This window comes from Amblyraja radiata, chromosome 9 (assembly GCF_010909765.2).
Source record: "Amblyraja radiata isolate CabotCenter1 chromosome 9, sAmbRad1.1.pri, whole genome shotgun sequence".
Classification (NCBI taxonomy): Eukaryota; Metazoa; Chordata; class Chondrichthyes; order Rajiformes; family Rajidae; genus Amblyraja; species Amblyraja radiata.
The window spans coordinates 14569377-14857734 of NC_045964.1; the positions used below are offsets into that span (position 1 = coordinate 14569377).

General features: G+C 42.2%; 4 protein-coding genes across 10 annotated transcripts in view; 2 read left to right on the forward strand and 2 right to left on the reverse strand.

Moving 5' to 3' along the window:
* ttbk2 (tau tubulin kinase 2) overlaps positions 1-33968 on the reverse strand; it is a 202463-nt gene extending 168495 nt beyond the window's left edge. For 2 of the 4 annotated variants that reach the window (XM_033026749.1, XM_033026746.1), the window contains exon 1: positions 7637-7979. The gene's annotated coding sequence lies outside the window, so the exon portion shown is untranslated. Of the gene's footprint in view, positions 1-7636; positions 7980-33732 lie in introns of those variants that run through there. The other 2 variants (XM_033026748.1, XM_033026747.1) reach the window with 2 other exon arrangements.
* Positions 33969-34468: 500 nt separating this feature from the next.
* LOC116976810 (photoreceptor outer segment membrane glycoprotein 2-like) lies at positions 34469-37660 on the forward strand. The gene is given in 4 exon segments (XM_033026750.1): positions 34469-34737; positions 36857-37159; positions 37161-37264; positions 37266-37660. Coding segments are annotated over 3 exon segments (552 nt in total). The 5' UTR covers positions 34469-34737; positions 36857-36928; the 3' UTR covers positions 37483-37660.
* A 13096-nt stretch (positions 37661-50756) lies between these two features.
* Positions 50757-192877, reverse strand: ubr1 (ubiquitin protein ligase E3 component n-recognin 1). The gene is made up of 47 exons (XM_033026751.1): positions 192738-192877; positions 182623-182879; positions 181274-181352; positions 175365-175472; positions 169299-169429; positions 163464-163602; positions 162971-163033; positions 161752-161875; positions 158687-158794; positions 155986-156074; positions 155495-155593; positions 154982-155136; positions 150363-150462; positions 138270-138398; positions 129948-130140; positions 126921-126982; positions 125067-125177; positions 122986-123051; positions 120180-120281; positions 113522-113585; positions 112199-112323; positions 109684-109736; positions 108646-108748; positions 107861-107909; positions 100823-100977; positions 99283-99385; positions 97752-97861; positions 95928-96005; positions 94939-95120; positions 90641-90843; positions 89040-89133; positions 85443-85595; positions 84777-84874; positions 82333-82423; positions 80515-80663; positions 79302-79357; positions 76909-77005; positions 72162-72229; positions 70977-71127; positions 69019-69106; positions 66052-66185; positions 63567-63675; positions 60677-60733; positions 57096-57173; positions 55097-55267; positions 54144-54245; positions 50757-52315 (listed from the first exon to the last, which is right to left on the reverse strand). The coding sequence occupies exons 1-47, from the start codon at positions 192819-192821 to the stop codon at positions 52180-52182; spliced, it is 5256 nt and encodes a 1751-aa protein (XP_032882642.1). The 5' UTR covers positions 192822-192877; the 3' UTR covers positions 50757-52179.
* Positions 192878-208988: 16111 nt separating this feature from the next.
* tmem62 (transmembrane protein 62) lies at positions 208989-267960 on the forward strand. 4 transcript variants are annotated; one of them, XM_033026753.1, is made up of 14 exons: positions 208989-209652; positions 210447-210558; positions 217857-217994; positions 220130-220175; positions 229019-229160; positions 232074-232198; positions 240236-240358; positions 244674-244829; positions 256879-257038; positions 258639-258752; positions 261073-261157; positions 263387-263491; positions 264606-264724; positions 266640-267960. In XM_033026753.1, the coding sequence occupies exons 1-14, from the start codon at positions 209398-209400 to the stop codon at positions 266958-266960; spliced, it is 2001 nt and encodes a 666-aa protein (XP_032882644.1). In that variant the 5' UTR covers positions 208989-209397; the 3' UTR covers positions 266961-267960. The 4 variants fall into 4 exon arrangements, with proteins under 4 accessions (XP_032882644.1, XP_032882645.1, XP_032882646.1 ...); XM_033026754.1 differs by having other exon boundaries at positions 208989-209131; XM_033026755.1 differs by lacking the exons at positions 208989-209652; positions 210447-210558 and adding an exon at positions 222451-222510.
* Positions 267961-288358: the final 20398 nt, after the last annotated feature.

The following is a 288358-nucleotide window of genomic DNA, read 5'->3' on the forward strand; positions in this document are numbered from 1 at the left end:
TCTACTTTATACTTGAAGTTCAAGACAATGATTCAATGTTGTCACACATACCATGGTAGTGAAATTCTTTGTTTTGCATACAACCCGGTAAGCAGACCTCACCTAGGCAGTACACAAAGAGTCACCGCATTTCTGGCACCAACAAAGTTACAAAAAGTTCATTGAACACTTATCTTCTGGTCGCAGTGATAAGCCAGGACTGCTGCTGCACGTGGCCGCAGTCAGCCCAACAGGTCCCTCTTTATTCATACTCTTATTCGTCAACGTACCAAACTCCTTAATCATAAAAAGAAACAAGCATTGATGAGATTTCATTGTGTTTGCATTAATGTGCCGGGCCCAGGACAGATCTTCAGAAATATGCATTTTCAGAAACATGGAGCTGTTGACTCTCTCCAATGCCATCCCGTCAATGAAGACAAGTTTGTGCATCCTCGGCTTTCCTCTCCAGAAGTCGATAATCAGTTCCTTGGTCTTGCTGACTTTTAGAGGAGGAATATTGTTCTGGTACCATCCAATCGCATTTTCAATTTTTCTCGTATTCTGACCTGTCTTTACCCATTGTTTGTACAACAGTTGTCGATAAATTTAAAGATGGCAACGGTGCTGTGCTTAGCTACACAGTCATGGGTATATATAGAAAGAGTAGAGCGGAGGACCAAAAATACATGGTTATCGAGGAAGACATTGTAGTCAATTTGTACTGATTGTGGTCTGTCAATGAGGAAGTCGAGGATCCAGTTACAACAAAAACCCAGTCTCCAACTTTGATGATAACTTGAGGGCATGATATCGTTGAAAGCCAGGTTGTAGTCAACGAACAGCTTGTGTTCTTGTTGTCCAAGTGGTCCAGTGCAGAGTTGAGAGCTAACAGGAAGGGAAAAGCTATAGAATTTTGGAAGTTGACAAACTGTATCTCCATTGCCACTTCTTCAAAACTGTGGGATGCAAGCCGCAAGGGCCTGATTATCCATCACCTTCAAATGTATTATTATGTAAGTGCAATATCTTTCAGCTCCTTCTGGATATTCTACTTCCACAGAAACAGACAATTTATTAAATTTCTCTACCATTTCCTTACTCCACAATATAAGTTTCCCTGTTAGTCTGTAAGGGATCCACATTGACTTTTGTTAATCTTTCCTTTTACACATCTATGGATGGTGTTATAGTTTCATGATCTTTACTAGGTTACTTGTGCTCTTTTTTTCCCCCTATCAGCAATTATTTGGCTCTCCTTTACAAAATTCTGAAGTTTTTGCCCAATCTTGAGGTCCACTGCTCCTTTCCTTTAATTTACCTGTGTCTTTAATTGCTTGTTAACAACACCCAAATAATTTTCCTGATAGATTTGGGTGCCTGAAGGCTTGCGAATTCCTTAAATTTTTGCCGCAGTTTACTGCCATATCTTTTACTGGAATTTCCTTATCCATCGTGATTAACTCAATATTTAGTAGAAAAAAGTGATGGAGTAATTCAGCAGGTCAGGCAGCATCTCTGGGGAGCACAGATAGGTGACATTTCAGGTCGGGACACCTCCCGCACTAAACGTCACAATTCCACACTATCCCAAGATGCGGCCTGTCCTGTTGAGTTACTCCAATACTCTATTTTTGTGTAAACCTGCATTTGTAGTTCCTTGCATCCTCATTATTTTATAGTTTACTTTGTTTAGAGGCAAGATGTGGTTTCAGATTAACAAAACCTCCTTCAACCTATTTATAAATTGCCATCATATTACGTTCACTAATCACGAAAGACTTCTTACATCCAGGATATTAATTAATCCTCTCATTGTACAATACAAGATTATAATGTATAGATTATTATCTATGACCATCCGTGATTGGTTCTTTTAACATTCTGATCCACAAATGTAATTCTGACAGTCCATAAATTCATCCTCCACACAATTATTGCTAATTAGCATGCAATACAAGTGTACGCCTTTCATCAATGTGACATCTAATTTTCTGACATGAAACACACATACAAGTCCAATGTTTTTGGCCACTTTCTCGTTCTTAACTTCCACCAAAAACTAGTCCTACTTGATTTTCTGAATTATGGTCCTTTAACTCTGTAATGGCACAGGTGGCAACAGGTGCTAGAGACTCTGGTTCGATCCTGACTTTGGCTGCTGTATGGAGTTTGCACGTTCTGCCCGTGACCACATAGGATTCCAAAGACGTGTGGGTTTGTAGATTAATTGGCCTTTAAATTACCCCTAATGCACAGGGAGTGATTGAGAAAGTGGGATAACAGAGTAGTGTAAACAAGTGATCGATGGTCAGAGTGAACAGGATGAGTCAAAGGGCCTACTTCCATGCTTTATCTATCAATCGGAACCCACCACAACAATTTAGTTTACAGCCTTAATCTATGGTATTAGTTATTTGATTTGTGGGGATATTGATCCCAACTTGATTCAAATGAAACCCTTCCCAAATGAACAGCTCCCTCCTCTCCCAATACTGGGCGTGTCAGTGCCCCATATATTTAAATCCATTTCTCCCACTCCAAAATTGGAACCATGTTTTCAATTCTCTGTTTTTATAGTCCCTAAACCAATTCAAACAGGACACATAATAATCTGCAACTTACTACCGTTGTGGTCTGCATTTTATGTTGGATCCTGGCTGTTGTTATCCTTCAGCAGAAACTTCTATGTCCTATCTGTTGTTGGTTCCCACTTGGATCACAATAAATGGATCTTTTCTCTCCCATCAAGTTCTGCTCCAGCTCCACAGAGAAGGCCATGTCCCTGGTGCCAAACAGGCAACACAACCTTTGAGACTCATGCACATGGCTGCAGAAAACAGTGCCCAAGCCCCCATCACTATTACCTCTCTGACTATTCCAACTTGAATGAATTCCTTATTTGTTGGATGTGTTTGTGGACCACGGTTCCTCCAACTCTATCCTCAGATGTCCAAATCTACCTCATAAGCAGCTACACTTTATATTCTTGACTGGTCCATCTAAGAGCTTAAAACAAAATATCCAGGTAACTTTCTCTCTCCCTGATGGATTCCAGTGTCCAAACCTGAAATCCAGCTCCTCAAAAAGGAAAATAGACATAAAAAGCTGGAGTAACTCAGCGGGACAGGCAGCTTCTCTGGAGAGAAGGAATGGGTGACGTTTCGGGACGAGACCCTTCAGACATTCTTGAAGAAGAGTCTCGACCCGAAACATCACCCATTCCTTCTCTCCAAAAATGCTGCCTGTCCCGCTGAGTTACTCCAGCTTTTTGTGTCTCTCTTCGGTTTAAACCAGCATCTGCAGATCCTTCCTACACAACTCAACAAGGAATACAGGTTCCTCATGTGTCAGATAATTATTGTAGGTGTGGATGCCATGGATCCAGATAGCCATCACTCCCACATACTAAAGCTACAACATTCCATCAGCATTGTTATTTAAAATATAAAGTTCCACTATAAAGATATGGTGGAAGCTAACATTTACACATAACACGGCGAGACCCAAACGATTGCAATATCTACTTCTTTCCCTTACACTGGGAATGTTTCTAGAAGCCAGCATGTCAAACAAGGATTTCAATTTCAATCGTCCCAACTAACAGAGAATTCAATTCTTGGAGATAAAGCCTCCTGATCACATAAACAAAGTTTCACAAAGCCACTGATTGTTACCTTAAATTTTACTTATGGGATACTATGATATTTAGAATGTTAACATTTTTTGGGGGAAAACAAGTAATATACAGTTCAATTTCCACATAACTTGGGCATATAAATTATAATAAAGAATATTCACATTAAATGCCATCTTATTGTGGTAAACGTCACTCGTCCAATTACAATATTAAATTTCAATAATTGGGGCAAGTTAAGGTTAGTCATGACCAGTACTTCATATCCTAATGCTATAACACATTGGTTAATGTGCTTGCGTTTGGGATAACCTCATCAAAAGTTTTTTTTAAATTACAAAAGATCACAAAATTATATGGTCTATATTTGGTCTGAGCCTCAATGACATAAAAGCAAAAAAGGGCTGAAAGCAGTTTAGAGTTGATTTGATCCTTTCCCGTTTTGTCAAAGTCAAAAGATCACAATATGGATTTGTGAAGCTGTCACTCTAGCACAGTAAGTGACGTAATGCAATGTAATTTAGAAAGCATATTAAATCCATGACCCTTCCACCCTCTCAAATGCATATATAATAATTCCTGGCACTAAGGAAGAGCAGGGAGTACTTGCTGTGTTAAACAAATCTCCCTGAAGCAATGCCACCCAAAAATAGATTATTTTCCATTGGGATTCATGTGGGGTTTGTGAAACCTTGTTATATATAAAATTTGCTGTTGTTCTTTTTTAGTAGTGATCCATCAAATGCAATCACACACGCGCACACAGATCTTTCAAATAACTATATTCACAATGGACCAGGGCTTTGTTTCTTCAAAGTTAACAGGATTTCATCTTTTGAATTAATTCTCACATCACTGAATTAAAAAACAGATATATATGCCAGTTAAGCTAACAATATTTTGTGGTACACAAAATTGCTGAGGAACTCAGCGGGTGCAGCAGCATCTATGGAGCGAAGGAAATAGGCGACGTTTCGGGCCGAAACCCAATATTTTGTGGTTATTGATCAATCATTACAAACCAGTCTAGGTTTAATTTCTACAGAAGGACTGCCAATTTACATCAGCAACTGTTCACTTGCTTCAAACTGCTAAGATGATCCATTCCCTTCTAGATATAAAAATTCTACCCATCTAGATGAATAACTTGAGGTCACCACTGTTAGAATATTATAACTCAATGGATTTGAGATACAGTGACTATAAACACCTCAGTAGTTATGTCCAAGCAGCCATAAATCATTACATACCAGCATGAAATCAATTTGAATTGGCCAACATTAAGAACGAGGCTCTCAAAAGAAAGTACTATGTTACGATGCATAGAAAGTATAGAAAACCATCAAGTCATGGAAACGGATATGTAGTGCAAGAAATCAAATCCTGGTGTGACGGAAAGAACTGTAAATGCTGGCTTAAATCAAAGATAGACACAAAATGCTGGAGTAACTCAGCGGGACGGGCAACATCTCTGGAGAGAAGGAATGGGTGACGTTTCGGATCTGAATGAAATCGTGGTGCCAAGCTATGTTGATGCTGTTTTACTTATTACCCTCAGAGAGCCATTAAAATTTCTGTTAACATACACTTCAGTAACGATGCTCATTAATACTTGTGTTGTTTTAAGATTATGAAAGTGTACAAACACTGCATTTATTCAACTTCAAAAACCTGTTAACTCAAAGCAATTTTCCATGTCAACTTGTTTGCAAGAAACCAAAAAGCTAGTTCGTAGTCATCACATTAATCCGATCAACTACCTTCATTTGTAGACTTTATCCAACATTATCTACCTCTGATTATTCACAACAGTCCTTAACCAAAGGCAAGACCCTTATCATCAGTAATGTGCAGAGGGATCTTGGAGTCCAGGTTCTTAGCTTACTAAAGGTGCAACACAGAAAGGGTGGTAAAGAAGGCATGTGATATGCTTGCCTTCATTGCTAGGGGCATTGAGTACAAGATGCAGGAAGCCATGATGCAGCTCTATAGGACTCTGGTTGGCCCACATTTGGAATACTGTGTGCAGTTCTGGTTGCCCAAAAACAGGAAAGATGTGGAAGGTTTGGAGAGGGTGCAGAGAATGTTTACTGGAAACTTGCGTGGCTCAGAGGAGGTTTCAGCTACAGGGAGAGGATTGTTTTCTCTGAAATGTCAGAAGTTGAAGGGAGCCTTGATTGATATAAAATTATGAGGGGCATAGATAGGATAGACACTCAGAACCTTCTTCCACTGGGTGGACATATCCAACACTAGAGGGCAAAGCTATACGGTGAGAGAGGGAAAGCTTAATAGAGATGTGTGGAGGTTAGTTTTAATAGAGATTTTTACCGTGGACCTGGAATGCATTGCCAGGGGTGGTGATATGACAGAGATGATAGTGGTGTTTAAGAGGCTTTTGGATAGGCACATGGAAATGCAGGGAATAGAGAGATAAGGAGCATTTACAGGCAGATAAGATCAATTCAGCTAGGTATCATGTTAGGCAGAAACATTCAGGGCCAAAGGGCACATTCATGAAAACTATATCACATCTACAGTATTTACACTTACACTGACTGAGAACATTATTTTTATTTGGCTGACAATCAGCTCATTTTAAAAATAAACTTTGCCTGAAGACTATTGGGGGGGAAAAAGTTCAGAATCCAGAATTAATTAACACAAAATGTAAACAATTTTGTACAGTGTGCACTTTTCATTTAATATCTCGTCTAATAATGCTCATTCATGCCATTCCTTAAATCTTCCAATAAACAATTCAAATATTCATTGTGTGTAAACACACTTCCCCATTTTCACAGATTTAGGTTACTTTTAAAAGTTTGCTGCTTTGTCTCAAACTGGTTAAATACAAATTCAAATCCTAATTTCAATTTCACTATTACTGCATGCTCTTCGAATCCACGTTAATGTCATCCGTGCATCCTTTTGTATATAATGAGATCTAAATTCACAAACCCAATGGTTATTAAAAGCCACGAGAGTCCTTTACCACAAAACACAATAGAAAATAAAAAACAAAATTTGAAAATAATAAACTCAGTTTGAAAATAAAGAGACGGAGTATATCCCATCAACTTGAAAAATCATCAGGTACAGAATACATACAAATAAATGCCCCTGCTCACATAACTGACGCAAAGGCATGAACAGAATACACCATGAGGCAATAAATATTGCAGTAGGATTGCTTTTTCTGCAACATCGCCAAAAGCTGCTCTACCGCCGTTATTTCTGCGATCATTAGTCGAGGCCAAATAACTCCCCCCCCCCCCCCCCCAAACAACAACAAAAAATGACCGAGATGATTATTTTCAAGGGGTTTCAACAAAATGACTGCGTTCCTTCAAGGTCAATGTCCTTTTTTAAAGAGAGGAAGATTATTGCAAACTGAAACAGACCTCCAAATGATATCGAATAAGGGGAATGACCCTGCAAATCGTTTTACAGCAAGGCCCTCATAACGTGCACTAAATATTATGTCCTCGTTTGGCGATTGCTATGGCCGACTGCATCCCGAGGATGTTAAGACAGAATATACCGATCAACGCTGACTGTCGTACAACGCGTGTGTCAAACACAGGCGCTATGAAATTACAATCAGTGTGTGTGGGATTAATTCAGTTGGGCCCCCCACTCCACCCTATATCCGGCTCTGTGATATTAATGATTCAGCAGGTTATGGTCCAGCAAGTAGATTGGAAATGGGAAGATTAGACTTATTCAGATCAAGCCTCTGTCCGGGGAAAGAGTACCAGTCAACCCTCATAAATCCCAATTGCCAGAAGAAAACGAGTTGCCTCTTTTCCTCCCAACGGAGCTCACATGATCAGCCACCGACAACACCCCAACCTACCACCCACCCACAGCCCCCAACCCCAGCGGCCGCCCCGCCTCGACCCCTCGCCAGGACATGCCGCTGCGGGGTGGCTGGCCGCTGCCTCAATCATATCCACCCCCTCCCCTGCCCTCCTCCGTGCGTTGCCATCAACGGCTGAGGCAAGGCCCGAGGCTCACCTGTGACACGGCTCGACATCACCGCCGCCGTCTTCCCGGGGGGTGAGTGGCCCCCTCGGTCTTCCCCCCCAAACCCCTCACTTTACAAGCGACGCGGACTTTTCTGCCGTCCCTGTTTCATCTCCCACGGAGGAGGTGTGGGGAGGGGTGGGTGAACAATAAATGCGAGGAGAGGAGGAAGGTGGGGAGGGGAGAGGGAGGGGGGGGGCGGCGTGCGTGTGAAGAACACCTCAAAACAATCAATGGATGAGACTGCCCCTCGGTCAGGCAGCGGCGGCGGCGACGGCCGCGGCGGCTCCTCCTCCTCCTCCCGCCATGATTGCCGCAACCTCTTACGTCGCACTGTACCATCGCAACCGGCCGCTCAACGCAACGCAACGCAACGCAACGCACACAGCGCGCGCCACGCCCCTCCCCCCGCTCCTCCCCCCCTCCGCTCCCATTCGACGGTGCCCGGCAGCCGGGGGTGGGGGCGGGACTACACGCTCTCTAGCGCCCTCCCCTTCTCGTCGATTGGCCGGCCATCGCCCGTCAACGGACGTCACAGTCCTGCCGCATTCACCCACTGCGCCATCGTGGCCCGAAGCATTCTGGGAATTGTAGTTGTCTGTGGGGGAAGGAAGGGGAAAGCGAAGTTGGCTTTCATCAACACACCGATGCTTTGGTCGTAACTTGCTCCAACGTTGGTCGGGCAAAGCTGAAGTCTTTAAGCTAGAATGTAATAATCGAACATTTGGAAAAGAATAGGTGAAGAGAAAAAGATTTATGAAAAGAGGGTGGCCAGGAGAAAAGATAAAGGGGAGTCAGTAGATGTGGTATATTTAGATTTTCAGGGGCTTTCTATTAGGACTTCACTGGAGATTATCACAAGGAACTGGGATGATTTACTGGCATGGATTGTGAACTGGTTAATGGACAGGATGCAAAATGTGGGAATAAACAAGTATTTTTTAGGCTGAAAAAGTTGTAGACCTGAGATGTCATCCATTGGGACAAGGGGTCACAGTTTAAGGATAAGGGGGAAATCTTTTAGGACTGAGATGAGAAAAACATTTTTTACACAGAGAGTGGTGAATCTCTGGAATTCTCTGCCACATAATGTAGTTGAGGCCAGTTCATTGGCTATATTTAAGAGGGAGTTAGATGTGGCCCTTGTGGCTAAAAGGATCAGGGGGTATGGAGAGAAGGCATGTACAGGATACTGAGTTGGATGATCAGCCATGATCATATTGAATGGCGGTGCAGGCTCGAAGGGCCTAATGGCCTACTCCTGCACCTATTTTCTATGTTTCTATTACTACTCTATAGAGATACTGCCTGCCCCGCTGAGTTACTCCAGTTTTTTGCATATTCCTTAGGTTGGTAGATTACAACAAATAGAACACTGCTAGATTTGGTGCTTGGCTCCCAGCTGTTCATAATCTATAGGAATGATTTGGCCAAGGGGATACAATGTAGGTGGTGTGGAGGATGGAAAGACAATTCAGGACGACTGAGAGATGCCATGTGTGTGGGCAAGAATTTGGCATATGGAATTTACTGGGGGGGGAAATGTGAGGTCATCCATTTTGATGGCAAAACAGAAAATAAGATTTTCTTATTTTCTTCAAACACTGATATACAAGAATTTTCCCGAACAGTCTGTGACCCACAGAGCCGTGGCCATAGCGCTGGGGCCGGTAGCACTATATTTAACCCCCATAGTGCTGCAGCCGGCAGCTCTTTGGTTAAATTACCACGCGTTAAGCCGACAGCGCTGTTTAAACCTTTGCGCGCCAAACCAGAGGCGCTGTGTGTATCACCTTTAATTCAACACCTGATTTCTTACCTGTATAAAGGCAGATGCCAGTAAGTCAGAAATTAGTTCAAGTTAATGAACAAGAGGGGTTCACAGACGGGCTGAGTCGCGCTCAGTGTCGCGGATGGAGGCAGAGAGAGAGAGGCATGTGCTGCTGTAAAACGTACCCCGTGCATACCAAGACAAGTATTCTTTTTGTTCTCACTCTTGCCAATAAATCTGATGTGTTTATGTACGAGAGGGATTCACCGACGGGCTGAGTCGCCATCAGCGTCGCGGACGGAGGCAGAGAGAGAGAGAGAGGTGTGCTTCTGTAAAACTGGACCACGTGTATACCGAGACAAGTATTGTTTTTATCCTCGCTTGCCAATTAAAGTGATTTGCAACTAAACAGACGAGTGGGCCTTTTTCTGTTCTACTAGTCAGATTCTTGAACTTGTTCCCTTGGAACAATCACCTTGTTCATTTCTCTCCACAAGAGAGATGCTGAAATCTATATTCTGCACTCGTTACTTTACCCTTCGCTCTACCTACTGTACTTAAGTTTATCTTGGTTCTATTTATACATAGTATTAACTGATTTGGTTGGAAAGCATGCAAAACAAATCTTTTCACTATATCTCGGTACACATTGCAATAATCAACCTAAACCAGATGCTGCTTAACCCTCTAAGTGTTCCTCCACCAGTTTGTTTTCTGCTCAGAAATGGGGTACTGATTTTGGATGATCAACCATTATCATATCGAATGGTGGTGCTGGGACGAAGAGCCGAATGGCCTACTCCTGCACCTATTTTCTATGTTTCTATGTTTCAAGATTCCATCATCTGCAGTCTCCTGCCTCCTGATTAAGACAGCTAATGCTATGTTGGCATTGTGTTGCAAAAGTACTTGACTCCAGGAATAAAGTAGTCTGACAGGAATTACACAAGGCTCTGGTTCGACCATTTGGTCTCCTTACCTGAGAAACAATGTACTTGTCAGAGTCCAAGTGCAGCAAAAGGTTATCAGACTAGTTCCATGAATGGTGGTTTTGTCATTTGAGTAGAGATTGAGTGGACATGCTCAACATTCCCAAAAATTTGGATGAATCCAAAGAGATCTCATTGAAACTCATAAAATTCTTAATACAGCCTGGACATAGGGACGATTCAGGGGTCACTATCACAGCAAGAGGGGAGGTGGGGAAGCATTTGGAACCTGGATGAAAAGTTTATTCGCTCATTTATTTGGAATTCTCTACCTCAGAGGGTTGTGAAGGAATGGACTTGTTTAGAATTTATTGCAAGAGAATTGGCGCTGGAAATGTGGCAACTCATGTACTGCCCCAGTGTTACCTACTATCTTTACACTCTTGTACTTACATTACCTTCCATAATGTGGACGTGGTGCTTGGGACAAAGACCCATCATTTATTTATTTGCCTCTGTACCCCACAATTTGAGATTTGTAATAGAAAAAATCACATGTGGTTAAAGTTGTCATTGTTAACATTGTCAGATTTTAATAAAGGCCATTTTAATACATTTGTTTTCATCATGTAGAAATTACAGCAGTGTTTATACATAGTCCCCCCATTTCAGGGCATCATAATGTTTGGGACACAACATTGGCATGTAAATGAAAGTAGTCATGTTTAGAATTTTGTTGCATATCCTTTGCATGCAATAACTGCTTGAAGTCTGCGATTCATGGGCATCATCATTTGCTGGGTGTCATCTCTGGTGATGCTCTGCCAGGTCTGTATTGCAGCCATCTTTAGTTTATGCTTATTTTGGGAGCTAGTCCCTTCAGTTTTCTCTTCAGCAAATAAAAGGCATGCTCAATTGGGTTCAGACCGGTCAATTGACTTGGCCACTCAAGAATCTGCCATTTTTTAGCATTGAAAAACTCCCTTGTTGCTTCAGCAGTATGTTTGGGATCATTGTCTTGCTGTAAAATGAACTGCCAGCCAATGAGTTTTAAGGTATTTGATTGAACGTGAGCAGATAGGATGTGTCCATTCACTTCGGAATTAATTATGCTACTACCATCAGCAGTTGTATCATCAATGAAGATAAGTGAGCCAGTACCTTCAGCAGCCATACATGCCCACGCCATAACACCCCCACCACTGTGTGTTCACAGATGAGGTGGTATGCTTTGGATCTTGGGCAGTTCCTTCTCTCCTCCATACTTTGCTCTTGCCATCACTCTGTTATGTTAATCTTCGTCTCATCTGTCCACAAGACCTTTTTCCAGATCTGTGGTTGTTCTTTTAAGTACTTCTTGGCAAACTGTGATCAGGCCATCTATTTTTGCAGCTAACCAGTGGTTTGCATCTTGCAGTGTAGCCTCTGTATTTCTGTTCATGAGGTCTTCTGTGGACAGTCGTCATTGAAAAGTCCATACCTGACTGCTGAAGAGTGTTTCTGATATGTCAGACAGGTGTTTAGGAATTTTTTCTTTATTATAGAGGGAATTCTCATGTTATCAGCTGTGGAGGTCTTCCTTGGCCTGTCAGTCCCTTTGCGATTAGTAAGCTCACCAGTGCTCTCTTTCTTCTTATTGATGTTCCAAACAGTTGATTTTGGTAAGCCTAAGGATTGGCTGGTGTCTCTAGCAGTTTTATTCTTGTCTCTCAGTCGCACAATGGCTAACTTGACTTTCATCGTCACAACTTTGGTCCTCGTGTTGATAAACAACAATAAAAGTTTCCAAAGGTGATGGAAAGACTGGAGGAAAGACTAGGTGCTGACAGCTCTCTGATACCTGCATTAAGGAGGCATTTAAACACTCCTGAGCAATTACAAACACCTGTGAAGCCATGTGTCCCAAACATTATGGTGCCCTGAAATGGGGGGGGGGGGGGGGGAGGGACTATGTATAAACACAGCTGCAATCTTTACATGGTGAAACCAAAATGTATAAAAATGGCCTTTAATAAAATCTGACAATGTGCACTTTAACCACATGTCATTTTATTCTATTACAAATCTCAAATTGTGGAGTACAGAGGCAAATAAATAAATTGTGGGTCTCCGTCCCAAACATTATGGAGGGCTTATGTATAGTAAGATTTTTACTGAACTCTATGCAAAAAAACAAATTTCACTGTACATGCAACATTAAAGTACCATTGAACAATTGAGCTGCAGGATTAAGCCATCTCAATGCAATTTTATAGACCCTACCCAGACCACACCCAGAGTACTATGCACAGGTTTGGTCTCCTTACCAACTGAGAGATACTCCTGGTGTAGAAACAATGGAGAGAGGAATAAAGAGGCTGGTTAAGAGATGGCAGAGCAGGAGAGTGATATAGAAGTAGAAGATTAGCCATGATGGATGCATAGTGGAGCAGGCTCATTGGGCCAGATGGCCAACTCCTTTGGCTATTTCTTATGTTGTGGTGTTAACACAATAATCTTCCAAAGGACACAAGATTAAAGTACAGGTCATTATAAAGTGTGCCCGTCAGCATTATTCTATTGCAGTGAGAAATAGAAAATTCTATTGCAGTGACATGGATAGAAAATTGGTTGGCAGACAGGAAACAAAGAGTAGGGATTAACGGGTCCTTTTCAGAATGGCAGGCGGTGACTAGTGGGGTAACCCAAGGCTCGGTGCTGGGACCGCAGCTATTTACAATATATATTAATGATTTAGATGAAGGGATTACCTAACTTTCATGTTCGTTTTCTAGGTCTGCACAAAACTTGAGAGTCTTTAATTTACAACAGAAGTCTTTAATGTTTCACTCAATACTGGCAGCAAGACCAGTGACAATGGCTGCTCACATACTGTCTACAGACAGGATAAACTATATACAAAACATCTCCCTTTCTCCTGTACAGCGCCACCTGCTGCATGGGTGGAGCAACGGGTCCTCCCACCCCACACAGTCCACCAAACATCACAGTAACATAAGCAAATTTGCAGATGACACAAAGCTGGGTGGCAGTGTGAACTGTAAGGAGGATGCTTATGAGAATGCAGTGTGACTTGGACAGGTTGGGTGAGTGGGCCGATGCATGGCAGATGTGGATAAATGTGAGGTTATCCACTCTGGTAGCAAAAACAGGAAGGAAGATTATTTAAATAGTGTCAAGTTGGGAAAAGGGGAAGTACAACGGTATCTGGGGGTCCTTGTTCATCAGTCAATGAAAGTAAGCATGCAGGTACAGCAGGCAGTGAAGAAAGCGACAGCAGGCAGCGAAGAAGGCCTTCATAACAAGAGGAGTTGAGTATAGGAGCAGAGGTCCTTCTGCAGTTGTTCAGGGCCCTGGTGAGACCACACCTGGAGTATTGTGTGCAGTTTTGGTCTCTAAATTTGAGGAAGGAGATTCTTGCTATTGAGGGAGTGCAGAGTAGGTTTACAAGGTTAATTCCCGGGATGGCTGGACTGTCATATGCTGAGAGAATGGAGCGGCTGAGCTTGTCTACTCTGGAATTTAGAAGGATGAGAGAGGATTTTATTGAAACATATAAGATTATTAAGGGTTTGGACACACTAGAGGCAGGAAACATGTTCCCGATGTTGGGGGAGTCCAGAACCAGGAGCCACAGTTTAAGAATAAGGGGTAAGCCATTTAGAACGGAGATGAGAAAACACTTATTCACACAGTTGTGAGTCTGTGGAATTCTCTGCCTCAGAGGGTGGTGCAGGCCGGTTCTCTGGATATTTTCTAGAGAGAGCTCGATAGGGCTCTTGAAGATAACGGAGTCAGGCGATATGGGGAGAAGGCAGGAACGGGGTACTGATTGTGAATGATCAGCCATGAGCACATTGAATGGCGGTGCTGGCTTGAAGGGCCGAATGGCCTACTACTGCACCTATTGTCTATTAATAGTTATGAAGTGTAAACTGCTCTGGGAACTCAGCAGGGATTGATATCCTGCATCAGGACTGAGAGTGCAAAGGGAAAATATAGAGGTGAGAGGGACAGGTGAGATAGAGGCTGGCAGGTGATAGGTGAAAACATAAGAAAAGGATAATGGGCAGATGGTGACAGGTGGGGGAGGGACAGGTGCTGGTAGGTGATAGGCGGGATCAGAGATCCCTCTAAAATCCTCCTTATCCATTTATCTGTTCAATTGTCTTTTGAAAGTCATAATTGTATCAACTTGTATAGTTTCCTCTGGCAACACATTCCAAATTCGCTCTGGTGAAAACGTTGCAATAATTCGCCATGGCAACCGCTGCAGACCAAGTGCTGACAACTGGTAGTATAGATTGGCTCTTCATGGTCGGCTAAAGGGCCTGTTTCTATGCAGTATGAAGCTACAACTCAATATGTTATTAGTTGTTTGTAATGATGTGGTATAGTGTGTTTGTGAAGTCATTACAAATGGTTACAAAAATGCGAGCTGAAGTAGGTTGAGGAAAGGCTCATGTGGAACCCAAATACCAGAAAAGACCATTTGGGCCAAAAGATCTATTTCTGAGTTGTGCTTTTATAATAAATTCCTAAATTAACATATGGCTGAAAAATGTGGTGTTTTACACCTTAAGACGGTTTGATCTGATGCAAATTTCCATAACTGCTGGGAAAACTGATAAACATTTGGAAGAAAAAGTTACCACAACTCTCACGTTCTCCAGCAGACAAGCACAGGCCCAAAGGCAGCTCTGAACAAAAGTCACTTTCTTTACAGAGTTTGCACAAAACAAAATGTTGCTCTATTTTGTCAGATCCAGGTTAAAACAGAATGAATGGTTCAGTGGAGAACATCAGGACATGAAGTTGATAGCTCAATCGTTACTTTATTGTCACGTCTACCTAAATACAGTGAAATGCTTTGTTTTGCATATAATCCATTAAAATCACACTGTACATAAGCCCAATCTTCCATAAGTAAAAGAGTGCTATGATTTTAATGTGTAAAAAAATAGATTTTTTCCAAGGCAGTACACAAAGTGTTGCCACGTTTCTAGTTCTTAAAATTAGTCTCATCTTGGCCTTAAAGTGGTCGTTGTCCTGTCGGTAGTGCTGGACTAATTATGTTGGGGTCAGCAATGATATTGGTGCCTTCTCCCGTCGCTCCGTGAAGCTGTTGCGGGTTGTGCCTATGCTGCGTGCTTATCCAACCTCTGTGGGAACTCCAGCGGTGTTTGATCTACGTGATGTCCCGGCTGCTCTAGGGCCTCTGGCAGCCTATTCCATATCACCTCGACCTGCCACCACTGCAAACATCCCATCTCTCACCACCCACACCCGCTTCCTTTTGCCGAGATTGCCATCGCTTGCTTCTCAGGCCTCAGGCAAGATTCAAGATTCAAGAGACAAGATTCAAGAGACATTTCAAGAGACTCTGTGTGGTATCTCAGCTGCACGGAGGCGGAGAGGAGAGCTCTTCAGCGGGTCGTCCACAGAGCGCAGAAGATAATTTGGATACAGCTACCAGACTTGGAGGGCATCTACAATACACAGTGCCTCAGGAAGGCCATGAGCATTCAGAAAGACTCCCCACACCCTTGCAATAGTGTGTTCGAACTTCTACCATCCGGCGTTCTACGCCCGCACCTCCAGACTTAGGAACAGCTTCATCCCCAGAGCTATAGCAGCTCTGAACCGGTCATGCTGAGTGCTCCGCCATGAACTGTCTCCCTCGGATGGTCACGTCGCACATCGACCCGGCACAGACCTATTTGCACTTTATACTGCTTTAACTGTGTTTTTTTAAATCTTCTTTCTCGGGGTGTTTAAATTTTTAGCTAATTAAGTTATTACATCGGATGGAAGTTGCATTCCAAATCTTGTTATACCTCTGTGTAATGACAATAAAGATTTATTATTATTATTGTCACATGCACCAATTGGTACAGTGACATTTGGGGTCACCATACAGCCATACGAATAAAAAAAAGAACAAAACACAATAGTATTTTACCATTAACATCCCCTGCACAGCGGAAAAACCTTTTACACAGCAATTGGTGATGACAAACAATCCACAGGGGTGCTGGAGGTGATCAATAATTTCAAAGGATATTAGATAGGCACTGGACCGCATCAGTGGATAAAAAGAGCTAATGTTCATCGGAACTGGGATGTTCCTAGAGTCCTGGTCAATATTCATCCCTCAGTCAACAGCGCTGAAACGCTATCTAGTCGTTATTGTATTGTTTGTATACTGGCTGCTGGTCCATCCCATCAGCTTCTGCACCTCACTTACATTGGCTGTACAGCGCTCTGGGGTATCTACAATGCTGTGCAATCATTCCAGGTTCATGTCAAGCCATCAGCCTGTAACAACAAAGTTCACACTCGGAGGAGCTATGTTCTGATGTGATCTAGATTTAGTGTCCATCCAAGAGGCTTGTTTAAATTTCCACACATGGACCCCGCTTCCTACGAGATAAAACAATAGATTCACTTTTGTATTATCTCAGAGTACACGACCTTGGACAGGCAAAGTGGAAATGGGGGAAGGGAAAAACATCCACAAATCTGAAATTAAAAATAAAAATGCAGCTGATCAGTCACCATTGGCAAAGAAAATGAATCATGATATTTCAGTTATTGAGAGACAAAGGCAGTGTCGTGCAGTGGGGGGAGGCAGCAAGTGGCTGTGGTGGAGGATATGAGGAGCTCAGGGTGAGCTGCACAACCTTGGAATGAGCAGTGTTAGCCCAGGGGTAGACAACAGAGAAACCATAGCCAGAGAGTGCAATTGGGACATTCAGCAGCTTCCTATATCGCAGTGCTGAGTCAGCAGAACATGCTTTAATGCTGGACAAAAAACAAAGATTTGCAGTGTTCCTCAGAGTCTTGGTACCCAGATCACTAGAGCTGTAGGCAGCAGCTCTACCAGCTGAACCACTGTGTAGCCCAGTGAAATAAAATACCAAAAAGGCCAGGTTCGAATTGGATGAGATTGGACCTGTCCACATTAACTTTACTGACCAAATATAATGAAGGACAATCAAATTAAGAGCACAAGGATTAAAGAGAGTTGATTCATTATTAAATCGGACATGATGGGAAAATGAAAGAGCTGTGCAGAAAGATTGGAATAAAGGTGACAGCGAAATAAAATGTTACAGGTAATTAAAATCAGAATGGTACATAGATACATGGAAAATAGGTGCAGGAGTAGGCCATTCGGCCTTTCGAGCAAGCACCGCCATTCACTGTGATCATGGCTGACCATCCACAATCAGTATCCCATTCCTGCCTTCTCCCCATATCCCTTGATTCTGCTAGCTCCAAGAGCTCTATCAAACTCTCTTTTGAAAGCATCCAGTGTCGGCCTCCACTGCCTTCTGAGGCAGAGAATTCCACAGATTTACAACTCTCTGGGTGAAAAGGTTTTTCCTCGTCTCAATTCTAAATGGCCTAGCCTTTATTCTTAAACTGTGGCCCCTAGTTCTGGAATCCCCCAACATCGGAATTTTTTTTCCTGCATCTAGCGTGTCCAATCCCTTAATAATTTTTTATGTTTCTATAAGATCCCCTCTCATTCTTCTAAATTCCAGTGCATACAAGCCCAGTCGGTCCATTCTTTCATCATGACAGTCCCGCCATCCTGGGAATTAACCTTGTGAACCTACGCTGCACACCCTCAATAGCAAGAATGTCCTTCCTCAAATTAGGAGACCAAAACTGCACACAATACTCCAAGTCTGGTCTCACCAGGGCCCTGTACAACTGCAGAAGGACCTCTGCTCCTCTACTCAAATCCTCTCATTATGAAGGCCAACATGCCATTACTGATGTACCCAGGTCTCATTGCACTTCCCCTTTTGTTAATCTGACACCATTCAGATAAGTCTGAAGAAGGGTCTCGACCTGAAACATCACGTATTCCTTTGCTTCATAGATGCTCCCACACCCGTTGAGTTTCTCCAGCATTTTTGTCTACTTTCTTAAACTATTCAGATAATAATCTGCCTTCTTGTTCTTCTTGTTCTTGCCACCAAAGTGGATAACCTCACATTTATCCACATTACACTGCATCTGCCATGCATCTGCCCACACACCCAACCTATCCAAGTCACCCTGCATCCTCATAGCATCCTCTTCACAGTTCACACCTCGCTTTGTGTCATCTGCAAATTTGCAAATGTTACTTTTAATTCCTTCATCTAAATCATTAATATATATTGTGAATAGCTGCGGTCCCAGCACCGAGCCTTGCGGTACCCCATGAGTCACTACCTGCCATTCTGAAAGGGACCCCTTAATTCCTACTCTTTGTTTCCTGTCTGCCAACCAACTTTCCATCCATTTCAATACCCTACCCCCACTACCATGTGCTCTAATTTTGCCCACTAATCTCCTGTTTCTGTCTTCAAGGGAGCCACATTTGTCTTAACCAATCTTTTCCTTTTCACATACCTAAAGAAGCTTTTACTATCCTCCTTTATATTCTTGGTTAGCTTACCTTCGTACCTCATCTTTTCTCCCCGTATTACCTTTTTAGTTACCTTCTGTTGTACTTTAAATGTTTCCCAATCCTCTGGCTTCCTGCTCATCTTTGTTATGTTATATGTCTTCTCTTTTCTCTTCTCCTTTCGTTTTATGCTGTCCTTCACTTCCCTTGTCAGCCACCGTTGCCTCTTACTCCCCTTAGAATCTTTCCTCCTCTGGAATGAAATGATCCTGCATCTTCTGGATTATTCCCAGAAATTCCTGCCATTACTGTTCCACCATCATCCCTGCTAAGGTCCCTTTCCAGTCAATTTTGGCCAGCTCCTCCCTCAAGCCTCCATAGTAGGTATGTTGCAAAGCCTACCTGAAGATCGCTGAAAATCTGTCCCAGCCCGTGTGCGCGATTTTGGCGCCGTTTAGAGGGGGGCGGATTTAAAACGCGATTTTCCCTAGGCTGTTCAAATCGAGGTTTTGCAGCCTGGTTAATTATTATCGAAAAATCGCTGGAAGATTCCGTAGCTGGAGCTATTTTTAGTTTTAAGGGCTTTATTTACTTGTTATAGTAGGTTAAAAATTAACCTCTAAACCCGCGACCGCCGACAACGGGTCGGATCTCATACAGGGGAAAACGGAAGGTAGGCTGGTTATTTTTACGTTAAAAAGGGCTTCTTAAGATCCCTTTATACAAAGTTTAATGTTGCAAGTAGCTAATTTGGGCGCCATTATATCCCGCAGTATTCTTCTGGGCATTTGAGGGCACAAATCTACCGCAATGTGAACGTTCTAAACCAGTGCGTTCACAGGATCCCACTAGAAAGCTGATTTAAATGGACTTTAATTTACAGCAATTGAACACTAAATTTCTTCCATTTGGCCTATAAATTAATGTAAATGAGATTTAAAAATCATGTTTTATTGTGAATTATTTGTGAATATTATTTGGACACTTAGGCTATTTAACAATGTTAATCATTTATTAAGAAATGGATAGATGTTTAGATCTAGTAATTGAAGTTTGAAATTAGCTACAATTGGGTAACTAACTAATTATATGCTTTAATTTCAGGTCATCCAAGTAAGATTATTTTATATTTGTTTCAGAATGCTTCAATCTATGATAACTGAAAATTTCATTCAGTTCTCTTAAATTTTAAGAAAGTTATGTGCTTTTGACTGTCCACGATCACAGCTTTTTTGTTATGTCCATAGAAAATCAATAGGGAACAAGATGCTAATTTCCGAGTATGAAAATGGCCATAACTTTTTAAATACTTGAGATATGAAAGTGAATTAGGTGTCAAATTAAACTTCTTTTTATGCTTTATCTGATGGGATAAATTGCAGACTTGATTTTTTTAATCTCAAAATTTTGTAACATTGCTATCCATAGTCCCCTTTGTTCACTTGCAATACTGACACTTCTTATTTTACCATCTCCCTCTCAAATTGCAGATTAAAATTTATTATATTATGGTCACTACCTCCTAGTGGCTCCTTTACCTTGAGTTCCCTTATCAAATCCGGTTCATTGCACAACACTAAATCCAGAATTGCCTTCTCCCTGGCTAGGCTCCAGTACAAGCTGCTCTAAGAATCCATCTCAAAGGCACTCCACAAACTCCCTTTCTTGGGGTCCAGTACCAACCTGATTTTCCCAGTCTACCTGCATATTGAAATCTCCCATAACCACCGTAGCATTACCTTTGTTACATGCCAATTTTAACTCCTGATGCAACCTGCACCCTATATCCTGGCTATTGTTTGGGGGCTGTAGATACAGTGCATACAGAAAGTATTCAGACCCCTTCACTTTTTCCACATTTTGTTACGTTACAGCCTTATTCTAAAATGAATAAAAAAAATTTTTAATCATCAATCTACACACAATACCCCAGAATAAAAAAGCAAAAACAGGTGTTGAGAAATTTTTGCAAAGTAATTAAAAAGAAATAACTGAAATATCACATTTACATAAGTATTCAGATCCTTTACTCAGTACTTTGTTGAGGCACCTTTGGCAGCGATTACAACCTCAAGTCTTCTTGGGTATGATGCTACAAACTTGGCACACCTGTATTTGTGTAATTTCTCCCATTCTTCTCTGCAGATCCTCTCAAGCTCTGTCAGGTTGGATGGGGAGCGTCGATGCACAGCTATTTTCAGGTCCCTCCAGAGATGTTCGATCAGGTTCAAGTCTGGGCTCTGGCTGGGCCACTCAAGGATATTCACAGACTTGTCACGAAGCCACTCCTGCGTTGTCTTGGCTGTGTGCTTACGGCCGTTGTCCTGTTGGAAGGTGAACCTCCGCCACAGTCTGAGGTCCAGAACGCTCTGGTGCAGATTTTCATCAAGTATCTCTCTGTACTTTGCTCTGTTCATCTTTCCCTTGATCCTGACTAGTCTCCCAGTTCCTGCCACTGAAAAACATCCCCACAGCATGATGCTGCCACCATCATGCTTCACCGTAGGTATGGTATTGGCCAGGTGATGAGCGGTGCCTGGTTTTCTCCAGACATGACACTTGGCATTCAGGCCAAATAGTTCAATCTTGGTTTCATCAGACCTGAGAATCTTGTTTCTCATGGTCTGCGAGTCCTTTAGGTGCCTTTTGGCAAACTCCAAACGGGCTGTCGTGTCCCTTTTTCTGAGTGGCTTCTGTCTGGCCACTCTGCCATAAAGGCCTGATTGGTGGAGTGCTGCAGATATAGTTGTCCTTCTGGAAGGTTCTCCCATCTCCACAGAGGAGCTCTGGAGCTCTGTTAGAGTAACCATCGGGTTCTTGGTCACCTCCCTGACCAAGGCCCTTCTCCCCCTATTGCTCAGTTTGGCCAGGCAGCCAGCTCAATGAAGAGTCCTGACGGAGGCCACTGTGCTCTTCGGAACCTGCCATGCTGTAGAACTTGTTTTATACCCTTCCCCAGATGTGTGTCTCGACACAATCCTGTCTCGGAGGTCTGCGGACAATTCCTTTGTCTTCATGGCTTGGTTTTTACTCTGACATGCACTGTCCACTGTGGGACCTTATATGGACAGGAGTGTGCTTTTCCAAATCATGTCCAATCAATTTAATTTACCACTGGTGGACTCCAATCGAGTTGTAGAACTATATCAAGGATTATCAATGGAAACAGGATGAACCTCAGCTCAATTTTGAGTATCATAGCAAAGGGTCTGGATACTTATGTAAATGTGATATTTCAGTTATTTATTTTTAATTAATGTTCAAAAATTTCTGTAAAGCTGTTTTCGCTTCATTCTGGGGTATTGTGTGTAGTTTGATGATTAAAAAAATGAATTTATCCATTTTAAAATAAGGCTGTAACGTGACAAAATGTGGAAAAGGTGAAGGGGTCTGAATACTTTCTGAATGCACTGTAACTCCCATTAGGGTCCTTTTGCCCTTACAATTTCTCAGTTCTATCCACAATGACTCTACATCTTCTGATTGTTTGTCATCCCTTGCAAAGGACTGAATTTCATTCCTTACCAACAGAGCTGCCCCTCTCCCTCTGCCCACCTGTCTGTCTTTTCAATAGGACATATAGCCCCGAATATTCAGTTCCCAGCTCCGATCCTCTTGCAGCCATGTCTCTGTAATTCCCACAACATCATACCTGCCAATCTCTAACTGAGCCCCAAGCTCATCCACTTTATTTCTTATGCTCCGCGCAATCATAAATAACACTTTTAATTCGATATTCACCTCCCCTCTCACACCGGTTCCTATTTCACCTGACCTTACCCTCTTATCCCTTCTTGAACTTTCCGTCTCATTAATTTGGGTGTCTTTCGTAACTTTACCTGTACTCCTCTCTTTCCCTTTAACGCCATCCTTGAACTTCCAATTTGTCGACCCCTCCCTCCTGCTATTTAGTTTAAACCCACCCACAGAAGTAATATTTCACCTTTAGGGCCAACCAGGTCGACTGAAAATAATGCACTCATATCGCTGAGAGGGTGCCCAGACTGGAAACGACAAGTCTTTACGCCAAATTTTATCCAAATTTCCCAGACGCAGCAACTTCATATCAATTCGATGAATTAGAGATGGACAACACCGGAGCTTGTAGACAGGTTGCCTACAACACATTTGACCCTCACCTGCAGTCACTGCACCATTAGTCCGTAAATAATGATGGGCCATATTACTCTCCCCATTAGTTTACCGGAGAATTCTGGGTCATTAAGCAACACTTTTCACATCGATGGAATACTGCAGCAGGAGCAAAGATAGACTGAAGGTCATCATCAGGCTCCAAGCTGAGTGTTATTGATCTTGAAACTTAAGGGAACACTCTGGAGGATGCTGAGCATTACAGAAATATTATACCCTGAAACACGATATGAGGAGAGCAACACATTTGACAAGATGGACTCTAAGTGGCTTGGTTCTCAATAATTTATGAAGAATTAGAAAATGCAATATTCTGAAAAAGAGACGTCTGTTGCCATTTCCACGGGTAACTGGGAAATTGCACTCAGACTTTTCAGCAACCAGGCATTCTTCCTGCAACTGTAGGCACCTGGTATTTCACCAGACACACTTAAATACATAAATACATAATAATAATAATAATAATAATAATAATAATAATAATAATAATAATAATAATAATAATAATAATAATAATAATAATAATAATAATAATACACTTTATTGTCATTCTAAATACATACAACGAAATTTTAGTTTTTCCTCTGAAATTGTTTGGGACATAAGGACCTGGGTCATTTCAAACCTGGGTCCCCCCCTCCCCCATCAATGATATGGTGCTTATCTTGCTTTACCTTAAATATCAATATTTCATGAAAGCATCTTTTCTTATTTAAACACATCTATGTCCATTATCCGTGAGCATGCAAATATGTTGGATAAGAGCACAGTTCTAAGCAATGGCACAAAGTTATTTCCTTGATCATTTATACCTCAACAAGCTCACATCTCAGCAGACCGTGTCGAATACAAATATCCCTTTCCAATGACGTTTTCCTCGTTGATCCACTTCTGCCTTTGCTGCACATTACACCCTCAGTTCCCTGAGCATTGTTTTTCTACTTTTCCATTTTAATACTGTACTCTCACAAATGACCTCCACACACTACATTAAACAATCTTTCAGCCCACCTCCTTTCCTGTTGAAACAATATCGCCACCACTCCAGACTCCATTTCCCCAGAGACAGGCAAATGCAGAATCTGCAATCTGGAGCGACTACCTATCACTTTCCTTTCTATCAGCTTCTATAATCTGCAACCCCTTGTGATCTCCACTTATCACCTCCCAGATTCTGTTGCAATCTCCACCCTAACCTCCTCCCATCTGGGTCCATCTGACCATCAACCCCTCTAAACCTGGATCCGCCCAGTGCTGCTGGGGCCGCTGAGAACAAAGAGGGACCTGGCGTAGGGGAGCCACCAAAAGAACAAAAAGTGACTCGGCATATTGGGAGAGGGGAGGGGGGGTAGGCGTTGAGAACAAAGAGGGTCCATTGGAACGACTTTGAATACTCTGTAACTTTGTTAGTGCCCGACATGTGATGACTCTGCATACTTTGTTTTTCGGGTATGCAAAACAAAGAATTTCACTGTGTAATGTCATATGAGAATAAAATATCAATCAACCACTTATTACGTGCCTCACCCGCCCTTTTTTACACTGGCCATCTTCCATTTGCACCCTCAGACTGATGCAGTATCCAAACCGTTGACTGACCCACTGCGTTCCTCCAGCAGCTCGTTTACCTTTGTCCAGGTGCCCCGTCTATTCCCTTGTCCATCCAGACTTTTAGCCCAATAACCTTACATGTTCAAATAATTGGTCTAGTTCCCCAGCTAGGCAGAGGTTTATTTCAATCTCTCTTTATCCTGATGTTGAGCCAGATATCTACCTGTCCAGTTGTTTATCCCAACATTTCTATCAGTTCAGATGTTTGTTCCACAACTCTACATTCACATCTGCATTTGGTGCACACACATCCAGTTATTCAAGTACAATTTAAATTCACCAGGGCCTTTTTCCCACTCCCCCATCAACATTTGGTTGACTGGAAACTTTATTTATACGCTGTTTAACATTCGATAAAAGTGAATTAAAAGTGCGTTGGGGTATAAATAGAAATAACATTCAATAGAGACACAAAAGATTTCAAATGCTGGAATACTGAACAAAAAACAAAGTTTGAGAGGAACTCAATGGATCAGTGGAGGGAAATGAGCAGGCAGCATTGTCCATTCCCTCCACAGCTACTTCCTGGTCCATTGCATTCCTCTGAAGCTTTCTTCTTTATTTATTTACTTATTTCATTTATTAATCGATGTATTTATTTGTTTATTTATTTAGTTAGTTACTTCCTCACTTATCTACAGATTAATTAATTAATTTATTTGTTTGATTGTTTCATTTTTGGAATAACATCCAATAGTCTGGAACATCTGACTATACCGAAATATAAGATCTTTAATGTTTGCAGCTTAGCGCCACATTCTGTTGCATGAAGTTGCAATGTTTCACGATGTTAAAGGAGATATATAAATCCAAATTGTTGTTTTATAAAGATGGACTAACAAATTTGGACATGTCACACCTACAGGATGTTGGGGGGTGCGGGGGGGGCTTCAGTTATATCCAGAGGATAGAGAAATTAGGATTACTCTGGATCAGGAAAGGGGTCTAGACAGTAAGCAGCTTGGTGAAGTGGATAGGGATGAGCACTTTAGTATGTCAGGAGAGGGAAAAATTAAAATTAAATTAAATTTCTTTATTTATATAGCACATTTTTAGTCAACTTGCATTGACCCCAAAGTGCTTCACATAATTACATTCACACACACAGGCAAAGATGGGTGAAGTGTCTTGCCCAAGGACACACACAGGCAAAGGTGGGTGAAGTGTCTTGCCCAAGGACACAACGACAGTATGCACTCCAAGCGGGATTCGAACCAGCTACCTTCCGGTTGCCAGCCGAACACTTAGCCCATTGTGCCATCTGTCGTCCCATCTGTCGTCCCATCGGAAGACCAACAGCAGGCTGATGAAGAGTGAAGTTCAATGTAGCGATGTTACAAAATCTACCTTCAGCGGCGCTGCAGATCTGCCACTGGTTGTGTGTGCGACTCCGGTGCCTTTGGGGGGGGGGGCGCAATTAAAATGCAGGTTTGTATCGCTTGTCGGAGAGGGATTTCCTCGGGCTGCTAGTCGATGAAGAAAAATCGATCGGACTTCCGTTCCCGTTTTTTTTTTTAAATCGCTGGACAATTTAATAGTTGGATTAAAATAAAAAGCGACTTCAAATGCCCTCAACGCCTTCAATGTGACGGATCGTAATATCAGGACAAAACATAGGGCAAGTCGTATATTTCACATATAATCTTGCTTCTTGGGGTGGCTTTAGTCTAATTTTACGATGCGAAAATGTTATTTAGTCCCCTAACGATTCGGCCATGTCTTGCCTGCCGATATGGGGTTAAAATTCACAGCAACGGCAACGTTCCAATCGATCGCATTCCAGAAACACCCACTCGCAAGATGAATAAAATTCTCTTTTTTTTGGACAATCATGTCATAAGAGCATCTAAATCGTCTATATTTTGTGTAATGGTCTATCCATAATCAATATTTTTATATAAATATTCACAACAGTTTTAGTCACATGTATTGTGCAAAAAATAATAATTTTGATTATATTGAGAGTGGATGTTTCTAGATTAATTTATGGGAATTAAACATTAAATTCCTTCCATTTGGCATATGTTCATGACAGTGAGATTTAACAATCATGTTATATTGTGAATTCTTGTGTGAATGGGGATTAGTTTGTTATTTGGATACTTAGGCTATTTAAAAAAAAATAAGAAATGGATAAATGTTTAAATCTAGTAATTGAATTTAGATGAATTTAATTGATATGATGAAACTGATGAATATGATTTTTTTGTTGGGTATTTACTATTTGTTTTAGCATTTAACTTTATAATTTCTACCTAATAATAACTTGTTTCTGTTAATGCTGTTCAGTTTTTTTAAACAAATGTCTCCGAAGAAGAAATGCAAAATTGTCAATCCAAATGCCCAGCAAAAGAGACTGATTTGGACAGTATTCGCAGAGATTATCCGAATTTGGACTACTCCAAATGTGATGATCTACAGGACATTCTTAATGGGAAAGTAGTGGGCAGAAAGGCATGTCATGCGTGGTTTGAAGAGCAAAAACTTGTAGTTTACAATGCCAAAATTGAAAAATTGAGGAAAAACAAGGTGTACAGAGTTGCTTATCGGTTACAATCTGAGGAGTATGATGATGCTAGTGATTATGATATGCCAATGTACCAGCTAGCAACTGATCTTCTCCATAAAGACTTGGTCTATTGCTAGAAATTGTAATTTATTTACCTATCTGTTATGGACTTACAGAATATAATGCAATAATATTAAAGTTCTGATCTTGAGAATATCACATTTTTGAATTTTCAAGGCAGTCTGGGTGTTTATTACTATTTCCGTCATAACGGTCAATTTTGTAATTAGCTACAATTAGGTAATTAACTAATTATATGCTTTAATTTCTGGTCATCCAAGTAAGATGTTTCATATTTGTTTCAGAATGCTTCAATCTTGTGAACGGCTGCTAGCCAGCAGCCGTCCGTTTTAATTCGTTTTTTTTATAGTTTTTAGTGAGTCCTGTTTTTCGTTTGTAGGGGATATGGACCTTTTAATGTGGGGGGTAGGTCTCAACTTTATTTCTAGGTCCCTACCTGGTCGGTGAGGCAGCTTTTTCTCCGGGCTGCCCGTCGACCCGTCCTCGTGGCCTACCAGCGGGCTTGGAGCGCCGTTTCCTGGTGGGGACCGCCCAGCACCTCGGCCTCGGTGGCAGCACAGCGCTGGAGCGCTATCGCGGAGCGGAGTGGAGCGGGCGATGCCTTGCCTGGGTCGCCGCGTGGATCGACGCGCTGGAGCTCTGGTGAGCTGGACCGCCGAGAGCAACATCTCCGGGCTGCGGGTCTGTGGAGCGGAGTGGGCAGCGCCGACTTTAACATCGGGAGCCTGGGAGCTCCAAACCGGCGCGGCCTTGTCGGCTCCGGAAGCCGCGGTCTCCAGCTAGGAAGCGGCCGTTCCAGGTGGCCCAGCCGCCGAGAGGACTCTCCCGACGCCGGGGCAACACCACCTGTCCAGAACGGCCAGGAACATCGGGCCTCCGTAGAGGCAATTGCGGTGGCCTCAATAGGCCTGACTTTGGGGTGAACTTGGGGTGGAGACTGGACTTTGTGCCTTCCTCCACAGTGGTATCCATTGTGGGGGGATGATTTTTTTTGTCTAATGTAATCCTGTAAGTCTGTGTCCAAGATGGCTGCCGTGAAGGGAGAGTGGACGCTGGCGCGCTTTGGCTGCCGCTGCTCTCTCTTCACATTGTGTTTTTGATTTTCTGTTTTTGGACTGAATTCTGTTTTTAATTTGTGTCTCTGTGATGTCTTTATTACTTATTTTATTCTGATTATATGTTTTTATTTCTATTAATCTATGTAAGGTGTCCTTGAGATGTCTGAAAGGCGCCCATTAAATAAAATTTATTATTATTATTATTATAACAACTGAAAATTTCATTCAGTTCTCTTAATTTTCAAGAAAGTTATGGGCTTTTGACTGTCCTCGATCACAGCTTTTGTGTTAAGACAATGGAAAAGCAATAGGGAACAAAATGCTAATTTCCGAGTATGAATGGCCATAACTTTTTGAATACTGAAGATATGAAAGTGAATTAGGTATCAAATCACACTTCTTTTTATGCTTTATCTGGTGAGATAAATTGCAGACTTGATTTTGTAACATTGCTACTCAATGGCACAAAAGGCAGAGGGGAGATGAGGAGATATTTATTCAACTGCTGTGCTTTGGAGCCTGCAGCAGCATGTTCAATAATAACTTAACAGGGGGGGGAGAGATATTTACTGAAAACAAGGTAGTGGGCTTAATTTCTTAAACTTGGAGCAGTAAAATTAAATTGGATCAAAACTTACGTTCAGCTGAATTTACTGTGTGACCTACAACGAGAAAACACCAGGGATATTCAGCAAGTCAGACAGTGTATGCAGATAAAAATGCTGGACAAACTCTACGGGTGAGGCTGCATCTATGGAGCGAAGGATGCTGCCTCACCCGCTGAGTTTCTCCAGCATTTTTGTCTGCCTTCGATTTTCCAGCATCTTGCAGTTCCTTCTTAAACAGTGTATGCAGAGAGATGTACACAGTTGCTTTTGCAGATTCATGGCCCTGCCTGGTGTTTAATTGCAGTCTGACTCCATATTAATGCTGAAAATCATTAGCCCACCACACTCATCAGAATACAAATAGAAATTTGGGATTAAAACAAATACATTATTTCTTACAATTGTACTGGCCACTTTCAGAGATACATTCCAGTCACTCCCAGTGAAAGGAGAAAGTTGGATAACTTTCAGCTTGTTGAGTGCACCCCCTTGTGGGAACCATCAACATTACAGGACGTGCACCATGCCTCTTTGAGTACAAAGAGAGGAGTGGTATTTCCACCAGAATATTATTGCGTATTAAAACACAACACACTAAAGTAACTCAGCGTGTCAGGCAGCATCTCTGGAATACATGGATAGGTGATGTTTTGGGTCAGGACACTTCTTCAGACATTGTAGTGGGGTAGAAAGCTGGAAAAGAGGTGGGAGCAGGACAAAGTGTTTAAGAAGGAACTGCAGATGCTGGAAAATCGAAGGTACACAAAAATGCTGGAGAAACGCAGCGGATGCAGCATCATCTATGGAGCGAAGGAAATAGGCAAAGTTTCGGCCCGAAACGTTGCCTACTTCCTTCGCTCCATAGATGCTGCTGCACCCGCTGAGTTTCTCCAGCATTTTTGTGTACCTGGGAGCAGGACAAAGCCTGGCAAGTATTAGGAGAAGGAATGTGATTCACTGATGCGTGGACAAAGGTTAGAGATGAAAAGGTGTCAAAAGGGAGTTAGACAATTGGGAAGAGGAGTTAAATGTAAAGGTAGGGATATAGGAAGCGGACATGTTGCAAAGGGGTTTTGGGATGGTGGGAGAAATGGGTGTGCACTGGGATGGGCTGGGCCACAGGAAAGAGAGAGGATTAAAAGGGAGGTGTTACATAAAATTGGAGAATAGGAGGAATATTCCTCAAGCGGAATATGAATTCCTCAAGCTTTTGCTCCTCTTTGCAAGTGTCCTCACTGTGGCAGTGGAGGAGGCCCTGGACAGGAAGGGAAGAGGAGTTCAAATGGTTAACAACCAGGAGATCCAGCAGGCCTTGGAAGACCGACTGCAATGGTTCAGAGAAACAGTTAATCAGTCTACACTTGGTCCCTCCGATGTAAAGGAGGCCACATTCGGAACACACAATGCAGTAGATGAGGTTAGAGAAGGTGCATGGGAACCTCTGTATCACCTGGAAGAGCTGCTAGGGTTAGGGTGGAAAGAGGTGGGGACGGGAAAATGTGACTGATGGTGGTGTTACATTGGAGGTGGCGGAAATGTGGGAGGATGTGTTGAATATAGTGGATTGAAAGGTAAGAACCAGGGGAATAAAGAGGAAGGGGAGTGAGAACAGAACTATGAACACAGAGAAGACACAGGTGAGGGATCCATTCACATCAGCAAGAGGGAAACCACATTTATTAAAGTAAGCGGACATCTCAGATGTCCCAACGTGAAAAGCCTCATTGTGGAAGCAAATGCGGTGGAGAAGGAGAGATTGCGAGTAGGGATGGTATCCTTGTAAGAGACAAGATGGGCAGAGGTGTAGTCAAGACAATTGTGGGAGTCGGTGGGTTTATAGTAGACGTCAGTCTTTATTGATCAGATATACTGCCTGACACACTGAGTTAATCCAGCATTTTGTGTTCATAAAGATCATAAATGATAGGAGCAAATTAGGCCATTCGGCCAATTGTCTACTTCGCGGTAGAATAATGGCTGATCTATCTCTCCCTCCCAACGCCATTCTCCTGCCTTCTCCCCATAACCTCTGACACCCGTACTAATCAAGAACTTACCTATCTCTGCCTTAAATATATCCACTGAATTGGCCATCTGTGGCAAAGAATTCCACAGATTCACCACCCTCTGACTAAAGAAATTCCTCCACATCTCCTTCATAAAAGAATGTCCTTTAATTCTGAGGCTATGACCTCTAGTCCTAGACTTTCCCACTAGTGGAAACATCCTCTCCACAACCACTCTATCCAAGCCTTTCACTATTTTGTAAGTTTCAGAGATCCCCCCTCATTCTTCCAATCTCCAGCGAGTACAGGCCCTGTGCTGTCAAACACTCATCATATGTTAACCTACTCATCCTGGGATCATTCTTGCAAAACTCCTCTGGACCCTCTCCAGAATCAGGACATCCTTCCTCAGATATGGTGCCCAAAATTGCTCACAATATTCCAAATGCGGCCTGACCAGCGCCTTGTAGAGCCTCAGCATTACATCCCTGTTTTTGTACACAAGCCCGCTCGAAATAAATGCTAGCATTGCGTTTGCTTTCTTTACTACAGATTCGACTTGCAAATTAACATTTTGGGAATCCTGCACCAGCATTCTCAAGTCCCTTTGCACCTCCGATTTCTGGATTCTCTCCCCATTTAGAAAATAGCCTACACCTTTATTCGTACTACCAAAATGCATGACTCTACACTATGCTACACTATATTCCATCTGCCACTTCTCTGCCCTTGCTCCCAACCTATCCAAGTACTCCTGTAGAGTCCCTGCTTCCTTTACACTACCTGCCCCTCCACCTATTTTCGTATAATGTCACAAAGCCTTCAATCCCCTCATCTAAATAATAAATTTACAACGTGAAGAGCAGCGACCCAGCACCAACACTTGCGGAACTCTTGATCTGCACCAGATTCCAACATCTGCAGTTCCTTGCGTTTCAATCACTGAGTAACAACTGTTAATGTGCAATATCATCCAAGCACGAAAAGAACTAACATTTTAGCTGTTGAAGGACAGCTTCTTCACCACTGTTATCAAACTCTTGAACAAATCCCTCACATGGTAAGGATTAATTTCTTGATCTTCCAATCTACCTCATTGTGGCTCTTGCATTTCCTCTGCAACTGCAACATTATATTCTGCATTCTGCTTATTTTCTCTATTGCACTGCAGGATATATTTGTGATTTGTTTAGATAATGTTTTGCACTGTATCTTAGGGGAAATTACAATAAACCAATACCAATTATGTTTCAGATAATAAAGTACTGCAACTGCATGGAAAAAAAAAATCACTGTAAAATGGAATGTATTGAGTAATGTTATTGGAGAGCGTGAGGAGCTATTTATGTTCAGTGACAATGAATAAATAGGTCTGAGTTGAGGGTATATGATATTCTGGTAATACAACAAGTATGAGAGAGACTGAGTTCAGAGCTTGCTTTCTTCCACTTCAAAATTCACAGCATGACTCACACATAGCCGGTCACTGGATAGCATGGAGCAAGACTGCGGGATTACATAACTGGGCTCACATTCTGTTGGCCGATCTTTCCAGATGATCTAGATCCTATTGTAATCTTAAATAATCTCCACTATTCACTGTACCACCAATTTTTATATCATCAGCAAACCTACTAACCATGTGAACTAATTTCTTACCCAAACCGTTAATATAGATGACTAACAACAGTGAGTTCCAAGTTGCTGAAATAAATCTCTCCTTTATAGGGGGGTTGCACGTAAGGTCACTGGGTCATAGGGCTTGATGCACGGAGCTGCTCAATCCATCTGGAGGACATCCATAACTTCCGGTATATGTTATTAATGCAAGAAACGCGTACTTTCCTACCTGTTAAAAACCGCCAAAATGTTGAATTTTTGCGCTGTAAAAAATTGTGGAAGTCGGGGTAAGTGTGAGAGACATGTACCCAACTTCAGAATTCTAAAAGTGAAGCGAAATGAAGGTAAAGAGAAGCGAGAGGTGAAGGGACAACAACAGCTAAAGTGCTTGGTAAACATTGGCCGTGCAGATATCGGAATTGAAACTATTGGGAATTATCGCGTTTGCTCACTGCATTTCATCAACAGTAAGGCATTATTTGTGGTTTTTCTTGATTCCTTTGGTATCTAAAAAGTCTCAGAAGTGATAAATCTGGCTGTAAATTTTTCTTCAGATGCATTTTCATGCGTATGTAACAACCCACTTGAGAACCATGGGCGATTTTTAAAATTTACAGTCAGATTGTGGAATGTGGAGCACCTTGGAGAAACCTGTGCGATCATTGGGAGAGCATGCAAACTCCACCCAGACAGCCTCTTGGGTGAGGATTGAACATGGGTTTGTCGGGCTGTGAGGCAGAAACTCTATCACTGTACTATTATCGATATGGGCAGAATGTTGTGGTTGTACCTGCCTCAACTACCTCCTCTGGCAGATTATTCCATATACCACTACCCTGGTGTCAGGATACGCCTTCTAACCTCATCGTTGATACATTTCCTTCCAGTGTCTGCAGAGTTCAATTCAAACTGCTGCATATTTAGGTTACTTTTGGTAAAATTCAAATGCTGAAAGAGTTAAGTGTGTTTAATTGTCACGTGTACTGGTAACAGAAGAGGCGGCGAGGGAGGGAAGAGGCGTAGATGATGGAAGACGGGCGGCAGGGAAGAACTATCTACTCTCGCTGCCGATTACTGTGTGACAGACACGGGAGAGGTTGCTGGGGGGGAAGTGGCTATCGCTGGGCTGGAGCCGGACAGACTGCACACCCTTGTGAAGTCTGAAGAAGGGTCTCGGCCCGAACCGAAACGTCACCCATTCCTTCTCTCTAGAGATGCTGCCTGACCCACTGAGTTACTCCAGCTTTTTGTGTCTATCTTCGGTTTAAACGAGTATCTGCAGTTCCTTCTTTACACATCTTTGTAAAGTCCCGCCTGGACCAAATCTAAACTCACCCGCAGTTGCTGTTAACCTGAAACAAAAACAGAAGATGTCACCGGCCAGAAACGTTGATTCTGCTTCACGACTACCCACTGAGAGGCTGCCCAATCCGATCAATATTTGCAACATGTCCGATGATTTTTTTTTTGTGGTTTCATTGTTCCGCCGCCGTATAATTCCAGGCGAGGTTCATGGAACCGCACGGAAGCTGCAACAGACTGCACCAGGGTTGAACTCACGATGACTTGGACTCGCCCTCTCACAGGAGGCGCGCCTGGGGAGTGGGCTGGGTGGGGTGCATGTGGGGCGTGTGGGAGGGGGATATAATGGGGAGTGTTGGGGAGGGGCGAGTGGATGCGAGGGGGGTGGGGAGAAGGCGGCTCCCGCCCCCGGGGGGGGGGGGGGGATGGAGAGGGGGGAGGGAGAGAGGGGGTGGGGGGGACGATGGCGGCAAGGGTCGTTCGGGAAGGTGGGGGTTGAGAGGCGAGCGACCTCGTCGTCCCGGGACTTCAGATTTGCCGCTCGACATCTCCTCAGACCGCCAGATCTGACCCAGCGAAGCACATTTTACGGGTTTGGTCTGAATTAATATTGGAAAGACTAGATTACAGCTTTTGATCTTCTGACATCCAGCACTTGAAACCCTTTCCCCTTAAAAACTCTGTCAGATAATCATGTCATCGGTACATTATTAGCGCCTGACAGTGGAGGGCAAATATCATAGAGGCTCCTCTATGATCTTTGGTGGAGGGCGTTACATAACCTCTGCTGCCCCAAACGCAAGAAGAAGAAGATAGGAACATTAGAGTAATTTTTGTAAAGGAAAATAGAAGGGATGTTCTGGATTACATCGCGTGTTTGTTTCTGGGGGATTACAGTGGGAACAGAAGGAATCCCGGCTAAACCCATTTAACTAAACCCTTTGATTAACCCCTGCCCGTCCAGTCGCCCGTCGACTTCGCGGCCTCGCAAGTGGGGACACATCCCCGGGGCTGCGGATCCTCCGCTCACCCGCACAGGTCTGTTTAATATCTTACAATAACCCCCATAGCGACGCGGCTCGGTAGGGTGGACGGCAAGAGCCTCGGGCAATTCATCATTTCCCACCCGCCATGTGGGAAATCCCACTTAATGCCACAGATTGGTAAGGAAAGAAGAAAGGGAGATGTAATATGTAAAAGAAAGAACTGCAGTTGCTGGTCTAAACCGAAGATACACGCAAAAAGCTGGAGTAACTCAGCGGGTCAAACAACATCTAGAGATAAATCTCTAGAGAAGACAGTCTGAAGAAGGGTTGGCTATTTCCTTCGCTCCATAGATGCTGCCTCACCCGCTGAGTTTCTCCAGCATTTTTGTCTGCCTTCGATTTTCCAGCATCTGCAGTTCCTTCTTAAACAGGCAGAGAAAACACGTTTCGATCGAGACCCTTCTTCAGGCTGAGTCAGGGGAAAGGGAAACGAGAGATATAGACGGTGATGTGGAGGGATACAGAACAAATGAATGAAAGATGCAAAAAATTAACAATGATAAAGGAAACGGGCCATTTTGTTAGCAGTTTGTTTGGTGAAAACGAGTTACAGACAACGAGACAACTTTGAAACCGGTGCTATATGGGGGGGGGGGGGGGGGGGGGGGTGGAGAGAGGGGGGGGGGGGGGGGGGGGGGAGGGTTACTTGAAGTTAGAGAATATTACAGATGCTGGAATCTAGAGCCAAAGACAAAATAGTGCTGGAGAAAGCAGTGCCGCGAGGCAGGCAGCATTTGTGGACGGAAATGGGCAGAGAACGTTTCTTTGAGTCTGAAGAAAAGTCCAGCCCGAAACGTCGCCTGTTCATTCCCTCCACAGACGATGCCTGACCGGCTAAGTTCCTCCAGCACTTTGTGTTGTCCAGAATCCATTTTCTGTAGATTAATGTCTCTCGATTTTAAAATTGCTGTTACTTGGTTAGATTTAGTCTTGTCCAAACCTGCAGATGCGCTGGTGGGGAAGGGTTTGAGGGGTAGAGGGCCGGGTGGAGTGTGAGAATGGGCTGCCCTTTGCCTGCACTACGCCCCCTCCCCGCATCCCCCCGGTGTAGGCGGTGAGTGCCTTTTACTAGACTCAGAAATCCGCCCTCTCCCACCGCCTCTTCTCCCACCTTTCCACCTCACCGCCAACTTTTGCTTCAGTATTTTGTCACGAACCTCACTCCGGTCATGAAAGTTAATCATGAGGAAAGGAAGCGATAACTTGCACCTCACGGCAGTGACCCTCTGAACTGTCGAGTGTTTCCAGAGATTGTATCGTGGTTGTTCCGTTGAAGATTTTCACCTCTGGCAGTCCCGAAAAGATTAGTCCAGCGTCACTGTATGCTTCCGGGATTCTCAGTTTTAATTTTAAAAACTTTACAAATGTTGACAAAATCATTGTCACATTTCAAAGAAATAAGTTTATAAAGTCATGAGTAGCAGAGATAAAGTGAGTAGACCCAGTCATTTCCCCAGGGTACAGAAGTCTAAAACCAGAGGGCGTAGGTTTAAGGCGAGAAAGATAAAATGTAGAAGGAACCTGAGGCACAACATTTTCACATGAACAAGCTGCCAGAGAGAGTGTTAGAAGCAGGAACAATTACCAGTTTTAAAAGACACTTTGAAAGGTATGGAGGAGTATAGAAACATAGAAAATAGGTGCATGAGTAGGCCATTCGGCCCTTCGAGCCTGCACCGCCATTCAATATGATCATGGCTGATCATCCAACTCAGTATCCTGTACCTGCCTTCTCTCCATACCCCCTGATCCCTTTAGCCACAAGGGCCACATCTAACTCCCTCTTAAATATAGCCGAAGAACTGGCCTCAACTACATTCTGTGACAGAGAATTCCAGAGATTCACCACTCTGTGTAAAAAATGTTTTTCTCATCAGTCCTAAAAGATTTCCCCTTTATCCTTAAACTGTGACCCCTTGTTCTGGACTTCCCCAACATCGGGAACAATCTTCCTGCATCTAGCCTGTCCAACCCCTTAAGAATTTTGTAGATCCAATACAGACTTGTGGGACTAGTTTGCTTACGCAACTTGGTTGTGTGGATGAGTTGGGCCGAATGGCCTGTTTCTGTGCCGTGTAGGTTCCTGACTCTACTGAATTTGCCTTCTGCAGGAAGGTTACCCCGTGATCGTGTCACCTCAGGGTCGTGCCCGAACCGAACCCTGTCTTCTTGCGGTCACGGCCATGGCTGTTCTTGGAGTGAGATTCACCAAAAGCAGGAGAGACAAACTGGCCCAGGTGCTGTGGATCTTAAACTGGGTGTCGGTGCTGACGGGGGTGGTTCTGATCAGCCTGGGAGTTTACCTGCGCCTGGAGATGAGGAAACGCAGGGAGGTGCTGGCGGGTGAGGGGACGGCCTCGGTCCCCAAAATGCTGGTGGCGGTCGGTGCCATTGCTTGTGGTGTCAACCTGCTGTGGGGCCAAGATCAGCCACGACTGCTGGGATAACAAGTTCTCCCGCTGGAGGCTGCTCATGCTTCCTTACATCACCTGCACCCTTTTCTTCACCTTCTGCATCCTGGAGCATGATGGAGAGGTCCCTCCACCTGTGCCTCCAGCGCACCATGAGGTGCTATAAAGACACTGATACCCCGAGCGGGTGCTCCCCCAAGAAGACCGTGGACGAGTTGCACTTCGAGTTCCACTGCTGCGGCAACAACGGCTTCAGGGACTGGTTCGAGATCCAGTGGATCAGCTCACGCTATCTGGACATGAACTCCAAAGAGGTCCAGGTGTAAGTGAAAAGGAGATGGGGGAGGGCAGGGGAGATAGAAAATAGGAGCAAGAATGTCTGAGCCGCTCCACTGTACCATTCAGTACTACTGGAGCTATTCATCCACCTCACTATCTTATCTCTCCCCCTTAAATCCCATGGATCCCTTAGGTATTAATAAATCTATCTGCCGTCACCCTCAATATTTGTTGAATGCATTACTCCGAGTATTTGCACTTTATCAGTTTATTTATTCATGTGTGTATCTATTTATATTATGGTATATGGACACACTTATCTGTTTTGTAGTAAATGCCTACTGTGTTCTGTGTGCTGAAGCAAAGCAAGAATTTCATTGTCCTATACAGGGACACATGACAATAAACTCACTTGAACTTGAGTTCCACTAGTCTGGGAAATTCAAGCTTGGTGATTCAAACAACAGATATAAATTGATTAAACCTCAGAAGTTACAAGTTTTCATTTCCCGTCTACTTCCCCCATATTTCCAGTATATATGATCAGTGAACACCGTTCTTCCTGGTCCATTCCATTTTCAGTGTAGTTTTATCGGGTTTAAAGTGAGAATCTCAATCCCCTCTTCCCCAGACCAGTGGAACTCGGAGTAACGCAGTTTGCCCCACATTACAGGGTCATAACGTCATAAGTGATAGGAGCAGAATTACGCCATTCGGCCCATCAAGTCCACTCTGCCATTCAATTATGGCTGATCTACCTCTCCCTCCTAACCCCATTCTCTTGCCTTCTCCCCAATAAGGGTTCCAAAACTCACTTCACCATGGCTTGCTGCCACCTCTTCAAATTATTCTTCCCGTTGGCTGCCCTTTTATTGCTGCAACAGATGTAAATGGTTCAGGCCGCTGTGGGTACAAATGATTGAGCTCTGGCGGCCTCCCGGTTATGCCAGGCTAGGAGGAAGTAGGCAACGGAGGCTGTACAGATGGTCTGGAGTAGGAATGTTAGTGAAATAATTCAAACTGCTGCATATTTAGGTTACTTTTGGTAAAATTCAAACGCTGAAAGAGTTAAGTGTGTTTAATTGTCACGTGTACTGGTAACAGAACAATTAAATTTTTACTTGCTGCAGCTTTATACGCCCATTAATGCAATAACAAACGATAAATACACAATAATCAATACATAGAGTGATACAGCGTAGAAATAGGTCCATCGGCCCAACTTGCCCACACCGACCAGCATGTCCCATCTACACTAGTCCCACTTGCCTGCATTTGGCCCATATCCCTCTAAACCTGGTCCTATCCATGTACCTGTCTTAAATGATGCAATAGTCCTGCCTCAACTACCTCCTCTGGCAGCTTGTTCCATACGTCAAAGTTACCCCTCAGATTCCTATAAAATCGTTCCCCTTCACCTTAAACCTATGTCCTCTGGTTCCCAATGCCGCTGCTCTCGGCAAGATACACTGTGCGTCTACCCGATCTATTCCTCTCATGATTTTATACACCTCTACAAGATTACCCCTCATCCTCCTGCACTCCAGGGAATAGAGTCCCAGCCTGCTCTGTGTCCATCATAACACATGATGTTCAGGTATCTGATCTAGGTCCATTACAACAGCCCAAGAATCCGGTCCACTTGGTTCATCTAAATGGAATAAGACTGAAGGGCCTGTCCCACTTACTCGACTTTTCAGCAACTGTCTTCGATCTTCAAGCTCGGGGGCACTCGCCTGAAAAACCTCGAGCTGGATCAACCGTCAGCAATGAAACTGCGAGCTGGATCAACCAACCACACACACAAACACATCGCACACGCACACACACAAACACACACACACAAACACATCGCAAATGCGGGGCCCAGGGAAAGCGGGGGAGCGCTGTCTGAAATCCACACCCATGATGAACAGGGAGGTAAAAGACGCTGGCACACTGTATGGTAAGTCCGTTAGAGAGGGGGTGGGGGGGGGGGGGAGAATGGGGGAGAAGGAGACACTTTATAAAAGCCGGACATTTAATAAAGTTTAGCGGGCATTTAACATTACCGGTCGGTTTTCCTTGGTTCTGAAAACTCCAATGAGCCAATTTAAATGCACGGTTAGCAAAGGAGATTGCTTACGGCTACCTCGACTGCCTATAACTACATAGCGACCCCACTACCAGTGCACTACGAGTTCAAAAGAATCATGCTGACCAATTTTTACTCGCGGAAACAGTTTCAGCTTGCCTTGACACCTTGACGACATGTCGCAGGGTGAAGCCTGTATGGTCGTGAGTAGTCGCCCAAAGAGTCATACCTTGTTCTGGTCGCCGCTGGATTTTCAACATGTTGAAAATTTTCGGCGACCTGTAAGGACCTATGACGGGTGCCGGCAGTCGCCGAAAAAGTTGCGTAAGTGGGACAGGCCCTTTAGCTTCTCAAGTCTACCTTGTTTTAGAATTACATTAAGTTCTGTACCAATGTTGCGAGAGCATAATCTATACTATGGTAGTGGAGGAGTAAATGCCCATGCGGCCATGGTTGAACGTTACACAATGTAAGGTATATTACTAGAGGATGCACACACACATCTGTTTTACATCCTTCCATCGATGATGAGCCACTGATCATTTGGGAGTTTTTGTTGGTTTTGGTCGAAATTTACAGCACTCTCTGGTTGAGAATTAGTTGAAGCTATTATCCTTCAAAACCTCAAGCATTTAATAATTAAAATGTATAAACATTTCAGACCATCAATGGAGAGCCATACTGTCCATGGGAATCTGTTCTATCTGTTCAATAAATGCTTTACCAAGGACTGCAGGAACATTGATCTGGCATCCAGAATCTTGAATCACTGATCTGGACATACAAGTTTGCTCCCAGCAAGGCAGTGGTTTGTTGTCAATTTCAAGAAAAATATGGAAATACAAAGGAAACCTAGGCCATTGAATGGAGCTGCAAGAACTCACTGAATAGTGGACATCCAAATGAATAACCCAAAATATTATCCTAATGCAGGGTCTCGACCTGAAACATTGACTATCAGATGCTGCTTAACCTGCTGATTTCCTCCCTGCAGTTTGTTTTTTACTCCAGATTCCAATGTTTGCATTCTCTTATATCTACCCAAAATACCTAGCCTGTGCAAAATTGAAAGCCCTTATAAAAATGTTTTAGTCCATCTCTCTCACCGGGAGTAGCCAGAGACAGAACAAAAAAAATATTTAAACCTTGGTATAAACAAGGGGAAAGATGGAAGTTGGTGGTGAGTGACCATCTTTTCAAGGACAATAAATGCTGTCTTTACTCCTGGTAACCATGTCCTGAAAAATCAACAAGGAACCTACATTAATTTTACCTTCATTAATTAATCCCAATTAATTAATTCTATGTAGTTTATTTTGAAAATAGAGAAATAAAATTAGCTTTTTTATTCCGATTTGTAATCTTTTACGAAAATTAAGCTATATAATCTCTGTACTTTTATAATAAAATATGTACATTTTAGATAATTACTTTGTAGAAATAATTACTTTCAGTGTTAACATAATAAAATGACATTCAAATCCAGCAAGATTTCTTGACTGAGGCAGACAGCTATGCTGGTATTGGTTCTGTTGTGATCCTAAACAAGTTTACACCAATTGGATCCTCACCTGCGTTTCATCTTTGTCCTGTAGTTTTGCTCTCACTCCATTTCCAAGAAGAGGGAACAACGACAGAGTTCCCCTGGTCTATCTACTGCATTTGGTGTTCTCAATGTGGCCTCCTTTGCATTGGCGGGACGAAGCGTAGACTAGTCCACCATTTTGCCAAATACTTGTGCTCAGTCTACCAAGGCAAGCTGGATCTCTCAGTTGGTAACTATTTGAATTCCCCTTCCCATCACATGCTGACCTTTCTGTCCTAGGCCGCCTCCATTGCTAATGTGAGCCCACATGCAAACTGAAGGAGTGGCACCTCATATTCCATTTGGGCAACTTATAACCTAATGGTCTGAACATTGAAATCTTCAATTTAGGTACCTTACCTACAAACAACCCCAAACATCACATATTAATGTTCTCCAGAGATGCTACATGACCCACTGAGTTACTCAAGTGGCTTACCTTCACATCAAAAAAGTCACATATCCTATAGTTAGCTGAAATCATTCTCGCTATGTGGATATTTCAGATTCTAACTGTTGACCCGTAGAGCTTAAAACTTCTTCTGGCCAATTCTGCTCCCTTCCCGTTCAAATAATAACCACAACTAACTTTTCACTCAAATCCGTTCCTGTGCCTCAACACCATCTATAATTCACAACATCTATATTTGCACTCAGGCCATGAGACTGATCCCAGTGCACTTCTGTGACATAAAATGAGCCCCCTCCTCACATCATTCCTTCAGCCGTGTTCAACTCCCTAATCTTCTTAACCTTAAACTAATGCGTGTATGGCTTAATTTATAATCAAGAGATTACAACCTTTGAGTTCAATTGTTTTATTTAGCTCCTGGAACCTGGTAGTCTCTAAACATGGGTGCTTGCTGGCTCTTTCCAAAGCTGTGATCTTAGGCTGGATCACCTGCTACCCTTCTCTCACCAAGCCACCTTGCTGCTATTAGTTACAAAGCTTACCATGTCATTCTCTCAACACCAGTAAGGATGCCATTCATCCCCCAGGGTACGGGATTCCCCTCTCAGCTTCTCCGCGTAGACACATCCTACCCTAACCCTGGATACCTTGCCCTTCCAAGGAAACATGGTCAGGTTCTACATGATCTCCATTATTAAGGACCCTTATCACCCATCACACCGCATCTTCTCCATTCTGCCATCTAGGAAGAGGTACAGGAGTATCAGCTGCAGAACCAGCAGGATGCTACACAGCTTCTTCCCACAGGCAATAAGACTGGTTAACGGACTGTGTCCTCTCCCCACACATCTAACCTCGCCCAAACTTTGACAGCTAGACACCTGTCAAGGTAAAGTCACTGTTCGGTCCGAATGTCTGTTTTTAGCTCAATTTTAGGTCTATTTTAGATATGTTAATTTTAAAGTTGTATGTATTTATTCTGTTTTTATTAACTGCACTGACTGGAACTGATGAGAAACAATTTTTCGTTTCTTCTGTGTATGCAAGTACTCAGTGAAATGATAATAAAGGAAATACTGAATCTTCCAACAATCTTTATTCTCCCCCTCACAGGTGGTAAACACTCTACTCCTGTTGGAAAGGATCAGCTTTTCTGATCCTAATTCTTGTTCAAGTAAGATTTCCCTGCTCTTCCCGATGACAACCCATACTGATCCTCCACCTCCTTCTACATCTGGGCCATGTTATCCGTTACTCTTCCCCCCTTTCTAGCGTGCTTTTGTTGCGTGCTAACCAGTTAGTGGAAAGACAATCTATGATTAGAATCGATTCTCCATAATGATAAATGATAAAAGGATAATGTGAATAATGTTTAGTGCAAGATAAAGTCTCCAATGAGGTAGATAGTAGCTCAGGGCTGTTCTATAGTTGTTGGTAGGATGGTTCAGTTGCCTGACAACAGTTTGGAAAAATTTGTCCCTGAATCTGGACGTGCGTGTACCTCAATACCTCTTGCCTGATGGGGGAAGAGGAGAAGAGGGAATGGCCGGAGTGGGACTCGTCCTTGATTATGCTGGTGGCCTTGCCGAGGCAGTGTGAGGTATAAATAGAGTTAATAGAAGGGAGGTTGGTTTTGTGTGATGCTCCCTGAGCTGCTGAGTTTCTTAAGCAGCTTGCTTTAAAAAAAGATTCCAGCATCTGCCGTAACTTGACTCTGCTTTTAAATATTTCTTAGAATTGGTTGCATTACTGGCCAATGTTTGAGCTCCCAGACACATTATGACAGCACGAGTGTTGAGATGTCCATGGTCTGCAGCAACTCAGCGGACACAACTGCATTTGTTGTGCATACTATTCAAGATAAATCTAATAAGATTAACTTAACTGGACTATCATGTTGCAGCCATTAACTAAATTGCACATTGAGCGGGATCTCAGTCTGCCCATGTTCAGCATGACCTCTGGACCCTCCCTTTTCAATCCTTAGTAACTGAATTTCATCGCTCTGTAGCTTATGCTTGAAGCTACCCTGGAAAAACAAAGCAGCCCTGCAGCAAGCCATCACTCGCGGGTAAAAGCTGCACCACCAGCTGCCCTCCGTTTCACTGTCTCTCCATACAGAGGACAAGGGCAAGTTAGAAAGTTTTCCCACCCACAGAAGTACTTTGTTGAAATTGTGTCACTGTTGTAATATGCAAAATATTGCTGCAAATCTGTAGTCAAAGTCCTCCACACAACACAAAATAAATATTAAATAACCACATATCAGGTTTTACTGAGACTCTGGAGATTGCATATTCTGGAATCTTAAGCAATAAACAAACTGTTGGAACTTAGCAGGTTGAGCAGCATCTGGGTATGTGTGTGGGGGGGAGAGGGGGGATTGAGGTAGGAGAGTATTGTCAATGTTTTGGGTTGAAATCCTTCAACAGCATTGAAGGTGGAGATGGGAGATAGTTGGTAAGCAGAGGAGAGGGATAGAGGTGAGACAGGGGCCGGTAGTTGGTTGGAGGACTGGGGATGGATGAATAATAATGGGCAGATGGAGTCAGATGGGGAATGGGCGGCAATGGGAGATACAAAGGCTGTGCAGGAATCAGATAAATAGGTAAAGTGATAATGGGAACAGTTATGGGAGGGGTGAAGATCAAATGGAACCAGAATGGGGAGCTGCGTAGGAAGGAACTGCAGATGCTGGTTTCAACCGAAGATAGACACAAAAAGCTGGAGTAACTCAGCGGGACAGGCAGCATCTCTGGAGAGAAAGAATGGGTGATGTTTCGAGTCCAGACGTCTGAAGAAGGGTCTTGACCTGAAACATCACCCATTCCTTCTCTCCTGAGATGCTGCCTGTCCCGCTGAGTTACTCTAGCTTTTTGTGTCTATCTTCAGATGGTGGGTAAAGTGTGATGATGTATTCAGAGGGAGTTAGGAGACAAAATGGGTAATGGAGGGCCAGAGTGGGGAATGGGGGAAGGGACAGAAATGGGAAGACTGAAGGTGGATCAGAAGGGGGGGCTGGGAAGCACAGGTGAGGGTTACCCAAAACTGAAAACTTCAATATTCAAAGCATTGGGTTGTAAACTACCGGGCAGAATATGAGGTGTTGGCTTTCGAGTTTACAATGGGCATCATACTGACAATGGAGAACGGCAAGAATGGACAGTGGTGTGGGTACAGAATGCAGGTGCTCTCAAAACCAGTTGCCCAGTCTGTGCTAGGTCCCGCTGACCTAGAGGAGGCCTCATCGCGAGTACCAAATGTAGACGAGTAGATGAGGTTGGAGGAGTTTCAGGTGAATCTATCCCTTCATCTGGAATGACATTATAGATCCCTGGATAGCAGTAAGGGAGAAGGTGTGGGGAAGAATGGTGCACTTACCGCGGTTTCAAGGCAAGCCCAACTAATGTGGTACCCCTATTTAAGAAGGGTTGCAAAGGAAACCTCGGGAACTATAGACCAGTAAACCTGACATCTGTGGTAGGAAAGTTGATGGAGAGGTATTCTGAGGTATAAGAAAACATGCATTTGGATAGACAGTGATAGTCAGCATGATTATTTGTACTTGGGAGATCGTATCTCACAAAATTGAATTATTTTAAAAAAGAACCAAGAAGATTGACGAGGGCAGGGCTGTAAACATTGTTTATATGGATTTCAACAAGGTCTTTGATAGATAGGCTGCTCTGGAAGATTCAATTGTTTGGGATCCAGGGAGAGCTCGCTAACTGGATAAGGAACTGGATTCATGGCAGGAAGCAGAGGGTGGCGGAGAAGGGACATTTTCGGACTGGAGGTGTGTTACAATTGGTGCGCCTTAGGGAATAGTGTGGGACCAGTTGCTGTTTGTGGTCTATATCAACAATTACATGAGAATTACAAAGCATGATCATTACGTTTATGGATGGCACAAAGTAGGTGGTGTCGTAGACAGCAAAGGATATTAAGAATTACAGGGGGATCTTGATCAGCTGGGCAAATGGGCTGAGGAATAGCTAATGGAGTTTGATGCAGATAAGGGTGAGTCATTGCATTTTGGGAAGTCAAATCAGGGCAGGATCTTCACAGTGAATGGAGGGGCACTGGGGAATGTTGTGGAGCAGTGGCATCTCGGCATACAAGTACATAGATAGGATGATGAAGGTTTTTGGCATTTTGGCTTTCATCTGTCAGGGAATTGCGTGTAGGCTTTAGAACATTATATTACAGTTGTACAAGATGTAGGTGAGACTGCACTTGGAGTATTGTGTTCAGTTTTGATGTAGGAAGGATGTCATTAAGCTGGAATGGGTGCAGAAAATACTTTTGAGGATGTTGTTAGGACTCAAGGGCCTGAGCTATAGGTAGAGATCAGGCAGACTAGGACTTTATTCCTTGGAACACAGGAGGATGAGGGGTGACCTTATAAAATCATGACGGGAATAGAAAGGGTGAATGCAGGGTCTTTTCCCCACGGTATCAAGAACTAGAGAGTATAGTTTACGGTTAGAGTGGAAACATTTAATAGGAACTTGAGAGGCAACGTTTTCACACAAAGGGGGGGGGGGGGGGGGGGGGGTATATGGAACGAGCTGCCAGAGGAAGCGATGGAGACGGACACAATAGCATTTAAAAGACATTTGGATAGGTCCATAAACGGGAAGGAAGTGAAGGGAAATAATCCAAACGTGGGGAAGTGCGACCAGCTTAGATGGTCAACATATTGGGGAAAAGGCCCCCTTCTGTGCTGCATGACTCTAAAATCAATTATGCACATTGGGAGCGTGGAATTTCAGGATACCTGCTCAGGAGTGTAGTTGGTGTTGCTGCCTTATAGTTCCAGTAATCCTGGTTCCATCTGACCATCAGCGTTTCCACTGTAGAGTTTGTATCTTCTCCCCGTGACAATGCAGGCTGGTAGGTTAATTGGCTGCCGTAATCTGCCTCCAGCATACTCAGCCTATCGAGCCCACCTGCCAATCAATCGGATCATGACTGATCCGACTCAACCTCATCTCATATTCTGTGCCATATCCCCCTTGTAGCTTTTAGTTCCCTGTTCTTTCAAAAACTTAGCGATTTCCTCCACAAATTCCCCAGTGATCCAGTTTCCACAACCCTCAGGATTAAAGAATTCCAGGATTCACTACCTTGGGAAAGCAGCTAATATAATCAAGGACCACTCACGTGCTTGTCATTCCCTCTTCCACCCTCTCCCATCAGGCAGACCCACCAGATTCAAGAAAGCTTCTTCCCACTGTTATCACACACGCAAATGAATCTTATATGCTGGGGATATATTCCCCATCTTCCAATTGTACTTTTCACCTGTACTTTCTCTGCATCAGTAACACTATATTTTGCAGTGTTTATTTTCTCTTTTGCAAACCTGATGTACTCATGTGCAGAATGATCTTGGTGCATAGATAACAAAAATAAACAATAATAAACCAAATCAAACCAATCTAAGTGATGCTCTTACACATCTCAGGTTTAAATGATGTAATCATGTCCCTCATTTGAGATTTTCCCAGCGGTAGAAATATCTTGACATCTTCAGATATACTGTAAGTTCCTAAGGTTGCTGTTTGTTTCAAAGTCACTGTTAATTTTTCTCCAGAGATCTAATTTCTTAAAATATATAGATTTGTAGAAAAACTTGAATCTGTAGAGAATAACAACACTCTATTACAACAGAGGAAAAACAAGAACAAAGTCTGGGGCAGAATTATACAGTCTGTTTTGTTAATTACCTGATCCTCCACAGTGTATGATTTGCAGCCTTTTCCAATTCTTCAATATGACTTGTTACTCGATGGAGTCATTGGTTCTGGACAAAAATCATAGAGCGGAGCAAGATGGTTCACTCCTGCAAAATCCAATGGACTGAGTGTAGTATGCAACGGAGCGTAACTTCCGCCATTTCAGTAAACCCGACCCGACTTCAGTTATGCCTCTCGTGGTGTAATCAGCGTTGCGGGAGAGCAGTTTGTGTGTTTTTTTAAATGTTTTAAATGTTTAAAAAATATATATTTTTAAATGCAGTAAACCCTCATCAATTTCCCCCATCATTGTCAGCACTGTGTTGGTCGCTATTTGCTGAAGTAAGTGTGTGTGTGTGTGTATGGAAACTTGCGTGATTGTTAATCTGACTGGAAGCCAAATCTGACTGGACACACGCTAATACACACAAAAACGGCACATACCTTGTACAGGGAGGAACTGCAGTTGCTGGTTTAAACTGAAGACAGACACAAAAGGCTGGAGTAAATCAGCGGATCAGGCAGCATCTCTGGAGAAAAGGAATAGGTGATATTTTGGGTCGACTGGTCTTCTTCAGACTGACAGGGAAACGGGAGATATAGGCATATCTTCCATTCATTTGTCCTTGGTACCGTCTATATCTCTTGTTCCTCTTTTCCCCGACTCAGTCTGAAGAAGGGTCTCGACCCAAAATGTCACCTATTCCTTTTGTCCAGAAATGCCGCCCGACCCACTGCATTTTGTGTCTACCCTTTAATCTCTCAGCCTGATATAGCAGAATCTCCCTGAATTTGCTAGTAAAGAAAGCAAACGCAATGCTAGCATTTATTTCAAGAGGGCTTGTATACAAAAACAGGGATGTAATGTTGAGGCTCTATAAGGTGCTGGTAAGGCCGCATTTGGAATATTGTGAGCAATTTTGGGCACCATACCGGAGGAAGGATGTGCTGGCTCTGGAGAAGGTCGAGTGGAGGTTTACAAGAATGATCCCAGGAATGAGTAAGTTAACCTATGATGAGTGTTTGTCGGCACTCGGCCGTTTAGAAGAATGAGGGGGGACCTCATTGAAACATACAGAATAGTGAAAGGCTTGGATAGAGTGGATGTGGAGAGGATGTTTCCACCAGTGGGGGAGTATAGGACTAGAGGTCTCAGCCTCAGAATTAAAGGATGTTCTTTTAGGAAGGAGATGAGCAGAAATGTATTTAGTCAGAGGGTGGTGAATCTGTGGAATTCTTTCCCACAGCAGGCTGTGGAGACCAAGTCAGTGGATATTTTTAAGGCAGAGATAGATTCATGATACGTACAGGTGTCAGAGGTTATGGGGAGAAGGAAGGAGAATGGAGTTAGGAAGGAGAGATAGATTAGCCATGATTGACTTGATGGGCCGAGTGGCCTAATTCTACTCCTATCACTTATGACCTTATGAAAGGTATTGCAGGGGATTCCTGGGGTATGTGAATAGGCATGGACTGTTTTGGGAGATAGTCAGCGTGGCTGCGTTTGATGGCAATCATCTCTCACAAATCCAAGAGTTTTTTTTGAAGAGGTCACAAAAAGTATTGATGAGGACAGGGCAGTGTCCATACAGACCACAAAGTCTTCGACAAGGTCTCACATGATGGTGTAGGTTAGTTGTCATGAAATCTAAGGTGAGCTGGCCAATGGATTCAAAATTGGCTTAGAGGAAGGAGTCAAAGTGTCGTTGTGGAGGGTTGTTTTATCTGATGAGGGACCTGCGTGTCAAAGTGCCCGGTGTTTGGTCTCCTGTTGTTTGTTTATTCATTCATTGTTTGGATGATGACAATGTGTTAACATTATACATACATTTGCAAATGACACCAACATTTGACTGTGAGGTCTTAAGGCCATTAGTCATAAGGAAGGATATCTAAATTATCAACAGATTCCAGATCTTTTGGAAAGGTGGGCAAAGGAATGGCAAATGGAATTTAACTTTTTGGCACCACTGCAGGATCTGAAAATGGATTGTTGGGTGAGGTTTCAGTCACCTGACCCAAACCAAAGGATATATATGGCATAGAGCGAGTTCACTTGACTGCTACCACAGAAAGCAAGTTTGCTAGATCAAGTAAACTGGGCAGTGTATTATTTAGAGTTCAGAAGAGCAAGAAATCTCACTGAAACGCACAAAATCTGGACCACTGAACTCGGCCGCCTACATCCTGGAATGAGCGACTTTGCACACCGACTCAGGCTCAACTAGAAGCAGCCACTTACCCATGAAGCATGGGTAACGCACTGGAAATTGACACGTTGATCCACCTCGTCCATGCCGACCAAGATGCCCATCTAAGCTGAAGGTCTAAAGAAGAGTCCCAGCCGAAAACATCACATATTCATTTTGTCCAGAAATGCTGCCTGGTGTTACTCAGCATTTTGCATCCATCTTTGGTATAAATCAGCATCTGCTAGCCTTATTTGCCCATCTTGTCGTACCTGTCAACTTCCTCTGGCTGCTTGTTCCATATGCTCACTGCCTTCCATATAAAGAAATGTTGCCTTCAGGTTCTCATTAAGCCTTTCCCCTCTCACCCTAAACCCATGTCCTCTGATTCTTGATTCCACCACCCTGGGAAAAGGACTGTGCATTCATCCTATCAATACGATAAAGGAGACATCCAAGAGAAAATTGGTAATGTCGACCGGTGCTGTTTGAGAGAGGTTGTTAATCTGTCAGGAAATGCAAGCAGATGGAAACCAGAGGAGGAAGAAACAAAGAAAAAAATGCCAGAACAGATACAGAATAATCTGAAATAAAAACACGTGGGAAATATCCAGCATACAGCAGCTTTTGTTTCAGCTTTTGAGTGCCTGCTGTGTAATCACTGGTACGCTCCAATTTCCATTGTTTTTCTTTTTCCGCAGATGCTGTGCCTTCTACTGGACTTACCAGCCATTCCTGTTCTTATTCCATCATTTCTGGGTAGCTTTGGTGTTTTCCAGGGAACCCAGACTGGTTGGACTCTCTGGGCCACTGCATCAGTCCACTTCTACAAGTTTGTAACTCCACAGAACGTGGCTGTGGCAACTTTGATCAAAAGACACGCAACTGGATTCAGGTTAGTGACGCCACTGAGCTAAACTCCCCATTTCTCAATAACGAACTAACTCAGACTGGAATTGTAATTGGTACTCAAAGCACACATGTGAAAGGCTGGAACTGTGGGCACAGAGTTAATTTAAAGGGCAGTGATTCAAACGTGAACATCAGACCAGCTGCCAACAATTCCCTTCCACCTCCCCTGCATTTCCAGATTTCACTAAGGCTTTAAGCAGTTCCTTAAATGCTACCGAATTTCACCCAAAAACAATGACTTAGGTTTTAAATCAGTGTGCACTGAAAATGTGGCTAAAAATCTTAAACGACAGCTCACTATGTTCTTACCACCAATGGTCATGACAGCATGACTGTTATAACACATCAAATTGATTAGTGCTGGATCACTGATAACTCACCAATGTAAAAATGCATACACCACAGGGCTATTATTTAGTAATCATGTCATTTATTGTACAGTCCCACCCCAAAAATAAAAACAGAAAATACACTGCATTTGATACATTCTTCATTTGTATTTAACTTTATAAAATATCTGTTGAAACTTGGCAGAACTAGTACTAGGTCACACGGTCCCCTTAATACAGAAACAGATGGAAAATCAGATACCTATATCAGTTGAACCTGGGAGTGGGTAAAAATCTCCCCTGTTCCAACAATTCTGCTTTCACCGTGCTAAAGAGCATCACAATTAATTGCGATTCACAGTAAAGCACCATATGAAATAGGGCAGGCACATACAACTTACACTGTATTTTGTCACCAAATATACTTTTACACAGAACTTTCAGCAACTAGGCAGACTTTGAAACACTCACAAATTCAATACAGCAGTATCCACTCTCTGAAAGTTTTCATGTTTAATATTTGATAATAAGATACATATTAGCTCCTCTTCAATAGTTTAGTTTATTATCCACACTTATTTTAAACTTTAACTGACTGAAATAAGCTTGCGTTGTTAGAACAGAATCAATGAGGGTCTTACAAATGAGGCAACAAATGGGGAGGGGTGGGGGTGGGGGTGGGCAGATGCCTGCCTCCTGCTATTATGTTCTAATGTTCTCATCACCGTGCAATACTTTCAAGAATGTAAAATAATGTCTGCATTCTCAAAATAACATTATTTTCAGAAATAAATTTAGCAAAATCAAATACAGCATTTGTCAATTAGCATTGACTTCTGTCTGATGTCAATTGCATGGATCAAAATAATGAAACAAAGCAGAATATTATAGGAGATAAATGTGTTTCTCAATTCTGTGATCACAACATGCTTCTCCAGATCCCTGGTGCATCCTGAACATAGTTAAGCATTGTAATTTTAAAAAGTTAAACTTAAGCAAGATGGAGTGGCAGGAATGGTTCTGATCACTGCGGCTTCAAATGTACACAGCCTTATCCTACTTCAACTGTTCTACAATAGGCACCAAATAAAATATCAGCAACTTTGACTACTCTGACCTTTCTAGGGCTGGTTGACACAACAGAAAGTGATTTACATAACAAAGGCAGTGAAAGGGAGGCATGGGAACTGGAAGAAATATATCCATCAATTAAAATTTGTAAATTCACTCTCCGATTACTTTTCCTTTTCTACACCAAGGTTTCCATGTAAGAACTATGGTCAAAGGGTATTCCATTTTAAAAAGAGTGTATGAGGCCAGAAAACAGAAAGTCATTGGCTTCCTTGCTGGTATGAGCTGGCTGCAATGTAACTAGATTACAGTCACAGCAGATTAGAAGCAGCTCACATCAGTTAATCAGCTCTGAGAAAATAGTCACTGACGTGATAGAAACAGCAAGGTGCAGTGATGGTGCGTTGCCCAAACGTGTTTGTGTCAATGATTCAGAACTGTTGCCAATCAAAGATTATTTGGTTCGCATCTTGATTCCTCGTGATCTCTTCGAGAATGCGGTGCTGAAGCCACAGTTGCTGGAGCTTCTTGTATCGCTCGGTACACAGATGCAATGGATTGCCTCTCCTTTAAGAAAAAGTATCCAAATTCATTAAATCTCTGGAAATAGTAATTGTACAAGACTTCATATTCTCAAGTTTTCAGGTGAAAGATGTTATTATTGCAAGGAGATAATCCACATGAATACAACAGGATTGCAGTTGCAGAAATAGAAAACAAAATGACAGAAATAAAAATACGACAGAACTACTAATGGATCCAGTTCGGAGCTGGAAGATAATCTTTCCTCTAGAAATATTAGGTGGTCAGATTGGAAGAACAAGAGCTTGGGTGGGGGGGGGGGGGGGAAGGGGGGGGGGGGGGGTTTGGAGCGTTGGAGTGCCCCTCCATCCCAGAGTGGCCCGTCCTGCCTTGCGAGTGCATTGTGACGTCACTCGGATTATTTCCCCCAAAATGGGTGAGTTGGAAGAAATCGGGCTGTTTTAAAACTTTCAACAATTAATAACTTCGGAAATATAGGTAGAAATGCGACGGAAGATGTTTATCGCCGCCACGGGAAAAATGTGAGTAGGATGTGTAAAAATGGGAATGCTGTGGCTCAGCGTTTGGAAGAAGATAGGAATTAACCAGATTGACACGAGACACATTGTGGGCACAAACAAGACAAAGTATTTTAGTTATATATATATAGAGAAGAGATAGAGATAAAAGAAGGGAGGCTATTCAGGAGTGTACTGGAAGATTCAGGTGGCAAAGGAGGCAACGAGACATGAAGACATTGGTTCCACAAAGTCTTCAACCAGCATGACAGGACTTTTGCAATCCAAGAATGAAGCAAATGTAATCCTTCATAATGCTGGTGTTGCCTAATTATCAACTGGAATAAGTTGACTGGCCAGTCAACAATCGTTTTGATGAAACTGATAACTCAGCAGATGAACTGATGCAAGAAATGTTATAAGGAGTGAAAAATGGTGGCCCTGGTGAGGGAATGAAAATTAGGTCTAAGCCTCAGATGGTCAAGAATGACAAGTGCAAAGTTATTCAGTTTCAGACAGTGCCAAACGACTACATGCCATTTGCCTTGTTAGATCTGCCTGCTAACTTTGTGTGATTCATTCAAGAGAACGCCTGCTTCCTCTGAGCTTCACTCAGTTGCAGTCTCCGTCCTCTCCGTCTCCCCTGCTCGATCGACTGTCACGCTGTTGCTGCCCGACCCGCTGAGTTCCTTCAGCACTTTGTGCTTTGCTCGAGATTCCTGCATTGGCAGTTACTTAGGTAACTGCCATCCTCTTACTGAAGTGCATGACCTCAATCTTCTCAGCATTAAACTCCATTTGTCAAGTTTTGATCAATTTCCCAATCCATTTATATCCTGTTCTATAGACACATGTCATTAATATACATGCTCTTCCATTATTTTTGTATCGTCAGCACTCTTGGAAACCGTACGTTTTGTTCCCTCCTCCAGGTCATTGATAGAAATTGTAAACCATTAAAGGTCTAGAACCAATCCCTGAGATACTGCACAAGTTACCTCCCTCTAGTTTGAAAATGACCCATTTATATCAACTTTTTGTTTTCTATATGACCTTTCCAATAATTCCTTAATAGATAATTAATTTCTGCTCCAGGTAGATGGAGGAAAAGTGAGTAAGTGATGTCTACTCCTGATGCATCAAATCTTCAGCTATTAATACTACTCTTTCCGGTCACAGCATCCCTACTTCGATCCCAATGAACTATAACATCCATTGATAACTTTTATGGAATCCACTTACTCTGCAGTATCCATATAGTCCCTGATAGCACAGATTCAGAAAAGGTCATTGCTTGGAAAGATATCAACAAACAATTCAATGCTAGCAAATACATTTCTTTGAAATAATCATACCTGAGCAACTGGTCAGTCTCTCCGTAATCGTCCAGGTATGGAGCGGGTATGAAACATCCTCTGTTCTTTCCTGCCAGCAGCAACACCTGACACTCCCGTATCCTGGTGGGTGGAAAGGTAACATCAAATATTCTGATATCCTACTGCCTGAAGATGTTGTCAGAAGCAAACTCTCCAATTTGCTTGTAATGTCGCAATAGGTATAGTAACTTCCACTTTATCATTTATTTGCATTAGCTTTAATTTGATTTGGTAGCTTTGATTCCTTACTCATCTAACTGTTACATTTAGGGAAGAGCTTGCGGTAAAGTCCAGGTTTGAGCGATTAAAAGAATGGTCCCTCGGATCCTGGGATGTGCTGTCTGTCTCACTACGATGCTGGACTTTGGTTTCTGTAGGCCCTGTTTGATCACTGATCCCTCAAATCCTTGGTCTACAATCAGTGTGTGGGCCTAACTGCAAATATAAGTAGGCTACTGCGACACTTGCAAGCCAAACCTGTTCAGTATCGGTCAATAGATTCTAACAAGTGGTAACCGTACATGACCCATCAGTGGCCAAACAGATTTAGCTGTAACATTGCAACCATCACCCCAGCCATGACTGGTTCTTGAGCCTTGAACCTGCAGAGCTCTTTGTCTCTCTGGCACATTGGCTATCATCATCTTCCTCAACTGGATGGAATGAAAGACACATCCTCAGTGATGAATGCAGTGTTTGAGCTGCCATCAATTAAACTAACCAAATCAAAAGAGATGAGAAAAATAGTTTTGATAAAGCAGTGAGCAATGCCATTTTCAAAGGGTACATTAATCAATACTTGCAACGGTAAATCTATAGACCAACAGCATAATTTTCTAGCGACCCGCACAACATAAACTCTTTGTGTAGTACATGATCATGATAACTCTGTGCCATTAATTAAGCGCAAATCAGTTTGCATAACAAGATACCTGAGGAATATTCCCAAACCGGATCCACAGTTAATAGCATGAGCTGCACATGCGCCAAACTCTTCTCCATTCACTTCTTCCCTGCAACACTGACTCTGTGAACACAGCATGGCTCCACAGAACATGCAGAGGGCAAAATTCTTGGGCTCATCATCAGATGATCTGGGGCAACTGGTGAAAGAGCAGAAATTAGTTCCAGGTAATAGCACTTAAATCTTGCACATGCACTCAATCCTCTCACCTCGACACATCCCCATTAGCAAAGAAGGAAGGCCATGATCCAAAAGTCACCGGTTTAACAAAGGACTCGGGAAAAGTGTTTTTTTAAAATATTGTGAATAGTTTTTATCTGAAAAGTTTAATAATGTTGAAGAAGCAGGTTTAAAAGCAATCCTCAAAAGGTAATAGATGAAAATATGGCCTAAACCATAAAGCAGATTTTTATTAAAGCAAAAAATGAGCAGAGTCATAACCAGAAAGCGTTCTCCTGAAGAGCCAGATTGATGCTTTAAATCAAATGATCTCTTTTGGCCCTGTGATTATCAGATTCCTTTGCAGGATCAGATCAGAACAGCAGAGTGGTTTCAGTGCACGATCCGCCTGAAGGAGATGCTCAACCCAGAAACCCAGATCTTCTCCAATGATATTGGATAATTATATTGCAGGAAGTCTTTGAAGAAGTAAATAGCAGGACAGACAAAGGAGTCAGTAGATGGTGTTTAATTAGATTTTCAGAAATGGCTTGGATAGGTTGGGAGAGTGGGCAGAGAAGTGGCAGATGGAATATAGTGTAGCAAAATGTGCAGTCAATCATTTCAATAGTAGGAATAAAGGTGTAGACTATTTTCTAAATGGGGTGAGAATCCAGAAATCTGAGGTGCAAAGGGACTTGGGAGTGCTGGTACAGGATTCCCAAAAAGTTAATCTGTACGTCGAATCGGTAGTAAAGAAAGCAAACTCAATGCTAGCATTTATATCAAGAGGGCTTGTATACAGAAACAGGGATGTTATGCTGAGGCTCTATAAGGTGCTGGTAAGGCTGCATTTGGAATATTGTGAGCAATTTTGTGCTCTATATCTGAGGATGTGCTGGCTCTGGCGAGGGTCCAAAGGTGGTTTACAAGAATGATCCGAGGAATGAGTAGGTTAACCTATGATGAGTGTTTGTTGGCCCTGGGCCTGTACTCGCTGGACTTTAGAAGAATGAGGAGGCACCTAATTGAAACATACAGAATAGTGAAAGGCTTGGATAGAGTGGATGTGGAGAGGATGTTTCCACTAGTGTGAGAGTCTAAGACTAGCCTCAGAATTAAAAGATGTTCTTTTAGGAAGGAGATGAGGAGACATTTATTTAGTTAGAGGGTGGTGAATCAGTGGAATTCTTTGCCACAGAAGGCTGCGGAGGCTAGGTCAGTGCATATTTTGAAGGCAGCGATAGATAGATTTTTGATAAGTACAGGTGTCAGAGGTTATGGGGAGAAAGCAGGAAAATGGGGTTAGGAGGGAGAGATAGATCAGCCTTGATTGAATAGCAGAGTAGACTTGATGGGCCAAAAAGGCCTAATTCTACTCCTATTCCTTATGACAAGCCAATGCCTGCACTTCACACTTCTGATTACAAATCTCCTTTGAGGTAAAGAATCAAAGGTGGCAGTCTGATTTGCTATGCTCTGCTCCTGTTTTGCATTTTACTGTTCTTGGAAGCACATACATCAGTGGCTCTGGTCTCCCTCAGCCTATATTACAGCTCAGTGTCCGGACAAAGAGCTGCAAAATAGTAAGTCACTGAATCTAATAATTTCCAAATATCAGTTCAAGAGTGATCCTGCAGAGGAAATGCCAATTTTGAAAGTGCTTTCATTCTTGGGAAGTAGAACTTTGTACAGTCTATTCCATTGACACTTACACTTATACACATACACACACACATTTACTTCCAGGACTGTTACAGTACACAACAAGGCAATACTCAAAAGGAAATATTCTACAATTAACTCACCTATGCTGACAACCTTGGTTCAGAAGAGAACTGTAGTCTTCTGGGAGATCTATTAATTGATTTCGTTCTCTCGGATAGCTTCAAGAAACAATTTATTGTTAAGGAGCATTAAGAGACAATGCACTGATATAGCTTTAATAAGAGTTCTGTACAACTGCCATCATTCATCTTTTGGAGAAAGTGGAACATACCAAACAAGTTGTCTTTCGACTTTCTCACTGGTTCTCTCAAGCTCTTCAATATAAATGGATGGAAGGACAGTAGGAAATGCATTTGGGTTTTTTTAGTCCTTCGATGTTTGAGAGTCACACAGCTAATCAGCACAGTAATGGGCCCATGGTTCAACTTGACCATTCCAATATGCCTATCTATTCTAATCCCAGGTTCCTCATATCCTTCTACACTGTACCTATCCATGTACCTGTCCAAATGTATTTTAACATTGTAACTGGTGCCCCTACCATCTCCTCTGACAGCACGTTCCTTATACCCACCACTCTCTATGAAAAAGTTGCCCCTCAGATTCCCTTTAAATCTTTTCCGTCATTTAATCTGCGCCTACTAGTTTCATACTCATCACCGCTAGGAAAATGACAGTGACCATTCACCTCATTTATGCCCCTCATGATTTTATAAACCTTAATAAGGTAACCCTCCATTCCCAGGATAACTGGCCCAGGTGATCCAATCTTTCCTTTTAACGCAAACCTTCTAATCCAGGCAACATCCCTGTGAATCTTTTTGGCACCCTCTCTAGCTTAATCAGGTCCTTCCCACAGCACAGTGATGAGAACTGCAGACTATATTCCAAATATGGTCGAAACAATGATTTGCATGGGACTTTATTTGTACATGATTTCCCACCTCCAATATTCAATGCCCGATGAAGGCAAGCTTTCCATAAACTATCTTCACCGCTCTTTCTACCTGTGCTGTCACTTTCAGGTTAAGTGATTATGAATAAATTTGAGCTCATGTTTAATTCACTTTCTGAGTATCCAAAATGGTAGCATCATTCTTTCCTTTCCATCTCAAATTATTTAAAAAGCCCGCTGGATTGGAGGTTACAGAACAGAATAAAAAGTGGTTAAGAAGGAACTGCAGATGCTGGAAAATCGAAGGTAGACAAAAGTGCTGGAGAAACTCAGCGGGTGCAGCAGCATTTATGGAGCGAAGGAAATAGGCAACGTTTCGGGTCTAAACCCTTCTTCAGACTGATGTAGGGTGGGGGAGAGGCGGGGAGAAGAAAGGAGAAAGGAAGAGGAGAAGCCAGAGGGCTGAGGGAGAGCTGAGAAGGGTAGGAGACAGCAAGGGCTACCGGAAATTGGAGAAGTCAATGTTTATGCCGCTAGTGTGCAAACTGCCCAAGCGGAAATTAGGTGCTGTTCCTCCAATTTCCGGTGGTGCTCACTCTGGTCATGGAGGAGGCCCAGGACAGAAAGGTCGGATTCGGAATGGGAGGGGGAGTTGAAGTGCTGAGCCACAGGGTCCATCTTTTGAGCCTGGTCCACCATTCAAGGGGATTCATCCAAATTCAGCCCTACATTCCTGCTCTCTCTCTCTCCTGGAACAATATTGAACATATTTTTTTAACATGTTCAATGATATCATCTTAGTTTCCGTGATAGAGAATGCCACAGGTTTGTCGTTTTCTGGGACAGCTTGTCTCCTATCCTTACACTGCCATCCCTGGACCTGGACTAAAAGGTCACCCACTGGGAACAACCAGAACTGGCTTGCACAAACAAATCCAACTGCTCATCCCAATGCAGCCTGTCTCAGTTAGTTGCTGTTGTGTGAAACCACTGTTATGCTTTGGTGTGCTCAATGTGGTGCCAAATTTTATTTAAAAATCTAACCTTTCATTACCACCCATCTGCACAAAGGTTAAGCTTTAAAGTGAACAAGGAGGATGAGTCCAAACATAATTGCTGGACAGCACAGTGGCTCAGCGGTAGAGTTGCTGCCTTATAGCGTGAGAGACCCAGGTTCGATCCTGTATAGATATTTGTACGTTCTCCCCGTGACCGTGTAGGTTTTCACCGGCTGCTCCGGTTTCCTCCCACACTCCAAAGAAGTACAGGTTTGTAGATTAATTAGATTCTGTAAATTATAAATTGTCCCTAGTGTGTTGAATAGTGCTAGTGTATGGGTGATTGCTTGGGATGACAGATGACGCAATGGGCTAAGTGTTCGGCTGGCAACCGGAAGGTAGCCGGTTCGAATCCCGCTTGGAGTGCATACTGTCGTTGTGTCCTTGGGCAAGACACTTCACCCACCTTTGCCTGTGTGTGAATGTGTGTGAATATGTGTGAGTGATTGGTGGTGGTCGGAGGGGCCGTAGGCGCAGATTGGCAGCCACGCTTCCGTCAGTCTGCCCCAGGGCAGCTGTGGCTACAGAAGTAGCTTACCACCACCGAGTGTGACTGAGGAGTGAATGAATAATGCGATGTAAAGCGCCTTGAGTATTAGAAAGGCGCTATATAAATCCCATCCATTATTATTATTATTATTGTTGCTCGGCACGGACTCAGTGGGCGGAAGTGCCTGTTTCTGTTCTATATCTCGAAAGAGTAATTTAGTGGGCCAGACAGCTTCTGTGGAGGGAAATGGACAAAGTTTTGGGTTAGGATCCTTTTTCAAGATTCGAGGAGAGGGGAGAAAGCTGGTAAAAAGAGGTGAGGGGAAGCAGTGGGCCAGGAGGTAGCAATTGATATAGGTGGATCCAGATAATGATGGACAGATGAGTCAGGTGGGGGAGAGAAGAATGGAGAGAGAGAAGTGGAGAAGAGGAAGCACTGCAGATGGTAAAATCTCACAAATAAGGGAGGAGAGGAGTTAAATGTAGAACCATAGAGAGAGATAGTGGGTAAAGGGAACAGGGGGAGGAGTTGAGAAATGAGGACGGAGTGGGTGGAGATGGGTGATAAGAAAGAGAAAGTAGATGAGGGGAAACAATCTAGATGACATGGTGGGGGGGGGGGGGGGGGGGAAGAGGTTTTCTTTGAAATTGGAGAATTCAATGTTCATGCCGTTGGGTTGTAGGCTACCCAACAGAATATAAGGTGCTGCTCTTCAAGTTTGCAAGTGGTCTCATCATGGCAATGGAAGAGATCAAGTATAGACAGTTAAAGGTATAAGGCTTATCTTGTTTAGATCTACCATTAAGTTATGTCTACTTCTGTTCAGATTCCTGCAATTATCTTTCCTGTCTGCCTTTCCCTGTAACTATCTGCACCTTTTCATAGAAACATAGAAAATAGGTGCAGGAGGCCATTCGGCCCTTCGAGCCAGCACCGCCATTCATTGTGATCATGGCTGATCGTCCCCAATCAATAACCCGTGCCTGCCTTCTCCCCATATCCCTTGATTCCACTAGCCCCTAGAGCTCTATCTAACTCTCTCTCAAATCCATCCAGTGACTTGGCCTCCACTGCTCTCTGTGGCAGGGAATTCCACAAATATCAATCCTCAAAAATCCTTACTCCCACCCTCCCACACACACATACAATTCTGGATTTTGAATGTGGTCTTGTCAAAGAGACAACACAACCAGATGCTGAGACGCAAGACTTACTTACCAAACTGATGTTCTCTGTCCCTTGAGAAAACTTTGCACTGAAGAATCAGAACACCACCTGAAATAAAACAAAAACATTATCTATAGAATACTCAGTTGCAACATTCTTGTTTTAGATCGAAAAGCTGGGAAGTCCTTTTCAAAAATAAATCGATTAATAAACTTGAGCTCTAAAGGAATAGAATAGCATTCTTCATGTATGTTTATGTTAACTCACAAAATACTATGCAATTAAATAAACAAATACATTTACTGCAATAAAAATCTATTTGATACAAAATTATACAAATACTGTGAGCGCATTAATTGGCATACATGCATGTGGTTTCAGTTCCTTAGAATTACATAGAACAGCACAGGAACAGGCTCTGTGGTCCACAATGTCTGTGCCGAATATTATGTCGTTAAACTAATCGTCTCTGTCTGCACGTCATCCATATCCCTCCATTACCATATTACGCCATTATTGTATCTCTTCCACCACCACCACCTCTGGCAGCATGTTCCAGGCAACTCCAATCTGTGCAAAAAAACTTGCCCTGCACATGTCCTTTAAAGTTTCCCCCTTTATCCGTAAAGCTATCACCTCCAGTCTTCAACATTTCCACCATGGAAAAAAGGTTCTGACTGTGGATGTTATATATGCAACTCACAATTTTATATACTTCTATATACTTATATCAGGTCTCCTCCTAACCTCCGATGTTCCAGAGAAAACAAACCAATTTCGCCCAACCTTTTCTTTTAGCTAATACCCACAATTTCAGGCAGCTTTCTGGTAAACCTCTTCTGCACCCTCCAAAGCCACCACATCCTTCCTGTAATGGGGTGACCAGAGCTCCACATAATACTCCAAATGAAGCCTAACCAATGTTTTATCAAACTGCAACATGATTCCTTGGCTCTTATACTCAATGTCCCAATCATTGAGGCAGACGTACCATACCTTCTTTACCACTATCTACGTGTTTCCATTTACAATAAGCTATAGACTTGGACTCCTAAATCTTTCTGCACGTTAATGCTGTTAAGGCTCCTACCATTAACGTTATAGCTTCCCATTACATTTGACCTGCCAAAGTGAAAAAGCTTTCACTCACTTCTACCAATTTTCCACCCATGTCTGTACTGATCTATATCAACTCACCAACCAACCCGCCTATATTTGCATAGGTCACTTATATATAATAAACAAAAGTCCCAGCATTCATCCTTGCAGAACACTCCCATCACTATCCTTCATCTTTGGAATCCAAAAATCCCAAATAAACATAAAATGGAGCCTAGATAAATGGGAGCTGCTCTCATTGAAACACTCAGGATTCTCAATGGGTTCTCAATTACAAGCTGCATGCTGAAAAGTTGTTTCATTTGGCTTCATGCATAGACTAAGGATAAAGAGATGGAGATAAGAAATTAAGTCAGGAAAATAATTCTTCACAGGTTCAGGCTAGGTTTTGTCATGTATACTAAGATAAAATGGTCGCATGAAGCTCAAACATGATAATGATAGATACGGCGCCAAATGTAAAGCAGCAGTATGGTGCAAACATTGTAGCGCAATCTGCTAAAGTAAAATACAATAACTGACGAACTAAATGAGGTTAGGATAAGAGTAAGAGGAAAAGTACATGGCTGCAGCTCCAGTGATTGATTCCTTAGAATTCTCTTCCCCAGTTGGCAGTAGTTGTTCCATTGGTGTTTGGAAACTGACTACCAAAACTGTCTCAAAACTGGTTGGAAACCAGCCATGTGGGTCAGGTTCAGGTTGGCTATTAGAAAAATCTCAGCCCTGGGCTGAGTTTAAATTGGCTGGGGTCAATTATTGATTTAATAAATCATCTTGTTTTGAGTTTATCCAAGATTGAGATTGAAAGAGTTTTGATATTCAAAGGAAGATAGAAAAATAGAATTGAGGAATGTCATCAGCGACGATTTTATCAAATAGCAGAGGAGCCTTGAATGGCAGATGATAGAAAGGCTGTTAGGGAAGTAGATTGTTATAAAGAATGTAATGACACAACAAAAAGAAGCACTTGCGGAAATGAGTGGGGAAAGATCTGGTAAATGGAATGGAATATGTGAAAATATAGTGTTCATTTTTAGAGGGAAAAATAGAAAAAATATTATGCAAATAGTGAGATATTGCACAAAGAAGATCTGCGTGTCCTTGTGCATGATTTACAAAAGGCTGTTAAGTAGGAAAAATATTAAGAGTATTATTGTTTATTGCTTAGAGAATTGAAAACACAAGGATGGAAGTTATGTTTCACTTGCATGGGACATTGGTGAAGAAACATCAGGAATGCTGTTTAGTTTAGAGATACAGTATGGAAACAGAAATATGGACCCAAACACAGGCAGGTGGGACTAGTGTAGCTGGGACATGTTGGCCAGTGTGGGCAAGTTGGGCCGAATGACCTGTTTCCCACACTGTATTGCTCTTTGACTCAATGATTTTCATCAGATTCGGAATAGTTTGAAATGAAACACGTGTGAATCTGCAGAGAGAGGTGAGGGAAGGAATGCAAGAACATGGAACAAGCGATATCTCTACCTGATGGATGGTGGTGAAGGAGGAGGCCATGAATGAAAATCGAGAACAATGAAAATGCTGAAAATATGAGATACCAGACTGGTGCTCAAGTCTGAAACCATTGAATTCATCGTCAAAACCTGAAGGCTGGCACATGCCTCTTTCCACAGATGCTGCCTGGTCCACTGAGCATCCCCAGCATTTCCTGCTTTTATTTCAGAATTCCAGCAACTGAACTAATTTGCTTTTAATTTGCTTTGCCACGGAATATGCGCTGAATATTCCAATCAATCATCAGCATTTTATCCTGATCTACATTAATCACTGAGCATTTAATGTCAGAAGTAATACATACCTTTGCAGTAAAGGGGTTACTGTGTCCTTATAATCATGAAAAAGCTGGAAAAGATTGGTTGGCAATGCCAGGTAATAACATAAGGCTTCAAACTGTCCTTCTGAAGAGCCTAGGAAGAAAGAGAGAACAAATGCTTTTTCAGTCAGATAAAAATAAAGCAGTTACTTTATACTGTGGTTGGTGCTGATTTTGGAAGAGATTTTACTAGTTTTATGTAGATATAATAGCCATAATCGCCTCAAAGGAAAAACTATATTCACGTGGAAACCATTTTAATTTTAACCCTTGATACCTGTGCTGCTAAAAAACATAAGGTTCAGGAATGGTGTGTATAGGAGAATGGTCACAAGATAACAAGGGCATATTTAGCAGAAGGAACACCAGGAGCCCGTATTACTCCCTTAGTGCCACAGAAACTGGGATTAAAATTGTGGATGTGCTGGGCCCAGAACAGGTCATCCAAGATGTTAACACCCAGAAATTTGAATCTTCTTACTTCCCCTTTCTGAAGTTAACAATTAGTTCCTTGTTTTTGTTGATATTGAATGAGAGATTGTTGTTGTGACACCACTCAACCAGGTGTTCTATCTCTCTCCTGTACACTTGACTCATCACCATCCATGCTTCAATACCCTGGTCTGAAAGTTGAGATGTGCAATTAGTTCATTTCTCTTTCTCAGTTCTGATGAAAGATTCTAGACCCAAAATGGTAACAGTTTCTCCTTCCACAGCTGCTGCTCGACCTGCTAAATGTTTCCAGTGTTTTCAGCTTCTTTCCCAGACCGATGCGCATGGTAGCTGAATTATTATATCTGTTTGCCCTGAAGATGTGAACATTGCTGACAACATTGGCATTTATCATCCATCCCTGAAATGAGAGGCAATGAAGAGGCAATGAAGAGGCAACTACTGGGGTGACATTGCTGCAAGCTTCCTATTTTAAAGTACACCAGATGGACTTCAACAACAATCTGGTAGTTTTGTGGAAACTGTTATTGAGACAAACTTTCATTTAAATAAAGAAAGCATTGATTCTTGAATATAATTTCCCCAGCTGCCATAGTGGGATTTAGTTACATTTCTGGGTAAAAGTAAATCAGTAAATGTGGCTCAAGTGCCATAAAATCCAAAGACTTCCGTGCCATAAAATCCAAAGAATCACTGCAAACATAGAACCTTTCCTGACAGTGGTATATTGTTTATTCCGTTTACTTAATCATCTCAGAGTAATACTGACAACTCCTAACTTGCCATTGTTGCCTGGGTTCTCCACTTCCCCAATATCACCACAGCTTGTCATACTCCATACCTCTCATTTGGTTCCTTTTCAATTTCATCCCCATCCATCACATAGAAACATAGAAATTAGGTGCAGGAGTAGGCCATTCGGCCCTTCGAGCCTGCACCGCCATTCAATATGATCATGGCTGATCATCCAACTCAGTATCCCGTACCTGCCTTCTCTCCATACCCTCTGATCCCCTTAGCCACAAGGGCCACATCTAACTCCCTCTTAAATATAGCTTCTGCTTCAACCTCTTCCTATTACATAGAAGTCACCATAGAGGCCATGCCATTATTCTTTGCCTTATGACATTCTTATTTTGGCCTCCAGTATATCCCAATTTTCTTTGCTCCATCACAGGCACACATGCCTTTCAATTCCTTGAAGAACTGTTATTCCACCTCAAAAGCCTTAGCCCACTATCCACTCAAATGTTTCTTAAAATCGACAGCTGCAACCATAGAAAAGACCAATATTTTTTTGGTGTTTAGACCAACTTTTGTTTGGCAGCATACAAATGAAGGGCTTCTGAATGTTTAAAAATGCTGTATTAATATAAAAATTATTGCTTCGTCTTCAGTTTGGGTTTTTGTGATTTTTACCCGCTCCTCTCTGACAAAAGCGAATCTTTGTATTCACCACATCCTGCTCTAACTAGATTAGTAAAGGGCCTGTCCCACTTTCACGACCTAATTCACGACCTTTTTTACTTGGGGACATTTTTCATCATGTTGAAAAAACGCCCCGACCTACTTGATGCCACGAGCACCTACGACTAGCATCACATAGAAACATAGAAAATAGGTGCAGGAGGAGGCCATTCGGCCCTTCGAGCCAGCACGCCATTCATTGTGATCATGGCTGATCGTCTCCTATCAATAACCCGTGCCTGCCTTCTCCCCATATCCCTTGACTCCACTAGCCCCTAGAGCTCTATCTAACTCTCTCTTAAATCCATCCAGTGATTTGGCCTCCACTGCCCTCTGTGGCAGGGAATTCCATAAATTCACAACTCTCTGGGTGAAAAAGTTTTTTCTCACCTCAGTCTTAAATGACCTCCCCTTTATTCTCGACCAACTACGACCTACCTACAACCTCGTGACGACCATTCTGCGAGTATGAGTCAAGGGCAAACTCGGCAGAGGTCGTGAATTAGGTCGTGAAAGTGGGACATGCCCTTAATAGTTCCTCTTCACTTACCTTTTAAGAGATCTGCAGGCGGTGGCACACCAAGCAGGAAGTTGAAGAACAAAGCAGAACAGCGGAGAAATGGAGTGATGCCACATTTCACACAATTCCACAGGTACCAGCCATAGGGCTTACTTTCTAAAGATCTGTAATAAACGCAACATTTCAATGCATTCAGCCCAAATTAAGCAAAAGCTTTGCAGTATAGGATGAGCAAAATTAATAATGAGCAAACAGTAATTCGGATTATAAAGTTAACATTAATGTCCAGAATGCTGAAACATTGCAAGTTAATTTTCTTCTCATTCAATTAAATCACAGAGGTAAAAGAAGAACATTTCTATGTTGACAGTATATCACAGAATCCAATGATACAAGCAGACCATGAGACAGAGAATGGGGAAAAGCCAAGATTAATGGAAGCAAAATAAAAGAGCAAGACAGTATATGTTCTTGTATTAAGTAAAAGGAATACTGGCTGAGGTGTGATTGACAGTAAAATAGTTTTACCGTTTCTGTACATTAAATCATGTCTTGTTAGATTCTGTTGCAAACATCACAATACAAATCAGTGGAAGACAGATTTCTCCCAGGTCTCTGTCAATGCAGAAAACCATGCGGTAGCAAGCTAAGGTGCTTGCCTTAAATTTATCACCATTCCTCATCAGGGAACATTTAATAACCATTGAGCATCTTCAATTATGAAAAGTTTAAGCTGGAAGCTACATATGTGGCACTACAATGCAATGAAGGAAAATATGGCTGCCAACATATTGATACTGAAACTGGGGCTGGTTACATAGTGATAGACAGATTGAAGGAGACTGAAGATAGACAGGCAGCATGTCTGGAGAGAAGGAATGGATGACGTTTCGGGTCGAGACCCTTCTTCAGACTGAGAAGTCAGGGGAGACGGAAACTGGAGATATGGAAGGGTACAAAGCGAATGTATGGTGTGAAAACAACAGATCAATGCAGATCAAGAAAATGTAGAATGGTTCATTGTTGGCTGAGGGGAAGGTGACAACGAGGCATACAAACTGTAAAATTAATCAGGAGGACAGTGAAACTATTCAGAGAACTAGGGTGGGGGAGAGACGAAGAGGGAAAGCAAGGGTTACTTGAAGTTAGAGAAATCAATATTAACACCGCTGGATTGTAAGATGTCCAAGCAAAATATGAGGTGCTGTTTCTCTAATTTGTGTTTGGCCTCATTCAGCCAGTGGAGGATAGCTAGGACAGAAAGGTCAGTGTGGGAATAGGAAGGAAGGAGACTGGGGCTGGTTATGTATTGACACTTGAATGAAGACTGGGTCTGGGTACTATTTGATACGTGGAATGAAGGAAACTGGGGCTGGCTGCAGGTGGAATCAAGCAGACTGTGACTGGCTACGTATAGACGTGCATGAAGGAGAGTGAGGCTGGGTATGTGCTATAAGGAGTTTAGTAACATCATTGTGATAGAGTGAAAGTGACTGAGAGGCAGCAATGGAGTAAAATAATGGAAGGTGTCAGATTAAACCAGCTCTCCAAAAGACACATCAAATTATTTCTAGTGACTTTTATCCCCCCCAATAAAAATAGAGAAAATAAAAATTAACATATTAAGCTTTTGTTTTTAGAAACTGTGTTGTGATTTTCCCAGTGCACCACGCATTGGCATAAACTCCCAGCGAGCCTGCAGTGGAGAAGCTGCCGAGCAGGTCCTGCTCGTCCGCCGAACACCAGAAACTGTGAGCATGGAGTCGGCATTGAGCGAAAGGCAAGGCCGGCAGGAGGACAGGGGCACAAAGGTCGGCTGCAGGAGGCGCCCCCGGGGCACAAAGGTGGGTGGACGAGGAGAGTGGCGTTGGTTTGCTGGTTGACCCACATGTCAAAGGAAGGCAATGGCTGGAGGCCCTGCAGCAACCTGGGGCTTGCCTGGACCAAGAGACGCTCATAAGACCTAGAGCACAGACCATGGATTGAAAATGGTGTCAAAACCTGGTGCCTCTTGCATGTGGGCTCAGTGGACGATTTCTGTACACCTTGCTAATCAGGGAGTGTGCTTAGGTATGGCAATACTCTACTGGACTGTATGTAAGAAAATAATTTCACTGTGCAGTTGTACATGTGACATGGAACCATAGTTGTGGTTTGGTAGTGAATTCCAACCTCGAATTGACTCAAGTATATAATACCTGATTTCTCCCTCAGTGATTAGTAGATAACTTTTGTGATGTAACATTGACTGACGGAATAATAATTCCATCATGTATACTCCGGTTGAAGACCCCTTGATCAGTGCGATGAAGGATCTACTAAGCGTGCTGATGATTTCATACATAGAAACATAGAAAATAGGTGCAGGATTAGGCCATTCGGCCCTTCGCGCCTGCACCGCCATTCAATATGATCATGGCTGATCATCCAACTCAGTATCCTGTACATGCCTTCTCTCCATACCCCCTGATCCCTTTAGCCACAAGGGCCACATCTAACTCCCTCTTAAATATAGCCAATGAACTGGCCTCAACTACATTCTGTGGCAGAGAATTCCAGAGATTCACCACTCTCTGTGTAAAAAATGTTTTTCTCATCTCAGTCCTAAAAGATTTCCCCTTTATCCTTAAACTGTGACCAAATTGAATGGCTTGACAGGGTTGAGAGAGAATATCTTGTTCTGGACTTCCCCAACATCGGGAATAATCTTCCTGCATCTAGCCTGTCTTAAGAATTTTGTAAGTTTCTATAAGATCCCCCCTCAATCTTCTAAATTCTAGCGAGTACAAGCCGAGTCTATCCAGTCTTTCTTCATATGAAAGTCCTGACATCCCAGGAATCAGTCTGATGAACCTTCTCTGTACTCCCTCTATGGCAAGAATGTCCTTCCTTGGTTAGTTGCTAACCGAGTCCAGTTTGGAACACTTTGTCGGTTAAAAATGTGATGGATCAAGAAGTCACATGGCCACAATCATTTTTCCTTCCGTTGTTGCGTACCTGTTTGTATATTCTTGAAGAGTTTCATACAGTTCTGCTGCTGAACGGGACTCCTCATTTTCCTCTTCATCCTGCTCCATAGGACAGTCTGTTCATCAAAAATGCAACATTACATTTCACACTGATGTCTTGAATTGTAATTGGACAAATCAATTGGCTTAGAAAGGGATCCGAATAAAATGAATGAACAAAATATAGGAGAGTTTATGTGCTAGTTTATATTGTACAAACTGCCTTAAGAATCTGTGGCATAAAAGGCACAGCAAGATCAAACAATTCAAGTCTCAGAAGCATACTGTCTGGGATATACATAGAATACAACTGCTTAGACGGACACAAAATTCTGGAGGAACCCAGCGGGACAGGCAGCATCTCTGGAGAGAAGGGATGGGTGACGTTTCGGGTCGAGACCCTTCTTCAAACTCTATTTCTTCTCTCCAGAGATGTTGCCTGTCCCGCTGCGTTCCACCAGAATTTTTTGTCTATCTTCAGTTTAAACCAGCATCTGCAGTTCCTTCCTATACACTTTGAACACAACTGCTGGGTATTTTAAAATACAAGATATCTGAAATATTATGGAGTTTGCAACCATATTCCTTATTATTAAAAATTTCCTTCATACAGGTTAAATTCTCCCATATAAAATGTGGAATACTAGCAGAGCCCTGCTGCATACCCGAACTGTGTCTCGACTCAGCCAGAGAGAAGCAATTGTCACATGAATAATTTCCTTTACTGGTCATCCTTGTACTGCAATTTAAGCAATTCAAGTCCGCTACTCCAACAGTCTCCCTATAAAAATGCCAATGAACACTCTCCTACGCATTCGCCCACCCACCCAATGCTATTTATTGTAGACAAATAATGGATGGTGCACACTCTTTCATGAAGTAGATTCAAATCTGGACTCAGGAGCTTTGAATTCATCCATTGCTGGCTTCTTCAGCAACCAATATTCATTTACTCCGAATTTCTTGTTTATAAGGTCTAGAATTTATATCCTAAAACCTTTACACCACTTTCCTCTTCCTACCCTAATATCCTCTTCTTAGACTTGTTAATTTTTGCCACAAATAAATGCAGGCTATTCAGTTTTGTCGCAGTAGGTGGTCAACTGTTTTTTCAAGAGGGCCTCGAGATCAAAACTTGTTGATGCAATTACTGAAAAAATTCAAAGTATTCCAACAAGATAGGGAACTTTGTGTGACTTATTCTAATTACTTGTTTTCACTGTATCCACTAGGCATTGAAATCAGAAATACACAAGTGCTCAAACTATTTTACTTTCACTAACATTGGAAGAACACAGAAAATACTCTCAAAAGTAAGTTGAATGAGGACAAACGGGTGCTTGATGGTTGGCACAGATTTTGTGGGCTAAACTGCCTGTTTCTGTATTGATGGATTATGAATCTCCATCAGTCCTGTAATATTTTTCTTAATCTGTCCAAAAGATGCCATCGACTCACAGCATAGAAAATGGACCTTTCAGCCCAACTTGTTCATGCCGGCCAAGGTGTCTACCTAAGTTAGATCTATTTACCAGCATTTGGCCTATATCCCTCTGAACCTTTCCAATCCATGTACCTGTTCAAATGACTGTTAAATGTTACATTTCTACTTACATCTACCGCTTCCTCTGGCAACTCATTCCAACCACCATCCACTGTGTGAAAAACTTGCCTACAAGTCCCATTTAAATCTTTCCCCTCTCACCTTAAATCTGTGCCCTCTAGTTTTAGTCTTCCCTACCCAGGGAAATAGACAATGACCATCCATTCCATATATGCCCCTCACGATTTTATAAATCTCTATAGGGTCACCTCTCAGCCTCCTTCACGCCAGGGAATACCGTCCCAGCCTATTTGATCTCACTATATAACTTTATTTATAATGCTATTTGTACAAATGGTAACCTTTAGATCACAGTGACTCGCTTGCAGTATTTCAAAACTCACCTGTTGTTGAGGTAAAAAGTATCTGCACAATGTGTGCCATGGTAACCAGGTGGAAGAGGTAGAGGTTGTTGAATGCACAGCTGATATCTGAGGGTTGCAGCTCCACCGTTTCCTCCCAATACAACGAAGGAAATGCCAAGACTAGACTTACCTGAAAAAAATAAATTAGATGTAACAACACTTTAAAATTATACTGCAACCAACCAGCTACTTGCGGTGTGACAGTAGATGCAACTTAGGAATGGAGTTAGACACAAAATGCTGGAGTAACTCAGCAGGACAGGCAGCATCTCTGGAGAGAAGAGATGGGTGACGTTTTGGGTCGACACCTTTCCTCTCGACCCGAAACGTCACCCATTCCACCCTAAGTCATAGGCTGCACAGAATAGGCAGAATTATGAAAACCAAGGACTGGGACAACAGGCCCTCAAAAACGATGTTATCTGAAAGTCTGCGCACAATGAGGCTGATTGATCCTAAATTCCAGCTGTTAAAAAATATTATCCTCTCATCTTGTTTCTGTATCATTCTAGTTTTATTCCAACTGTGGATGGTTTGACTGCCCCAACCGTGGGAGAACAAGAGGAAGAAGATTGAACTTTATTGCCTTCCATCACAGTGAGGAATGTGGAATGCACTGTGATGGATGTCTATGTTAACTTTTATGTGGTTGTGGGTCTTCTTGTTTTTCACTTTCTATGGCTGTATGGTAATTCAAAATTTCACTGTACCTTAATTGGAACATAAACTGACCTTGAAACATTATTAAATCAAATACTATTTTAGATTAATATTTAATGAACTGACCATTGCTCCTTTATTTTCTTTCAAGATGCATACTAGGAAACCAATGTAATCCCTGGCAGCTGATAGCATAAGCAAAGAGGCTTGCACAAGGATTTGGGCTTTCGTTGAACATGAACTACTTAGTGATCTGTTTAAAGGCACAAAGCTCCAAGTTTAATCTAAAAGAACAGAAGGAAGATATTCTCTCTCAACCCTGTCAAGCCATTCAATTGGTCACAGCTAAACAATGTAATTCTATAATCAATTTTGCCCACAGCCATGAATATCCTTGCATAACAAAAGGTACAACTCTGTGTTTAGATTTCTACAATTTATGTGAAAGGTTTTTAGATATGACAAAATTCACAAATTTCCCTCAAATACTTCAAAGAAACGTACCATTAGGTGGAAGAAGTCAATATCCAGAAATGACCAATTGTCTTCAACATCCAAATGGGGCACAAAAACTAAAATATAAAACAAATCACATGATATAAAAACATTTCTTGGCAAGATTGAATCTCAGGAGAGTTGTTAATACACAAATGGATGACATAAAGTTATTTTCAATAAAATAATTTAAAGATTCATAAAACCCATTCAGTTTGTTTCAACGTACAGGCATATATATGCACAGTAGAAGAATTATTCACTGAGGATGATTGAAATGTGAGGAGGTGCCAGGTGTGGAACAAATTCAGAAGGAGATGATGCACGTTCAGCCAGCAGTGAAAGACAAATCAATACAATTTACATCTAAAGCAGCAGCCATTACAACAATAATACATACATCACCACGCTCCCCAACCAGCTAGGCGGTACATTAATTTTGAAATTCTCAACCTTTCAAACCTCTCCACAGCTTCCTTCTTCTCCACATCTCATCTCGTCATGCGCACAGCCCTTCAGTTCATGGCTGCATTTAATCATTCACCATTGATGGCCATGCTTTCAGCTGCCTAATTGCTGGAACTCTATTTCCTTCTTTACATACTTATTAACACCACATTAACCACATTGAAAATCCAAACAAAAACTGCAGATTTTGCACAGCTGAAATGAAAATAGACCTGGGACGAAAAAAATAAGATGGAATTTCAGCAGCAGAGAAGGTAGGGGAGGGATGGGTAGAACAAAGGGAATATCCTTGGCAGGGCAAGACCAAATGGGTTAATGTAGCAGCTGGAAGCCTATTATGCTTCTGTGTAACTTATTGTAAAAGGTGAGGGAGTGGGACATGCCTGGTAGGCCAGATTATTGGCATAGGAAAAAAAGAGCCAACATGATGCCAGGCAGAAGTTCTGATATTGATGGAAACAGCGAGTTTAGAATCCTAATGTTGGAGAATCCAATAGAGTTTGGATAGCTGCAACGTGCCCTGATGGAAGATGAGGTGGCTATTTCTCGAGCTTACCGGCCCTCATCATCACAGTGCAGGATGTCACAAAGTGAACGGTCAGAGTGGGATGGTGAATTAAGGTGGTGGCAGGCAGCAAAGTTCAGGATTACTTTCTACTTTTGCTGCAAGTGATCACCAATGCGATGAGAAATGCACGTGAATCACTGCTTCAACTAGAAAGAATGTTTGGGTCCCTGGATGGTGGAGAGGGAAGAATTTTGAGGACAGAGGTTGTATTTCCTGCAGTTGCATCGGAAAGTGCCATTAGATAGGGAGTGGTTGGTGGGGACAGAAGAGTAGACCAGGGTATCATGAAGGGAGCGGGCCCTTTGCATTGCTGAGAGTGGAAGGTCTAGGATGTGTCAGGGTGGTGGGATTTTGCTGGAGTTGGAGGAAACTACCAAGGATGATCCATTGCATGTGAAGGATAGAGCCGTGGATGACGGTGACAGAGGGAACTCAGTCTTGCTCTATCCAGGAGGAGATGTGAGCAGGGAGCCAGGAAATTAATGAGATGCAATCAAGGGATATGTCCACCAGAAAGACAGAAAACGTTTAATTTCTACTGAAGGGTCCCAGACCTCTATCATTAATGATTTCTCTCTCCATGGATGCTACCTGATCTGCTGAGAGTTTCCAGCATTTTCCACTTTCCTTTCAGATTTGCAACATCTGCAGTTTTTAAATTTTTATTTGGCAGTGCTCCCATTAAATGCTTTGTGGCTTTTTTGCTGTGTTTAACCTCCATATAATCAGTAACAAAAAAACTTTGATTCAGTCATAAAAACACGGCTTGAAATTTACTTCTGGGCTAGGAGTGCGAGATAGAAATCTATGAACAGATAAATGGAGCCTGTTTTATATTGTATTTTAAGGCACCCCCAGGCAGCTTCCTAATCCTATGAATTACATGGCAGAGCTGCTATTTTACAGTGAATGAAACAACAGTCAACGTGTAGAAGACCTTTCATGTAGGGTATTCACATCTATCAATGTTCAGCTCATTGGATGACCGTTTTCTGCACTCCTGAGCCTTTGCCCAGGTACATGCTTAAAATTCAGCAGGTCCAAGTAAAGTTGCTGATTATTAAGTGGAAGAATGGGACTATTATTTTCTTGCTCAGGAATGTACGGGATATTTGCAGTTCAAGGCAGAAATTTGCAGTTCAAGGTCTTTGCTGGCGCGCTTTGGCTGCCGCTGCTCCCTCTTCACACTGTGTTTTTGATTTTCTGTTTTTGGATTGAATCCTGTTTTTAATTTGTGTCTCTGTGATGTCCTTATTGTTATATTCCGATTATATGTTATTCCGATATACTATGTAAGGTGTCCTTGAGATGTTTGAAAGGCGCCCATTAAATAAAATTTATTATTATTATTATTCTACACGTTGGCTGTTGTTTCATTCACTGTAAAATAGCAGCTCCGCCATGTAATTCATAGGATATGAAGCTAAATGCACAACCAAGCTTTTTTAACATGCAGGAACAGTGTGACATTTCTGTAATTATACTCATGTTGATAAAGGCCACAATTATAAACTGCAACCTCTCAGCGTTTCACCTGACCTTTGTGCAATATTTGAGTCAAGACCCTTTCTGCCCTTCAAAAGATTCCATGGCATATCTCAAAGACGAGCAATTCACTGGATGTGTAGAGTTTGGACAACCCAGACTGTGAATTATTCCGTAAAATTAAAAGTCTTTCTATTAGGACAGTTTGTGCCATGAGGAACTAGGTAGATATCTTATTTCATGTAAAGTTCAAAGACCCATCATTTATTTATTTGCCTCTGTACTCCACAATTTGAGGTTTATAGTAGAAAATAAAATCACATGTGGTTAAAGTGCACATTGTCAGATTTTAACAAAGGCCATTTTTATACATTTTGCTTTCACCATGTATAAATTACAGCAGTGTTTATACATAGTCCCCCCCCATTTCAGGGCACCATGATGTTTGGGACACAGCAATGTCATGTAAATGAAAGTAGTCATGTTTAGTATTTTGTTGCATATCCTTTGCATGCAATGACTGCTTGAAGTCTGCGATTCATGGATATCACCAGTTGCTGGGTGTCTTCTCTGGTGATGCTCTGCCAGGCCTGTATTGCAGCCATCTTTAGCTTATGCTTGTTTTGGGGGCTAATCCCCTTCAGTTTTCTCTTCAGCATATGAAAGGCATGCTCAATTGGGTTCAGATCGGGTGATTGACTTGGCTACTCAAGAATTGACCATTTTTTTGCTTTGAAAAACTCCTTTGTTGCTTTAACAGTATGTTTGGGATCATTGTCTTCCTGTAGAATGAACCACCAGCCAATGAGTTTTGAGGTATTTGTTTGAACTTGAGCAGATAGGATGTGTCCATTCACTTCGGAATTAATTATGCTACTACCATCAGCAGTTGTATCATCAATGAAGATAAGTGAGCCAGTACCTTCAGCAGCCATACATGCCCAGGCCATAACACCCCCACCACTGTGTTTCACAGATGAGGTGGTATACTTTGGATCTTAGGCAGTTCCTTCTCTCCTCCATATTTTGCTCTTGCCATCACTCTGATATAAGTTAATCTTTGTCTCATCTGTCCACGTCCTTTTTTCCAGAACTGTGGTTGCTCTTTTAAGTACTTCTTGGCAAACTGTAACCTGGCCATCCTACTTTTGCGGCTAACCAGTGGTTTGCATCTTGCAGTGTGGCTTCTGTATTTCTGTTCATGAAGTCTTCTGCGGACAGTGGTCATTGACAAATCCACACCTGACTTCTGAAGAGTGTTTCTGATCTGTCGGACGGGTGTTTGGGGATTTTTCTTTATTATAGAGAATTCTTCTGTCATCAGCTGTGGCCTGCCCTTCCTTTTGCGATTAGTAAGCTCACCAGTGCTCTCTTTCTTAACGATATTCCAAACAGGTGATTTTGGTAAGCCTAAGGTATGGCTGATGTCTCTAACAGTTTTATTCTTGTTCTTCAGTCTCATAATGGCTTCTTTGACTTTCATTGGCACAACTTTGGTCCTTTTTTGATAAACAGCAATAAAAGTTTCCAAAGGTGATGGAAAAACTGGAGGAAAGACTTGGTGCTGAGAGTTCTCTTATACCTGCATTAAGGAGGCATTTAAACACACCTGAGCAATTACAAACGCCTGTGAAGCCATGTGTTCCAAACATGATGGTGCCCTGAAATGCTGGGGACTATGTATAAACATAGTTGTAACTTCTAACGGTGAAACCAAAATGTATAAAAATGGCCTTTATTAAAATCTGACAATGTGCACTTTAACAATGTGATTTTTTCTAATTCAAATCTCAAATTGTGGAGTACAGAGGCAAATAAATAAATGATGGGTCTTTGTCCCAAACATTATGGAGGGCACTGTATAATGCGCAGAGACAACAGGGCAACTCTATCCCATATTCCTAACTTCAGCACATAATCCTCCACACCATTTTACACACAGCAATGAATTTCAAAGAAATGAATTTCATTAACATAAGGTGTTACTGTTGGGGCTTGATTTAATATGAGATTTATGCACTGAAAATATTAGTAATATAAATGGAAAACATACCCTTTCACATGGAGAGGATAGATAAATAAGTGACATTGAAATTATATCGAGAACATGAACAGTTTGGCTTTCCTTCAATTATAGTTATAACCAAGGAAGTTACCAACTGTGACTTCAAAACTCTAGTCAGTCCACATCACAATAAAAAATTCCCCTTTACCAGCCTCACGTGGTATACTCACCCGACAATAAGCGGATCAAGTGCTTCTGGATAACTTTGGCTGATGTGACCACTCTCTGAGAAGCAGCAAACTGCAGAACTGCCTTCAGGCTTACACCCTATAATAAATAAATATATTTGGTCATTGGTCTAAAATTGTTCCCCAACAACAACACAGTATCTTCAAAATTCTACAGACGCAGGAATTACTTTATTATTCATATTTTCTTGCATCATAGGAAGATATTTAGACTATTGAGACCGAGCTAGTTCTTGGTGCAATCCCACCCCCACATGCCCAGCAACTTCAGCCCGATTCTCCTGCTACCTATCTACACTAAAAGGTAGTTTACAAAGGCCATTTAACCAAATGATCAGCTCCTTGGAATGTGGGAGAAAACTGGAGCCATCAGAGGAATCCTACAGGGAGATCGAGAAAACTGTACACATGCAGCAACCAAGATTCAGGGTGGAACCTGGGTGGCTGGAGTCCCGAGGCAGCAACTATTACCTGCTGCACCACACTTAATATGAAAGGCCACATCTTCTTTGGTAGGTTGAAAAAGTGGAAGATAATGAGCAAGTACCCTACTTCGATATTCAGAAGAAAGTGTGATAGTCAGAATGTAGGGAACAAGAGGAAAGGCACAATTAGAGAGCTACAGATAAGGATACAGTGTTGAAGAAAATTCCAACACAAGAGATACAAGGTGCCAATGCTAACACTTAGAGGTAGTCAGATAGTAGAGCACTGATTAGGATGTTGCCTGGGTTGAAGCCTCTCATTTATAAGAAATTGAATAATCTGGATTAGTTATCCTTGGAACAGAGGAAATGGAGAAGGATCTGGTGAGGTATACAAAATTATTTAGAGCATAGGTATGATAAATAGTTGGAAAATATTCTCCACAATATAGGCCATAGATTAAGGACTAAGAAGTTGAGAGGTGTCCAGAGGAAGAAAGTTTCCATCTAGAGGCTGACAAAAGACATAGGAACAGAATTAGGCCATTCGGCCCATCGAGTTTGCTCCGCCTGGAAGGAATACACTAGTTGACAGGGAGATGGTGGCAGAGACTCTCACAGCATTTAAGTATCTATATGAACACCTGCATTGACAAGGCCTAGAATGCTATGGACTAATTGTGGGTAAATAGGATTAATATAGACAGGTACTTGAAGACTGGCCGGGATATGACAAACCACTCTATCATAACTTTCTAAGCTTTCCAGAACAATTTTCTCAAAATCCCTCCCATAGACATGGTACTGGATCATCTCTGTTCAGACAGGGAAGCCAGAGTGAGGACAAACCCAGTTATCCACACATGAGCAGGGAAGAGCAGAAGAGACTAAAGAAAACACAGGAAAACTGAGAGTCATGCACAGAAACAGACCCTTCTATATTAATTGGGTTTTTTCCCTTTGAGAGTTTGTTAAAAGAGAACAGAAATATCAGTTTCATTTTTAATTCCCGGGGCAATTGAGCGTTACCAGAAACACCACAGCTTCATTAACCAAGCAGCCGTCCTCTTCGGCCAACTCAGTGCAAGAAACTGCTAGATTTTCCAGAAAGGTGTTCCCTAATCAGGAATTGTAAACTATATGTTCTTGTGAATTAAATTACAAATTTCCCAGAACATGAGTTGATATTACACTCGCTGGAAAAAAGGACATTAAGGACTGCTGACATGAAGGCAAGTTAAAAGGCAAGTTGCAGCAGGCAATAATCAACAGAATTCTTGGAGGAAATAGTGTACTCAGTTTAAAAAAAACAAACAATGGAATGGTTTTGGATGCCTTATTGGATAATGTGCATTGACGGTGCTGGCTCGAAGGGCCGAATAACCTACTCCTGCACCTATTGTCTATTGACAGCAAGCTGATGAAAGTGGACTGAGAGCAATGGTTGGCACATGGAATGTAAACACCAATATCACTCTGCAGGGCATGTTGGGAATCCTGTGTGGGAAGGAACTGCAGTTGCTGGTTTATGCCAAAGATAGACACAAAGTGCTGGAGTAACTCAGCAGGTCAGGCAGCGCCTCTGGAGAAAATAAGTGATGGTTTGGGTCGGAACGCTTCCTCAGACTGAAGAAATCTCTGTCTGAAGAAGAGTTCTGACACAAAACATCACCTATTCCTTTTCTCCAGAGATGCTGAGTTACTCCAGCTTTTTGCATCTCTCTTTTGAAAAATAAAGGTTTAAACGAGTAGGGTAAATTGCAGTGGAAAAAGACTAAACAGACTGGTGCATCTGCAATCTCAAGACAAGAAGGCCACATAGTATAATCCACAATTCTGAGACAATTTGAGCATTAATCTAATTCCTGCTCACCAATGTTTACATGCCCACTTGAGATTTATGCAATAATCTTTGACAGAATATAATTATAACAAAATACACAATATTACCTGTCGATCTGGCAGTGACCCGAATAAAACTTTGTCCTCATCATGAAGTATGTTCTCTGCAGGAAGGGAACATTATGTTACAATAAATAATTTGTTCATAATTATAACTAAATATTGATCAATGTATATTGAAGAGCTCGCTTACTAATATCAATGCATTAGTTTGGATTAACGAGGATAAATAGAAATAAACTGTTTCTTCTGACAGAGTACACAACTTTAAAATTAAACTTTGGCTCCTCAGGGATGATGCAGGGACCATATCACGTAAAATGAATTGGGAATCTGTAAGTGTCCACTGCAAAATAATGCCAAGCCTGGGGATATATTGACATCTCAGAGCGATCACGGAAGACTTTTTGTTAGGCAAGATGAATAACTGTTATAGAAACAAAGGGGTCTAAAAGAAGAGTGGTTATGAGTTCCATAATTGGTGGAATTGGCTTTAGGGACTGAACAACTCTTGACATTCTCAACTTAAATTGCTCTTAAAATAAATTTACATCACATTGACAGAGCTTGCTTTATTTTAAATTTCATCCATACAATATAGTGCCTGAGGTTTGAAGATGCAAGGTGTTTGCGGGTATAAATAATTGGATGTGGGGCGTGTAAGCAAGACAGGCAGACACAGAGACAATTGCATTTTAGATTTCCTCTGTAATTAGACTACAGTGGCTGTTCAAATAGGACCCATAATTCATGAAATAACACATCGACTTAACAATTCTAAATGAGGAAAATTTAAACAAGTAGATATTTTAAGCACATCCCGAAGCAGTGAAAGAGAAGAGGTGATGGGGGAAAGAAAGAATAAACGACAAATACTTGTTTAGGTAAAAGACCAGAGAAACTATGAAAGTATGAATTGTTTATTGTTCTTTACACCATCTCTGAGTATCTATAGCTTTTTTTGGTTTCATTGCCACTCGTTTAGGTTTGTATCTTATTCCCCTTTGTTTATTTTCCTCCCTCCCAATCATAACATCATAAAAATTGCTTTATCTCCAACTTTTCCCAGAAAAAAATGATGAACTTGAAATGTGAATTTTGTAATCTCTTTACCATTGCTGTTTCTACTTGTGCGTACTCTTCTTGCGCTTTCTGTTTCTTTTCTCCTCATCAGGGGAAATTTGCCCAATTTGAGTAGAAATCCAAGCAGTTTCAGTTTCTGGGTTAACCCTGTTTGGAAGTGCAACTAGAATATGCATACCTGTGGACTGAATTGTGAAGGCACAAGCACTCCACGCCATTAGTGAGACTCGCGGATCAGCTTCATTGGGGGCAACTTTCAGACCCACTCGGTACACAGCAGTAGCAAACAGCAGCAGCATTTCCACAATGCTCTTCGAATACATGACTCTAGCAAAGCACAAAAAGAATAACTTTAAAAACCAACCTCACCTTATTTCCAATGCTAATGTAGGTCAAAACACAAGATACAGGAGTAGGCCACCATCCTTCATTCAATACAATACCGTTTATTGTCATTTGAACCTCAAATGAAGTTCAAACGAAATTTGGTTTCTGCAGTCATACAACAAGAAAAAAAACCAAGACCCACAATTAACACAAACATCCATCACAGTGAATCTCCTCCTCACTGTGATGGAAGGCAAAGTTATTGTCTCTCCCCTGTTTTCCATTCTTCTCCCAATGTTCATGTGCATGCTGCGCCATTCAGGAAGATCTTTCACCAGCACAATTTACCTGCTCCTTGATTTTCTCACTCCTAACTTTAATTGAATTAATCTTTTGTTCCTAATTATCCTTCAAATGGGCATTAATGTGTGTTTGGGTTTAGTTCCACAGGTAGAGCTGCTATCTCACTGACCAAAATAGACCTGGGTAATCCTCAACCCAAAGGCAAAGAAAAATATCTCCTATTCTGCATGGGTAGTCTGCAACCCAATAGTATGAACACTGAACGTTCCAATTTCAGATAAGCTACAATCTCTCCTGACCCACAAGTTCTTCAAGAACGCTTCCCCGTCACCCAGTTCCAATCTCCTCCTGGTTCCACCAGACAATTATATCCCTCCCTTAACTGGTTCCACCCATTACTTTCCTTACTTCAGATTCCTGCAATTGCAGCCTCTTCTGCCTTCCCAGTCTTTACCTACACCCTCCCCAACCCCCACCAGACTCCATCTACCCCTTCCTCTTTACTTTTCACGCACCTGCCGTTGCCTCCCAATTCCACCCATCCCTTTTCCCCACATTGCTCCATCTGCCCGTCATGTCCCTCCTTGCATGGTCCCACCAATTGTCTTCCTCACCGAGAGGACCCATGAGAGCACTCGTCACTTTACACTGGCTATCCCACCTCTACTCTCAGTCCTGATGTAGGATCTCAGCCTGAAGTGCCAACTACACCTTTGCCCCTACATATACTGCCTGACCTGCTGAGTTACTCCAGCAATTAGTTTTTTTCTGCCGTGACCAGAATTTGATCTGGACTCTGGTGTTGGCTGTGTGGCTTGTGCAAGTGTGGGCTGCACAGAAGAGGAGTTGAGGCCAGCATAGATCAAGCCTTCATCATATTGAATGGCGGGGCAGGCTTGAGGAGCTTTTTGCAGCTGCTCTATACAGAGGTAAAGGACATTGACTAAGCAATTTTGCAACCTACTGTTGGAAAACAGACAGCACTTGGAAGCAAAATGCTTCGGATATCTTTATGCTTACTTAGCTGAGGAACATTGGTGTCAACCACAGCACTTTGCCAGAATTTAATTATATCCACAGATAGAAGGTTCAGAAGCACTGATGATAGGGGCAACAACCAGGAGTTGGGGAAGTGTGGCCCAGATATTTCTTTCAACATTGCTCCATTTTTCCTTCCAAAACAGTGACAGATGGACATTTGGCATCATTTTAGAAACCATCTCAGTTAGAACTCAAGCATGGAACCTGGTCAACTGTATTGTTACTCCATGGTGAAAGCTGTTGAATATACAAATAGCATGAAACTGACGTCAAAACTTTTTGCTGTACTTATTTATGAGAAAACAAAATATGTTGCATTACGTACGGTGATTGAACTCCAAAGCTGAGGATGGATCTGAATTCCACAGGATTTTTCCACGAAACCGGGTTCACTTGAACGAGACTGTTTTCCTCCTCTAGACAAAAAAAAACCTACTGATTTTGCAGAAATAATTAAGCAGCGTACTATATTGATGCTTCAAATATGGAGAAGCTCAGCTCAGAGACAAACTGTTGTACTGATTTCCTTGCTGGCAAATTACACATCTTTATCTTTGTGGAATATCTTTAGTAGGTGGGTGCAGGAGAAGCAGATTAACCACAGGAAGAAGCAGATTAAAAGGTGGTTATGCAAAATTAACCTGGAATCTAATCTCTCAGCTCTGGTCCTTTGGACCAGATTTCCACTTTAGTGAATACAGGCGTTCAAGATGATAAATGATCTTAGAGTCAGTCATACAGCAAAGAAACAGGTCCTTCAGCCCACCACATCCATGTCAACCATTAAGCACCCATCTATATCAACCCTATTTATTAGCTATTGACCCATAACTTTCTCTGCCTTGGCGATTCAAGAGCTCATATACTGTTTACATGTTGAGAGTCTCCGCCTCCACCTCCCCTTTAGGCAGTATATTACAGATTTCAACTACCCTCTGGGGAAAAGAACCATCCTCAAATCTTCTCCAACCCTCCTTCCCTTCCCTTAAACCTTATGCCGTCTAGTTTTAGATACTTCTGCTATGGGAAATGTTTCTTACCACTCGCACCATCTATGCTCATGTGATGCTGACATTTATGTGGCATTCAAACAGGCATATTAATATGCAGGGAATGGAGGGATGTGGATCACATGCAGGCAGATGGGGTTAGTTTACTTTGGTATTATGGTTGGCACAGACATTACGGGCAAAGGGCCTGTTCCAGTCAAGTCACGTTCATTGTCACATGCCAGTGCTTCCATACCTCAAAAACAAATTCCGTACATAGAATTCCAAATTTCCTGGAATTTGATGGTATTTTCTGAAATTTTCAAAAATGCTTCCTGCGTGCTATTTGTGGTTGGGTTTATTTCGCGGACACACATTAACAACACAAAGAAGAACAAGGCAAAACAGATCTATGTAACTACACCATATCTGCCTGCTTCTGTTACTCACTTGTACAGTATGCAAGGCAGCTTTTGTTGCCTCCAACAGCTTTTGTTGTCTTTGTTTTTTCAACCTGCTCTCATGTGTCTCAGACTCTGCTCTCTCTCTCTCCCTCCATCCATCCCTCCCTCTCTTCGTCCCTCCCTCGATCTCCCTGCTTCCCTCCCTCCATCCCTCTCTCCCTCACTCCCCCTCATTCTCTCCCTTCCCCTCTCTCTCTCCTTCCTTCTCTCCCTCCCTCCCTCCTTCCCTCCCTCCTCCTCTCTCCCTCCCACTCTCCCTCCCCTCGGCCCCTTGAGCACACCCATCTTTCTGTAACATAAAGGCCAATCCCAATGTAACTGCAATCCCACCGCCCACTGGTAACTTTTCACCACTAGGCTTATCCAGAATTCTACCACTGCCTGAAAAATAATTAAAGGCTCAACTTCCACTGAGAATTCCAAAGACTCATTGTTATACGAGAATTTTCCCGAGCAGTCTGTGACCCATAGCGCTGTGGCCATAGCGCTATGTTTAAAGCCCATAGCGCTGCAGCCAGTATCGCTATATTTAGAACACATAGCGCTGCAGCCGACAGCTCTTTGTTTAAATTCCCACACGTTAAACTGACAGTGCTCTGTTTAAACTGTTGAGCATCAAACCGGCAGTGCTGTGTGTATTACCTTTACGCCTCTTTGCAGGCCAGATGCGGAAATTTCCGGAAACGATTCCATTTCCCTGAAATTACCCAAAGACAACCAGAATTTCCCGAATTTCGGGTATTTTCCTTCAAAGTGGAAACACTGTCACATGCACAAATAGAGTGAGGTTATAGGTGCAATGGAAATGTTCCAGTGTTGTACTTTTCTGTTTTATTCATGGTGTATGCCACACCTACATTGGTCAACCCAAAATGCATCACCTCACACTTACCAAGAATAAATTATTTCTGTCATTACTCTGCTTATCTTACCACTTGTCAATAATGTCCTGCAACCTGACTACCTTCTTCAATGTCAACACCACCACCAATTCACACCTTATCTACAAATTCACTAATTCTACTGTCTAAATGGACATCCATATTCTTAATATAGATAATTAACAGTGAGTCACCTATCGAATCAGCCTGGACATGGTTGCCTCTCCACATCCTCCAGGGATGCTGCCTGACCTGCTGAGATACTCAAACCTTCCAGTGTCTGTGCACGGTTCCAGCATCTGCAGTTCTTCGTGTCACCAGAAGGCTGTGTTGTCTCACTATGATACTTTTGCTTGATCTTATGTCAGACTACGGCTGAATTTGGTTTCCCAACATATCCTTTCTCATTGACATACATTTACCTCACATACACACCTTTTGTGCCTGAAGCGATTAAACCATTTATTCTTGCCAAGACGTTTTCTAGCCACCGAGGTAAAGTGAGCATATCTGCTATTGTTTCTGTATCTTTGCTGCAATACAACAAATAAAACAAGTTATAAAAAAGACTCTCCTAACCATACTATTGAAATATACTATTTTAAACAACAACCTTCATACAAAGCAAATTTTCTAAAACCATGACACTTCATTTAGTTGCCTTTCAGTCTCGTACAAGATTTACTTCAAACTACGAATTATTTAAATTTAATTTGGCCCTATCTGAGCCTTGACAATGCGACACTGGGATGTCAGAGGTCATGCCATTGTGCAGCACCAACAGGAGATCAAGTGAGAGAAGAGAAAACCAAAGCAGCAGCTTAACAGAAAGTGAGATAGCAACTAAAAGATGAATTGAAGTGTGAAAGTTGAGATACCTTTTGAGAACAATTTTTAAATGCATTGCATCAATAGTACTTGGCATCATTAATTAAGAAGTAATTAACTGCAGAGGCTGGAAACATGGAATAACAACAAGTTTTGTGGTTTGAGGTAGATATGATAATTGAAACAGCGAAGCATCAATTTATTTACACTATAAGTTTTTACATAATTGTATTTTAATAATATTTTGAATAATTAGACTGCTAATGTACATACCTGTCTAGACTGTGTGCTTGCAGTGGAATGACCGGGATGACAGTATTACACAGAGTCTTGCACAGCGGACAGAGGAACTCTCCATTTTCCAAATCAAATGACAGTTCAACGTGAACCCTGTTGCGTGTTGAGTTTTGCACAGCTTCAAAATATCTAAAGATGAGAAAATATCTTTATTGGAATTATTGGAACATTTTAGGGTTAAATACATCCAAGGATCAAAGATCAGGCTCATCATCCCTGTTTTTAAGCAGTGCACCACTATTCTCCATATTATTAACTATCACAGTTGGTGTCGGAGTTGGCAGACAAATGTGACTGAAGTGTAGTTATTACACTTTGAATGATTGAAGGTGCTTCATTATAATTGGATTTCCTTGTAAAGCTCCACGTTTCTGAATCATTCCAGCTTAATCCAGGTCACAGTCACGCCCAACAAGACCAGTCAGGCCTCTGCTCTTGTGCTGTCTCAATGAAATTACTTCTCATCCTCTGTACCAAATCCCTGCAAATTTCTCTCCTACATTCTCTCCTGCAAAAACTCCTTTCAAATGATTTGGTTCTAGATGGCAACATCTGCTCTACTTAATCTCAATATTAATGGGTGTAAAAATAGTAGTTATTTTTACACCCAACACCAGGCTGGGGCTGCAGACTTTTGTTCAGTTGTATTTTTCAAAGCAAGCTGAAATGGTCCTATAATGGCTCTTCTTCAATACACCTTTCCCAATCTCTACCAAATACTTGAATTCCCCAAGGAAAGTTTGATAACCAAGCTTCTGTTATCCATTTACATATATTGAAAATACTGAAGGTAATTAATTTAAACTTTAACCTAAAGACACACTATCTTATGGTACAAGAGTTAGAGATTAAGGTAATGCAATATCTCTTTTCCATGAAGTGTTTTTACCCTGTTCCATTTTATTTTGATTCTTATAGTTAGACTGAGAGAATAGAAATATACCAGACAATGATTAGTGGTAGTATTCAAGAAGGAACTGCAGATGCTGGAAAATCGAAGGTACACAAAAATGCTGGAGAAACTCAGCGGGTGCAGCAGCATCTATGGAGCGAAGGAAATAGGTAACGTTTTGGGCCAAAACCCTTCTTCAGACTAATTAGTGGTACATTGTTTATGCAGCACCTGCTATCAGGCAAGTTCTATATTAAAGCTGGTTATTTATAACCTTTATTCTTCAGACCATGGACATTATACAGAACAAATGATCATAGAAACATAGAAAATAGGTGCAGGAGGCCATTCGCCCCTTCGAGCCAGCACCGCCATTCATTGTGATCATGGCTGATCGTCCCCAATCAATAACCCGTGCCTGCCTTCTCCCCATATCCCTTGATACTACTAGCCCCTAGATCTCTATCTAACTCAGTTAGATAACTCAGAACCAGCTATCAGTACAAATTATTTTACAAGATCTTGGATATAAAGTAGAAAAGTACAGAAGTATAATTTAAAGTAAAAATGAGAAATGGTATAATGTACAACAAATAAAATCTCTGCCTGTGGCATGCTGTCACCCTCAGCATATATGCAAAGGACTGCAGCTCTAGAGACTCAATCATTGCAGACTGCAATGTCTGTGGCACTTGTAGTATCAGCCCATGCACAATACTAGCTTCAATAATTGTTCATTTTATGTTGTTACTCCTTGAAGGATTGGATCTGAGTCAGAGACAGTTGGAAAGAAATCAACTAGGGATCCTGCTACGTCCGCTCTGATCCCTATCACTGGCTGACAGGCCAGGAGAGGTCCTGGACTCTCTTACCACTGTAAATAAAATATATCACACAAGGTCACCCTACTACGAGTGTTGGTGAGATCACTACCGAACCCGGCATTACCGCCGACACCAGACAAGCAGAATGCAGGCAAGATCATACAGGCTACTAGCATGATGGAAGAAGAAATTCAAATGGAGAATTGCTACTGTTTCCAAAGTGTTCTTGATGTTGATTACACTCCTTTTTCTGGATGTGCCACTCTGTCCCACTAGGTCTGTCTCCACCTTGTAGCCGTAATTAGCAAAGCTTAGCTCACGTACACAGGGGATGCCACAGATATTCAGTTTCAGTTTATCACCACGACAAGGTGAATTCCAGTGACTAATCTATTGCTGAACACGCTTGGTGAGGTTACCAAGAAAGACGAGACAAATCTGTGCCTGAATGAAGTGACTCAGACAATTAAAAGAGCAATTGTGACATTGAATATCAGGCCAGAGTTCAAAGCGAGTGATAACCTGGGTACTTATCTTCAAGGCAAAAGAGTAATTGTTCCCAAGCCATGAAGGAATGACATGATAAAATATGTTCACTGCTCACATTTAGGAGTGAATGTTTGCCTCAATATAATGAGGGAAAGCATCTACTGACCAGGGAGATTATCTTAAATAATGTTGAAAGGAATCACCTCCACAAACTTGTTACTGTCGTGCTTCTTGACAGACCCTGAGCCGTTGGATCAGATTTATATCACCCAGGGAAATGTAGGCCAAAGTACGGGTACCCTGCAGAAAATGGGTTTACCCCCCCCCCCCAAGGTGTCTCTCCTGTCTACAAGACACAAATTAGCTGTTTGATGAAATACTCTACATTTAACTTGACGTGACAATCCCAACATTTCACAAGTAGCTCAACACCATCCAGGAAATGCAGCTCTCTTGACTGGGATTCCATTAATTATGTGAAACATTAATTCCCATCACCAGCTGTGGATGGCTACAGTCTACACCATCTTCAGAATTCACTGCAGTTACAGGCCATTTTACATTTGGTCGTATGTAATGAGGAAGGATTAATAAGAGATGCCCAAGGAGGCAGTAGCTACACAACATGATAACAGTTTCACATAGAGGGTGTATAGCACAGGACCAAAGCCATTGTTTTCAACTTAAGGACATTATAATGATATGAAGGTAGAGTTGTCTAAAGTGCACTAGCAAAAGAGATAGGTCAGAATATGAACAGTGGCAGATATTCAAACAGTTGGTCCACAACACTCAGCAAGAATGTACCCTCATCAAAAAGTGGAATTCTGCAAGGAACAGGCTCAATTTATGGTTAACAATGGGGTTTAAGGATAAAGTCAAATTTAAATTTTAGGCATACAATGCTGCAAGGGCTGGTGGGATGCCACGGAACAAAGAATTTGTTTGTTTCCGGTAGCAGAAAAGACAAATGATTATAAGGGAGAAAACTGATAATTATGAGAGAAAGCTTGCATGCTATATCAATCCTAACAGTAAGAGTTTTGATGGATATATAGAAATAAAAATAAGTTGGCTAGGTAGTTGTAGGACCTCTTGAGCACAAGACTGGTGAATAATGAAATGCCAAATATGCCAAATCAATTTTTTTGCATCAGTCTTCATTGTGCAGGACTTTGCAAAAGTCTTTTAGGTAATTTGATGTAACAGAATATGGGAGTTACAGAGACACATTTGGCCTTCATTTTCCATTTGCACCCTGGAAGTGGTTTCAACACTCCTATACCAAGATGAGCACCTTTGGCAAATTGAAACACACACCCAGCTGCAGTTTTGAAAAATGCACTGTGCCCTCTGGCATTAACTTACTTCTGCCAGCAGGTGGCATGCATCACATGCCCACAGCTTCCCACGTGAGTGCCACAGCCCAGATCAGGATGCATGATGATTGGATCGCAGTTGTCTGAAGTAAACAAAGAATAAAGAATGATGAAATCAGTCAGAGTCATAGGGAGGTACAGCATGGAAGCATTCTGCCCATCGAGTCCGTGCTGACCAATAAATATCCATTCACAGTAATCCTGTATTAATCCTATTTTTTATTCTCCCAGATTCCATCGCTCACCCTCATTCAAGGGGCAATTAATGCACCAATCCACCTTTGGGTCGTGGGAAGAAACCGGAGCACCCAGAGGAAACTCATGCAATCATACGGTATATATTTATTACTTGAATAAAGTCCATTTTGAATTTATTTTTTTAAAGTGTGACCTCCAGACATCATCCAAAATCAGGTTTGCACTCGGATCTCTGACACAGTGAGTTGGTAGCTCTACATACTGCACGGTCATTTAAAAATATAACACTAAACAAAGTGACGAAAAAAAATCTAGTATTACCGAAACAACAATATGAATAAATTAGATCATGGATGATATGAACCTTAACTCTTTGCTTCAAATAGCCTGTTGCCCATATCCAGAATGCAGCTGTTCTCATTTAGTTTTTTTTAATTCTTGCAGCATCCATAGAGGGATTTGGATCTAATACGAGCAGATTAACATAGATAAGCATCACAATCAGCATGGTTGTGGTGGGTCGAAAGGGCTGGATGCATCTATGATTATAGTATCCAAGCAGATGAGAAAGGAAGTGCAGAAATGCAACCCTTCATGTTAGCATTGGATTTTGAATGAAATAATAATGACCTCTGAGTGTTTTGCTGTCATTATTAAAGTAGTACTAAGGTTTCTGTTGTGGAATACCATCCACACCAAGGGCCAAGTAAGAATGGCAAGACTGTCAAGTGCAGTATCAAAATATTATAGGTGCATTTTGTACCCAAGGATAACCATAATCATAGTCCAGGATAATGCTTCGTCTTCAGTGAAATAGTTCTTCAACTGTACGCTAACTCAAGGTGGGTGTGTGAAGAGAAAGAAGTTGGAGTCCTTCTAACTACATGGGCAGACTGGTGGGCCCTTGCACAATTTGCAACTAAATAACTTAAAGTAGCCTGTCACGGCCAAGTTTAGAATTAGTTTGGAATTGGACCTATTGGTATCAATTAAATTATGATGGAGGAGAATGGCTAGGGAATAAAAGAAAGACCTCAGGTATGACTTGATTGGAATAATTTATTGGTTCTGTTGCAACTTGAGTTAAAATAATATTCACCACATCTCGCTACTTGCCTCGATATTATGAAATAATAGGGTTCCCTTTTACTGATTAATGCTCACAGGTGATTGTATTTAAAGGTAGACACAAAATACTGGAGTCGCTCAGCGGGACAGGCAGCATCTCTGGTGAGAAGGAATGGGTGACATTTCGGGTCAGGTTGGCTGAAGACTTTTGTGACTTAATCAAAAATTGGCGTTGAGTTTCAGATTAAAAGTGTGTTCTACAATAATTTAACCTTCATAAGTTGAGGGAATTTCTATTTTTACATACAAAGAATACGGCATTACCTCCTATATTTGTTATGATTCGAGACCTCTTTTTTGTCAAGGCTGTGGATCTCTGAACACAAGCTGCTAGTACCATGGCCATTTCATCTGTTTTCACTTCCTGCTCTTCCTGGCATAAGATGCAAGTCAGTAATATTTTCTCAGCTGCTGTTGCACCTTGCATTGGTCCCAGCGCTACACCAGAATCCGCTGCTAGCGGAATACTGAAATAAAACAAATTGCATATGGGTTTTGAAAAGAAGTCTTATGGTTTAGACAAAATAAATCCTTGCATTTAATTCCTTTAACTTCATGCATTCTTTATTTTACTAGATCAATTGCTCCAAATCTGTGAATTTATAGGTACACCACGTGTGTATATCACACACCATTTCTGATGTTATTACTTCCAGCTCTCTGCCTTCTAAAGCCTCCAACCTTATCTTTCCCCAGCCCCACATGGCCCGATTGTATCTTCTCCCCAAAATCCACAAACAGAACTGTCCTGGCAGACCCATTGCCTCTGCTCGTTCATGTCCCACCGAATTAATTTCCACATACCTCGACTCCATCCTATCCTATCCCCCCCCCCCGTCCAATCCCTCCCTACCTATGTCCAAGACACCTCACACGCTCTTCATCTCTTCAATGACTTCTGTTTTCCAGGCCTCCACACCCTCATCTTTGCCATGGATGTCCAGTCACTCTTCACCTACATCCCACACCAGGAAGGTCTTAATGCCCTCCGTTTCTTCCTCAATCGCAGAACCAGCCAATTTCCGTCTATTAATACTCTCCTCCGCCTAGCAAAGCTGGTCCTTACCCTCAACAACTTCTCCTTCGACTCCTCCCACTTCCTCCAAATCCAAGGAGTGGCTATGGGCACTCGCATGGGTCCCAGCTATGCCTGCCACTTTGTAGGGCACATCTAACACTTCCAGGCGTACACTAGCCCTATCCCCAACTCTACCTCTGCTACATTGACGACTGCATCAGTGCTGCCTCCTGCACCCATGCAGAACTTAGTGTTTAAGAAGGAACTGCAGATGCTGGGAAATCGAAGGTACACAAAAATGCTGGAGAAACTCAGCGGGTGCAGCAGCATCTATGGAGCGAAGGAAATAGGCAACGTTTCGGGCCGAAACCCTTCTTCAGACTCATGCAGAACTTACTGACTTCATCAACTTCACAACTAATTTCCAGCCTGCATTCAAATTCACTTAGACCATCTCCGACATCCTCCTACCGTTTCTCGATCTCACCGTCTCCATCACAGGAGACAGACTATTGACCGACATCTACTACAAACCTACTGACTCCCAAGGCTATCTAGACTACACATCTTCCCATCCTGCTTCCTGCAAAGCCTCTATCCCTTACTCCCAATTCCTCCATCTACTCTGCATCTGCACCCAGGATGAGGTTTTCCATACTAGATCATCGGACATGTCCTCATTCTTTAGGAAACGGGGGTTCCCCTCTTCCATTATAGATGAGGCTCTCACTAGGGTCTCCTTGATATCCCTCAGCTCCGCTCTTGAGCACCCTCCCCCCATTCATAACAAGAACAGAGTCCCCCTTGTCCCAACCCATCAGCCGGCACATACAGCATATAATCCTCCAACGTTTTCGTCACCTCCAACGGGATCCCATTACTGACCACATCTTCCCATCTCCACCCCTTTCTGCTTTCCGCAAAGTCGTTCCCTCTGCAACTCCCTGGTCAACTCGTCCCATCCCACCCAAACAACCGCCTCCCCAGGTTCACTTGCACCTCCTCCAACCTCATCTACTGTATTCGCTGTTCCAGGTGTCAACTCCTGTACATCGGTGAGACCAAGCACAGGCTCAGTGATCATTTCGCTGAACACCTCCGCTCAGTCCGCCATAACCTACCTGATCTCCCGGTTGTTCAGCACTTTAAGTCCCCCTCCCAATCTGACCTTTCTGTCCTGGGCCTCCTCCATTGTCAGAGTGAGGCCCAGCGCAAATTGGATGAACAGCACCTCATATTGCGCGGGTAGCTTACACCCCAGCGGTATGAACGTTGACTTCTTTAACTTCAAATAGCCCTTGTTTTCCATCTCTCTCCTTCCTCTCCCCCTTCCCAGTTCTCCCACCAGTCTTACTGTCTCCGACTACATTCTATCTCTGTCCTGCCTACTCGCCTGACATCAGTCTGAAGAAGGGTCTCGACCCGAAATGTAACCAATTCCTTCTTTCCAGAGATGCTGCCTGTCCCGCGGAGTTACTCCAGCATTCTGTGTCTATCTTCACTTTAAACCAGCATTTGCAGTTCTTTCCTACACTATATGCGTGTGTATATATTTTATACATTTTGGTTTCACCATGGTGAAATTACAGCAGTGTTTATACATAATCCCCTCATTTCAGGGCACCATAATGTTTGGGACACATCGATGTCATGTAAATGAAAGTAGTCATGTTTAGTATTTTGTTGCATATCCTTTGCATGCAATGACCGCTTGAAGTCTACGAGTCATGGACATCACCAGTTACTGGGCGTCTTCTGTGGTGATGCTCTGCCAGGCCTGTATTGCAGCCATCTTTAGCGTATGCTTGTTTGGGGGGCTAGTCCCCTTCAGTTTTCTCTTCAGCATATAAAAGGCATGCTCAATTGGGATCAGATCGGTTGATTGACTTGGCCACTCAAGAATTGACCATTTTTTAACTTTGAAAATCTTTTGTTGCTTTAGCAGTATGTTTAGGATCATTGGTACACAAAAATGCTGGAGAAACTCAGCGGGTGCAGCAGCATCTATGGAGCGAAGGAAATAGGCGACGTTTCGGGCCGAAACCCTTCTTCAGGATCATTGTCTTGCTGCAGAATGAACTGTCGGCCAATGAGTTTTGAGGCATTTGTTTGAACTTGAGCAGATAGGATGCGCCTATACATTTCAAAATTAATTATGCCACTACCATCAGCAGTTGTATCATCAATGAAGATAAGTGAGCCAGTACCTTCAGCAGCCATACATGCCCAGGCCATAACATCCCCACCACTATGTTTCACAGATGAGGTGGTATGCTTTGGATTTTGGGCAGTTCCTTCTCTCCTCCATACTTTGCTCTTGCCATCACTCTGATAAAAGTTAATCTTTGTCTCATCTGTCCACAAGACCTTTTTCAGAACTGTGGTTGATCTTTTAAGTACTTCTTGGCAAACTGTAACAGCCAACCAGTGGTTTGCATCTTGCAGTGTAGCCTCTGTATTTCTGTTCATAGAAACATAGAAAATAGGTGCAGGAGTAGGCCATTCGGCCCTTCGAGCCTGCACCGCCATTCAATATGATCATGGCTGATCATCCAACTCAATATCCTGTACCTGCCTTCTCTCCATACCCCCTGATCCCTTCAGCCACAAGGGTCTGAAAGGCGCCTAATAAATACAATTTATTATTATTATTATTACCTTCTGTGGCAGAGAATTCCAGAGATTCACCACTCTCTGTGTGAAAAATGTTTTTCTCATCTTGGTCCTAAAAGATTTCCCCCTTATCCTTAAACTGTGACCCCTTGTTCTGGACTTCCCCAACATCGGGAACAATCTTCCAGCATCTAGCCTGTCCAGCCCCAGAAGTCTTGAAGTCTTCTGCGGACTGTGGTCATTGACAAATCCACACCATACTCCTGAAGAGTGTTTCTGATCTGTCGGACAAGTGTTTGAGGAATTTTTTTATTATCGAGATAATTCTTCTGTCATCAGCTGTGGAGGTCTTCCTTGGCATGCCAGTCCCTTTGCAATTAGTAAGCTCACCAGTGCTCTCTTTCTTCTTAATGATGTTCCAAACAGTTGATTTTGGTTTGGTCCTCATGCTGATATATATAGAATGTTGGAAAATCAGGCTCAAGTGTCCCCGGCCAGTAATGTTAACTATTTCTCCATCTGCAGATGGTACCTAACCCAACATTTCCTGTATATACGTCGATTTTCAATTACTCCAGTGAGAGATGCCTGTGCAATTACTTTTTCTTAACCTTCATTCCTTAGATGTTGTACTTCTATGAAATCGTTAACAAGGTGCCTCACAGTACTATCAGACAAAAAACTATCTCTGGAAGGAAATGAAAGAGAAATCTTGCAGGGCTCTACGTTACATTCAGACTTGAGAATTGAATTTACAGGTAATATGAAGATTATTTATAGATGGGATAGAGATATTGGTATTAATATGAATAGCAGCATTAAAAAAATATATTATAGAGGCTGGGGTCCAAATGAGCAACAGTAAATCAGTTGCTGTCATATTTCATTAAGCAAGTAACAGAATTGGAATGCTTGCTTGTCTGACACTCACCTATCATCTTCAGTAATGATCGCCTCTTGTTTTTGAGCTTCTGTCACCTTTTCGTACAGGTGTTTGTTTGATTCAATGAAGTTTTTCTGCATTGCAGACATCTGTGCCATGATCTTCTGGCGATATAATTTGGCTGCGTCTGCTTTCCGTTTACGCTCAGCCTTATCTTTGTCCTGTACACACTGCAGTACAAGCAAGGACTTTATTCAGCAACTTCCACAACCTCATCACAATCCAAAGCACTCTACAATGAATGAAGGACTTCAGAAATGTAGTCACATTGTGATGTAGGAAACACAGCAATTTGTATGTGATTCCATAAAAATAGCAATATTTATATTATCTTATGGCGGCTCCCAAGGGTCGGGCCATTTCCACTATCGAACCCTTCGGCACGGGAATGGATGAGTCCGGGGGATGCACTTAGCTACAGGGATAAAGGGCAGGGGTTTAGGTGCAATCTCTCTCTTGCAGATTCGTCTGGTCAACTGAACGACAGCGAATAAAATACCTCCCGAAACACCTGGCTCCTCGCCTTCATTTCGGGCTTATCGTCACGCTACAATCTCAGATTTTCAAGGCCTAATTCATTTTTTTTTTTTGTATAGTGTTTACATATCTGTAGGTTTGTGGGACCTCAAGTTAATATTTTGGTCCATAAGACACAATGCAGCACCATGCCAACACTGTTCTAGATTGTGCACTCAAATGTTTCGGCCTCAGAAGTGGAAATACTCCCATAGAGCAACATTTGACACTTTAACCACTCCTCACACCATTGACTGAGCAGCTGTAAACTAAAACCAGGACTCACAGGTAACTCATTCAGCTTCCATTAATGTGTTATAAAAAAGTTTTGATCTACGAAGTCAACTGGCTTCAACCTGGCAGAGTCAACGCTATGACAGGAAACCAGCGGACTGCGGGAGCCTTAAACAACACGTCAGCTTTGTTTTTAAATGTACCACAAATAACATGAAAAGCATTACCTCATTTGCCCTTTGGATCTCAAAGTCTGCTGAACCAGGGCTTGATTTCTCCCTCAGCTTTTTCACCGCATCAAACATCTGAAAATATACAAACATACAACATTTGTTCCTTCAAGTGCTCTTTGACCATTTTTATAGCACTCGGTCCAATTTTTTTTAAACTTCTTCCCATCTTTCATTCACAGCCAACATTCCATAGATTTAAGTATTTAGAAGGCAAAGCTACTTCTGTTTATCTGTCCTGTTAAGTTCTCTCACAAGAGAACTCTCACTCCCAGATGGCCTGGAGAGATCTCTTTCCTGAAATAAAGACATTTGACTTTAAGGAAACAATCATTCTAATTGTGGGTTCAGTAATGACTCGGGAACAAACCCAAGCAAGTGTTAACTCTTTGCATGGTAGTGCTCAAGTTTACTTTAGATTATTTTTAAATAAAACTCAAAAATGTCGGTCATACTCTGCAAGTCAAGCTGCATCAATGGGAAACGAGACAGAGTCAATGTTTTTCCTGACACAGGACGTTGATCTGATTTCTCTTTCCACAGATGCTGCCTGACCTGCTGAGTATTTCTAACAGTTCTTTTTTTTTTAGTTCAGATTTCCAGCATCTGTAGTATTTTATTTACATCACTTACTTCATATTATATTAACGGTAGCATTTGAATTATGAAAAATATAACCTGTTTTAATGCTTGTGATAACCCTTTAACTGAACACCAGTCACCTTGCACTGTGCAATTTGAAAAAGGAGAATTGAAATCAGCAAATCCATTTACAGGCCTGGAGTCTTTGTATTTAAGATTAACTAACCTGTGTTCCAAACCATGGTGGAGCAGGCACATACTCAAATGCTCACATGAACTGCCACAGTATTTAGCCTCAGATTGATATTGCTTCGAGGATACAAAGCTAGTTCATGCTAACTTGTGTCACTGATCAAAATAATAAACTCTGTTGCATATTGTTTTATATGCTGAGAAAGTATTTTTTAGATCAGGAAAAAATATAATCAAAAAAGGCATTTGTTTTAAGAACTCGCTTATCATTTCGCCTCTCTCTATTTTAAGGTACATTTCCAAGAGCAATTTTGGTCAGAAAGATTCAATGAATAAGTTCAACAGTTCTAAGTCATGGACCAAGAGATAGCCATTTAGCATCATAGCCTATTGACATCCTAATCCCACTACCAGCTTTGGTCTCTAATTTCTCATTACTCATACCAGTAATCACCAGATTTAAGCCAGGGGAATTCCTTTCGATATATTTTTGAGAAATATATTCTTGATTTCTTCTACCACTTCTACAAAAGTGTTTTCTGATTTCAGACATGATTGAAGCAGCTCTAATTTGAAGAAATATACCTCTTTATCTTTTCTTTACCCTCCCCCCTCTCATCCAGGGGAAATATGTCCTCTGTATTCAATCCTACTGAAGAGTTTTACAAAGAAGTTGTGTTTATTCACAAAATATTATGATAGCTCACCAATCTCCCAAGTCATTAGGATGACACTGCAGATCTTATTTTCCAAGGAAAAGCCTGACGGCTTAAACTATCGAAGTTTAGACTTTCAGTCAAATTTACAGCCCAGGTACACAGGGCAAACATTTTAATGCTATATTATCGTGTATCAAAAGAACATGGTAACAGGAGGAAGCTGTTCAGGACCAGAGACTATTCTACCATTGGATTATGAGTGAACTCTAACTCCATTTACCAACCTAATTCCATATCTCTCAATCACTGTCAACGAGGATCATTCAATCAAAGTATTGAAACTTCCAATAATGGAAAGCACCAGAGTCTAACACAGTATGTGTTTTACCTGTAAAGTATAAATAATCATGTCCTTCTGGGCATCTAATTGATGAACGTGCTTTAGTTTCTCAAGGAGTGACAGGATGCTTTCAGCATTCACAGCAGAACTTCCCATCCCTTCAGAATAACCAAAAAAATTATTTGATCAAAACCAAATGCACACTTGACAAAATACAAATCAACTAGTCTTATAGTTACACGGAACTGCACATGCTAGTTTAAAAAACCCACAAAGTGTTGGAGTAATTCAGCAGGTCAGGCAGCATCTCTGGAGGACATGGATAAGTGACGTTTCGGTTCGGGAGTCTTCTTCAGACTGATTTTAGTAGGGGGCAGAAAACTGGAAAAGAGGTGGGGATGGGACAATAGCCTGGCAATGTTTTTTATTGGCAGTTGGGTGGACAAATGGGAGAAATAAAAAAAGACAAAAGAGGGCAAGATAAGGAGAAGAGGAGTGAAATGTGAAGCCAGAGGAAAGGATGTAGGTGGAAGGGGACAGGGGAGAATTGGAAAGGATGGCACACCAGGGTGGAGCACAGACAACAGAGGGGGGAAGAAGGGAGGGGGGCTTGTTACATACAATTGGAGAATTCAATATCCATATTGTTGGGTTGTAAGCTACCCAAGTGGAATATGAAGTGCTGTTCCTCCAGTTAGCATGTCACCTCACTCTGGCAATGAAGGAGGTCCAGGACAGAAAGATCAGTATGGCAATGGAAGATATAATGGTTAGCAACTGGGATATACAGAAACCCTAGGCTTGTAGTCTTATACAGTCACTAGAAACGATACTTTACATGAAAAGCTCTACAAATTAAGATCACTAGTTTGTTACCTCTTTAAAATTCTGCTTCAAATCACAATACAATCTGTAAAACCCAACATAGCATTACTGATTTGCCAAACATGCGGTGTTTGGATGGTGACTATGGGCAACATTCAGATCGGCATTACATTAAGAAAAAGGTTAAAGAAGATTTCAAGAATAAAAAGTAATGTAGTATGAAAAATTCAGGACCTCAATGAAGATAAACAATGAGGGGATGAATTATATAGTTAGAAACTATGGAATTTTAATTCTCTGTCACTGAATCAGATATGACTTCTGGATAGGATGTATAATACTGGCAAAATCCATAACACCCTCGAAGGAGAATCTTGTGATATATCGACAGAAATAATCAACAGGCTGGTTACAGCAAAGCAGACTGCATGGATTGTACCTCAGGGGAGTTGGGAAACAAAGTGTACGAGTTCAAGGAATAAAAATTATTGAATGCATCAAAGTAATGTGACACGATTTGTCCGGAACCCACCTAAAACACCAAAACATAATTTTGAATAACAAGCCCTTGAATAGTGTTAGAGCCGACAGCTGACATTGCTCCGAAGAGATATGTGTGGCAGTGCATCCACCACACATCTATTTCGAAATGATTTTGAAGTAACTGCAATGTAACAGGCCAAACTATTAGCTTTGAAGCAATGGCTAATGACTTCAAATGTATTCCTAATGCCAAAGCAGCTCAAATACCTACTTGTTGCTTTCAGATAAACTTCAAATGTGACATCTTCCTCAGCAATTACTCCCTCTAGCTGCCGCTGTTCTTCTTGCAGAGCCATGCAGATAAGATGAAGAGTCTACATAACAAGAAAAACAAAACGTGATGCTGCTAGCCCACACAATATGTCATTAACAAAGAAACCATTAAAACAATTCTATCAATTTAAAAGATCAACATGATATAATACTTTGGCATTTGAATTGAATACTTTGAATTGAATACAAGTCCCAGTGAAATTCTTTGCTTACATACCATGCCAAGGTATGCAAATAGTCACCCATAAAGGGCACTTACAAAGTTACAAATCCCCCCCCCCCCCGGTTCCCTCTTTGTTCTTCCCCCCCACCCTCATGGCGGTCCTCACATGCCGGGCCCCCATTGTCCATTGTTCTACCTAGAGCTGCCAAGTTTTGTCAGAACATTTCAGTATTCTAGCACCTGAAAATCAGTATGTTGCTGAGGAAATCAGTATATTTATGCGGTGCCAATTTGCTGGAAAAAAATGTTGGTTTTTTTATGTGCTGTCATACCCATGTAAGAGTACAAGAATGCATAACTTTGCTACCAATTGACATGTCTTCTACGCACCTTACTTGACAGTGTATTCATTGCCATATCTTTGTATACTGCTGTTTGAACGGCTGCTTCCTGCTTTTAGCACTAGATGATGATGTAGAAGCCATTTTGGAAGCCTCCCTCTCCCTCCCTTGCTCTCTCCCCCTCCTTCCTATCTTTCCTTCCCTCTTTCCCTCCCACTCTCCCTCTCTCTTCCTTCCTTTTTTCTCCCTCCCTCTCTTATTCCCTCCCACTCTCTCTCCCCTTCTTCCTCTCTCTTTCTCCCTTCTCTAACAATCTGTGATCCATAACGCTGTGGCCATAGCGCTATGTGTAAAGCCCATAGCGCTATGTGTAAAGGCAATAGCGCTCCAGCTGGGAGCGCTATTTTTAGAACCCATAGCGCTGTTCGTTTAAATTCCCACGCGCTAAACTGACAGCGCTGTTTAAACCTGTAGCAGGACAGGCAGATCAAAGCGTACAAAAATAATCATCCAGATCTTGAAATTAAAAATACTAATAGATTTAATCTGCTATAATTTTTAGAGGTATAGTATGACTTTTTATATCCTTGCATTGTTTAAGCAGCAAGATGAAACAGGAAGTCGGGCTGATTTAAAAAAAATCCGTACTTTACAAAGCAAATCCGTACATCCATATTCTGATCGCATTTCCGTACAAAATACGGAAAATCTGTACTACTTGGCAGCTCTGTCTACCCCTCCCCCTCACAGCCGTCTCCCTACACCATCATTCCTTCTCTTGATTTCTCATTCCCATGGGCTCACCCATCGCGCACTCCGAATCAGCCCCGAGCCACCAGCATCGACGGAACCATGCCGCTGAGAGGGAGGTGGTCTGGCGAGACCAAGGTGAGCTCCCGGTGGATTCTTTTTGCAGGAAATCCATTCTAATTTTTCAAAATCAACTGAGTGATTGTAACCCTGCAAGTTCATACCTTCTGTACCATTGCTTCACTGCATAACTGTCCAATGGAATCCGCAGCTCGTTGAAGAACTGTTCTGAGAATTAGCATGAAAACATCGCAGTTCAAAATGTTCACCACCATTGCAAATGTTGGGAAGAACTGAAAAATGGCAGGAGGAGGAAGAGCTGCAAAACACATTATCAGTAGTTAATAACTTGAACAGAGAGTGCCACTGTTAGTTCACAAAATCAAGAGTGTTTAATTGCCATATGCAACACGATTGGAACAATTAATTATTTCCATGCTGAAGCTTTACAAACACATTAATACAACAATAATAAAATTAATTATCAGCTATACTAGGTCACAGTTGTTCTGCAGAGGGAAAATGTAGGTATACAGCCACAACATTAAAGTTTAGTTCCCTAATATAGCGCGTAGGTGGCCGCTAATTGTATACATTGGGTATGCAAGCAAAGAATTTCACTGTACCTTGTCACTTGTGACAATAAAATATTCCTATTCTTATCCTCATCAAGTAACCTACCCTAAAGGCTCCCTCACAGCCAGAATGAATTGGTCAAATCTACCACAAATCAAGAGATCAACCAACCTTAATATGAAATGTTTCAATTATAAGGAGAGACTGGATAGATTGGGTTTGTTTTCCCTGGAGGAGGGACTGAGGTAGAGTACAAAATTATCAAAGACGAGGACAGGATAGTTGCTAAAGAAACGTTTTTTTCCATGGCAAAGGCAGCCTAAGACCAGAGCGATAGGTTCAGGAGTCAAGAGGTTTAGAGGGCATATATTTTTACAGAAGTTTGCTAAAATTTGAAACGTACCATATGAGAAGGTGGTGTGGACAGGTATTTAAGAAGCGGAAATTGGAGGAACAGCGCCTCATATTCCGTCTGGGGACCTTGCGTCCGGATGGCATTAACATTGAATTCTCCCAATTTTGCTAGTCCTTGCTGTCTCCTCCCCTTCCTCAACCCTCTAGCTGTCTCCTCCCACCCTCCCATCCGCCCGCCCTCGGGCTCCTCCTCCTCCCCTTTTCCTTCCTTCTCCCCCCCACCCCCCATCAGTCTGAAGAAGGGTTTCGGCCCGAAACGTCGCCTATTTCCTTCGCTCCATAGATGTTGCTGCACCCGCTGAGTTTCTCCAGCAATTTTGTGTACCTTCGATCTTCCAGCATCTGCAGTTCCTTCTTGAACAGGTATTTAAGAAGCGTCTGGATGAGCAGTTGACTCACCATGGTCTGGTCGGCCACTGGTAAATATTTCAGTATAGATGAGGCATGATGGCCTGAAGGGCTATTTTCTGCGCTAGTTGACTATGATCATGACATGTTATTTCTTTCCACTCTTTGCTGCCTCACAATTCCAGTGACCATGGTTAAACCTTGACCTCTAGTGGTGTGTGCATATTCACCCTGTGACCGCACATTTCCTTCCAACTTTTAACATATCCAGAGGGTGATGAATGCCACTGGCACATTGTTCCATATACTCACTATCCTCTGTGTGAAAAAAGATGACCCTCAGGTTCCAATTAAATCTTTCCCTTCTCACCTTAATCTATGCCCTCTCATTCCCCTCTCCTAGGGAAAAGGAACTGTGCATTCACCCCATCAATTCCCCTCATGATTTTAAACACCTCAATAAGAAGTGATTCATGAGGCAAAGGACTTTGAGACATCTCGAAGGTGGTGTTGAGGTAAAAGATTATCTAAAGTTATTAAGCGGCAGAACAAGGTGAATCACCTGTGCTTGCTTCTATATGGAGTAATTCACCACAGAAACAAGCCCTTCAGCCCATCAATTCTACACCAGTCAATAAGAACCTATTTACATTCATCTAATTCTATTCTCCCATATTCATATTTCCTCCCAGATTCTACCATATTTGAGATAAACATATTCAAACTATACATGAGGAGTAATTTATATTGGCCAATTCACCTACAGAAGTCTCACACAAATCCTTAGGATGCATTAAGTAACTGAAGAACTGGAGGAAATCTGCACGGTCACAGGTTGAACCACATAGGTGGCAGTGGAGGACAGCATTGAACCCGGCTCACTGGTTGTGAGGCAGAGGTATACCAGTTGTACCACTGTGCTGCCTGCACTTCTTCCATTCTTCCCCAGTCCCTTCATCGTTCAAGAGGATAGCATTTGCAATTCTTTCATCCTTGGGGAATTTTCCTATTTAAAGATAGTAGGAAGATATGGTCATCATCTCCTCATATTCTAGTCTTGGTTCATTCGGGACTCTTTGATATGCTAATCTAAGCTTGGTGAATTTAATGTTTAGCAGCCTTTCCAAACATTTCCTCTATCAATTTTAGACCATCCATTGTATCACTATTCTTGTTTATAAATTATGATTGAAACATCAGCATCATCCTGGTAACATCAATCACAAAGTACTCATTTAGTGCCTTATCGATGTCCTCTCCCTCCACTTTGGCCCAATCTCACCCCCCCCCTCCGCCCCACCTCCCCTTTTATTCTTTAAATAATACAATGTACATTTTCTGGAGTGAAATGGAGAACTCTTAAATACAATACAAAGTGCTGGAGTGCTGAAAATACAAAGTGCTTCAGTAACTCAGTGGGTCAGGCAGCATCACTGCCAGACATGGATACAAGTGAGGGGGGGGGGGGAGGGGGGTTGACTGGCAGATGGGTGGACAAAGGCCAGAGATGCAAAGACAAAAGTGTGTAAGATAAGGAGAGAAATGTGAAGCCAGTGGAAGGGATATGGGTGAAAGAGGCATAGAGAAGAGAAAAGGGATTGGGGGTTATGGAGATGGGCACACATACGGGTGAGGCACAAGGAAGAGAGGGGGAAAAAAGGGGGGGGGGGAGGGGGGGGGTTTAATTTGGTACCTAAAATTTGAGAATTCAATGTTCATACCTTTGGATGGTAAGGTACGTATGCTGAATACAAGGTGCTGTTCCTCCAGATTGCATGTGGTCTCACTCTGGCAAAGGAGGAGACCCATGCTGGAAAGTTTGGCATGTGAATGGGAAGGGGAGTTTAAATGGTTAGCACCAGGTGATCCAACAAGCCTTGGTGGACTGAGCATGAATGTTTGGCAAAACGGTCACCTAGTCTATGCTTGGTCTTGCTGACATAAAGGAGGCCACATCGGAAGTACTGAATGCAGTCGATGAGGTTAGAGGGGGTGTATGTGAACCTGTGATTCACCTGAAAGAGCTGTGGGGTCCCTGAGTGGAGGAGAGGAAGGAAGTGTAGGGGCAAGTGTTGCACCTGTATTTTCAGGGGAAAGTACCTGGGGAGAGGGTGGTTTGGCTGGAAGGGAAAGGTTTGGGTGGGAAAGGATGTGCAAACCAAGGAATTGTGGAGGGATGGTCTCTATGGAAAGTGGTGAGGTTGGGGAAGATGGAACTCCTGGTGAGATCATGGTGAAGGTGGCAGAAATGTCAGAGAACAATGTATTGGATGTGGAGGCTGGTGGAGTGAAAGCCAAGGACCAGTGAAACTCTATCCATGTTCCATCTGGGAGGAGGGGGAGCGAGAGCAGAACTGAGGAAATACGGGTGAGGGTTCCATCTACAGCAACAAGGGGAAACAACTGGTACTAAAGAAAGAAGACATTTCGGATATCCTAGATTGGAAAGTCTCATCGAAGATGCACAGGAAATGGAGCAGGATTTGAAAGTCAGTAAAGTGTCGAGGAGCATGTGGTGTCTTGTGGTGTGGTGCTCTACCCCACCTCAACTGCGTCACCCCCCACCCCAGCTGACCGCACGCACTGTCAACCGGGACAACCTCAGATCTCTCCAGCCTGCCCCCATCCCTCCACCCTCTCATAATGCCAACTTTGCCCTCCTCAACACCAGGTCGCTCAACAACAAAGCCCTTGCCCTCCATGAACTAATCCTTGACAACACTCTGGACTTCCTTCTGCTCACTGAGACCTGGCAACAACCCAATGTCTTCTTCTCCCTCAATCAAGCATCCCCACCTGGATTTAATTACATTTCCAAACCCCGCCCCTCCCGCCATGGAGGTGGCCTCGCTGTTATTTTCAACCAGAATTTTCGGATCACTGAACTCACCTTCCCCCCAGTAGCATCATTTGAATTCCTCGCCTTTAAAACCCTTTCCTCCATGACAGTCATCCTCATTTACCGGCCACCTAAACCAAACCCCTCCTTCCTATCTGACTTCACTGAACTCCTCACACTTGCCTCATCCCTCTCCCCACGTCTGCTGCTACTTGGTGACTTAAATATTCACATGGACTCCCCCACCTGCAAGCTCGCATCTGAATTCGCCTTTTTACTTGACAACTTCTCTCTCACTCAGCACGTCACCTTTCCCACCCATGACAAAGGTCACATCCTTGACCTGGTCTGCTCCACAAATCAACCGGTATTCGACCTCCATCCATGCCTCTTCCCCCTCTCTGATCATAAGCTTATACGGTTCACCATCCCTTCTCCGACACCTCGCCCCCGCTTCCTCCGAGAAATGACCTTCCGTAATCTAAAATTCATTGATCCCCTCCATCTCTCTGACCTCCTCTCCACCACTCTCCCACTGGACTCAGCCCCCATCTCTCCTGATGATCTCACAAACCATCTCAACTCCACCTTGTCTACCTCCCTTAACACTATGGCCCCCCTCAAAACAAGAACCGTAACTTTCAACACATCTTCACCCTGGTACACACCTGCACTTCGTAAACTGAAACAGACTGGTCGCCGACTTGAACGACTCACAAATAAATCATTTCTCACAGTCCACCTTGAAGCTTACAAACTCCACCTCACTGATTACAAAGATGCCCTCATTGCTGCAAAATCTGCCTACCTCTCCTCCATATTCACTGATCCCTGCCTAAACCACAGAACCCTCTTCTCCACAGTGGGCAACCTCCTCAAGCCTCGAGCAAACACTCTCCCTACCTCTACTCCGGATCTCTGCAACTCATTCCTCCACTTTTTCGCTGATAAAATCAGCACCATCTATCAATCTTTATCCCCTGTACCCGACTCCCCAGCATCTACTCCAACACCTACCAAGGCCCCTCCTTTCAACATCTCCACTGACCTCCTTACCCCTCCTCCACACTGCTTCCTCTCCCAGTTTGACCTGGTCACCCCTATTGAAATCTCCAAACTCATCAGCTCTTCCAAACCCACTACCTGCTCCCTCGACCCTCTCCCCACTCCCCTGCTGAAGTCCTGCCTCCCCGTTCTCTGCCCCTACCTCACTAATCTCTTCAACTCCTCATTGTCCCAAGGAATTGTCCCCTCCGCTTTCAAAACTGCTGCTGTCACACCAATCTTAAAGAAACCTGGTCTTGATCCCTCCTCTCTCATTAACTATCGCCCAATCTCAAACCTCCCCTTTCTTTCAAAAACCCTGGAGCGTATCGTTGCGTCGCAACTTCATTCCCACCTCCTTGCGTATAACCTACTTGAACCCCTCCAATCTGGCTTTCGCCCTCTCCATAGCACAGAAACTGCTCTCCTCAAAGTCCTCAACGACCTCCTCACCTCTGCTGACACTGGTTCCCTCAACATCCTCATCCTCCTCGACCTGAGCGCAGCCTTCGATACAGTGAACCACAACATCCTGCTCACCAGACTCAAAGACCTCGGCATTGAAGGCTCTGCACTCAGCTGGCTCCGTTCCTACCTTTCCAACAGATCCCACTTCATCTCCCTCCACAACCACACCTCTGCTACAGCCACAGTCACTCAAGGCGTTCCCCAAGGCTCCGTACTCGGCCCCCTCCTCTTCATCATCTACATCCTCCCCCTTGGTCAGATACTCCGCCACTTCAACCTGGACTTCCACTGTTACGCCGATGACACCCAGATCTACCTCGGCACCAAATCCCCCCACAACCCCCCCCTCTCCCATATCAACTCCTGTTTGTCAGCTATAAAAACCTGGATGCAACATAACTTCCTCAAACTCAACAGCGATAAGACAGAATTCCTCCTCATAGGCTCCAAAGCCACACTCAGCAAAATCAATAACCCCACTCTCACCATCGACGGCACCACTGTCTCCCCATCTCCCAAGGCCCGCAACCTTGGCGTGATCTTTGATTCCACCCTCTCCCTTGAGCCTCACATCCGCCATGTCATTAAAACCTCCTTCTTTCATCTCCGCAACATCGCCAAACTCAGACCCTCTCTCACACCTCCCGCTGCTGAAAGACTCATCCATGCCTTCATCTCCTCCCGACTGGACTATTGCAACTCACTTCTCCTTGGCATCAGCTCCACCTACATCAACCGACTCCAACTGGTCCAGAACGCAGCCGCCCGACTCATCACCCACACCAAATCCTGGCATCACATCACTCCAGTCCTCAAACAACTTCACTGGCTTCCCATCTCCCACCGGATCACCTACAAAATCCTGATCCTCACCTACAAAGCCCTCCACCATCTGGACCCCCCATATCTCACTGACCTCCTCTCCCCCTACCAACCCTCACGGTCCCTCAGATCCACATCAGCCGGTCTCCTCTCCATCCACAAGTCCAACCTCCGCAGTTTTGGGGACAGAGCCTTCTCCAGGGCAGCTCCCAGGCTCTGGAACTCCCTCCCCCAACTGATCCACAATTCCGTGTCCCTCACCATCTTCCAGTCCCGCCTCAAGACCCATCTCTTCACCTCTGCCTATCCTTAGCCCCACGTCCCCGTCCCTTTTCATCTGTGCATTAATTGCCTCATACTGTGTTTTGTATTGAATTCTGTCTTTACTTTGTGTACTAGTCATGTCTCTACTATTTATTTCATTCCCCTTACATGTTTTTCCTCCACCTGCTAAATTTTTGTAAGGTGTCCTTGAGACTCTTGAAAGGCGCCCATAAATAAAATTTATTATTATTATTATTGTCTTGGATGCATGTTACCACCCACTTTGCTTTCTTATTCTGACCTTGCCTCATTTCCTCCTGTCCCCCTCACACTTTCTCTTCTTTTATATTCAACCAGGCTCACACTTGTATTATTAACAAAGTTGCAAAGGACATTCTTAATGAGAAACTTAATTAAATCTGAATACCTTCATCACTATTTGCTTGTTTTTTCTTCTTTTTCTGCTCCTCCTCAGCCTTTAATAAACAGACAAATGATAAAAAAATTAGCATTTAAACATCAAAATTACATCAACTATGGCTAAATTTTAAAAGCAGCAGGTTCAAGAAGCTAAATTAGATTAAATTGCTACTGTCAGGTTTGATCGTCCATTTGATTAGGATTTGAGATTTTTAAGTATCCTATTAGCAATTATTCAATTAAGTGGTGTAAATGATTTTATACTAATTAAGTCTGATTAACACGCTGAAGGAGTGGTTCACCACCCTTCTGAATATGTTTGTTACAAAGTCACACGTGTAACTTCAAAAGGTGGAAATAAAACAAGGTGGATCTAAAATCCTTAACATACAAGAGCAGTACAACAGCACAGTGGTGCAGCAGTTTGTGATGCTACTTGACATTGTGTGATGTTTATATGGAATTTGTACATTTTCCCCTGGTGCTCCAGTTTCTTTTCACATCTCAAAGATGATCATAGGTTAATTTGTTTACTTATGGTTATTTACATTCTAAAATGTGAATACTGGCTCTGTTCTGTTGTTTTGCACAATCCGCAGGCATTGCCACTTTCATTTCACTGCATATCTTGTATGTGTATGTGACTTGACTTGAAGTTAAGTTGACTTGAAGAATCAAAGGGTAGTTCATTGGCAAGTTAGAGTGAATAAGTCGCAGGGTTACAATTATATCCATTGAAGTCTGGATGACATTTAGCAACCCTCAAGCAAAATATAACCATAGAAAATTTACCTTAGTTTGCTGTGACTTGTAGTAATGGTAGAAAAACAGATTGAAGTGCTTCAGACATTCTGGCTTCAACTCATAAACACCATGCCCCGATAAGCCTGGCTTTCTGGAGAGAACACAGCAGACATCTTCCTGTGAGTGGAGTGCACTGTGCAGTCTCACAATACACATAATAGTTACATTTTGTAGATGCAAATGTGAATTGGTTTCCATATATTTGGCTCTCACTTGTATTATTAACAAAGTTGCTGCTGATTGCTCAAATGATAAATTTGATTAAAAAAAAATACTAATTGATTTGAGCTGTTTAACTGTTTCTTTCACCACGTGATACTGGTGACGTATCAAGCAAGATGCTGCTTGACTTGATGATTATTTACAGCATGGTTTTATTTCAGATTTCCATCATCTGCAGCACTGTTTTATGAATTTGAAGCAAAATTGGATTCAAATCAGTCACTGATGGAAGTGGAAGAGTCCCCTAAATAAGATCATTCCGTAAAACTGAAAACCTTGATAGGCTGGAGGAAGGAAAAGCAATTTAGAAAAGTGAACTAAATTGTGCTTTAGTGATGAGAAAGAATTATCCAAGTACTTGCTCTAAACTAGGTGTTCAAAAGCAATAGAACTGCTCCAATTAAATTGTGTAGCATTTGCAGAACATAAAGCTTTATGCATTATAGCGGAGTGGTTGGGAGCTGGGGTGATGAGATGCAACCCACAGCACAACAGCTCTGTCTGTCCTTCAACTCTTGGAAGGATAATGTCCCCATGATCTTTCCTCTATTGGACAATGGCCCACTTGGCTAACAGCAAAAGTTTACCACGGGTCATAAATAGTTCAAGGGTGTGGAAGCATCATATTAGAACATCAGCAAATAGAAAACATTTTCCAAAAAATGAGAAGGAAATAGGGTAAATAACCTAGAAAATACAATTGATTTAATATCTGAATTAGCACACTGACGCTGAAAGAACAATGCAGTGAAAGTAGACTGCTCAAGAATTACGCCAGTCAATCGTATGGAAATTTAGACTTACTTGAACGTGGCCACTTGATGTATAACATTTTCCAAACCAGTTTCATTGTTCTCCTGTTAAAACATTTTGAGCACAAAATTAACATATTTGGATGCTATCCCCCCAAAATGGCCGATTTTGTTTTTGCATGTTTCATCACAATAATCATCAACATTACTCACCATCCTCTGCTTCCTTCCATGAAGCCAATTCTCTATCTAGTCAGCTAGGTCTCCCTGGATCCCATGTGATCTAACCTTCCAGAGCAGCGTCCCATGTGGAACCTTATCAAATGCCTTGCAGAAATCCATATAAGCAGCGTCTATAACTTTGCCCTCATCAACCTTTTTGATTACTTCTTCATGAACTCAATAATATTCGTAAGACATGTATAAAAAACATGCTGATTATCCCAAATCAGCCTCTGTCTATCCAAATACATATATAACCTATCCCCCAGAATCTTCTCCAGTACCTTGCCTACCACAGACGTTAGGCACACTGGTCTATAGTTCCCAGGCTTTTCCTTGGAAGTCCTTCGTAGATCAAATGCCTTAGGATGTTCAGTACCTTCTCGACCATAATGCGGACTGTCCCCAGGATATCTCCAGTAACTGTCCCAAGTTCCCCAGTCTTAATGAATTTTGCCATAGTAAAAATAAAGGAGAAATACTCATTGAAGACCTTGCCCATCTCTTGCGAACGCACACAGAATTCACCGCTTTGGTTTATGATGGACCCTATTCTCTCTCCATATTCCTTCTCTCTCTCCAGCATGCCCTGAACTCTTGTCATCACATTTTTAAAAGCATCCACTTCCCAGATGTTACTCTGCCCATAAACAACCTACTTCAACCTACTTTATTAAGTTCCTGTTTAACACCATCAATGCTGGCCTTGCCCCAATTGAGAATTTTAACATGTGGGCCGTCCTGGCTTTATACGTAGCTATTTTAAGGCCATTAGAACAGTGGTCGTTGGTTCCAAAAGGCTCGACCACTGACATTTCAGTTACTGTCCCTTCTCAATTTCCAAAGAATAAATAAGGCTTTGCCCTCTCCCTTGTAGGGCCCTTTATGTACTGCCTTGTGAAAACGTTCCAGAACACGTTTGATAAATTCCACCCTGTCTAGACAGTTCCAGTCTATATGAGGAAAGTTAAAATCCCCTACTATAGCAACCTTATTCGTCTTGCAGCTGCCTGCAATCTCCTGGTATATTTACTCTTCTAATTCTTGTGGACTCTTTGGGGGCCTATTGTACACTTCCAACAAGGTGATCGTCCCTTTTTTTAGTTCTCAGCTGCACTCCATACAGCTTCACTGGAGAAACTATGCAGTTATAGGAAGGATGTCATTAAGCTGGAAACAGTACAGAGAAGATTTACAAGGATGTTGCCAGGAGTTGAAGTCCTGAGCTATAGGAAGAGGTTGGATAGTCTAGAACTTAATTTTTTTGGAACAGAAGAGGCTCATCCTAAAGAGGTGTATAAAATTGTGAAGGGAATAAAGTATAGAATATTTTACTCAGAACTGGGTAATTAACAACTAGATGAGATAGATTTAAGGTCCTGAGTGAGAAACATTTAATAGGAATCCGAAGGGCAACATTTTTAACACAAAGGATGGTGGGTGTATGGAACAAGCTGCCAGTGGAGATAGTTGACATAACAACATTTATAGTATCAACTTTTAAGAACCAGTTAGACAGGTACATGGCTAGAAAAGTTTGGAGGGATATAGGCCAAACCCAGGCACATGGAACTAGTGCAGCTGGGACATGTTGGCTGGTGTAGGCAAGCTGGGCCTGTTTCCACACTGTAACACTCCAAATTTGAAAGACATTTGGACGTACATGGATAGGAAAAGTTTGTAGGGATATGGGCAAAGACGGGCAGGTGGAACTGGCGTTGATGGAGCACCTCAGTCGCATGGACAAGTTGGGCCAACTTTTGTCCTGTATGACTCTATGACTATGAATTGAAAACAGCTTGAATTTCTACTTGCTCCTCAAATGTACCTGTGGGCTGGTCACATTAGCACATCCAACATTGCATGCAAGAAGGAAAAACACTCGCCATAACTAGTAATTAGCCAACAGAAATTTGGTATTTTACTCAAGTATATAATCTTTACATTACAATAGCAATTCAATTGCTTTGAGTTATTGTGGAGCATTGCAGACTGGCAAAAAGCCAACATAAATGCAGGTACTTCCCTATTCCCTATTTCAAACTCGAAACATAAAGAAACACTTTTGATGCCAGAAGATGGACACAAAATGCTGGAGTAACTTAGCGGGACAGGCATCATCTTTGGATAGAACAAATAGGTGACGTTTCGGATCAATACTGTTCTTCAAACCCGTCGAGATCCTTCTTCCGAAGAAAGGTCTCGACCAGAAACATCACCCATTCCATCTATCCAGAGATGCTGCCTGTCCCGCTGAGTTACTCCAGCATTTTGTGCCTATCTTCGGTGGAAACCAGCATCTGCAGTTCCTTCCTACACAGTTAACGTCAGGATGGAATACTCACATTCTCAGGTAATAATTTTGCCAGTTCACTGTGAGGCATTGGTTCAATGCACAGTAAATGGATCACCTCTCTCAAAGTGACATCATCTTTCATCACCTGGCCTACTCCAGGTACGTACCTCTCCCCTGCAAAGAAACAAATGCAAATTCATTATCCTGTGATGCAATTAAAACCAATTTGCCTGCACAGGAAAGGATGAGAAGATACAAAGTCAAATCATACTGCAAACTTGAAAGACTGCCATTAAAGTGCTACACAAATTTTGTGACCTGTACAAAATATTCCCACAGGCTGAGATTCACCATCCCTGGTGGATTAATTAAGGGTAAAACTCTTCAAGATGGAATATTATCTGGGAAAAGGGGAGGTCTTTGGAAGAATAGAAAACAGAATGTTGTTCAGAGAGACTGCAGGATGCTGATGAACAGAGAGCTCTTGGTATTTTCATACAGGAAACAAATCCAAACCACAACTTCTAGTTACCTGCAAGCAATTAAGGCAAATAAAATATTAACCCACTGGGGCTGGACAGACATAAGATATTTAGGGAAGTCTATTTGCAAACACACAGAGCTTTCATAAGACTACACCTGGAGTTCAATTTTCAACTCCTTATTTAAAGATGTAATATCTGCACTGTAAACAGTTCACAAAATATTCACCAAGGTGAAATTAAAGGGATTGCCTTATGAGGAATGATTGAGTAGGTTGGGCCTGTATTATTCGTTGGAAGAGTAAGAGGCTTCTTCGTGAAGATTCCTAAGGGCACCAAGAGGGTTAATACTGAAGGAATCTTTCCCTCATAAGGGGTGCAACATCCAACTGGACTAGTAAGAGGGTCATTCATTTTAGCCAGAGACGAACAGCGAACCTTTGGAATTGGGGTTCTAAAAGCGATGATGTGGCTGAATAGTACATATTCAAAGCTAGCAAATCCTTTGAAGTCAAAGGTTATTGAAAGTAGGCAATGCCACAAGATCTCATTGAAAAAATGAGAACCAAGGAGACATTTGGCCTTCTCCAGCTATTTATGATCTAAAGCACTAGCATAGGGCTGTTGGCATGCCACAATCTCCTGCTCCTATTTCTTACATTCTAACGTAATGTTCAGCTTTACAGTCTACTACTGATCGTTTTTCATGAGATATATTTAATCAAGTTGCTACACTGTAAGCATCAACATGAGCCAAAATTGCAAGCATTATCAACTTTATTCAGATTTAAGCAATAAACTATTTGTGCAGCAGCTTGCACCTCACTGATTTGGATTTAGTTAGAACTTTAATGGCACTTTTACACATGGGTATATAAATTAAGTCTTACCAACAACCATAATAATGAGGTGTAGTAACTCCTCTATTAAAACATTGGTTTGCTGGATTACATCCTGCAATATATAAAAGGCAATCAAAAACTCATTAAATTGGCAAACAATTTTAAATTAAAGCCATTTACATTTTTTTAAATATCTATATTTTTGCCCAAGTAACTAGCATGCAAAAATTGAGATTTAATACAAAAGAAATAAAAGCAATGTCTCATTTAAATTAACTGCTTCCATGAAACGGAACATGTTGCCCACTTATTTGTTTTAGTTGAATACTCTCTGCTTGTGCTCTTCTGCCTCCACTCTGCTTCATACTATGCACAAGGGAAGGTGGTTACTGCAGGTGAATCCTCCCAGCCCCAAAGCATCACCGTAGGAGTTTTAAGGCAGTGTCGTTGGTCCAAACATTATCAGCTGCTTCAGGCATGAGATGTTCCAGCTCCTATTCCACTGTTCAGTACCATTCACACTTCCTCACTTCCTCAGACAATGTAACACAATGTAACTGTGCTTTTATGGTGCATGACTACTACATTATCCAAGCTAGAGATGATAAATAGTAAGTAACATTGCTGCCACACTAACACCACGTACCAACCACTTCCAACAGTACAATCAGACTCCTTCCTTTTGACACTCAATGGTGTTATTATTCTCAAATTCCCACCCGACAGTCGCCACGCACTGGAACTTAACTAAACTGAATCAATTCGTGGCTGAGAGCGAGTCAAGGTTTGCTTTCTCCCAAGTGTCTCATATATGTTATGTCTCCATCACAGCCAGTCATACCTGAAATTTCATCCATAAATCTCAGTGCTATTCACCTCTTTGAGGTCCTCTCTACCAGCATTTACAGCAGATGAGGAAAACATGCCCCGCATGCCAAAGAAAGAAGTATTGTATGGGGAAAAGAGAACCACCAAAATTAACTAAATGAAACAAAAATATGTAAGAAAATAGTGGTAAAAGGTGATAAATCATCAGAAGCAGCTTTAGGAAACATCAGATACAGGTTTTGGGACTAGGTAGCATCTCAGTTGAGTGTCAAAGCACAATACAAGTGACAAGTAACAATTACACCACAAAATCGAAAATTAGCCAGTTATATCCTGTTCACAAAAATATGGGCAAATCCAATCCTAGTAATTACTACTAATAATATTCTACTCTTAGTCAGCAGCAGAATGATGGCAGGTGTCATCGACATGAACTATCAAGCAATATTACTCTTTCAAAACCGGCTCAGCGATGCCCATTTAGGTAATCAAAACCTTGCTTCAAACATCTGAACTGCAGAAGTGAAGTGAGAGCCACTGGTTAGTGACACCAAGGCAGCAATTTACCAAGTATGACAGTAGGAAGCTCTGGCATAACTGAAGTCAAAGGCCGCCGAATGACCACTCCACTGACTGAAGTTGTACCTTGGAAAATGACTGCAGTCTTTGGAAGGCAATCACCCCAACCTCAGGACATCACTGCAAGAAAACTACCTTGATTCACCAATACTCTTCCTTCCACCATAATGTCAGAAGTGGGAATGTTTATTGATGATTGCACTATGTTCAATTCCATTTGCAATTCCTCAGCAAATGAAGGGGCCATTGCCTGCATGTAGTGAAACTCAGAAAACCCTTTTGGTATGGGCTGATGTAACTTTCACACCATGAAGTGCCTGGTGATGCCATCTCCAACAAGAGTCTAATTAGGGCACGTCTCCAATGACTCTTACAAATTTCTACAGATGTAGAAAGCATCCCTTCACAATGCATGGCAACTTAGTTTGGCCATTGCTCTGCCTCAGACCACAAGAAATTGCAGAGAACGGTGGATGCAACCCACTCCATCACACAGACCAGCCTCCCCCCCCCTCCTCCCACCACTCCATCCTCGCCTCCATCTGCAATTCATGCTGCCTTGGGAAAGCAGCCAACCTAACCAAGGACTACTAATATCTCATTCATTCCCTCTTCTCCCTCTCCCATCAGGCAGAAGATACAAAAGCTTAAAAGCATATAATACCAGATTCAAAAACAGCTTCTTCCCTGTTATTAGACGACAGAATGGATCTCTTATAAGCCAAGGATGTATTCCTGATCTCCTAACCTACCTAGTTGTGACTTTGTACTTTTTCTATCTGTATTTTCTTTGTAGTTGTAAGTCATGGAATGATAGTGTGGAAACAGACCCTTTGGCCCAACTTGCCCACACCAGCCAACATGTCCCAGCGACACTAGTCCCACCTGCCTGCGCTTGGTCCATATTCCTCCAAACTTGTCCTATCCATGTACCTGTCTAACTGTTTCTTAAACGTTGGGATAGTCCCAGCCTCAACTACCTCCTCTGGCAGCTTGTTCCACACACCCACCACCCTTTGTGTGAAAAAGTTACCCCTCAGATTCCTATTAAATCTTTTCCCCTTCACCTTCAACCTATGTCCTCTGGTCCTCGATTCCCCTACTCTGGGCAAGAGATTCTGTGCATCTACCTGATCTATTCCTCTCATGATTTTACACACTTCTATAAGATCACCCCTCATCCTCCTGCTGTCCAAGGAATAGAGACCCAGCCTACTCAACCTCTCCCTATAGCTCACACCCTCTAATCCTGGCAACATCCTCGTAAATCTTTTCTGAACCCTTTCAAGCTTGGCAATATCTTTCCCATATCATGGTGCCCAGAACTGAACACAATACTCTAAATGCGGTCTCACCAACATCTTATACAACTGCACCATGACCTCCCAACTTCTATACTCAATACTCTGACTGATGAAGGCCAAAGTGCCAAAAACCTTTGACCACCTTTTCTACCTGCGACTTGACCTTCAAAGCAAGCGATGTCTGCGAAAGGCACGCAGCATCGTCAAGGACTGCTCTCACCCCAGCCACAGTCTGTTTACCCTCCTACCATCCCGGAGGCGCTACAGGTCTCTCCGTTGCCGGACCAGCAGGTCCAGGAACAGCTTCTTCCCTGCGGCTGTTACATTACTTAACTCTTCACCTCGGGGATTGCCAGTCACCCCCCCCCCGGACACTCCTTCCCCCAGAAAAATTGCACTACTATGACTGTATGTACGTATATATATTTATTGCTCATTATTCTATGTTCGCTCTTCTGGGGAGATGCTAACTGCATTTTGGTGTCTCTGTACTGTACACTACACAATGACAATAAAGTTTGAATCTGAATCTGAATCTGAAGAAAGCATGCACCTGCACTCCTAGATCCCTCTGCTCTACGACTCTCCCACAGAGGCCTACCATTCACCGTGTAGGTCCTGCCCTTATTAGACGTACCAAAATGCAACACCTCTCACTTCTCTGTATTAAATTCCATCAACCATTCCTCAGCCCTCCTGGCCAATCGATTCAGATTGCAATCTTTCACAACCATCTTCACTATCTGCAAAACCATCCCCTTTTGTATCATCAGCAAACTTGCTAATCGTGCCCTGTATGTTCTCATCCAAATCATTGATGTAGATAACAAACAGTAACGGGCCCAGCACCAAACCCTGAGGCACACCACTAGTCACAGGCCTCCAGTCCGAGAAGCAACTTTCCACTATCACCCTCTGCTTCCTTCCAGGAAGCGAATGTTCTATCCATTCAGCTATCTCTCCTTGGATCCCATGCAATCTAACATTCCAGAGCAGCCTACCATGCGGAACCTTGTCAAATGCTATGATACTATAAGACTATATTCTGCACACTGGTTATTTTGCATTACCTGATGTACTTGTGTGTGGCTTGGTAGTACTCTTGCATGATAAGATAAGACTGGATTGCACACAGCACAAAGTTTTTTACTGTACCTCAGTACACATGAGAATAATAAATCAATACCAATTACTTATCCTCAATATTCAGTAGCATTCACCATCATCAGTTGACCCACCATCAACATCGTGTGGGACCCACCAACCACAAGCTCAACAGGACAAGCCACATAAATACTATGGCTAAAAGAGTAGGTCTGGGGCTGGGTTTCAAATGACAAGCGGCTCTCCACTCAACATCCCAAAACCTTTCCAGCATCTAAAAGGCATTAAGAGTATGATAGAATACCCTCCACTTGCCTGGATGTGTGAACCTCCAATGACTGTCAAGAAATTCAACACTATCCAGGAAAATACACAGATCAGTTGATCAACAACACACTAATATCACACTTTGCAGTGTCTAACTTTTAAAATGCACAGCAATTATTCACCTGAGCTATTCTGAACCCTCCATCAAAATGGAGAAGCAGTAACTTGGGATCACAACCACCTACAGGTTCCCTCTAAGTTTACCAGCATCCTGACACTCTTTCATCATGGTAGTACTTCCAAATCCTACCATGTTTGTGGGAGTGTCATCACCAACAGAGCTGCAATTGTTTAAGAAGGTGGGTCACCATCAACATCTGAAGGCATGGGCAATAAACAGCAGTAATGCCCACATCATGAATATAACAAAAAAAAAATGGAGGAACCATCTTTTGGATGTGATGTTAAATTAAGGTCACATCTACTCTCTCACATAGATGCAGAAAAAGACATGACACTACTTCAAAGCAAGAGCCCCGATGTCCTGGAAAATATTTATCGTTCATGCAACATTACATTTTATATTAAAAACATTTGGTTATTACATTGCTTTTAAGTTAATTTGAAAGCAGCAAATTTCCATTCTGTTTCCAACATCACAACAGTGACTACACTTCAAAAGTACTAAAATAAAAGCATTTCAGGTCAGTGACTATTTTTAATATATTACATTGGCTGCAAAGCAGTTTTGATATCCTGAAAGCGACACAAGAAATGTTGTATAATGCGTGTATCTCCTTCTTTTCCACAAATGGCAATAGAAGCCAAACTATGTGCAATTTAAAACCTGATATTAATTAAACAATGACAGGGTTGTGAGGGTAGTCCACACAAAGCTAACAGGAACTAAATGTTTGCAGATTGCCACAATATTTCCTAACATAGTTTAGTGGTAAACTTAATTTTATGATGCTCCTGTGATATACACTGGAAGACACTGAACATTATTAAAGGCTGTATATAAATACAAGTGGGGGTTCTTGAATGATTCACTGTTGGATTTCCGCATGCTTGGATGAATGCAGCAGTCAACAGCACTCAGTACCAGCCAGTACAATACTATTCCCCACCTCAGCACGACATCCATTACATTCAGCATTCACTTCATCCAATAATGGCACAGAGTGAATGCACTGTGTGGCACCTTTTGCATGTGATACAATAACTCCCAAAGCTTCTTCCACAGCAACATTCAAATCCTTGGCCCTAGGTGTGAAAATTGTAACAGATAGCATTGGGGAAGAAGCGTAACTCTGCAGAGTGCACCTGTTCAAGAAGATTTTTTCAACCCCAACTAGAGACGCCAATTAAGGCAGGGCTTGCTGTTAACGTTCATGTCCCACGAACAATTAAAAATAGAGAGTAAGGAAGCTTGAAGGAGGCCAAGTTCATCATTAATTTTCTCACAAAAGTGGAATATAAACAGTATCAATGACCCTACTATTCAACTTTCTCTTTTTGGACACAACATACATTGTTGGGAAATGCCTGGTTTACGCTCGTCAGAAGTGACTGAAACTATTGTATAGGCAGGGACCCACCTTTCCCTTGTGTAATATCACAACATCCTCGAAGACGAAGCAGCTGTGCATTTCATCATGGACATTGACCAACTCAGTGAAAATCACTGGGTATGATGAACAAAACCCAGTTAGCATGTTTGAACACCATTTATTTTCCTAGCCAGCTGCAGATAAAGTTGTGAAGCTGATGTAAGGTGGCCACAAAAGGATTCAGAACGGTTAAAAGAATAGGAAAAGATATGGTAACCAGGAGCACCATGTGAAAAATCATAAAAGTGCACATTTTGGCAGGAAATATTTTGAAATACTTCTAAATGTTGAGAGATTAGAGAGCTCCGAGATGCAGAGGGAACTGGGTGATGTATCTGTGGGCAATTTGCATAAGGCTAGTACGTAGGCACTGCAAGTAATTAGGAAAACTAACAAAATGTTATTCATAAGGGGAACTGATTACAAATGTAATGGGGTTATACTTCGGCTATATAGGGCAGTACGAGACTAGATACAGAGTACATTAATTTATTTAAGGACGAATGAAAATATGTTGGAAGCAGTTCACAGGTGGTTTACTGGACTAACAGAGTGACAGCATTGTTTTACAAGGCTATCCTCTGGAGTTCACAAGAGTAAAAAAGAACTTGAATGTAACCATATGATCATGATTGGTCTTCACAGTGATGTGCAAAGGATGCTTTATTTATGAGAGAATCTAAAACTAGTAGGTCATTCTTTTTAAAACAGGAGTGATTACTTTAATGTTTTCTCAGTGGCCAATGAGACTGAAACTTGTTTTTGCCCCAGAGCAGTTAAAGCAGAATCTTTGTATATTTTTTAGACAGTGATAGATAAATACCTGACAAGTAAGAGGATGAAAGGATACCAGGAGTCAGTAGGTATGTGGAGTTGAGGTCACAGTCCGATCAGACATTACCTTTTGAACAGCAGAGCTGTGTTGACAATCCAAGTAGCTTACTCCTCCTCCTAATTTATACACATAACATTTGTATCAGCAGTTGATCTTACTTGCATCTTGGATCTTACCTTATTTCGAGCAACTGGAGGCTTAGAGAAGACTTCAAATAATTCGTATCTACTCAGTATAAATATTAGGAACCGATTTGAGTCCATAATAGAGGCTGCAATCTGCAACATGAAGGCATTGTTAACTTTGGTGAAGTGATCAATATCAACAAAGGTGCAGATTGAAGGCAGATTGTAGCTGTCGACACCCATTGTAATATTATCTGGGTCAGTCGTGTAATATAATTTCTCGAACTGGACAAACAAATCCTGCTTAATTTTGACTGTACTAGGAATCCCAACATTTCGAAATAAATCTGTCACATCAGATTCTACCCTATCAAACCAGGTGATATATCCCTTTAGGTGATATACCCAGGTGAAATATCCTTTCAGGAATTATTTAAAGGGGCTGTCCCACTTGGGCGACCTAATTGGCGAGTTTAGAATAGTTTAAAAAAATGACATGTTGAAGACCTCCTTCAACTAAGTAGAAGACCTCCTTCGACTATGTTGAAGACTAGCTACAACTAACTTCGGGAAAATTGGACACCGAATAGTGGAGAGTGAAGACAAACTCCTTCAATCTCCTTCAACCTCCCTTCGACTATGATGAAGACTATCTATGACTACCTTTGACTACCCTCGATTACCTACGACTAACATGCCGACTTAGAATGAGCTACTACGACTAAACCTACTAGTAAAAAAAGTAGCGATTTTTTCCATGGCAACCTTTTTTTTACTCGTGGGCATTTTTTAACTTATTGAAAAAAACGCCGCAACCTAGCTGAGGCCTTGAGTACGCGGAGACCACTCTCAAGCATGAAGGAGAGTTACGAAGATCTCCTACAACCTCGTGTCGACCATGCTGCGAGTATGAGTCGAGGGCAAACTCGCCAGAACTCGCGGAAATATATGGCCCAAGTGGGACAGGCCCTTAACTTTATGCTGCTGTGAAATAAGCAGATCAGCAACACCTCCCATCTCTATCAACGAAGTCAGGTGTTTTAAATTAATTCAGCTCAATAAGAATCGTTCTTCATTCATCGTATATACATTTTTTTTAAAGTCACTTTTGAAGATGCAATTTAGAGGAAAGATGCATAATCAACCATAGTAGCCCAGCCTATACTGTGTCTAAGTTTCACATTATGACCACTCTATAGTTAATGGACTTCTTGAAAGTTTCGCTCAACTGTTGGTGACCTAGCAGTGTATTAGCATTCTTAATTAATTTTGAATGTAAAGTACCTGCACCATTCCTTTTTTCATATTATCTTCCCATGCAAACGCATAAGATACAATGTCTACACTATACATCGTCCCTCCCCACCATTGAGGAACACAACAGTTCTTCCAGGCAAAGCAGAGATTCATTTGTGCTTCTTCCAATGTAGTGCATTGCCTTTGGTGCAATTTAGTTTAGTTTAGAAATGCAGCATGGAAACAGTCCCTCCAGCCAACCAAGTCAGTAACGACCAGCGACCACTTGTACACTTGTTCGATTCTACACACTCGGAATAATTTACCGAGGCCATTCAACCTACAAAGCTACACATCCTCCGAATGTGGGAGGAAGCTGGAGCGCCCAGAGAAAACCCACACAGCCACAGGGAGAATGTACAAACTCCATTCAGACAGCACCCAGAGTTAGGATCGAATCCAGGCCTCTGGCGTATAACTCTACTGCTGCGCCACCTTGCCGCTCTCTGACATGGTCTCTTCTATATTGGAGAAACCAAATACAGATTGGTGACTGTCATGCAGAATATCTCAATGCAGTCAGCAAGGGTGAGCCTGGGCTTCCAGGGTAGAGATGCTGCCTTACAGTGCTAGAGACCCAGATTTGATCTAGACTATGGGTAATGTCTGTACAGAGTTTGTACTTTCTCCCTGCTGGTCAGATTGATTCCCCATCGCATCTAATCTGTGTCTTCATCTTCCTACACTGGTCCAGCTGAGCCCAATGTAATCTCAGGGACAGCATCAGATTTTGCAACTGGCTCTAAGGATCAAACATTCAATTCAACAAATGTCGGACAACTAGCTTTTCCTGTTTGATTCACAAATAGCCAGCTGATGCATGGTCATCAATCCATAAAATTAATTCAGAGTTTAACTCTCCACAGATACAAACTACCCTGCTGATTATTAGCCAGCATTCTCTTTTATTCTTGAATTCCAGAATCTGTTTTGTATATTAGTTTTAAGCAGCTTTTTTCTTTTTTCTGCCCTGCCTTCATTCATCTCTATTTACACCTCTTGCAAACAGATCAACTATCAACAAATATTCATAATTCTCCAAGATGACACCAACACATTTATTACAACAGATTCCCATGGTTTTAACTCTGTCAAAGATTCTCCCGTTCTCTCCACCCCAATATTTCTCGAATACTTAAAACAACTTATCTTGTTTTTTCCGTTCTAGTAAAAGATCACCGTCATAAACTCCACTTCACTCCCACCGGCGCCCCTGATCTCTCCCCATAGGCACTGCAGATCTCCACACATACTCCCAATCACTCCCATGGGTGCTCTTGATCTCTCTCCTCAGGTGCTCCAGGTCTCCCCCCCACAGGTGCTCCAGGTCTCCCCCCCACAGGTGCTCCAGGTCTCCCCCCCACAGGTGCTTCAGGTCTCCCCCCCACAGGTGCTCCAGGTCTCTCCCCATGGGTACTCCTGATCCCTCGTGGGAGGTCAGGATGCTTCTTCAGGCCTTGTTGCTCTCTAAGAGCAACAGTCCTTGTTACCCTATATATATTCTATTCAGTTTTATATTTAGCAAACTCGGATACATTTCTTCATTGAATAAATACTGTACCTGTAACATGATTATGTCCTTGTCAAACATCTCTTCCCTCCATTTTACATTTCGGTAGTAATACACCTGGAAGAGAACGGACTGTCAGTTACACACATTTTTCTCATTAACATTTGAGCACATTTGAACAGCAATGTGATGTACATATCTATTTTACAATGATAATGTAAACCCTAGGGTTCTGAAAGAGGTGGCTTTAATGATTGTGCTAGTCAGGATTGGTTCCAGACGATTGGAAAATTTCCAATATTACCCCATTGTACAAGAAGGGAGCAAAGCAGAATAGTGGTAATTACAGGCCGGTTAGTCTGACTTCAGTAGTTGGTAAGATTTTCTCCATTATAAGAAGTATATTTTATCCATTATAAGGAGTACTCCTTACTTAGAAGTTCATGATAAAATAGGCCAAAGTCAGCATGATTTTGTGAAGGGGAGATTTTACCTGACAATTCAGCAGGTAAATAGCAGGACCGGCAGAGAAGAGTCCGTGGATGTTGTTTACCTAGATTTTCAGAAAGCCTTTGATAAGGTGCCACACGTAAGGCTGCTAAGAAAGATGAGAACCCATGGTATCAAAAGGCAGATACTAGCATGGATAGCAGGTTGGCTGGATGGCAGAAGGCCAAGAGTGGCAATAAAGGGGCTTTTTCTGGTTATCTACCAGTGACTAGCGGAGTACCGCAAGGGTCGGTGCTCTTCACGTTGTATATTAATGATTTGGATAAGGGGTTTGAAGGCTTTGTGGCCAAGTTTGCAGATGATAGGTGGAGTGAATAAGGATGAGTGGGTTAACATATGATGAGTGTTTGACTGCACTTGGCCTGTACTCGCTGGAGTTTGGAAGGTTGAGAGGTACCGAATAGTGAAAGGCTTGGATATAATGGATGTGGAGAGGGTGTTTCCACTAGTGGGAAAGCCTCAGAATTAAAGGACATTCCTATAAGAAGATGAGGAAGAATTCCTTTAGTCAGAGGGTAGTGAATCTGTGGAATTCTTTGCCACAGAAGGCTGTGCAGGCCAAGTTAATGGATATTTTTAAGCCAGAGATAGATAGATTCTTGAATAGTACGGGTGTCAAGGTTTATGGGCAGAAGGCAGGAGATTGGGGTTAGGAGGGAGAGATAGATCAGCCATGATTGAATGTCAGAATAGACTTGATGGGCCAAATGGCCTAATTCTTATGGCCTTATAACCCTTATGGCCTTATAACCAATTGAAATAAAAAATGTTAAACCACAAAACATCTTTACAAGTAATATACTCTGTTTTGTAAAATAAGTTTAGCAACCCCCTATTTTGCTTTAACATTTTGTTAATTCATTTTCAGTTCACACGAGTTTCTTTTTTAAATTCTATCCTTTCTATTTTTGACAGCTCTCAAATGCCAATTTGACTTAAAATAATTCCGGAATCTCTGGCAGTAGGCCCGACTATGGGTGGACATTGGGGATGGGACTAGACTTTGTGCCTTCCCCCATAATGGGAACCATTGTGGGGGGATGTTTTTATGTTAAAGCTATTTATTATTGTTATGTTTGTATTCTTTTTTATGTGCTGCATTGGCAAAAAGAATTTCACTACATCTAGGTGTATGTGACAATAAATCAACCTTTGAACCTTTGAGATCATTAAGGCAACATCCATTCTGTTACCAGATATTTTGAGGGTTGAAATACATTTCAGTTGGAAAAAAAAAACCGGACCACACAGGATTTCTTGAAGATCAGTTTGTTTCAATTTACCATTCCAAATTAAAATTAGAAATAATCCAGTTTGCAAGTGTTAATTTGATTCGGTGGCCTACTTTGTTCTGTTCATTCTTCGGTCTCCAAGGTTTCACACCTGAAAAGTGATCTCCACCCCTCTTGTTCCTGTCTGCCAAGTGATGAGGTTCTATTTTAAAATTCCCCAGAAATATTCCCAAAATTGGAATCAGACTGCAGTGGAATGATGAGCAATGAGTTTACATACACACGGTCGAATTACAATGTCCTTAATTACTGTATTTATCGTTTAAATTGGTCTACCATTTGAAATAGTAAGAATTTTTCAAACATGCATCGACAACACTTGTACAATACCTGATTTACTAAGGAAAATCCATTTCTTCGCCACATATCAGCTGAGACTTGAGCCATCAGCACTAAGCATCGTAATGGGTGGTCCATCAGTTTTTCGATATGAAATTCTGACTGTAAGAATTGGCATAGTAATTGGTTATTATAGCCCAAGAACCTGCTTCAAGATTCTTCTGCTCAGCATGTACAATTTTATTCTATAGCTATTTACTAATGCCAACATGATCAATATCAAGAGTGTACATTTATATTCATCCAATTTCTCCAATGAATGAACACAGGTTCTGACTTAAAAGAGGCATGGAAAACATGAATATATGGTCAAAACATACTGGAAACTTCAAAGTTACAGCAAAAATAACTATTTGTGCAAGCTCAGTAGCTATAGCAAGTGGAATTACAAAGTTAGGGTAGCAAAAACGATTATACAATACACCTTCATTTTAACGGACCCCTTTATAAAGAATACGGATATAGTGGCCGGACTTGCTGAAATCGCCACCAGCTTGCACTCCCACCCCGGCCTGTTACAGCCCCTGTTTCCGATGCCACTTCCACTCCCGAAGTACAACAGGGAGCCCTTCTTCACCAACTACACGGACCAGTTGACACCGATGTTGTTGCAGCTCACGTTGTATCCCCTGGGGACGATTTCTTCGGGCCAGTGTCAACAACAAGATGCACTCGGTCACCGTGGGGTTCCCTCCCCTCCCACCTGCTGCTGCTTCTTCCTGCCAGCTGTTACTTTGTCTGTTACCGTCTCGACCGCCGCCGCCTCCTCTTACTCTTCCTCCCCTCGCTATGTCCACTCTGCCTCTTTCCCCACCTCCACCCTTGTCCTTCTCCCCCGGTGTCACCGACGTACTTCACTTTAGAAACAGCAGCTGGTGGGAGGGGAGGGAGCCCCACGATGACCGTGGTCGTCTGGTTGTTGGCAGTGGCCTGCAGAAAGCACTGGCAGCAGGGGTTACAATGTTAGCCACAACACTAGACGTGTCACCGGACCATGCGGTGGGTTGAGAAGGGCTCGCTGGTGCAGATCAGCGGCATCAACACCTAGTTTTAAGGTGAAATGGCACGTGCTGGAATAACTCAGCAGTCTGAATCAGTCTGAAGAAGGAATTCGACATCACCAATCCATGTTCTCCAGATATGCTGCCTGCCCAGCTGAGTTACTCCAGCACTTTATGTCCTTTTGTATATTAACCATCATCTGCAGTTCTTTGTTTCAACTACATAAATCCCCCCCCCCCCCATGGTCCATTATAATGAGGGTTTACTGTACTTTATACTTTCAGAAGCAGTGTACTTTAAGAAACACGTCCAAAAACAAAGTCTAAATCTGCAATGATGAAATGTAGACATTTTGCAATCGTATAATGTGTGCATCAGAGTGCCAGAGCCCAGGTGTCAGGGGTAATGGGGGGATGGCAGGAGAATGGAGTTACGAGGGAGAGATAGATCAGCCATGATTGAATGGCATAGACTTGATGGGCCGAATGGCCTAATTCTACTATCACTTGTGATTTAATAAAAGGCCAAGAAGTCACCAAAATGATGTAACAAAGCATTTTTTTTTTTTCAGGATCTAAACACTGGCAAAGCCAGCATATATCACCCATCCCTGAACGCAATGGAGAAGCTGGTGATAAGCCTGTAGCTTTAACTTCTGAAGAAGATCTGGTAAAGGGGCTCCCACAATGATGTGGGGGAGTGAGTTCCAGGATTTAGACCCAGCAGCAATGAAGGAAACCAATATATATTTCAAATTCCCCAGTGTCCACTATCATTCAGTTTCCAATATCAGTCGAATATAAATCATGGAATTATAAAAAATGGACATTGTTCTTTACTTACCGATGGCACAAACTCCTCAAGCTTATTAATTGCTCCACTCTTGCTCAGGTGTACATGCAAACCTAAAACACAAAGCAATTTGTAAGAATTCAAAGAGGAATTGTTGTCAACAATAAAACAAGCAAAGCCCCTTTGTACCCAAATACACCAGGTCAGCTGGAATGTTGATTTTACTTTATGACAAAATAATACACAACACCAAACGTGTTGATAAGATATATAGTTTTATTAAGTTATTGAACTAGTTTCCAGAGTACTAGGCAGATGATTCAGGGACAAAAGTTTGAATCTCACAATGGCAGTTTAGAGATTCAGACTGCATAGAGAGGCAGCTGAGAAATTAAAAATACACATAATTAATAACACCTGAAATTAAAATCTATCATCAGTAATATTGTAAGTAAAAAAATCTTTCACCAATGTTTGTTCTGTCTGGCTTGTATGCAATCCCTGACCCAACGTGTCTGCCATCTGAAATAGCCTACCAAACCACCAAGTTGCATTTTATCACCACCCATTTATTTCTCATAAATGATCTCATGAAACCTACAAAATTAGTTCAACAGGGAAGATGCTTCAGACTATGTGGAAGACAATGTAGGACTAAGAAGAGAGACAATTTCTTCATGCAATGCGTTGTGAAACTTTGGAACGTACTAATTTGGAGGGCTTTAGAGGCCCAGTCAGTGAAAGATTGCATTCAAAACTGATATTAATAGATTTCTGCATATTAAAGGAATTAAGGGATGTGGGGATAGCATGGAAAAATTAGGTTTGAGGTAGAAGATTAGCCATGATTCTTGAATGGTAAACTGGGCTTGAGGTGCCGAATGGCTTAACTGCTGCCCCCATCGGTTATGTTTTTACATTCTAATGGGAGAAGGTGCCTAATGGGAGAAGTCACCTTCCTGAGCCACGACAGTCCTTTGTGTTAGACATTGCTGGGTAGGGAGTTGGAAATTTGGACCTAGTGGTGATGAAGGAATCGTGATAAGTTTCCATCTTGGCCAAAATCTTGCAGATGATGGCGTTTCCACTTGCCTGCTAAACTTGTCCTTCTAATCGGTAAAAGTTGTTGGTTTGGGAGGTACCGTCAAAAATGCCATGGCATGTCATTTCGGTACATTTTGTAGATGGTACATATTGCAGCCATCATGTGTTAGTAAATGCTCAGGGGATGATTAAGGGTTGAAAAATAAATGCTGGCCAAGCCAATAATATCCACATCACGAGAATAAGTTAATCAATACCTCTTCCATCAGTGACAACAACTATAATCCTGTAAAAACCCAAATTAACATGAGTTGGGAAAAACATAAGGAAAAGCAAAACCAAGAAACTGGAATACATTTTCCCGTGTTTTAGAGGGCAGTATAAATGCTGTACATCCACCACCACAAATGACTGTAATCCCATTGATTAAACTGCACATTGTAGATTTCCTGGTATTAAGTACTTTAGTTTTCATGAGAGACTCAATGCAGAAACAGGCTATTTGGCCACCGAGTCTGCGCCGACCAGTGATCACCCCATACACTGGCACTATCCTACAATAGAGACAATTTTACCAAAACCAATTAACCTACAAACCTGTATGACATTGGAGTGTGGGAGGAAACTGGTGCACCCGGACAAAACCCAAGCAGGCACAGGGAGAACGTCCAAACTACATACAGACAGCACCTATAGTCAGGATTGAACCCGGGTCTCTGGTGCTGCAAGGCAGCAACTCTACCGTTGCGCCACTGTGCCGTCCGTTAGTACTGAAAGCTGCCATGATTTACTACAAATCATACAGACGAGTACAGAAAACATTACACTGGTATAAAACTGCTTCCAAATCTTGGAAGCAAAGCAAGGTGCTATCCTAATTTGCATCGTAAATATATCTGTGGATTAGGCTGCTGCCTCGTAATTACTTCGAGATACTCTACCTTATTTTAATTTTGTTTATGTAAATTATTTAATAGATTCCAGCTCTCTGTACACTCAAAACACAAAAATGTAGAGGCACTAACTCAGAGGCACTATAACGCATACATTGAAAAAATAACAATTTCCAAAGTGATCTGTACTTCGAGATGCTAGAATTCAATCTTGGTTTCATTTTCAAATCAAGAATGTAATCTTGATTCACAAGCACTGTCCATAAAAATGATATGAGCCATATACAAGGTTCCATGTGTAGTGTCTAGTCTGTGGCAAGTTAGCTAATCTCAGCCATGATATTATGGCATGATAAAACTGGTCCAAATCCTTTGGGAAAAGGAAGAGTAAGGAGAAAGAACATAACTAGGGCACTGCTTTGAAATTCATCAAGAACAAAGTTAACATTTAGTGAGCCATCTTGGGAAGATATCACTACGAATCAGCTTTACATAGCTATTTTCAGAAATCAATGGAGGCAATGTTCACTATTTCATTATATAACGGAGCCTCTCCAACTCCATTTCCTAAGTGCAACTATCCATTAGGATAAAATATTCTTAATTCTAATAGAAGGCAGTACATTTGATGTCTGACACTCAACTGTATTAGCCTATACCCTAATCTGTTCCATTGCATTTCCCTGTTTTATTTTCAGGAAAAGGATCAGGTACATGGCCATAAATTAGTTGAACAGACTGGAAATAATCAGAAAAGCAAAAAGGAAGTTTTAATATATGAAAAATGTTCACCCATGGAATGCGACAATAGCATTATGTGTTATCATGTTGCTGCATTTAACGAGTGGCCAATAATTAAAATACCACAATAGATCTTTTGTTAAATTGATTACACAATCAATTAAAGTAATATCAATTGTTTAATTATATAATAAGGGAACATAGAGTAACATGGTGGTTTGCCTCAACTAATCAGGGCCTGGGTTCATGGTTTCTGTTGTTAAGACACAAAGTGTTCTTTCTTCCATGTTAGATTGTCCCCCTCATTCTGCCATATCACAATATTATCTAAGGTACTCAAACTTGCTCCCCTCAAGTAATTCCTATTATGTAGCCAGTGAGGCAATATCCTTAAACCAACCTGCAAGGAGCCTGGATAGGGGAAGGTGAATACTGACAGACTCTCGAGATACCAAATAGCGTTTCAAGCTGATGGAGTGACCACACATAGTCAGAGTGTTGTATTGCTTCCTTGCATTGCGTTGACTGCACTCATTGTTACACTGGGATAAAACACGGTGGCACTCCTTGTAGGCTCGAAGAAGAACTTGCTCCTGCACGTATACATAAGAAATAATATAAATAGGAGAAGGAGTACGCCTTCCGGCTCATTATAGTCTGCTCCGCTACTTCATATAACTTATCTCAACTCTGCTTTCCCATCCTAATCTCATATTTTGATTCCCTTTCAGTAATATCCAAAACATTTACTTTGGAATGAAACATTTTCAAGGGAATAAAACAAATTATTGAAGAACCAATTGTTTAAAGTATGAGTGTCAAGGAGAGTCACCAGGCAATAGCTGCGTCTTTGCAGTCCAGCTGTAAATGATCATTCCAAGAAAGACTTCACTAGGAGAAAGCTGCATTTTTAACTTGCACAGTTCATCCAATTAAGTATTATTTTACAGTATAAAATTTGCCTATAATTTGGGCACTGAACGTCTCCGCGAAGCAATCTGCTCAAGACTGGATCATCTGCTTCAGTGTCATTGGGTGGGGAATAAATATTGGAGAGAAAATTGGGATTAGAGCCCAGCTCAGAAGTAGTCTCCAAAACTCTGAACACCTCCCTCATCCTTCCCTGAATCCTTGCCTTTGCATCATTGAAAAACTTTGAAATTACATCTGTGGGTCCGTGTTGAAATTACAAAACTTTAAAAAGAGCACTGTCCCCAAGACAAGTCCCTGGTAATTACCACGGTAATGCTCCCTTGTTAGTGTTTTGTCACTATGAAATGTTATGTACTGCATTTAGTCCATTGAGTAATTTTTGTGTTGCAGTTTCCATTGTCCCTTTCAACCCACGGGCTTCATGTAAGATATTTAGCAGTGAGAGATCCCATGCAGCCCAACTCATCTAAAGCAGCTTTCACACTCCACTTACTCCTCTGTTTTCAGCATACTAACAAAACCCTCTATTTCTATCTACTTCATGTGCTTATTAGCTTCCCTTTAAAAACATTAATTCAATTTGGCTTAACCACTTCCAAACGGTAATACATTTCACATTATTACCATTCTCCAGATAAAAACGTTGCTTAAGATTTTCCTGTCTGATTGCTTGGTGACTTATTGATTTACTTTTCCCTGTAAACCAGAAAAAAGCCCAATCTATCAAAACACCGAGTTTACACCTTCAACCATCACTTTTTAAAAGCAAAATAAATCAGCCTTGAAGTCTCTTCTTTTAAACAAGGACCAGCCTTTCATATTTGGTTCCATTCTTATGCATTTTTGTTGCATTTTTCCCATGCCTCAACTTTGTTGTAATAGGGCACAAGAACAGTATTCAAAATATGTCTATATATGATCAAATGCCAGTTTAGTAAAGCTTTGGTGGCTTTCAATTACATTCCGTTTTCAAAGTGTCTGTCTTATAATTGTTGCAACCTCATTGGTTACATCACAACTTTTGGTGATTAGGTGTTTGCAATCCTGACCCCTTAGTTCTTCCATCCCGTTTAGACTATCTTGAAGCACTGCAGGTTTTCATTTACATATCTGTTCGCAAGCTCATACATTTTTTTCAGTCCTCCTCAGTAAGCCTTCCAATTTAATTTTCATCTGACCATATATTAAAATAAATGAGGACCAGCCATCCAAGCATAATTCTTGAGGACCAGTCATCCACAATGATCTACAATTTGATCTATCTTTCAGCTTTTGCAATTTGTGAGCTTTCCTGTTACTATTCCACCGACTCCATGTACTGAATCCTTGAGGCTCTGATTCAACATCAATGTGAAAATACCTGCTCCAGAGGGCAACAGTAGTGATTTAACAACAACTTGTTTAAAGTAATTACAGATGGGCAATAAATCCATGCAATATAAAATGAATTTTTAAAAACAAACCTGCTATTTAGTACTTTGTCAAGCTCCTTCTTAAAGACCATCAACTGCACCCTCATTAACATCATTTCAAAAATCGTCAGTCAAATCTTATCTTTAACAAATGTCTGCTCACTTTTATTTATTAGGCTCTACACTTTCCAAATGCCAATTAACCTTACATCAGAGTTATTCTCTCTGAAAGTTTCCTCACAACAAATAAGGTTCACCTGTGCCTTGTCTTTAAAAAAAAAATGGTGAAACATTGGCAATACTCCAGGACCATTCTCATTTCCAAGGAAGTCCATTTACAGACCATTTGCAATTTCTGCCTTTACTTCCCAAAGCAACAGGATCCATCCCAATCAGACCAAATTACTTTGCACATTGAGAAAGAGTATGCTATCCAAAGAAACCATTGCCTCCTCTAGTTACAATAACAAGAGTGGACAAATGGCAAGTTCTCATTTCAGACCTAAGCTATGCCCTCCATTTCTAAAGAAATATCAACTTTTGGTTCATAGCCTGGCCTACCTTTCTGTTCCTTCCCCTTTATGTTATGTGCTTATAAATTACTATTACTTTTCCTCCCATGCCAGATGATGAGCCAAAAAAAATCCTATGCGAGTAGGCATTTTATATTTATATACTGTACATTAAAAACAAGAGGGTAACCAGAGAAAGGATAGGGCCAATCAAGCACGCAAAGAAGAATTTATACTTGGGGCTGGAGGGAATGGTCAAAGTACTAAGCGAGTGCTTCACATCAGTATTCACCAAGGAGGAGCATAGGGAAGACAATTAAATCAGGGAGGGGTATGCAGATATTCTAGGGTATGTTGATAACAAGGAGGTGTTGTTAGGTTTTTTGAAGAACATTAAGGTGGATTCCCCAGGGTCTAATGAGATCCATTCAATGTCATTGAAAAGGCAAAAGAGATTGCAGGAGCTTTGTCAGAGATCTTTGTATACTCTTTAGCTACAGGCAAGGCCCGACAGAACTGGAGGACAGCGAATGTCATACCTTTGCTCGGGAGATAAACCAGAAAATTACTCAATGGTGAGGGAATTAATGATAAAGACTCTGAGGGCCAGGATCTACTCACATCTGAAAATGCAGAGACTCCTTAGGGACTCCTTAAGAGGATGGAAGAGACAGTAACCCTAAGAGTTTTGCCTCCATCACAGTGAGGAGGTGCCTGGTGAACTCACTGTGGTGGATGTTAATTTGTGTTTATTGTGTGTTTTGTTGTTTATTATTACATGTAGGGCTGCAGGCAACGACATTTCGTTCAGACCGAAAGGTCTGAATGACAAATAAAGGATCTAATCTAATCTAATCTAATATAAAGTATGACTTTGTGCAGGCGAGGTCATGTTTTACAAATTTGTAATGCTGAGGCTTTAGAAGAAGGTGTTGGTGAGGTCATATTTGTAATATTGTGAGCAGTTTGGGGCCCCACATGTGTTGACATGTGAAGGATAAGAGAGTCCTCAGGAGGTATATGAGAATGTTCCTGGGGATGATTGGTCTAGATAGAGGGATGCAGAGAGAGTGTTACGAGTAGTGGGAAAGTTTAGGACCAGAGAGCACAGCCTTAGAATAATAGGATGCATTTTTAGAATGGAGATGGGGAGGAACTTCTTCAGCCAGAGGGTGGTGAATCTGTGGAAATCATTGCCACAGATGGCTCTGGAGGCCATCATTAGGTATCTTCAAAGCAAAGATTGATAGGTTCTTGATTAGGATGAGAATCAAAGGATGCAGGGCAAGGTAGGAGAACAGGGTTGAGAGGGGAAAATAGATCAGACATGATTGAACGCGGAGTAGATTCGATGGGCTGAATGGTCTAAATCTGCTCCTATGTCTAATGATCTAGAAGAGGTTCACCGGGATAGAGTCATAAGGACAAGTTGGACAAATTTGTATTTTTTTTTCTATGAAGTTTTGAAGGCTGAGGGGCAACTTGAAAGTGCATAAAATTTTGACGAGGCCTAGATAAGTTGGATAGTCAGAATATTTTTCCCAGGTGAAAATGCGAAATACTAACGGCATAGGTTTAAGGTGAGAGGGCGATTTACAAGACATGTTTTCTTTACATAGAGAGTGGTAGGTGCCTGGATGCGCTGCCAGGGTAGTTGATGGAAACATAGCAATCTTTAAGAAACATTTTGAAAGAGACATGAACAGATCAGGAATATGGGGATATAGACCATGTGCAGGCAGATGTGCAATTTGGATTGACATCATTGTCTGCACAGGTATAGTGTGCTGAAGTGTTCTATATTCTAACACAAAACAAATCCAGAAATATTCCCCAATTGGTAATTAATGAGGAATGAGGCAGTTTTATATTTTCCTTTATGAACTTGAAAAATGTTGTTATCTCTATGGTGTATAGAGATCGGTGGAAATAAACTGAATTTAGCAAACTTGCGACATTCTTAATCCAGTGCTGTCTGTAAATTCACCCAAATTATTGGGTGGTAGCAGCATACAAAGATCAGATTGATCAAATCAACACAAGTAATAAATGGTTTCCAATTCTCCAAGAGGTGGCCCTCAGTGAAATGCTAGTATGATGTTAACTTTGCCCTCAAGAACAATGGTGTCCACTGGAAAGGTCCATGGGTGATGGCAAGATTTCATCTATCTCATTTGGAAAATCTAGACTGGAACAATTTCATTGGGCCAACTAACACCTGTCACAAGGACAACATTCAATAATTCTATTTATCCAAAGTACTAAACTGGCTGTAAGCAGCTCTGAAACATTGCAAAGTTACTACAAAAGTATATTTTCCTGTCGTTTCTTTCTTGGGTTTATTCTTGGGGCCAAAAATCTACTCTCCTTTTAACAATGTTGGGAATGGTGATAGTGTGTGTGGGATTTAAAAGGAATTCTCATGATAATGACACGTGGTGCATTAAAAAAAAAAGATATTAAAAAGCACTATCTCCTTCGTGAAAACATTATACGCTGGAAATATGTTTCAGGCCAAGAGTATCTATGGATGGAGAATTATTTTTTATGTTCTATGATCGGAACATCAGGTAGCAGGTTAGGAATGAAAAAAAGGGAAGTAAGGAGAAGGTCTGTGATGTGGTTGAAATTAGGAGAAATGGAATGACAAATGTGTGATAGCATCAGCTGCAAGGAAGTGAAGGTCAGCAGATGAATGAAATTTGAAATTACAACAAAGAAAAAATGATAGGAATACAAGGGTGAAAAGACTGACTTAAAAAAGACTCAAAAGTGCTGTGACTCAACTCAGTAGGTCAGGCAGAATCTCTGGAGAACATGAATAGGTGACATTTCAGGTCAGAACCCTATTTCAGTCTGATTGTGGTGGCAGATGAAGAAGGTTGGAAAAAAGGTGGGGGCCGGACAAAGTTTGGCAAGTGCTTGATACTTACAGGCGAAAGGTTTTACAATCGGCAGATGGTTGGACAAAGGGCAGAGATGAAAAAACTAAGTGTGAAATAAGCATGGAAGAGCTGTGAATTGCAAAGCCAGGGGAAGGAATGAAGGTGGAAGGGGTCAAAGTGAGACTGGGTGCAAATCTAGATGGGGCCCAGGGAAGAGAAGGGGTAAAAAGGGGGGGGCGGGGGGGGAATAGTTCGTAGGTTACCTATACAATATCGGTGAATTCAATAGGTTGTAAGCTACCTAAGTAGAATATTTTGTGCTGTTCCTCCAGTTTGCATGTGGCCTCACTCTGGCAATGGAGGAGGCCAAGGACAGAAAGGACAGTATGGGAATGGGAAGAGGAATGGTTAGCAATTGGGAGATACTGCAGGCCTTGATGGACCAAGCACAAGTGTTCAGTGAAACGGTCGCCTAGTCCAGGCTTTGTCTCACCAATGCACAGGGGGCCACATTGCAGAGGGGAGGGGGGTGGAGGGGGGTGACCGGATGCAGTAGATGAGGTTAGAAGAGGTGCACGTGAGCCTTTCCCTCACCTTGAAGGACTGGAGGGATCTCTGCGTGGATGTGAGTGAGCTGGTCAGATACTTTCCTCTGCAACATGTCCTGTGGTTGCAGGGGAAAGTATCTGAGGAAGAGGTAGTGTGGCTGAGAGGCGAAAAGTGAACCAAGGAGTTGTGGGGGGGGGGGGGGTCAGTCTCTGCAGAAGCCAAAAAGGGGTGGGGGTGGAGAGATTTTAGTGGGACCACGCTGAAGGAGGCAGAAATGTTGGAGAATGATGTGTTTGATGTGGAGGCCTATGGACTGAAAAATAAGAACAAGGGGAACTCTATCCTTGCTTGGATGCGGAGGCTGGTGGGGTGAAGGTTGGATGCAGAATAAGGGTCTCAACCCCAAATGTCGCCTATTTCTTTTCTCCTGAAATACTGCCTGACCCGCTGAGTTACTCCAGCACTTTGTGTCTATCTTTGGTGAGGTGAAAGGCTGGATGCCGTGATTGGTGGGGTGAACCACCCCACCAGCAATCTGATTTTGCAAGATCAGCAACTTGAAACATTAACAGTTTCTCTTTTTGGTAATATTCAGATTTCCCCAACATCTTCCTCAGATTTTCAATATCTGCAGTATTTTTCGCTTCTGGGATTTTGAACAGGAGTGGATTCCAGTCAGTGACTGATGGATGCAACGATGTTCCTCTCATGTAAGAACATGTAAGATCTAATTCAAGACTCTTGAAGCAAAGAATAACACAGATGTGGATAGCAAGGAAGGTGATCTGAGGACTCCGAAGGGTATAGATCAGCTGAAAGTTGAGTGGTGTATTGGCAGAGGGAATTTAATCTCAACAAGTGCGAGGTGATGCATTCTTGAAAGTCAATATTAAGGCAAGGATGTATTCAATAAATGTAAGGCCACTGAGGAATGTAGAACAAAGGGACCTTTCGAAAGTGATACAGAGGTCAATAGGGCACTGAAGCATACATATTGCATTCCTACTTTCATTGCTCAGTGGAAGATATGAAAGTTTGAATGTTATGTGGCAGCTTTATTAAACTGGTTAGGCTGCATTAGGTGTATTTTATGCAGTTCTAGTCACCACATCACAAAGGAGGTGACTGCACTGGGGACAGTACAGATGATTTACCAGGACGTTGCCAGATGACTTTAGTTATGGGTAATAATTGGATAAGCTGTCCTTGTTTTCCCTGGAACAAAGGAGGCTGAGCTGCGATGTAATAGAGGTATATAAAATGATGAGGCATAGACAGGGTAGTCAGAATCTTTTCCCCATGGTAGGGCTTTCAAAAACAAGAGGGCAAAGTTTTGTGGGAGGAAGGAGTTTTAAAGGGGATTTAGAGGGAATATTTAAAAAACACAACATGTAGTTGATATCTGGTGGCAGAGGAGGTGGTGGAATCAGATACAATCATTATGTTTAAAATACATTTGGGCAATCACTTAAATAGGCAAGTGATATAAGAATACTATCCTCATGGAATTAGTGTGGATGGGCAAAAAGGTCCCATATGAACGTGGTGGACTGTTTCTGTGCTATATACATATCTCTGCCACTCTACGTTGGAAACTAGCCAGCACTGTACTAACCCTGACCTTTTCCTTTTGCTCTTTCTGCCCAACCTTTTCTTAGCAACTTCAAACTTGTTTCATTTCTGATTTGTCCCAGTTCCGCTTCAGGATCAAAAACTGAAATGTTCACTTTCTCTCCCCACAGATGCTGAGCATTTCCAGCGTTTCATGCTTTCACCTGCATATTGGTGTAAGATTGTCAGTCCTCTGATCAACTAATTTCACTCTACAATTTGAAAATGACTGAGAGATCTACTTCTGGAGAGCTTCCAGCTCAGAATGATCTCATCACAACCACTGCACAGACCATCTTCAAAATGAGAAACAACAAAATCTGTAACAACGTATCAAAAGTTATGTCAAATTTGAAAGGTGCAAGGGCAAAAGCATAGGACAGTTACATCTTTCATATCAAATTAACCCCTGCTGTAATGCCCATTAATTGGCATAGCCTGTTAGAATCGCACAGCTATTCAGTCCATTTGTGAAGAGCTAGACAGAGAGAAATTCTGGAGCCAGGATCTCAAACAACTATAGCTAGAGATTTGCTTTTCTGTTCCTTCTTGATTAGATCACTGCCTTATTGGTTTCTGACAATTACCCTTTGTTTAATCTAATCTCAGGGTTCAGAACATGCTATTAAATTAGCTTTTTTGCAGCCGATGGTGCCGAGCATACATTATGTTTGCTTATCTATATTCCACAACGAATAGCTGACGCAGAACATGTACATTGATGTAAACAGGTTACATTTATTTACTTTCTTTCAGTTGCTGTAGCATGCGAAACCAAAAAATATATTTAGATATTGAAAGGCAAAATCATAGTACTTACATCAGATGCACACCATTCCTGTACCATGGACAGAATACATTTCAGAAGCATTTGGATAGTGAATGCTGGCTCCCATTCAGGCTCTATTTCAAGGTGTTGCCCAATCTGTCGGCTCACTGGCTCCATGTTCTGTAAGCAGGGCATAAAATTAATTGTCTCACTTTTTCCCCCCCACCAAGGAAAGAATGAATTCCTTCATCAAATGCAAATTCCTGATTACTGCATTCAAACAATAAAATCAAAGCAAAATTACTGACAAACAAAATGACAATCTGTTCCTTCATAAATTTGGATAACATTGACCATTCTAAATATTTTTTTTATAAATAACACAATTTTTTGTCAAACTGACAATTAGAATGTCAATAGGAATTCGAAGTTAAAACTCCATCCCACCATAACGTATATTTTAAACCGCATCCAGAATGTTGATACGGCCAGTAAAAGAACAAGAGCCTCTGTCCTATTACAGTCAGACATGGTTTCTGTGATTCAGTTTGCAGGCTGGGAAGGACTAGGCCTGTTACTCCAAATGGAGTGTTTCCTAAAACAAAAGGGACCATAATCTATTCCTAAAGCAATTAATCTCTGCTGGAGTGATAATAGTCAGAATCAGAACTGATCAAAATGGTAAATTTGGCTATAGATAAATAACAAGCATGATGGGTACAAATGTCACTGATTGATTGGTTGAATCATAAGGAAGTTTTATTATGATCAGTTGCTAACCAGAGGTAGACGTCTCATCTCTGAATGGCCAGAAGATAATAGTAAATGTTTAAAGGTCTGTTATGCAAATCCTTACGTGTAACTTTAGCATTGGATAATATTGGTTACATAATTATGCTAATGCTAAGTTGTGCTAATTTCACCTTGGAAATCTGTATCTGAGCAATTTTTAAATCAGTGAACTAAGGAAATGACTGCAGTGTGGAGAATGGTTCACTCCCACTATTAGAGTTTATATTTTTAATGAACACTTAACCCCAACTCCATTCATTTTTTATTTGAGAGTTGACAAAATAACATTTATACAGAATTACCGAGGGACAGAAATACGAATCCTCGACTTCCTCACCAACAGACCATGATCAGTACGAAACAGTAACACTTCCTCAATAACACAGGAGCACATCAAAGCTGTCTGCTCAGTTCCCTGCTCTACTCTATCTATACCCATGACTGTGTAACCAGACACAGCTCCAACACCATCTACAAATTTACAGACAACACATGGATGGTATCAGAGTACAGATAACAGAGTACAGGATAGAGATTGATAATCTGATTGAATTATGTCCTAATAATAAAACTGCGTCCAATGTAAGCAAGATCAAGGAGCTGATTGTTGACCAGAAGGGAAAAGGCAGAAATCCATGATCCTGTCTTTAATCAGCAGTGGAGAGATTCAACAGCTTCAAGAGTCAAGGACCTAACAGCCCTTCCAGGTGTGGCAGAGGTTCACTTGCACCTCTTCTTATCCAGACTTCTCCATTTGATGCTCACAATGCAGCGTCCTCTAAATTGCTGAATCCAAGTAGTGCCTGTGCTCTGCTCACAATGACCATCTCGAGCTTCTGGTTGCTTGTTATTTTTACCTTTCTTCTCTTCTCACTACCACACCGACCTATCTGGCATCTGTATTCTCCATTGTTACGGAGACCAAATGTAAATTGGAGGAACAACATCTCAAATTCCACTTGGGTAACTTACAACTCAATGGATATTGAATTTTACAATTTCAAGTAACCCATACATCCGATGCTCTCCTCCCACACACACTCACCTATTCACCTAGTTTTTTTTCCCCCCTTTGTTCATTCCTCCCATCCCCTCTCCCATTCAAGTTCCATCTACCCAACATCCCTTCCCCATCTGGCTCCACATATCACCTACCAACCTCTGTCCCAACCTTCCCAGGTTCCAGTTACCCATTATCCCCACGTCATCTGGTTTCACCCATCAGCCAGCAGACTCTATCCCACCACCCATGACCTGCTACATGCTGGCAGTCTTTCCCGTTTCCTCTCAGACCCGATTCAGAATCTTGACCTGAGAAGATAACATATCATTTGCCTCCACAGATGCTCTGAAACTGAGTTCTTCAAGTGTGTACGAAGGAACTGCAGATGCTGGTTTACACCGAAGATAGACACAAAATGCTGGAGTAACACAACGGGACAGGCAGCATCTCTGGAGAGAAGGAATGGATGATGTTTTGGGTCAAGACCATTCTTCAGACTTCTTCAAGTGTTCTGCTTTTGTTCTAGTACCCAAGGACCATGGGTTTGAATCCCTGCTCAGTCAAAAACATTTTACTAACATCTCATGTACAGTGCATTCAGAACGTATTCAGACCCCTTCGCCTTTTCCACATTTTGTTACGTTACAGGCTTATTTTAAAATTGATTAAATTCATTTTTTTAATCATCAATCTACACACAATAGCCCAGAATGAAGAAGCAAAAACAGGTGTTTAGAAATTTTTGCAAAGTAATTAAAAATAAATAACTGAAATATCACATTAACATGTATTCAGATCCTTTGCTATGACACTCAAAATTGAGCTTACGTTCATCCTTTTTCCATTGATTATTCTCGAGATATTTCTACAACTTGATTGGAGCCCACCAGTGGTAAATTAAATTGATTGGACATGATTTCGAAAAGCACACACCTGTCTATATAGAAACATAGAAAATAGGTGCAGGAGTAGGCCATTCGGCCCTTCTGCACCGCCATTCAATATGATCATCCAACTCAGTATCCTGTACCTGCCTTCTCTCCATACCCCCTGATCCCTTTAGCCACAAGGGCCACATCTAACTCCCTCTTAAATATAGCCAATGAACTGGCCTCAACTACCTTCTGTGGCAGAGAATTCCACAGATTCACCACTCATTGTGTGAAAAATGTTTTTCTCATCTCGGTCCTAAAAGATTTCCCCCTTATCCTTAAACTGTGACCCCTTGTTCTAGACTTCCCCAACATCGGGAACAATCTTCCTGCATCTAGCCTGTCCAACCCATTAAGAATTTTGTAAGTTTCTATAAGATCCCCCTCAATCTTCTAAATTCTAGCGAGCACAAGCCGAGTCTATCCAGTCTTTCTTCATATGAAAGTCCTGACATCCCAGGAATCAGTCTGGTGAACCTTCTCTGTACTCCCTCTATGGCAAGAATGTCTTTCCTCAGATTAGGAGACCAAAACTGTAGGCAATACTCCAGGTGTGGTCTCACAAAGGCCCTGTACAACTGCAGTAGAACCTCCCTGCTCCTATACTCAAATCCTTTTGCTATGAATGCTAACATACCATTCACTTTCTTCACTGCCTGCTGCACCTGCATGCCTACTTTCAATGACTGGTGTACCATGACACCCAGGTCTCGTTGCACCTCCCCTTTTCCTAATCGGCCAACATTCAGATAATAGTCTACTTTCCTGTTTTTGCCGCCAAAGTGGATAACCTCACATTATCCACATGATACTGCATCTGCCATGCATTTGCCCACTCACCCAGCCTATCCAAGTCACCTTGCAGCTTCCTAGCATCCGCCTCACAGCCAACACTGCCCCCCAGCTTCGTGTCATCCGCAAACTTGGAGATGTTGCATTCAATTCCCTCGTCCAAATCATTAATATATATTGTAAATAGCTGGGGTCCCAGCACTGAGCCTTGCGGTACCCCACTAGTCACTGCCTGCCATTGTGAAAAGGACCCCCATTTACTCCTACTCTTTGCTTCCTGTCTGCCAGCCAGTTCTCTATCCACATCAATACTGAACCCCCAATACCGTGTGCTTTAAGTTTATATAAGGTCCCACAGTTGACAGTGCATGTCAGAGCAAAAACCAAGCCATGGAGACGAAGGAATTGTCTGTAGACCTCCAAGACAGGATTGTGTCGAGGCAAGGGGAAGGGTATAAAACAATTTCTGCAGCATTGCAGGTGCCGAAGAGCACTGTGGCCTCCGTCATTCTTAAATGGAAGAACTTTGGAACCACCTTCATTGAGCTGGTCGCCCGGCCAAACTGAGCAACCGGGGGAGAAAGGCCTTGGTCAGGGAGGTGACCGAGAACCCGGTGGTCACTCTGACAGAGCCCCAGAGTTCCTCTGTGGAGATGGGAGAACCTTCCAGAAGGACAACTATATCTGCAGAACTCCACCAATCAGGCCTTTATGGTAGAATGGTCAGACGGAAGCCACTCCTCAGTAAAAGGCATGAGAAACAAGATTCTCTGGTCTGATGAAACTAAGATTGAACTCTTTGGCCTGAATGCCAAGCGTCACGTCTGGAGGAAACCAGGCACCGCTCATCACCTCGCCAATACCATACCTACGGTGAAGCATGATGGTGGCAGCATCATGCTGTGGGGATGTTTTTCAGTGACAGGAACTGGGAGACTAGTCAGGATCGAGGGAAGTACAGAGAGATCCTTGATGAAAACCTACTCCAGAGCGTTCAGGACCTCAGACTGGGACAACAATCCTAAGCACACAGCCAAGACAATGCAGGAGTGGCTTTGTGACAAGTCTGTGAATGTCCTTGAGTGGCCCAGCCAGAGCCCAGACTTGAACCCGATCGAACATCTCTGGAGGGGCCTGAAAATACCTGTGCATCGATGCTCCCCATCCAACCTGACAGAGCTTGAGAGGATCTGCAGAGAAGAATGGGAGAAATTACCCAATACAGGTGTGCCAAACTTGTAGCATCATACCCATGAAGACTTGAGGCTGTAATCGCTGCCAAAGGTTCCTCAACAAAGTACTGAGTAAAGGGTCTGAATACTTATGTAGTTATTTCTTATTAATTACTTTTGCAAAAATTTCTAAACACCTGTTTTCGCTTGTTTATTATGGGGTATTGTGTGTAGATTCTTGAGGAAAAAATAGAATTTAATCAATTTTAGAATAAGGCTGTAACGTAACAAAAAGTGAAAGGGTCTGAATGCTTTCTGAATGCACTGTATGCTTAAATTATCACAAGTTTCAGTTACTATGGAAATGTACCAAAGTGGCCAAGAGATGATTTACAGCTACTAACTGCATCAATAATGCAGGTTTTCAAAGGGTTATTTCTCAAAACATCGGATTCCAGATAAGTAACCCTAATCTCTATCATCATGCTAATTCACCAAGATACCAATTCGGAATAATGATCAGAGGACTCAATGCATGTGGAGCAGTTCAGCAACACAATATATTCTCAAAGGAAGGATAAAATGGATCATTCAGAAGGAAAAATAAATATATGATACATAAAAGGATTGTGTGGGAGTGCTCCAACAACATTTTATCAGCTGGGTAAGTGGGCTGAGGAAAGGCTAATGTAGTTCAATGTTGATATGTGCAAGGTGTTGCGTTTTGGGAAGTCACATCCAACACATTGTAGCAGCACCAACCACAATCCCACCACTACCTCACAGTAAATGGTAGCCCGGGGGGGGGGGGGGGGGGGGGGGGGGAAGAGTGTTGTAGAGAAGAGGTATCTAGAAGTACAGGTGCATCGTTCCCTCAAAGTGGCTTCACAAGTAGATAGGGTGGTAAAGGATTTTGATACATCAGTCGGGGTATTGAGTATAGAAGTTGGGACGTTTTGTTACAGTTGTACAAGTGACTGGTGAGGCTGCATTTGGAGCATTGTGTTGAGTTTTAATCACCCTGCTGTAGGAAGGATGTCATTAAGATGGAAAGAATGCAGAGATGATTTATAAAGATGTTGGACTCGAGTACAAGGAAAAATTGGACACCCTAAAGATTTTATTCCTTAGAGTGCAGGAGGCTGAAGGGGGTGATCTTTTAGAGGTGTATAAAATCATAAGGTGAATAGATAGCATAAATGCAGAATAAGACCCAGAGGACAGAATTTTAAGTTACGAGGGGCATGATTTACTAGGAACCCGAGAGGCGATTTTTCACTTGGGGGAGGGAGATGGTGAGTATACGTAAAGAGCCGCCAGGAGGACGTTGAGGGAGGTACAACATTTAAAAAACACTTAGATAGGTACATGGATAAGAAAGGTTTTCGAGTGATATGGGCCAAACACAGCAAATGGGACGAGCTTAGAAGAGGCATCTTGGTTGGCATGGATGAGTTGGGCCAACAGGCCTGTTTCCATACTATATTACTATGATTATATGTTAAATCAGCTTTGAAATACACATTACTATGAAATGCAGGAAAAAAATGAATATGGCATTCCATAGACAATATTGTAGCACAGTAGGAGTAGGCCATTTGCCCTTTGAGCCAGCACCGCCATTCAATGTGATCATGGCTGATCATCCCCAATCAGTACCCCGTTCCTGCCTTCTCCCCAAATCCCCTGACTCAGCTATTTTTAAGAGCCCTATCTAGCTCTCTCTTGAAAGCATCCAGAGAACCTGCCCCAACTGCCCTCTGAGGCAGAGAATTCCACAGACTCACCACTCTGTGAGAAAAAAGTGTTTACTCATCTCCGTTCTAAATGGACTCCCCCAACATCTGGAACATGTTTCCTGCCTCTAGCGTGTCCAAGCCCTTAACAATTTTATATGTTTCAATGAGATCTCCTCTCATCCTTCTATACTCCAGAGTGAACAAGCCCAGCTGCTCCTTTCTCTCAGCATATGACAGTCCCGCCATCCCGGGAATTAACCTTGTAAACCTACCTAGGGTAAATAACTGGAGAGGATTTCCAAGCAAAAAGATACTTGCTTTTATAAAGATGGGGTTAATTAGAATTAGTCAGCATGCCTCTGTGCATGGCAGAACAAATTTGATTGAATTATTTGAAGTAGCCAAGAAGGTCAACGAGGGCAAGGTTGTAGATGTTGCCTATACGGACTGCAGCAAGGCCTTTGATAAGGTTCTGTAAGGATAGTTGCTCTGCAAAGTTAGATCACATAGGAGAACTAGCTAATTGCCGACATGAATTGGGTAGATGGTAGGAAGTAGAGAGTGATGGTGAAAAGTTGTTTTTGAGCGTGGAGGCCCATGACTAGTGGTGTGCCTCAACGGTTGGTTCTGGGCTCATTGTTGTTCATCATCTATATCAACGGTTTGGATGAGAATGAACAAGGCATGATTAGTGTGTGTGCAAAGGACACTAAAATAGATGATAGTGTACAGGGTGAAGAAAACAATCAAGAACTACAGTGATATCTTTAAACAAATGTCAGTATTGTGCCCCAAGATATAGGAAGGGTAAGAACGGTTTGAACATTGATATTAATGGACATAGTCAGAGAAGTAGCAGTTTTGCAGAGCCAAGAGTCTAAATTGTTGACCAGCAACCAATGACAGATTATATATAGAATATTAAAAATCTCTATTTTAATCAATCCTATGCAGTCCTTTCCTGTCCTATTTATATTTAAGATTGTAGGCAACCCTGCCTAAACTTATAACATTATACCTTTTGCAAACTCTCTTTCCTCAAGGACAATTCCTGTGCAATGTCTTCTCAAGGTTCCCATGTCCACTATTCTCCAATGGTCGCACTGACAACTTTCATAACCCATGACCACATTAACCATCTGGAAATTCCTCTCCCTCAAGATTTTTTAGTTTAAGACTTTATAATTTACGAACCTATCTCAATGTTGTATTATTAGTAAATTATTCCATTCTTCTATATCATGTTTTTTTTTCTTATTCTCTATTAAAAAAAACTAGAAGCAGTCAATATACAACTGATAATATTAGTGATGTATGACTGACTGATATCCATGAAATGTTTTTATTATATGTACTTGCTTCTAATAAAAATATATTTTTTTTAAATAAAAAAATAAAAAAAGATGTTTTAGTCATGCAACATGGAAGTTGAACATTTGGCCTATCATGACCATGCCGAACATTCTAAGTATTCAACACTCTCTGGGTGAACACATTACCCTTCAGATCAACTCTAAATCTCTTACCCCGCATCTTAAACCTGCGTCCTTTAATTTTATTCAATTCTACTAAGAGGAAAACATTTCTGTAGTCCATCCTATCAATGCACTCAATCATGTCACCTTTTCAACTCCTCTGCATCAGACTAAACAAACCTAACCTCTCAGTCTCTCTTCATAACTGAAACGCTTTATCCTAGGCAACATCCAGGTGAATCTCCTCTGGATCCTCTCCAGTGCTATCACATCTTTCCTATTGTGTGGTGACCAGAGCTACACACAGTACCTCAGCTGAGGTCTCAGCTATATTTAAAAAGGTTGGAGCATAATTTCCCTGCTCTTGTATTCAAGAAGTCAAATTTATTGTCATATGCACGAGTACAGCGAAAATCTTGGTTACAACAACATCACTGGCACACAGACAACACACTAAAACATAAATGATACTTACAATTTCTAAAACAGAGACTAAACAAAAAAAAAAACAGACATTAGATCAGAACACAATTAGTCCACCACACTCTGTGGCCTCTTATGTTCTTGTACATTGGAATTGCCATTTCATGCCATGAAGCAATCAGACAGAATATTTTCTGCAGTACATTTGTAGTTACTTTTGGAATATTTGGTAACATGCCAAGTCTTTTTTAACTTCTACAAAAGAGACGTGGCCTTCTGCATGATTACATCTACATATTGGACTCCGAATAGGTCATCCGAGACGTTAACGCCCATAAGATCTGAAGCTGCTGACTCTCACAACCAAAGATCTTAGAGCAGAGCAAGATGGGTTACTCTCACGCAAACGCGTAGTACGCTCATGGGCAGATTCATGGGTGATTATAGTACCCATTTTAGCAACCAGCCCCCACCATCTTGTTCCGCCATCTTGCTCCGCCATCTTGTTCCGGCCAAAGATCGGATCTTTGTTTCCGCAGCGGGAGAGGGAGTGAGCGGCCCGGGGAGAGGGGGTGCGCGGCCCGAGGCAGCGGGGAGAGGAGGTGCGCGGCCCGGGGCAGCGGGGAGAGGGGGTGCGCGGCCCGGGGCAGCGGGGAGAGGGGGTGCGCGGCCCGGGGCAGCGGGGAGAGGGAGTGTGCGGCCCGGGGCAGCGGGGAGAGGGAGTGTGCGGCCCGGGGCAGCGGGGAGAGGGAGTGTGCGGCCCGGGGAGAGGGGGTGCGCGGCCCGGGGCAGCGGGGAGAGGGAGTGTGCGACCCGGGGAGAGGGGGTGCGCGGCACGGGGCAGCGGGGAGAGGGGCATAGGAGGGGGGGGGGAGACATTGTAGTGTGGGGGCAGGCGAGTGAGTGCTGGGGGGAAGAGTTGAGGGGTGGGATAAGGCCTATTGTGTGTGAAGTTGCGGGGAGGTTTACAATGTTTCTTATTTAATGTCCCTTGTCTAGTCTGAAATAAAGTTCATCATTGGATCAGAAGAAATATATTTGTGTGTGTTATATGATTATATACATTTATATCACATTCATGTATGTGTGTTTATAAACATTTTATTCTTTAACAAGAATTAACAGAATTATGAACTAACAGAATTATGAATCTAACCCTATATCACACACAAAAACTTCCCCCGCAATGTCAATTACCCTGCGAGTCGGGTCGGGTAGGTTCCGGTTACTACAAAATCAACTCAAACACTGCTTGTGAGCCATTTAAAAAGAAATGATTTAAAAAACATTAAAAAAGACAATTACCAGAGTCAAATTTTATTCTTGACAAGAAGTATGAACTGACAGAATTATGAATCTAACCCTATATCACACACACACAAACTGTTGCCCCGTAACATTGATTACACTACGAGTCGGGTCAGGTAGGCTCCGGTTACTAAAATTGGCGGTGAAAAATGCCCAGGATCCCCTCCGTAACGTACTACATGTCAGCCCATTGTATTTCATAGGAGTGGCCTATCTTGCTCTGCTCTAAGATCTTTGCTCACAACCACCAACCCAACAATGAAAACTGGCGTGTAGTCTCGCAACTTCCCCTTTTCGGAGGTCAATTTCTTCCCTGGTCTTTTTGACGTGGAGCCAGAGGTTGCGGTCATGGCACCACTCAATCAGTTGTTCCGTCTCTCTCCTGTACGCTGACTCATCGCCACCTATGATTTGCCCAACCACAGTGGTCTCGTTGCCAAATTTATTCATGGTTTTGGAGCTGTGCTTAGCTACACAATGATAGGTGTAATGAAAGTAGAGCAGGGTGCTAAGCACGCAGTACTGAGGTGCACATCAGGACTGTTGATAGTCACCAAGAAGATGTTGTTACCGATTCAAACTGATTGAGGTCTGCCACTGGCGATGTCAGGGATCCAGATACAAAGGGAGGGTCATAGGCCCAGGTCTTGGAGACTGGTGGTGAGTTTAGAGGGGGGTGATGCTGTCGTCACTGAACATCAGCCAGATGTATGTGTTCCTGTTATTTAGGTTCTCTGGAGCAGAGTGGAGAGCCAGTGAGATAGCATCTGCTGAGGTCAGGTCCTAAATGATTTTTTTTCATCAGTATTCACACAAAAAATGGACTTTGTAGTTTGAGAACAGTGAAAGGAAGGTAAAATTGTACTGCAAGTCTCAATAAATAAAAAGGTACTCGATGCCTTGGTATGCTTAAAGGTGGATAAATCCCCAGAGCTGAGGAGATTTATCACCGGCTCCTATGGGAGTGAGGGAAGAGTTTGCTGAAGCTCTGGCTGAGATTCATATATCTATGCAGCCACAAATGAGGTGCTGGATGGCTGGAGAATGGCAAATATGGTTCCTCTTTTCAAGAAGGGCAGCAGGGAAAAGGCACAGGATCAATGATCATTTGTTAAGGCACAGACTATTCAGAGATGGTCAACATGGCTTTGTCACGAGCAAACGTTGTTTGATCAGCTTGATTACATTTTTTACAAATTTATTGATACCATAGCAGCCGGAGATAAATCTCATCAGCTCTGGGGATTTATCCACCTTTCAGCATATTAAGGCATCGGTATCCCAGCACCGGTTGAGATACTAAGTTACTAGTCCAAACTATCTTTCAATCATGTCTCAGTGATGCCAACAATATTGTAGACCCCATGTTAATTAAAGCTCTGATTTTACCTCACTAGTTAGTTTCCTTGCATTATACTAGATATCATTTTGCTTTGTAATTCTCTCGTGTGTGAGTATATACCCTCCTTGTTCTTCCCACCGGACTTACCTTTACCCCTCCAACTAACTGTATTTCTCCATCTGAACATCAACTCTCAGCCCCATTCCCTTGCCACATGACTTTAAATCTTTGCCAATAACCTCCGAACTAGAATGTTGGTCCCATTCTGATTTAGGTGCAAACAGTCCCTCTTGTACAGAGGAGCCTAGTCCATTTCCTTTCATTGGCACTTTATTTAAAATGCCTCTAAACTCCCACAATGGCTCTACAATGGAGCAACTGGAGTATTTTCTGGTGATTATGGAAAATCTAGACACTCTCATTGTATAATAACTCAAATACATGTTGCAGAGTGCAACATATCCTGTCCCATTATCTCCATCTTTTGCTATTTATCTATTTATTGAGAACCTGAAGTTAAATTAGTTTGTTTGCTTTTTTAAAATTAGGAGTGCAAAAGAGGTCAGAACTGCAAGACCTCAGAGATTTCACAGGGTTGTTGGGTGGAGTAGCTGCAGAGATAAGGAGGGGCGAAGTCATGGAGAAATCGGGAAAACAAGAATGCGCCACAAAAAATAATAAGCTGCATTTTCAGCCAACCATGTAGTTTAGTTTTGTTTAGAAATACAGTGAGGAAACAGGCCCTTCGGCCCACCGAGTCTGCGCCGACCAGCGATATCCGTACACTAACACAATCCTACACATTAGAACAATTTACAATTATACCAATCCAATTAACCTACAAACCTGTAGGTCTTTAGAGTGTGGGAGGAAACTGGTGCATCCGGAGATAACCCACAAGGTCACGGGTAGAACGTACAAACTCCGTACAGACAGCACCCGTAGTCAGGATCAAACCCGAGTCTCTGTCGCTGTAAGGCAGCAACTTTACCACAGCGCCACCGTGCCACCCGAGGGATTTACCAGATAATGCAGGAAGGAAATTCCATTAAACAGGAATGGAGAATATTTAACATTCAACCTCTGACCATAATAAGTAAGGGAATTTAACTTCCTTAAAAGGCCAACACTCATAACAGTGCATTTGATTGTGTAAAGTTACATACCTGCATAGATTTTAAGAGCCTTAAAAAAGTTTTAAAACCTTCGAAGAAATGTTCTCTCTGCCTGTCTGTCCACACAGGTGGTTTGCTGATCAAAACATACCTACAAAAAGAGAGAGACACACATGGTGGAATAGAAATTATAGTACTTTCCTCTGACATATTGCATAGAAGTATACAACACAGATGATTCAAGCTATTTGTTCATGTGCTTAAGCTCAAATGCACGTCCAATCTATTTGTTTTCCACCTCATGTTTATCTTTGTTTGTTTAATATTTAGTTTTCAGAATCAGGGCATTACTAGTAGGATACTCCGTGGGTTGTCACCTTGTCGAGGTGGAGAAGGTTGTGTGGACCTGTGATCCTGAGAGCGATGCCTTTGGGAGCTATGCGCCTGGTAGGGCCACCCATGGCGGTAAGGTCGAGGGGGAGGTCTCTGACAAAGAGCAATCCAATCAAGACCTCAATGGTGGAACAGGCAGAGGACAATGGCTCCTTCGTGGAGCGTCACACCATCTGGGAAGGCGGATGAAGGCTGCAGCAGAAAAGGGTCTCCGGTCGTCTTGGACTCCATGCCACTGGATACTGACCCAGATCTGTCAAGGACAGTCTGTGCACCAGTCTCCCCACGTTAAACAAAGTTACGCACAGGCGTCCTCCATATAGGGAATAACAACCTGGAGACACCCATGGTCGGCCATGACCGAAGGGGGCCTAAAGTAACTAAAAGTAGGATGAATGCACTTCACTATCCCCAATTGTTCAGTTTAGTGTAGTTTTGTTTATTGTCACGTGTACTGAGGTACAGTGAAAAGCTTTTTTGTTGCTCTCCAGTCAGCAGGAAGACTACACGTGATTACAATCAAGCCATCCACAGTGTACAGATACAGGATAAAGGTACTAAGGTTATGTGGAAGATAAAGTCCAGTAAAGTCCAATTAAAGATAGTCAAAGGAGTCCCCAATGAGATAGATGGTAGGTCAGGACCGTTCTCTTGTTGGTGTTAGGATCAGGTACAGTTGCCCGATAACAGCTGGGAAGAAACTGTCCCTGAACTTGGAGATACGCGTTTTTACACTTCTGTACCTCTCGCCTGGTGGGAGAGGGGAGAAGAGGAAGTGTCTGGGGTGAGACTCGACCTTGATTACGCTGGTGGTCTTGCCAAGGCAGCGTGAAGTGTAGATGGAGCCAATGGAAGGGAGATTGGTTTGCGTGATGGACTGGGTTGCGTCCACGATTCTCTGCAATATCTTTCTATATTCCGCTATAAACCTTGAAAGTCCTCCTCAAAGACCCCGACCCTAGCAACTTACTAACCAACCTGTCTACGTTTACATCTAATTAGTTTACATATATCACGAACAGCAGAGGACCCAGTACAGATACCTGCGGAACTCCACTGGTCACAGACCTCCAGCCTGAATATTGTCCTTCCGCGACAATCTTCTGCTTCTGTCAGTAAGCTAGTTCCAAATTCATCCGATCAACTCATGTTAATTCCATGTATCTGAATCTTCTGGATCAGCTTACCATGGGGTCTTATTAAAATGCCTTACTAAATTCCATGTAGACAACATCCATCATCACATTTGTCATCTCCTCAAAGAACCCGATCAAGTTAGTAAGATACAAGCTGCCATGTGCAAAGTCATGCTGACTCTCCCTAATTAACCTATTTTCCTCCAAATGGGAGTAAATCCTCTCCATTAACTTCCCAACTCACCGGCCTGGATTCTCTCCCCTTCTTAAATAAAGGATTAATATTAGTTACTCTTGAGTCCTCTGGGACCTCACTTATGGCTAGAGAAGATGCAAAGATCTTCTTCAATGCCCCCACAATCTCCTCTCTTGTCTCACTCATCAACCTGGGTTAAATCCCATCAGGTCCTGGGGATCTATGCACCTCAATGCCCCAACACCTCCTCCTTAATCCCAAACTGCCCTTGAATATTAAGTGTTCCTCACACTTATCTCAGTCTGTTTTGTGAAAACTGATACAAAGCACTTGTTTAGTACCTCTCTTACATCCCCAGACTCTAAGCACAAATTCCCTTCTTGATCCCCGAGTGGTTTTATTTTCTCCCTAGTTCCCCTCGCTTTAAATATAGGGATACAAAGCTCTGGGATTTTCTTTAATTCGACTTGCCAAAGCCATTTTGTGGCCCATTTTGGCCCTTCTAATTGCCCACGAGTTCTTTCCTTCTTTCTTTATATTTCTCAAAGACCGTGTCAGATTCCATCCTCTTAAATTGTACATAAGCTCACTTTTACTTTTTGACCAAATTTAAAACCTTTTTGGTCATCCAAGGTTCCCTTTCTTTGCCATCCTTATCCTTCCTCCTCACTGGAACACATTGGTTCTAAACTTCAATCAACTGGTCTTTAACCAACTCCCACATGTCAGATGTATAGGAAGGAACTGTAGATGCTGGTTTACACAAAAAGTAACTCAGCGGGACAGGCAGCATCTCTGGATAGAAGGAATAGGTGACATTTCGGGTTGAGACCATTCTTCAGACTGAGTGTCAGGGGAGAGGGAGTTACAGAGATAAGGAAGGGTAAGAGATCAAAAAATATGCAGATCAAGGAAAATGTAGACTAGACCATTGTTAGCTAAGAGAAAATGACAACAAAGCAAACAGAGAAACAATGTAATGAGAGGGACAGTCAGACTGGTCAGAGAACTGGGAATGGGGAGGGATGGAGAGAGAGGGAAATCAAGGGTTACTTGAAGTTAGAGGTCAATATTCACACCGCTGGGGTGTAAGCTGACCAAGTGAAATATGAGGTGCTGTTCCTCCAATTTGCACTGAGCCTCAATCTAACAATGGAGGAGGTCAAGGACAGAAAGGTCAGTGTGGGAATGGGAGGGGGAGATAAAATGTTTAGCAACCGGGAGATCAGGTAGGTTTAGGCAAACTGAGCAGAGGAGTTCAGCGAAACGATCGCCGAGCCTGCCCTTGGTTTCATCAGCAAAACGATCGTTTCGCTGAACACCTCCGCTCAGCTTGCCTATACTTGTCTCACCTCAGGTAGACAAGTATAGGCAAGCTGATCTGCATTTGTCTCCATTTCCTTGTATGGACTAAGTCTATGATTGAACCTTCTCTATGCCATCAGGTAGATAGAAAATCCACACATTAGGTGCCTGGAAGTCTAGAGTGTGTCACCTCATCTATAGTACTATCAAGTAGCATTCACGCAGCATGATCAGCGATGCCGTTTGGGTTTAGATAGGACCAATCAGCCCCAGACTTCATCACAGCCTGAGTCAGCATGTGAAGTAAGAGCATCATTGTGATACTTGATTAAGTGTGAAATCAAGGAGCCATATACGACAAAGTAGCCCACTTCATTGACATACCATCCACCAGCTTAATTCCCAAACCCATGACCTCTACCGTCAATGATCAGAGCTGCAAGTGCATGGGAACAGCTTAGAAGGCTTCTCTTTTAAGTCATGTACCATCCTGACTTGGAAATACATCATGTCCTTGAATGTCACTGGGTCGAGATCCTAAATCCTGCCCATCACAACCATTAAAACAGTTAAGGAGGAACATCATCAAGGACAATTAGGGATGGGCAATAAATGCTGTCTTTGCCAATGTCGTTGAGGTTCCAGATTGTCGCGACTAACAGTTAAAATTTAAGTTCACCACAAACAAGAATTTCATTCCTACGTATGATTCCTGTGCGAACGGAACGAGTACATATTGGTCAGCAATAACATGTAGAAACAAGGAACTGCAGATGCTGGTTTAAAAAAGCCATGTTCAATCATGGATTATTTATGACTTATCCATGTTCTCCAGAGATGCTGCCAGACCCACTGACTTTCTCCAGCACTTTGTGGGGTTTTTTGGTCAGCCACAAGGCAGACTGACCCAATTAAAACAGAGAGCTCTCTCAAATGGCCGGAGTGCAAAATACAAAGTAGTTCAGATTGCTTTTTCTTCCCCCCACCCAGTAGTTCCCACATGCGAGTTTTGATCATTTCTGATATCGGGTGACCAAAATGGAAAAGTATTTCACGGAAGAAAGGCACTTTGAAGAACAATGAACAAAAAGAAAACAGAGCAAAAATAATACTAGTATTCCACGGATGACTCAGAGTGAACACACTGCGTAGTCATATGGCAAAATATATACTTTGGTACCAGGGGGTTCAAATCGATACGATACAAGTGTCTCCTGAATTAATCTTATTGTGATTATCTTGCAAGCTTGGTTTTGATCTCCTCAAATATCTTTATGTCAAAAAACTTCATAACATTAAAAAGAGAGTTAATGGATATGTTTGATTTTTTGTTATTATTGACATATTTTCATTTATTTTTCCTGACCTAAAAGCAGCTGTGTTTGGGAGTTAAATAGCAGGTTGACTATAGGTCATCTGAACTATCAGGACACTGATCCTAAATGTTAACACCATCTTCCTTTCTAAAGATGCTAACTGACCTGCTGTGTACCTGCACACAGGACTACTTTATTTGTTAGGTAAATTGTTTAAATTTATGGAGGTCCTTCAAAAAATCAGGATGTCAACAACAAGCATTGTTCAGCAACTGTGTCATTGTAGTAGACCTGTAAACAGCTAGGTTCTGAAGATACACTTACTTAAGGTCATACAAGACCATTTGTTTCCTCAACAATTTTTCCTGGGAGTAACTCTGAAAATGAAGCTTGCCATTATCCATGTGTTCCGAAAACAGCTCGATTATGGCTTCAATAATGATTTTTAGTGCACTATGTTCTTCAATCAGATGACGAGCCTAACAAAAATGAATTCAATAAAAATACAAAAATAATACTAATTCAGGAAGTGATTAACAAGTAATTAAACCAGGAAATTTTTCATTTTTGATACATTTTCAATGATGCTTATAAATAGATGCGCAGGCATGAAGCAAAAGGATTTATTCTCAAAAATGGTGCCATGATAACACCAATTAACAAGAATACATTCAGCAACTCAGGTATCAAACTGCTTGTCATTACAAATGTACTTTATCCAATGTAATTCAAATCAAACATTCACGCTCAGATAATGATCTTTGGAGAAAATTGATTCTAGCCTGCGACGCACTCTGTCAGGTCTCCAGAATAGGAACCTGTACTTGCCCAACTTACCAGTGTTGGAACAGTGAATATTTGAACAGACTGCGCAGTCACAGATATATTTCGATCATGGTCATCCTCCACAAACTCAAGCTGCAATTGCTTGTAATGCTGTTGGGAACAAAAAGAGAATCATTAGACCACAAACCACCGAGAAAATCTTATAAGTGCAACCACAGAATTTAAGAGTCTGTTGCCAGACCTCTCATTTACAAAGGGTTGTACTTTATAACTCCGGTTGCACATGATCCATATCCCTCCACTCCTTGCATGTTCATGTGCCTAAATTAAATGCCACAAATCTGCTTTCACCACCATCACAGGCAGCACGTTCCAGACATCCACCACTGTCAAAAAAAAAACTTGCCCCACACATCTCCATTAAACTTTTCCCCTCTGACTTTAAATCTAGCCTTTGACATTCTCACCCTGGAAAATGCTTCTGTCTATATACCCTAAACATGACATGAACTTTCTATAATTTGTTGAATGATAAGACTTACAGTGATAAATTCGACAGCAAAGAGCCGCTTGTATTCCGTTTCCATCAGCAAACTACACACGATTAATTCATGGAAGATTTTTCGAGCTCCTACATTTAAGAAATTACATGTTCACTCTGAATGTACACTGTCATATTTGCATGTGACATTTTTAATCTGCATTTACATATGTCATTTTTATTTTAACAAATTACAGCTCAACGAAATAAATCCACATCTGCACTCACGGATAGAGGGCTCACCCTCTAACTCGCATGAGAAAGATCTTCAATAGTTCTCATCGGAGCTGCTGATCACACAGGCTTTTGTATAGGAAACTCAATCTTCAAACCCAGGACAACTGTTGCAGCATCATGACTTGAAGTCAAAAGAAACCATGAAAAGGATAATAGTCATACAGCACCGAAAAAGACCATTGGCCCAACATGTCCATGCCAAGATGCAACTAAGCTAGTCCCATTTGCTGGTCCCATGTTTGTCCCAGAACCCACAAATTCTTTCCTATCCATATACCTGTCCAAATACCCTTTGAAGGTTGTTATTTTTCCTGTCTCAACAACTTCATCTAGCCACTCATTCTGTAGACCCATCGCCCTTTGCATGAAAAAGTTGGCTTTCAGGTTCCTATTCAATCTTTCACCTCTCAACTTAAACCCATGCCCTATGGTTATTCACACTCCTGTACTGGGTAAAAGTCTCAGCATTCACCCTATCTATTCCGCTCTTGATTGTATGCACCACTGTAAGATCACCCCTCGGTCTCCTGCTCTCCAAGGAATGAAGCTCTAGCCGGCCAACCTCTCGCTATTGCGTAGGCCATCGAGTATTGGCAACATCCGCAAAAATCTTCTCTGCAATCTTTCCAGCTTAATGACATCTTTCCTATAGAAGGGTGACCAAAAACTGAACACAATACTCCATGCAGACTTAAAGCCCTGTCCCAAGGTACGAGTTCATTCCAAGAGCTCTCCCGAGTTTAAAAAAAATCAAACTCGTGGTAAGCACAGAGAATGAACGTAGCGGGTACGTCGGAGCTCGGGGACGTCTCTTAGCGCCCCGTAACGCTAACGGCAGGTACTCGGGAAGACTCGTTAACGGCAGGTAAGCTCGGGAAGACGCGTGAAAATTTTTCAACGTTGAAAAATGTCCACGAGAGCCCCGAGTACCGACGAGCAGCCATTACCGTAAATCTCCGAGTTCGAATCAGGGCAAACTCTGGAGAGCTCTTGGAATGAATTCGTGCCGTGGGACAGGGCCATTACTAACTTCTTGTACAATTGTAACATAGCATCCCAACTTCTACACCTACTTCCTTCACTGATGCAGGTCAGCATGCCGGCCTTCTTTACTACGATACAAATTTCAGGGAACCATGTACTTGTACTTCTCGATTCCTGTGCTCTGTTACATTCGTCCTACCATTCACTTTGAGGTTCCTCTCCTGGTTTGACTTCCCAAAATGCAACATCTCACTCTTATTTGAATTAAACTCCATTCGCAAATCCTCAGTTCACTTGCCCAGCTGATCAAGATATTGTTGTAATTCTTGACAACCATCTTCATCGTCTCCAACATTACCTATTTTATTGGTGACTGCCGCTAACACACGAATCATGCCATATACACTCCCATACAGATCGTTGATATAGAAAACAAACAGCAATGACCCCAGCACCAATCCGAGACAAAATACTAGTCATAGCCCTGCAGTGTGAATCTTCCACTGCCAGACTCCGTTTCCTACAATGGCCAGTTCTATATCCAGTTAATCTCCCTGGATCCCTTTGATCTAACCTTTTAGAGCAGAATATCATGTGGAACCTTATCAAAGGCCTTCATTTAGTCCATTAAGACTATATCGATGGCCCTTCTTGGTTGTTTCTTTAAAAAATCTCAATCAAATTCATAAGACACGATCTGTTCCATGTATAAAACCATGCTGACAATAAAATAAACCCAGTCTTTCTAAATGCATAAATATCTTATCCCTCAAAATCCTCACCAGGATCTTTCCTACCATAGATGTTAGTCTTACTGACCCAAAGTTCCCAGGTTTTACTTTGCAGCCCCTCTTAAATAGAGGAACAAGTTTAGTTTTGTTTATTATTGTCACGTGTGAGGTACAGTGAAAATATTTTTGTTGTTGCATGCTATACCGTCAGTGGAAAGAATATACATGATTACAATCAAGCCGCCCAGAGTGTTCAGATACAGGATAAAGGGAATAAAGTTAAGTGCAACATATAAAGTTCAGTAAAGTCCAATTAAAGATGGTCCGACGGTGTCCAATGAGATGGATGGTAGATCAGGACCACTCTCTAGTTGGTGATAGGATGGTTTAGTTGCCTGATGGCTAGGAAGTTCAGCTTGGAAGAAACTGTTACTGAATTTGGAGGTATATGTTTTCCCACTTCTGTACACTGTACACTTCATATATCTCATCGAAAGCTCCTGCCTCATTTTCTCTCGTCATCCCAGGTTCTTTACTTCTACCTTTCATTCTAAGAAGAACATGCATACCTTGAACTCGCACTGTCACTCATTTAAAAGTATCCCACTTTCCACATGTCCAAGAAATAAAAATTCTATAAGATCGTGGGAAACTACGGAAAGTAAAGTACTTGTGGGTATCGTGTACCTAATGAATTGAAAATGGATGTTTAGGACTCAATTAGAAACACAAAAATATTAATTTACTAACCTTTCCACAATTTGGTGTCAGCTAACATCAATTTGCTGACCAGGCAAGGTTGATCCGAGCCTGGAGGTTGGTTAAGTACAACCTCACAGAAAATCTGACGTAATCCAGCTGTACAGAAGAACAGTTTACATCCATTCAATTAACTTCCCAAAAGACTTTAGAATAGTAATAGAATATAATCCACTTACTTGGATGAATACTGTTGCAACATTCATTATTTGATCTCATAAAGCATACCTTTAAACATTCATTACTATTGCATCCTCACTGCTGTATATACCATCTACAAAATCCATTTCAACAGTTAGCCATGACTCCCTCTGTAACACTTCCCAAACCTGCGATTCCCCCCAGTATCTACAATAACAAGGGCAGCGGGCAGAAAGTCCCCATCAAGATCACACACAACCCTGAAATATAACGACTCCAAAATGTCCTCTTTGTTATTGGCTCTAAACTGGAACTTCCTATCCAAATGCATTATGGGGTATGGTATCTTCATCGCCAGAACTCAACAGTTAAGGTAGCGACTTTTAAAATCCGATTAGTAATAGGCAATAAATGGTAGCCTTGTCAGTGACACCCAAATCCTGTGAACATATTTTAAAAAATCTTTAAATTATACAAATTTAGCCTCAGAAAAATCATGGCAGTCATGCTAATTACGTTTCTATGCATGAATCCATTTAGCCCAGAACTTTGTGGAAACTGCTATTTGCATTAAGTGATGCCAGTTAATAAGGATTGGAAAGATACTCATTTGGTCCACATATCCAAGCAGCTGAAAACATCAAATTCCAAAAAATTTGTCCTGTTATTATGACTACTGCAGTTAGGCCTCATTTAGAGTATTGCATGCAGTCTTAGTCGCCCCATTATAGGAAAGTTGTGGAGGCTTTGGAGACGGTGTAGGGGATATTTACCAGAATGCTGACTGGATTAAAGAGGGTTCAGTTACAGGGAGAGGTTGGATAGACTTAGGTAAACACAAAATGCGGGAGTAACTCTCTGGAGAGAAGGAATGGTGACGTTTCGGGTCGAGACCCTTCTTCAGACTGATGTCAGGAGAGTTGGCGGGACAGAGATAGAATGTAGTCGGAGAAATGGGGGGGGGGGGGAACTGGGAAGGGGAGGGGATGGAGAGAGAGAGGGAAAGCAAAGACTATTTGAATGATCATACCGCTAGGCTGTAAGCAACCCAAGCAAAAATATGAAGTGCTGTTCCTCCAATTTGCGCTAGGCCTCACTCTGACAATGGAGAAGGTGCAGAACAGAAGGGTCTGATTGGGAATGGGAGGGGGAGTTAAAGTGCTGAGCAACCAGGAGATCAGGCAGGATAGACTTAGGTTGTTTTCTCTGGAATGTTGCAAGTTGAGTGGAGACTTGATAGCAGTATATAAAATCACGAGCAGCGTACTTAGAGTTGGCAATCAGAACCTTTTTCCCAGGATGGAAATGTCCAGCACTAGAGGACATAGCTATAAGATTATAAGGGGAAATTTTAAAGGAGAAGTGCAGGAAAGGTTTATTTATATAGAGAGGTGAGGGCCTGGAACGCACTGCCAGTGGTGGTGGCGGAGTCAGATACGATAGTTGCGTTTAAGAGGCTATTGAATTGGCACATGGAAGTGCAAGGAATAGATGGATATGGATCATGTACATGCAGGTGAGATCAGTTTAATTTGGCATCATGTTCAGCACAAACTTTATGGGTCCAAGGACCCAATCCTGGGCTATACTGTTTTATAGTCTATGTTAACTCTAATAAAGGAAATTATTGTGAAGAATGTCGTTTATAAATTGCCGTTGTTTCAAAATAAATGCAATCTTGTTGCTCTAATTTAATCAAGTTAATTGATATGGAACAGAATAAACAGATAGGTGTATGCAAAGAATACTTAATGCTTCCATAAAATGTCACATGGAGAAAGGATTTGGACTGGGCGCATAATGTATCTCTGAACAGCTTGTCCCAGATTTTCAAACTAAGGTTATTTGTCAACAGTAGTAGAAAGACAATTCCATTGTGTCAATCTGCAGTGCACTGTGTTGGGCCTAAACTGAATTTCACTGGTGATAGATTGAGTGATGATAGTCATAGAAAAACGTGTTTGCAAATGTCTCTCCCTCTCTCAGGTGCACATACACTGTGTAAACCCCTGCTTGGTAGTTTGCCAGTGTTTGAAGGTCACAATTAGCTGAACATCCACATACAGTGCAATAAGGCCAATTGAAAATTATATTTTGACTTTACATTGTATATCTTAGCAATGCAACCTAAAGTATATCAGACTAGGCTTGGTAATTTTTTTTAATGAAAGGTTTGTTTCTTTTCCCCGCTGTTACCTTTATTATTGGGATGATTTTTTGTCTTCCACCACGCGGACAGATACAAAATGTTTTTTTTTAATTGCCATTTTATTATTTTTCACCAATATTTCCAGTCTCGATTTCAGAGGGTTCAATTTTTAGAGGAGCTACTTTGCTGTTAACTACTAGTATAAACTCTTATTGGGAGTTTGTATAGTTTTTCAAAGTTACTCTGATAATGTACTTCAGTCTCTAGTTTTTGTTGGACACTTTGCTGGTTTCCATGTGCTCCCATTTGGTTTCTGTGAGCTCATTAATTAATTCTGTCTAATTATGCATGTCCAGATTTAAAGTAATCGGTGCCCTGGTTGATTCCATAGCAAATTTCAGGTACCTCCCACCCCCCAGGTTACAGCAAGGTTCAGTTCCTGTGAACAGTTCGTTAACCAGATGGTTCGCAAGGCCGAAATGCAGTCTTGAACCGAGTCCCCACCTGGCAGAGGTTGCCTGCGGCCTCCAGCAAATGCAACCCGCAGGTCTCCCAAATGCTCGTTTGTATGTTTGGGCTGCAAATAGGTCATGCGTTTGTAATCTGGAGAGGACCTCTGTTTAGAAAATCTGTCCAGAATTCAAATGGTGAGCATGTCCTCAAGGCTCCCAGGCCAATTTGATTCAATTTATGTGAAGATTTAAGTTACCCAAAATTATTGCACTATTTTTCTTAAAGAAAGCTTAAGAATAGGTTTTGCACTTGCCTGAATACCCAATAACTTGGTTGAACCAGGAGAGAAGGCGCAATGCAAACGCCTGATGGAATACAACATTTGAGTGGAGAATCTCAACACGAAGAGGTGATTGGAAGACACTGTTTGTAATGTTCTAGAAGAAAAAAAATAGCAATGCACGTTGCAGTATCCTCTTCAGTTTGGCCAAATGCATTGTTTAAAGAATCAAATATTTGTATCAATTATATTCTTGCATTGACTGTATCTATTCAGCAAGTCATCCTCATTATCAAACATCAGCAATCTGAAATATCTACTTTTCACCTTTCCTCAAATGCAACTCAATGTAAGCACACAAAATGTGTAGGAAGGAACTGCAGATGCTGGTTTAAACCAAAGATAGACACAAAATGCTGGAGAGAAAGAAAGTTGCCAAGACGTCACACATTCCTTCTCTTCAGAGACGCTGCCTGTCCCGCTGAGTTACTCCAGCATTTTGTGTCTATCTTTGATGTAAGCAGACAGCTTTATGTAATCCATAGGATTGTACAGCTCAGAATAAGCCCATATGGTCCCATGCTAGCGATCATGCTCCACATATACCTTTTCCCTGTCTTCCACCTCTATTCATTTAATCCTATCAGCAGGTTTATCCTTTACTTTATCCCCTTGTGTTCATCCAGCTTTTCCTCAAATGCATTTTTGTTCTATGAACCTGGCTAATGATGGAATTAAACACTGAACTCAATGCAGTGATTATATTGACAATTATATTTCAGCCTGCACAAATCCCATAAGGCAAGACAACTATTAGCAAAATAATATTCTCTGCTGTCACTCTCCCGAGGTGAGTTAAGAAATTAAATGATCCAAAGTCTGGTGGAGCAATCCTGCTGTTTCTCAGTTTTTGTTTAACAGGTCTGCTGGACAACTCAAGAGCTGGAAGTTAGGTATCATGCTTACTCATTGTAATGATTCATTTTATATTCTTAACACATCCCAGTTCAAGATTAATTTGAATTCTTCGTTGGGTTTGCTTATGACCAAATTAAATCTACAACTCCTCATTTTGTCCCCCATCATAGCAGTCAAGAAACATTATGATCCCTTTGTAATGTGCCATATATCACATATATGATCCCTTTGTAATGTGCCATATATCACGAATCTCCGATTAAGCTAATGTTATATTGCTTCATTTTCAACCAGATTTAATGGATGCAGAGCGCAAAGATTTGGTCTTACTTACAAAAATTTCTAGCTTTGTTTCTTGACACAAAAGCATTGTTCCATCCTTTACAGCTTTACGGCCCTGGTGAAACAAGAGAGAATTACAACTTGAAAAAAAATAGTATTATAATGAAACGGTCAAAAACAAATCCATGTATGTTAAGTAATTCAGAAACAAGCTTATTTCTAATTTTTTAATTAATCCTTCCAACAGTCCTTTCCATTTCAAGTTACACAAATATATCAGATCTCTCTCAAGGTAATATCTCCCAAACTGTTTGTTAGCCTATCTATTTTGCTCATGTGCTTTATTTTACAGAGCGTGCAGACTTTTAATGTCACAGTAAATGTTTAATTTTTTTAGTAAAGGTAACTTTTGGAAAGCATAAATATTTCAGTATTTGTTTTTTTCCCCTGTTGAATGCATTGGGTGATGTTAATCTACAAAAATTTCTACACAATCTAAAAATAAGCTGTGTTGGCATGAGCTTACAATGGTGAGAAGCACTTACCTCTCTATCTATCAAGATGGTATAATTTTGGGCTTCTTTTTGTGAACAGCCCAATGACCGCTGGAGTGAATAGATTACATGGTCAAAGGAATGCTGCTCATCATTAAACATAACACAGAAATAAGAGTCCGTCTTCTCCCTTGTTGGATACAAAGTTTAAAGGTAAGATGTTTCATCAACACATTTTCTTCAAAGGTTTGTCACATATTTCTAGACAGAATTGGTAGCCATAGTGCAAACCATTTGCTGGCATCTCAATCTAAAACTATGGAATCTCCTTCGACACATCCAAATTTGCAGACCATTATGTTGACTGGCTGTGGCTAATTAAGAATTCAGGTGTTGCCTACTGCATTTTTCATTAATAAATTAAAAAAACAGTCAATATATTCTTATACATATACAGAGGTTTATTCACATGCACCTCTTCCAACATCACCTACTGCATTCGGTGCTCCCAACGTGGTCTCCTTTACATCGGCGACACCAAGCACAGACTAGGCATCCACCGTACTTCACTGAACACACTTGGTCCGCCAAGGCTTGCTGGATCCCCCAGTTGCTAACCATTTTAATCCCCCTTGACATTCCCATACCAGTCATTCTGTCTTGGGCCTCCTCCATTGCCAGAGTGATGCATATGGAGGGCAGCACCCCATATTCTGTTTGGGTAGCTTACAACCCAATGGTGTGCACGTTGAATTTTCCAATTTTAGGTAACTAAAGAACACTCTTCCCCCCCCCCCCCCCACCTCCCCCTCCACTCTTCCCTGTGCCTCATCTGGATTCACACCCATTTCTCCTACTATCATGGTACGGTTTACAACATTCCCGAATGGGGTTGCCTGTAAAATGTTTCAAGAATAACTTTTTAAAAAGGCTTCTGTCACAAAATATAATTTAAAGTAAACTGTTAAGCCATTCACTGGGTGTTTTAAAAGGGTTGGCATTTGTTGTCCATCTCACATTTTCATTGAACAATCAGTTCCCTCTTAAACTGATACAGTGCTTCTGGTGTAGGGAGTGCATGAAAGGGAGTGCAGCTATCTTAACCCAGTCAGATGCTATCAACCTTTTTAGCATTAAAAGTCTACATTTTAAGAAAAGCTGCTAAAGCTACAGCCAAGGGGTTGACGGAGATGGATAAAGTGAATGTCCCATGTGGTATATTGGGTGACAGTTACATTGCCCTGGATAGTGTTGAGCTTCTTCGGCTGTTGCTAGAGCTGCACTCAGCTGGGCTAGTTGGGTGGGGTGGGGTGATTCAATCTCAAGAAATTGCAGAGTTGTGGACATAACCTAGATTGTCACACAAAGCAGCCTGTCTGCCTCTGTCTCCATCTACATACACCATGTTGCTTCAGCAAGGCTGCCAGCATAATCAAGGACCAGTCTTACCCTGGTCACTCCCTCTTCTCCCCTCACTCATCAGACAGAATGTGCAGAAGTTTGAAAACGTATACCTCCAGATTCAGGGACAGTTTCTTCCCATCTGTTATCATCCTCTCAACAGCTATGGTGCGGTCCTGATTTCCCATCTACCTGACTGAAGTCCTTTGAACTATATTTAATCGGATTTTAACGTTCTATCTTTGTACTAAATGTTGTACCCTTTGTCCTTTATCTGTGCACGGCTTAATTATATACATGTACAGTCTTTTCTTTGACTGGTAGTACGCAAACCAAAGCTTTTCACTGTACCCCAGTACATAGAAACATAGAAATTAGGTGCAGGAGTAGGCCATTCGGCCCTTCGAGCCTGCACCGCCATTCAATATGATCATGGCTGATCATCCAACTCAGTATCCCGTACCTGCCTTCTCTCCATACCCTCTGAACTTAATAAGTACACAAGACAATAATAAACTAAACTAAATTACTTATAACTGCACAAATACTTTTCAAAAAATTGAATTAATTGACTAACTTATCTGATGGAATGGCTTTGGGACTATCTAGAGATTCAGGATTCCTGCATAAGCAGGGAAATCCCAAACTTCCACACAAATGGAATTTCACAATTGCTACTTCAGAATCTAGTGCTGTGAAATTTGTTCGGAAATACATCTTTTAAATCAGCAGTAGATTAATTGATTTTAATTGTTTTCTCGTGTCATTTGGCAACAAAAAAAATAATTGGTTAGATCATTGTCCATCTCTCTCTCTCTTCATGGCAGCTTTGATTGATGTGGTTCTGCACTGTAACGCGAAAGCACAGTATGTACTGGACATCAGTACTGGGTACCTTTGAGTTCCCACTCTAAACATTGAGTCCAGGGACACAACTCAGTCATTCTGAGGGCTGGATACCCATGGTCCCTGGCAGACCAGCTTTATGCTGCCATGCTGCTATACATGGGAGAAAGTCAATAATCTGGACAAGGTAAATGATTTATCCTTAAGTAATTTACATAAATTAATTATTTTTCAATGAATTTTGACATATCCATTTTTTGAGAAAAGATCAGATGACATTTAGAAACAGCTCTAAAAACCTTTCTAGGAGCACATATGGTCAAGTGGCCAGTCACCAATGCTCTGATTTGCAGAATGACCTTGGCTGACAAGCTTCAGATTCCATTTATCGACAGGCACAAGACACAGGCCACGTGAAATATGAAAAGAGGCTGTCACACGACACAGTGTCAGGCTCTTTGTACCACATGGACCACGCTGACTGTCAACCTTTATTCTGACTTGGCTTTTGAAAGATGATTAGACCTGAGACAAGAACTTAATAAGTTCTCAAAGTATTTCCTTCAGGAGTTACAATTACTGAACCCTGCGATTTGATGGTAATTCAATGATTGATCATTTTCCAGGAAGCAAAAGTGGGCGGTCAAAAAGAGATCAGACAGCTTTCCGCTCTGGAGAAGATTCAAAACAAGATACAGAACCACCCATGTTGCAGCAGGGTTCTGCTGCTGCAAACCATTTGTAATACAAACAGTTTGCAAATCCAAAATGCAGCTACGATTCGAGTTCCCACCAGGCAGAAGATGCCTGGAGCCCCGAAGCAGCTGGCAAATCCATGCCACTGGTCCCCAAAACACTTAATCATATGTAAGGGCTGCACATAACTCAGGCTTTCAGTCTTTCTATAAGCTTATACTCAGCAAGTCAGGGAGGGATGGGTTGAATAAAGGTAATATCTCTGATAGTGTCAGGTCAGGGTTGCCTCAGTGATATTTTGTTGATTACCGAGTCAGAGATAGCCAGAAAGAAAACTGAACTGAACTGAACTTTACCTTAATAGAGCACTTTAAAAACAACCACTGTTGCAACAAAGTGCTGTACATGACGAATCATAAACATAAAACAAAACAATAAAAACATTAAAAGACAGTAAAAGCAATAAAAAACAATAATAGAAACACTAAAACAAGAGCAAAGTCTCATGCAGGGGCAAAAGCCAAGGAATAGAAAAGGGTTTTAAGACTAGTTTTGAAAATGGACAGTGAAGGGGCCTGTCTAATGTGCAAAGGTAGAGTGTTCCATAATGTCGGTGCAGCAACAGAGAAGGCTCTATCCCCTCTGAGCTTCCGCTTAGACCTCGGTACCTCCAGGAGCAGCTGATCTGCTGACCTGAGGCACCGAGCAGGAGCGTAGGGATGAAGCAGCGCAGAGAGGTAAGGCGGGGCTTACAATGAGACATGAAAAATAGATCAGAACTGTTGCAGAGAATAAAAGGAAAGGAATATATTTTTAAATGGCAGCAGAACAAGTAGCTGAGTGGAGAGAGAAAAACTGAGTTAATATTATAGATAGATAACTTGGAGCAGAACTGGTAAGTTCGATACAAAACAGTGAAATCTGAAATCTATCATTATGATAGATTATCAATACAATAACAATATTGTTATTGGCATTTACATTCCTCCCCCACTTTCACGTGAGTTGCCGAACTCAAGATCAAGTGAGTGGGCACGGCTTGCGAACTATGGAGAGCGCAGTAAAGCAGTATCTGAACAGCAGCGAGCTCAGTTTTCGGTGCGCGTTTACTATGTTGTTTGCCGTTGACTGCGCTCTCGTGTCTCCCTGTCTTCTCCCTTCTTATCGAGCGGGAACAACTCATATTATTTTTATTATAAATTATTATTACACAACCTCTGTTGGATGGACAAAACTCTCAGCAAAGCTCTAGAACCAAGGGTGCCAAAAAATCGGTGGTGTACCTGTATTTAAGAAGGAACTGCAGATGCTGGAAAATCGAAGGTAGACAAAAATGCTGGAGAAACTCAGCAGGTGCAGCAGCATCTATGGAGCGAAGGAAATAGGCAACGTTTTGGGCCGAAACCCTTCTTCAGATTGATGGAGGCTGGGGGGGGGCTGGGGGGGGGGGGTGGGGGGAGGGCCTCCCGGTGGTGTGCCTGTACTTGTTTTCTCACTTTTTCATTTCTAATGAAGGACCATCTGCCTGAAATGTTAACCATTTCCACAGATACTGCCTGACCTGCTGAATATCTCTAGCATTTTTATGTCTTTATTTCCAATTTCCAGCACATGCATGTTTTTTGTTTATTCACAAGGCGATAATATCAGTTGTTCCGTTTGACAATATTTACCAGGTTTCTCTCCGTAGATCAAGTAATTTAATAGTAGTCAGTAAACCAAATTGAAAATATACTGGAAACTTAACTTCCTACATCAGAGAATTAACTAATTCAATGCAATCACATAGGCCGAGTGGTGATAAACGGATCTCTCTCCGGTTAGCAGGCTATGAGTAGCGGGGAAGTGGTAAGGTTGTTTAGGTCCCCACCTATTCATAATCTATAAATGATTTGTCCAAGGGGATCAAATGTCACATTTCTAAATTTTCTTAGGATACTAAATGGGATTGTAGTGAGGAGGATACAACGAGGCATTAAACTAATATTGGAAGAAACAAGAAACTGCAGATGCTGGTTTACAATGTGTCTCAGCGGGTCAGACAGCATCCATGGAGAACATGGATAGACCCTTCTTCAGGCTGATCTGGCTTATTATTGACATGTGTACCAAAGTACTTCGCAAAAAATTGTTTGGAACATAGCCCCTTCGACCGACAATGTCTGAGCAGAATATGATGCCAAGTTCAACTAATCTCTACCTGCATGTGATCCAGATCCCTCAAGTGCCCTCAAATATCCCCCACATATCCATGTGTCTATCTAATAGGCTTTTAAAGACAACACTTGTATGTGCTTCCACGCCCACCCCTGGTATACACATTCTCCCTGTGACCTCCAGATGCTTGGGCTTGTAGGCTAATTAGCCTGTAAAATGCCCCAAGTGGGTATATAGCATTTGTGAAAGTGGGAGAACGTAGAACTGTTGTGAACATGGTTGGCGTAGTTTTGATGGGCCATAAGGAACTGTTTTCATGCTGTACATTTAAATTTAAATTAAAACTAAAACTCTCGTCAAGAATAATGAGAGAAATCATTGAAATTTGTAACATTCTTACAGGATAGACAATGTAAATGCCCCTCCCCCCTCAGTTTAGGAGTTGAGAACCAGGAATTATATTTTCAGAATAAGGAGAAGGCTATTTCTGAGTGGAGGGGAAACCTCTTCATTTAGGGTGATGAATCTTTGAAATCTTCTGCTCCAAACGATTGTCATTGAGTTCATTCAAAGCAGATTAATAGATTTCTGGATATTAAGAGAGCAGAGGGTTTATGGGGGAATAAGAGTAAAATGGAATTGAAGTGGATCATCATGTGATCATGATGAATAGCAGAATAGGCTCAAATGGCTTGATGGCCACTCTTGCTCCCGATTCTCATGTTCTGATATTTTCAATTATTCATCAGCATATTCAGCATAAAATAGACACTTCCCTTTGCATACCTCGGTTGTAGTCCCGGAGGCAGTTCTTTGTCCTCTGCCCAGATCAACATCTCCACAACATACATGAATAGGACAGCGAACAACTCCTGGGCTCGTTCAGCCACACCAACAGGTAACTGGCTTGCAGGATTCTGTAGGAATACAAATCCAGTATTTCAAATGAACATACACAGCAAACAATCGCTATCTTTGTACAAGAATCTCATTGCATTTCATTTTCCAATACAAAGCAGTTTTTGTGGACGAGTTGATTACAGAACCCTTAAACTGTACACAAACAACATTACTGCCATCTCAAATGTTCACACTATGCTTTCGCTTCCTCCAATCAACCTGGGTCTCTCTGCCACCAATGGTATTTTTCCTTTCCCATCCACTTGCATCACATTTATGCCGATACTTTAGTTGATTCAAATTCCAATTTCCTTTCTAACATTTTTGCCCACTTCTCAATGCTCACCAATATTTTAATTCTCTACTAACAAATGTTGCTCCCACTTCCAACTGTTCTGCGGCTTCCTCCATTATCAATCCCACAGGTGCTGTTCCTCCAAAGGAACACATTTGCTCCTGCTCCAATTGCTATGGTGATTTATCTGAATAATCTCTCGAACTTCCACAGCATGAGGTAGAGGGCACACAGACTGCTTGCATCACGGCCTGGATTCAGTAACTGGAACACCCAAGAACGAAGGTGGTGGACATTCCCTGGTCCATCGCGAGTATTGACTTTCTCACAATTAAAGGGATCTACAGGAAGTGTAATGGCAATTTCTTAACTTTCCAATGTCCAACTTTTGATTGCCATTATTACTCGGAGATGTAGAAGAGATATAGCTCATGCACTCGCAGATAGTAAAAACAAATCTTCCAGTCGTTATTTCTTGATTCATTGGTCCTTTATTGAAACAAAGAAGTGATTCATATCAAGTATTTCTTATTCCAATATAAATTGTCATGTTTCGTTCTTACTAATTTGAGGAAGGACATCCTTGAGATTGAGGCAGTGCAGTGTAGGTTCACGAGATTGATCCCTGGGATGGCGGGACTGTCATATGAGGAAAGATTGAAAAGATTATGCTTGTATTCACTGGAGTTTAGAATGATGAGGGGGGATTTTATAGAAGCATATAAAATTATAAAAGGACTGGACAAGCTTGATGCAGGAAAAATGTTCCCAATGTTGGGTGAGTCCAGAACCAGGAGCCACTGTCTTAGAATAACGGGGAGGTCATTTAAGACTGAGGTGAGAAAAAACTTTTTCACCCAGAGAGTTGTGAATTTTTGGAATTCCCTGCCACAGAGGGCAGTGGAGGCCAAGTCACTGGATGGATTTAAGAGAGAGTTAGATAGAGCTCTAGGGGCTAGTGGAGTCAAGGGATATGGGGAGGGCAGGCACGGGTTATTGATAGGGGATGATCAGCCATGATCACAATGAATGGCAGTGCTGGCTCGAAGGGCCGAATGGCCTCCTCCTGCACCTTATTTTCTATGTTTCTATGTTACTAACTGTTTCATCTGTGTCGTGTTGTGTAGTAAAAACTGTTGCCTTTGCCATCCCTCGAGGCTGAACTGACTGCCCACTCTCTGTGGCTACGCTAGCCTCCTCAGATGTAAATACGTCCTTCTACGTATCAAATCCTACCCACTAGCATACAAAAAAGATACAGCTAGAAATATCTAGACATGGCTATAATATACTAACAGTAACTAACTGGGGGTGGAAGATTGCAACCTTCACGTGGTTCGCCCTGTTTCAACGAATGCTATCAACCCGGCGTGCACAATCAAATAAGATCAAATAGCACTCTACCCCCAATACCATGTGCCCTCATTTTGCCCACTAATCTCCTATGTGGGACCTTATCAAATGCTTTCTGAAAGTCCAGGTACACTACATCCACTGACTCTCCCTTGTCCATTTTCCTAGTTACATCCCCAAAAAATTCCAGAAGATTAGTCAAGCATGATTTCCCCTTCGTAAATCCATGCTGACTCGGACCGATCCTGTTACTGCTATCCAAATGTGCGGCTGTTTCATCTTTTATAATTGATGGTGAATCTGTGGAATTCACTGCCATAGACACCTGCGGAGGCCTAGTCATTGGGTATTTTTAAAGTGGAGATTGATAGATTCTTCATTCGTAAGGGTACCAAATGTTACGGGGAGAAGGCAGGAGAATGGGGTTGAGAGGGAAAGATAGATTAGGCATGATCAAATGGCGGAGCAGACTCAATGGGCTGAATAGCCCGGTTCTGCTCCTATCTTATCATCTTATGATCTATGATCTAATCCTGTCATTTTCCATATACATTTAAAACAAGAGGGTAACTAAGGAGTAGGTAGGTTCATACAAGGATAAAATTATTAATGCTTGGAGTCAGAGAATGCAGACAACATACCAAATGAGTAGTTTGAATCGGTTTTACGAAGAAGGACATAGAGGATGGTGACCTCAGTGTGGGGAATACCAACATGTTGGAGCATGTTAAAATCTAGAAGGTGGTAGTGTTGGGTATCGTAAAGGGCATTAAGATGGGTAAGTCCTCTGGGGTTAATGATATCTCAATGGGATATTGGCCAAGCTCGTTGAATTCTCTCTTGCCACAGGCAAGGTCACTGAGGGCTGGAGAGTAGCAAATATCTTTATTTGACAAGGGAAATAGAGATAATCCAGGAAATTTAAGGCCAATGAGCCTCACATCTTTGTACTTAGGGTTTTTTCTACATCACTGATCCTGCTGAAAATCCTTTCTGTGAAGATATAGACGTTCTCAAGTCTATTGATTGCACCCTGCTCTATCTCACCACCACTTTCCCCAGTCCCTTCCATGTTTGAAAACTTTCACACTGCTTCTCCAATCGATAATACAGGGTAGATGCTCCCTCCAAGCAAATATTGGGAAGATCCAAACCATTGCCATTGACATCCATCATCAGCTGTCTCATGCTAATTCTATCTCTCTGGCAACTATCGGAGGCGGAATTGAGGGATAGTTCGTAGCTCTGTAAAGTTGGAGAACTATCCTCTTTTTGCAGGCCACATTTTTAATTACTTTATTCATTTTTCAGGGTGTGAGCACTGCTGGCGATGATGGCACCTATTTGCCCATCACTAACTGCCTAAAAGTGGTGGTGGTGAGTCATCCTCATGAATAGTTACAGATATCAATCTGGGGCAGAGGTGATCAGTACAAGAGGAATGGGTTGCACCTGAACTGGGAACCAGTATCCTAGCAGGAAGGTTTGCTCGTGTTGCACGAGTGGGTTTAAATAAGATTGGCGGTGGGCAGGCGGGATGGGGGGTGTCAGGTCGGGTTCTAATGCCGGACTGACGCAGGTGAAAGTCTGGAAGCCAGCATGGAGAGTGATGGCAACAAAACAGATGTCTGTTGAACGATTGCCTTTGATAGAAACTCACATCATAACACTATCTGCATGAACTCAGAAATGTTTACGTGACATTTCTGCTCTGGGAAACGTTCCAGGAAAATCTGATTCAATTGTTTACAACATGCGTCTCCAAATTATTTCAGATTTGCATTTAACTCTCTTTTCTCTGGAATATTGCCAATTTCTCACAAAAGGGAATTGGAAGGGAATAAACCTAGCGATACATGGACACACCAAATCTGAAACCATACAATTATTAGCCATACTATTATTCCCAACATTATACTCTTCCAACTCACCATCGTTGAATAAGCTTCAATTTACAATGTTATTCTTTTGAGTAGAATTAAATATAAATTAAAAAGTTACCCGACACTACGAACCACATTGTGCCTTTTTATTGTTTATTACAATCTATTCCTTTTCTCTGCCATTTCTTATTACACCCTGAAACAATGATTTTAGTTAGAGGGGTGATGAAAATACCGGTTAGGGGGGTGGGAAGGTTGAGGGAAGAAAGCAACTGAGCTGTTTTCATAGATGCTAGTTTAGTTGGATTATGCAAGATATAAGAAGTGCCATTTAAAAAAACGTAGTTATTTCAATATTCGAGAAGAAGCAACCAGATGGATATATTGGAACACTGATACAGATGGTGGTGGTACCTGGAACTTATTAAGCACTAGAAGTTCACACACCACATACACAGTGAATTTCCCACCGGGTGGTTCCAACCTCAGAAACACTCCTCCCTCTGCAAACACCAACCTAATCTTAGCTTGCAACATAACTCAGCAAAATAATCATCTTTATATTGAAGGATGAGGTAGCAATAAATGTGCATTATGTGACCTGACATTTTGCAAGATGTTGAGATGTTAAGACTTGGTCAGGGGTAGATTTTAAACAGTATCTTACAAGATAGATAGATCTGGGGATGGGCTTCCAGAGTCAAGTCGAAGAGATTGTATAGGTTCAGTGACAATGGAAATGGAAATTCACAATCAGCTAGACAAGTCAAATATAAATATCTGATTTATTTATTCACAAGATGCTGCTGGTGCCAGCATTTAAAGTCAAGTTATAAAACTTTGTTTGAGAATAGCTGCAGTTCATGAGGTGAAATTGGTTCCATAGTGCTGTTAGATTGACAATTCCACGATTTTGATATAATGAAGGAAGTGATAAAGTTCTAAATCTGAACTGTTGTAATTTGGAGTTCAGATATAGTTGGCTTCCCACACTCATTCTGACACTGTTCTTCAAGGTGTAGGTAGCAGATTAAAGGGCCTGTCCCACTGTATGAGCTAATTCAAGAGTTTCCCCTGATTCGAACTCGAATTACGGTAATAGCCGCTCATAGGTACTTGGGGCTCTCGAGGACATTTTTCAACATGTTGGGTGGCCGGTTCTCTCTTTCTTGAAAGTATCCAGAGAACCGGCCTCCACATGTTGAAAATTAACATGTAAATGCCACAAATAATTGGGAAGAAAAATGGTGTTTTGGCTTTTACCATCAGAAAACTCGAGTGCAGAAATTCCTTACAATAATAATTGTTGCTTCAATTATATAGGACCTCGGTGAAACAGAAATTCTATTTAGAATTGAGATCTCTTTCCCAAAGAAAGAATATGCTAGCAACAGAGGGGGGAGTCTCCAAAGTTCATTAAATTAAATCCTGGAAGATATTAAACATACCGTAAACTCTAGAGACCGAGACCGAGGTGGGCTCATTGAAACGGACAAACGGGCTTAATAGGGAAGATTCAGGGGTAATATTTAATGTCTGGAGCAGTGTTTCTCAACCTTTTTACCCTTGCGGAGCCCTTGAAATAATTTTCATGTCTCAGGGAACCCCTACATAAAAATTATTATATATTTTTATTAATCTCCTTCTTTCTCTTTCATAAACTTAAAGTTCATAAGGCAAACATAATATATTTTTCTGATTGGTTTAAGCATTTTCTCAAGTTTATTGACAATGCAAAATAAACTGAAATCAAACTACTTGTTCAAAACTGAAGCAAATAAAGGCAAACAGAAGAATTAACCTAAAATAAGGCAGCCAATATCATCAAAGACCCACACCATCCTGGCCGCACACTCATGTCACCATTGCCATCAGGAAGAAGGTACAGGAGCCTGAAAACTGACATGTCCAGGCTCAGGGACAGCTTCTTCCCTACAGCCATCAGGTTATTAAACACGACAACAAATAAGCTCTGAACTGCAACAGACTATCATTATTAATGCACTATATGTGTTATTTATTGAGTATGTGTGCATGTATATATACACACACTGAACTTTTTTTCTTCTCCCGTTATGTACTATGTTTGCATATTCTGTTGTGCTGCTGCAAATAAGAATTTCATTGTCCTATCTGGGACATATGACAATAAAACCCTCTTGACTTGAAAGAGCTAATCCGATGTTCCTAGTCTGCTCATATCCTTTTCCATTCCAACATTTCAAATTTGATATGTAATAAGTGCATTGTAAATCCTCAGGCCATTCTCCAATCCTTAGCAATAAAACTATTGTCGATTGACAAGGAAGATCTTTCATTCAATGGATATGTTCCATCAGTAACCATCCAGCCTTACGTAGTCACCATCGCCAGAAATGTTACAATTAACAAAGACAAAATACTATTACATAAATCTCTTACCTTGGTGTCCTCAGATGCACCGTGTTCATGCTTAATACAAGTAGGTCCAGTCTTCCAGGCTTCAACATCACCACAGTCACAAAACCCACCTCCATTGGAAGAATTCATCTGAATGCAAAATCATACCATGATTAAATGCTGTGGTAACATCCACTTCAAGAAAACAAATTAGAAAAGTGGCAGGATCTTTCTGACAACATATTTCAATACAAAAAGTTATAATACCAAACAGTTTTCATTAGCTGTGAAGTTAGGAGAGAAAATTTGAATGGAACACCTCCAGCTATTGCTATCTTCATTTATCAGCTCCCAGGACTAGTTCGAGTACATGTACAGCCTAAGTGTGGAGGTTATAAATTCTTAATAATCACAAGATATGCCAATAATCAATGTGAACCTTCAGTGGAAAAGTAGCAATATAAACAATTTGGTACAGTATATCATGTACCAGTTTTAATACTGATAAATCATGCTTTCAGCTAAACCTTTGGTACTGATCAATCATCTGATCAGCTCAACCTGCACAAACTCTGGGCCAGAAACCCTTGTTGCATGTATTTGTTGTGCATGGTTTTACCCAGCACCAGAGACCCGAGCTCGTCCTTTCCTCAGGTGCTGTCTGTGTGAATTTTGCACGTTCTCCCTGTGACCACATGGATTTCCTTCAGGTGCTCCGGTTGCTTCCTACATCCCAACGATGTGTAGGTTTGTAGGTTAATTGGCCTCTTTAAATTGTCCCAAGTGTGCAGGGAATGGATGAGAAAGTGATAACATAGAATTAGTGCGAATAGGTGGTTGATGGTCAGCGTGGACTTGGTGGGCCCCCAAGGGCTTATTTCCATGCTGTATCTTTCAATCGGGTCAATCAATCAAACAATGACAGTAAAGGGATGATAATCCAGAACTTTGCCAAGAGCCAGACTTACAGTTATTCCGGATTTTTGGATATTACTCTTATTAATAGACCAACACACTTTTAATTCACTTATTTTTACATTACTTGTGGGAACTTAAGACATTTTGTGGGAGCGTAAGAAATATTGTGACAAATCCAGGGTGCTCAAAGAAAAGTGCTCATTGAGGTTGAAGGGCAACATAGGAAATAGCTCAGTGTGCCCAATGCAGAACCATGGGATTTCCAAACAATCACTTGGAGTTTGACTAAAACTACAAATGCCATTTTGGCTATCTGACATTGATAGTAATTCCCATAAAAGACTCATTGGTTTTTACATTTTTCAAAAAGAAACACAATCTTCTGTCAGCAGAAAATCGCTCTACCCCACTGCAAAATCGCCAGCCTTGATTCCCAGGACCAAAAGAGAATTTTAGAAGCATATTACCCAATCATATTCTGTATAGAACATACTGATATCTATCCAAAGATCTTCATCTCCATTTCCAACCAGCCCCATTTCCGACCATTAGCTTTTAGATTTCAGTTTGGGCTAAAAGATCAATTATATTTTAGCAGCAAAGAAGGGATTTCTTGCATGGGTCGCATTTATTCCTTCACCAGGAGCTTTATACATCCCCTGGTTTTAACAAAAAATCACATTACTGCTCATGAGATTTTTGCATGTAGCTATCTATTTTGCTTAATGCCCATGAGCATGTAAAAGATGGTTCGAGTCAAAGCATTGTACAGCTCAGAAACACCTTTGGCTCACCACATATATGGTGACCATCAAGTACCCATCTACACTAATTGCACTTACCAAGACTTGTGGGCTATTGACAATTCAAGTGATTGCTAAATACATTTTGTATGTTGAGTGAATCTCTGCCTCCGCCACCCATATGGGCAGTGCATTTCACATTGCAATCTTCTATTTAGGAAAAAACAATTTTCTTCAGATCCCCTCTAATTCTCTTACAGCCTATCTAAAGACTGCTCAGTACTGAAATATTCCATTCCAGACAACATCCTTGGAAATCTTCCTGCACAGCCAGCCCCTAAAACTACAATAATGTACTCCAAAACAGATTTTTCTTTAAACAAATTTACCAAAATAAATATTAATAGTTCACAGAGAGATCAAGATCTCCAGCCTAGCTTGGTCAGCCCATCTGCTACATGGAGGCTCAGTATAACATGCAGTATTTACGTTCCCTAATAATTCTCAGCAACAACAGAGCAGCAGGCATAAAGCCAAATGCATTTGCAACGACTCATATAGATGCCATTATCAGATGCAATCATCAGATATCATCTGAAATCCCAACCTTTACCAACCAGAAGACAAGTGACATAATGTTTACAGGAACATAATCACTAAATTTCCCTCCAATTACACAGCTTCCTCACATACATAGCAACATGAAAAACATAGGTCGATATCCTGAAACATTCAAACTTCACCTGACCTGAACCATTCCAAGTGCAGCAAACTGACAATACAGTACTCTCCATAATGTTTGGGACAAAGACCCATGATTTATTTATTTGCCTCTGTACTCCACAATTTGAGATTTGTAATAGAAAAAAAATCACATGTGGTTAAAGTGCACATTGTCAGATTTTTAATAAAGTCCATTTTTATGCACTTTGGTTTCACCATGTAGAAATTACAGCTGCGTTTATACATAGTTCCCCTATTTCAGGGCACTATAATGTTTGGGACACATGGCTTCACAGGCGTATGTAATTGCTCAGGTGTGTTTAATTGCCTCCTTAATGCAGGTATAAGAGAGCTCTCAGCACCTAGTCTTTCCTCCAGTCTTTCCATCATCTTTGGAAAATGTTATTGCTGTTTATCAACATGAGGACCAAAGTTGTGCCAATGAAAGTCAAAGAAACCATTATGAGACTGAGAAACAAGAATAAAATTGTTAGATACATCAGCAAAACGTCAGGCTTACCAAAATCAACTGTTTGGAACATCATTAAGAAGAAAGAGAGCACTGGTGAGCTTACTAATCACAAAGGGGCCGGTAGGCCAAGGAAGACCTCCACAGCTGATGACAGAAGAATTCTCTCTATAATAAAGAAATAAATCCAAACACCTGTCCGACAGATCAGAAACACTCTTCAGGAGTCAGGTGTGGATTTGTCAATGACCACTGCCTGCAGAAGACTTCATGAACAGAAATACAGAGGCTACACTGCAAGATGCAAACCACTGGTTATCCACAAAAATAGGATGGCCGGGTTACAGTTTGCCAAGAACTACTTAAAAGAGCAACCACAGTTCTGGAGAAAGATCTTGTCGACAGATGAGGCAAAGATTAACTTATATCAAGTGATGGCAAGAGCAAAGCATGGAGGAGAGAAGGAACTGCCCAAGATCCAAAGCATACCACCTCATCTGTGAAACACGGTGGTAGGGATGTTATGACCTGGGCCTGTATGGCTGCTGAAGGTACTGGCTCACTTATTTTCATTGATGATACAACTGCTGATGGCAGTAGCATAATGAATTCTGAAGTGTATAGTCCAGGGGTTCCCAATCTTTTTTGTCCCGTTTACCCCTGGCAACTTTAATAGCACATAACAATGTTATTTCATTTATGAACAACTAATGATGAACAGATACCAATATACCAGAACCAAACAGTCAGTCAGTCAATGAGTAAAAAGATGTACAAATCCATTATCAACAAATTTACCCCCTGGGTAGGCAAAATTTACCCCAGGTTGGGAACCCTTGGCATAGACACATCCTATCTGCTCAAGTTCAAACAAATGCCTCAAAACTCATTGGCCGGTGGTTCATTCTACAGCAAGACAATCAAGTTCAAATTTATTTGTCACATGCACCATAAGGTACAGTGAAATGTAATTTACCATGCAGCGTTACAATTAAAAAAGGACATAATACACAACATAATTCAACACTGATATCCACCACAGCATTCTTCACTGTGGTGGAAGGCAATACAGTTCAGACAGTTCTCCTCCTCCCTTGTTCACCCGTAGTCAGGGCCCTGACCCTCCATAGTCGCCGCTACGGACGGCCCGATGTTCAAGCACTCTGGTCGGGATGGTTGGAGCCCTGGGCCCGACTCCGGTAAAGGCCGCACCAAACCAGCTGTAAGGCCACGAGGAGGGAGGCGAAGAAGCGACAAGGAAGAAAGTCGCATCTCTGTCGAGGTATTTGCCTGAAAACAGTTTCCCCCTATTCCCACCCACCACCCCCCACACAAGACATACAGAGAAACACTAAAACATAATGTTGGACACACTAAAAAAAAAACCCCAAAAAAGTCGAGACAACGAACCTGCTGCAGGTGAGGCAGCTGACTCGCAGCGCCACTGAGAACCAGAGACAATGATCTCAAACATACTGCTAAAGTTTTTCAAAGCTAAACAATGGTCAATTCTTGAGTGGCCAAGTCAATCACCCGATCTGAACCCAATTGTGCATGCCTTTTATATGCTGAAGGGACTAGCCCCCCCAAAAAGCATGCTAATGATGGCTGCAATACAGGCCTGGCAGAGCATCACCAGAAAAGACACCCAGCGACTGGTGATGTCCATGAATCGCAGACTTCAAACAGTCATTGCAGGCAAAGGATATGCAACAAAATACTAAACATGACTACTTTCATTTACATGACATTGCCATGTCCCAAACATTATGGTGCCCTGGAATGAGGGGGGGGGGGGGCTATGTATAAACACAGCTGTAATTTCTACATGATGAAACCAAAATGTATAAAAATCGCCTTTATTAAAATGTGACAATGTGACAATGTGACATTTTTTCCAGGATGTCGTCTGCACACCAAAGCTCGCGTTTGACGCCAAACTTGACCCGTAACGACCCACGGTCAACCCAGGTCTGTACAACTGTAGCGGCTGCCTCCTCCCCGGAGACCGGGGAGACACTTAAACATCTGTAAATCATTGCTTAAATGTTAGTCAGTTAGTTTGGAGGGCTTTTATGTGAAGGGGGGGGGGGGGGAGGGGGGGAAACTTTAATTCTTAGTCCCCTACCTGGTCGGAGAGGCGGGGAGCGGGCAATGCCTTACCGGGTCGCCGTGCAGTAAGCTCCGGAGCGCTGTGGCCGCCGACTCCCAACATTGTTGGGATGCGGGCGTCCGGCCGCGGGCAGCGCCGGTTGTAGCTCCGACCCTGGCAACTCTACCTCTGGCTGCGCGGCGCTCCAAATCCAGCGCGGCCCGCGGCCGGACGCCCGCAGCCCCAGCTCCGCGATGTTGTGTGTCGGCGGCCACAGTGCTCCGGAGCTTACCGCACGGTGACCCGGTAAGGCATTGCCCGCTCCCCGCTGGTATCCCAGCGCTGCGACGCCGCCGACTCTCAACATCGCGGAGCTGGGGCTGCGGGCGTCCGGCCACGGGCGGCGCTGGATTTGGAGCGCCGCGCAGCCAGGGGTAGAGTTGCTCCGGAGCTTACTGCACGGCGACTCGGTAAGGCATTGCCCGCTTCCCGCCTCTCCGACCAGGTAGGGGACTAAGAATTAAAGTTTCCCCCTTCACCCCCCCCCCACCACATAAAATCCCTCCAAACTAACTGACTAACATTTAAGCAATGATTTACAATGATTCCCCGGTCTCCGGAGAGGAGGCAGCCGCTCCAGACTTTTCAAACCGCCCGCGCTACCTACCTAATCTACGCTAAAAATCTTCCATTCCGAAATCCGAAAAATTCCGAAATCCGAGAAGTGTCTGGTCCCAAGGCTTTCGGATAAAAGGTTGTGCACCTGTATTACAAATCGCAAATTGTGGAGTACAGACGCAAATAAATAAATGACTGGTCTTTGTCCCAATTATGGAGGGCACTGTATATAACCAACCTTATCCACAAGACCTAAATCCCTAGAGTTTTTTTTCCCCCCTAATCAAATACTTCCACAAACTGTAAAACTTATAACTGATACATTTTCCACAAACACCTTCCATTCCAGTTTAAACACAGGATAAAACCAAAAAGGCAAGACAAATACCTTATACCGATGATTTCGGTGAACACTATTTTGGAAACAGTCCATGCACAGTACGCAAGTGGGATCGAGTGCACAGTCTCTATAACAGAAAGGATGCATATTGTTAGAATGTCTAACACGTTGATAATTTTTTATTTACTTAGAATATATTTAACACTGTGAGACCTGACAGAAGAATCTAAAATTATGAGAGGCATAGATAGGGCAGAATCTTTTTTCCAGAATGGAAAAATCAAATACGAGAGAGGGCATATCTTTAAGGTGAGAAAGGCAAGGTTTAAAGGAGATGAGCGAGCCAAGTTATTTTATTACAGAGGGTGGTGAGTGCCTGGAACACGCTGCTGGGGGTGATAGTTGAAGCAGATAAAATAGCAGCATTTAAGAAACTTTTAGATGGGCATATGGTTAAGCAGGGAATGAGGGCATATGGATTATGTGCAGGCAGATACGAGTTGGTCTTGAAATCATGTTTGGAACAGGCATTGGGCGCCGACGGGCTTGTTCTTGTGCTGTACTGTTCTATATTCTATTTCTATTTGTGACACATCCTAATCAGTGTGATAGAACCCTGGTATGTGGGAGGATGTTTGGCTCTTGATCGATAGATCAGATAGATCAAGATGTGTCTATAGTCCCATAATCCTGTCCCTTCGCCACAGTTGTTCAACTGCCCAATATTCATTATTTATCCAACTTCACTTTGGAAGTTACTCCTGAAATTGCTTCTGTGCGCCTTTCAGATCACATTATCATCATATGGAAAGTTTCTAATCTCCTCTGCAATTTCTTTTGTCAATTGCCTTAATTTGATGAAGTACAATGGAAGTGTAGTCACTCTCGTGGTTTGGGAACTATGCAAGTGAATTTGCTTGATTAGTTTCCATCTGTTTTTGTACTTTACTCAATCACTAAATTGACCTTGTTTTTGGGATTAGGACAAATCTGATTATGAACATATTGAATTAATAGCTTTCCTGCACTCATCCAAAATACATTTTTGTGGTGTGGATATGAATGATTAACCATGGACGTGGCCTTTCTCACGACCTGTACTTCAAAACCAAGTAGACTATGCTGTCAGAAATTTATTTACAGATTTCTTGTACTCAAGTGCGGCATTCCCTTGAATCTTTTTATTATTCATTTTTGAGATGCAGTCGCTACAGAAGCCTGGATTTATTGCCCCTGAAAGGTGATGGGAGCTGCACTTTTGAACCAACCTGTGGAAGTATTGAGCAGGGAGCTCCAATTTTTATAAATAAAACGTTTAATAGTCAGTCATATATAATTGAAGACTAATACAAAACAGCACAAGAGGAGCAAAATGCTGTGCTCAATGTACATCTCACCGACAGGAATACGTGGTCTCTCCTCCTTTGAAAACCCGGCCACATAGCTGTGATGTCGTGTTGTTTTGTTCCAGCTTTGCAAAACCAACTTCGGGGGATTCTCCAAATAGAAACCATTCCAAGGTTTGGAACAATATGTGATAGGCCTGCTCCTCTTCAGGTACCTTGGCGTCTGAGCCTGAACAACGTACTGAAGGGACATATTCCATAAAGTGTTGATATATTCCCGAATACAAATCAACTCCTTCCTGCCAATTCTGCAAGACAAAATAAAATTGTCAGTTGCAATCAAAGCTTCCCACTGTTACCTTTTGGACCAAATGTGCAGTCTGAATGAATGTCATTCCAGATCATCAAAACTCATTTGCTGAAAATGCTTTTGCAAAATTAACCTAAAAAAAATTCCATAAAATTGCCATAAAGAACCAGTTCAACGTACACAAATGTATACTTAATTTTTATCATTGCCTACTTTTCCTTTCATGATGACTCCGTCTGTGCTTGTATTTGTCATGTTTTACCCTAGTACATTAGAGCTTGCACCTCCGCAGCCCACAATTCAAACCAAATGGGAACAGGGAAACACCACCACCTTCAACTCTCCCATCGTTTTACCTGGTCTGATCCTTCATTACGTATAAAAGTTGAGTACTCACGTTGCAGCTGTATAAAACTTTGGTTTGGCCACAATTACAATTATTGTGTTGCCACACTATGGGAAGGATGTGGCGGCTTTGGAGAGGGCAGAGAAGAGGTTCACCAGGACGTAGCCTGGATTAGAAATATTAGCTATATTATAAAAAAGAGGTTGGACAAACTCGGATTGTTTTCCCCAGAGCACTGGAGGCTGTGGGACGACCTGCTAGAAATAATAAAATGATTCGAGGCAATAACAGGGTGGATAGTCAGAACCTTTTTCCACTTCAAAATAATGTTATTTTTAAATAAAGGGTCTACGGCAAAGAACCCTTTTCTTCTAATCAGGACACATCTCCCATGACGCATATTTTAAGGTTATGAGTACAAATCTTCACATCCTTTCTCTGATTTATGTCCACATAATCTCCAACAGATTATTTCATAAATCAAAAATGAACAATCAAAGCAAAGAAATGTCAGGCTTTCTCCATTATCAATACTTCTATTTTTCCATTAATACGTCAGTGTAATACTAAACGCTAGAGCATGCAAAAGTAGATTAAATGTATTTGCAGTCACTGCTGGTATTTTGTAACAACCTGTTCTATAAGTAGCATTTACAAAACATTTCAATTATTAGACTATTTCACCATGTGGCATTTTGGATCAGGGACAGAGTGAGAATTAGTGACAAGTATATTTTGAATTCTTATAGAAATCTCTCCAAAAAGTTTCAAATTTTACTGTACTTTGATTAAGACATCCTGTTTTGTACACAGAGTACATATAACTTGTTTGCAGAAAATATAGTACTCAGAATACCCTGATTTTCGTTATAGTGAAGCAGTTATAGTGAGGCGGCAAAGAGCAACATGGCTTTCTTCAACACACTTCCTGTCAATAAAGAATGGAAACAAGCAGAGGGGCTTTAAAGGTAAAAATACGTTGGTGAGGTGCCTCACAGGAAGTAAATCGACAAAGTTCAAATGCAAGGAGCTGTGAATAACATACAGGCAGCTTGAGAATTTATTACAAAACAGAAAGCAAAGAGCGGGAATAAGCGCTGTTTCTCAGGAAGGTTGTGACTAGTGGGGTACTGCAGGAATCACTGTTTGTGTCCCGACATTTGATCTACATTAGATCTGTCAACAATTTAACTGAGGAGACCAAATGTAATATCCCAAGTTTGTTGATGGTACTAAACTAGGTAGGACTTGAGCAAGAAGGATGAAATGCAGTTTCAAATGGTTATGGACAAGCTGAGTAAATTGACAAGCACATAACAGATGCAATATAAATTTGGAAAAAAGTTTTTTTATTTCTTTGATGCATAAGAGAGAAAAACAATCCATTTTAAATGGCAATTAAGATTTGATAATATTGATCAATGGGACACAAGAGTCCCTGCACACGAATACCTGAAAGCTAACAAGTGTAGCAAGGTAATAGAAAGACAATTGATCAGCTGGCTTTTATTACACGTAAATTTGAGTACAAGAATAAATATGTCTTACTAGCCTTTGAGTCTAAATCTGTGCCGGTAAATTACCAGAGATTATTCTGAGGGATAAGATATATATGCACTTATATGGACATGGGCTGATTAGGAGCATGGTTTTGTACGTGTGAGGTCATGTCTCACGAAACGGAGTTTTTTTTGAAGAAGTGACCAAAAAGTTTGATGACAGAGCTGTAGACGTATATATGGATTTCATCAAGGCATTTGACAAGGTTGCACATGGTAGGCTGCTCTGAAAGGTTAGAGTCCATGGAATACAAGGAGAGATAAGTCTTCTCCACTTATCACCTCTAGCTTTGGTTACTGTCTCCACCTTTCTCTCCCCCAATCTGATTCATCTGCTAACTCCTCCGACCAAGATCCACCTATCGATTGCCAGCTCTTGCCCCATCCCTCTTTCTACCAGCTACATCCCTTTAACTCCATCAGACTGAAGGGTCCCAATCCCTTACGTCGTCTGTCCATTTCTCTCCACAAATGTTGCCCGACCTGCTGTTTTCTTCTGCACGGACTCGGTGGGCGGAAGGGCCTGTTTCCATGCTGTATCTGAGCGAAGCTAATATATTATGACACAAATAGAGAAAGGTCATCTTGGACATGACCTTGTGCAATATGCAAGGCTAATTACTTATTTCATGGTAAAGGATCTTCTGCAGAAAAGTGAAAAAGGTTTTGTGAGCGGTTAAGTGTCGAATAGGTCAGGAGGACACATTATTGACAACAATGCTGAATACAAGATTCAACTGTTTTGTGAGTCAGTGTCAATTAGCTGAAGATTATTGAAAGATTAGACCACAATGCATCATACCTTTAAAAATATCCAAAAATTCTCAACAGATGAAATAAAAACTCCATGAAATAAGTGATCGTCTTAATTTAGGATGATCAGAATGGGTGAAATGGGGTTAGTGTTAACTGTCTTTCTCCATGGAGCCTGTTTGACCTGTTGAGTATTTCATATTTTTCCTTCAAGTTTCCTGTTAGCTTTTTTCCCCTCATTTTTCAGATTAAAAATGATAGAAACCAGCTTGCAATATCCCAGGAAGTGAAAGGATTGTGAGTGTTTCATTGTTATGTTCCAAAGTTCACCGATGAACTTAAAATGCACAAGAAATAAAAATACAAGAGGCTTTATATAAAAGAATATCAGTAGTAAAGATAAGTGCAAATTTCAGAGAAAATGACAGAAAAATGATAATGGGAAATGAGGAAATTACAATTAAACAAATAACGGAAGTCTTAATAAATGTACCAGATACTGTTTAGAAGCAAGGGCCCAATATATGTCAGTGAGAAATTTATTGGAGAAACTAAGGGGCCTGTCCCTCTTGGCGATTATTTAGGCGACTGCCGGCGTCATATCAGGGTTTGCAACGCTTGAAAAAACAATTAGCGTCAATACATCATCACACCGCGTAACGCCCCATCACGCCGCAACTTTTTCGGTGACCTGATATGTCAGTCAATTATGCCAGCAGTCGCCAAAAAAAAAATTGCCAAGTGGGACAGGCCCTTAAAGCTTCTAAATACTAGTAAAATCTGGGCCAGTTAACCTGCCAGTTCACTGTGAGGTAGGCACAAAGAATTTGCAAGGAGATATGAATAGATTTAGTAAGTAGACATGAAGTTGCCAGACAGAATGTAATGTGGCAAAATGTGACTACTTGTTCCATTCTACTCCAAACCTTTATTTAAAGTTCAAGTTCACATTTCAAGTCACATTTATTGTCACATGCACCAATTAAGGTATAGTGAAATTTGAGTTACCATGCAGCCATACAATCAAAAAGAACACAATAAACAATAGAATTTAACATAAACATCCACCACAGTGGAATCACCATTCTTCACTGTAATGGAAGGCAATAACATTCAGTTAATCTTCCTCCATTTGTTCACCCGTGGTCGGGGGTTTGAACCCTCCGCAGTCGCCACTATGGATGGCCGAATGTACAAGCCCCCTCTTCGGGATGAACGAAACTCCAACGTCGGAACACACACTCCCAGAGTTCCCGAATCGACCACTTTCTTACCGGAGACCACGGCTTCACGATGTTATAGGCCACAGGCCGGTGGTCGGAGCATTTCTTCTGAAGATCCCCAGCAAGGGATCGCCCCGCTCCGCGATGGTAAAATACTCCCCGCGCCTGCTGCTGAAGCTCTGGGTCGGCTCCGAGAAAGGCTGCACCAATACAGTTGTTAGGCCACGAGGAGGGCGAAGATGCAACAAGGAGAAAAGTCGCATCTCTGTAGAGGTAAGGAACTGAAAACGGTTTTCCCCTATTCCCCCCCACCACCCCCCATACTAAAACATACGTTTAAACATTCTAAAAAACAAAAAAAGTCGAAAGGACGAACACGCTGCTGGCAAGGCTACCGCTCATGGCGCCACCCGATTAAATGGCAAGAAAGTAGCAAATACTGCTGTAAAGTCACATGTTGATTTTTCTAGATACAGGAAGTAAACATAAGAAGAATTCAGCATTCATTTAGGAAGCCATTTGCTCTGTTGAACTTTATTGAAAAGAAACTGGTATATAAAAGTAAGAATATTTTGCTGAAACCCCGCATGCAATACTGCGAGAATCTCTGAGGAACTTAGGGAAATATATATTTGCCTCGGAATCGGTAACATCCAATCAATCCAGGGGGCTGATCTTGGAAGAGAGAATGATGAAAGTATCCTGTAATCACTGGAGAAGTTTGACTGAATACAATGCCCTCCATAATGTTTGGGACAAAGACCAATCATTTATTTATTTGCCTCTGTACTCCACAATTTGAGATTTGTAATAGAATAAATCACGTGGTTAAAGTGCACATTGTCAGATTTTAATAAAGACCATTTTTATACATTTTAGTTTTACCATGTAGCAATTACAGCAGTGTTTATACATAGTCCCCCCATTTCAGGGCACCATAATGTTTGGGACACAGCAATGTCATGTAAATGAAAGCAGTCATGTTTAGTATTCTGTTGCATATCCTTTGCATACAATGACTGCTTGAAGACTGTGATTCATGGACATCACTAGTTGCTGGGTGTCTTCTTTGGTGATGCTCTGCCAGGCCTGTATTGCCGCCATCTTTAGCTTATGCTTGTTTTGGGGGCTAGTACCCTTCAGTTTTCTTCTCAGCATATAAAAGGTATGCTCAATTGGGTTCAGATCAGGTGATTGACTTGGCCACTCAAGAATTGACAATTTTTTTGCTTTGAAAAACTCCTTTATTACTTTAGCAGTATGTTTGGGATTATTGTCTTGCTGTAGAATGAACCGCTAGCCAGTGAGTCATTTGAGGCGTTTGTTTGAACTTGAGCAAGTAGGATGTGTCTATACACTTCAAAATTAATTATGCTGCTACCATCAGCAGTTGTATCATCAATGACGATAAGCGAGTCAGTTCCTTCAGCATTCATACATGCCCAGGCCATAATACCCCCATCACCATGTTTCACAAATGAGGTGGTATGCTTTGGATCTTGAGCAGTTCTTTCTCTCCTCCATACTTTGCTCTTGCCTTCACTCTGATATAGGTTAATCTTAGTCTCATCTGTCCACAAGGCCTTTCTCCAGAACTGTGGTTGCTCTTTCAAGTACTTGTGGGCAAACTGTAACCTGGCCATCCTATTTTGCGGTTAACCAATGGTATGCATTTTGCAGTGTAGCCTCTGTATTTCTGTTCATGAAGTCTTCTGCGCACAGTGGTCATTGACAAATCCACACCTGGCTTCTGAAGAGTGTTTCTAATATGTCGGACCCTATCTAGTTTAAACCATTTAGTGTAATTGTGCTTTTGTCCAAGTATGATTTAATGGAGTTTTCCATTTTGCCCCATGAGTAAATTGGAATTTACTTTCAAGGATATTGCTTTTATGGGATTTTATAACCTCTTCAGGATATTATGCTTTTGAAAAGGGGTCTTTTGTCAGGAATATCATACGCTGTGTGTTAAATAAAATTGTTGACAGCACCTTGAATGTAGAACAAGTTAGTAAGTTAATTTTCCCTCCATAGGATATGTGAAAATGGTGTTTTCTTTGACTGATAATTAATTTCCAAAATAAATAGATAATTGGTTATGCTGGAAATAAGGAAGTAAAGGTGACATAGTTTCAGCAACAATAAATATACCATAAATTATTACTCATTCTAATTATGCACGACCATGATAGCACAAAAATACATTGAACAACCATAGTAGTGGTTCAGTACTGAGGTAGGTTTGTGCAGGGAAGTTCAAGGTTACAGTTTGCCAAGAAGTACTTAAAAGAGCAACCACAGTTCTGGAAAAAGGTCTTGTGGACAGATGAGATGAAGATTAACGTACCAGTATATCAGAGTTATGGCAAGAGCAAAGTATGGAGGAGAAAAGGAATTGCCCAAGATCCAAAGCATACCACCTCATCTGTGAAACACGGCGGTGGGGGTGTTATGTCCTGGGCATGTATGGCTGCTGAAGGTACAGGCTCACTTATCCTCATTGATGATACAATTGCTGTTGGAAGTAGCATAATGAATTCTGAAGTGAAAAGACACATCCTATCTGCTCAAGTTCAAATAAATGCCTCAAAACTCATTGGCCAACAGTTCATTCTACAGCAAGACAGTGATCCCAAACATACTGGTAAAGCAACAAAGGAGTTTTTCAAAGCTAAAAAATGGTCAATTCTTGAGTGGCCAAGTCAATCACCCGATCTGAACCCAATTGAGCATGCCTTTTATATGCTGAAGAGAAAACTGAAGGGGACTAGCCCCCAAAACAAGCATAAGCGAAATATGGCCTGGCAGAACATCACCAGAGAACACACCGAGCAACTGGTGATGTCCATGAATCGCAGACTTCAAGCAGTCATTGCATGCAAAGGATATGCAACAAAATACTAAACATGACTACTTTGTAAATACATGACATTGGTGTGTCCCAAACATTATGGTGCCCTGAAATGGGGCGACTAAGTATAAACACTGCTGTCATTTCTACATGGTGAAACCAAAATGCATAAAAATGGTCTTTATTAAAATCTGACAATGTGCACTTCAACCAAGTGATTTTTTCTATTACAAATATCAAATTGTGGAGTACAGAGGCAAATAAATAAATGATGGGTCTTTGTCCAAAACATTATGAAGGGCACTGTAGATGTTCAAAGACTCAACAGTGGATCTGAACGAATACGTCACGGTTGTACCGACTTCATCGGGAAATGTATGGAATAGTGTATTCTCAGGTATTCATGTCTGTCAATACAGGGTCATATAAAAACTTCAGGAACAATCTTGAGAAGTCCATCGAGAAAGCAAAGAGGTACTTTCAGTCTGAAATGGAAGCAAACGGATGTTGGGTACCTGTGGTAGGGCTCGCCATGCCTTTATTTCCTATAGGGAGAAACCAAGTAGCTCAAATGAGGGTAAAGCATCACTCCCAGACGGGGTCAATGCTTTCTATGGTCTCTTCGAAAGGGAGTTCAATGCACCTTCTCAAGCCACCAGTCTCTAAGAACACTGTGGTCTCAGTCACTGACGTAAATGTCAGAAGATCCTTCACGAGGGTGAACTATCAGAAAGCAACCAACCCTGAGGGTTTGCCTGACCACGTTTTCACAACGTGCACAGACTAACTGGCTGCAACCTCTTCAATCTCTCCCTCGAGGTCCCCATATGCTTTAAAACAACATCCATAATACCCGTGCCCAAGAAGCACAAGGCAATTTGACTCCATGACTACTGACCGACAGCAATCACGACTGCTGTGATGAAGCGCTTTTGAGAGAACGGTTATGAAGCATATCAACTCCCACCTTAGTCAGGACCTGGACCCACTATAATTCACCTACCATGTCAGCAGATCGTCAGCAGATGCAATCTCGCTGGCTCTCCAATTGGACAACAACAACTTGCTGTCATCCTCTCTAGACCCTTCATCAAACTCGGGGAACATGGTCTCCGCTCATCCCTATGCAGGTGGATCCTTGACATCCACATCGGCAGAGCAATCAGTACCAATTGGCAACAGGCTTCCTCCTCGTCTAACATCAGCACAGGAACACCGCAAGTCTAGTGCTCAGTCCCTTGCTCTACTCTCCGTCTACCCATCATTATGGAGACAGACATAGCTACAACTTCTTTTTTTTTAAAATAAGCTGATGATACCATCATTGTTGGATGAATAATGGGTCAAGTTGAGTCAGAGTACAGGAGGCAGATTGATAAACTGATGGAATTGTGCCAGAACAACAATCTTGCCCACAACGTTAGCAAGACCAAGGAACTTTAGAAAGGGAAAGCCGAGCAGCCATAAACTTACCGTCAGAGGGGATGGTGATGGAGAACATCAAAAGCTTCAAATTCCTTGGTGTTCATATCTAAAAAAATCTGTCCTAGGACCAGCACATTGATGCAATAACAAGAAGTTCATCAAAGCTTGTGTTCCTTTGAAGATTGAGATTTGCTGAATACTCCGCCGAACCTTTACATCATGGCCTCGTTTGGGGACTTGTATGTCCAAAATGAAGGAGGCTGCATAAAGTAGTGGACATTGCTGGGTCCATCAAAGGTATTGACCTCCCCACCACTGAAAGGATCTACATGGAAACCTACTTTAAAAAGGCATCTGGAATCAAAGATACATTTCCTTTGCCATGCTCTCATCTCACTGCTACCATTGAGGTGGTGGTACAGGAGCCTGAAAACAGTGACCTTTAGGTTCAAGGACAGGTTCTTCCCACCAACCAATTGTATCTTGAATCACACTTCACAAACCTATCTCCAACCCTACCTCAGCAACGATTTACATACTTCTGTTTGCATTATTATGGCCCGGTTACCAAGTATGACTGAACTTTAATTTATTATATTATTGATTTTTGAATATTTATAGGTATATTATTTTATCAGTAGGCCTGCAAATAATTGCTCCGTTCCCTTTCCATTATACTTAAAAACTCTTGACTTGATATTCATCATTGACAGTAGTCAGAAGGGCTGAGGTGGAAGAACGTGGATTCAAATTCCTCTTCCATGTCACCTCAGGGACACTCAGATCATCTCCCACTCATCTCAGTCCTGCCAAGTCCAAGCAAACCTCTTCCCACCATCAAGTGCCCTCTCAGCAGGATTCTCAGATTATATCCCCCCCCCCCCACCTTCCCACAACAGAGATAACTAAAACTAGAGGGCATAGATTCAAGAAAAGGCCTAAGAGATCCAGAGATCAGAGATTTTTATTTCCATCCACACGATGACTGTGTGCTGCCTGAGGAGGGTCAGGACAGATAGATAGAGAGAGGTAGATGGAGAGAGTGATAGTTGAAATAGGTAGAGAGATAGAGAGATAGATAGATAAATAGATAGATAAAGACTCTCACAACATCATAAGTATCTAGGTCAGCACTTGCCACGGCAGTGAAGGCTGCAGACAGTGCTGGTAAACAGGAAAGTACAGAGGGGTCAATGATAGAAATGGTGGAGTGTTGTTTGACTCCAGGGAACTCCCCCTTTCTTCAGCACCCTGGACCCTAATTCTCTTTGTCTCCAGCTAATAGATCACAACTCTTGATTCCCGGAGCTCGACCCTCCCAGTTAAAACCCAGCTTCCCACACCCCCTGCCCCTAGTATCCTCTCCCCCCTGCGCTTCCAATCCCACGACCCGGCGCCGTATACCCCATCTCCCAGCACCACTACTTCCCATCCTCTACTCCACCCTCACCTCGTCTTCCCATATTTCTCTACCCACACTACGCTCCAACCCCCCAGCTCCCAGCGCATATTTGGTACCCTGTGCCACCCGAGCTGATACCCCAACTCGCACTTCCTTCTGCAGCCCCCAACCCCCACCATTCTTCCTCCCTGCCCCGGCTGGTTTCCCAGTCCAGACCCGTTGCCGACGGCGCTATAACCGGCAGCCGATTCCTGCCACCACTCGCCCAGCCCAGAACAACCGTGCTCGCTCGCTCACCCTGACCACTTGCTCGGGCTCCGGCCATCTCCCGATGACCAGCTCTCGGCCGGCACTCGGTTCCTTCCTATCCTCCTCCGCCATCTTCACCCACCCGGACTGAGCAAACTCAATCCCTGCTGCGCAAGGCCCGGCCCGGCCCACCTCGCCGCCGCTTCACCACCCTTTTCCGGCTGAGGCTGTCGACACTTTACGGCAGCTGCCCAGAATGGGGGAAGCATGGTCCTGGTCCGCACGCCTATCGCCACCTGTCGACAGACAGCCAAACGTTGACAGCTGTGCTACAATAATGGAAGATAGACAAAAAGTTAAAGTTCAAGTTCAAGTGAGTTTATTGTCATGTGTCCCTGTATAGGACAATGAAATTCTTGCTTTGCTTCAGCACACAGAAAATAGTAGGCATTTACTACAAAATAGATAAGTGTGTCCATATGCCATGATATAAATATATACACACATGAATAAATAAACTGATAAAGTGCAAATAACAAAAAATGGTTATTAATAATCAGAGTTTTGTCTGAGCCAGGAGTAACAAAAATCTGGAGTAACTCAGCGGGACTGGCAGTATCTCTGGAGAGAAGGAATAGATGACGTTTCTTCATACTGAGAGTCAGGGGAGAGGGAGTCTAGAGATATGTAAGGGTAAGGTGTGAAAACGGCATCAAAGCAGCCGCTAGTCAATGAAATTTACAATGGTCCTTTGTCAAGTCAAGTCTATTTGTCACATACACATACGAGATGTGCAGGGAAATGAAAAGTGGCATTGCTCGCGGACTTTGTGCAAAAAGACAAACAAACAAACAACCAAACAAACTACAAACAGAATGTAACAGAATCACATATTCTTTTTCATATTAAATATTGTGGGCGGAAGGAAAAAGGAAAAAAAAACAGCGATTTAAAAAAAAATGGATGAGGGGAAGGTGGACGAGGCATACAAACAGTAAAAATTAATCAGAAGGACAGTGAAACTAGTCAGAGAACTAGGGTGGGGGATGGAGAGGGTAAGCAAGGGTTACTTGAAGTTCGAGAAATCAAAAATCATGACACTGGGTTGTAAGCTCCCAAGCAAAATATGCGGTGCTTTTCCTCTAATTTGCGTTGGGTCTCACACTGACAGTGGATGAGGTCCAGGACATAAAGGTCAGTGTGGGAATGGGAGTGGTTAGTTAAGGTGTTCAGCAACCAGGCGATCGCGTAGGCCTAGGTGGACTGAGTGGAGGTGTTCAGCTAAACGATCACCGAGCCTGGGCTTGGTCTCGCAGATATGAGTCTACACATAGAACAGCGGATATAGGAGATAAGGTTGGAGGAGGTGCAAGTGAATAATCGTGCTATAATAATCGTCGAGCTGAGCTAACTGTGAACAGAAAATCAATAAACCTGTACGTGCTGAAAATATGAAATATACACCGAAAATATATTTTCGGCATAGCTCCTGTGGAGAAATGGAGTTTGCAGATGATACAAAAGTGAGTGGTATTGCAGATAGTGAAGATGGTTGTCAAAAATTGCAGCAGGATCTTGATCGGTTGTCCAGGTGATCGGAGGAATGATTGATGGAATTTAATCATCCGGAAGTTGTGGCTCGCCTGCAGTCCGTTTGTTTTTTCTTTTTTTTTGTTTTCTCGTCCCGTTGTCACAGTTTGTTTCAGTTTATTTTAGTTGTGTATGTGTGGGGGGGGGGTGGGAGAAACTTGTTTTAGTCTCTTACTTCGGGGGGATGCGACCTTTTCTTGTCGTATCCCCCGTCTCCGTCTGCGCTGAGGCCTAATGGCGGAGCTGGCGGAGCTGGCGGAGCTGGCGGCCTCCAACTGGGACCGACCTCGAGGCTCCGGAGGCAGAGCCAGCCAGGACTTACCAACACGAGGCTGGCCGACTTCGGGGCTGTGCCGGCGTTGCGGCGGCGGCGACCCGATTTCGGGGTTGAGGTGGCGTTGTGGTGGCGGCGACCCGACTTTGGGGCTGTGGCGACGCGACGTCGGAGCCTCAGCCACGGGCCCAGTGGACTTGGCCGCAGGCCCAGTGGACGACATCGTCGGGAGCTCGCAGGTCACAGGTTGGTGGAAGCCCGGATCGCCTCAACGCAGAGGGAGAACAAGGAGGAAAGAGACAAGGACTTTAAGACTTTTGCCTTCCATCACAGTGAGGAGGGCCTGGTGGACTCTGTTTATTGTGTGTTTTGTTCTTTTGTTCTTTTTTTCTATGTTATGACTGCAAGGCATGAAATTTCATTGACAATAAAGGATACTTAATACGATAATACAGAGAAACGTGAGTTGTTGCATTTTGGGAAGTCTAACTTGGGCTGGACCTACACAGTGAATGGTAAATCTCTGGAACTCTCTGCCACAGAAGGTAGTTGAGGCCAGTTCATTGGCTATATTTAAGAGGGAGTTAGATGTGGCCCTTGTGGCTAAAGGGATCAGGGGGTATGGAGAGAATGCAGGTACAGGATACTGAGTTGGATGATCAGCCATGATCATATTGAATGGCGGTGCATTCTCGAAGAGCTGAATGGCCTACTCCTGCACCTATTTTCTATGTTTCTATGAATGATAAGGCTCTGGGAAGTGTTGGCACATTGGCCTTCAATCAGAGTATTGAGTATAAAAGTTGGGAGGTCACATTGCAGTTTTATAAGATGTTGGTGAGGTCACATTTAGTGTATTGTTTAGTTCTGGGCACCATGTTATTGGAAAGATGTTAAGTTGGAAAGGGTGCAGAGAATATTTACAAGGATCTTGCCAGGACTCAGGTCTGAGCTATTGGGGGAGGTTGAGCAGGATGGAGCACATGAGGATGAGGGGTGATCTTATAGAGGTGTGTAAATCATGAAAGGAATAGATCGGGTGGGCGCACAGAACCTCTTGACCAGTGGGGAAAATCGACAACTAGAGGGCATAGAATTATGGTGAAGGTGGAAAGAGTTTATAGGAATCTGAGGGATAACTTTTTCACGCAAAGGGTGATGGGTGCATGGAACGAGCTGCCGGAGGATGTAGTTGAAGCAGGGTCAATCGCACTGTTTAACAAGCAATTAGACAGGTACATGGATAGGATAGGTTTAGAGGAATTTGGGCCAAACACAGGTAAGTGGGACTCGCGTAGATGGGTCATGTTGGCCGATATGGGCAAGTTAGGCCGAAGGGCCTGTTTCCACACTGAATGAATTAATAATTTTTTTTAAATTATGACTATAACTCTCTGTACTCTGATTCCTTCAGCAAATTGTTTGTTGCTATGGATTCCTGCATCTGTAGTCTCTTATGTCTGCATATCCAACTAAATTTGGAAACCTGCACCAAGATTTCAAAGCAAGATGCCAAGAGATGATGTTGATCCAGTTTCTAATTGACCAATATGGAGTAGAACCTCTATTTCTCGGAAAGATTAAGAAAGGAAGGTTGTCAGGCTACAGCAGGATATAGACCAGCTAGAGAGTTCTAACAGGCAGATGGGTAAGAGAACAAAAATCCTTTTTAGTTTAGTTTAGTTTAATGTCACATGGCACAGTAAAAATATTTTTTGTTGTTGCATGCTATCCAGTCAGCAGAAAGACTATATATGACTACAATCAAGCCATCCACAGTGTACAGATACAGGATGAAGGGAATGACATTTAGTGCAAGATAAATTCGATTGAAGATAGTCCGATGGTCTCCAATGAAGTAGACGGTAGCGCATTCTCTAGTTGGTGGTAGAATGGCTCAGTTGCCTGATAACAGTTGGGAAGAAACTGTCCGTGGATCTGGAGGTATGCGTTTTTAAACTTCTGTACCTTTTGTCTGATGGGTGAGGGGACTAGAGGGATTGTCCAGGGTGAGACTCATCCTTCATTATGTTGGTGGCCATGCCGAGGCAGCGTGAAGTGTAGATGGAATCAATGGAAGGGAGGTTGGTTTGTGTTATAGTCTGGACTACACCCAAAATTTTCTGCAACTTCTTGCCGGTTTTGGATGGAGTTATTCCCAAACTATGCTGTGATGTATCCCAATATAATTTTTTCTATGACACATCTGTAGAAGTTGGTGAGATTAGTTGGGGCCATGCCAAACACCCTACGCCTTCTAAGGAAGTAGAGGCATTGGTCTGCTTTCTTGGCCATTGCTTCGTTATTACTGGTGATATTTACTCCCAGGAATTTGAAGCTTTCAGCCATCTCTACTTCGGCGGTGTCAATGCAAACCAGGGTATGTGTACTGCTTCGCCTGCTGAAGTTGATGACAATCTCCTTTTGTTTTGTTGACGTTGAGGGAAATGTGATTGTCTTCGCAGCAGGCTATGTAGTTCTCAATCTCCTTCCTGTACTCCGTCTCATGATCATTGTAAATTGTGTTGGATTTGTATTTAGCTACACAGTTGAGGGTGTATAAGCTGAGATGGGGGCTGAAAAAGCATCCGTGTGAGGCATCAGTGTTGAGGATTATCGTAGAGGATTGTGAGGATTTTCCTATTGTGGGAGTGGTGTGTAAAACAAGAAAGCATAGGCTTACAGTGAGTGGTGGCAGTTTAGAGTGGGTTTTCCTTACTCTGTGGTTAATCTCTGGAATGTACTGCCAGAGGCGGTGAAGACAAATATAAGGCACTTGAATAGAAACATAGAAAATAGGTGCAGGAGTAGGCCATTTGGTCCTTCAGCCAGCACCTCTTCCTCCAAATACAAGGCGTAGCTATAGGCACGCACATGGGCCCCAGCTATGCCTGCCTCTTTGTCGGTTACGTCGAACAATCCTTGTTCGAGACATACCAGGGCCCCATCCCCAACCTCTACCTCCGCTACATCGACGATTGCTTTGGTGCTACCTCCTGCACCCACACACAACTAACTGACTTCATCCGCTTCACCACTAACTTCCATCCAGCACTCAAATACACCTAGACCATTTCCGACACTTCCCTACCATTTCTTGACCTCACTATCTTCATCGCAGGTGATAACCTTCTGACCGACATCCACTACAAACCCACTGACTCCCATGGCTATCTAGACTACTCTTCTTCCCATCCTGCTTCCTGTAAGCACTCCATCCCCTACTCCCAATTCCTCCGTCTACGCCGCACCTTCTCCCAGGATGAGGTGTTCCACACCAGGGCATCGGAAATGTCCTCATTCTTCAGGGAACGGGGGATCCCCTCCCCTACCATAGATGAGGCTCTCACCAGGGTCTCTTCCATACCCCGCAACACTGCTCTCTCTCCCCATCCTCCCCCTAGTCCTCACATTTCACCCCATTAGCCGTCACATACAAGATAGTCCTCCGTCATTTTCGCCACCTCCAACGTGACCCCACCACACGCCACATTTTCCCATCTCACCCCCCCCCCCGTCTACTTTCCGCAAAGCCCCCTCCCTCCGTAACTCCTTGGTCAATTCTTCCCTTCCCTCCCGCACCACCCCCTCCCTGGGCACTTTCCCTTGCAACCGCAAGAGGTGCTACACCTGTCACTTTACCTCCCCCCTCGACTCCATTCATGGACCCAAGCAGTCGTTCCAGGTGCGACAGAGGTTCACCAGCATCTCCTCCAACCTCATCTATTGCATCCGCTGCTCTAGATGTCAGCTGATCTACATCGGTGAGACCAAGCGTAGGCTTGGCGATCGTTTCGCCGAACACCTCTGTTCGGTCCGCTTTAACCAACTTGATCTCCCGGTGGCTCAGCACTTTAACTCCCCCTCCCATTCCGAATCCGACCTCTCTGTCCGGGGCCTCCTCCATGGCCAGAGTGAGCACCACCGGAAATTGGAGGAACAGCACCTCATATTCCGCTTGGGCAGTCTGCACCCTAGTGGCATAAACATTGAATTCACCAATTTCCGGTAGCCCTTGCTGTCTCCTCCCCTTCTCAGCTCAACCTCAGCCTCCTCCTCTTCCTTTTTGCTTTCTTCTCCCCATTCCCCATTCGCCCCCCCCCCCCTCCCACCCTACATCAGTCTGAAGAAGGGTTTCGGCCCGAAACGTTGCCTATTTCCTTCGCTCCTTAGATGCTGCTGCACCCGCTGAGTTTCTCCAACACTTTTGTCTACCTTCGATTTTTCAGCATCTGCAGTTCCTTCTTAAACAACACTGGCACCTCATGGCTGATCATCTAAATCAGTACCCTGTTCCTGCGTTCTTCCCATATCCTTTGATTCCTTTGACCCAAGGGCTAAATCTAACCCTCTCTTGAAAACATCCAGTGAATTAGCCTCCACTGCCTTCTGTGGCAGAGAATTCCAGATTCACAACTCTCAGGGTAAAAAGATTTTCCTCATCACAGTTCTAAATGGCCTACCCCTTATTCATAAACTGTGGTCCCTGGTTCTGGACTCCCCCAACATCCGGTAAATTTTCCTGCATCTAGTCTGTCCAACCCTTGAAGAATTTTATATCTATTCTATGACTAATACTCTCATCTTGTTCTTCCGGTTTGCGTTTTTTTTAATTTGCGCTAAAACGGTACCCTATATAGCTAGGATTTTCCCGCCACCTTACCGTTCTCCTCTGCTCCAAGCGCACCAAGTTTTGTTCCGATCAGTGGAATATAACAAAAGTTATGAAGGTTTAAAAAATCGCGAGATCAGCAGATTGGTCTTCTCACCTGTCAGTCACCATGAAGGTAACGCCCCTTCTGGCACCCGCTGTCAATCACCGGGGCGAGGACAATAAAACCCCGGAGGCAAGGCTGAGTCTGCAAGCCGTGCTGAGTGAGCCCGCAAGAGTGGAGTCGGGGAAGCCGCTGAGTGGAGTTGGGGAAGCCGCTGAGTGGAGCCGGGAGGTACTGTGTGGTGCTGTGGCCAGTGCCCACTGAGTGGAGTCCCTCCCCCCCCACCCCCTTCCCCCCTTCCTGCCCACACACACACCCTCCCCCAACACACCCCCTTTACCCCCCACCCACACCACCCAACCCCCACACCACCCCTCCCCCCCACACCACCTCCTCCCCCCCACACCACCCTCTAACCCCCACACCACCCTCTACCCCCCCACACCACCCCCTCTCCCCCCCCACCACCCCCTCTCCCCCCAGCCCTCCCCCTCACCCTCACACCACCCCTCCCCCGCACCCCCCTCCCCCACATCCTGTCCAATCCTCTAAGAATTGTGTATGTTTCTATAAAATCTTCTCATCCTTCTAAATTCCAGCAAAAACAAGCCCAATAGACCCATTCTATCATTAAATGTCAGTCCCGCCATCCCAGGAATTAACCTGGTGAACCTACGCTGCACTCCCTCAATAGCAATAATGTCCTTCCTCAAATTAGGAGACCAAAATTGCACACAATGCTCCAGGTGCGGTCTCACCAGGGCCCTGTGCAACTGCAGTAGGACCTCCTTGCTCCTAAATTCAAATCCTCTCGCAATGAAGGCCAACTTGGCTTTCTTCACTGCCTGCATGCTTACTTTCAGTGACTGATGTACAAGCACACCCAGGTCTGGTTGCACCTCCCCTTTTTCTAATCTGACATCATTCAGATAATAATCTGCCTTCTTGTTCTTTCCACCAAAGTGGATAACCTCACATTTAGCCACATTATACTGCATCTGCCAGGCATATGCTCACTCACAAAACCTATCCAAGTCACCCTGCAGCCTCATAGCATCCTACTTGCAGCTCACGCTGCCACTCAGCTTTATGTCATCCGCAAACTTGGAGATGTTCCATTTAATTTCCTTGTCTAAAGTTAATCTATATAATTAAAAGTCTTATCTTGACCACTTTCTGTCTGCGCTGTATATTGATTTTATACCCTGTATAGCTGTGATTTTTGGCCATCTTACTCACGGTCCTCTTCCGCTGAGCCAGCCCCGAGGATTTTTCCCATCGATGAAAAGTAAAAAAGTTATGTTTAAAAAACCTTGAGATCAGCTGATTGGTCCTCTCGCCTGTCAATCACCGCGATGAAGGTAACGCCCCTTCTGAGGGGGGCAGGACTATAAAACCCCGGATGCCTGGACGTGAGTCAGTCGCTCTGCAAGATTGCGAGGGAGAGGTCACGACTGTCATTCTAAGCTGTGAATCGACTGAACTGTGAGTCTACAATGTACTTGCAATAAATGATTTGTTAGCCCGTAATGACAATGCCATGAGTTGTTTGGCCTGTTGCCCTGCCTGTGCTAGAAACTGCAATGCTTTATTAGGCCCGACTGTGTTTGGAAGGAATAAATGCTTTAATAGGTCAGACTGTGTTTGGAAGGAATAAATGTTTTATTAGGTCCGACTGTGTTTGGAAGGAACAAATGCTTTATTAGGTCCACCTGTGTTTGGAAGGAATGAATGCTTTATTAGGTCCGACTGTGTTTAGTCCAAAAGTCCCGCTCATTTTGTGACTTCCGCTTAGTGGACAGGTCGCGCTGTTGAGTAATTTCCGGTGAGTGCAGAGGTCGCGCTGATTGCGGTAGTGCCGCTGACTGCGGAAGCCCCACATTGGAGAGGCCGCGCTCAGCCGTGTGAGTAGATTCAAGAAAGTTTACTGTCATATATATGGTGTGTGAATCTGTGTGTCAGTGTGTGTGTGTGTGTGCGAGTGAGTGTATGAGTGTGTGTGTGTGTGTGAGAGGTGGAGAGTGTGTGTGTGTGTGTGTATATTGGAATTGGTGGAGAGGTGGAATATTGCGTTGGGGGAACCAGCCCTCCCGTGTGAAGCTGGGACCCAACGGGTCCCACTTAGTCAAGTATACATTGCAAATGTTAAAGAAAGAACTGCAGATGCTGGAAAATCGAAGGTACACAAAAATTCTGGAGAAACTCAGCGGGTGCAGCAGCATCTATGGAGCGAAGGAGATACATTGTAAATAACTGGGGTTCCAGCACTGAGCCCACTAGTCACAGATATAGACTCAGAGAGAAATGCAGCATGGAAACAGGCCCCTCAGCCCTCTGTGTTCACATCATCAACTACCTATTTGTATGATATCTACCAATCCCATTCCACCTGTATTCAAAAAATTCCACTCAGATTCAACATAACCGGAGCAACTTGCAGTGACAAATTTACCAACAAAATCCACTCATATACAAACCTCAAGGTCAGAATGACCCCAGGTTTCTGGTGCTGTGAGGCAGTGGGTCAACTCTCTGCATAATTGTCATAACCATGGCATAGAAGACTGTAGATGTAATGTGGACAAACAAAATTAAAACGTGGGCGTATTAAATTAAACAGGAGTAATATATAGGAACAATAATTAGCATGGATGTGATAGGCTGGAGAGCCATTTCTGTGCCCAAAGAGTTCAAAGATTTTTCATGTGTGGGTGTTACTGCTGATGGTGCTGGCTTTGGCGCAGCAGATGGCATCCTGAACTCTGAATGAAAAGATTGAGTGTTTCAATTGATCTCAGGGCATAAACACCAGCTGGAAGCTTGTGTGAATATCTAGACAGGTGCAGTGATGGAGGTTCTTCTTTCAGATGAGAACTGGAAACACACGTCCATCATCGATGAATTCTGTATTCTCTATATTTAAACAAAAGCAGAGAAGTTCTCTCAGTTTCAGCCCCACAATCAACATTACTAATACAGACTATCTTGCCATCATCACTGTACCCAATTATTCAAGTATACTAAGTGTTTAAGAAGGAACTGCAGATGCTGGAAAATCGAAGGTAGACAAAAGTGCTGGAGAAACTCAGCGGGTGCAGCAGCATCTATGGAGCGAAGGAAATAGGCAACGTTCCTTATTCAGACTGATGTAGGGAGGGGAGGGGGGCGGGGAGAAGAAAGGAAAAATATATACTATATGCTGTACTTACTAACTGAACCACAAGAGATCTCATCTTGCCGTTTTATGCCCTTTTGAGATTGTATGATATGTGAACCAATCCAATTAAAGATCAGTGAGGCTGTAAAATTTCACATACCAATTGACTTCAAAATACAAGAAGTTTGAAAAATGTTATTTTCATTGCAGAAAATTTGTTCCTGAAAACAATGCTTTGATTCACTGAGAGTAGAACATATAATTTATTTGTTGTATTTTTCCACTTGTCTGGTACCATGATATTCTGGAATAAAATTAATAAAATAGACTGTTGACAACATCTTTATAAAATAAGTTCTGTCTTGTTTACAAAATAAAAGACAATGTGCAAAAGTCAGCGGGTTAGGCAATCTCTTGAGGACATAGACCGGTGACATGGATTGCCAATACTTTGGATTGTGGACAGTGCTTTGTTCAAGAACTTGATAACAGACTTGGATAAGCCACAGTTGCTGCCGACTTCATAAGGAAATGTGTGGAGGACGAGCTAACAGTTTTCTATGCTCGCCTCAAAAGGGAGAACAAGCACCGACAGTTCCCCACACCTCAGTCTCTGATGCCAACATCAGAAGATCTTTCATGAGAATGGACCATCAGAAAGCGGGCCTGATGATGTACATGACCACGTTCTCAAAACCAGCATCAATTAATTGGCCAGAGATTTTTGCTGATATCTTCAACTTCGAACTAATACTATCAGATTATTAAATGTTCAAGAGATAGCTCCCTCTAAGCCACTTAGGAGACATGGGGTTAGGAGAATGTTGTTTTAAGCATGTGAGCTCTCCACGAGACTTTCAGAGTTTTTCGAAAGATAAATCTTCATAACACAGTCTTTTGATTAATAGTTTCTTTACTGTTGAAGAAAAACAACAACCTTCTTCTTTGGGTCGTACACCTTAATCAGGCCCGGATGGAGTACAGGGAAGGGTACTAAAGGACTGTGCTGTACAGCTGGCGGAGGTATTCACGAGAATCTTCAATCTATCTCTATCTCTGGCAACGGTCCCCAAGTGCCTGAAAACAGCCACCATAGTGCCGGTGCCGAAAAAGTCCAAAGTCACCAACCTGAACGACTACCGCCCGGTTGTCCTAACTCCAATCCCAATGAAGTGCTTCGAAAGGCTGGTCCTCTCCCATATCAAATCCAGCATCCCTACCTCACTGGACTCTCATCAATTTGCATACAGGGCAAATAGATCAACAGAGGATGCCATCTCTCTGGCTCTTCACACTCTCCTGACTCACCTGGACAGACAGGGCACGTACGTGAGGATGCTCTTCGTTGACTATAGCTCTGCATTCAATACGGTCACCCCCACCAAGCTCACCACCAAACTCCACCAGCTAGGCCTCAGCTCGCCGATATGCGATTGGATCCTGAACTCTCTTTTTTATTTATTTATTTATTTATTTATTAGAAGTAGACATATTATAAAATGTAGTTACATATTATAGTAAAAAAAAAAACTTTTCATATACATCAGTCATACATTATTAAAATTTTCCATTATCAATTACTTCTGCTTCTAGTATTTTTATTTTTTATAGAAAGCGAGAAAAAGAGAGGGTAGAAAGTTACAAATAAAAAAGAAAGAAAAAAAAAAAAAAAAAAAAAAAAAAACACAACAGAAAAACAAGAGAGGTGGAATGGGTTACCTGTAATACATCAATGGAGATAGGTTCCTGAACTTTCTGACGGAGCGACCGCAAGCAGTGAGACTGGGCCCGCACCTGTCCTCCACTATCACCCTGAGCACCGGCACACCACAGGGCTGTGTACTAAGCCCCATGCTCTATTCCCTCTTCACTCACGACTGTGTTCCTGCATTCGACACCAACACCATCGTGAAGTTTGCAGACGACACAACAGTGATTGGGCTGATCACCAACGGTGATGAAACAAAATACAGGGCGGAGGTGCAGAACCTGGCGGACTGGTGCACACGTAACTTGTCACTAAACACCTCCAAGACCAAGGAGCTGATAATTGACTTCAAGAGGTCCCATAATGGAGAATACGCCCCAATCTCCATTTACGGGGAAAGTGTGGAGAGAGTGTCCAGCTTTAAGTTTCTGGGCACTCACATTTCAGAGGACCTCACATGGTCCACCAACACCGCTGCGCTGGTCAAGAAGGCACAGCAACGACTGTTCTTTCTGAGGACATTAAAAAAGACTGGTCTGCCCCAACAGTTGCTGACAACGTTCTACCGCTGCACCACAGAGAGCATATTGACGTATGGCATCTCTGTGTGGTATCTCAGCTGCACGGAGGCGGAGGGGAGAGCTCTTCAGCACGTCGTCCACAGAGCGCAGAGGATCATTGGGACAGAGCTACCAGCCTTGGACGGCATCTACCACACACGGTGCCTCAGGAAGGCCGTCAGCATCCATACTCATCACACCCCTGTAACGGACTGTTCGAACTACTTCCCTCCGGCAAACGTTACAAGGCCTTCTACGCCCGAACCTCCAGACTCAGAAACAGCTTTATTCCAAGAGCTATAGCGGCTCTGAACCGGCCCTGCTGAGTGCCCCCCACCCCCCCTGGACTGTCTCCCTCGGATGGTCACGACGCACAGCTTATTTATTTATTTTACTTTTCTTTTCCATCGGTTGGAGCTGCATACTAAATCTCGTTGCACTGACGTGCAATGACAATAAAAGATATTATTATTATTATTATTATCTTTGCAAACTCCAGCATATCGCTTTTAAACATTAGAAAACTCCTCATGTCTACAATGACTACTGGCCAGTGGCAATCACACCATTGTGGTGAAGTGTTTTGAGAAAACACAAATCGTTCTCGCTGGCACGCCATTCTGCAACTTTGCTCTTAACGTTAGCAAAACCAAGGAGCTGACTGTTGATTTCAGAAAGGGAAAGCTGTGGATCCACAGACCTGTCTTTATTGATGGGATGGTGGTGAAGAGATTCAACAGCGAAATTCTTGGACATGAGCATCTCTGAAGATCAGCTTTGGGCCCAGCACATTGATGCAATCATAAAGAAGTCTCATCAATGCCTCTACTTCGGCAGAATTTCTAGGAGATTCAGCATGTCACCGAATACTCAATCAAATCTATATAGGTTAGTGGTGGAGGGCATAGTGACTGGTTGCATCACGGCCTGTTTCGGTAAGTCGAATGCCTAAGAGCGATGGAGACTGCAGAAATTGGTGGACATTACCCCTTCAATCACAGTTATTTACCAGTGAAAGGATCTACAGGAAAGCTACCTCAAAAAGGCAGCTAATTTTATTAAAGACAACACCACCGTGGCCGTGCTCTTTTCTCCCTGCTACCATTGGGCAGGTACAAGAGCCTAAGAATGTCTAGGTTCAAGAACAGCTTTTCCCCCATCAACCATCATAGAGTTATACAGCATGAAAACAGGCCCTTTGGCCCAACTTGCCCACACCGACCAAGATGCTCCAACTACAGTAGTCTCACCCGCCCATGCTTGGCCCATAACCCTCTGAACTTATCTTATCCATGTACCTGTCCAAATGTCTCATAAATGGTATAGTACCTGCCTCAACAACCTCCTCCAGCAGCTTGTTCCATACACCCACCACCCTTTGTGTAAAAAAAAAGTTACCACTCAAGTTCCTTTTAAATCTTAACCCCCTCACCTTAAACCAATGTCCTCTTGTTCTCGATTCCCCTACTCAGGGCAAAGGATGTGCATTTACCTGATCTATTCCTCCCATGGTCTTGTACTCCTCTGTTGGATCACCCCTCATCCTCCTGCGCTCCAAGGAACAATCCTAGCCTGCTCAACCTCTCCCAGTAGCTCATGAAAAAGGTTAACTTCTAATAAAACAAACAGGTTCGCTTCTTAATAAACAGACAACTCATAAAGCGGTTTGGTAGACCAGTTCAAAACGTTACTAATTATCGGCCGATGGAAGTGGCAAGGAACCCTAGCCAAGGAAGCAACACAGAACCTTGGCTGTCCTCTCTCCACTTTCCTGAACACAGAATTACATGGTATTATATACTGTTGTTGTTCAAGAAGGAACTGCAGATGCTGGAAAATCGAAGGTACACAAAAATGCTGGAGAAACTCAGCGGGTGCAGCAGCATCTATGGAGCGAAGGAAATAGGTGACGTTTCGGGCCGAAACCCTTCTTCAGACTGATGGTATTATATACTGTTCTTTTGTCACCTAAGCACATTCCAAAGACATTATGGTCAGAGGTACAGAGAATACACATTACTACAGGTAATGTAGTAATGTGTCATTGTAGTGGTGGAGGTAATGTAGTCAGGATGCGTCTGAGTTTGTCTCGTCAATCATCAGTTGCATCAAAGGCATCTTGTCATGTGGTACAAGGTACCTACATATCAAAGGCATCGGACATTGGTACAAGGTACTTGCATATCAAAGTCATCAGTCACTGCATACCTCAAAGGCATCGGACATTGTCTCAATACCCCTTACTGGGATTAATCTGGGCTTCCTCTCTCGTCCAATGGTAGACACATTCAGGCACGGAAATCGCTATCAAAATATGGAGGGGACCGGGGGACACAATTTCTTGGCGGCCGCGCGCGCACACTCACACACACATGCGAGGCTTCGGAGGCTCAATCCAGCGCTAAATGCAGCTCAACACTGCCTGTCTCACCGGGTTAACCTACAGCCCTACCTGGACTGACGGGACACCAGCGCTGCTTCTCCGCGCAGGCTGTAAACCTGGGCCATATTTTGCGCGTCCAGGCAGGGCTGTAGGTTAACCTGGCGGGACAGCAGAGTTGAGCTGGGTTTTGTGCTGCTTCACTGCACTGGCTGTGGGCCTGGGGGCACCGCGCCCGTCTGACTCCCGACGTCTCTGGCCACCCCCGGGCGGGGCACTCGGGTGGGGACGGGACAGCGCCGGAGAGCCGGGATCGATCCTGGCTGTGGATGAGGCACAGGTCTGTGCCACCCCCATTGCCTGCTGACCGACCTCCCTCTTGTCCAATCGGCGCCCTCGATCAGCAGTCCCACCCCCAGTCTCGCGGAAAGCGGAGATTTCACCGGGTTTTAAAATCCGAATTACAAAAAATGGGGAGGGACTGTCCCCCCCACCTCTCAAAGGAGGGGGGGGACGTGTCCCACCTGTTCCCCGCCCCCCCGGGATTTCCGTCCCTGTCACATTTCATCGGTCATTATTTCAATACACAGCAATCTTGGAGAATCTTGTCTTTCTGTATCAATCTAGCCCAGAAATCCATTTAATATATTTCTTATATTATTATCATTTAGCCTTATCACTCAGGCCCTCGTGTCATGGCAACATCCTCTTAAATCTTCTCTGCTCCCTTTCCAGCTTAACAACATCTTTCCTATAACATAGTGACCAAAACTGAACACAATACTCTAAATATCACCGCACCAATATCTTATACAACTGAATCATTACCTACAATAATATAAATTTATTGTCATTTATTGTCATTTGAGCCCCAGTGAGACTCAAACGAAATTTTGTTTCCACAGCCATACAAACAAAGACAATGTCCTACAGACATACACACAATTAAGTTCACACAAACATCCATCACAGTGAACCCACTGTGATGGAAGGCAAAAGTCTTTTCTCTCCCCTGCTCTCCATGTCTCTCCCGATGTCCAAGCCCCAGGCGGGTGATGATAAGTCCCACGGCCATTTTAGGCCGTGCGGGGCGATTTACGGCCCCGCTCCCGGTCTGAAAGTACAAGGTCGGAGCCCCAGCGTGCGATGGTGAGTCCCACGGCCATGAAGCCGTGCCGGGTGATGTACTTCCCCGCTCCAGGTCGTTCCAACCCCGCGACACGGGCTGGAGAAGTCGCGTTGCGGGAGCTCTGGGAAGCGGTCTCTCTCTCTCCCCCCGGACCCGCGAGCTCCCGATGTCTCAGTCCACCGGACCTGCGGCTGCGTTGCTGGAGCCTCCGAGCCCCAGGAGTCGAGTCGCAGCAGCGAGTCACCGCCGCTCCCCATGCTCCGAGGCCGGCCAGCCCCACGATGGTGAGTAGTCCGCAGCTCCACAGCTCCGCAGTCTCCCGAGCCCCCGGGTCGTTCAGGCTGGAGGCCGCTCCACGGTGCTAGGCCCCAACGACAACGGAGACCCGACAGGGAAAAGGTCGGGTCTCCCGTACAGGGAAGAGATTTTAAACGGTTTCCCCCTCCCCCCCCCCACATATACACATTTAAAACCAAGCTTAAAAAAACACAAACACTACATTTAACTAGACAAAAATAAAAAAAAGACAGACAGGCTGTAGGAGCCGCTGCAACGAGTCGCGCCGCCACCAGGAAACTGTCAAATTCTATATTTAATGTTCTGATTTAATGCTCGAAAGCCTTATTGATTACCCTATTTATCTTATGCCACTCAAGAATTAAAAAAACTCAAAAGTGCTGGAATAATGCTGGAGAGGGTCAGGCCAAAGATCTTTAGGTCAGGCTTCTCTGGAGAAAAAGATGACGTTTCGCGTCGGGGTCCTTCTTCAGACGTAACCTATCCATGTTGCTCCGGAGTTGCCGACCCACTGAGTTGCTCCAGCATTTTGTGCCTTTTTGTGTAAACCAGCAATTGCAGTTCCTCGTGTCTAATCGTTTACTTTAAACGTTTACTTTTGCAGCAAGTCCAAGCATTAGGATTGAATGAAGGTACAGTTCCTGATTTAGTTTAAGAGACTAGCAGGTTGTAGGAGGATTCCTCTCCACCTCAACCCAAAGCCACCCATCCGTCAGACCCCCGCCGCTGCCCAGCCCGGACATCTCAGGCCCCTCGTTATTGAGCAGACCACCAGGTGCTTCTCGGCAAAGGCTGGGTTGCTGAAAGGAGAAGGTCAACGCCGCATAGGCCGCAGGATGAGCGGCCGCCGGTGCTTGCAACGACAGCACTCACTAGAGGGCGGGCTGTAGGCGGCCGGATGCGGGGCGGTCAGGTGTCAGCGGCGTTGCCGAGGTTGCCGCACTCGGGCTCCGATGCCGCGCTGGTTACAAGGATGCTCCAACTGTTCAGCGTGCTGATCGCCGCCGGCCTCTTCCTGGCCTGCCTCACGGCTTACGTGCTGGATAACTACACGGTGCAGCAACGGAGTTACGGCGGTGCCGGCGGGCACCCGCGGGGAGCGCAGCCTCCCTACCCGGGCGGGAGCATGGACAACGTCTTCTGGTTCCTGCAGGTAGCGCGACCCCCAACCGTGCCCGCGGCCCCCAACCGTGCCCGCAGCGCGCGCTCCGTCCGCGCGACCCCCAACCGTCTCCGTGCCTCCGGCTGTCAACAGAGGTCTCCGGGTCGATTGCGCAACATTAGTGTAACGGACTAGCCCTTCCAGCTTGTGAGCCGTCATTAAAACGGAGCCCCTGTCCTTTAAAACACACCGCCTCATCCATCCACTGCACGTCCAGCGTTTTCACTTCCATTGCTGGACCAATGCAATTAATAAATTGGGGTGAATTCTCTTTTTTTTTTGTGTCGTATTGTGTTTCTTGAAAAAGGGAATACGCTGCTGCATCGATACACAGTAAAACAGTACACAGTTTCAACACGATTTCACCAATAAATGTTGGGACATCCCAACAGATGTAGATGAAAATATGACGAAAGTAAAATTATTCTTCACTATTTAAAAAAACTCTATCAATTTATCATAATCATTGCACTTATTTAGTTTGTTTGTTTGTATATTTTCCTGTGCCTAATCGTGAAGTATTTTGCTTGCTGCTTCTGTGTTTCTGAGCGACGTGGAAGAATAGCTCAGGGCAAGTTCACATGGCCGATGAACCCTGGGCATTAAATCGGAACCGAATTACACATTCTGAGCATCGGGATATTTTGTGACAATAGTTAGTGTTCTGTTGTATTTTGAATCAAGTGGTGGAAAAAAGTCAGGCTTTGAGAATGTAATATTTAACATTTTATTTTAAAGGCATTGTTATATTTGCTCTTTTCGTAAGAAATGTTTTTACTTCTCAGGTGTCTGACATCCACATCAGTAGGTTTGTAGATCCCCAAAGAGCCCCTGACTTTCAGAAGTTTTGCACAGAGACCATTGATGTTATTAAGCCAGAAATCGTTTTTGTCACAGGTAGGTCATGATACTCAATATAAAAATAGTTTAGTCATCAGTCAGCCTGTAGTTCATCAAATATTAAAAAACTGAATGTTCAATCCAATGTGATCAGTGGAACAGATTATTTATCATATTCTGTTGATTGTAATCTATATTATTGCTGATTTTGAGATTTTTTCATAACGCGGAGGGTATTTTTCTTTTTTTTTAATGTAGTTCATTTGACAAAATTATTATTCATGGGCAAACATCTTTGAGCAATGTTTAAATCAAAATATTGGAGATCCTCTTTCTCCCTTAAAAATAAAGCTCCATAATTTTCCAACTAATTTCCAACAGTTTAGTTGTTCAGTAACAGCCTTTTCCCAACTTGGATCTTAAATAGAATGGTGCAGATGCATCCTCCATGGTTTTGGATTGCATTGTGATTGTAAGTTTAAATTGTGTTCCATATAAAGTGTCTTTCTGCATAAATGGTTCTCAACAGAACTACAAGAAAAACAAAAGTGCATTAGGGGCATTGTAAATTCACCTGGTTGTGGAGTTGACATTAATCCTGACTTTGGATCATTGAGGTTTGAAGCGAATGACTTAAGCAACTTGCTCAGCTTCTCATTTTATCCCTCCCTTTTTTCTATTCTTAAGAAGCTTGTCAAATTATTTCTTTGTTACAATACAGCATTGACTTTAAAGGTCTCCTATGGAAACATTTGTCTTTGGGTAAAAAATTACACCTCGTTTCACATATTTATATTTTCAATTACTTAAAATGTTGCTTCTTGGTGATAGATTTATTTGTCATAGATGAACACATTGGCTAGATTAAGTTTTATAGATGGGAAGAAAAATCATAAAACCAATGAGCATTCCTTTTAAATTCCATAAGAACATGATTAAGTCACTCAACTCAAACCTGTTTTACCATTCAAAAAGATTAAAGTGAATCTACATCTCAACTCTAATTACCAGCATTTGTCAATATGCCTGTAGCGAACAAAAATCGAGTAATTATCTCATTCTTGAAAATGTTAATTGGTGGCCAGCATTCACAAATATTAGGGGAAGAGAGTCCTCGATTTCTGTTACTATTTGTGTCAATGACACATATGTGTCAAGGCCGCCACAGTGACACAGCTCCCGTCTCACAGACCCGGGTTCGATCCAGATCTTGGGTGCTGTCTGTGTGGAGTTTGCATGTTCTCCCTGTGACTGCTTGGGTTTCCTCTGGGTACTCTAGTTTCCTCCCACTTCCCAGTAGTTATGTGGTTTGTAAGTTAATTGATTTCTGTAAATTGCCTCCAATGGGTAGGCAGTGGATGGTAAGTGAGATAAGTGAGTCTGAAGAAGGGTCTCGACCCGAATCGTCGCCTATTCCTTCACTCCATAGATGCTGCATCACCCGCTGATTTTCTCCAGCTTTGTCTACCAACGGGATCCCACCACTGGCCACATCTTCCCATCTCCTCCCCTGTCGGCTTTCCCAGAGACCGCTCCCTTCTTAACTCCCTGGTCAATTTGTCCCTTCCCACCCAAACCACCCCCTCTCCAGGCACTTTCCCTTGCAACTGCAGGAAATGCTACACTTGTCACTTTACCTCCCCCCCCCTTGACTCCATTCAAGGACCCAAGCAGTCTTTCCAGGTGCGGCAGAGGTTCACCTGCACCTCCTACAACCTCAGCTATTGCATCCGCTGCTCTAGGTGTCAGCTGCTCTACATCGGTGAGACCAAGCGTAGGCTTGGCGATCGCTTTGCCCAAGACCGCCGCTCGGTTCGCAATAACCAACCTGATCTTCCGGTGGCTCAGCACTTCAACTCCCCATTCCGAATCCGACCTTTCTGTCCTGGGCCTCCTCCATGGCCAGAGTGAGGCCCACCGTAAATTTGAGAAGCATCACCTCATATTTTGCTTGGGCAGTTTACACCCCAGCGGATTGACTTCTCCAATTTCAGGTAGTTTCTGCTTTCTCCTCCACTTCCCAGCTCTCCCTCAGCCCATTGTTTCCGCATCTTCCTTTCTTCTTCCCGCCTCCCCCCCCATCCTCACATCAGTCTGAAGAAGGGTCTCGACCCAAAACGTCGCCTATTTCCTTCGCTCCATAGATGCTGCATCACCCGCTGAGTTTCTCCAGAATTTTTGTCTTCCCATTCACACAAGTTCTGTTATCCCACTTTCCTCACCCACTCCCTACACATTAGGGGCAATTTTACAGAGTTAATTTAACCTACAAAGCCAATGCGTCTTTGGGATGTGGGAGGAAACCCACACGCTTGCAGGGAGAATGTGCAAATTCAACACAGACAGTGCCCGAGGACAGGATCGAACACAGATCCCTGGCGTGTGAGGCAGCAAGTCCACCAGCTGTGCCACTATATTTTATTTTCCAACACACAAAAAAATTATACGTTGATAACTTTGGTTACTAAAAAAAAAGAACCTATCCATGTTCAGTCTTAAATCTCTATGTGACACTATGTCCCCCATTACAGCTACTGTATGTTTTAATTCAGTTCAAGACTATGGGGCAGTACATTGACCATAAAGTTGCCAGAGACCCGGAATTGATCCTGAATATGGGTGCTGTCTGTATGGAGTTTGCTCCTTTTCCCTTTGATTGCATAGGTTTTCTCCGGGTGCTCTTGTTTCCTTCCACATTCCAAAAACGTGCAGGAACCTTTTTCAGGCCCAACCCAAAACGTAATATTTTCCTTTTGTCCAGAGATTCTGTCTGACCTGTTGAGTTACTCCAGCTTTTTGTATCTATCTTCAGTTTAAACCAGCATCTGCAGTTCCTTCCTACACACATGATTCAGCATTCAGTATTCAGTATTTACTTTAATGTCATTTTAACTGAGTACACAGATGGAACGAAAAAAATTGTTTCTCAATCAGTTCCCATCAGTGCGGTTAATAAAAACGGAATAAATACATATAGCTTTAAAAATTAAAATTACCATATCTAAAATAGGCCTAAAAATTGAAATAAATACAGACATTCAGACCGAACAGTGGCTTTGCTTTGACAGGTGCCTAGCTGTCAAAGTATGGGCGAGGTTAGATGTGTTGGTGTAAGATATATGGGGAGGGGACACAGTCTGTTAACCAGTCTTATTGCCTGTGGGATGAAGCTGTGTAGCATCCTGCTGGTTTTGCAGCTGATGCTCCTGTACCTCTTCCCAGATGGCAGAATGGAGAAGATGTGGTGTGATGGATGATAGGGGTCCTTAATAATGGAGATGGCTCTGCTGATGCTCTGCTTCTGATAGATCTCCAACAGGAAAGGGAGTGGGGCACCAATGATCCTGCTGGCTGTCTTCACTATCCTGTTAAGTTGGTTTTGCTCATAATCCTTGCAGCTCCCAAACCAGGAAGTGATGCCGTCGGTCAATATACTCTCGATGGTGCCCCTGTAGAAGGTCCTTAGATGAACAGTAGGGAGACCTGCTTTTCTTAGTCTTCGGAGAGGGTGGAGCCACTGCTGAGCTCTTTTGATCACTGCTGTGGTGTTGGTCGTAGAGGTCAGGTTATCCGCCAGGTGAAGTCCCAAGAACTTCACACTGCTGACCCTCTCCACAGCAGCTCCATCAATATGCAGCGGAGTGTGATGGTGTTTGCCAGCCCTCCTGAAATCGATCACCATTTCCTTAGTCTTTTCCACATTGAGGTTGAGATTGTGAGATGTGCACCACTCCGTAAGCAGCTCCACCTCCATCCTGTATGCCGACTCATTGTCACTGATGAGACCCACCATTGTGGTGTCATCAGCGAACTTATTGATATAATTATTGCTGAGTCTGGCAGTACAGTCATGAGTAAGCAGACTGAACAGCAGGGGGCTTAGGACACAGCCTTGGGGTGAGCCAGTGCTCATAGCGATGGTTCTTGATGTCCGACTGCCCACCCTGAATGTCTGCTGCCATTGTGTCAAAAAGTTAAGGACCCAGTTGCAAGTGCCAGTGTCCACCTTCAACAGCTTCAGCTTTTCCACCGACAGCTTCAGCTTTTCCACCAACAGCTTCAGCTTTTCCACCAACAGCTTCAGCTTTTCCACTAACAGCTTCAGCTTCTCCACCAACAGCTTCAGCTTCTCCACCAACAGCTTCAGCTTCTCCACCAACTATAGGATAGAACTTTATTAATCCCAGGAGGGAAATTGTGTGTGTGTGTGTGTGTGGGTATCTTCTATATTACTAAAAGTCTGATCTTGACCACTTCCTGTTGTTCTGTATATTGATTTTAGAAAAAACGCTGCCACTTACGGCTGTGATTTTTGGCCATCTTACTCAGAGCCCCCTCCACTGTGCAGGACAGGATTTTTCCCATCGATTAAAAATAAAAGAGTTGTTAGTGTTTAAAAAATGTTGAGATTCCTCTCCTGAAGGCCACGCCCCTTCTGGAGGGGCTATAAAACCCGGAGGTGTTGAGTGCCTCAGTCAGTCTCTGCAAGATGGGGAAGCGAGAGGGTCACGTCTCTCAGTCTGAGCTGTGAATAACACTGAACACATGTCTACTAAACTGAGTGGTTTTACTGACCTGTCAGTGCCCTTAATGTGGTTTTAAAATTTGGTTTGGAAATGCTAAAGCTGTGTTGCCTTTGGTTTGGAAATGCTAAAGCTGTGTTGCTATTGGTTTGGAAATGCGAAAGCTGTGTTGCCATTGGTTTGGAAGTGCTAAAGCTGTGTTAGCACTTCCTGTTTGCGCTTTATATTGATTTTAGAAAAATTGCTGCCTCGTACGGCTGTGATTATTGGCCATCTTACTCGGAGTCCCCCTCCACTCATCAGGTGCCGGGGATTTTTAGATGAAAAATAAAAGAGTTATTAGTGTTTAAAAAATGTTGAGATTCTCTCTCCTGTCAATCACACCATGAAGGCCATGCCCCTTACTGGTGGGAGGGACTATAAAACCCAGAAGTGTGGGTGTGGCTCAGTCTCTGCAAGATGGAGTAGGGAGAGGTCACGACTCGCTTTCTTTAGTGGCCTTGCACCCTGCGTGAAATGGTATGAAACTGCACTTGAATTTGGTGGCCTTGCACCCTGCTTGAAGTGGTAATAAACTGCACTTGAATTTGGTGGCCTTGCACCCTGCTTGAAATGGAATTTCAAGGAATTTGCCGTGAGTCAACTGCCAGCCCACCAGCCGTGAGTGAGCTGCCAGCACAAGAGGCTTGAGTGACTGAGACGCCAGCCCAAGAATCCATTCGTCCCACAATATCCATACTAGCCCTCTGGAAACCAGTCCCTTCAGCCCACAACACCCATAATAGCGCTCCTGAAATCTCCCCCCCCCCCCCACTGGCCACCAATATTAGAATTGGCAGAGAGGTGGAATATTGCGTTGGGGGACCATCCCTCCCGTGTGATGCTGGGACCCAATGGGTCCCACTTATTCTATATATATATATTACACAACACAATATTCCACCTCTCCACCAATTTCAATATTCAGGAGAGAGAATCTCAACATTTTTTAAACACTAATAACTCTTTTATTTTTCATCGATGGGAAAAATCCTCATGTCCTGCCCAGCGGAGGGGGACTCTGAGTAAGATGGCCAAAAATCAAATTGCATGAAATCCGCATGTAACCATTGTGTCAAAGGTTATGAAAGGCCTGAATCATTAAAACACTTTGGGTTCTCTCATAGTGTTTCCCAGTGTACACTATTAAGGTCTGGAACAAACAGATTTGTTTGAGAAACTCACCACAGTTCTACGAGATATTCTCTGTCCTGATCTGAGCTGGAATTAAGAGGGCAACTGGGCCCCACATGAAAGCAGGTTCAGGGTACAGGTCAAACACACAATTCCCTCCAACATTATCAAACAAAGTTTGACACTGAACTACATGGATACAGGAGGGAAAATAACCAAAAACTTGACCTCAGGTTTAAAGAGTATCTTTCACAGAGGGATGAGGGTTAGAGAGGAATTTCATGTTTTGTTTTTTCATTTCCTTGTGACACAAAACTGTTCGGCCCATTGTGTCTATGTTGCCTGTATTCTGACTTTTCCATTAATCCTATTTCCCCCCCACCTATTCCGCTTAAACCCATTCTCTCTCACATGCCCACCAACTCCCCTGATTCTCCTTCCTGACGAAGGAGTGTTGAATCAAGCATCAAGGCCTGGATGGTGCTGAGGCTAAGAGATTGATTCTCATACTGCAGGGTTGGAACCAGACACAATCTCATGATGTGTTGCCACTTTGGGTTGAAATGTGAAGAATATCTGTACTCTCTCCAAAGCTTTAGCACTCTCAATGACTAAGGATTCGGTGGATGCTCTGTTCTTGAATATATTCAAAATTGGGGTTGATTGATAATAACGAGAATCAAGGTATCTGGTAATAGAATGGGAATGTGGAGTGGGAGTAAAGGTTCATCCACAATCCATGTTCTTAAAGTGAACTCACTGCTGTGAGGAATATTTAAATCTAATAATGTATTGGCATTTAAGAGTCAGATAAAGAGATGAGGGAAAACAGAATAGCAGGCTATATGTGGAGGTATGAGGATATTTTGATATAAACACTTATCATTTGGGTTGAATAATCTCTGCAGATGCCCCAAATGTGAAATAATAGTACAATAACGCAAATGATTAGGACCAATGCAGTGAGAGTTCAGGTTAAGCAAAGTTTGTGTATGTGATAATGAAAAGACAAAATCAATGTTCAGACAAAATATTAGCATACAAGTCATGTTTAACAAAATAGATGGTGTACAAGCTTCCTGCATATGTTTGATTCATGACATCTTAGGTTAACTGAAGATTTTATTTTGGACTGTACAGTAACGTTTAGCTTATACTGGTTAGCCATTAATGAAATCACTTGGAAAGCAGATAGAAAATATTCAAAGAGATTGTTTCCACTGTGCTTTGAGGAAATAAGTCCCAAAGATTCATAATTTTTTTTTTTTTACTTCATTCTCTGAGTTAAATGGGTGACCTTTTATTTTTATATTGTGAACCCTGATTATAGATTCTCAAACAAGAGAAAATTCAAAATCCACCCTGCCAAGGATCTGAGTCATAGTCATACAGTATGGAAACTGGTCCTGTAGCCCAACGGGTCTGCAGCAACCATGCAGCACCCATTTATGTTAATCTGGTTTTACTCTGCATCCAATTGAAGTCCCCTAATATCTTCTTCACATAAACCTCCTTATGTCTTCCAGATTCTCAAGGGCTGTTGAAGCTAATAGACAAGAAGAGCATGGGGGTTGAGAGGGACATGTCTATTGCCAAACTGAATTATTGGTCTGTTCTGAAAGCCTTGATTTCACTTTCACGTCACATTGCTTTTCACAGGGGATCTAACGGACGCCAAAGAAAGGAATAGGATTGGATCTCGTCAATATGAGATTGAGTGGCAAACCTATCAGACAATCCTGAAGAAATCCAGAGTTTTGGAAAAAACCAAGTGGATTGATATCAAAGGAAATCATGGTATGCCAATCATCTTGGTTTAGTTCTGCTATCTCATCAATTCTAATATAGCAGTCTCGTAATTACTCATGATATTGCTTCAATAAATAATATTTGCAGATGGCATTAACCTTTAGACCCCCTAAAGAGTTTTACAGCCAAAATGCACTTTCTGCATTGTTAACATTTTGTAACTAATAAACATAAAACATAATTGGCAAGAGGAACAGTGGTGCAGCCACTGATTTCTCACAGTGCCAACAATTGGTGCTCAATCCAGACCTCAGGTTGTGACTACGTGGAGTTTGTACACTCTTCCTATGACCATTTGGGTTTCCTCCAGGTGCTCTAATTTCCCCCTACAAGATGATTGGGTTCATAGGTTAATTTTTAGCCACAGTTAATTGCACCGAGTGTGTGGGTGTGGCGTATAATCAGTGGGGAGTTGATGGGAATGCGAGGAGACTAATATTGGAGTAGTATGAATGTTCATTTGCTCATTGGCACAGTGGGGCATATTTCTGGGCTGTATGGCTCTGTGACTCGTTTGCCTGCAGCAAAGTCGCCAGATGATCTGTCTTTACAGTAGCTTTGTTGAAGAATTTACGGCAAAAAAAACTTTCCATATTTCAAGACATACAATGGTGTTTTATGGTCAATTTAGAGATCAAGCAGACTTTCAGTGCAATGTACTATTCTGACTGATGGCAATACTGACAGCACAATCCTTCATCAAAACTGCCTGTATTAAGTGTTCAGGTCTCAGAATTTTTAATGCACAACCTAGTGCTGCCATGAGGCCAGAGCGGAAGACTAGCAGAAACCCTTGCTATTCTTTGAATTTCCAAATAAGTTTCTAAGGAAATAACCTTCAGCTGCAGCATACTACAGGTAGAGCAGTGAGACAATTAGAGCCACGAGGCAGGTTGCTGATAACCAGGAGAGGTTGGTCCAAGGGCTGACAGGTGAACAGAGGAAGGATGAGATGCCTTGCATCCCAAATAAGCAAAAGGCCTGCATCTACCTGAAACAATTTTCTCCTCTTACTCAAGTAAAAAGATTTTTCAAAAAATCTTGGAGTAGGATTTTTTCTTTTTCCTTTTGCTCCTGTAATCAAATTAGTCTATAATAGACTTTATTTATATTTCTATGATTCTACAGACCTTGGCTGGGAACCTGGGGCTCACCAAAATTGTTCCCAATTGGGCCCTGCACATCCTAAGGCCGGCCCTAGTTGTGGTGTTCTAGCATTGTTTAGGTCGAGAACACACGTGTTTAGACTTAGCATAGGGAATGCTGCACTATTAATTTCAATTTCTAGGATGGCTGTGAGAAATTTTGGTATGAATTAATGTAGATTTATAAATTGTTTAAATATGATGAAATGTTTTGGTCTAATCTTAGAATGTTAGAAGCCTGTGAGATATTGCCAGTAGTTCTCATCAGTGACAGTCCCAGCTGAGCCACGGGGCTGGACTAACTGGTGTCAAAGTTTTTCCCAATATTTTTTTGGTCAGGGCTTATTCTAATGCTCACCACCCTCAACACAAGATAAGCCCACAAGGGCTCTGTTGATGTGAGTGATTCAGCCAGCTCTTCCCCAGTCCAGATTGCTGGGCGAATCTGTGTCAAATTGATGAGAAGCACAAAGCTGGCAGCTAACTGAATTCTGGCCCAATGCTTCCTTCCTAGAATGTATGATTCAAATAAAGAAGTAAGCATTAACTTGGGAAAGGTACATTACAGGCTAATTTCAGGACATGGTCTTGAATCTGAGCAGGGGAGTTGCAATTTTAAAATTCTTTGGTTTTCAAGTCACTTCATGGCATCACATCTCCCTATCTATGTATTTGCTTCACATCTTCTCTCTCAATGTCTCTTGTTCCTTTGTGCAACCCCAATATGTTTATACCATTATGGGCAGTAATGTCTTCAGCTTTCTCAACTCTGAATCCAATAACTTTCTTCATCAGTATCTCCTTATTTTAAGACACTCATTAGAGTATACCCTTCTGATCAAATGTTTGCTTTTTTTTTAATGCGTCATGGTATCACAGTTTATCTTATTAGACTCTGAGAACCCATGGACGTTTTATTATGTTAAGGCTGGCTTATAAATACCCACCATGATGCAGTCTTCTTCTTTCTCACCACAGATACTTTCAATATTCCATCACTTGAGAGTGTCAATAACTACTACAGGTATTGTGCTTAAAGTCTATCTAAATTTGGGTTCTGAAACTTAATGAGTGATGTGTTGTTTATTCATTCCTGGGATATAAATTATGATTCATCTTAGCTAGAAAAAATGCAGCCGGATCTCTTTTAATGCATCAATTAAAGATCGAGTCTCACCTGAGAAGTTTTCTCTCTGCAGTTTACCTGTGCCAAGTATCACCTGATGGGAAAGCCAGAAATGTTTAGTCATGATAACCATCTGTTGTCATTCAAACCAATCAGATGTGCAAGTCTGGGAACAAAGAGGTGTTATGTTTAAGTTTCAGTTATTGTGGGAAACGCCTTGTCTCACAAAGTAGCTTTTGGGGTGGGGCACAATAGAGACCGCTGGAGTATTTCATGGAATCAAAGGAGGAAGTGTGTTAAGTGAGCTGGGCTGGAGGTTTTTTGGATTGCACGGTGTTGAGGGGAGGGATATTCTCGATAATAGGTTTTAATGCCACAGTAAATTCTTACATATCTTGTTTAAATAAAACTTGCCTGACAAGTGCTGGAAATATGTCCTTTAGAGGCTGGGTATACTTAGAATTCTAGAATTATTTGTTTTGGTTCTCTTAAAGAGCAATCCAATTATTCCCATTCCCAACCCTTGCCCATAACTTTGCAGTTTTTCCTCTATTAACATTTAATCACTCTAAAACTGCATCTCCTTCACTCTCAGGCAGATCATTAATAATTCAGCACATTGTGCATGTTTCTCCTGCATGCAGTTTGTGCCAGACATCTCTAAATGTATGTTGTCTAATCTAACCATCTGCTGAAAACTGTTCCCCTCTATTTACTCCTCTTATCAAAAAGTGTTAAACAATTCTTGTCAACTTTCTTCTCAGCTTTCTGTGCAGTAAGGAGAAAATCCTAGCTTTTACAATCGATCTTTTGTAATTAATCCAATTTCATGTGGCCAAAACTACAGCCTCTACCATTTAAGATGAGGAGGGAACACCACCACCTCCAAGTTTCTTTCCAAATCACATATTGTTTTGCCCAGTCCATCTCACAAACCAGCCCCCCTGGCCTCCCCCCATTAACTCCATCTTGTAGTCAATCTTCCAAACTACATAATTGCGGCCTTTCCCTTTTTTAATCTGTGCGTTCTGTGAAACTGTAATGTTATAGCACTATTAGACTATATTCTGCACTATAATATTTTTCTCTTTACATGCGTTGTATTTGTTGTGTATGGCATGATTGTACTCGTGTATAGTATTATTTGACGCAATAGTACGCAAACCAAGCTTTTCATTGCATCTTGGTACACGTGACAATAATAAACTAATACCAATACCTATATCTGGACTAACAGCTATTTGTTCTGTCAGATATTGGAACTTCTTATGAAGCATGTTCTGTAGATCTCCAAGAATGTGCCTATCTACTGTTCAGACCATTGATGTTCAAGGGATCTTGGGGTGGGACTATAGCTCCCTGAAGATGCCAACACAAGTAGATAGAATGGTAAAGATATTATATAGCATTCGTGCCTTTATTGGTCAGGGCACTGAGTATAAAGGTCACGTTGCAGCTGTTAAAGACTTTAGTTAGGCCACATTTGGAGTATTGCATGCAGTTTTGATCACTGTACTGCATGGAGGCCTTCTTCGTCACCATATAAACCTGTCCTTTTACATTGAAGTCTCTCTGTTTCTGAATACTCCTGAGGACCTTTCCAGTCATTATGTATTTCTTGGCCTTTTCTGGATTAAATTCCATTTGCCATTGGTCTGCTGATCTTAGCAACTGATCGGTTTCATTCTGTAACTTACCATCAATGGCACAATGTTTGTGTAATTTGAACCTTTCTTATTTTATCTTATTTTAACATATCTTATTTAGGTTCAGGTTTCAATGTCATGTGTACCGAGGTACAGTGAAAAGCTTTTTTGTATGCTGTCCAATCAAATCACATAATACGATACATAAATGCAATCAAGGCAAACTGAAGTACGAAGGGAAAGATGGGAAAGATACACAGTGCAGAATATAATTCTCAGCATTATTGTGCAACGGTTCCAGAGACAAAGTCCAATATCTGCAATGAAGTAGAGGGGTGTTCGACTGTACTCTAGTTTATGGAAGCTTATGCAAGATCTAGATCAGAGGATAATCTTCCTGGAAGTTTGTCTCTGGATACTTAGGGGTGTTGCAAATGGTTGATGGCAGACTGTTGGTGCAAAATATTATGTTATCCAAAGCTGTCAGTCACCATTGCCCTAAATGTCTTTGTCCTGTATCTTTCTAGGGCTCTGCTGAAGACATTTTCAGGATCTCATGGTCAGGAGTCCAAAAATATATAGAACAGGTGACTGATGACTTGTTTGCCTAGGTTAGCAAACAGACCATTAGGTGCAATCAGTGTATGGTAGTGTTGACATTACACATGCTTTACTGCTTCATACCTCCCCTTAAGTCATTGACTGTCCTCCTCTTCCTTTCTCCATAATGCGCACAAGCTTCTGCTTAAATTGATTGTAATCCTATCAGCTGTTCCTGCTATTCTTGTATTGATTTGTTAGTGACTATCTTATATTTATGACAATGAATCTGTTGTCCCATATATATATATATATATGTAAACATCACTGCAACTTGGTTCTGGAATCAAAGCCGATGCACCCAATTCCACATTGTCCAAAAGATGGATACCACATAGCTTAAGTGTCTGCATACAGTAAAGGAATTGGTAACATCTAGGATGACAGCTGGTTAGACCAGACAAATGGTGCATGTATTCCCAGAGAATTCACCTGAATACTGGAGAAGATGGTGGTTACTCAGGCTTATTCTGTCTGAGCTCTTGGCACTTTTGGCAGATTGGCTGGCTCAGCTAGATGGGATGGGATGGGGTGGTAGATTGCATCCTTGACGCCAGGGACTTCGCTAAGTAGCTGCAGATATTGAGAGGCAAAATGTTTTAGAAGTCAGAGAAACAAGAGGTTGGGGAAAAGAAAACTAAACCTAACACAAGCAATGGAACGAGCAGTCAACCATTTGGCCTGTTGTATTTACTCCACTGTCATAGGTGATCTTTTACTTCAATGCTATTTTTCTGTACTAACGCCATATCAATTGATTTATTTCCTGTCCAAAATCTGTCAATCTGAATACAGTTAGATAGGGACAACAGCTCTAGGTGCAGAACCACAAAGATTCATTACTCTCTGGATTAAACATTTCTTCTCACCTCTATCACGAATTCAATTCAATTCAATTCAATTCAATTTATTGTCATTTGGACCCCTTGAGGTCCAAACGAAATGCCGTTTCTGCAGCCATACATTACAAACAAATAGACCCAAGACACAACATATTTTACATAAACATCCATCACATTGCTGTGATGGAAGGCCAAAAAAACTTTTCTCTCCACTGCACTCTCCCCCCCCATGTCAGAGTCAAAGTCAAAGCCCCCGGCGGGCGATGGTGAATTGTCCCGTGGCCATTAAGCCACGCCGGGTGATGCAAGGTCGCACACCGGGTTCTAGATGTTAGAGCCCCCGGCGGGCGCTCGCAGTCCGCAGCCAATCCAAGCCGCGCGGGGCGGTGCTGTAAGGCCCCGCTCCAGGTGCTCTTCAACCCCGCAACTCGGGCGGGAGAAGTCGCCGCTGCGGAAGCCCCGAAAAGCGGTCTCCCTCCAGGGACCCGCGGGCTCCCGGTGCCGTCCGCCAAACCCGCAGTTGCAGCCACCGAATCTCCGGGGGTCGGGCCGCAGCAGCGTCCACCACAGCTCCACCCGCTCCGGACTCGGCCAGCTCCGCGACGGTGAGGTGAGTGTCGGCACCAGAGTCCCCGGTCTTCCTGTTGGAGGCCGCTCCTCGTTGCAGCCCCAACGACAACGGAGACCCGACAAAGAAAAGGTCGGGTCTCCCGTGCAGGGAGAGATTTAAAAGTTACCCCCAACCCCCCCACACCACCCCCACCCCCCTACACACATACCCCAACAAAAAATAACAAAAACTACATTAAAACATAGACATAAAATAATAAAAACGCAGACGGACTGCAGAGGCCGCTGCAGACGAGAGTCGCGCCGCCTACCGGACGAATGGTTGAACTCTCACGTTAACTCTGTGGGCCTTGGTTCTCGACACACATTGCATGTATCAAATTTTCTACCTTTTAATAAGATCATATTTTGTCATAGACACTCAAGAAAATACATGCCCAGCCTACATAATCTCTCCTCATACAACAACACATCACCCAAGAATCAATCTACAAAATACAAAATACTCTTACAGTCTGAAGAAGGGTCTCGAGAGATGCTTCCTGTTCTGCTGAGTTACTTCAGCAGTTTGCGTCTATCTGCGGTGTAAACCAGCATCTGCAGTTCCTTCATACAGCATTCTAGATGCAATCTTTCCAAGGACCAATGTATTTGTTATGGGAGCAAAACTGTACACATTATTTATACTTGACACATCGTTCCAATCAATATTAAAATAACCTAAAGCTGTGAGCATTGCCAATAAGTACCAATTTACCATGATAAAGAAGGAGGGCATTCATCCAATCAGATGTATGCTGGACCCCAATGGAGCAATTCCATCAGTCCCATTCCCCATCTGATTTCACTGTAGATGTATAATATATTTTCTCATAATCATCAAATTCTCTTTGAAGCTTTTGCCAATTAAAGTTACAATATAGATGGCAATTAACAAACCTTAATGTTATCAAAATGGGAAAGAACACCTGAGCATCCATGGGAAAACCATGCAGTCACATAGAATATGCAAATGTTACACACACAGCATTGGAGATTGCGACTGAACTCTGGTCTCTGATGCTGAGTTGGAACAGTATGATTCCTGGTGTGATCAATTAGACTTCACATCTCGGCTACATCTCTACTTTGGCAGTATTGATACAAATACATCGATAGATGCTCCTGAACACATCATCAGTGATGTAACCTGGGGTCATTGGGTGTTTCAGGTCTTTCAACATCAGACACTCTCACCCAGGTGACCCAGCCGTGGTTGATCAGACCACGACTTGTGTTCAGGTGGCATTCGCTCCTCCCCATGGACCTCCTCTCCTGATCCAGAGCCATCTCGAGGCCTTCTCCGCTGCCTCTGTGGTGTTCTTGATGGCCCTTCTCCTTGCCACTCCGTTGATGCCCAGTGCACTCAAGGCTTTGTAGAGCGATTGCCCTGCAAAACCTCTGCAGCCAACCTCGATGGGCATACACCTTGCCTTCCAGCCCTGCTTGCGGCAGTCTATGACCAGTTCTTCATATTTGGCCATCTTCCTCTCGTAGGCCTCCTCCAAACGGTCCTCCCACGGCACTGTCAGTTCCAACAAGACGATGTTTTTGGTCGCCTCAGAGACCAGGAGGATATCTGGCCTCAGGGTGGTTGTGCAATGTGCTGTGGGAACTTCAGCTGTTTCACCAGGTCTACGGAAAACTGCCAGTCCTGCGCAGTCGCCAGGATTCCTGATGGATTCCTGACTGCTGTGGTTCTTGGCAGCTGCACTCCGGCCTTCACGAAGGTGATCATCTGGGTGGTGGGGCGTTCTCGTCTGCAGCTGCTGATTCCCATGCTGATGAGAATTAATCATTACAATAATCCACACTCAGTTTACAAATTAGGATCAGGACGAGGCCCTTTGGCCCCTCAAGCCTGCTTTGCTGTTCAATAAAATTTGGTCAGTCTGCTTGGAAGCTCAACCTTGTTTATCAAGTAAATAACTACCCTTGCTTTAAATTTTATTTGAATATTCTGCTTCTACTACACTCTGAGGAAGAGTTCCAAGGCATGTACCCCCTCAGAGAAATTAAAAACCATCTTTTCTGTCTTAAATGGGCAAATTTTTTTTTTAAAAGCGCCCTTTAGTTTTAATAGATACTCACATGAAACATTGTGTCTACATCCACCCTGTCAAGACCATTAAGGATCTTATTCTTCCTCAACCCCAGCAGATACAAGCCCAGCCAGTCCAACCATTTCCCGTAAACTGCCCAATCCGTATACCAATCTAATACATTTTCTCTGAAATGCTTCTTGTGCATTAATGTACTTCTTTAAAAGTGGAGACCAATACTGTACACAGTACTCTAAATGTAATATCACTAATGCCATACATAGCTGAAGCATAATCTCTATAATTTTTATTATTTAGTCCCTTAGCAATAAATGATATTTTGTTACTTGCTGTACCTGCATATCATCCTTCTATGAACCATGCATTTTAACACCCAGAACTTTCTAAATCTGTAAATTACATAATGTTTATTTCCCTACCCAAAACAAATTTCAACATTTCCCATATATTCCAGATCCATGTCTAACCATTTAGCTACATCCCTTTGCAGCCTATTTTTGTCTTTATCACAACTTACATTGCTGTCTTCATGTAATCTGTAAATGCCCTCGTCCATATAATTGATATAAATTGTAAAAGGTTGAGGCCCCACCACTGATCCCAGTGGCATAGCACTCATTACATCCTGCCACTCAGAAAAAGCCACAGGGATGCAGCAGTACAATGAGTCCATGCCAACCATTCACCACCCATTTACATTAATCCAATTTTATTCTTCCCAAGTTCCATCAATTGCCTCCAGTTTTTATTTTACCACTCACCGCACATTTGGGACAATGTACAGCTGCTAATAAATATACTAACCTGCACATCTTTGATATATGGGAGGAGACTGGAGCACCTGGAGGAAATGTTCTCCTTGTGATTGTGTAGAAACTCCACAGGTGAGGTTTATGAGAGATCAAAATGGTGGCTTGAATACAGAGATAAAGGTGCACAGATAACCTTTTGTCCATCTTAAACAGACAATAATAAGGTGGAAGAATGTGAGAAATTGGAAATTGTAAACTGAGAAAGTACGCATCTTTAAGAGTGGATTAGTCAGCAGGCTTGGATAATCAATCCAAAAAAACTACAGATGTTGGAAATATTAAATGCAAACAGAAAATACTGGAAATGTTCAGCAGGTCAGGCAGTATTGATGGAAAGAGAAAAATAGTATTTTAGGTGGAAGACCTGTTTTCTGCAGCTCTTAAAAAACAAAAACATGAGAGAAAAGAACAAAGGCTCTGAATATCATTTCCCATTACTGTTTGGCTACAAATGTGAAGCTGGAAGATTGGGAAACTTTGCATGCGGCTGCACTTTCCACTTTATGTGCAGTAAATCCTTAAAATTCAGTGATTAGTTTTCAGTAAACCTTTTCTACACCTTCACCAAAGAACCTCTATAACACAGATTCTAGATTACTTCCAAGTGTATTTATCAGGGTTTTATGCAAATTTATCTTTTTCTTTGCTTTTCATTTCTATCCTTCTCAAAATAAATTATGCACTTGGTTTGCTTTATTTTTTTAGTTATTGTATTTGTGAATATCTACTCTCTGACACTTTCATTTAAGTACATTTTCCAAGGAGTATGTGGCCTTTTTATTCCTTCTGCAAAAATATGGCACCTAGCATTTAAGTGTTGGAAGATCATTATCACTCATATGCCCATTCTGTGTGTTTATTGGTGTCTTCCAGTATATTTTGTCACAGTCCTTCTCTGCACACCTGGACTTGCACGTATTTTCCCCTTCCCCTTCTCTTCCACCTACATTCCTTCCTCAAGTTTCACAATTCAGAATCCTTTTGTATCATACCTTCTGTCTTTTCAACTCTGGCCTTTACCAACCACCTGCCTCTTAAAACAATCCTCCATCTGTAACTACCTATTACCTGCCAGCCTTTGTCTTGCCCCTCCTCTCTGCCAATTTTCCTTTCTTCCAGCTTTCTTCTCCCCTCCCCCCACAATCAGCCTGAAGAAGGGCCCTGACCCAAAATGTCACATATCCATGTTCTCCAGACATATTGCATGACCCTATGCGTTTCTCCAGCATTTTGTGTCATTTTTCCGCATCAGTTTGATACCTATCGTATCCTATATTGCAGTCGGCTTGTTAGCCATTTTGTCACATCCCCTGACATCATATGATTTTGTGGTACTTTGAAATCTAGAGATATTTTGGTCATTAAACTTTTTGTTAGACATTTTTATACTTACGGTTATATGAATATCCACTAGATTTTTGAGTAAGGATTTCATTATCTGTTGCCCACTGAATGTAAGAATTAGTAGTTCCCTGTACTAATTCTATCTCTCGTTGAATGTAAGAATCATAGATAATAAGAAACTGGTAGGGTGCGATTTTTCATGTAATTCATGATTATGCAGGCACATTTAATGTAATTCATGACTCGGCTTTCGGTACATTGACCATCATCAGTCAGGGTATTGCGTAAAGAAGTGGGATGTTATGTTACAATTGTACAAGATGTTGGTGAGGCCACATTTGGAATATTGTGTTCAGTTTGGGTACTGGAAAGAGTGCAGAGAAGATTTACAAAGATGTTGCCAGGGCTTGAGAGGCTGAGCTGTAGGGAGAGGTTGGGTAGGCTTAGACTTTATTCCTTGGAGGAATCAAGTACTAGTGGACATATGTTTAAAGTGAGAAAGAAAGGGTTTATAGGAACCGATTAAATGGTGGGTATATAATGAGCTCCCGGAGGAGGTAATTAAGGCAGGTACTATAATAACATTTAAAATACATTTTGACTGGTACTAGGAAAGGGTTAGAGAGATCATGGGCAGGTGGAACAAGTGTAGATGGGGCATCTTGGTTGGCATGGGCAAGTTGGGCCGAAGGGCCTGTTTCCATGCTGTGACTGTATGACGCAGGCACATGATTTTGGATAATAATTAAAAAATCTCCCCAAGATTGACATTTAAATAAAAGACATATTGATCCTAACTAACACTTTATGTCGTTCTTTCTACAGGAAATACTCAGCTTTTAAAAGGGAAGGTTCCTTCCATTATGTACATCAGACTCATTTTGGAAATTACTCCTTCATCATCGTTGATGCCACCCCAAGTCCCGGTCCTAAAAGACCATTCAATTTCTTTGGGTTCTTGAATCAGGTGAGTACCATATGTAGATATATGTGGGTGAAATTAGGTAAGGACAACAGAGACAGCTCGATGTTGCACAAAAGATGCCTACAGTGCCTTCCATAATGTTTGTAAATGAAAGTAGTCATGTTTAGTATTTTGTTGCATATCCCTTGCATGCAATGACTGCTTGAAGTCTGCGATTCATGGACATCACCAGTTGTTGGGTACCTTCTCTGGTGATGCTCTGCCAGGCCTGTATTGCAGCCATCTTTAGCTTATGCTTGTTTTGGGGGCTAGTTCTCTTCAGTTTTCTCTTCAACATATAAAGGGCATGCTCAATTGGGTTCAGATCGGGTGATTGACTTGGCCACTCAAGAATTGACCATTTTTTAAACTTTGAAAACCTCCTTTGTTGCTTTAGCAGTATGTTTGGGATAATTGTCTTGCTATAGAATGAACCGCCGGCCAATGAGTTTTGAGGCATTTGTTTGAACTTGAGCAGATAGGATGTGTCTATCCACTTCAAAATTCATTATGCTACTACCATCAGCAGTTGTATCATCAATGAAGATAAGTGAGCCAGTACCTTCAGCAGCCATATATGCCCAGGCCATAACACCCCCACCACCGTGTTTCACAGATGAGGTGGTATGCTTTGGATCTTGGGCAGTTCCTTCTCTCCTCCATACTTTGATCCAGCCATCACTGATATGTTAATCTTCGTCTCATCTGTCCACAAGACCTTTTTTCAAAACTGTGGTTGCTCTTTTAAGTACTTCTTAAGTACCAGTGGTTTGCATCTTGCAGTGTAGCCTCTGTATTTCTGTTCATGAAGTCTTCTGCAGACAGTGGTCATTGACAAATCTACACCTGAAGAGTGTTTCTGATCTGTCTGACAGGAGTTTGGGTATTTTTCTTTATTATAGAGAGAATTCTTCTGTCACAAGCTGTGGGGGTCTTCCTTGGCCTGCCCGTCTTTTTGCGAATAGTAAACTCACCAGTGCTCTCTTTCTTCTTAATGATGTTCCAAACAGTTGATTTTGGTAAGCCTAAGGTTTGGCTGATGTCTCTAATAGTTTTATTCTTGTTTCTCAGTCTCATAATGTCTTCATTGACTTTCATTGGCACAACTTTGCTGCTCATATTGATAAACAGCAATAAATGTTTCCAAAGGTGATGGAAAGACTGGAGGAAAGACTAGGTGCTGACAGCCCTCTTATACCTGCATTAAGGAGGCATTTAAACACACCTGTGCAATTACAAACACCTGTGAAGCCACGCGTCCCAAACATTATGGTGCCTTGAAATGGGGGGACTATGTATAAACACAGCTGTAATTTCTACATGGTGAAACCAAATTGTATAAAAATGGCTTTTAATAAAATCTGACAATGTGCACTTTAACCGCATGTGATTTTTTACATTACAAATCTCAAATTGTGGAGTACAGAGGCAAATAAATAAATGATGGACCTTTGGCCCAAACATTATGGAGGGCACTGTAATTGAAAATTCTGTCAAAATGTCAGGACTCTAATTTCCTGAAGGGTGCATAGACACCCAGACAAGTGCTCGATTTTGTTCTGCTGAGTGTTAAACCAATTTTCAACTGCACAGATCTTAGGTGGAATTTGAAGGACCTCTGGGATGTAACGTGAGTTTTAAAAGAACAGTAGAGGTCTATGAACTGAACTACATCAACCAGTGTTCATAAAAAAACTCTGGCTCAATTTCCTTTCTCTCAAATTATTGGCTTTTGTGACAATCCAACTGGTCCTTGATCAGCTCTAGAGTTACCCCGATTCTTTTCCCTAGATTTTTAAACTTGATTTCAAATTCGATATGTACTATCATTAAAAACTGCGTTTTACCTTTTCTTTGCTACCTTGTCAGGCAGCAGTAACGGATCTAATGCACCATGGTTAAGGATTCTGCCGTGCCCAGGAACAAAGTTGGAAACTAATCTGTCCCTTCAGCTGGACTTAAGAATTATGCGTTACCATTTTCTTATACAATGTCTATTCATCATCAATAGCTTTATCCGATCATTGTCCCTTTCATATTTATCGACATTGAATGATGCATTTCAGAGATCCCCAACATATTTGTCCTCTAAAACCTTTTGTATATCCTATACTCTATTGAGCCCTACCCAGGTACTTTCCCTGTTTCATGTGGCCGGCATCACAGAGGTGTTGATTATTTCTGTTGTATATTTCCAACAATTGCCATTTATTTTCCTGCAATAAATGACAATTGAGATCAAAGATTATATCATTAAGACTGCCAGTTCCACTGCAGTGCTATTCAGAGGTGTTGTCTTTCTTCAGAAACATAATATCAAAGCCCCTACATTCCTCTCAGCCAGCTATGTAAGCTTGAAAAGCATGAGGCTTACAAGAGCAAAGGGTTTATTTACGATGTTGGAACCAACATTTATTCTTTGGGCACTGTAAACACACTATCATCCTGCTGTTTGTTGAAATTTGCTGTATATATGTCAGTCACTACATATGTCTATTTCATCAGTGACTATGCGACTGCAATAATACACCAGATGCCGAATGATTTGGCCATCCCGCTATTGTCAAATACAAATGAAGGCACCAACTTACAAACCAAATGCCAAAGCTTTTTTCATTCTGACCTAGCAAACAGCTAACAATGGCCTGTTTCCTTTATCACTGTTCCTTTTTTGTATTTCTTTCATTCATTTGTTCTATATCCCTCTACATCATCGTCTATGACTCTCGTTTTCATTTCCGTGACTTTTAGTCTGAAGAAGGGTCACAACCCGAAACGTCGCCCATTCCTTCTCTCCAGAGATGCTGCCTGTCTCACTGAGTTACTCCAGCATTTTGTGTTTATCTTCAGTTTAAACCAGCATCTGCAGTTCCTTCTTACATATAACATTAGTACTGTATGTCCTTCACTTCACAGAACAATATGGATGAATTATTAAAGCTGGCATCTGAAACTGTCTACAGTAATCAAACCATTTGGTTAAGCCATTATACCACTTCCACCATTATCTCTGCCTCACCTGGAATACGGCACATCATGGGGTAAGGTCTTTTAAAATTTGTATTTGGTATTGGAATAGTGAGGTGAATTGGTCTTGAGTCGGTTTAACCATTCAATAGATCACTGTTGATGTGCACTCACCTGTATTCCATAACCCTCAATACCTAAGCCTACTAAAAATCGGTCATACATAATATATTTTTTCTTGAGTTCTATCAACCTGGGATTTTTTTAAAGAATTGATCTCCATGATGTCACCTGGGTGACTGCTTCAATTTGAATCTGATGCCTCCTTCCTCTGAATTTACCCATCAGATGAAAAGGTTTCTCACCATCCACACCCAGCTCTTTTAATTACCCTCTCAGTTACATTACCACCTAATCTCTGGAATCTCGGGAACACAAGTTAGCTTGTCTTTACAGTGCACTCAGAAAGTATTCAGACCCCTCCACTTTTTCCACATTTTGTTACGTTACAGCCTTATTTTAAAATTGATTAAATTATTTTTTTTTATCATCAATCTACACACAATACCCCAGAATGAAGAAGTGAAAACAGGTGTTTAGAAATTTTTGCAAAGTAATTAAAAATAAATAACTGAAATATCTCATTTACATAAGTATTCAGATCCTTTGCTATGACACTCAAAAGTGATTATCCTTGAGATGTTTCTACAACTTGATTGAAGTCCACCAGTGATAAATTAAATTGATTGGACATGATTTGGAAAGGCACACACCTGTCTATATAAGGTCCCACTGTTGACAGTGCATGTCAGAGCAAAAACTAAGCCATGAAGATGAAGGAATTTTCCGTAGACCTCTGAGACAGGATTGTGTCGAGACACAGATCTGGGGAAGGGTATAAAACAATTTCTGCAGCATTGCAGGTTCCGAAGAGCACAGTGGCCTCCGTCATTCTTAAATGGAAGAACTTTGGAACCACCAGGACTCTTCATAGAACTGGCCACCCGGCCAAACTGAGCAATCGGGGGAGAAAGGCCTTGGTTAGGGAGGTGACCAAGAACCCGATGATCACTCTGACAGAGCCCCAGAGTTCATCTGTGGAGTTGGGAGAACCTTCCAGAAGGACAACTATATCTGCAGCATTCTACCAATTAGACCTTGATGGTAGAGTGGCCAGACGGAAGCCACTCCTCTGTAAAAGGCACATGACAGCCCGCTTGGAGTTTGCCAAAAGGCACCTAAAGGATTCTCAGACCATGAGAAACAAGATTAAAATAAGGCTGTATTGTAACAAAATGTGGAAAAGGTAAAGGGGTCTGAATACTTTCTGAATGCACTGTACTTTAAGTTATCGTTAATTCTGGAAACTGTAGATTAAAAGAGTCAGCCAGGAACACAACGGGCATGTCGGCATTTTCAGAGAGAAAAGCTTAATTTGCATTTTGACTGGATGTAAGATTTTGAGTCATCAATCAAAGGGCTTAAAGTGCTGACGTATTTAGGTTGCTTTTCTAGTGCTTTCTATTTACTGCATAAATAAATGAAGCTCATAACAGAAGAATACTTCTGACAACAGGCTGTCAAACAGTAAATTAATCCACTCAATATATCTGTGGCAATGTGACGGTATCACTTCCTTTTCCATACCAGAAGCCACACATATCCATCCTATCCCATGCCTAACATACCAAGCAGATGTTCTGAATCCTACTAGTTGTTACTTTGGGTGTGTCTTTATCTGGCTGTCTTTTTGACTTGATCTCGGGCAGAAGTTGCTTGTGTGGCTCAGATTGAGAATTAAACATACTCTGATCTTCCCTTTTCAGGACACCTTATGTAGTTGTAATAATAATCAGTGGTTTCTTAGACAAAAACAGCAAAAGAAGGATGAAACAGAATCAAATGATATCAAAGGATTTAAATGTTTAGCAGAATTAAAGACTCGCCAAGCATTGGCCAAACATTTATATCTTATAAATTTTGAGTACAGTCAGAAAGAATTATATTACTTCAATAGAACAATGCAGAAAGTCACAATAAAGTGAGGAAATGCACTAAATAATTTGGACACACCAATGTTAAAGTTATCACGGGGAAATATGGATTTCCTTGATGTTTTGTGGCATATTTCTAATTCCTGCACTACCTGTGAAATACAGCCGGTTAGGGTTGAACGGGGAGGTGTCATTTTAAGTTGTCAATGCAGTATTTGAACGCCTGTGGGGACACTGGAAGGAGTTCTGAAGAATGATGACACTGACAAATTTGTGTCATACAGGCAAAGCAGAACTATCTCTCTGAGATGTGAATGCCAAATTAACAACTGCAGCTGCCCAAGTTGCAGTAGATAATAATATTGATTAAATTAATAAGATTAATAGAAATAAGGTATTTCTTCTGGTGGTTGAATTCAATCCAGACGAATGTACCTAACCTGATATAGTTTGTGAATTTCCGCTTCAGCCAAACTAAACATTGGACCTGTAGAGATACCGAAGGACATGCTATTTTATCAATATTAAGTTAGTGTCCAAGTATCCTCCCAATTGTAGAAACCGGGAACTACAGATGCTGGCTTACACAAATTGCTGGAGTAACTCAGCGGGTCAGGCAGCATCTCTGGAGAATAGGGATAGGCAATGTTTCAGGTCTGGACCCTTCTTCAGATTGAAAAAGGGTCCTAACCTGAAACGTCACCTATCCATGTTATCCAGAGATGCGGCCTGACCCACCAGATACTCCAAAAGTTTTATCCTCCTAATTGCATTGGAATGCACCAGACTTAAGCTAGATATAAACCATTCCAAAGCACATGGTGTGATTAAGATGTACAACCTGCAACTTTTATCAGGCTACAAATTTAAAATACTCTCCTGTTAGTCACCGCTGGGATCGCGACGCCCCTTCCTGCACCATCGCCGCACTGATTGGCCGCGTCTGCTGTCAGTCACCGGCACCCGCCCGCCTCTGCCGGCGCCCATCCGTCTTCCTCTGCCGATAACGAATTATAGCAATTAAGCTACAGATACCCTGCAAATAAAAAGTGCAATGTCTGCAATGAGTAGGTTGGAAGATCGGAACTAATCACTAATTTAAGGGGGGAACCATTCAGTAGTCAAATAACAGCAGTGAAGAAACTATTTTTAAATCTGGTGTTTTTTGTCAAGCTTTATATTTTCTATCCAACTGTAGAGGGGAGAAGAGGGAACAACCAATATGAAAATGGTCCATGGTTATATTTGCTGCTTTCCCAAGGCAGTGTGAGGTGTACATGGTGTCAATGGGGAGGTGATGGGGGGGGGGGGGGGGGAGGGGATAGAAGCTGGTTATGTGTGATGGGCTACATACACAGCTCTGCAATTTCTTGAGGTCTTAAGCAGATCTGTTACCAAAATAGGTTATGCATCCTGATAGGATGCTTTCCACAGTGCATTTGTAGAAGTTGGTAAGAGTTGTTGGCGACATGTTCAACTTCTTTGCTCTTCTGAGAAAGTCAAGGCATTGGTGGGTTTTCTTGCCGTATCTTCAATGTGGTTGGTCCAGGACAAATTGTTGGTGATATTGTTCTTGACTGTGGAGGAAACTGGAGCACCTCGAAGAAACTCATGGGGTTATGGAATCTTCCCACAGACAGCTCCCAAGATCAAGCCTGGGTCCCTGGAGCTATGAGGCAATAGCACCACTGTACCACCTGCTGTGGCACCATTCTACCCACGCACAGCTTCTGAGGGTTTGCAAGTGTTTAACATTTTGTGCTTATTGCTTGTAATGACATAACTACATTAAATACGGAATGAGAGAAAGTATTCATATCAAAACGTACTTTCAGTTTCAATGCTCCTCTAAGGTATTCAAATGCAGTATCAACAGTTTAAAAAAATAACCTTCATTGTTCTACCATGACAAGTCACATTCCACAAATTCATTTTGCAAGCCAAATGATGCAGGAATGAGAAGCATGTAAAAAGGGCCAACTTTTTTCATGCACAGGTTGGTGCAAACATGTACCGAGCTGCCAGTGGAAGCTGGTACAACGATGGCATTTAAAAGACAATCGGGTACAAGGATAGGAAGGATTTGGAGGGATAAGTGCCAGGTGTAGGCATGTATGTCGGACTAGCTTGGGTTGGCAACTTGTTTGGCACGGACAAGTGGGCTGAAGCCTGTTTCTATGCAGTGTAGCTCTATCACCTAAAACCAAGATAAACCCCCCTGGCGTCCTCGCCACTTTTCCTTTAATTTGCCTGTGATAGATTCAGTTCTTTAACTGGTAAATCACACGAATCTTTGAAGGAAGTGATTGAAAGCTGGTCATTGTGTTGTCAAATTGCAGAGATTCTAGAAAGGTATTTGAAGAAGGAGAGAGGTGAATATTTGTTAACCTATTACTGTTCATTGAGGACGTGACTTGTAGTATAGATATGAAGGGACCTGTGGATGGATATGATGTATTTAAACTTTCAAAGGATTTTGCATAAGATTTCACACAGACTGGTGAACGTCTAAAACATGTGAAACTGGGAGTAAATGCACCAGCATGATTAGGAATTATTTAACAGACAAAAAGATTGACAGGATGTGACTGGTCTGGTAAAGCATTGATTGGAGTTTGGTTATTCACAATATATTTCAGCAGTTTGGTTGAGGAGATCAAATTTCACATTTCCAAGTTTTCTGATGATACAAAACCAGGTGAGATTGTAATAGAGGATTGAAGAAGGGATGTAGACAAAACTGGGTGAGTGGGCAAGTATATGGCTCATTGAATATAATGTGAAAAAAATACGTGCCCATTCACTTCAGTTTCTGGTTCTGAAAACAGTATTTTTTAAATGGTGAGAGATTGGGTAATTTTGATATTCAAAATATGTTTGGTATCTTTGGACATACATCACTGAAGGCCAACATACAGGTGAAGAAAACGATTAGGAAGGCAAACAGTATGTTGGTTTTTATTGTGAGGGCATTTAAATATAAAGATGTCTTCGAACATCATATCGTCTTCATAGGCAGTCTCTCAGGAATTAATAGGATTGCTTCAACTCCAATTCGTTGCATAACGAGGTGGTTGAAGAGTCAATATGGGATTCACAGACACGGAGCAGGCAGTGCCTGGAGAGTGGGTGTATAGTTTGTGAGGCGGTGCATTCCTCCTCTGTTTCTACTGGTATTGCTTGTACACCCAGGAAATGGACTTCATACCATCCTGAATGCTGCTGCTCTTTTTTGAGTGGTGATGGGGATTCCCATCAGTTTGTGGGGATGTTGCTTTTTTTTTAGGGAGACTTTGAGCATGTCCTTAATGGGTATTTTTTTAGGGAGACTTTGAGCATGTCCTCTGTCTAGCTAATATTTTTTTTCCTGTTAGAGCCCAGAATAGAGTTTCAAGAGTATTTGTTCATCCTGTGCACCAGATATGAACCGGAACAATGAAATTCTTACTTGCTGCAGCTTTACAGGCACGTTAGATGCAACAACAAGAAAAATAAAGAAACATACATGAATATATCAGTTATTTTAAGTAAATTAAATCATATAGAACAAAGGTACCAAGTACATAGACCAACCATAGTGTTGCAAGGACCATGGTGGTTCAATGCTTTGGGCTGTGCAGTGTGATTCAAGAACCTGATGTTGATTGGAAGAAGCTATTCTTGAATCTGGAAGTAACAGTTCTCGGGCACCTGTGCCTTCTTTGCAATGGTAGCAGCAAGAAGTAGTCTGGCCTACATGCTGTGGGTCTGATGATATCCACATCGCAGTTCTATTGCTCTTAAGTTTGCAATCAAATGCTCGCAGGCTACATACAGTGGCTTGCAAAAGTTTTCATACCCCTTGAACTTTTCCACATTTTGTCACGTTACAACCACAAACGTAAATGTATTTTATTGGGATTTTATGTGATAGACCAACACAAAGTGGCGCATAATTGTGAAGTGGAAGGAAAATGATACATGGTTTTCAAATGTTTTTACAAATAAAAAACTGAAAAGTGAGGCAAAAGTATTCAGCCCCCTTTACTCTGTTACCCCTAAATAAAATCCAGTGCAACCAATTGCCTTCAGAAGTCACCTAATTAGTAAATAGAGTCCACTTGTGTGTAATCTAATCTCAGTATAAATACAGCTGTTCTGTGAAGGCCTCAGGTTTGTTAGAGAACATTAGTGAACAAACAGCATCATGAAGCCCAAGGAACACAACAGACAGGTCAGAGATAAAGTTGTGGAGAAGTTTAAAGCAGGGTTAGGTTATAAAAAAATATCCCAAGCTTTGAACATCTCACGGAGCACTGTTCAATCCATCATCCGAAAATGGAAAGAGTATGGCACAACTGCAAACCTACCAAGACATGGCCGTCCACCTAAACTGACAGGCCGGGCAAGGAGAGCATTGATCAGAGAAGCAGCCAAGAGGCCCATGGTAACTGGAGGAGCTGCAGAGATCCACAGCTCAGGTGGGAGAATCTGTCCACAGGACAACTATTAGTCGTGCACTCCACAAATCGGGCCTTTATGGAAGAGTGGCAAGAAGAAAGCCATTGTAGAAAAAAAGCCATAAGAAGTCCCATTTGCAGTTTGCCACAAGCCATGTGGGGGACACAGCAAACATGTGGAGGAAGGTGCTCTGGTCAGATGAGACCAAAATTGAAGTTTTTGGCCTAAATGCAAAACGCTATGTGTGGCGGAAAACTAACACAGCACATCACCCTGAACACACCATCCCCACTGTGAAACATGGTGGTGGCAGCATCATGCTGTGGGGATGCTTTTCTTCAGCAGGGACAGGGAAGCTGGTCAGAGTTGATGGGAAGATGGATGGAGCCAAATACAGGGCAATCTTGGAAGAAAACCTGTTAGAGTCTGCAAAAGACTTGAGACTGGGGCGGAGGTTCACCTTCCAGCAGGACAACGACCCTAAACATACAGCCAGAGCTACAATGGAATGGTTTAGATCAAAGCATATTCATGTGTTAGAATGTCCCAGTCAGTCCAGACCTAAATCCAATTGAGAATCTCTGGCAAGACTTGAAAATTGCTGTTCACAGACACTCTCCATCCAATCTGACTGAGGTTGAGCTATTTTGCAAAGAAGAATGGGCAAAAATTTCAGTCTCTAGATGTGCAAAGCTGGTAGTGACAGACCCCAAAAGACTTGCAGCTGTAATTGCAGCGAAAGGTGGTTCTACAAAGTATTGACTCGGGGGCTGAATACGTTTGCACGTCACACTTTTCAGTTTTTTATTTGTAAAAAAAATTGAAAACCATGTATCATTTTCCTTCCACTTCACAAACTTTGTGTTGGTCTATCACATAAAATCCCAATAAAATACATTTACGTTTGTGGTTGTAACGTGACAAAATGTGGAAAAGTTCAAGGGGTATGAAAACGTTTGCAAGCCACTGTACATTTCAGGCTTTGTTTACCTTAAATTCCATCAAGTTCTTCATTTCACAAACGTTTTATCTTTCCTGTATTCCAAAAGAGAATCTTAATAACTCTCTGAGAATTCCTTCAAAGGTGGGACTTGGCTGCAATGGCTCATATGGTCTTTCGATCTGTATTATTCCAGAGATCAGTAACTTCTTTCTCTCCATTGTTTAAGAAAGAACTGCAGATGCTGGAAAAATCGAAGATAGACAAAAAGCTGGAGAAACTCAGCGGGTGAGGCAGCATCTATGGAGCAAAGGAATGGGTGACGTTTCGGGTCGAGACCCTTCAATCTGAAGAAGGGTCTCGACCTGAAACGTCACCCTCTCCTTTGTTTACGTTATGAAGGAGCTGTGCTGTGACAGCTCCATGGGAGCCTCTGTCCTTCTAGTCCCTTCTCTCTCCGCAATTAAGTTTGGCTGTGGCAATAAACTGGGCCGGCTTGCCGGGAGTATCCTAACCCACTACATGCCGGAGTGTGCCGGCCCACTACTTGTGGGTTTACTTTAGACACGTATGTTATGAGGTTCTTGAGCAGCATGACTCCGTTTGATTTTCCTTTGAGGGCTGAATTGTCTTTTTTCCTACCAATAAACATAAACAATTAACAGGGGACTGTATTGGGGAAGAGAGAAACAAGTTATACCTGGGGATGTTAGACTATGTTTTCCTCTCTTTTACAGTTCTGCTGTTGCCTACCTTTGTGGACACCTGCATACATTAGGTGGCCTCATGCCTGTTCTGCACAGCAGGCATGAACACGGGACACTGGAACTGGAGCTGGCTGACTGGATGGAAAACAGGAGGTTAGAATCTCTAGAATAAATAATTTAAAACTGTTCTTGAGAAAAGTTTTAGGAACGTTTTATCACTACAAAGCTTTGAACTTCGGCGTGGAAACAGGTCCTTTGGCACCCCGAGTCCATGTTGACCATCCATCATCACCTGTAGGAAAGAACTGCAGATGCTGGTTTAAATCGAAGGTAGACACATTCATCTCCTGTAAATAGTTCTATGCCCTACACACAAGGGGCAATTTACATAAGCTAATTAACCTACAAATGTGCTGGTTTTTGAAACGTGGGAGGAAACTGGATCACCCGGAAAAAACCCACGCGGTCACAGGAAGAACGTCCAAACTCCACAGAGAGCACCTGTAGTCAGAATTGAACCCGGGTCTCTGGCGCTGTGAGGCAGCAGTTCTACCACTCTGCCACCTATACTTGATTAATTTTATGTTGTTGAGTTACATTTTGGCAATATATTAATGAACCATATTTAGAATACCAGATTGACCTTGGTGATTTTTAATTCAGAAATTATTTTATCAAATCTGTCACAGCTGAAAACAAATCAAGGGTTGGAGCCCATTACTCTTCATGTGCACTAATTCTTTCCAAGTTCGTATTTCACTCCGCTATCTCAGGCACCCATCACCCTCAGTATTTAAAAAAATATATGCCCTGCATATCTTCTTTAAACTATGCCTCTCCCACCTTAAAGCTATGCCCTCTGGTCTTTGACTTTTCCACCCTGGTGAAAAAGGTTCTGACTGTCTACCCTACCTATGCATCTCATAATTTTATATATTTCAATAGGGTATCCCCTCCCTCTGGAATTCCAGAGAAAACAATCCAAGTTTTCCAGCCGCTCCTAATATCCTTTAATGTATGCAGAATTCTCATAAACCTCTTCTGCACCCTCTCCATAGTTTCCACATCCTTCCAGTAATGGGACGACCTGAACAGTACGTAATACTCCAAACATAGCCGAACCAATGTCATAAAGAGCTGCCTCATGACTTCCTGATTCTTACACTCGATGCCCGACCAATGAAGCCTTTACCACTTTAACTTCTAGTGTTGCCATTTTCAGCGAGCTATGGATCTGATCAATAGCCAAGATCCCTCCATATCAATTATCTTAAGTGTCTTGCCTTCAACGATATATCTTCCCCTTATATTCGACCTCCAAAGGTGGAACACCTCATATTTGCTCCAACTGTCATGTGCCCACCCATTTCTGTTGCTGAGCTATATCCTGCTGTATACTTTGACTATCTTTCTCACTGTCTGAACTTCACCAATTTTGGTGTTGTCTACAAACGTATTAACTAACCCGTCTACATTTACGTCCAAGTTATTTAGAAACATAGAAAATAGGTGCATTCGTCCCTTCGAGCCAGCACCACCATTCAATATGATCATGGCTGTTCATCCAAAATCAGTACCCCATTCCTGCTTTTTCCCCATATCCCCTGATTCCGTTAGCACCTAAGAGCTAAATTTAACTCTCTCTTGAAAACATCCAGTGAATTTTCCTCCATTGCCTTCTGTGGCAGAGAATTTCACAGATTCACAACTCTCTGGGTGAAAAAGTTTTTCCTCATCTCAGTCCTAAATGGCTTGCCCCTTATTCTTAAACTGTGACCCCTAGTTTTGAACTCCATAACATGGGGGAAATGTTGATTATATGGCCTGATCTTGTTTGGTACTGCAGTGTGGGAGGTCTTTGACAGGAAATGTTGAGGTCTTGTGACTTCGGCATACGAATGCCAAGCAGAACCAGAGGCTTCAGAACTCCAGTTCGACGCGTCTCCCCCGGCAGCCAGAGCGGCTTTCAACTGGCGATGGAACCGTTCAATAAGGCCGTTCGCTTGTGGATGATACGCAGCTGTTCGAATCCAGTTTGTACCCAAGAAGTCGGATTGTGTTTGAAACAGCGCAGACTCGAATTGCGGTCCTCGGTGTGTTGCGATCGTACTTGGGACCCCAAAGACCAAAATCCATCGGTCAACAAAAGCGCAGGCTATTGTTTCCGCTGAAATGTTGATGACTGGGATAGCATCTTGCCATATTGCCATAGAACCGGTCTTCACAAGTGAGCAGATATGTGTAGTTTCTTGATGGTGGGAGTGGGCCGACCAAGTCCAGGTGCACGTGCTCGAAACGGGTGTTCCGTACGGGAAACTCACCGAAAGAATCACCTGGACATCTTGGATTGTGACTCGTTAGACAATTCTTCGCCCATAATCCAATGTCACGCTTGATGAAAGGCCAGATGAAACGTTCAGAGATTAGTTTTATCGCAGTCTTCTTGCCCGGATTTGATAAGTTGTGCAGCACGCTGAAAACCTCTCGACGCATCGCCCTAAGCACAAGCGGCCTAGGTTTGCCAGTGGAAGTTTCTCTCGCGTCACCAATCCAATTTTAGGGCTGTATGCGTCCGGTGGGAATGGATAAGATCGACATCAGTGTGCTGCGCGCAAGCCATGGCATAAGAATCGATGAGTGTGGCCGCATTCAGAGCATCCACCTCCAGTCTTGATAGGGCGTCAGATCTGGAAGAAGAAGCTGCTGGGAACCCATATTTTCTCCGTTGGCTCGTGACATTGAGGGAGTGAAATCGAGCTTCTAGTATTGAAAACCACGCTCGTGTTGGTTGCAAAAAGTGTTTGGACGTCAAGTTTTACTTCGTCGACTGACGCTGTGTCACCTTTATTGTCATACATTTCGTGAGTAAGTGGAAGGTTGCGTATAGCTATGGGGTCACCAGTTGTATGATCTACTGAATCCCACGACAGAAAGCAAAGAACAAACGACACTTAACTGAGCCAAAAACCTTGTGTCACGTTTATTCCAGAAGCCGATTTTACCTACATTCTCACCAATCATAACCTGTGTGCAGATGAGGCCAATTAGTGCATCTGACCTTGGAGTTGTTATTGACCTCTTGTGGCTGGACCTTCTCGTGAGGCTGTGTGCGAGTCGCCAGCCGTGACTGGCTGTATGCAAAACCAACGTGGGCGTGAAGGCGCTACATCCTCTCATCCTTCTAAATTCCAGTGAATACAGGCCCAGTCCACCCATTCTGTCATCATATATTAGTCCGGCACTCCCTCAATGGCAAGAATGTCCTTTCTCAAATTAGGAGACCAAAATTGCACACAATACTCCAGGTGCGGTCTCACCAGGGCCCTGTACAACTACAGTAAGACCTCCTTGCTCCTAAACTCAAATCCTCTCGCACTGAAGGCTAACATGCCTTTAGCTTTCTTCACTTCATGCTTACTTTCAGTGACTGATGTACAAGCACACCCAGGTCTCGTTGCACCTCCCCTTTTCATAATCTGACACCATTCAGATGATAATCTGCCTTCCTGTTCTCGCCACCAAAGTGGATAACCTCCCACTTATCCACATTATACTGCATCTGCCATGCATCTGCGCACTCACCTAACCTATCCAAGTCACCCTGCAGCCTCATAGCATCGTCCTCGCAGCTCACACTGCCACCCAGCTTTGTGTCATCTGCAAACTTGAAGATGATATTTATATCATAAACATCAGGGGGCCCAGCACAGATTCTGTGGAACTCCACTGATCACAGACATCCAGCTAGAATAATGCCCCCCCCCCCCCCAACCAAAAAGTATTTGGGCGATGTCGATTTTGTGGCAATGTGCTTCAGGACCACTCACCAGACAGCCTGAAGTGGCATCAATGAGCAGAGCGAGTGGGGTTTAGCCAAAAAGAATGGTTTGGGATTTTGTTGATTTTTAAGAGTAGGTAACATATTTAAGTCATCTTGATCTTATTTCTGGGAGTGTTGGTCCAGATGTTAGTTATTCGAAGTTATTAGTTAGTTGTGTGGGATTGGGAATGGTAGCCTGTCATCAGGCTGATGTCATACTTCAGCATAATATTGTCAAGGGGAAGTACATCCAGAGCATAATTTGAAAGGGGTGGGTGGGTGTTCTTTGTGTAAAGAAAGGATGAAATGCTAGGGTCCACTACCATTAACATGGAGGCAAGGTGCCAGGGGAGGATTGAGTGCTGGGAAACATAGAAGGCAGCAGAAAGTCTGAGAAAGTAATGAAACAACATGATCATAAGTTAAATCTGGTCATTTATTTTCCTCATACATGATCAGGTATCGCAGCGATTTGAGACCAGCTAATTCTTTAAAGATCAGAAGTTGACCGATGTCCGCATTACTTTTAGTAGGAAGATAAATTTGTCTTCTGGGCATACCTGAAGTCACCTGCTTTTCTATGCAAGTTTGTTTGGACTCAACTGTGAAGTCCTAATCTTATTTGTCTTGTTGGGTTTCTCTCGGCAGGTACCGTATATTGGTTTTTGACCATGATCTGTTTAGCTTTGTGGATCTGAAGTTTGATAAGTGGCCAGTAATTGTCATCACAAATCCAAAATCTGCTCTATATAGTAGCCCTGGACATGAGCCACTGGGAAAAATAAAGGAGTCTACACACATCAGGTATGAGCTGATCTCTGTTCAGTTGCATTGCTTTTAACTTTTTTTCGAAACAAGGTTAGAACCAAATATAGTTTCAGCTGTGCGGCAGATAGAAAGAATAACCATAACCATAGTTGAATATGTCATAGATTCCATCATGCATTCAGCATATTTCGACGTATTCTATGGAAAATTGGAATGTGGACTGTCAACTCTTGTATTGGCAGGTGATAGGGCAGATGGGTCCTCTTCTAAACACAGAGTCACAGTGCATGAAAACAGCCCTTCTAAATTCTACTTAAACGTTGTGGTTACTTGCCTCCTCCACCCCTGCAGGCAGTGCTTTCCAGATTGCAACTGCACTCCGGGTGAAAACATTGCTTCCTAAAGTTCTCACAATCCCCTTCCATTAAACATATGATGTCTGGCTTTATACACCTCTGCTATGGATAAAGGTTCCTATGATCTACCCTGTCAATGCCCCTCCTAATTTTATACATCCTTAATAGGTTCTGCTGAACCACCTCTGCTCCAAGGAAAACAAATCCAGTCCCTTCTCGTAACTGAAATGCACCATCCAAGCAAAATCCCTCCTATGGCACACTTTAGTTTAGTTTAAAGATACTGCACGCAAACAGGCCCTTTGTTCATGCTCACCCTCGATTCACCAGTTCTCAAGTATGTTATCTCACTCTCTGATCCCAACACATTGGGGTCAATTTACAGAGTCCAATTAACCTACAAAACCCATACGTTGTTGGGGTGTGGGATGAAACCAGAGCACCTGGAGGAAACCCACTCAGTCACAGGAAGAATGTGCAAACTCCACACAGGCAGTGCCTGAGGTCAGGATCTAACCGGGTCTCTGGTGCTGTGAGGCAGCAGCTCTACCAGCTGTGCCACAGTGCTCAATGAAGACAGTTCCAGAATTGAAAAATCCCAAAGGTGTAACACTGTAAAGTTATTTTTGGATGGCTCATGGCATTGAATCAATACCTGAACTCAGTTTGAAAGACAAGGGTACTACCACTGAACCACAGCTGACATCTGATCATATATATGGACGGAGAGTGATGAATCACTTTTGCACTCCTCTGAGTGACCAAAAACAGAATTCACCTCATCCTTTATGACTTTAATTATACTGGATTTATAACCGATTAAAATAGCATGTGAGTAAATTGCATCAATATCAAGGTGTTGGGAATAACAGTGTGTATGAAAGAGAAGACTGCAGCTTGACAATGCACTGAATCAGTTATAGAACATGGATAAAGGCTCTACAGCCTGACGTCCAAAGAACCAGGTGTTATAACTGAGCTAGTCCCATATGCCTCATGTCCCTCTAATTTTTCCTATCCATGTATCTGCTTAAATCTCTTGTAAAAGTCGCAATTGTACTTTTCTCTACAGTTTTTCCTGGTAGCTTGGTCCATACAGACACCCCCCTCTGTGAAAAAAAATTGCCCATCAGGACTCTTTAAACCTACACTTTCTAGTTCTGGATTGCTCTACTCTAGGACAAAGACTGTGACCATTCATTATAACTGCATTTCGTGACACCTCTCAGCCTCCCAAGCTCCAGAGAAAAATATCCCAACCTATCCTTGTAAACCAAAGCTCTCAAGTTCTGGTAACATTCTGGTACTGTTTTCAGCTTAATAATATAGTTCCTATAGCAGGACCGCCAGAACTGCACATATTACTCCAAGTGTGGTCTCACCGACGTCTTCTACAGCTGCAGCATGACTTCCCGACTCCTTTTGATTAGGATTATTATTGCCTCGTCTACCGAGATACACTGAAAAACGTTGTTTTGCGTGCTATCCTGTCTAATCATAATAGGTAGTGCAAAGAGAAAAAATAAACAGAGTGCAGAATATACTGTTACAGCTGCAGAGAATGTTCAGGTAAAAAAAGTGCAGGGGCCACAATGAGGTAGGTTGGGAGATCCAGATTACATTCTTTGTTTATGAGAGGTAAGTTCAATAGTTTGATAACAGCGGGGAAGAAGTTGTTCCTGAATTTGGTGTACATACTTCAAGCTTTTCATCTTTTGCCCAATGGAAGTGGGGAGAAGATGGAATGAGCAGGGCATGAGTGGTCCTTGATTATGTTGGCTGCTTTCCTGAGGCAGTGTGAAGTATCGATAGAGTCAATGGGCTAGTTTGCATGATGGACTGGGTTGCATCCAGAACTCTGCAATTTCTTGTGATTTTGGGCAGAACAGTTGGAAATACAAGGTACACAAAAAAGCTGGAGAAACTCAGCGGGTGCAGCAGCATCTATGGAGCGAAGGAAATAGGCAACGTTACGGGCCGAAACCCTTCTTCAGACTGATCGGGGGTGGGGACAAGAAAGGAAAAAGGAGGAGGAGCCCGAAGGCTGGGGGATGGGAGGAGACAGCAGGGGGACTGAGGAAGGGGAGGAGATAGCAAGGACTAACAAAATTGGGAGAATTCGATGTTCATGCCCCCAGGATGCAGACTCCCCAAGCGGAATATGAGGTGCTGTTCCTCCAATTTCCGGTGCTGCTGAAATACAAGTTGTGATTCATTTGAATAGAATGCTTTCTACGATGAATCAAGAGAAAATGGTTGGTGTCATTGGAGAGGTCCTGAATTTCTTTAGACTTCATGGGAAATAGAGGCGTTGGTGTGTTTTCATAGCTGTAGTGCCACTGTGGTCGGACCAGGACAAATAGTGATATTCATGCCCAGGAACTTGAAGCTCTTGACCACCTCCGCTTCAGCACCGTTGATGCTGACTGCGGCAGGTACATCACTCTGTTTCCTGAAGTGGGGGAGAAAGGAAAGGGTGAGGGGGGATTAGTTAGAGGTCACCTAAAATGGGACTCATAAAGCGACATAAACAGAATATGAGGTGTTATTCCTCAAGTTTCCAGTTTGTATATGGCCTCACTCTGGCAATGGAGGAGGCCCAAACAGAAAGGTCAGTAATGGAATGGCAATGGGAAAGGGAGTTAAAATGGTTACCGGGTTCCTTCCCATTTCTCATTCTTAACTTCCCCCACCCCTACTTTCCTCCCTCTGGCTTCACAATTTGCAACCCTTCAATTCTCTCACTTTCTGATTTTATCTCTGGCTTATAAAACAAAACCCTTCACCTGTGTCCACCTATTACCTGCCACGGTTTGACCTGCCTCTCCCATCTTCCAGCTTTCTTATTCCCCCCCCCCCTTACCATCAGTCTGAAGAAGGGTCTCGACACAAAACGTCACCTATCCGTGTTCTTCCGAGATGCTGCCTGACCTGCTGAGTTACTCCAGCACTTGTGTCCATTTTTTTCAATTAATTCAGATTTGTCTGCAATTTCTTGAACATTTTCATCTGTAGAGGGAATCTGAGTTAATACTTTAGACTGATAATCAGAATTGCATAATGTTGGAGATGCAACAGGTTTCCAACAAATACAAAAGTAGGGGAAGGGAAGGGAAGGAAAGGACAAAAGGATCGTTCAGTAATTGGGTGAAATGCAGGAGAGATAAAATAATGAAAGAGATGATGGTGCAAGGTGGCAGTCGGACATTCATGCCCTCCCTCCGCCTCTCTGCTCCAAAATCCCCCCCCGCCCCCAAAATCAACCTATCCATTCTCTCCTTAAACTAAAATATATTCCAGCCAAGATTCTGGTAAATCTCTCTCCAGTGCAACACATTCTTCCATTGAGCTTTACACAGTACTCCAACTCTGGCCTAACCAATAATAATACTTTTGTATTTCAATCAAGCATTATGTATGCCTACAATTTATCTACCTGTACTGCCCCCTTCAGAAATCCTTGAACCTGTACACCAAGTTCCTGCAGTTCTGCAATACTCCCGAGAGAATAGAGCTACAAAGTGAGAGGGGGAAAGTTTAATGGAGACGTGTGGACAGGTTTTCTACACACACAGTAGTGGTGTCTGGAACGCATTGGTGGTGGAGGCAGATACGATAGTGGCGTTTAAGAGGCTTTCAGATAGGCACATGGAAGTGCGGGGAATAGAGGGATATTGATCACGCACAGGCAGATTAGATCAGTTTAACTTGGCATCATGTTCGGCACAAACATTGTGGGCCGAAGGACCTGATCATGTTCTGTACTGTTCTATGTTCTAGGGTTCTGGTTTCATTCTGTATGAAGGGGCAGCACCACGCCTCAGTTGGTAGAGCCACTGTCTCAACAGCACCGGACACCCGGTTTACACCTGATCTCAAGCACTGTCTGTGTGGAGTTTGCATGTTCTCTCTGTGACCACTTGGTTTTCTTTCGGGCACTCCAGTTTCTTCCCACATATCAAAGGCATACGTCAGAATGTTAATTCGCTGCTGTAAATTGTCCTAGTGTGTAGGTGAGTGGATGAAAAAGTGGGATAACATAGTACTAGTGTGAACGAGTGACTGATGTTGGGCGTGGACTTGGAGGGGGGGGGGGGGCATCTTTTTTTCCTCCCAAAGTGAACTCCTCGTTCTTTTCAGGATAAAACTCCACCTTCAATTGCTCTGTCCATTTTACAAACTGATCAATATAATCCAGTAGTCAAAGTACCCTCTTCATTGTCATCCAGAAGTCTAAGGCTATCCCCCTCACAAGTTCAGAGATGAATCTAAGGATTTATTTTCCCTAACTTGTTGATCGAGATAGATGAGAATGTATTTCAAATCTTTTGGACGATTATAATGAATATTTGAGTGCAACCAACAGTTAATGACTAAAATGAGAGGAGCATTTAAGACCTTAAATAACAACGCAGAAGCTTGAATAATTGATACAATCTGAACTCTGAATTCTGAACTGCAAAGACTACCTGAAGATCATGCTGGAATCTGTACATCATCATTTATTGTCATCTCCCCTGTATGGATTGGTTCAGTTTATGCCCACTTGGGCGAAGGAGAGCAATGATGTTTACGTAGAAGCCACATTGTTATTAAATGTTAATATCAATTTAGAGGATCACATCAAGTGGGTATGGTAAGCCTTTCCCATCTCAAAATAATGTAACCTCCAAACCGATTTATAACACCATCAAACCGATTTATCACTCCCTACCACCACGAGGAAGCGAAACTCAAAACTAAAACATAACTTTGGAAATAAATTAGAATAAGTTAACTGATGCTACAATTCTCAATTATCTCATCACCAGCTGTCATTGGATTAGTCTGGGAGATGACCTCAGCCCCTCATTGACTGTCATAGCCATCCTTTTGGAGCACAGCCAGTCTTCCTTAGTCATTCCTGGATGATTCATGCCTGGCATGATGCTCATCATGAAATATATAAAATTATTAAACAAAGAGCAAAAGATAAATTAATGGTAAGGCCCTTGGGATATCGAGAAACACAAGTGTGCTCAGATTCCTGGAGGTGACAGCACAGATAGTCATGGTGATGAGGAAAGCATAGAGGATACTTGCCATCAATAGATTATAAGAGCAGGGAGGTTATGATACAACTTTATGAAATGTCCCCTCACCTGCCAATTCACATGGACATCTTCAACCCACCCACTGCTCGACTTCCATCTAGACGACCAATTTGGAAGAACCCACCACCAGCTGATTTCACCATCCAATCAGCTTGGAAAAAGGAATGGGAGTCCAAGGACGTCCCAAATAAACATCTGGTGTCAGACCCCACCCTACCGGTCCCTGGCACCAATCTCCCAAGGAAGCAGTGGACGACGCTGAATAGATTCAGGACTGGACATGGCCCCTGCTTGGCCAGCCTTCACAAATGGGGCAGCAGCCCAACCCCACGGTGTGCTTGTGGAGAGCAGCAAACAATGCAACACATCATTGAAGCATGCCCTCAACAAAGACTCAAAGGAGGACTTGTCACCCTTCATACAGCAGATCAAGAGGCAACTGCTTGGCTAAAGGACTTTGCATTCGCTAAATAAAATAAATGAAATGTTAATTACAGTTCTGGTCTCCACACTGCAGAAAGGCGATGATTACATAGCAGAGGGAGCAGAGGAGATTCACCAGAATGTTGTCTAGGATGCAGCCTCAGAACCCAAAGTACAACTTAGGACCAGGCCCTTCGGCCCACAATGTCCATGATGAACTTCCATATGCCTGCACATGGTCTACATGCCACCATCTAGATTTTCCTAGAATACTTAGATTTTCAGAAAGCCTTTGATGAGGTGCCACATGTGAGCCTGCTAAGGAAGATGAGAGTCCATGGTATCAAAGGGCAGATACTAGCATAGATATCAGGTTGGATGAATGGCAGAAGGCAAAGAGTGGCAATAAGGGGGGGCCTTTTCTGGTTGGGTGCAAGTGACTAGCGGTGTTCCGCAGGTGTCGGTTTTGAGGCCGCAACTCTTCACGTTGTATATTAATGATTTGAATGAGGGGACTGAAGGCTTTGTGGCCAATTTTGCGGATGATACAAAAATAGGTGTAAGGTCAGGTAGCGTAGAGAAAGCAGGGACTCTGCAGAAGGACTTGGACAGGTTGGGAGAGTGGGCAGAGAAGTGGCAGATGGAATATAGTGCAGAAAAGTATAGAGTCATACATTTTGATAGTAGAAATAAAGGCGTAGACTTTTCTAAATGGGAAGAAAATTCAGAAATCAGAGTGCATAGGCACATGGGAGTGCTGGTGCAGGATTTCCAAAAAGTTAATCTGCAGGTCGAATCAGTAGTAAAGAAGGCAATTTATTTCAATAGGGGTAGAATACAAAATCAAGGATGTAAAGCTGAGGCTCTATAAGCCACTGGTCAGACTGCATTTGGAGCATTGTGAGCAATTTTGGGCATCATATTTGAGGAAAGATGTGCTGGATCTGGAGAGGGTCCAGAGGAGGTTTACAAGAATGATCCCAAGAATGAGTGGGTTAACATATGAAGAGCGTTCGACGGCACTGGACCTATACTTGTTGGAGTTTAGAAGAATGAGGGGGGGACTTAATTGAAACATGAAAGGCTTGGATAGTGGATGTGGAGAGGATGTTTCCATTGGTGGAAGAGTCTAGGACTAGAGGTCCTCAGAATTAATGGACGTTCCTTTATGAAGGAGATGTGGAGAAATTTCATTCGTCAGAGGGTGGTGAATCTGTGTAATTATTTACCACAGAAGGCTGTGAAGGCTGTCTGTGGCTATTTTTAAGGAAGAGATAGATAAATTTGTGATTTGTACGGGTGTCGGGTATGGGGAGAAGGCAGGAGAATTGGATTAGGAGTGAGATATAGATCAACCATGATTGAATGGGCCGATTGGCCTAATTCTGCTCCTATCACATGACCTAATGATCTCCTGCCTATTCATGTCTGTCTGAATGCCTTATGTCTACTTCCACCACCTCCCCTTGGAGCACACTTACCACATTGTGTAAAAATAAAAACTTGCCTCACAAATCTCATTTAAATTTTAACCCTCTTATTTTGCACCTATGCCCTATAGTAAATTTCTAACTGGTCTAAATACTTTGACAATCTTCCTTGTTTTTCTCAACTCTGTTAATTTTCATGTCGCCTGCAAACCTATGAATCAGAGCACCTACAAGTTAATCCAAATTATTTATAAGCATTGCACTGATCTTGGCTAAACACCACTGGTCACAGACCTTCAGTGAGAAAGACACTCTCTATTACGAGTTTCAGTCTTCCATGACCAAGCCAATTTTGGATCCAGTTTACCATCTCAACATAGATCTCACGTGACCTAATCTTCTGGACAAACATATAGAAACATAGAAAATAGGTGCAGGAGGAGGCCATTTGGCCCTTCGAGCCAGCACCGCCATTCATTGTGATCATGGCAGATCATCCACAATCAGTAACCCATACCTGCCTTCTCCCCATATCCCTTGATTCCACTAGCCCCTAAAGCTCTATCTAACTCTCTTAAATCCATCCAGTGATTTGGCCTCCACTACCCTCTGTGGCAGTGAATTCCACAAATTCACAACTCTCTGGGTGAAAAAGTTTCTTCTCACCTCAGTCTTAAATGGCCTCCCCTTTATTCTAAGACGGTTCTGGACTCGCCCAACATTGGGAACATTTTTCCTGCATCTAGCTTGTCCAGTCCTTTTATAATATTATATGTTTCTATAAGATGCCCCTCATCCTTCTAAACTCCAGTGAATACAAGCCTAGTCTTTCCAATATTTCCTCCCGCCATCCCGTGGATTATCCTTCTGAACCTACGCTGCACTGCCTCAATAGCAGGATGTCCTTCCTCAATTTAGGAGACCAAAACTGCACACAATACTCCAGATCTTGTGAAATGCTTTACTAAAGTCCATGTAGACACTTCGTCAAAACATTTCTATCAAATTTGTGAGACAGGACCTTCTCCACAGAAGCCACATTTATGATCTCTAATAATATTTTCTAAATGTGAGTAAATCCTGTCCTTAAAAATCTTAAACAATTTCCCCACCATTGATGTACAGCTCAATTGCCGATATTTTCTGATATAGATTTCAGAAATACTGCATGGAAACAGGCCCTTTGGCCCATTGAGTCCACACAGACCATCAATCACCCGTTCACATTAGGTCTATGTTATTCAATTTTCTCATCCACTCCCTACACACAAAGGCGATCTACAGAGGGCAATTAACATACAAACCCACATGTCTTTGGGACTTAGGAAGAAACCTGAGCCCCGGAGGAAATGCACACGATCACAGGGAGAACGTGCAAACATCACACATACAGCACCTGAGGTCAGCATCTTTGACACTGTGATGCAGCAGCTCTATCAGCTGTGGAACTATGCCAACCATAATTTGTGCCCGATTTCCCTCATAAATAAATGAAGAACATCATCAGGTCCTGGGATCCACCTTATTGTTTTTCAAGACGCCTAACAACACCTATTTAATATCGATATGCCTAAGAATTACAACAAATCTCCCCACGATCTCACGAATATTCATGACACCTTAATGAATACTATTGCAAAGTGCTCATTAAGCACATCACCTACTCCCTCTGGTTACATGCATAACATTCTCTCATTTCTCCTTGAGTTTCAAAATCTCTAAATCTACTTTTTCCCTAGATAACCTCTTGCATATAAAATGCCATAACCTTCCTTGCCAAACTCATTTCATGGCTCTCTTCAGCCTAATTTCTTATTAAAGTTATTTTCTACTTCTTCAAGGGCCTTATCCGATTTCAATTACCTAAATCTTACAAATGCTTCGTTTTGCTTTTTGACTAAAATATATTTTTTTAATTAGAAGTAAGTACAATCATATGGCACCAAAGTGCCTAATATATATTTTCATAATACATTTTATGTACAGCTTTTGTTTTTTGTTATATTAAAGAAAGATTAGAATAAGAAAAATAAATTAGATAGTAAAGGATAGAAAGACGTGAGATATATAGTGTGAAAAGAAAAAGAAAAAAGACGAATGAGTGAAGAAAGTTGAGAAAAAGAAAATTAAAAAAAGAGCATAAAACATTAAAAAAAAAAGTAATGTGATCATTGTTTATAATCTTGACCATCCCTCGTCCAGTCCTGAAACAGTTATTTTTTACAATTGTGTTGCACCATATGATTCCAAAAAGACGACAAATGGAGACCAACTTGTTATGAATTGGTCTGATTTATCCATTAGGAGGAATCGCATTTCCTCAAGATGTGCGGTGTCCAACTTACTTGCAATCCACATTTTAAGCGTTGGTATTGATGTATTTTTCCAAAATTTAAGTATTAATTTTTTTGCTATTATTAAACCATAGTTAAAAAATAAATTTTGAGATGTGTTCAATTTATTCCCATCTTCCATTACGCCAAATATAATCATTTCAGTATTAGGTTCCATTCTTATGTTAAATAATTTTGTAAATATTTCGAAAATATCACTCCAAAATCTATAAAGTTTTATGCAGGAAACTAAGGAGTGCGTTATAGTTGCATTTTGGGATAAACATTTATCACAAATGGCGGATATATTTGGATAAAATTTGTTCAATCTTGTTTTTGAATAATATAATCTATGTAAAATTTTAAATTGAATTAGATTATGTCTTACATTTATCGAATATTTGTGAATATATATCAAGTACTTTTCCCATGTAACCTTCGTAATTTTTATCATTAGTTCCCGTTCCCACTCTTCTCTAAGTACCTCTGTCGATGGTAGGTCTATATTTAGAATACTATTATATAAATATGATATTAATTTTTGTGAGTCAGCTTCAATATTCATTGCTTCTTCCAATAATTAAGTTATTTTTTGATATCCTTGTATATATTTTTTCATGAAATCATAAATCTGAAGATATTTAAAATATTGGTTGTTTTTCAGTTTAAATTTTATTTGTAATTGTTGGAATGATAGTAGATTTCCCATTTCGTACATATCCCCGATCCTTCTAATTCCGAGACTTTCCCATTGGTTATATGTCTTATCAATAAGAGATGGTTTAAATAAAGGGTTATTCGCTATTGGCATTAACAATGATAAATTTCTTAATTTTAAAGATAATTTTATTTGTTTCCAAATTCTTATTGCACCATATATAATTGGGTTCTTCTTATATATTGTGTTATTCAGTTTTTTCGGGGAAAAGAGGATCGTTCCTATATTACAAGGATGACAATCCACTTTCTCCATTTTTATCCATCTTTTATCAACCAAAGTTCCTGAACTTTGCCATCCTTATCTTTCATCCTCTGGTCATGAACTCAACTAGCTTTACAAGAACAGGACATGTTAGATGTAGATTTGCCCTCAAACAGCCACTCTTAAGGGCCTGTCCCACTGTACGAGGTAATTCAAGAGCTCTCCCGAGTTAAAAAAAAAAAATCAAACTCGTGGTAAGCACGTAGAATGTACGTAGCGGATACGTCGGAGCTCGGGATGTCTCTTAGCAGCTCGTAATGCTAACGGCAGGTACTCGGGAAACGCGGTAAGCTCGGGAAGATGTCCACGAGAGCCCCGAGTGCCTACGAGCGGCTATTACTGTAATTCTCCGAGTTCGAATCAGGGGAAACACGGGAGCTCTTGAATTAGCTCGTACAGTGGGACAGGCCCTTAAATCTACTTCCTCCAGTTCCTGCTGAACATTGTTGCAGTTAACCTGCCCACAATGTAGCACTTTCACCAAAGGACCTGTCTACCCTTCTCCATAGCTATTTTACAACCTGTGGAATTATGGTCACGCCGGAGTCCTGGGTTCGATCCCCACTACGGGAGCTGTCTGTACGGAGTTTGGTTACTTTCTCCCCGTGACCGCGTGGGTTTCCTCAGAGATCTTCGGTTTCCTTCCACACTCCAAAGACGTACAGCTTTGTAGGTTAATTGGCTTGTTATAAGTGTACAAATTGTCGCTAGCGTGTGTAGGATAGCGTTAATGTGCATGGATCGCTGGTCGGCGCGGATTCAGTGGGCCGGTGTTTCCGCGCTGTATCTCAAAACTAAATCCCAAAATGCCAGGCTCGTTCCCAGTACGAGGTCTAGTACGGCCCCATCCCTAGCTGGACTATACTCTATCAAGTAACCTTCCTGGATGCACTGAACCAATGTTGCCCTATCTAAGTCCCTGGCACTAAGGTGTTTCAGTCAGTATTAGGGAAATTAATAGCACCCACTATAATAACTCTCATTTTCTATCATTCCACGATCTGCCTCTATATCGTTTTCTTGATACCACATGCCTATAGTATACATGTCATAGTAACTGCACCTTTCTTATTCTGAGTTCCACCCATATGGCCTTTTGTTGGATAAACTCTCCAAGATGTCCTTAGTGCAGCTGTAACAATTTCACTGATCACTCAACTCCCTAAACTATTTTACATTCCTTTCTGTCATGTTTCTATGTTTCTATCTGAAACATCTACACCCTGGAAAGTTGAATTGTTCGTCATGTTCTTCTCTTATTCATGTTTTTTAGTTCAATGCACTAATCCAAGCTTTGAGCTCATCTACCTTATCCATTGTACATTTTGCATTAACGTAAATTAATGTTCTATCTAATATTTGGATTATTTGGAGATCTGGTGGCAGAAATAAAAATAACAACATGTGGGAATTAATACAGCTTTGTGGACTGATTATTGTTGGTAACTTGGCTTACATTCATCATCAGGGTCCTAGCTTTCTCCACGGCAAATGTTACCTCGGTACTTGTCAAAATTGATGGTATCACAATGGGCAGTGCAGTCCAAATCAAAGGTCCACTCCATACGCTTCTTTGGCGGCCGATGGATTATGGTGCAGGAGTACACTACATTGAAGTCCATGCACAGGTTAGTTTTCTTTAATACCAAAGCAATATTCAGCAGATAGACATCTAAAATAAATAGATCAAAAAACTATCTACTCTTGGGTCAGGCAATGCTTATGGAGACGGTTAATTATTATTTCATAACATAGTAAATAGAGGATTCTGTATTCATACTGCTGGGATGTAGGCACTCAAGCTGAATAAGAGATGCTGTTCTTCTGGTTTGTGTGTGGCCTCATTCTGGCAATGAAGGAGGCCCAGGACAAAAAGGTCAGATGGGGAAGTTAAAATGGTTAGCAACTGGGAGCTCCAGCATGCCCAGCAGTGGGTAATAACAATTAATGTGGTGAATTGGATAATTAACCCTTTAAAAAAAAAAGTTGAAAGTGCTCCTGGTTAGGGGTGTCAGGGGTTGTGGGGAGAAGGTTGGAGAATGGGGTTCAGAGGTTAAGAGGGGAAGATAGATCAGCCATAATTGAATGGCGGGTGCTTGATGGACCGAATGGCCTAATTCGGCTCCTATCACTGATGAACTGGGTAACATTTAATGCAGCGTAATGAAGCCATGCACATTAGCCAGAGAGCAGAAAGTAATGTATTTGATACTCCGTTCTGTTAGCAGTGTCAGCCACAGCAGGGAAATCAACCCAAACTTCAATCCTTCATTGCAATGTGAGAAAGTGAAGGCTCATCAATTAAATGAACAAACACATTTTGCTTGACTCTAAAGTCTTTGAGACTTATTATTTTAGACTGCATGTAAAGAAAGGCAACAACAGAAAGTGTTTGAGGGCAGTAAGTTAGTGGGAATCAATGCTCTCGGTAAAAAGTAGAGAGATAAAATGGTCAAAGGAAATGTTACAGCATTGGTTTAAAAAAAACTGTGGTGTTGTTATTGTAAGCTTTCTAAGGGCAAAGGATTTGTTAACTTGATTCCCTCTGTCTTTAATTGTAATTTGGCATTGTCCAAAATCCCTCATGCATTTCAAGTTCAAGTGAGTTTATTGTCATGTGTCCCTGTATAGGACAATGAAATTCTTGCTTTGCTTAAGCACACAGAAAAATAGTAAGGCATTTACTACAGTACAGATAAATGTGTCCATATACCATGATATAAATATATACACACATGAATAAATAAACTGCAAATAAAGTGCAAATAACAGAAAGTGGTTGTTAATAATCAGAGTTTTGTCCGAGCCAGGTTTAATAGCCTGATGGCTGAGGGGAAGTAGCTATTCCTGAACCTGGTTGTTGCAGTTCTTTGCCCTTTCACATTGACTTAATGAAAATTCAACCGCTTCTTGCCCTATTTCCACCTATAAATGCTCACTCAATCTAGAATCTCCATAGGTTTGCTGATCTGGTTGGGCACATCCCTCTGTAACAGGCATATTGGTAAATCGCGATGATTGATTAGGTAGCAGCAGCGGCGTGAGAAATCACCTATTCTCAAACCCAAGGAATACCCAATTTCTGCTCCTCAATCTGGGATACACTTAAGTAGGACATGGATCCCTTTGTCAACACTAAGGCTTGGACCACAGCTAGTTTACCTTAAATATAAGTAAACTGCTCACACTTGTTATTCCTCATAGTGAATCACATTTTTTTGATCTCAGGACAAAGCTGGAAGAACCACAGTTGCAGGCCATAAGTTTACAATGGAAGACATCAAACTGCTCCCTTTCGACGTGATGGCTTCATTCATCATCCAGGCTCCTCATCACATCACAGTAAGCACAACCATTGGCTTTAGAAAGACAGCAAAGGTTCAGGAAGGACTTTGGTTGGATTGTGCAGAGTTTGGTTTTTAGTTTTGTGTTCCCATTACAGAATGGTACCAGAGAAGTGGAGGAAATAGTAGAAATTAGAATGTATGAACTGCCTGTAATATGTTTCAGTACCTCTTCCTCTTGAATGTGAGTCTTAAACCCAGCCAATTAGAATTGAGTTGGCTGAGAAAGATAGAGAAATTGAATAGGATGGCAGGTATTCAATAATCCAAAGTCCTTCACAAATATATTCCCTTCAGCAAAGAAAATGTAGCTAGAAAAGTGAACCAATAGGGTACAACTGATTGAGAATATTAAATTAAGTGAGGTGAAAATGTGGCTAAAAAGAGAACGGATTAGTCAGATTTCATGAAGAAAAAGTAATTCACTGTCACTCTGCAGTTTACTGTGAATCACTGTCATTCTCTCTGGCTGTCTTTTCTGTGATTTGCCCTCACTGTGTGCTTTGATCTGCCTTTAATCTGATCTTTGCTGTGTTATTCACTGTCACTCTCTGCTCTCTGATTCGATGTTGTTTACTTTTGAGGGAGGTTTTCTCTACATTTTTCTCTGTTTTTGAGAGTTTTATTTTCCACATTCAGTCCAATGGATTTTTAGTGTGTTCCGTGATTCATTGTAGCTTTCTTAAGGACATGAAAGAAAATAAATGAAATGTAATTGGAGTTTGCACTACAGGCAAGTACAAACCACAATGGTGTCACATCAAACAGAAGAAACCCTGTGTTCCTTCTCCAGGGACACAAGGCATTGCATATGGCAGATTGATAAGTTGGCCTTGACCATTCCTTGCAGCATATTAACATTATTTAAATACTTCAACTATTTCAAATGTCGCTGATCCTCTGAGGTAGTAGGACTTGGTGGAGCAGGCCCCTGACAGTTCATGGTGTAAAAAGTTAATCAAGGCAATAGTTGTAGTTTTGCTACTAGCTGTCTAGTTGCCCCCCTTTCCCACTCCTTCTTATGCAAGCATGGTACCAACACCAAGGATATGCAGAGCTGCACCGATGCACAAAGTGGGACCCAGGGCCATGTCCGATGAGATCTAGTGGCCCAGGATTGTTCCTTTAGGAACTAGAGATGAGCTAACAGTATTGAAGCTTGATATGTTGTGAACTGGATATGTCTTAATGATAGACATAGAAAGCTGGAGTAACTCAGCGGGTCAGGCAGCATCTCTGGAGAAAAAGAATAGGTGACGTTTCATGTCGAGACCCTTCTTCAGACTGAGAAACGGGGAGAGGGAACCGAGAGATATGAAAAGGTACATAGAACAAATGAATGAAAGATATGTATAAAGACAGATCAAAGCCAGCAACAACGATCAAGGAAAGGTGGAGCCCACAATGGTCCATTGTTGGCTGTGGAGAAGGTGATAACAAGTAATACAAACAGTGAAACTCAGCAGGCGACAGTGAAACTAGTATGACGACTAGGATGGGGAGGGATGGAGAGAGGGAATGCAAGGGTTATTTGAAGTTAGAGAAATCAATATTCATACCACTGGGTTGCAAGCTGCCTGAGCGAAATATGAGATGCTATTCTAACAATTTGCGCTTGGCCTTGCTCTAACAGTGGAGGAGGCCCAGGACAGAAAGGTCAGAATGGGAAGGGGAGTTAGTGTATGGCAACCGGGAGATTGTGTAGGTCAAGGAGTACTGAGCGAAGGTGTTCACCCAATCTGAGTTTGGTCTCGGCGATGTGTAGGAATCCACACCTGGAACAGTAGATGATGTTGGAGGAGGTGCAAGTGAACCTCTATCTCACCTGAAAGGACCGTTGGAGGTCCTGGATGGAGGTATAAGGACAGGTGTTGCATCTCCTGCTTTTGCAGGGGAAGGTACCTGGGAAGGGGTGGTTTGGGTGGGAAGGGATGAATTAACCAGGGAGTTGCAGAAGGAATGGTCTCTGTGGAAAGGGGTGGAGATGGGAAGATGTGACTATTGGTGGGATCTCGGAGGTGGCGAAAATGTCGGAGGATTATGTGCTGAATGCGACAGCTGATGAGGTGAAAGATGAAGATCAGGGGGACTCTGCCCCTGTTGCAACTGGGGGAAGGGGGAGCTAGAACGGTGCTGTAGGGTACTCAGATGTCCTTAATATGGAACACCTCATCTTGGGTGCAGATGCGGCATAGACAGAGGAATTGGGACTAGAAGATAGTCTACAGGAGGCAGGGCGGGAAGAAGTGCAATATAGATAGTTCTGGGAGTCAGTAGATTTATAACAGACCTTAATGATGCAACCTTATATTTTGCAGCTGAAAGTTATCTTTATTTTGGTCCTTCTGATTAATCTCTTTGTAATCATCGCCTTCCGCTACTTGGCAAAGCCACGATTTAAAGGTAACTTTGTGTGTTTTACAGTTTGATTCTGTTTAAATTCTGTTGAAAATATAGGTTATGTTCAATATCTCAGCTGATTTGAGAGAGAAAACGATGGCAAGAAAAACAGTGCACTGTTGGAGGACACCTCCCTGACGCTCCCTTTGGCAAATAGGTTTTGAGTGGATTACACTCCTGGGTAGATAGATCATTAAGATAATGAATGACATTATAAAATTAGGTTATCTGTATTTTGACCAACGCAAAGAATTAAAATCACCTGCTCTTCACCGAGCTGTGGCGACGTCCGGGTAGCGGCACGACTCGGCGCTCCGGTGAGGGCGAACGGTGCGGAGCTGAGACACTCCTGTGCGGCCGGCACGGCTACCGGCTGGAAGGTTCTTCCGTGGGGGCAGCCCGGTGCGGGGCTGAGACGCTGCCTTGTGGGCGGCCCGGTGCGGAGCGGAGACGGTGCTACGGCGGCTGAGGCGGCGGCGACCTGGATCCTGGGCTCGGCCGCGGGCCAGTGGAGGACAATGTCGGGAGCTCGCAGGTCACTGGCTGGTGTCTGTTTTCCGGAGCACCCGTTGCAACAGCTGCGGGCAGCTTCGACCACCCCCCGGGCCGCCATCGCCCGGTGGGGTATCGCCTCGGCGCAGAGGGAGAAGAGGAGGGAAGAGACAGAAACTCTAAGACTTTTGCCTCCATCACAGTGAGGAGGTGTTTGGTGAACTCACTGTGGTGGATGTTAATTTGTGTTTATTGTGTTTTGTTATTATTACATGTATGGCTGCAGGCAACAGAATTTCGTTCAGACCGAAAGGCCTGAATGACAAATAAAGGTATTCAATTCAATAAAGGTATTCAATAAATCTGTATTCCGGCCTAGCGATTAGATGAGGGGTTTTGTGGATCAATGTGAAAGCTAAATCCTTGTCCATGAGTGCCAAAAAATAAATCTGCAGGTTAAGAAAACAGAAGGTGTTAATTTATTCCCATCTCTCCATTTCTTGTGATAATGGAAGTCCTATTGCGATGATATAGCAACTTGGTGAGACCTTTGTGAGGTTGCACTGACAATTACTAGGTTGATTCCTGAGTTCTGAAGCTTACCCAGAGGAAAAGAGAAAATCAGATTTCTGGCTCCTCATCACCATTCATCATTGCTCGACGTCCGCATAACCACATCTGCAAGGGTGATGGTTAAGATCAAATGGCTCCTTTCCCTCTGATTGCACATAATTCTCCATCATTGAACATTTCACTAATACAGTTTGTTCAAGCTTACAAAGAGACGCTTTGGGTCGAGACCCTTCTTCAGACTGAGAGTTAGGGGGAAGGGCATTTTCTTTCTGGGCAAATCTAGCTATGTGTCACTTTCGAAAAATAAGGGGTCGGTCACTTTGGATAAGAGATGAAAAATAAACTTTTTCACCAAAATGCTCTGAATTATTGAAATTTCAAGAGGGCTGTGCAGACCAGGTCACTGAGCATATTCACACTCAATAATTTAAAAAAAATTATGTGAATCAAGAATAGGTGCGGGGACAAGGGGCTGTAGTAGAAGATCAGACATGACCCTATTCAATAGCATAACAGAACAAGGTGTCTCAATGGCCTTCTATTTCTATTTTAAAGCATCTTTAAAAATGATTATCATTCCACACCATCCACTATCCTGCACATTCATCCTCTTGCCACTGCCACATTATCTACGAAAGACATTGTAGCCATTCACAATTAAATTTCCGCCCACTTCGTAGAATGAGGACAGCGGGTGCATGGGAACAGCAGATCTGAAATTCCCATCCAAGTTATACACCGTCAGTGTAGGGTCAAAGTCCCAGATTGCGCTTCCTGACAATATTACTGGAGAATCTACACCACAAGCACTGCAACAGTGCATGAAGCAGCTTGCATGATAAATTTTTGCCTTGCCAATATCATCCAAGTCCCATGAGAGAAAGAGGAGAGTACATTTTACTGCAGTGAGCTGTTCTGAATTTTTGAATACATCACCTAAAAGGAAGATGCCAGCCAAATTAAAAAAAAAGAAGAAAAAAAAAAAAAGCTTTCAGCAGTTTTGGACAAATATCTGAAAATTGTCCAAGGCTATTGAAAAGTGCAACTAATGAGACAGCTTTCACCAATGCTGAATGATCTCTGTGCCGTTTCCTTGAGGTTCTCTTCTAAATATACAAAATTGCTTTAATTTGCTATAAAATATTTTCAATCTCCTTTTGTTTTCAGATACCCCTGGTTTCTTTGCTCTGGTGAATTTTTCATTTCATGTGTTCTCAAAGACCAATATACTCTATTATCCCGTCTTACTATTCACGTGTTATGTAGCAGTGGGTGAGTATTTTAACAAGCTTTTCTATACAAACAGTTAAGTGCCGTAATGACTTTTCTATTAATGTTGCATTTGATTAGCATTATTTGTTCTTGTTCTACCTCATTTTTAGTTCTTCCTATTGTTTTATTTGATTCTCAGCTCTTCTTTGCATTTATTCAGAGTTCCCTACTGTAGTTTGATGTAATCCTGGAGTTTATCATAAGGACAAATTTCTAAATTAAATAATCCACTCTAATTGAGCAACATGGGCAGGGCAAGGCAAATCTGACCAATCTTTGGAGGAATTCAGACCTGAAGAACTTGAGGAGATTAGAGAGTTTGAACACGAGCATTTTAAATTATAGGATTAAAAACTTAAAGTGATGTTTTCCGTTTGGTAAAATATTTAATACTGTGATTAAAACTCAACTAATGGAGATTAAGTCTCTGTAAATTCATTCATCATCCCTGGAAGAAAGATTTCAAAATGTTTATGAACATCCATTTCAGGTCTTTAAAAGATGTAGATTGCAAATAATTTAAATGTATTAAAAGCTAGTCATGAAATTTTATTTCTGATATATTCAATTGAAGCAATATAACAGTATAATATGTTAATTTTAAGAGAAGAATGAAAGAAACTGGTTGTACATGAGCCATCATTGGTGGTCCATCATTTGTTCATTTTAATATCTATATCCGGATGGTCCCAACGCCAGAGATTTTAAATGGGAGTCAAGTGAGAATTTGGAGGGGCAAAGATTTTGTTCGGGGAATCTAGGATCTAGGCAAAGTCTGGAAAATTACAGCCCGACCGAACACTGCCACATAAGTATACTACATTTACTTACAACTGATGCTGGGTCAACTGTTAAATTTAAATCTGAAACTTTAACTAGAGATTGTGACAGAGGCAAAAGCTAGATTCATGGAGGTTAGGTCCTGGATCAACCATGAACTTAGAATCAAGGAGTTCAATAACGTAAGTCTTTGCCTGTAATATTTCTTGTAAATGTTTTGTTTCCTAAGGTGATAATGTGCTTTAGAAGGAAACAAATAGTTTAATTCCTTTCCCTTTCTTCCATGTTTTAACATAGTTGTAAAATTTTCAGCACCACTTTTGCAATGTTACAGGGCCCTGGTTTATTGGTGAGATAATTGATGACCATTTTGGAGCTTGCTTTGTCTTTGGTATCATTGTTGATGGTCACTTCTTGGAGGGGAGCCTGACTTTTTTCTGTGGAATCCTTCAGGTAAACTGACAATTTCTTGAACATTGTAGATAATACTAATCAATGTAATTAGATGCTGAGATTAATATTGTGCCTAACAACATTCTGAGCGGGGTTTTGATAAGAGTAAATAAATAAATTGTTTACAGTTGCTCAGGATTGGTAGCAAGAAAACATGTAGTGGATAAAACGAACTAATGCTGATCTCAGATGGAGATATGCAGAATACTCCCAATTCTTGGTTTGTCACTTTGGAGGTTGCAGACCTCATGGTGGTGTAGCAGTAGACTTGCTGCCTTACAGTGCCAGAGATCTGGGCAGCACAGTGGTGCAGCACCAGAGACCTGGGTTTGATCATGACAATGGGTGTTGTCAGTACAGAGCTTATACATTCTCCATGTGATAGGGTGGGTTTTCTACAGTTTCCTCCCACATTCCAAAGACCTACAAGTTTATAGGTTAATTGGCTTGTGTAAATTGTCCCTCGTGTGTAGAACTAATGTCCGGGTGATTTCTGGTTAGCGTAGACTTAGTGGGTCGAAGAGCTTGTTTCCATGCTATATCTCTAAACTAATCTAAACTGTTCATCCAGGTAATGAGATTTAGAGATACAGCATGGAAACAGGCCCTTTGGCCCACTGAGTCTGTGCTGACCAACGAGCAACCCGTACACTAGTTCTATCCTGCACATTAAGGGAAATTTACAGAAGACAATTAACCTACAAACCATACGTCGATAGAAAGTGGGAGGAAACTGGAGCACCCGGAGGAAAGCCATGTGATCATACGGAGAATGTACAAACTCTGCACAGTCATCTCCCATAGTCAGGATTGAACCCGAGTCTCTGGTGCTGTGAGGCAGCTGCTCTATCACTGCGCCACTGTGCCGCCTGTAACTGTCACTGTCATCTCTGCAGTGATGAGTTTAAGACCCACACTTCAGGGAGTAATTTCTTTCTCAAATCCATTTACTGAGTAACTAATGCAGTTAACAACACCTCTGCCAAAGGAAATATACCCTTCCCCCTTCACCCACTTGGAAGTTTAACACCTCAAATTTTTCCTCAGTTTGCTTAGTTCCAAAAGCAATATGGGTGGTATTGTGGAGCAGCTGGTAGAGCTGCTGCCTGCTAGTGCCAGTGACCCAGGTTTGATCCTGACCTCGGGTGCTGTCTGTGTGGAGTTTGCATGTTCTCCCTGTGATTGCATGGATTTCCTCTGGGTGCTCTGGTTTCCTCCCATATCCCAAGGATGTGCAGTTGATTGGCCTCTTTAAATTGCCCTTGGAGTGTAGGAAATGAGAAAGTGGGGTAACAGAACTGTGGTGAATGGGTGATCGATGGTCAGTGTGAATTCAGTGGGCCAAAGGGCCTCTTTCCATTTTGGAATGGATATTTAAAAGACTCATAATCCAGAGGACACAAATATTCACTGTTACTGTTGGAGAAATTTGATTTGGCTTAAAATATCAGGAAATAGTAGACAGAAATCAGTAGGTAAAAATGAGGTATTAAGTTTGTCTGCACATCCATTGAATGAAAGAAAATAACATGAAACTGTTGGATTACTGTGAGAATCCTGATAGTTCATGGATGCTCTTTAAGGAAGGAGACCAGCCAATGACTTGGTCTGGTCTGTATATCTAGGTTCATGTTAAAAACCAGTGCACTCAAGTTTGCCACCAACTTTCTCACATTTCACCAGAAATGGCTAGAAACCAATGGGAACAGATAGCCTCCCATCTGTGATAAAAGTGCAGTTGCAGAGAACGGTCTTAATGTAAAACTGGAATAACTAAAGATGGGTCCTGAGACGAAGTTGTAGAAGTGGGAGACAAGAAATGGGGAATGCATCCAGAAAATACCAGTCCATTTCTACCACTGTAATCTCAGCAGGCCTCTCCCTTTTAATGCAATGTGTAATTTTTTTTCACCAGCTGACATTTTTTAACATTCCGCTGATTTGCTACTTGTGCTGGTGCCTGCTTCTACGTTGCCGAGGGGCTTACTTCCGGTCCCACCTAAAATACACCGGATGGATCAGTTCCGGTCTCATGCACATCAGTCTGGTGGGGTTTCTTGCATGGCAAGCCTACGCCTGCTACTTCCTGCAGAAAACCTATGGGATTGTTGCCTTCTTCCTGTCTCCAGTGAGGACGTGGTCATTGGCTTTGGCCCTGGCCCTTGTCTACAAGGTCTGGAATTTCAACAATTCTACCATCAGAACGTTTAAAGCTGAAATGAAGAACTGTCTTTAGTCTTGATGGCTTTCAGAGGATATGGAGACAAATTGTGGACTCCAGTCACTTCACAACTACCAGTCATTTTTTTAACCTTTCATGAACACTGAATTCACATGGGTGACAGAACATAAATACCAAACTTTCTGCTCCCTTAACCACCATTTTTCAAACCAAAAAGTTCCAACACAATTCATTAAAGGAATCAAACTCAAAATACACTAAAATGCAATGGAAATTATATTTGAGAGACTGATGGGAGCAGCTAACATTTTGGTTACAGTGCCCCTGCTGGGTGGAAGACAACTTGTTTGTTTCCTTTCCACGATGTTCTTGCACTACGGAACAGACTGATTCCAATAAAGCAGCTGTTACCAGCTTTGATTCCTACATCAATTTTCAAGAACAATCAGTGACATAAAGTGCATGTGGTTCTTTGAGTGTGGAGTGTTGAACAAAATGTTAAATATTTTTCAAAAAATAATTGTAATGCGTTACACTGTAATTCCTGTGAATAATTTAAGAAATGTAGTTTTGTGATACAAAAGCAGAATATTTTGGATGCTGGAAATCTGAAATAATGTGAAATGGAATGCACAATAGACCAGAAAGCATTGACTTGAAATGCTAATCCTATTTTTGTCTGACGTTGCTGAGGTGCCCTCTTAAGGGGAGATATTAACCTGAGAATGTGCTGACCCTCGGGTGGGCAAAAATATCTCATTTCAAGTAGTAAAAATTTTTCAGTTTCCTGGTTAATATTTATCCACTGAACAACTTTAAAGTAATTATCTGGTGGTTATGAAATTAGCAATTGGAAGATCTTGCTAATCCTAAATTGGTTGCCTTACTTACACTACATCTGCAAGTATTCTTTAAAACTATTTCAATGGCTCTGAGGTCCATAATAATACTATACAAACCTGAACAGATGTATTGCACCTGCTCTGTTTCCAACCTACTGACTTTTGAATGTGAATGTGTGTCCTTAAGGCTTTATCTAAACTGTGATTATGACTGTAGTCTCTGCCTCAGTTTTTGCCGCACATCATTATTGGCAAGCACCAGCTGCTCACTCACGTGTTTTTCTGTGCTAGACACTTTCTCTGGGGAGGGACAATCAGCAACAGGTAGGGCTAAAGGTAGTGGTGTGGGCAGACCCAGGTGGAAGGTCTGTTACATGGTGGATTTCCTGGTGAGGTTTCATGAAAATCAAAGTAACTGCAGATGTTGGAGATACAAAATAAGGCAAGAAATGCTGGAAATATTCAGCAAGTCAAGCTGCATCTGTGGGAAAAGAAACAGCATTAATTAATGTTTCAGATTCAAGACTCTACATCAGAACTAGGAAGGAAGGATAATAGCTCAAAACTGTAGGGTTGACTTTTCAAAAAATCTAAGAAGGAAGGATAATGTGCAAAGCTGCACAGAGTTGAAGGCTTCTTAATGTTTCTGACTGGGTAAAACCAGGCTGACCTCGGCGATAAGCTGTAAATTAGATTGTATAGGCAGAGTGAATGGGAGGAGTTAGAGTTAAAACACGGACAGAAGTGCCTAATAGCTGCAATATGTAGCAATGTTACAACATTTTGAGATTTTAAAAATCAAGTGCAATTTATCCCATCAGATAAAGCATAAAAAGTTTAATTTGACACCTAATTCACTTTCATATCTTCAGTATTTAAAAAGTTATGGCCATTTACATACTCGGAAATTAGCATCTTGTTCCCTATTGCTTTCCCATTGTCTTAACACAAAAGCTGTGATCGAGGACAGTCAAAAGCCCATAACTTTCTTAAAAATCAAGAGAACTGAATGAAATGTTCAGTTATTATAGATTGAAGCATTCTGAAACAAATATAAAACATCTTACTAGGATGACCTGAAATTAAAGCATATAATTAGTTAATTACCTAATTGTAGTTAATTACAAAATTGACCGTTTTGACGGAAATAGTAATAAACACCCAGACTGCCTTGAAAATTCAAAAATGTGATATTCTCAAGATCAGAACTTTAATATTATTGTATTATATGCTGTAAATCCATAACAGATAGGTAAATAAATTACAATTTCTAGCAATAGACCAAGTCTTTATGGAGAAGATCAGTTGCTAGTATATATATATACATTTTTCTTTTAAATACCCTAAGTATCCAAATAACAAACTAATCCCATTCACACATGAATTCACAATATAACATGATTTTTAAATCTCACTGTCATGAATTTATATGCCAGATGGAAGGAATTTAATGTTTAATTCCCATAAATTAATCTAGAAACATCCACTCAATATAATTTAAATTTTTTTTTTTTTTGCACAATACATGGGACTAAAACTGATATTTTGTATTAAAAATATTGACTATGGGTGAACAATAACACAAAATATAGACGATTTAGATGCTCTTATGACATGATTGTCCAAAAAAAAAGAGCATTTAAATAATCTTGGGAGTGGGTTTTTCTGGAACGCGATCGATTGTAACATTGCATTTGCGGTGAATTTGAAACCCATATCGGCAGGAAAAACACTGCCGGTTCGTATGGGGCCCAAATCACATTTTCGCATCGTAAAATTTGATTAAAGCCATCCCGAGAAACAAGTTTATATGTAAAATAGACGACTTACATTTTGTTTTGTCCCGATCATGCGATCCGTCACGTTATAGGCATTGAGGGTGTTAGAAGTTGCTTTTTATTTTAATGTAATTATTGAATTGTCTCGCGATTAAATAAATTTTAAAAATCGGGAACGAAAGTCCGATCGATTGTTCTTCAGCAGCTAGCAGCCCGAGGAAGTCCGCCTCAGATAAGCAGGAGAAAACGGCATTTTAATCCCGCCCCCCCCCCCCCCCCCTCAAAGGCGCCAAAGTCGTGCACACGGCCAGTGGCAGAACTGCAGCGCCGCTGAAGGTAAGTTTTGTAACATCGCTATAATATGGAAAGCAGAACAATATGCAGGGCAGGTTATTCTGAAAACCAAAACAAACTGAGACAATATCACGAATGGGTGACTAAAATCGGTTATGTGAAAGTGTAGAATTCAATTATAGTCCAGAAGGCTGCAACCTACGGAGATGAGAGGTGAGGTGCCGTTCCTCAAGCTTACATTAGCCTCATTGTGACAGTGCAGGAGGCCAGAAACTGATAGCTCAAAGTCAGAGTGGGATGGAGAATTAAAGTGGCAGTTCAGAGTTGCCCTTGTGGACTGAATGCAGGTGCTCCACAAACCAATCAGTATCTGGTTTCTCCGCTATAGTAGACACCGAATGCAACATGCTATTTGGGTGAATTGCTGCTTCACCTGAGTGTTTGGGTCCTTGGATGGTAGGTAGGGAAGCGGTGAAAGGACACGCATCGGCTACATTTGCAAATGCTGCAAGAAGTGGGGTGGTTGGGAATGGAAGAGTGGGCCAGAGTCATAAAAGGATTGGTCTCTGCAAAATACTGAGGGGAGGAGAGGGGAAGATAAGTCTGGTAGTGGAATCTTTTTCATGGTAGCAGAAATTGCGGAGAATAATCTGTCAAGCAAAGGAGCTCTAATCTTGTTCGAACTGCAGAGGGTATGAGAGTAGAAGTGCAGGAAATGGATGAGATGTGATCAAAGGCATTGTTACTGTGGTAAAGAAGTCAGGGTTCAGGAAAAAGGAAAGTGTTCTAGAGGTACCTGCACGGAAAGTATTATTTGGCAAATACGATGGAGACGAAGGAACTGGGAGAATGGAACAGAGTCCCTAAAGGAAGCAAGGTAGAATGAAGAGTAGCCAAAATAGCTGTGGGAGTCAGTAAGTTTGTTATGGATGATTGTAGCTCCTGAGATGGCAGCAGGGAAGTGCAGAAAAGGAAAGAATCAGGTAATAACCATCTGAAGTTATGAGCAGTGTGGAAATTGGGTGCAAAAGTATTGTTGAAGCAGCAACAATGCAGTCATCAATATACAGGAAACCGAGAAGAGGGAGAAGGCCCAGAGAGGACCTAAAGCAAAGACAGTTCCGCATATCATAAAAAGACAGCCATTGCTTGGAACATGTTTGATACCCATAGCTACACCTCTGATCTGGAGAAAGTGAGTAGATTTGAAGGAAAAGTTGTCCAGTAAGAGAAAAAGTTCAGCCAGACCAAATCGGTGTGTTGGTGGATACCAGAGAGATTGGCCCTCTCTGCTCAAGGAGAGAGCTCGAGGAGAGAGCAGAGAGGGTCTTCAGACCATCCTGATGCCAGGTGGAGGTGCAAAGGGGTTGGAACTGCCCATGGTAAAGATGAGTCTTGAGACCAGGGAATTGAAAAAGGTTAAAATGGCAGAGGGTTTCAGAAGTGTCACAAATATAAGTAAGAAGGGTCTCCTGTGTAAATGAAGACCATAACTGTCAAGTGAGCAAGGCCTGATGTTTGACAGCCAGGTCAAGATCTTCAAAAAGGCATGTGAACATGTATGAGAGGTGATGCCTGGCCTCTGCGAGAAGGAGGTCAGTTTACCAGACCAAAATGATATCATCCTTGTCAACAGGTTTGATGATTATTGGGGTTGGTTCTTAGTGGAGAAGGCCATAAGTCAGAATACTACAGAGAAGTGGAAGAATCAAGATGAGCAATGTTGCACTGGCAGTTTCAATGAACAGATCACCTTAGTGTTGGCAGCAAAGAGGAGGGCTGAGGTGGATAGGGAGTAATGCAGACGTGAAAGGTTTGGGGGAAAGGCTTCTAGTCAAAGAAATAAGTATGGAGACTGGCAATGGAAGAAGAGTTCAATGTCATGTCGAGTTCAGAATTCATTGAGAGGGGGACATAGGTGAGGTAAGCCGAGGCCTCTGCTGAGGACTGATCATTCAGGATCAGAGAAGGGTGGATCAGAAAATGGTAGAGAATCGTTCTGAGTAATGTGAAGGGAGTGGAGGGAAGAGAAAGATAAAGAGTGCAATTGAAATTTAAAAAAACTCTTGGACGTTACAATCTTTGACGCCTGAAAGAAGGGAGCAACGTCACCTATTGCAACACCAAATGCAGCAAATAATAAAGTGGAACTGTTGTCCATTGCAGGTTTATCAAACAGAGATGATCCTGTTTGAAGTTTTTCCTGGAATTTAGGTAGGGCCCTATGAATGATCATGATATGTTAAAAAAACAATTAAATTGCTTGCAAATTACTATTTAACAAAACAACAAAGCAAAGTATTACGATCGAGGAATAAATCGGAACTGTGGATCATGACATCTTTGAGAGGCAGTCTCCAGTCTTTGCTTTCTCTATCAGTCATCCAATCTGTGATATTGGCTCAGCTTGTTTGTTTTCTTTTTTTTAATTCTCTGAAAGGTCATGCCCAGCCTGACCTGCCAGGCAAGTCTTCCTTCTCTGCATTTTACAACTCCGACATTTGTTTGTCCATATTCTCACTCTCGTGTAACCACTTCCATTCACGAACAGGAACAGGGTGACCGGGTTCAGAAATGTTTTGAACAATTAATCATTGGAACTCCTTGCATGGAAGAAGTAATTATTCACTGCATGAGGAGGGAATATTGCTCATCACACTGGAACTGCATTTGAAAAAAATAAAATGCCACAGTAAAAGTTATCAATTGTCATGCACGTCCCATCCACTTAATTACTGCTGTTTAAGTTACTGCATTTCTGTAGCTCCTTGAAGTTAATAAAAAATGTTCCAAGATACATCGCAAGTATCTTTAAGATCGATGGGATTCACGGTGTCTTGGTTGTTTTGATTCAGAACTGGCTTATTCATAGGTCAGAGGGTTGTGGAGGAAAGAAGATATTGTGACTGGAAGTCTGACCAGTGGAGTTCAGCAGGGATCTCTGCTGTTTATGATAGATACAAATGACTTGGATGTAAATGTAGATAGGTTGATCAGTAAGCTTAACCGTAAGTAAAGTTGGAGGAGTGGTAGACAGTGAGGAGGGCTGTTTGAAGAAAACAGCAGAATACGGATCAGCTGCAGAAATAAGTGTGGAAATGGCAGATGGAATTTATCCATGCAAATGTGAAGTGTTGTACTTTGGGAGGTTGAAGGGGAGAGTATACAGTTGATGACAAGACCCTTCACAACATTGATGTGCAGAAGAGATCTTGGAGTCTAAGTTCATAGCTTACTGAAGGTGGAAGCACAAGTGGATAGGATGGTAAAGAAGCCAGTTGGTATGCTTGCCTTCACTGCTGGGGGCATTGAGTAGAAGAGTTAGAAAATCACGATGCAGCTGTATAAGACTGTTAATCTTTATGTTAAGCTGCATTTGGAGTATTGCAAGCATTTCTGTTCACCCCATTACAGAAACGATGTGGAGCCTTTGGAGAGGGTGTAGAGGTGCGTTACTAGAAGGATGTCTGGATTAGAGGGTTTTAGCCATAAGGAGAGGTTAGATAAACTTGGATTGTTTTCTCTGGAATGTCAGAGATTGAGAGAAAACTTGATAGAAGTATATACAATTATGAGAGGCATAGATAGGGAGATAGTCAGAACCTTTTCCCCCAGGTGGAAATGTTCAACACTAGAGGGCATAGCTATAAGGTGGGAAGGAGGACGTTTTTTTTTACAGAGAGTGGTGGGGCCTGGAATGCATTACCAGGGGTTGTGGTGGAGGCAGAATCAATAGTGGTGTTTAATAGGCATATGGATGTGCAAGGAATATAGGAATATGAATCATGTACAAGCAGATTAGATCAGTTTAACTAGGCATCTTGTTGGGTGCAAATATCGTGGGCTGAAGGCCCCATTCATGGGCTGTACTGTTCTATGTAAGAATGATACCAGACAAACAGACTGAGCCACAGTTGCTACATCAGGTAGAAAATGATAGAAACACTCGATTAAATGAATGCATTTACAAAACATCTTGAGGAGAAACAGTGATAGTTTCAGGAAGGGAGCCTGGAACTAAGTAGAATATGTAGCTGGCAATGGTGAGGTGAAAGGAATAGTAGAGGTTGTTTGAGTTGATTTCCCATTGTAAGATGCTAGGAGATCCCACAACTGCAGGAAGCCACCACTCTAAACTCCACATGGAATCAGCCCTCAGTTGCAATATTGCCAGGGAACGTGTTAGCAAGCTGGACTTACAAGGGTTACTGTAGATGGGTACTTCATAGTTAGTGTGGACATGGGTGAAACCCTATTTCCATGCTGCATGCATCTGTGTCTGATTTTATGGCACATACATAGAGAACTCAAACTTTTTGGGATTTATATAAAACTGACTCTACAAAGTCTAGGCCATCAATTCCATAGATCTGTCATTGCAAATGTCTTTATGCCATTCCTTTAGACCTAAATTACTCCAAGCCCATTCCTCATAGAACATGGAATTTTCTAAATGTAAAATATCAGGGTCAATCTCTGGCATATTCAAATTGCATAGTGCCCACACTTTCAAACCCAACAAAAACTATCCATGTGAAGATACAGTTACCAATAACTTCATGTTTCCAATTCTTAGTTTCCAAGTGGAATAGTGTAAAGGAGTTGTTTAACATGCAAGGTCAGCCATAGGCAAGGCTATCACAGGATGGTACGCTGGGTTCAAACATTACCACTTCATAAAGGAACGATCAGTCATAGTGAGAAACTAAAGGGCCTGTCCCACTGTACGAGGTAATTCAAGAGTTCTCCTGAGTTTTCCTGATTCGAACTCGGAGAATGTCCGTAGCGGGTCAGTAGGAGTTTGTGGATGTCCCGTAGCGGCTCGTAATGCTAACGGTAGGTACTCGGGAAATCCGGTAAACTCGTGACGTTTTTTCAACACTGAAAAATGTCCACGAGTAAAAAAATACTCGTGATGAAAAATAGTTACTTTTTACTCATACGAGCCGCTACGAGACATCAACAAACTCCTACGGACCCGCTACGGACATTCTCCGAGTTCGAATCAGGGGAAAACTCGGGAGAACTCTTGAATTACCTCGTACAGTGGGACAGGCCCTTAACAGTAGAGAAATGCTGGTAACTCCGAGAGTCAGTGCTGTACAGCGTAGACACAGGTCATCGGCTCACCGCGTTCATGCCAACCATCATACCATTCGATATTAATCCCACTTGCCTGCATTAATTTCATATCCCTCTATTCCTTACTCATTCGAGGACCTGTCCAGATGCCTCTAAACTGTTCACCATCTCTTTTGGCAGCTCATTTCAGGCACCAAATACTATGTGTGAAAGTTGTACCCATTAGATCACCTTTAAACCTCCTTCCTCTCACCTTAAGCCTATGCCCTCTAGTTTTAGACTCCACTGTCTGGGAAAAATACTGTAGCCGTCCACCGTATATATGCCCCTCTTGATTTTATAAACCCTTGAGAATTTTACACCTTCTCCTTCTTCGCTCCAGGGAAAACCCAGCCGATATAATCAAGTGCAGCCTGTGTACAACTATAATATGATGTCCCAATTCTTGCAGTCAATGCACAGCTAATAAAGGCAAGGATCTCATAGACCTTCACCGGTCTGCTTTCCGGGAACTATGTATTGTACCCCTCTGTCTCTATGCATAACAACATCCCCAGGGCCTCACTACTCACAATGTACAGTATATCCTGCACTGGTTTAACTTACCAAAATAGACCACCTTGCACGTCTAAATTCCATTTGACATCCCCTTGCCCACTTGATCCAAATCCTGTAATCTACAACTAATTTTTCAGTTCATTATACCACCAAATGTGGTGTCATCTACAGACTAACTAACCATGCAACCTACATTCTCATCCAAAGTATTAAGATACATGACAATCAACAGAGGATGTAGGACAAATCCCTGTGGCACAACACTGCTCACAGACCGCCAATCTGAAAAAGAACCCTCCTCTACCATCCTCCGACTCCAATCACTGAGCCAATTTTGTATCCAATTGGTTAGTTTACTCTGGACCCCATGTGATCTAACTTTCTGGTCCAGCCTACCAATGCTTTGCTTAATTCCACTTGTCTGCCATCCTGCATCATCACTTCTCTTAGTTACTACTTCAAAAAACTCCGTCAAATTTGTGAGACATGATATCCCACACACAGACCTATGCTGACTGTCCTGAATCAGACCTTGTCTTTCCAAATATTGATTAATACCAACTCTCAAAATTCCTTCCAATAATTTTCCTACCACTTATCTAAGGCCTCTAGTTCCCTAAATTATCCTTGCTGCTATGACTATGACAATCATTGGCTGTCCTACAGAATTGCTGTGTCTCACCTATGACTAACAAAATGATTTTAAAAATCTCTGCCAGGGCCCCAACATTCTTATCCTTTGCTCGCTGTAACATCCCAGGATGCACCAGGTCAGGCCCTGGGTATTTAATCACCTAAATGGACTTTAGGACCTCTAATACCTCCTTCTTTGCAATGCTGGTCTGCTTCAGGATATTACAGTTCCCTCCCCTGAATTCACTAGCTTCCATTCCATGCTATTACCACACTGGTCCTTAAGGGGATCTATTTTATCAAGTACTTTTGGACCCTTGACATATATAATATATGGAATATATTGCGGGAAATTGTGCTTTAGTATTAATCAAACTTCAGTAGAATATATCTATATAAAGGCTTATTCATTTGGAGTTTGAAAAATTGAGATGTTCTTCGAGATTTGGTTGTCCTTGTATGTGAAGCATTAAAAGTTAATATGCAAATTCAGTGTGTAATTTGCCTTACAAAAGGATTTGGAGCAAGAAGGCTGTGGAGTGTCAATTGCTAGAGATCAATTAGGTTTTTCGCTATTAAGAGAATCAAACGTTATTGGGTTCACGCACTGATGTGAAAGATCAGTCATGTTTTCACTGAATGGCAGAGAGATAATGAGGGGCTAAATGACCAACTATTTCTGTTCATCTTCTTTGGTCATGAGGAGAAATGAACAACTTAAACATAGACTTTTTTCAGGATATAATTACTCATGAAAAATTAGAAATTTTCAGACAGTGGAAAGAAAATGAGAAGGGATTCAAACTGTAGAACACAGGAAAATGGAAAGGAGATGTAAATTTTGTGCAGTGCAACAAGAAACCGAGGAGAGCCAGTGGCCTGAAATGAAGTTATACTCGAGATTTCAGGGGAGCTCCCTGCTGTCCATGCCAGAGTGATGTAATCCACACCCTACATGATTTGCTATGTGAATATATTTCCAATACCTTTACCATTAACATGTTAAATCACAAACGCTCTACAGGAACATTCACTTAAACTTGACACCAAATACAACTTGACAATCATAGATCAGAATTTGTGGCAATAAAAGATTGAAAAGTTTATAATAGCTATTATAATACCTTATAATAGCCATTGCTGTTTTTAAACAAAGGAGTCAGTAACTCAGTCTGGTATAATGTTTCCAACGGCCACGTCAACAGATTAGGTCTCACCCTCTCAGAGACACTTTCTTTGTTCTACACAATCCCTCCACCACTTCTCCATTGCTGAAACATAACTTTTTTATTTTCTATTTTCCAGTTCTGAAGAAGAGTGTCAGCCCTTAAACAGTAACTCGGTTTCTCTTTCCATAGATGCCGCCCGGCCTACTGAGTGCTTCCAGAATTTTTGTACTTTTATACTCCATCTGTCACCATCCTCAGAATGATTCATAGGTTTTCCGGATATGGGAGAAATCAATGGTTAAGGGAATTGGGCAAGAATATGGTATTGGGATAGATCAGCCATGATCTCGCTGACTGGTGGCTCAGGCTCAAGGGATGAAATAACCATTTCTCCACCTATTCCTTATGTGTCTTTACCTAATCAATTGGCTTGTCTATGTATCTTTGTATTTCAACAGAATTGGTCCCTCATTAAAGTTCTTTAGACTGGAATAGTCTCGGCTCAAATACTGTGCAGGAAGGAACTGCAAATGCTGGTTTAAACCAAAGATAGACACAAAAAAACTGGAGTAACTCAGCTGGTCAGACAGCATCTCTGGAGAAAAGGAATAGGTGACGTCTCAGGCTGAAGAAGGGTCTCGACCCGAAACGTCACCTATTCCTTTTCTCCAGAGATGCTGTCTGACCCGCTGAGCTACTCCAGATTTTTGTGTCTATCTTATGGGCCTGTCCCACTTAGGTGACTTTTTGGGCGACTGCAGGAGACTATGCGGTCGCCACATGGTCGTGAGGAGTGCCCGCATTCTGGGAACTACTCGCAGCCTCATTATGGCGAATTTTCAACAGTGTTGAAAAATTAGCCCATGCCGAGAATGAAGCCTCCATGGAGAGTAGCGAGAATTCTCGTGCCGTAGGTGCAGTGGTAGTGGGTTTCCAGGAGGTGGAAGGTTGTCGTAGGTTGTAGCCGGTGCTGACTGGTGATTTCTATTGGCTCATTGGGGGGAAAAAAACGTAAGCAGTAGTTTTCAGAACCAAGGGTAACCGACCGTTAATGTTAATGTCCGCCGAGCTTCACAGCCGTGTATCTCTGGCTTCTTAAAAGTTGTCCCCGCTCCTTTTCCCCCCTTCTCCCCCATCCTCTTTTAAAGGAGCTACGTGACCCTTCCCGTACACTGTGCTTTCACCATCTTAAATACAGCGCCAACCTTCCTGTTCATCGCGGTGTGTGTGCAGTCGATGGTTTTTCAGTTGACAGTTGCTGGTAGTCGTCTGAAAAATCGCCTAAGTGGGACAGGCCCAATAGGCTCATATATTGATCATTGTGGCACCACGTCATCAAATGCCATTCCTACTCTGTTCTGATCAAACATAGAACAGTAAATGTAGACACAAGGAACAACAGATGTTTGATTTTTTTAAATGGCAAAGCGCTGCAGTAACTTAGCAGATCAGACAGCATCTCTGGAGAATAAGGTTGGGCAACGTTTCAGGTCGGACACCTCGGGACTGATGTAACACCGGTCCCTATACTTCCTCACATCCATCCATGGACCCCAGCAGTCCTTCTGGGTAAGATAGAGGCTCACGTGCACCTCCTTTAACCTGATCTACTGCATTTGGTGGGCCCGATGTGGCCTCCTTTACATCTGCGAGACAAGGAGTAGACTAGGCGACCATTTTGCTGAACACTTGCACTCAAAGCCCGATGGAGCTCCCAGTTGCTAACCATTTTAATTCCCCTTCTCATTTCCATACTGACATTTCTGTCCTGGGTCTCCTCCATTGCCAGAGTGAGGCCACATGCACCTCATATTCCACTTAGATAGTTTACGTCTATGATATGATTGAATTCTCCAATTTTAGTTAACTAAGCAAACACCCTCTCCCCTCTTTCTTTCGCCAAACTCCCCCCCCCCCCCCCCCTTCCACCTATATTCCTTCCTCTGGGTTCATGTTTTACATCTCGTCTATCTTTATCTCTTTATCTCACACTTTTTGTCTTTTAATCTCTGCTCACTGTCCAACCATCTGCCAATATAAAAACCCCTCACCTCTATACACCTATAACTTGCTTCTTTGTCCTGCCCCACCTCTCTTCCAGCTTTCCCCCCCCATCCCCGCCACTACAATCAGTCTGAAAAAGTGTCCTGGCCCAAAACATTACTTTTCCATGTTCTCCAGAGATGCTGTCCGACTCCTGAGTTACTCCAGTACTTTGTGTAATAGAACTGTACCGCATAGGAACAGGCCCTTCAGCCCACAATGTCCATGTCGAACATGGTGTCTTGTTAAACTAATCACCTCTGCCTGCATTGGATTCCTCCATTCCCTGCACATCCGCGTGCCTATCTAAAAGTCTCTTAAATGCCATTATACCTGCCTCCACCCCCACCCCTGGCAGCACTTTCCAGGCATCAGCCACTCTGTGTAAAAAAAATTGCCCTGCACATCTCCTTTAAATGTTACCCCTCTCTAGTCTTTAACATTTCCACACTGGGATAAAGGTTCTGACTATCAATGCTATTATTCCCAAAAACAATGAACCATAATCCTTTGTGACAAACCTAATTTCACCATATCAAATGCCTTATGAATATCAAAATATGCAAAATCCCTTTAGTTACATCCTAAAGAAATAATTGATTGCTGGTTCAAATAATTTCAAACTGTCATAACTATGCCTAATCTTATACTGTTATGATGGCCTGCAAGAAAAATACAAGATATTTTGATCACCATAAATACAGTTATGAACACATAAAACAAATACGGGACGACAGATGGCACAATGGGCTAAGTGTTCGGCTGGCGACTGGAAGGTGGCCGGTTCGAATCCCGCTTGGAGTGCATACTGTCGTTGTGTCCTTGGGCAAGACACTTCACCCACCTTTGCCTGTGTGTGAATGTGTGTGAATGTGTGTGGGTGATTGGTGGTGGTCGGAGGGGCCGTAGGCGCAGATTGGCAGCCACGCTTCCGTCAGTCTGCCCCAGGGCAGCTGTGGCTACAGAAGTAGCTTACCACCACCGAGTGTGACTGAGGAGTGAATGAATAATGCGATGTAAAGCGCCTTGAGTATTAGAAAGGCGCTATATAAATCCCATCCATTATTATTATTATTATCAAGGATAAATCCTCAGATATTAATCCTAAATTACTATCAATAAATATTAAAATATTAGTAAAGATATTAATCATAAATCCACTGCAGACAATCATACACCTGGCTTACACAAATGTTTCTCATTAAATCAAGAGCTAAAAAGTTATTGTGCTATTACAGCATGCAGTACAGTTAAATTATTTCAAAATACTATATTCCACAGTTTCAGTCTAATACCAAGAGCTCAGAGTTCTTTGAATAAGATTATATGGATAAAACACAGGGTATATAAAAATATATTCCTCCGTCAAACATCAAACTTTGAACCTAGCATTCAAAATATATCTAATAGGGGAGATGAAGTTCAGAATATGCATAAGAATTGAAGGGAAGGAGCAAAGACTCCTTAGAATCCTAGAATGTCAGAGATTCCTGCCTAGGAATGGCATAGTTGCTGAATATTAAACAAATACCTGACCTTATTCCAACAGCTCAATGCTTACAACATCCAAGTTCATAAAACACATTGTTCTACAATACATTGTAGCAGTTCCATTTACATGTCCACCTACTTCATGAGTATACAACTTTACCACAAATTTCACATTTGTCCAGAAATAGCTTAACAATATGGAAAGAAAAAGCCATTCTAATAAGAGAGTTCGGTATTACGAAAAACGCAAGGAATCATGGGATTTGTCAAAGGTCATTCACCATAAAGAAAAAGTGAACAAAGCGCTGGCTGAAGAAACTGTGTATAAATTCTTATCTTTATTCATAATTTATGTGTAAAATTCTCATCCCCCCAAAGAAACAGTTAGCGGGAGAGCATGGTGTAACAGCGAGAGAGGGGGGGCAGATGCGAGTGGGAGACAGGGGATAGCTCGCACACAGAGGGTTGCCAACATTCTCACTCCCAAATAAGGGACAAAAGGTCAAAATAAGGGACAAATTCCCGACGGCAATTCGTTGACCGACTCAGCCGTGGCTGGGTGAATGGTGAGTTGGCCTGGGTGCTGGACTGCACACAAAGCCCAGCCGGCGGGCCAGCTGAGGAGTTTTGGCTCAGCCCGTGCGACATCAGGCGCAAAGTCCCGCACCCCATCCAACTCATGAGCCGATGAACCGCCATGAGAACGGAGGGGTGGTGGTGTCGGCGTTAAGCGAAGGTCCGAAGGTCGGACAGCTGGCCGGGCTGCCGACCGACGGGGCCACGGGCGAGGTGCTCCTGCTGCACTCCATGGACTACGTCGGGATGGGTGAGGCGGGACTGGACGCGGCGCTCCGACCCGACAGTCCCCTCGAACCGAGTAGTAGCAGTCAAATACGGGACAAGGGCAGTCCTGTATGGGACAAACCAATTTAGCCCAATATACGGGATGTCCTGGCTAATACGGGACAGTTGGCAACCCTACACACAGACCTGCGCTTCATCCGCAGCCAGGATCGAACCCGGGTCCCCGGCGCCGCAAGCGCTGCTGAACAGCCACCGGATGAAATGAAGGTCTATAAGTACACAGCTCCACTCTGCTTTATGCCGAGTGACCTTTGACCTGGCCATGCACAATTGGAATACTGAACTTGCTTATTCAATAGCATGCGTTGACTTTCACTCCATAGCAACTAAGGAACTAGTCACTGTGGGGTTTAATTCAGTTGCTGCACCCACCTGATGTTTACACAGGGCAGGATCTCTCAATCTGACATAGACTCTGTTGTCAGCCAGTGTAAACACTTGACAGTAACAAACAGCAGCAACTTCCCTAATCAATGCTCACTGCATGTCCTTAAAATAATACATCAGGTGAAAAATTGCCAGTATTTCAAATGAAAAATATATTCTCAAATTGCACAAGTCTGTCATCGCTTGAAAGGCTGCTGTCAGAAACGTACAACTAATTTTATATTCTTCTTTCCAATGCTGACCTTCCAATTTTTAACATTTTCTATTTCAATTATGGATACAATACTTCCAAAGAAGTTTAAGGGATATTTATAAATTGATCAACTTAACTCATCCAGATCAAATCAATAGAATTGCCAAAGTAATAGTTACCCCTGTATATTAAATTCTGACATAATCATAATTACAGGGCCTTTCACAATCTCAAAACATGCCAAAGGCTTCTTACCAGCAATTTGGGAACATAACGCATTTCTATGCAGCTGAGTAGACATGACTAAATGTGTCCTTTTATAAATATTAGTCACAGAGTTGGATGTGGAGTGGATATTATGACTCAACTCAAACCAAAGAGTCGACTGTATAGCAAGACCAATTTAAGACCATTATAAATAGTATACTATCTGACCTCTCTCACCTGCTGATCATTAAAATCAAAGCTGGCCTTTCCTGTACTAACCCTATTTCTCACAATATACAATAATCTGTGGATCTGTTATGAATATATTCAGCAACTGAACCTTCAAAGCCCGTTTGGGTAGAAAATTCCAAAGATTCACTTTCCTCTGCGTGAAAAAACGTTTCTTGTTTGTTCTAAATGACAGATCCCCAATTTGAAGATGTGATAGTTGGAGGCTCAGGGGAGACTTGATAGAAGTATATAAAAAATTGAGAGGCATTGATGGCATAGACCATCAGAACCTTTTAACCAAGGTGGAAATATCAAATACTAGAGGGCATACCTATAAGGTCAGAGGGAGAAAGTTTAAAGTGGGGCAATCGCTCTTTTTACACAGAGTGGTGGGTGCCTACAATGCGCAGATATGGGGCCCAAAACTGCTCACAATACTCCAAATGTGGTCTGAACAGTGCCTTATAAATTTCAGCATTACATCCGTTTTTGGATACTAGCCCTCTCAAAATAAATGCTGGCATTGCATTCACCTTCCTTACTGCCGATTCGATTTGCAAATTAACTTTCTGGGCTCCCAGCACTCCTAAGTCCCTCTGCACCTCTGATTTCTGAATTCTCTCTCCATTTAGAAAATAGTCTATGCCTTTATTCCTACTATCAGAATGCATGACTCAACGCCTTGCTACACTGTATGCCATCTGCCACTTCTCAGCCCACTCTCCCAACCTGTCTAAGTCCTTCTACAGAGACCCTGCTTTCTCTACACTACCTGCCCCTTCACCTACCTTCATATCATCTGTAAACTTGGCCACAAAGTCTTCAAATGCCCCATCCAAATCATTGATATACATCATGAGTAACAGCCCCAGCACCGACCCCTGCGAACACCGCTAGTCACCAGCAGCCAACCAGAAAACCCCCCCATTTATTGCCACTCTTTGTCTTCTGCCATTCCTCCAACCTGCTATCCATGCTAGTATCTTCCTTCTGATAGCATGGTCTCTCATTCTTCTTTGGCAGCCTCATGTGTGTCACCATATCAAAGGCCTTCTGAAAATCCAGGTAAACGACATCCACTATCTATCCTGCTATTTACTTCCTCAAAGAATTCCAACAAGATTTCCCCTTCACAAAACAATGCTGACTTCAGTCTATTTTATCATCTGCTTCTAAGTATTCAGAAACTTCATTCTTTATAATGGACTCTAAAATCTTACCAACTGAAGTCAGGCTAACCGGCCTATAGTTTCCACTCTTCCGCTTCGCTTCCTTGAACAGCAGAGCAATATTTGCAATTTTCCAATCATCTGGAACCACCCCTGACCCTAGTGATTCTCGAAAGATTACAACTAATGCCTCCACAATATCTAAAGCCACCTCTTTCAGAACCCTGCGGTGCAGTCCATCCAGTCCAGGTGACTTATCCACCCTCACACCTTTATCCTTCCCAAGCACCTTCTCCTAAGTAATAGCCACTCCACTAACTTCCACTCTGACTCTCTTGAATTTTCCGACTCGTTGCTGATGTCTTCCACTGTGAAGACTAATGCAAAAAATGTATTAATCTGCCATTTTTTATTCCCCATTATCACTTCTTCAGTATCATTTTCCAGCGGTACAATTTTTACTTGTCTTTTTCTTACTCTTTATATACCTGAAGCAACTTTTACTATCCTTCTTTAATTAGCTTGCTTTTTATATTTCATTTTTTCTCCCCATATTGCCTTTTTAGTTGCCTTCTGTTGGTTTTTAAAAGCTTCCCAATCCTCCAGTTTGCAATATTATATGCCTTCTCTTTTAGTTTTATGCTGTCTTTGTCTTTCCTTGTCAGCCATGGTTGCCTCATTCTCCCGTTAGAATCTTTCTTCCTCTTTGGAATGAAAAGATCCTGCGTCTTCCAAATAGGCTGTGGGCCGAGGAGCTTTATTCCAGTGTTTCGTGACCCAAGTCATCAAACTACATGAAATTTTCATATATTGTGTAAAAAAATTATATAAATCACCCCTGAAACTCGTCATGAACAAGACTTGCACATTTTTAATAAATTAGAGAAAAACCGGAAAAATGTCAGGTATTTTTAGTCCAATCAAAGCACGTTTAACATTGAGTTGTATGCCAGTTGGCCAATCACGCGCTTTGCTTCAGGCTAGCACACAACATGGCTGAGAGGGCTTCACTGATGCCTGTTTTACTGGAGATTCCGAAGAAAGTTCTGTGGAATACGTCGTGGAAACTTGCAGTAGGGTAATTGAATTTAGTGAGAAAATCATTAAGAAGTCTGAAGAATGTGCAGCTAAGTGGATAGAAGTGGAAGAAAGTCTTGAAACCAAAGTCGCTGCTGAGGTGCTGCTTTGTGAAACTTTGTGAATCAACTCAAACTGAAAGGTAAGATCTAAAGTCTGAATTTATGAAAATTAATCTGTAGGGACTTTAATTAATTTAATTGCACCCTTTATAATGTGAAAAAATGAGATTTGGAGGCTGTACATTCACTCATTCACTCACTCACTCATTCACTCATTCACTCATTCATTCATTCATTCATTCATTCATTCATTCATTCATTCATTCATTCATTCATTCATTCATTCATGAAGTTGAGGGCCTAAACTATATGTAACAATAACAAGGTAAATTAAACATTTTCACTAATGCCAGCTTGTTGTAGAGTAATAAGTCTTAACCATTTAATCTCGGAGCTGCCTGCGATAACTTACCGGTAAAAGTGCTCCGATTGCGGGGGCTATGTATTTAACATAGTGAAGCCGCAGTCTCAATTAAAAAGCGGCCGATTCGCGAACGTGGAGCCGCGGATCATCTCCGCGGGCCGGAGGGGAGCTGTACATAGTGCCGTCTGTAGCGGCCGTTTCCAGGCCCCGACCACGGGAGAAAAACGGAGGAATATTCATTGCACTTTATAAGCTGCCATTGGAGTGAGAAATGGTAAGAAATGGCTGATGTTTATGTAGAAATGAATTGGTGTATGTGAAACATAGAACTTGAACTAATTTATCTATGGTAGTAAGTGTTATTCTCATTAACATTAAGGAGGTTGAAATGTTATGAATTGAAGTCCATGCAGACTTAATGACTATGGGATGTTTTTTGTTGTTGTAGCCTCTGCCTGACCCTCCACAGGGGATGGTCTCCCTTGCCATTTATATATATATATATATATATATATATATATATATATATATATATATATATAAACTCTGTGGCTGGCTGGCTGGCTGTGTGTGTTTCTGCCTGACTTGTGGCTGCCAGCCTTTGATTCATGGCTACGTCAACGTCAGACCCAGAAACGCCGAGTTTTTTCCCGTTTTGGTAGATTTCACTTTTCATTCCAAGTAACCACTCCTCATTAAATTTTGTCGTGTTTATGTACACATTTTTAATAAAATCCTTTGTCGCCTCCTGCTGGCCAGCGACCATAACGGCTGCTGGCGCCCGCATCTCGCCTCAAAGACGCCATTTAAAAACAGCCGCACTGCTGATTCCTGAGCCGCTTGAGTTGGAGGACCACATCTCCCGTGGGGGCTACGGGTAGGGCACGGCTGCGTTGGGGGAGCAGACCCAACGGGTCTGCACTTGGTCTAGTATATATATATAGGTATAATAATATGTAGTTTAAATGGACTGCAACACGGAAATAGACTGCCCATCATGTAATATGGGCATTGGCCACTAGATGGCGCTTACTTTCCCGATCTCATTTTCTAATTAGTTTAATTAATTAATGTGCAACTTTCGGCAATGACGAGTTATGACATCCTTCTCAATTATATTTCATCTAAATCTGTGGGAAATTTCATGTAGTTTGGTGACTTGGGTCACGAAAACTGATTTCTAGACACATTTTTGATGCTCGGCCCACAGCCTAAAATTGTTCCCAGAAATTCCTTCTGGGGTCCTTTTCCAATCAACTCCTCCCACATGCTTCAGTAGTCACCTTTGCTCACCAGGAAAACCGACATATCCAATTTCATCTTCTCCCTCCCAAATTGCAGGTTTAATTTTACCATATTATGGCCACTACCTCCTTATGGTTCCTTTACCTTAAGCTCCCTTTTCAAATCTGGTTCATTACACAATACCAAATCCAAAATTGCCTTAGGCTGGCAGGCTCAACTATATGCTGCTCTAAGAAACCATCTTGTAGGCACTATAAATTCCCTCTCTTGGAGTCCAGTCCTGGTTAGGGACCGGCCTTCGAGAGCTAAGTCCCTCAGGAGAAAAAGGAGGAAAGAAGATAAGACTTTATTGCCTTCCATCACAGTGAGGAATGTGGAGGAGCCGCTGTGATGGATGTTTATGGTAAATTTTTATGTGGTTGCGTGTTTTGTTGCTTTTTGGTAAGACTATGCAAATCAAATTCCTCGTATGATTTACATACTTGTTTTGTTTTCATACTTGGCTAATAAAATCAATTACAATTACAATCTGGTTTTCTCAGTCTTCCTGCATATTGAAATTCCCCATGACCTCTGTAACATTGCCGATTGTATCTCCTGATGTTATTTGTACCTTACTTCCTGGCTAATGTTCGGAGGCCTGTAAATAACTCCCATCAGGATCTTTTTACCCTCGCTGCTTCTCACCTCTACCCACAAAGATTCTACATCTTCTGATTCTATGTCACCCCTTGCTAAGGACTGAATTTCATTCCTTACCACAAGAGCTACTCCACTCCCTCTGCCCACCTGTCTTTTTGATAGGACGTGTAACCTTGGATATTCAGCTCCCAGTTCCTATCCCCTCAGCCACATCACCAGAATGCCCACAATGTCGTACCTACCAGTTTCTAACTGCCGTACTACGTTTGTCTGCCAGTGGGAACTCAATTGTTGAGTCATGTTCCATCATGATCTTGCCCCTTTCACGATCTCCTACATGAATGAATACCATGAATGAATATTTTGTTGTCACATGTGATAAGTCACAGTGCAATTCTTTGCTTTCATACCCATAAAGGGCACTTACAAAATACCCCCACCCCAGGTCCCCCTTTGTTCTCCTTCCTCACACCGGGTCCTCTATTGTCCATCCTCCTCACTCACGGCGGGCACCCCACACCAGGTCCCCATTGTTCTTCCCCCTCATCTTCCTGATGTCTCTCTGTATCCTCAACAAACTATCAAACAGGTTCACCTGTCAGGGACCGTTTCTCCCTTTCTGTTACCAGACTACTGAATCACCTATAAGGTTCATCCCGACCTATCCCATTGCGAACCTTCAACTTTTTCTCTGGGACTGAACGCTCTAGCACTATTCAGAATTCTGGTATTTTTCTCTTTGAACTCGAGTATGGCTTGCTTGTCCATATATGATTTGTAGTATGATTTGATTTGACTGGATAGGTGCATTATCCACCTGTTTGAAACATACAAAAAATAGCAAATTCAGTGAGATTTATCCAAGAACATCTTCCAATCTGACACGGATAACTAGTTATCCGTGTCAGATTGGAAGATGTTCTTGGATAAATCTCACTGAATTTGCTATTTTTTGTATGTTTCAAACAGGTGGATAATGCACCTGTTTGTCAAATCAAATCATACTACAAATCATACAGGTGGATAATGCACCTGTTTGTCAAATCAAATCATACTACAAATCATATATGGACAAGCAAGCCATACTCGAGTTCAAAGAGAAAAATACCAGAATTCTGAAT

Coding starts and splice junctions, on each gene's coding strand:
- ubr1 (XM_033026751.1), bottom strand. CDS start 192,821: ATGGCGGAGGAGGATAGGAAGGAACCGAGTGCCGGCCGAGAGCTGGTC. Junction 175,473..181,273: donor ACCGAAATCATCGGTATAAG/GTATTTGTCTTG, acceptor TTTTGCATTCAG/ATGAATTCTTCCAATGGAGG. Junction 155,594..155,985: donor TTGCTGTCGAATTTATCACT/GTAAGTCTTATC, acceptor TGTTCCCAACAG/CATTACAAGCAATTGCAGCT.
- tmem62 (XM_033026753.1), top strand. CDS start 209,398: ATGCGGGGCGGTCAGGTGTCAGCGGCGTTGCCGAGGTTGCCGCACTCG. Junction 229,161..232,073: donor TCTTTGGGTTCTTGAATCAG/GTGAGTACCATA, acceptor TTCACTTCACAG/AACAATATGGATGAATTATT. Junction 257,039..258,638: donor ACATTGAAGTCCATGCACAG/GTTAGTTTTCTT, acceptor TTTTGATCTCAG/GACAAAGCTGGAAGAACCAC.